This window comes from Carcharhinus amblyrhynchos, chromosome 16 (genome assembly GCF_965287045.1).
Source record: "Carcharhinus amblyrhynchos chromosome 16, sCarAmb.v2.hapA, whole genome shotgun sequence".
NCBI classification, from domain to species: domain Eukaryota; kingdom Metazoa; phylum Chordata; class Chondrichthyes; order Carcharhiniformes; family Carcharhinidae; genus Carcharhinus; species Carcharhinus amblyrhynchos.
In genome coordinates, this window is record NC_137339.1 from 22,485,886 (window position 1) to 22,734,472 (window position 248,587).

General features: G+C 41.7%; 2 protein-coding genes across 3 annotated transcripts; both read right to left on the bottom strand.

The window, feature by feature from the left end:
- Positions 1-15,756: 15,756 nt before the first annotated feature.
- Positions 15,757-68,152, bottom strand: tm9sf4 (transmembrane 9 superfamily protein member 4). The gene is made up of 18 exons (XM_080204824.1): positions 68,100-68,152; positions 51,924-52,037; positions 45,387-45,486; positions 44,345-44,513; positions 40,545-40,674; positions 39,194-39,317; positions 35,108-35,226; positions 34,580-34,691; positions 33,567-33,637; positions 31,526-31,658; positions 31,352-31,433; positions 26,224-26,299; positions 25,207-25,290; positions 23,353-23,528; positions 20,924-20,987; positions 20,301-20,420; positions 18,457-18,546; positions 15,757-18,009 (listed from the first exon to the last, which is right to left on the bottom strand). The coding sequence occupies exons 1-18, from the start codon at positions 68,112-68,114 to the stop codon at positions 17,860-17,862; spliced, it is 1,929 nt and encodes a 642-aa protein (XP_080060950.1). The 5' UTR covers positions 68,115-68,152; the 3' UTR covers positions 15,757-17,859.
- Positions 68,153-77,601: 9,449 nt separating this feature from the next.
- hck (HCK proto-oncogene, Src family tyrosine kinase) lies at positions 77,602-166,587 on the bottom strand. Of its 2 annotated transcripts, none has more exons than XM_080204825.1 (13): positions 166,344-166,587; positions 136,569-136,689; positions 132,848-132,887; positions 131,361-131,460; positions 129,839-129,937; positions 128,676-128,779; positions 128,181-128,330; positions 126,030-126,182; positions 113,787-113,969; positions 99,864-99,940; positions 82,641-82,794; positions 80,591-80,722; positions 77,602-79,073 (listed from the first exon to the last, which is right to left on the bottom strand). In XM_080204825.1, the coding sequence occupies exons 2-13, from the start codon at positions 136,683-136,685 to the stop codon at positions 78,871-78,873; spliced, it is 1,512 nt and encodes a 503-aa protein (XP_080060951.1). In that variant the 5' UTR covers positions 136,686-136,689; positions 166,344-166,587; the 3' UTR covers positions 77,602-78,870. The 2 variants fall into 2 exon arrangements, with proteins under 2 accessions (XP_080060951.1, XP_080060952.1); XM_080204826.1 differs by lacking the exon at positions 166,344-166,587 and adding an exon at positions 163,349-163,367.
- Between the last annotated feature and the right edge of the window lie 82,000 nt (positions 166,588-248,587).

The following is a 248,587-nucleotide window of genomic DNA, read 5'->3' on the forward strand; positions in this document are numbered from 1 at the left end:
TTTATTTACTGGCACTTTTTATTTTTGTGTAAAAAGGGTCTAATTGCTCTATTTGGAATGATCTGAGATGATTTGTTTGCAGCATTGATCTATATTTACCTGGAATGCCAATACAGATCATTGGATAAATCCAAGCTATTCAAATCCTCTGGCATCATTCCAGTATTATCAGCAACTACATGTGAACCAACAAGAGCATTTCCCCAATTTCAGTTGTTAGAAAAATTCTTGAATATTAATTTAATATTACAATGCATAAACATTCCATTGATAATCCAGAAAGCATATTCTTTCGTAACCTGTCTTGTCTTCCCTTGCTTGACACAGAAATGCTGTACTCGCCAATTTGGAGCATGAGCCCAACACCATAAAGTAGCTTGACAGGCTTAATGGGTTTCTTTTTTGTCCATTTCCTAAGTTCTTAAGTCTAGTTGCTGTTTGGTGGTTTTCATTCACATTTTGCACGGACAATCACTTGTTTGCAAGGAGTCAGCAAGCCTGCTATTTCTCAGCCCTTGGATATATTCTGCATCTTCAGTTTTCGCAGGAATTGCAACAGGATATGCACCTCATACTCTATCCTTGGGTATTGCCGAGAATTGCTGTTATTGGGAAGCTGCCATCCCACAATGTTCTTTGACTGGGAGGTAATTTTACTTTGCTGACTTGAGGAATAATCATGCGAACCTCTTGGTTTTGTCAGGTTTGATATTTGCATTTTTTTCACATTGCAAGTTTTCTGTACATTTCAAAGAATTATAGAATTCAATTAGTGTAATGTTTTGATAATGTCATTGAGAAAGCTTCCTAATGGGAAATAATAATCTCAATCGGAATGTTGAAACTTCGAGTCATTGGAAATCCAAATCTTTGGAGTTCTCTACCATACAGGATGCAGACGTTCTGTCATTGGAGTGAGTGGGACAGTGAAGTCGACATGAGCCATGATGAAATTTAGTGTGCGGAGCAGGCTGAAGGAGCCAAATCGTCTACTCCTGTTCCTCTTTCTGTTGTCAATGCAGTTCATTCATATCATAACATGTCCTTTTTGACAGCTTTCAGTTTTGTAACTTTCATTTGATGTAAAAGAGAATAGTAGAGCTCAAGGGTTAATTAGCTATGTGTATGTTATGTTTATTAGATGCAATAGTACATTTGCACACATGGTTTTATTTAAATAATGTTGAATGATATTATACATGTCAGTGATTCACCATCTACATATGGCTAGCTTGGATTTCCTGTCGGTACCGGTAATGTATATTTGCCTATTTTTAAATGGCTGGGGAAGGGGCTAAACTCCTCCATGTGTAATCATAACTGAAGGTGTAGGCAATTATACTAAGGAAACAAAGCTTGAAATTGTAGAAACTGTGCTGCAAAAAAAAGAGTAGCAGCCTTATTTCCATCTTATTTATTACTTGATTCAAACTTCAGTTAAATTTCAAATTAACTGAATGGTTAAATAGTTCATTTGATGGTATTTCTTCCTGCACACTTTATTTGCTGTGTTCATTTGATTTCACACAGTCTGTGTGAATTCTGTTCGGTTTTCTAATTTTGCAAGTTCAATCTCCAAAGACATTGCTCACAGTTCAAAGGAACACAATCGTATAAGTCCTGTACATACAAAGTGTTAACTTGCATGATTAGATTGAATTTCAACATGCCAATATAATCTAAAATTGAAAAAGGAAAGACTATAATAACGATGGAAGGTCAAAAGAATCAGAGAACATGTTCATGTTGGAAAATATACTAAAACGTCATCAAAAAATCAACGTATCTTGAGTACGCCCTCCCAATGACTATAAAATACATTTTGCATAACAAAAGCTATTTTTTGATCTTCAGAAATTCCTAAATCCACCATGGAAGGAAGGTAGGAATAGCGAGGACCTAAGGGACCTTGAGGTGCATGGCCAAATATCTCTGAAGGCAGCAGGACAAGTAGATAAGTTGGTTACAGTGGCAAATGAGATGTTTGCCTTTATTAGCTGAGGCTTAGAATATAGGAGCAGGGAGGTTATGATAGAACTGGATATAACGCTAGGCCACAGTGAGAGTACTGTGTGCCACACTGTAGGAATGATGTAATTGCACTAGAAAGGGTGCAAAGGAGAATCTCCAGGATGTTGCCTGGGCTGGTTAGGCTGGGGTCGTTTTCCTTGGAGCAGAGAGGGGGTATCTGATTGAGGTATGAGTAATTGAGGAGGGAAGAAACGTCCTTAGTAGAGGGATCAATAACTGGAAGGCTTAGGCTTGGACAGGAGATTTAAGGGGGATTTAAGGAAAAGCATTTTCACTAAGACGATGGTGTAATTCTGGAACTCACCGCCTGAAAGGGTGGTAGAGGCGACTGCCCTCAGAACATTTAAGAAGCATTTAGATGACTGCTTGAAACATTGTAGCGTACAAGGCCATGGGCCAAGTGCTGACAGGTGGGATTAGAGCAGATAACTGCTTGATAGCCGATACTGACACGATGGGCTAAAGGGCCTCTTTCTGTGCTGTAAAGCTCCATGACTCTTATGATTCTTACTTCAAAAGTTATACTTGCATACCTTCCACCACCCCATCCCACCCCCATCGTACAACTGATTGGACATTGGGCATGGACAAGTTGCAGTGTAAGTCATGACAATTTCTTGTCTGTTTCTTGCACTCATTACAATGATTTTGTTGTTGTCTCTGATATCTAGGTGTTTTAGCAGGAAAACAAACTGATTTGCAGAATGTAATTTTGTAATGAAGATTGTAAAATCCAAAGCATTAAAAGAGGTTTAGATTTGGCAGGCACCTCCGGAGCAGTGACCTGGGGAAAGTAATTAATTGAGGCTGATCTCTCAGTTCTACGTTTTTTTTTGATTGTCATTGAGATGTATTGTAGGTCACCATGTTTGCATTTTAGAAAGTTGATTGTACGTTTTTCTGGAGATTTAAATGTGGGTGGGTAGAGATATTTTAAGGCTGTGTAAACCATCCCAAATCACTAGAACTCAGATTGCATTTATTTTGAAACAAAAAATCATTCCCCCATGCCTCATTTATTAGCAGAACTGTGCAGCTTAATAAAACAGCCCCCAGAAGTCCAAATTTTATCTGTGCTCTGAGCTGAATTAGCTGCTGTTAGCTAGGTTTGCAATAGGTAGAATTTAAAAACTAGGGCAGCACAGAGGAGGGTTGCTATTTCACAGAGCTGTCCAATTAGTCCTACTCCCAACCTTTTCCCCTATCTCTACACATTTTTCTTCGAGTATTTATCTAGTTCCTTTTCGGAATGTAATTGAATTTGCATCCACCACCCTTTCAAATATTGCATTTAAAATCATCTCGCTGTATGAAAATACATTTCCTCATATAAACTCTCTTTGCCAATGACCTTAACTCCTTTCTTGGGTTATTGATACTTCTGCCACTAGAAAGATTCTTAAGGGTTATGGGGAGAGGGCGGGAATGTGGAACTGAGCCACGACAGATCAGCCATGATCTTATTGAATGGCGGGGCAGGCTTGGAGGGCCAGATGGCCTACTCCTGCTCCTATTTCTTATGTTCTTATGTTCTTATCAAACCCTTCATGATTCTAAACACCACTATTAAATCTCATTGTCTGCTCTTAAGGATATTAACTCCAGTTTCCCTGATCTTTCATCTCTTGTTCTAATCTAATAAAACTTCTCACCTCCCCATCTAAGGCCTTAGTATCCCTTCGAGTATGTGGTGGCAGGGGTTGGTCTGAATACTCCAGCTGGGGCGTAGGTACTATTTTAATATCTTCCTTGCTTTGTGCTGTATGCCTCTATTTGTGAAGACATGAATGCCTTTTCAACAGCCTTCGCAAGCTGTCCTTCCACCTTCAGACTGTGTACATACTACCCCAGGTCTGTTTATTCATGCACCCTTTTTTAAAAATGGTATCATTTAGTTTATATTGCCTCCCTTTGTTCACCCTCAGATTGAATCAGTTCACACTTCTCTGCATTGAAATACAGCTGTCTGCCCATTTCACCTTAGATTTGTTACTTATTCCCCTCACTTTTTCCCCTCACTTTTTGCTACACTTCTGATTTTCATGTCGTCTGCAAAATTTGAAATTATATTCTGTGTACCCAAACTCAAATGCTTTCTGTCCCTTAGCTAACCCAACACAGCTACCATTTCTTTAATCCCATGGGCATCAATTCTGTTAACAAGTCTATCATCTGGCACTTTATCAAATGCTTTTTGAAGACCCTATACAGAAGATCAATCTCTGCATTCATGAAAGAATTTCATCATAGTAGTCAAACACCCTTAGCCTTTCAATGTTAACTTTCTTTTATTAATTACAGTTCTCGTTGCCAGTAAGTTTTGCCTTGATTATTATCTGTGTTTGGCTGACTGATGAGTACTACCTGGGCTTACTCTTTACTCTTGTTTTGAACAGGGGTAATACATTTACAATCTTGCAATCCTCTGGTACTATTCCACAACCTGAGGATTGGAAGATTCTGGCTAGAGCTTCCACAATCATCATCCTTACTTCCCTGCAACCTATGATGTGTCTGGACGGTATGAACTTTCTATTTTGAGCACTGCCAGCCTTTTACTTAGCTCCTCTTTATTGTATCCTATTCAGTTTTGCCCCCATTCCCTCCTTTACTGTGACGTTGACAACTTCCTCTTCTTTAGTAAAGATGGTGCATTTAGTATCTCAACTTTGACCCCCTATTCTCTTAAAATCTACTTTGGTCCCTAACTAGCCCCATTCTTCCTTTGGCTGTATATATTTATTAAAAGCTTTTCCTGTTTCAGTTTAATCCCTGTCACCGAGGGATCTGTGGTTTTGGATGCCTTTTCCCTTTCCCTTCAAGATGCCTACTCTGGATCTGAACTATCTCCTTTTTAAAGTCATTATCTGCCAGTCTTGATTCAAACCTGAAGGTCAGGTCCTTCACATCTCCCTGAAATTACCTCTGCACCATTTGAGTGTTTTCACATTTGGCTTTTCCTTGTCCGTTCCCATCATTTTGCCATCAGTGTTTCCAAAATACTCCCCCACTGAAACATACACCGCTTGACCAACCAGAAATAGTTGGAGCAATGCATCCTCCTTCGGGTTGGAGATCTACTTATTAAGGAAGCTCTCATACACCCTTCAGAAATTCCACCATGTTATCTTCTAAGCCATTGTTATGCTAGTTGAAATCACCCATTATTATGACTGTTGTACTTGTATCTTTCTGTAATCCTGTCTCCTTCTGTTTGGTCCCCTATTGCATATGCCCAGCAATGCAATAGCTACTTCATCCTTCCTTAATTCGAACCAAATAGAATCTGTTCTTGAATCCTCATCACTACTTTCTACGCTGCAATTGTAGCTTTGACCAGCAGTGTCATCTCCCCGTTTTCCCTTTCCTATCTTTCCTGAATACATTGTAACCAATAAAATTAAGGTCCCATTCCTCCTCCTGTTTGAGTCAGGTCTTCATTATTGTCTCTATTTCATCATGTCACATGGCTTTTTGTGCCATCAGCTCACCAGCCCTTTTCACCATTCTGTGTGTATTTACACATATTCATTCCAAACCCATCTTATTCGGCCTTCAATTCCTCCTGCCTGATCTCAGAACTGCACCTTTTATTTAAATGTTGATTGTCTCTTCAAGTTCTCCATGTACCTTTATCTCTTCCCTAATGGTTTGTTGTGGTCTCGGCTGTTCAATTTCAATGAAATGTCTAATTTATAGATGTATACATTATTCCCTTGCATTATAGGAGTTTTGTATACTTTATACTCATAGTTAATGAAATTAAGATCCTTTAATGATGATATCTTCTACTTTTAACTTCATTCCTTCAGATCAAATAATCATGGGTTATTTATAAATGTACTTACTGTTGCCCAGCTTTAAATTGTGCCTTTTTTTTCTAATTCAGTTCAGTTTTGCAGATTCCCCAAGCTCTCGAGTGATGTTGTTTATAATTGACTCAAAACATCAGATTGAAGGGAAAAACACCAGTGATCATAAATGATCAACCAACTTGTGATCTGCTGTAAAATATGAATCTGATTAAAGGGACCAGGATCAACTCGTGTCCAACCAAAATAACCTGCAAGTGCTCTAGCTGCACTTGCATGAACAATGGCAACTTGGGTAAGTTCCTGGAGGGTACTGAACACCTGATGGAAGTACTGATTTATTCAGTGGCATTATTTGCAGAAGGTAAAAGCTCATGGTATAGGAGGTAACCTATTAGCATGGATAGAAGATTGGCTGGCAGAAAGCAAAGTAGACACACATGGCAAAATGTAGTGAGTGATTTGTCACAGAGACCAGTGCTAGGAGCTCAACTGTTTTCAATTTATATAAGTAACTTGGATGAAGGTGTGGATGGGAAGGTTGCCACATTTGCTGATGACACAAAGATAGGCGGGGCAAATAAGTTGTGAAGACAACAAAAAGAGGTTACAAAATGTTATAGGTAGCATAAGTGAGTGAACAAAGATCTGGCAAATGGAGTATAATGTTGGAAAATATGAAATTGTCCATTTTGGCATGATGAGAAAAAGAGAAGCATATTTAAACACTGAGAGATTGTAGAGGGATCTGGGTGTCTTTGTGCATGAATTGCATAAAGGCTAGCATACAGATATAGGAAGGGAATTGAATAAAGTAGGGAGATAATGCTTCAGTTACGCAGGGCACTGATGAGACCACATCTGGAGTTGTGTATGCAGTATTGATCACTTTATTTAAGAAAGGATGTAAATGCATTGAAACAGTTTAGAGAATATCTAGCAGACTAATAACTAAAATGAATGTGTTGTGTTATGAGGAAAAGCTAGGTTTGTATCTGCCAGAGTTCAGAAGAGCAAGAGGAGCCTTGATGGAAACATACAAGATCCTGAGAGGATCTTGACAGGGTGGATATGGAAAGGATATTTACTCTTGTGGGAGAATCTAATATGAGGGTCACTGTTTAACAATCAGGAGTCATCTGGGAGGTGTGGCATAAAGTTTTCTGAGGGCTGTGAGTCTTTGGAATTCTTCCTGCAAAGTCAGTGGAAGCAGAGTCTTTGAATACTTTTAAGATAGAGTTGGATAGATTCTTGATAAGCAAAGAGGTGACCAGCAGGATTCAAATTTAAGGTTACTATCAGATCAGTCATGACCTTTTAAATGGTGGAAAAGGTTTAAGGGCTGAATGGTCGACTTCTGCCCCTTTTACGTATCGGTGATATTTAGTTGGCACTTCTAAGTATCATGCCTAACTATTCATGATATGCAGTAAGTCCGTTATGTCTCTAAAGAAATAATAGTGCATAAGGAAACTAATTGGGTGGGTCTTGTGTAGATAACCTTCAGCAATAGCTGCTTACCTCCGTGCAACTAATCAGAGAGTCAATGAATTTAACATGCAGGTGTATATTTTGAGTTACATGTCATCGTCAGAATTTTCTCACTTGTGTTACTTGATTTGATTTATTATTGTCACATGTATTAACATAACAGTGAATTGTTTCTTGTGCACTATACAGACAAAACATACTGTTCATAGAGTACATTGGGGAGAAGGAAAGGAGAGCATGTAGAATGTAGTGTGCAGTTATAGATCAGGTGGAGAGGAAGATCAGCTTAATATATGGTGGGACCATTCAAAACTCAGATAGCAACAGGGAAGAAGCTGTTCTTGAATCGATTTGTACGTATTTTCAGGTGTTTGTGTCTTTTTCCTGTTGGAAGAAGTATGTCCGGGGCATAGGGCCCTTGATTATGCTGGCTGCTTTTCTGAGGCAGCAGGAAGTGTGGACAGAGTCAGTGGATGGGAGGCTGGCTTGTGTGTTGGATTGGGCTACTTTCATAACCTTTAAAAGTTTCTTGCAGTCTTCATCAGAGCAGAAGCCATACCAAGCTGTGATATAACTAGAAAGGATGTTTTCTATGGTGGATCTGTAAAAATTGGTGAGAGTTGTAGTGGACATGCTAAATTTCCTTCATCTTTTGAGAAGGTAGAGGCATCGACCTGGCGGGACCTGGAGAGATTGTTGGTAATTTGAAATCTGAAACAGTTAGCTGGATGTCCTCAGTGTGAAGTAGGAAATGATGGCTTGCAGTGTGTTGATCATTATAACATTCTACAGATGTAACCCCAATTGGGCTTTTTGCCCAAGTCTTAAGTGAGCTTGTTATGAGTAGCCTTTTGTATGAATGCTTTTGCGGTCAAATTGATTCTTCTAATGTGGTTGTGTTACAGGTTAGTGCAAGTCACAATTCCCCACCTCCAAACTTAGTCCTAGTTCTTGCACATTGTCCGCTTGAAACACACTTTTCCTCACTTGCCATTTATCAGAATCAGTACGAAACAACACAGAGCGTGATGCTTGTATGTTCTGATCAATAAACAATGATTGATCATCTCCTTTTGCTGTGGAAAGCCATAATACTGCATTAATACAACCACTATAGCCCACTGCATCCTCCTCATTTATTGGAGGGAAGAAACCCCAGCTAAGGTAACGACTGACAAATGTGAAACGCAAAATGCTGTTGAGATACTTAATTCTGAAGTTAATACACTTAATCTAGTTGAATCTCATTCAACAAAACGCATACTTTCCAACTGTTTCCAGAATGGGGTTAACAAGTTCTTGTCAATTCAATTGATTTCCCATCGATTGAGTCTTGAGTGCCTTAAGCATTCCTTTGAGAGATGGAATCATTGACTGTAATTTCTGGATTTGCCACATTCTTCTGTACGTGTGTGAATTTCTCGAGTTGCTGTCAATTTCAGTGAAGTGATAATGGTGAATGCTGATTCCCACTACAAAGTTTCGGCCCATCTTGATACAGAGAAAATTACAGCTGTACATTTTAGAGAAGAAAGCATTTGATAAGGTAGCAAGCAGAAGGCTACTTAATCCAAGAGTCCATGCTGTTGTGGAGTAGTATCTTAACAAGGGTAAAGAAATGCCTAACTAATAGAAGACGGAGAGTTGAGATAAGAAGGACATTTTCAGGATGGCAGTGTTAGTAGTGGAGTGCACTGGGGATTGGTGCTGGGGCCATAATTACTTACAATATATATTAATGACTTGGATGAGGGAAGTGATTGTACTATTGCCAAGCTTGTGGATGACACAAAAGTAGGTGGGAAGGCTAGTGATAAGGATGATGCAAAGAGTCTAAAGAGGAACATAGGTTAAGTGAGTGGACAAAAGCGTCACAGAGGGAATATAATGTAGGAAAATGTGATGTTATGCACTTTGGTAGGAAAAATAAAGGGATTAAATATGATTTAAATGGAGAAAGACTGCAGAAAGCTAAAGCAGAGAAGGAATTGGGGGTCCTCATGCATAAATTACAAAAAGCTAGCACGCAAGTTCAGCACGTAATAAGTTTTTATTAGTATCACAAGTAGGCTTACATTAACATTGTAATGAAGTTAGTGAACATCTCCGAGTCGCCACTCTGGCGCTTGTTTGGGTACACTGAGGGGGAATTTAGCATGGCCAATGCACCTGTCCAGCACGGCTTTCAAACTGTGGGAGGAAACAGAAGCACCCCGAGGAAACCCGCCCAGACATTGGGAGAATGTGCAGATTCTGCAGAGTGACCCGAACCAGAATTCAAACTGAGAGGCAGCAGCGCTAACCACTGTGCCACCATGCTGCCCAGGGAATAGGGAAGGCAAATTGAATATCAGCCTTTATTTAAAAAGAAATGGAATGTAATAATGGGGAAGTCTTGTCAAAACTATACAAGGCATTAGTTAGACCATACTGGAATACTGTGAACAGTTTTTGTCACCTTTTATCTGAGGAAAGATATACTGGTGTTGGAGGCAGTCCAGAGAAGGTTCACTAGGTTGGTCCTGGATATGGAGGGATTTTTTTATAAGGAGATTGAGTAAATTAGGGTGTACTCGGAGTTCAGAAGAATGAGAGGTGATCTTATTGACACATATAGGATTCTGAGGGGGCTTGACAGGGTAAGCTCTAAGTGGTTGGTTTCCCTTGTGGGAGAGTCTGGGACTAAAGGGCATAATCTCAGAGTAAGGAGTCACCTTTTGAAGACGGTGATAAGGAGGAATCTCTTCTTTCAGAAGGTAGCGAATCTGTGGGATTCTTTACCACAGAGGGCTGTAGAGACTGAATCATTTTTTTAATCAGTAAGGGAATGAAGGGCTGTAGATAAGGCAGGAAAAAGGAGTTGAGGATTATCTCGTATCACTTATGATCTCATTGAATGGTGGAGCTGACTCAAATTGCTTACTTCTCCTATGTCTTCTGATAGTGGAGGATTCGGTGATGGTAACATCTTTGAATGTCAAGGGGTGATCATTGCCTGGCACCTGTGTGGTGCGAATGTTACTTGCCACTTGTCAGCCCAAGCCTGGATAATATTTAGGTCTTGCTGTGGACTGCTTCAGTATCTGAGAAGTTGAGAATGGTGTTGATCACCATGTCTGACCTTACAATTGAAGGAATGTCATTGATGAAGCGGCTGAAGGAAGTTGGACGTGGGACACTACCCTGAGGAACCCCTGCAATGATGTCCTGGAACTGAGATGATTGACCTCAATCACCACAACCCTCTTGCTCTGTGTCCGGTATGATTACAAACAGTGAGGGATTTGCCTGATTCCCATTGATGGCAGTTTTGCTGGAGCTTCTTGCTGCCATACTTGGTCAAATGCTGGAATGATGTTGAGGGTAATCATTCTCATCTCATCTTGAGTTCAGCTCTTTTGTCTATATTTGAACCAACGTTGTCATGAGATCAGGACTTCAGTGACCCTGGTGCAATGTAAACTGTGTCAATGAGCAGGTTATTGCTGAGTAAATTCCACTTGATGATACTGTTGACCCCTCCATCACTTTACTGAGAATCATAAGAACATAAGAAATAGGAGCAGGAGTAGGCCATCCAGCCCTTTGAGCCTGCCCCACCATTCAGTAAGATCATGGCTGATCTGAAGTGGATCAGTTCCACTTTCCCACCTGCTCCCCATAACCCTTAATTCCCTTGTCTATCAGAAACCTATCTACCCGTGACTTAAATATATTTAGTGAGGTATCCTCCACCACTTCAACGGGCAGAGAATTCCAGAGATTCACCACCCTTTGAGTGAAGAAGTTCCTCCTCAACTCTGATCTAAACTGCACCCCCCCCCCTTATCTTGAGGCTGTGCCCTCTAGTCCTGCTGCCCTTTGTAAGCGGGAAGAATCCCTACCTCTACCCTATCCATCCCTTTCATTATCTTATACGCATCTATAAGATCCCCCCTCATCCTTCTAAACTCCAAGGAGTACAGACCCAGTCTATTTAGTCTCTCTTCATTGTCCAACCCTCTCATCTCTGGTATCAGCCTAGTGAACCTCCTCTGCACTCCCTCCAAGGCCAATGTATCCTTCCGCAAGTGCGGCGACCAAAACTGCACACAGTACTCCAGCTGCAGCCTCACCAGTGCCCTGTACAGTTGCAGCAAGACCTCCCTGCTTTTATATTCTATCCCCCTCGCTATAAAGGCCAGCATCCCATTCGCCTTCTTGATCACCTGCTGCACCTGCAGACTGGAGTTTTGCAACTCATGCACAAGGACCCCCAGGTCCCTCTGCACTGTAGCATGCTGCAGCTTTTTGCCCTTTAAATAGTAATCCCTCCTACTATTATTTCTACCAAAGTGGATAACCTCACACTTGCTAACATTATACTCCATCTGCCAGGTCCTCACCCACTTGCTCAGCATATCCAGATCCCTCTGCAGACTTTCCACACCCTCCATGCAATTTGCTTTTCCATTCATCTTCGTGTCATCAGCAGATTTCATCACCCTACACTCAGCCCCCTCCTTCAGATCATCTATATAAATGGTAAATAGCTGAGGCCCCAGCACCGATCCCTGCGGCACTCCACTGGTCACCAGATGTAACCAAGATGAATCGAGAATAGACTGCGGGGCAGTAATTGGCTGGGTTGGATTTGTCCTGTTTCTTGTGTACAGGACATACTTGGGCAGTTTCCACATTGTCATGTTGATGCCAGTGTTGTAGATATATTGGAATAGCTTGGCTGGGGACACAGGAGGTTCTGGAGTGCAATTTTTCAGGACTATTACTGGAATATTGTCAGAGCCCATAGTCTTCGCAGTATTCAGTATCTTCAACGATTGGTTGAAGGCAGACATCTGTGATGCTGGGACCTACCCAGGAGGACCAGCTGGATCATCCACTCAGCACTCCTGGCTGAAGATTGTTGTGAATATTTTAGCCTTATCTTTTGCACTGATGTGCTGGGCCCATCCCCATCACTGAGAATAGGGATATATGTGGAGTCTCCTCCTCCAGTGAGTTGTTTATTTGTTCACCATCTTTCATGGCTGGATGTGGCAGGACTGCACAGCTTGGATCTGATCCATTGGTTATGGGATTGCTGAGTTCTATTTCATGCTGCTTTTGCTTTTTGGCTTGTAAGCAATCCTGTTGTAGCTCCATGGGCACCTTATTTTTTAATGTGCTTGATGTTGCTCTTGGCAGACCCTCTTGCACTCATCAATGAATCAGTGTTGATCCCCGGCTTGGTAGTAATGGGGGAATATGCTGGGCCATGAGGTTACAGATTGTGGTAAAGTACAATTCTGCTGTTGATGGCCGACAGTGCTTCTTAAATGCTTAGTCTTTAGCTGCTAGACCTGTTTGAAGTCTAACCCATTTAACACGGTGGCAGTGCCACACAAGATGGAAGGTATCGTCAATATGAAAATGGTACTTTGTCTCCATAGGCATTGGGTGGTGGTCACTTGTACTGATACTGATGCAGGGTGATGACGAGGTCAAGGATGTTTTACTTTCTTATTTGTTCCCTCACCCCGTGCTGTGGCTCTAGTTTAGCAGCTATGTTCTTTCAGACTGGCCAGATTGGTCTGTAGTGGTACAATTGAGCCATTCTTTAGTGATGGGCATTAAAATATCCCACCCTGACCACTGTGCCCTTGCCATTCTCAGTACTTCTTCCATGCAATGTTCAACATGGAGGAATACTGATTCATTAGCTGGAGGGGGCAGGGGGTGAAACAATCCATGGTAATCAACAGATTTCCTTGCCCATGTTTGACCTGTTGCCATAAGACTTCATGGGTCCAGAGTTGATGTTGAGGACTCCCAAACCAACTGCCTCCCACCACCTCTGCTGGGTCTGTCCTGCCCGTGGGACAGGATGTACCCAGGAATCATGATAGTGTTGTCCATGACATTATCTGTAAGGTATGATTATATCAGACTGTTGTTTGACTAGTCACCCAATTTTGGCATAAACCCCCAGATGTTTGTAAGGAGGATTTTGCAGGGTCCACAGAGCTTGTTGCATCATTTAGTGTATGTAATGGCAAGTGTCATTAGTTTGGACAACACATCTTGGCCCATTCTATCACCCAAAATTGATTTCCACTGATTCTCAACCCTTTCATTAATAGCAGTAGTTTTTCCTTATTTACGCTGACCAGAACCCTCATGATTTGCCTGCATTTTTTTCAATCCTTTTACTACTTTCCTGTCCTTCAAGCATCGTACCCAGAATTCAACACAAAATCCCAGCTGAAGCTGAAACAGGGCTTTATACTGGCTCATCAGAACTTTCAGTATTCTGTGATGTTCTTTAAAGTCCAAAATTCCACATGCTTTATTAAATACTAACTGAATCTACTCTGCAACCTTAAATTATTTAACACATCCAGTAAGATCTTTGTTATCATGGGTGGTGTCAGTTAATCAAAAATGCAGGAATTATGTTGCTCTGCATACAATACAAAGTGTGGTATATTGTTCAGCCATAAATTAACTCTAATTTAGTTTCAATGTAAAACCTAAGAATAGCTCTATAGTATTACAATTTATTATTAAAGTTTTCTTTTAAAAATGTATTACCTGAACACAGTGATTGACTTATTACAAAAAATTGTGCTGTCAAAATTGTGTTTGGTATGAGTGCTGGATAACAGTTTACTATGGCCTCAGTTCCCTCTGCTCCTGCACCCATTATAAAATTGTATTTAATTTTATATTGCCTCTCCATTCTAATAAGATTAAATTTGTATTAAATTTTCCTACCATTTGTCTGACCATTCCACTAGTCTGATTTATTTTGAAGTTTATCACTTTCAGTATTTCCAAGTTTTGCATCACATGCAAATTTGGAGTTGTGTCTTTTACACCATCTTGGTCTTCACCATCTTGCAGTAAAGGTTCAAGATGACAAACACCTGGGGTAAGAGGAGGGGGACTTGATACATGTTTGCTAGACCCTTCTGGAAACATGGGCCAGTACCTCTTTCTACTTACAAGTAAAGGCGATATTGTTGACATTAAGGGCACAGGCACTGCACAAAAGGATATGCCCCACAAATGTTACCACGGCAAGACTGGAAGAATTTAGAATCTTACACAGCATGCTGGGGCCATTATTATCAACAAGCAAGTCAAGGGCAAGATCCTCACCAAAAGAATTAATGTGCATATTGAGCATGTCGTGTGTTATAAGCAGAGACAATTTTCTGCATCATGTGAAAGTGAATGAAGCAGCAAAGAATTTACTGTCAAATACAGTAAAAAAAACACAGGAACTCCTGGGCTACTTTACTGTGCATCTTTCTCCAATGTTCATCAATTCTTTTTCCTATAGGTGCCACTATCCCTTTTATTTCATGGGCTTTAACAAATCTGTTAAAATCAATTTTATAAGTATTCGAGAAGGGTTTATGACTTTGCTTTGTTCATTTCATTTACATCAAGCTTAGATGAAGTGCACATTCCAGATGGCATCTTAGCATTTGGGTATGAAGTCCCATTATTCCAGCTTCCTCACGATAATGCTTGAGACAGAAAGTGATCCATCTAAATGCAGACCAAGAACAAACCAAACTCACCCATAAAAAGCAATGACTGAGTGACAGACATACATACATTCTGCATTTTAAACAATATTCTAATTGTGTATGAAAATTAGCTCCACACTGTACCTCCCTAGCAGAGAAGTTCTTACTATGTTGACCAATCGTTGCAGAAACAAATTAGTTTTGTTCCTGGAAAACAGGTCAAGTTTGCACTGTAATGGGTTAAACGCATACTTTTGTAAGACCATAGACATAGGATTAGAATTAGGCCACATGGTCCAGCAAGACAGTTCTATCATTCAATCACAGCTGATATTTTTCTCATCTTCATTTGCCTGCCTTTTACCCACAATGCCTGACTGCCCCTTGTTAATCAAGAACCTATCTATCTCTGTCTTAAAGATACTCAATGACCTGGCCTCTATCTTTCAGCAGATTGACCACTCTCTGGCTGAAGAAATTCCTCCATGTCGGCTTTAAAGGATCGTCCTTTTAGCCTGAGATTGTGCCCTCTGGTTCTAGTTTTCCCTACTAGTGGAAATATCCTTTCCACATCCACTCTGCCCAGGCCTCACAATATCCTGTAAGTTTTAGTAAGATTCCCCCCCACCCCTCCCACCTCATCCTTCTAAACTCTGAATGCAGACCCAGAGTCCTCAACCACTTCTCATATGACAAGCTCTTCATTCCAGGGATCATTCTTGTAAACCTCCTTTGGCCTCTTTCCAAGGCCACTACATCCTTCCTTAGATACAGGTTTAGAGAAATGTGTACTTTGTCTAAACCCAGAAAGTGATAATTTCATAAGCCATTCCAAACATTTTACGCTGATATTTACAATCACAGTATTTACACAATGTCAAGACACACCACAGCACAATGTATAAAGGAAAGTTTACACACTTTATTTTATACTGGACATTATATAAAGAGTAACATGCCTTTTGAAACAATTACATAATCAGTCCATACAGTGCCTATGACCAAAAAGCAAAAGTACAAAACTGCTTTTATTTACACCATTGCATTAAAGTCACACAAGAATTAAATGGATCCCATGAAACCACAGAAGAAAAAAAAATAATGCAGAATTACAAAAAAAGTATTTAAATATTTAGAAATGTACAAAACTTAAAACTGAAATCACAGTTAACTTCATATCACCTCTTCTCTCACCCCCTGCCCTCCTCAAGGACTATGTTACCGCTATTGTTAGAGAAAAATGTACAGAAAAACAAATCAACAGGTTTATTATATATTGAACAGCAAAGACTCAGATGTGTCTGTACTGATTGAAGTCAGTGTAGTACTTTGTAATACTTCATCAGTAAACTAGTAAATAGAATCATGGTGGCAGCCACTTAGGTAATTGTTTCATTTCTTATTTTCATTTTCTCATCCATCTTGACCGCAGGCCCAGTTACAAATAATAGATATTTATGATTTCCTACATTTCTAAATTTTGAGGCCAAATAAAATACATATTGGGTCTTCAGTTTTTTTTAAAAAAGGGCTTGAGGTGCACAATGCAAAAAGCCAGTTTAGATTATAGAGCTCTTAAGTATTTAAAATAAAGAACAAACTGCTCTATCTGTACTGCACATGCACTGCATACAGACAACAAAGTGCAACATGTTTGTTCTGAATGCAGCTCTTCAGTGCGTTATTTATGAGCCATTCACATAAACCATCAAGGAAGTGATAGAAAACAATATAAATACGGTCAGGCCTTTGGTAATACTTTAATACTTCCACTGAATTTTTGCAGCTATATGCCTACATATATTTATATCTAAAAATGCACAACAGCCTCAGTAAATTGAGGTCCAAACCAAAACATTAGTCAGTACAGTACAGGCGATTTCAAACTCTTAATAAACCACACTTCTGAATTTTCAAACCCACAAATCTGCAGAGGTTTGAATCTGCACCTATAGTGATTTAAAGGCTTCCATTCTAAGGATCCTGTTTACATGGTTTTTACTTAATTACTTCAAAAAGAAACATTAAAAAAAAACTTGCTTTATTTACATCTGAACAATAAGTATAATCAGCTTTTTGGTGTATAGTCCACTTCAGTTGTTTGGCCCAACTGTGATTATAGTAACAAATGTGTTCAGACATGGTACTCTTCAACTGACTGTGAAAATGTTAGGAGAGTGGGAAATCCATCAATCAAAACTCTCAGCCAAATCCTAGGCGTCATATTCCCATGCCATTCCTCTCTGTGAGCAAGTCAGCTTTCTTCAAAGTACTCAAATAGAATGGGCATTGTCTGTTTACAGATATACTTAAGTAGGTCACTCTGCTGCTTCTTCAGCTACCTGTATTCTCTACCTCTTGCTGAAAAGAACATTTTTTTTCTTGCTTAGTGGAGCTGCATAGAAAGTACAATTAATGAATTTCTCTGATCAATGGCACTCAATAGACTTTCTATAGACCTCTCTTTGTGAATTGGCTCTGGCTTCATTTCTGTTAGTTGCACTTGTACATCAAAATTTCCGTATCAGACTTAACTGCAAATGGTTGAACTTTTTAAGATACAACTGTTTAAGAGGCAACAAATATTTCCAGTAATAGATTTTTTTTTTAAAGTGTCCAGCACAATAACACTCAGTGATAAAGTAGGTAAAAGCTAGTTTAATTCTTTATGTAGAATGCTCACAATGACACATACTGGAACAAAGGTGGGGATGAATATCAGTGTTTTTATAATTAATGTTTAAGTAGCATCCAGAATATTTTGTTCTCCAAAAAAAAAGGGCATTTATTTTCAAAACAAAACTGGCATATAAAAACTTCCTTTTAAGACTCCCAATATTGTTGCCTTATCGCTCCAAAAGTGAACATTGTGCAATTATACCTAAATTGAAGGAATTTTTCAAAATTATATTCTTCAGAATCAAGAGGTGCTTGCCAACATGTCCATTAACATTATAGTTAGATGGTCCATCGTGTAATGAACTCCAAGTATGTCGCTGGTCTTTTCAGTCTATTTTTACAGCAGCATAGATTTTTCGTATGAACATGTATGCAGCATAGAATCCAATTGTTCCAGTTAGCAGCCAGAAAGAAAGCACCATCAGAGTTGTGTAGCCAAAATACAATAATGATGGGATGAATTCCACAATATCCAGCTAGAAAAGAATAAAAATCTTTTTTAAAGTTGTTTAAAGTTTTTGTGTCACAAGTAGGCTTACATTGACACTACAATGAAAATTCACTAGTCGCCACACTCTGGCGTCTGTTCTGGTACATCGAGGGAGAATTTAGCATGGCCAATGCACCTAACCAGCATATTCTTTGGTCTGTGGAAGGAAACTGGAGCACCTGGAGGAAACTCACACAGACATGGGGATAATGTGCCGATTCCGCACAGGCAGTGACCCAAGCCGGAATCCAACCCAGGTCCCTGGCGCTGTGGTGCAGCACTGTGCCACCCCGATTAAATGAAAGATTTGAATTGCAGTGCTGAAAGATGAAGTTTTCAAAATGTATGCTTTCTGAAACTGTAGATTAACAAATTCATAATGTTAAAATTAAATGTACAACTGAATCCAAGTTTTAATTTCTGTCATTCGTACCTTATTAACAAAATAAAATATGGCATAAACAAGCACATAAAATGCTGATCCGCCAGACACCATGAATGTTCTCCACCACCATCGATAATCCTGAAAAGCCAAAAGAAAGAGGTTAATGTTTTCATTAGAACTGAAACAAAAATTTCTTTCAACTGGAAAAAAAGAGCAGAAACGTCAAGTTTTTTTATGCATCCCAGGACTTTCTCAACTAAACATTTTGTCAAAAGAAATCGGAATCCACCTCAGGAGTATTCTACCAATGCTGGCAGTTTACTTTCTTGTTTATTTTCAGTTTCAGCAAAGAAGGCTGCCATTACTCTAATGCTGTATCTAACCAAGTCCTTTTTCATTGGGAATCACCCAAAGTGCATCTCACTCCAGATTATCGAACTTACTATACAGACCAAGAAAGCCTCAGGTTTGAACCCAGGGAATGGAGAATCTGATTTCAATAAAGGTGCAATTGGCCTCAGCCTCTGGATTGGGGGGCGGAGGTGATTAGGTAGGGGTTGAACAGGTAAATAGGGAAGTGATGATATGTTTCACACATAAATTTTATGAGGGCAGAATCAGGATCACCATGATAACTCCTACACTCCAGCCCACCAAACTTACTGTCTTGACTCTCAAAAACAATGGTCACTTCGGCAAACTACCAGTGGGCCGTAGGCAATGGTGGGGAGATGGGAGAAATAATACAAAAGTTTTAGGAAAAGCAAAAAATGCCAATGAAGCAAAGAACAAGGAAAATTACAGCACACGAGCAGGTCCTCCAAGCCCGCACCAATCATGCTGCCCATCTGAATTAAAATCCCCTGTCCGGGGACCATATCCTTCCATTCCCATCCTGTATTTGTCTGGATGCCCTTAAAAGTCATCGTATCTGCTTCCACTTCCTCATTACCTCCCCTTACAGCGAGTTCCAGGCACCCACCATCTGTGTTAAAAAAACTTGCCATGTACATCTCCTTTAAACCTTGCCCTTCGCACTTTAAACTTCTGTCCCCTAGTAAAAACCCTAGGAAAAAAAGCTTCCGACTATCCACGCCCCTCAATCTTGTAGACTTCTATCAGGTCACTCCTCAACCTCCCTTGTTCGAGTGAGAACAAACCACGGTTTTCCAACCTCTCCTCATAGCCAATGCCCTCTCCATTCCAGGCAACATCCTGGTAAATTTTCTCTGTACGCTCTCTGGAGCGAATCTAACTAATCTCTTTAGCTGGTACCTGCTTTAAGCCACAGCGATAATTTACTCAGCTAAGTTCTTCTACAAATCAGACGTCGGCCTGCCACATTAAAAATGCGATTATAAATGATTCATTCACATTTATCTATTAGTAATTAATTGAAGATTGAGCTCGCCACTGCTGAGTTTATCCAGCAAGTAACTGAACTATACAGTTGATCAATCAGTTCCTTGTCTCTGCCAAGTTAGCTGACCTAAGTCATTGCTTTACATTTGTGATTGACTTTTCAGCTTAGGAAAGGGAAAATAGTCCCAACTACAACTATTTCTGCTGAAAGTAGATGAGTAACACTAGGCACAGACAGGATAGTGATAACACTCCAGGCCCATAACATCACGTTATTCTCCATTAAAACTCATACATAAATAATGAGCACTTGGATTACATGGCATTGCAGTGAGGCATGGACAAAGGACTCAGCCAGCAGCCAAAAACTTTTAAGGAAGTGAACCCGCAAAATTAAAACAGTGGACTGCAGTTTCACTTGATGCCAAGTGAAAGGATCTACTAACATCCCTCTTATTTAAAACTAGGTTTTATCACAGTAAATTAAAATTATGACGGTCATGTAATAGGATAACTATATCTGATCGTACCTCTGCACAAAGTTGGAAGTAAACCATGACAATGCTGATTTGAGAACAGGACACAACCAGGATAATAAATACCAAAAATAAGAATCCAAACAGGTAATAGAACTGGTTCTCCCAAATTGCCTGCAAAAAAAAGTTTTAATATAAATCACAGTTGTCAAATAATAATTTTTCATTATTAATTTATTTTGGCTGGCAGTTAATTAAAGCACCGATTTCTGGTTAGGAAAGACATCCATATATGTAATGGCTGCAATATTTTCAAGCTGTAAAGACCGAGTTGAGAGATTAAAATTGGGTCAGAAGGTGTGTTTTACTTCAATTTATAAATACTAAGGGGGAATTTAATACATGATCACTAAATTATGAATGGTTTTAAGATGGCGCATCAATTTTTTCAATCAATAGGTAACAAGCTGACAAACGCAGGAATCTCATTGTGACAAAGAAATTAGTAGTTTCTTCAATGATTGGAATAGATTAGTAGCTATAAAATATATATAATGGAAAAAGGAATTAGATAAATATTTGAAAAGGGCAAATATATAAAATATGAAAGATAGGGAAATGGCATCAGCAGATGACTCCTGTGCAAGATTTAAAAAGAATATATTGAATGCACTTACACTGAAAATAAAGAACAACTCGATAAACATGGCACCAAATGGCAGGATACCAGCCATAAGGATTCTGCAGAAAGAAGTTGGTAAAATCAGGCAATGGTACAGAAACTCAAAAACAACAGTTTGAGGTTATTGTTATTGTTCAGGATTATGATAAACTAAGTAATGTTAAGTTGATTGCACCATTGGGCAACAGAAGAACATGAGAATGCAAAATTTAAAATTAAAATGATGGCTGCAATTTTCCTTCCGCACAGATATTCATAATGTGGAATGCTCTGTCATAAATCATTGCTAAGCAGAGTTTATTAAATTATTTTAAAATAGAATTAGACAGCTGCTTGAAAAAAAATCATTATAAAGGAAATGTGGGGGGGCAAGCAGGAGATCATCATTAGACTAATTGACCAATGTGGAGAAACACACCGACCTAATACTTGCTGGGGTGAATATCCTGTTTGAGTCTTAACATTCTATGATTGAAACACATGACATTAGTATATTGTTGTAACTAGAAACAAAATTAAAACTGCAGGGTTTGAAATCTATAACAAAATGAGGAAAACGTTAGAAACATTCAATAGGTCAGCATCTGCGAAGAGAACACACAAACTAATTGTTCATTATTATGCATGTTCCCTCCACAGATGCTCACTGACCAGATGGGTGTTTCCAGCATTTGTATTGTGAAACTATGAATGTAAACCACCACCACTTGCAGCAAGCTAGGAAAGGCAATAAAATGTCAAGTCTGGTCAGTGAAACCCATATCCAGAGAATGAATAAAAGTTAATTCCTGAAGGATTGCAACATGTGGTGTAACCTGAGCCTATTTGCAACAGTTGAAGAAATGCAGCTGGCAAATGCAGAGGATCTTTATCTGGAGCTGAATTCCTCTGACGTTCTAACCATATGTTTTGCACAATCTCTCCTTCTGACGCAGATCTAGCTCAGCATGGGTCTAAGTTTGAATTACAAATAATGGCACTTTTTGCAGTGCCATCTTTAAAATATAAAATGCTATAAAGCAGGAAAGGGGTACCAGATGGAATAACTGAGTGGCCAAGACTGGCAGATGACATTGAACATCTGGAAGTGCAAGGAGGTTTACTGGGATCAAAAAAATTGGATTTTTTTTGTAAGTGCGTGGGGCTGGAAACTGGAGCTGTAAAGGGATTTAAATGTCTAGAGGTGGGATGTTGGCCTTTAACTCAAAAGGGTTGGTATACAAGTGTAAGAAGTGATGTTTTAATTATATGAAACCTTGGTAGAAGCCACTAGATGCACTGTGTTCATTCTTGGGCATTGAATCTCATGGAGGATGATCTTGGTGGTACAGCAGATCCAACAGAATGACACTGGGATTAAAGTTGTGCTGACAGGTTGCATAATATGTTTTCTTTACAAACATTATATTTAGAAGTTTGGGGTGTGATCCAACTCAAATGAATAAAATGACAAAAGCATTCAATAGAGTAACTGCATATAAAGAAACGTGAGACAATCCAGAACCGGGGTCACAAAGTTAAAATTAGAGCTAAACCATTTAGAAATGAAATCGAGATGCAAATTCTCACACAAAGGATTAGTAAAAATCTGAAATACACTGCCCAATAAGCTCTGAATACCGGAACAATGAAATTAAATACTCGGACAATGAAACTGAACAATTAAATACTGAGACAATTATCTTTTTAAGACTAAAATTGATCAACTTTTATAAGGCAATGGCAAGTAAAGGGAATTGAAATACAGAATAGTCATGATCTAATTAAATGATAGAACAGGCTAGAGAGACTGAATGATCTACTCTTGTTCCTATGTTACTTTCAAATGAGAATTCTACAGTGCAGAAGGAGGCCATTCAGCCTACCGAGTCTGTACTGACCACAATCCCACCCAGACCCTATCCCCATAACCCGATACATTTATATCCTAGCTACTCCCCTGACAATGACAGGCAATTTAGCATGGCCAATCCACCTACCCATATATCTTTGGACTGTGGGAGGAAGCCAAAGCACCTGGAGGAAACCCATGCAGACATGGGAAGAATATGCAAACTCCACATAGACAATGACCCAAGCTAACCAATGTGCCACCATGGCAGCATTAAGTTAATATCTTATAAGTGTGTATACCAAAGGCTTTTTTCCCCAGTGGTCTTGAAAAGCTCCGCGAGTAAGGTTTTATTTGTGTATTGGTTTAAGGCAAGCAAACACACTCAAATACAACGGATGCCCTCCACCATGATTACTAAAAGCTTTATGTTTTTGTGTTTTATGCAAGGATATGATCTAACTTCAATCAATGTAAATTTTGGCCACAAAATTTCAGTATCAAAATGATCAATGAAATAATTTCTGATGATAGGAAGTTAAAAGGCAGATTTTCACGACACCTTAAATCTGAACTGATAGTCTGCAACTTACCCAACAAATTTGTTCATGTACCATCTCTGTTCAGGGACCTGACGTGGTATTTGATTGGTACGCACAGGGTTGTCATACGGTTGCTTTCGAAAACCGAAATAATAGCCAAGGTATACTAAAGGGAGGGAGATACCAAACCACATGCAGAGAAGGGCCAACATTGTAGGAAAGGGAACCTTTCATAAAAAAACAAAAAAAAGCGTTAACTAAGAAGTTCATTAAAATCTCTCAAAACTGTGGGAATCAAAGCAGTTGCTCAATTGTGATCAAAAGATGAAAACAACTGATTTGAAAGATTCTCTTTATGTAAAGCATTAGCTTGCAAAATAATGCTATGCTCTGTTACAGAAATACACCATTAAAGTCTAACTTCAACATTCAACAGCAAGTCTGTGATTTTGGAGCTGCATCTACTGCCAAGAAATCAAATGGTTAAAAGGTCATATCAAAAACTCAAGCTGTACCTAACTATATAGGACACACCTCTGAATACTTCCAACTCCCAAGTATTATGTTACAAAGTATTTCATACTTAAGTTACTCATATAGTCAAGAACAGAAGTCCCATTATATTCAGTTTCAAAAGGAATTCAGGAATGACAAATTGGTGTTCACAGATAGTACAACAAATCTGTCCTCTAACTTTCTCTTTCAGCAGATGGTGATGGTAATTAATATTAAAAATTGTGTTGTTTAGGTGTCAGCCATGGCTCATTCTGGTGCTTTTGGCAGGGGTCACACCCCACTTTCACAAAACACATCTTTTGTATCTTGTTTACTATGGATACATAGATCCTTCCTGATTAATACTTGTGGAATTCGGATATTAGCTTGTGATGTTAACACAACTAAGTAGAAGCAGATACCCGAGTAAGATTAGAGACAAACCCCACTCAGAAACATAGTATTGTAGTGCACTGAGGTGTCACGTGATTGCCAAAGTCCTGAAGGATATAGCTGTTGGATATGAAGGCAGGTGATGAGGGAACCCAGAGGGAAAACCTACTTGACTTTGTCATGACCAATCTACCTGTCGCAGCTGTATCCGTCCATTACAATATTGGTAGGAGTGACCACCACATAATAGCCCTTGTAGCAATGGTGTTCCGCCTTCACATTGAAGGTATAGTTGCATTTTGTGGCATTTGCTGGTTAGATTCTCTATTGTTGGAGATGATCGCTACCTGGCACTTCCGGGGATTTAATGCAACTTGTCATTTATCAGCCCAAGCCTAGATATTATCCAGGTCTTGCTGCAAATGGACACAGACTACTTCAGAGTCTGAGGTGGTGCTGAACACTGAAATCATCAGCAAACATTCTCACTTCTGACTTTAAGATGGTGGGAAGGTCATTGATGGAGCAGCTGTAGATGGTTGGTTCCAAGACACTGAGGATCTTGACCTTTGAGATGACTGACCTTTAGCAACCACAACCATCTTCCTTTGTACTGGGTATGGTCCCAACCAGTTCTCCATAATTAAGACTGCTATTACTGCTAAAGACAATCCAACATTTCTGCATCCAAAGCAGCACCTGGACCAAGGAGACAACCAGTATTAGCTCTCATTGCAAGGCCCACGTGAACCCAGATGGAAGCCCTAATAAGAACTGGTTTCAGCTACCAGCTCGGTACCTTTATTCTGACCACAATTAAAAACAAAATAAGCACAAAAGAAAAATTTGAGCACTGCTGTTTAAAAAAAATTGTGACTCACTTTCTTTCTAATTTTAACAGCGGCAGGCAGTAGTGTTACAAGTGCGACTAGGGTCTGGCTTGCAACAGTGGCTCATTAAACTATTCTACAAATAAATAATTCTAATCACTAACAATTTGTATACTTTAATACTTACAGCTCCTGATGAATGTTTTCCCCAAATGAAACAATTTAGGACGAAACACAATCCAAATACAATGCTAGGATAGAGAGTAGCAGTCTGTAAATAATGAAGAAAACCAAACAATACTGATGAGTAAAATAAAGACTAAACAGTAAAATCTTTAAATGCCAGTATTTCTCTGAGGCAGCGTAACCAAGAATAACTGCAATGGTGGAACACATTTGCTACTTCATACAATCAACAAGGGCATACGAACAAGGAGCGGGAGTAGGTCATTTGGCCTCTTGAGCTGCTCTGCCATAAGTTAAGTGTCCAATCTTTGGGGCTGTGGGCCTTTCTTCCTAAGTTCAATTAGATTTTATGTTTTCATCTTTCCCAAAGCAGCAGGGTAAACAAAGTACAGGAGGAAGTTATGATGCAAAGTACCTGTGGTGCATTTGAAATCTAATTCTTAACTATGTGTTAGGAATTATTTTGTTCAAGCATGATGCTTGGAATGACTAAAAGTGCTATGCCCAGAGGCAAACCATGAATTTGTAAACAAATTTTATGATTTCAAACCTTGTTACGTTTCAATTACATTTTGAAATGCTCTACCGCTGATTTCCAAATGCAGCTCAATGGCTATCCACCAAAACTGTATATTGAGAGATTATGGGAATATCCTCTCCACTTTTCTAATATGCATTTCCCCCAAGCAAAGCGTACTATACTATGAAAACATTAGCCCAATATCTCCAAGATGTGAAATAATATATTAAGTATGAAAAATTTGACAGCCTATGACCTAGCAACAGAAAATCAAGATTACAGTGCCTTATATACTGCAGAACTCAATGAGCAGCAAGGAACCAAATCTCACAAGTGTATCCCCTTACTCTTTTTAAGAGATAACAAATTAGAACTGAACTATGGTTCTAAAAAAAAATCCTTTTAAAGTTATTTTACATGGGACAAGCAAATATTTACCCGAGTACCCAGCATGTTCCAAAACTATTCAGAAGATTTGTCCTAATGTGATGTACTTACACAAAAAGCACCTTTCCTCCATCGGTGGCCTTTGAGAGTGCGGTACAAACGGCCTGCAAAATAACCACCAAATAACCTGAAAAGAAAACACATTCCCTAAGACTGACTGGATAAGCCTTGAGGTAGACTGTTTACTAAATATATGTTATGCGTCTTCATATTTCGAATACCTCATTGCAGAATTCTAATAAGCAGATACCTCCCAATGGTTTGCACAAGGACCTCAAATGAGATCTCAGCAATACCATCTTTAATTAACACACTTGTACATCAGTACTAACACTTCCAAATCTGCTCAGCATTCCACAACACATGATTAGGTTGGAATGAATCATCTGCATAGTCTAAGTTGCTGATTTTTTTATGCCAATGAAAATACCCTTCTAAGTGTTTAACTTTTATTTCAAAAAGTGAAAGCAGACCTGTGTTAAAAGTCGCATTTGCACTTTTTACAAAAAGACATTGACGGTTATTATTAAAATACAATCTCAACTTCCAATACTGGGTCTTACAGTACATGAATATTAAAATTGCACTGTCTCGAGAGATGGCTAATTAAAGCCATTTCTTGAAAGCAATTAATTTGTTAACTGTTCTGGGTTTTTGAAATAGAATCAGAATGCCATGACACAAAAACATGACATCTGATTCATCAACTCTGTGCCAATACTTTTCTCTTATGAACCATCTTCTCTAATCTCACTCACTTCCCATTCTTTAATACGCATTTTCAAGCAGCTTCCCTGTAATCTCTCCAATCCAGAAATTTATTGCTCAGAAATGTTGGTTGAGCAGACCCGTCTCTGACCTCAAAGTCACTGACATCATTTTAAGAACATAAGAAATAGAAGCAGGAGTAGGCCATCTAGCCCTTCGAGCCTGCCCCGCCATTCAATAAGATCATGGCTGATCTGTCGTGGCTCAGTTCCACATTCCCGCCCTCTCCCCATAACCCTTAATCCCCTCGCTTATCAAAAACCCATCAACCCGTGTCTTAAAAATATTTAGTGAGGCAGCCTCCACCACCTCAACAGGCAGAGAATTCCAGAGATTCACCACCCTTTGAGTGAAGAAGTTCCTCCTCAACTCCATTCTAAACCACCCCCCCTTTATCTTGAGGCTGTGCCCCCTAGTCCTACTGTCCTTTCTGAGCGGGAAGAGTCTCTCCACCTCTATCCTATCCATCCCATTCATCATCTTATATGTCTCAATGAGATCTCCCCTCATTCTTCTAAACTCTAACGAGTACAAGCCTAATTTATTCAGCCTCTCCTCATAGCTCAACCCCCTCAACTCCGGTATCAGCCTAGTAAACCTCCTCTGCACTCCCTCCAAGGCCAAAATATCCTTGCGTAAGTACGGCGACCAAAACTGCACTCAGTACTCCAGCTGCGGCCTCACCAATGCCCTACACAGCTGCAGCAAGACCTCCCTACTTTTATATTCAATCCCCCTCGCTATGAAGGCCAGCGTCCCATTAGCCTTTCTGACCACCTGCTGCACCTGCAGGCTGGGTTTTTGCGACTCATGCACAAGGACCCCGAGGTCCCTCTGCACCGTCGCCTGCTGCAGTTTTTCGCCACGTAAGTAATAGTCCTTCCTACCATTATTCCTACCAAAGTGGACCACCTCGCACTTGCCAACATTAAATTCCATTTGCCAGTTCCTGGCCCATTCGCCCAGCCTATCTAGATCTTTCTGCAGACTCTCCACACCCTCCGCACAATTTGCTGTTCCACCAATCTTGGTGTCATCAGCAAATTTCGACACCATACACTCGGTTCTCTCCTCCAGATCATCTATATAAATGGTAAATAGCTGAGGCCCCAGCACCGAGCCCTGGGGCACTCCACTAGTCACCAACCACCAATCCGAATAGCACCCATTAATCCCCACTCTCTGCCTCCTATTTGACAACCAATCCTCTATCCAAGCTAACACCCTACCTCCAACTCCACGCCCCCTTACCTTCTGCAATAACCTCTTCTGAAGTACGTTGTCAAACGCCTTCTGAAAATCAAGACCGACCACATCCACTGGCTCTCCTCTATCCACCGCCCTAGACACATCCTCATAGAACTCCAATAAATTCGTCAGACACGACTTCCCCTTAACGAAACCGTGCTGCGTCTGCTCTATCAAGCAATTCCCCTCAAGATGCCTCGCTATTTCCTCCTTGACGACGGATTCTAACATTTTACCTACAACAGACGTTAAACTAACCGGCCTATAATTCCCTGCCTTTTGCCTGGCAACCTTCTTGAACAACGGCGTAACATTAGCCGTTTTCCAATCTTCCGGCACTTCCCCGGAATCCAGCGACGTTTGGAAAATAACCACCAAGGCATCCACTATCACCTCCGCCATTTTAGTTCAGTACTTGGGACTGGAAACATGGATGACATTGTACTTGGGTAAGTAAAATAATTTTTTGTTACTGCCTTATAATGTTTTTAATCACTGTTTTATCTTTCAGGTAAATACTTATATATTTACTGCATTTTCTGATTCACACATTTGTGGTTAGGCATTCTAACATCATTCTATAAGCCATAAAATTCTGAAATCCAGAAATGACTTTGATTTGATTTATTGTCACATGTATTAGTATACAGTGAAAAGCATTGTTTCTTGCGGGCTATACAGTCAAAAGCATACTATTCATAGAGAAGGAAAGGAGAGTGTGCAGAATGTGGTGCTACAATTATAGCTAGCGTGTACAGAAAGACCAACTTAATATAAGGTAGGTCCATTCAAAAGTCTGATGACAGCAGGGAAGAAATTGTTCTCAAGTCAGTTGGTTCTCATGACTTTATCCTAATCATTCAGACTGAAGAGATTACAGTATGCTTAATTCTGTTCAAAATAATTTATGGATCTTACTGCAACACTGTCAGAATTCCACATATATATATATATTTTCTACTTTACTTAACATTTTATACATTTGGTGCTCTTTACTTCCTAGCATATGTAGAGGAAGGAATAGTCATTAAGAATTCAACTTTTCTAAAATATACTTAAAGGATTAAGACAAGATAAAGCCCTTTGACTATGGCTTTATCCTCGATTATATGCTTCAGAAAAATATCATCCTTTCTCTCTTTAAAACATTATCCAATAACTCAAATGCACATTTAATTGCTGACTGTTTAATTATTTCATAGCTACAAATTTTAAAGAGACGTATGGTAGTGTTGAATATCACATATTTTAGTTCAATTCTTCTGCCGCAAGATAGGTCTTCAATAATTATGGACAATGTCACAGCAGATTCTTAGTTTGCACGTAAAATAGCAAAATTAATCTTGCAGTGGTTCATTAGGAATTAAATATCTACAATTCATATTCAAATTTACTTCTATTATTTGCAAGAACAACGGCTAAGTTCATAGAAACATATGTAGGCCATTCAGTTTTGTGCCTTGTCTGCCACTAAATTACCTCATAGTTTGCTGATTTGAAAATCAACTCCATCTTTGATCTATACCTTGATATTCTTACCTAACAATTTATTACTCTCATTCTTGGCCATTTTAATTGATCCAGAATCCACAGCCTTTTAGGGAGAAAACTCTACATTTCAACTGCATGGGGAAAAAGTGCTTTCTGATTTCACCCCTGAATGGCTGACGTCTATTTTTTAGGGTTTTTCCCAATTATTCTGGACCACCTACAAAAGTTTTTCCATACCTACTCTACCAAATATTTTCACTATTTTAAACATTTTCATTAGATTGCTCCTCAACTTTCTAAACTTCAGGTAATACAAACCAGGTTTACACAACTTATTTTGTTAATTTAACTCTTCAAGCCCCACTATAAGTTTGATACATCTGCAGTGACCACCATTCAGGAAGGAATTATATTCCACCTTTAGGTGTAGCCTTGAGAAATGAACACAGTCCTCCATGAGTTCTATCTAAGATTCTGTACAACCAAAAGATAATTCCCATAGCCAATGACTGTTTAGCTTTTTGGATTACTCTTTGTACCCGAGCACCAGCTCTATATATTCCTGGAATAATTAAATCTCCTTACTCCTCCAGTTCCTTATCAATAAGAAAATATTCTGATTCATCTTTCATAAATCCAAATGGGATCAACTCATTTTCTTACAATGAGTTCCATCTGCTACAGTTTTGTCCACATGCTGAATCTGTCCATGTCCCTTTGGAACTTCCTTCATCCTTCTACACAACGTGCACTGTCTCTCTCAACTCGTGTACCCAATTACCCTCTATTTCTTTATCCAGGTTATTCATATTTATGTTGAAAAGGTAAGGCAATGTACAAATCCCTAGGTATAACTTGATCAGAGTGCATCCACACTCCCTCTCAACTAATCGTCAATCCATGGCCTAAGCAATTCTACAGTCTACATTTTACCAAAAATCACTTGTGCAGACAGTTATTAAATGTCTTCTAGAAGTCCACATAGACAACATTCAAAGACACTCTCCTGTCCACCCTTGATAGCGATCTCAAAAAAAAACTAGATTGTTCAAACATCATGGAATGTGACTCAACCTATATAGCCTAAGCCTGACCTTGAACTGTGCTTCTTTAACAAGTTGCAACTCTAGATCCCTGCACCAAGTACGAAGAGTCGTGCACAGTTGAAAAACTTCACAAATCAACTTTCTTATGACACACTAATCTCAGCACAAGTCTTGCAATTCCAGGAACTGATTAGCTGACAAAAGTGCAAGCTCACATTATGGGTATTGGCACCAAAAAAGTTTGAAGCCAGCACTGCATTTAACAAGTAAAGTAGAAGATGAGTCAATTTTAGTCAAACACCAATTCCAACCAGGAAACTGAACATGAAAATTAGACAACATGTTCAGGAGCTGAAAGCTGTTGTCAAATACTTTTCCCTTCCTACCAGAAGTTTTGAGATGAGAAAGGAAAACATGGATCTACCTTTGGTACAAAGCATAACAAAATACACAAGCTTATAGACTAAACGAGGGGTTGAGGGAAGCGGAGCGATGAAGGGTGAACACAATTGCCTGGTGCCTGTATGATGCTAAAGGGTTTGTACATGGAGACCGAATAAAGTGGAAAATCCAGTCCTTGAGTTCAGCATATCAAAAAATATTCAATATTTCTTCAATTAGCATACCCCATAAACATGAAGAGAAAACAAGCGGTTGTCATTAGTGCTCCTCTGCTGGACGGTGACAGCATTCCTAGCATGGCAACAACTGAAAATGAAATCATATACAACATTAGAAAAATCTCTGAAAAATTCCAGTTATCATACTTTGAAGGATGAACTATGATGGCAAATACTCACTGATTACAATCAAAATCATGCAGAACAATTGGATCCCAGATCCCAACAAGGAACTGAGAATCATAGGATACTGAGGTGGCCTGAACACATCACCATGGACAAGTTTCCAGCCAGATTCTTCCATTGTGTCCTCCTACAGGCATTGAATTTAAAAATATTCGAGGATTAATCTTCAATTAAAAACAGCACATTGTATATTATGTTTACATCCTCCCCTTCGGCCAGTATTTAACAACTCTCCCCATCCCTCTAAAATTGAACCATTCTTTGATTTAGTAGATTGGACTTAATATTGCATGAGTAAAGCAAGTTGAGCTCCTGAGGCATTTCTCAAAAATAGTTTGAGAGGCGAAAGGACAATTCTTCGTGGCACGATAGTTAGTATTAGTGGTTTTACATCATAAACATCTTGTAGTTATCTCTATTAGCTGCATTTAGCCGGTGAATAAACCTTAAATAATTATGGATGATTATTCAAATTGCTAGATGGTCATTTAGTTATTGTTGGCCACTGTCATTAACAATCTGTTCTAAAATGGAATTTAAAATGGTTCTCCAGGTAAAAGAATCAATGAACTTTATCACTCCTACAATCTTTTAAAGAAATTACAGCATAAACAAATCACAGAATGCAAAGCTATCAAGGAAGGGTAGATTACACTGAGCCCTATCGGTGTTCCCTCTAAACTGCACGAGGACACAGCAACTTGGAATGTAGCAGGCAGAATAATAAACTTCTCTCTTTTTCTTAGGCAGTCCCGCGAAGTCAAGGATGACTTGAACCCACAGTAAAGTGAGCTGTCAGGTGATTGGGGAGTCCAATGTGTAATCTACAGTCTTTGTCACAGCTTGGGCAGATGGTTGTTAGAGAAGCAGATCAGTGGGGTGTTCAGGGTGCCACGTGCTCCTTTCGCTGTTGACGCTTAATTTAGCTTCTTCTCGTTGAGGAAGCTAAAGTTGTTCAGCTGCTTTCTGGGTGATTTTCCTCCGCTTCAGGCCAGGGATTCCCATGTGTTGGTGGGAATGTTGCACTTTTTCAAGGAGGTTTTGAAGATGACCTTGAAGCTTTTCCTCTGCCTCTTGAGGCTCACCTGTTGAAGCTCAAGGTAGAGTGCTTATTTCAGGAGCTTCTTGCCAGGCATGTGGACAATGTGGCCCGTCCAGTAGAGCTGATCGAATGCAATCAATGCTTCGATGTTGGGGACATCAGCCTGAGCAAGAATATTGGCAGTGGTGTGCCTATCCTGTCAATGGATTTGTAGGATTTTGCGGAGGCAGCGTTGATATTTTTCTAGGATTCTGAGGTGTCTGCTGTACATAGTCAATATCTCTGACCCATATAGGAGGACAGCTATCACTATACTGCAATGTAATAAACATACCACACACAATAAAGGAAAAAGAGGGAAGACTGAACCAAATTAAAACTCAGCAAGTATACAGCACATGCCCAAAATAATGGAACATATAAGGTTTTCAAAGATATTGATGCACAGTCTGGTTATATTTGGAAAATGATCCAAAAATATCATGACTGCAGACCCAAATAAATAATGAGAACTTCAGAAGAGAAAAAGAGCAAGGCAGAAAGTTATTTTAGTTCTGAGAAAATGGGACAGATGAATAAATTGTTTGGTTTTGTTTTTTTGCTTTTAAACCTATTTATATCATAACGTAGGTATTATGCTGTTAACTTGCAAGAGTATGTAAGAGAGTTTGAAGAACAATGTGGATGCTTAAATCACTTATAACAATTGTAGCAGAGGATTGAAGTACTTGGTTGTGTTTTATCATCAATTGAAGAAAAGTTAGCCAATTTGAATGCTTTGAGTCTTAAGATACTTCTGTGTTACACAGATGCAGTGTATCATGGCAAGTTTGGATAGATAGATAAATTAGCAGAGTTTCCTCGCCTACCACCTCAAAAGTACAACAATGTTTTCCAGGAACACAGGAATTTCCCTCAAACTACCAGCAGCTCAAGTGTTAAATACCCTCCTTATTCCCAAGTCACTTCAATCCACTGGTCAAAAATACATACAATGTCATCTTCTCTGTTATAGTTTGCAATGTCCTTCCTGAGAGTTCGAATGATTATCATACTAAGGATCCCTGAGGGATGAAAAAAAATAAAAATTAGGTTTTCAAAGAAGAAAGGTGAATGTCAACATTTTGGAGAATGGGCTCTAATTTTAACTCAGTCATCATCTCAAGGTATCAGCAAGAGGTGAAAAAAAAATTTTCCCTCAAGACTGTGTGAAAAATGACGCATGATTAACTGTCAGACTTGTGTTCCTGAACATTCCTTTAAGTAATACCCCATTCAAGGCATAGACAGCATTTCTGAACAGGATGGAGGGAAAGTAATTAAATGTCACATTGATGAATAATTAATATTTCATGTTGATGTCAAGGATTGAAGATACTGTTACTTTATTGAGACCAGATCTGGCAGTGTCTCTCTCATCAGACTGGAAACATATTGTTGCATAAAATTGTCCTAACATGCTCTTTGTACTATTATTGTCCCAGTCAGTAGTCAAATGATTGAAGTCCCCTTTTGTAACTATATAATTATTGTGCCTCTCTAATTTCCTTGCAATTTTTTCCCTCTAAATCTTTCCCACTAGTTGGTGGCCTATAGACTACCCTGTGCAATGAAATTGCATCTTTCTTGTTTCTAGGCAGATAGATTCTGTCCTGGATTCCGCTGGGAACTTCTCTCTTTCTAAAACTACAATGCTCTCCTTAATCATCACTGCCCTTCATCCCCCTTTCGTCGGCAACTTAGGATCTCTACATTTCTTTAAATACATCGACGCTGGTCACCTCAATTTCCTTGTACTAACGAGTTCCACATTCTAACTAGTCTTTACATACTGTCATTTCTCTTGAATTATCTATCGAACTTATTAATAACTATTGTGTATTTACAGACTCTAGTTTTGATCTCCTGCACAAATGGACACATCATCACTACATTTACCTTATCAAACTTTTTCATAAGTCCTAATCAATTATGAAATTCTTCTACTGAAAAAAAAATCAACTCACCAGAGAGAAAGAAAACTACAACCACCGAATTCACAATTGAGAACCAATGAATCTGTACATCGCTCATGGTTAAGTAGGTGTCCCAGCGTGATGCCCATTTAATGGTACTTCCCTAGAAATACAAAGCACAGACAATTATTCACAATATTTTACTTTATACATATTCTCCATAAATGATTTGATATTAACTTGATCCTGAATAGTTTCATATTCTAGTAAAGTTTAATTATGTGGTATGAACAAAGTTCTACCATAACCTGAGGCCAAAGTAGCAGTAAAAACTTTCAGGTCATCTTGACATACTGGGTGCTCATATGTACAAACAAAAGCAGATGTTACTTTCTATTGCATAATACAAAGAAAATGATGGAGTATTAGTGCGTAGCCTTGTGGTTTAAATCTTTCAAAATGCACAATGATTCAAATCTTCTCGCCACAATCTCCAGAAGTGCAATATTTGAGTTTAAATTAGCATAGTCAATAAATACACATGCTTTGGAATTAACTGATTTCTGACATGGTGCTTACCTCCCAACGGACAGAGTAAGTAAAGAGCACATCATTTTCTTTGTTGGGATCAATCTCCTGGGGAAGAGAGCCTGTAGCTTCAGGCAGGATGCAATTTCCTTGCTCATCAGTCTTTAGATCTGGGATAAAAAGTTAAAATGATAATAATTCAACAAATATAGTTTTACTGCAGCCCAATGTTAACTGGGCTCTAACAATTTTTGAAATACTTCCTCATGCAATGAGACAAATACTTATAAAGCACAAAAAATGCTAACTTGACTGATTTTGTTAGTAGAATAAGTTAAGAAGCCACCTTTAATTTACCACTCACTCAAATTCAATGAATAAACAGACACGCAAACAGTGTGCCTATGTTTACTACCTTAACTTTTCCTTCAGATTATCTCTCTTAATAAGTGTTTGTCTATCTTTTTGTAAAAAGGGTAGAATTTACCTTTCTAATACTATTACCTAACTAAAACTTATCATCTTGGGAATGAGGAAAGGAAGCCAGACCTTAGTCAAACTGAGCACTATATAAACAAGTATAATCTGAAGGAACAAAAAGAAACTCAAAGTTGCAGGAGTTTGTCCCTTAATTTTCATTAATACAGGAGCTATTGTTACCCACAGTAGGATGCAACGACAACAATTAATGTGTATTTTTTGGTGGCTGTGATCAGAATCATGGTAGGATCAGGCAGGCTAGGAAGGAGTTTATCTGGAGTAAGGGAAAATATGAAGCCATCAGGCAGAAAATTGGGCGAGTAAACTGGAAGGTGGTGTTTTTGGGGAAAAGTACTGAAGGAAGGTGACGGATTTTCAAGGAATGTTTGTCTGGAGTTCTGCACGACAATGTTCCGATGAGACAGGGAGGTTTTGGTACGTCACGGGAACTGTGCTGCATGAAGGTTATGACGAACCTAGTCAGGAAGAAAAGAAATGCGTACAAAAGGTTCAGAGAGCTAAGAGATGTTAAGCATTTAGAGGAGTATACAGCTTGTAGAAGGGAAAAAGGAAATTAGGAGAGCCAGAAGGGGTCATGAGAAGGCCTTGGTGGGTAAGATTAAGGAGAATCCCAAGGCGTTCTACAAATATGTGAAGAGTAAAAGGATGAGAAATGAAGGGATAGGACCTATAAAAGGTGAAGGGGGAAAAGTCTGTGTGGAACCGGAAGAAATGGTAGAGGTGCTTAATGAGTACTTTGTCTTGGTATTCATGGTGGAAAGTGATCTGGGATGTTGTACTATAGGTTTGTGGCGGACTGAAAACATTGAGTATGTGGACGTTAAGAAAGAGGATGTGTTGGAACTTTTAAATTCTATGATAGATAAGTCGCCGGGACCGGATGGGATGTACCCCAGGTTGCTGTGGGAGGTGAGGGCAGTGATTGCAGAGCCCCTGGTGATGATCTTTGCATCATCGATGGAGACGGGAGAGGTTCCGGAGGATTGCGGATGTAGCTCCTATTTTCAAGAAAGGGAACAGGGATAGCCCGGGAAATTACCGACCGGTGAATCTAACCTCACTGGTTGGTAAGTTGGACAGGATTCTGAGGGACAGGATTTATGAGCATTTAGAGAAGTTTAGTATGATGAGAAATAGCCAGCACGGCTTTGTCAAGGGCAGGTCGTGCCTTACGAGCCTAGTTGAGTTCTTTGAAAATGTGACTGAACACATAGACGAAGGAAAAGTGGTGGATGTGGTTTACATGGACTTCAGCAAGGCGTTTGATAAGGTCCCCCATGCAAGACTTCTTGAGAAGGTGAGAGGGCATGGGATCCAAGGGGCTTTGGCCTTGTGGATCCAGAACTGGCTTGCCTGTAGAAGGCAGAGAATGGTTGTGGATGGGTCTTTTTCTGCATGGAGGTCAGTCACCAGTGCTGTGCCCTAGGGATCTGTTCTAGGACCCTTACTGTTTGTCATTTTCATAAATGACCTGGATGAGGAAGTGGAGGGATGGGTTAGTAAGTTTGCCGACGACACGAAGGTTGGTGGTGTTGTAGATAGTCTGGAGGGATGTCAGAAGTTGTAGCGTGACATAGATAGGATGCAAAACTGGGCGGAGAAGTGGCAGATGGACTTCAACGTGGATAAATGTGTAGTGGTCCATTTTGGCAGGTCCAGTGGGATGAAGGAGTACAATATCAAGGGTAGGAATCTTAGCAGGGTTGAGGAGCAGAAGGACCTTGGGGTCCAGGTCCATAGAACTCTTAAATCGGCCTCGCAAGTGGAGGATGTGGTCAAGAAGGCGTATGGTGTACTGGCCTTCATTAATCGAGGGATTGAGTTTAGGAGCCGGGAGGTAGTGCTGCAACTTTATAAGTCCCTTGTCAGACCTCACTTGGAGTACTGTGCACAGTTCTGGTCGCCTCACTACAGGAAGGATGTGGAAGCTATTGAGGGGGTGCAGAGGAGATTTACAAGGATGTTGCCTGGATTGGGAGGCATGCCTTATGAAGATAGATTGAGGGAGCTAGGTGTCTTCCCTGGAGAGACGAAGGTTGAAAGGCGACCTGATAGAGGTTTATAAAATGCTGAGAGGAATAGATAGGGTGGATTCTCGGAGGCTATTTCCCAGGGCTGAAATGGTCGCTACGAGAGGACACAGGTTTAAGGTGCTGGAGAGCATGTACAGAGGAGATGTTGGGGTAAGTTTTTCACTCAGAGGGTGGAGAGTGAGTGGAATCGGCTGCCGTTGGAGGTGGTAGAGGCGAACTCGCAGCGGTCTTTTAAAAGACTTCTGGATGAGTACATGGGATTTAATGGGATTGGGAGTTACAGATAGTTCTATGGCCTGGTAGGTATGGATATGGTCGGCGCAACTTGTGGGCTGAAAGGCCTGTTTGTGCTGTAGTGTTCTATGATATTGGCCAGGACTCAAAATTTCCTATTTTTGAAATAATGCAATGGGATCTTTAACATCCACTTGAGTAGCAGCTGGAGTTTGGAATGTCCTCTCATCCAAAGGACAGCACCCCCAATAATGCCATACTTGCTAACGATGGCACTGAAGTATCGATTTAATTTAGGGGTATTCAGGAAATGCCACCCCAAGATCTTTTTCAATTCAATGTCTTAATTCATTAATTTTCTTCTGCAATACATCAAACAAACATCTATATCACTGTTCCAACTACAACCTTGGACTGATCTTGAACCCTTCCAAAGTTTTCTGTTCTATTATGTTCTTTCCCCAGACATCAAGGGACATGTGGCTATATTCTGTCCCTTTTGTTTTCAAAAACATGATTTTTTTCAACTTTCAGCTGACTGGAACTTTTGCAACTTGAACTGAGATGAGCAAACTGCTTAAAAATGCATAGCCATATTCCAATGTGACGGTGAGAAACAAACAAATCCCCAGTAGGCGTGTGTAGAGAAAGACATTTCCTAATATCCAGATACCCATCAAAGCCAGTAAGTGTCTCAAAGAAATATTAAAAATACAAAGTACTGGCTATTCCAACAACGCTGTCATAGACAGACAAACCCAATACTTCTTGGAAATTTACAATGGGTGAAGTAGGCACGGCTGCCCACCACTAGATAGAGACTGCATTTGACACAGGCAGTGTCAAGAAAATCTTCAGCAGAGAAGCAGGTTGAAGGTTGCTTTTTCTCTTCCTCCTCTTTTGGAACAAATGTGCTGACCAGTTCAAGAGGCTGGCTCTACCAGAAATTACCAGTGAATTAAGATCTCAAAATAATTGTATCATCATCTACACCTTATCACATCCAAAAAAAAACAGCTAACCCAAATCAGCTGCAGCATTTAAAATCAAACTATTAATAATACAGCAAATCCACATAAGCATGGAACCAAAAACATGAACTTTTTTTTCCATTATTGCTTGCTGCATTCTACTTAAATACAACATAGGGCCAATTTTTTTACTGCTCTGATATAGAGGTTTACAAAAGAACATTCTCAAGGCTTTTTAAGGCACAGTTCTATTCTTAAGTGTGACAAGCACAAACCAGAGCACTGCTATTAATGCAAGTTGTTCACTTGTATGTTTTACATTTACTTCTCCATCTTTGTAGCAGTTTATCTATTACTACATGCTGTGCTCAAATTATATCCAGAAATAATATTATTACCTTCATATTTAACACTTTGTGGTACAACTTCAAAGCGCACGACTCTGTATGTAGGTTCCTGGTCTTTCTCTATTTCCTCCTTGTGATAATAGATAATGAAGGAGAGATGGTTGTGGAGGTAGAACTGAAAAATAAGACTGTGTTAACTTGGCCATATATGCATGAGAAGTGAAAGCTTGAGATAACTGCAAAGAGGCTCACTATTCTGGTAATTATAACATTTAGGTCTTGTGGTGTAGCATGGCACCCCTACCTCTCAACCAGAAGCTCTGGATTTGAGCCCCAGCCCAGAGATTGTTGGCCAATGAAAGAGCATTTATAATGTGGCCAAACAGGTTGAGAGTTTCCACATGAAAATCCTCCCACCACGCCAATGACTAGTGGTAAGAATAGGAAATACTCCTGGTCAGCCATGCTTGATGTAGAGTAGCACTCACCAAGCTATAAGTGACAGACTATCAACCTGTCACGGAAATTACTAGCAATGGAGACAGATGAAAGACTGCCTTTGTATACCACTAGGTGTGGGAATAGACTTGGAATTACAAAATTTAGTTTCTACACGACAGTTTCTATTCTGAATTAAGTCTAAAAACGGAACTTGGTGAGCATGAAAGCTCACATTTTCCATCACAAAAATTAGAAATTTAAATGAGAGTAACACATATTCTTACTGCGATGAGTAATTAATTTCTACTTTGTAAGTACCTGATGTGGAAAACAGTGAGCGATGCTATTGTGCAATCATTTAAACATTGTGTAAAATTCCTCATTACTATGTTAACAGAAATAACACATTTATGCTAAATGCTGGATAACAAAACATGAAACTAGCATTTAAACATCCATGGTAAAATCATTAATTTCTACATTTAAATCACCACAAAATTCTCTTCATCGGTTACCAACATTTATTAGGAAATTCATAAGTGAAATACTTATAAGTTTCTAAATGCTATTTTTAATATACTTAAATACAATGGAAAATTTTCTGAAAAGGCAATTATAGGAGCACGTCTACAACAAAACATCTTCTAACATATCAGTAATTATTTAGTATTTTATCTGTCATGCTTTTAACGATCGGTAAAAGCCATTCAATGGACATCAACCAGAGAATTTACTAGTAGGCAGCATCAGAAACATAGCACTTTTTCTCTTATATTGGATCCTATCAGGAATTATCCATGTTGAGAAATCTTACTGCTGGTCAAATCATAGAGATTATTATAACAGTTTAGTTCTGTGTTTACTTAATGAGCTGAATGTCTAATTTAATTTCTGTACATACATTTCACGTTATTAGTGCAGTTAAATTACTTGCCCTGCAAGTTTGTACGGTTAGTATTACCTCGTTGTTGTCAATAAATCCAAGTCTGTAGCCATGCTCAAATTGTACTTCCTTTTCTTTCTTTTTGTCATTGTCTTCATGGTTTGGGTAAAATTCTAAGCGTGTTGCAACAGGCAGGTTATCTGCAATTCTATAACAGACAGTTACCATTCACAAATGGAAGAGAAAAAGACATTTCCACATTACAACAGTATTTACTGTTCAAAAGTACTTCACTGGCTATAAAGCAGTTTGGGATATCATGAAATCACATTCAAAATATTGCTCAAAATTACAGCCTCAGTAACTCCATATGGCACAGCATTCCATGTTCTAATTACGTCTGCAAAAATGCCTGACTCAGCAGCCCTTTGATCTGTTCAAAGCATTTCCTAGTTTTGAGAACCTTGCCCCATTGATCTTCTCCGTTCCAGTGACAAAGGCTTGAATTTCCTGAAGTTTTCATAATTATGACCCAATTCCTACTCCCATTCCAGTGAATTGCTGCTGGATTGTGACAAGTGTACCATTGTCTGTCCAAATTTTGCTCCCTTCAAGCGCAGATCCTACTGGGAGCTTGAAGCCTCAACTTCAAATACTCCTTGACTATGCATGGTCTGTCGTGTATAAAGCTCTTCACTCTGTCTTGCCAATGCATTAACCTGCAATCTTAGTACAGCAGTAGCTAGAGAATATGTGTTTTTCCCCTCTTTTTCATACCAGCTTTCCTATGTCTCTCCGTGAGCCTGCCAACTTCATGCCCATGTCCAGATTATTTTTCAATGGGTACTAAGTACTTTTAGGAACTGAGCAGGTGTAAACAGGTTTCTGGTAGCGCTAATAGAAGGCAATGTCTTGTTCCAAGCTCTCTGAGGCCACATTAAGCACTTACTAGCAGGCTACAGAGATATTTTGTTCATACTTATCAAAGACAAAAGGTGTATTCAATCCAGTTGTTTTTATCTTCATAGATCTTATAAATCTTAAAGAAAAAGATCCACAACCAGATACAAATCACCCAATAATTAATTATTCATTCTATATACCTTTGTAATTGCCAATTACAGTTCTGCTGCCAAAGAAGTGACTGGCCTGATCAATATCTATTCTCAATCAACAAGACTAAAAAAGATTATCTGGTTAATATCACAAAACTGTTCATGGGCTCCTGCTGTGCCCACATTGGTGTTGTTTTCTACATTATGTGGCATGGTGGCACAGTGGTTAGCACTGCTACATCACAGCGTCTGGGTTCGATTCCTGGTGGGTCACTGTGTGGGGTTTGCACATTCTCCACGTCTGTGAGATTTCCTCTGGGTGCTCCGCTTTCCTCTCACAGTCCAAAGATGTGCAGGTTAGGTGGATTGGCCGTGCTAAATTGTCCCTCATTGTACTCGAACAGTCGCCTGAGTGGGGCGAGTAGGGGATTTTCACAGTAACATCATTGCAGTGTTAATGTGAGCCTACTTGTGACCAATAAATAAACCTTGACTTTACTTTTTACAACTGTGATTACTCTTCAAAAGTACTTCATTAGCTGTGAAGCACTTTGGGACATCATGAACTATTTATGGCACAAATAGTGCTATAAAAGTATACACCTATTTTTCATTTACAAAGTGAATCTAAAAGCAGAATTGTACATGGTTTTGTAGAGGAAGCACCTGTAAATGAATTACAAAAGGTGGGGTAAGCACCTCATCAAGAATTGCCAAGAGCCAAGAATAATGGTTGACACATTAAGACAAATTTGTCCATTCAGCAGATACAACAATTAGTAACTGTTCTCAGACTTAAATTATTTAGCTGCAGCCATCAACGTTTCTCATTTTAGTTTTTCACAGAACTATCCTAGTGGTAGTAAAGTGGGAAAGTGGAAAACAATTATTCTTCATTACAGAGTGCCAATGTGAAAAGTACAATGCATTGGAAATCTTCAGCATGAACTGAATTGGTAAAGATCTTCAATTTGAAAAAATGTCACACTGACCAGGATATCTCCAACTATCTGTTTTAGTTTGTATCTGTGTGTTTTTATTAAAAAGAAAAGCTATGGGAGACTAAGTCGTTTAGGATTATATTCACAGGAGTTTATAAGAGTGAGACGGGATCTCATGAAAACTTATAAAATTCTAACAGGGTTAGACAGGGTAGATTCAGAAAGAACATTCCCAATGGTGGGGGAGTCCAGAACTAGGGGTCATAGTTTGAGGATAAAGGGTAAACCTTTTAGAACTGAGGTAAGGACAAAATTTCTTCATCTGGAGAGTGGTGAATGTATGGAATTCACCATCTCAGAATGTAGTTGAGGCCAATACGTTATCTGATTTCACAAAGAAATTCGATATAGCTCCAAGGGCTAAAGGGATATAGGAGGCAGGTGGGGGATCAGAATGTTGAATCTGATGATCAGCCATGATCAATATGAATGGTGGAACAGACTCAAACGGCTGAGTGGCGTACTCCTGCTTCTAGTTTCTAAAACTAGGAACTGAATCATTTAATTGCTGTTTCTATTCCCTGGTCCATTGACAAGACATTTCAAATGAAAGGCAGAGTTAGTAATGACTCCAGTTCCCTGTTGCCCTCTCCGATACTGACCGATTATTAATTATTTATGTTCCTGGTCACACTGGTTTACCATGCCAAAAACTGAGATAATGAGGATTCCCTCTATAAATTAAGTACTGGCAACTCCAACTCCTGATTGACCTCACATGTTCTACCCTCCTTATTTAAATTTGAAGTCAACTAAAACTCTGCTACTGCACTAAAAGTCCCGTGCAACCATCACCCCTGCCCTTGCTAACATACCTTGACTTCCAGTTAAGCAGAATCTTAGTTGAGAAATTCTCACCCTTGCTTTCAAATTCGTCCATGGTCTCATTCCTCCTCAGCTCTGTTGTCTCCTCCAGCCCCAGAACCCTCTCTGATCCTCTAATTCTGGCCTCTACAGCACCCTCGATGCTACTTGCTTCACCACTGGTATCTGTGCCAAGGTGTTAAAGCTCTGGAATTCCCTCCCTCAATTTCTCCTCTATTTCCTCCTTTAAGATGATCTGAATGCTCAGGCCGACCCTGTGAAGTTGCCCAATTAAAACAGCCGGTATAAAATGCAGAACAAGATCACATAAACAGTCCACACCCATTTATTGGCCTTAACTCAAGTGCACGACATTTTCATTCCACCCTGTTTTAACAGCAAGCAGGAAACTATGCATGTCACAATGGTTTTCTCTAGACTTCGCATTATGGAGAGATTAAATAAATAGTTTTCACCTTCTTGATACTAAAGATTACAGCAAATGTGTCCTGTAATACAAAGTAAACATCAACCTCTTTATGCTTGGTCCAGTACTTAGACAGAGAAACCCAAAAAAACTAAAATGTTATTAATTAGTTGTTGAGTACGGTAGTCATACAGGGCTGAAGATTCCAAGTTCAAATCCTGGTTATGCTGAGTTAGTTAATCTTAACTGTAGATGCCATCATTGTATTGTACATTCATGCTAGGGAAGGAAAATTAACCTCAGGGTCCTGTGTGCTATTCAGCAACATGAATCTATATGCATAGGCCTATAGGAACAAGTTCAGCTGCGGTGCCCCATGATAAGGCCTATAGGAACAGGCTTAACTGTGGTGTCCCAGGTAAGACCTATAGGAACAGACTCAGCTGTGGTGTCACATGGTAAAGTAATAGTCTACCAACAGAGTCTATGATAAACTCAAGCCAAGGTTCCTTTATGGAAGAAGTATGATATTAAAGAAGTTTCAAGCAAGCTATTCAACTGTGTTATAAACAGCAATAAAGTTACACTTACAAATGAACATAATATTCTTCTCGAATCCTTTCTACAATCAGTTTACTTTCTGCTACTTTAAACCTGACAGGTTTGTTTGGCTTGTCACAGAGCACTTCACATTTTTTTTCAACATTCATATGCAAGTTGTATGGTGTATTCACAATCCGATCACCTCTCAACACCTCACCTGTAAAATACAAGAACAAATGCAAAAGTTATTCCCTTATTTTGCATTCCACCCATCTACACCATTATTTTTGGTTGCATAAGATTATTGGAGGCATATTTACAGGAATCAAAACAAAACAGTTGTAACGGACCCTTCCAGCACTGCTATGGTAACACAAATTTAGTTCTAGTCCTATATTTGAAGTATGAACAGTGAACTGGTAATTAAATTTCCTGAGTTGCAACATAGGGCATTTAAGAGCTGAAACCTATCAGATTCAAAATCCATGACATGGTCGTGCTGACTAAGCAATCAGCAATAAGTGCACTAATGATACAAATCATGAAGAAATGCAAGTTTTGCTTACAGTTGAACTGGCATTACAATCGATAACCAACAAGCAACCATGTAACTAACATTAAAAATGCCAATACAATTTTTCTCTGGTATTTGCAGAGGTCAATGAAAGGTGCCCTCGGATTAGGAACAGCACAACAAAGTCAGGCATACTAGATATTGCCTCAATTTCAGAGTCATAACTTATTTAGAGAAGTTCAACCTGATACATTAACAAACTACATCTTCCACAGTTCAATAGCATCCCCTCATAACCAAACTAAAAGCGTCTTATTCATGAACCAGCTGCAATTTCAAGCCGGAATTTATTGTCCACCTGAAATTGAACTGAAATTAAAATATGTACTGCAAAATTATGATAAGACTTGCAAATCTCTGCAATTATTTTCTTAATTTTGCCTCTATATTTAATACATTGACAGTTACCTTAACCCCTGACCTTGGGCCACTGATGGAAGGTACTGCCAAGGTGAAGTAACATACTTCGATTGCTGTTTATAGCACAAAATATTTTAAAATTTGTAATAAACTCACCAAGATTTTCTGCCTTGTATTCAATTTTTTCTGGGCGACAAAAAGGGAGGGAATAATATTCATATGGGAGCTGAGTCCGTGAGCTGGTCAATTTCACAGCCTGAAACATGAAGGTTTTTTAAATTGTCATTTTATACAAATGCATTTATTTTGATAAAATAATCACATTCTGTGCTTCACTAGATAGAACGTATATAGATTAGATGACTTCTACCAAGTTGATCCTTATACTTTAGGTTCAGTTAACAAAACAGTGTTAATGAGATAAAAAGGGAAAATGTTGGAAATATTCAGGTTAGGTAGCATCTGAGGAGACAGAAATTAAAGATGCAACATGTTTTAAACAAGCAAAGGGAAAGGGGATAAATAAGTCATGAACAGAAAAGAAGATCTGGAGGCAAGAATGATGGAATGACAAAGGGTTGATGATGCAAGGCTTCAGAGGACTGAAATATAACAATACAAATGGCAACAGATTCATTACCAATAACCGGCTGCTGTCTGGAAAACGGGAGTCATAGATTCATAAAGGTTTACAGCAAGGAAACAGGTCCTTCGACCCAACTTGTCCATGTCGCTTTTTTTTTTAAATCCCTAAGTTAATCTCAATTGCCCGCATTTGGCCCATATCCCTCGAACCAATTGTACCCATGTAACTATCTAAATGCTTTTTAAAAGACAAAATTGTATCCACCTCTACTACTACCTCTGGCAGCTTGTTCCCCTCACCACCCTCTGTGTGAAAAAATTGCCCTTCTGGACACTTGTATCTCTCCCCTCACACCTTAAACCTACGCCCTCTAGTTTTAGACTCCCCTACCTCTGGGGAGGGAGTAGTGGTTATGATTTGAAATTGCTGGATTCAGTGTTCAGTCTCAAAGGCTACAAGATGCCCAATCGAAAAATGAATTGTTTTTCCTCAAGATTTTATTGAGTTTCATTATGCAATAACACAAGGCAATTAGCCTTGATCTCCCCATTGCACAGAAGGCCACATTCATGAGCAATGAATACTGCGCACTGAATTGAAAATGTTACTCTGTATTTATAAATCTCAATGTCACATCAGTTTTTGGATTCAACTATTGGTATGAAATTTGACATTGCTTGATATATGCAAGTTGGAAACATTCTACATATCATACTTTTACAAAAAAAAATTGCATGGTGAGGCTATTTCACCAGCAACAGAATGATGAGGTTCATCTGTTTGACATTTTTTGAGTTTTCTTATGTGTAAAAGCTGCATAGGCCAATTAGTCATGATGTGGAGATGCCAGCGTTGGACTGATATAAACACAATAAGAAGTCTTCCAACACCAGGTTAAAGTCCAACAGGTTTATTTGGTAGCACAAGCCACAAGCTTTCAGAGCACGGCCCCTTCAGGAGTGGGAGCTGTGTTCACAGACAGGGATTATATACAGACACAAGCTCAATTTACAAGATAATGGTCGGAATGCGAGTCTTTACACAGGTAATCAAATCTTAAAGGTATAGACAATGTGAGTGGAGAGAGGGTTGAGAACAGGTTAAAAAAATGGGTGTTGTCTCCAGCCAGGGCAGTTAGTGAGATTTTTCAAGCCCAGGCAAATCATGAGGGTTACAGGTAGTATGACAAGGTCCCAGTTAAGGCCATCCTCATGTGTGGAACTTGGCTATCAGTTTCTGCTCAGTGATTCTGCATTGTCACGTGTCGTGAAAGCCACCTTGGAGAACGCTTACCCAAAGATCAGAGGCTGAATGTCCGTGACTGCTGAAGTGTTCCCCAACAGGAAGAGAACACTCCTGCCTGGTGATTGTCGAGCAGTGTTCATTCATCCGTTGTCATGGCGTCTGCATGATGTCCCCAATGTACCACGTCTCGGGACATCCTTTCCTGCAGTGTATCAGGTAGATAACGTTAGCTGAACTTCTAGAATATGTGTACCTGGTGGATGGTGTTCTTAGGTATCACGGCATCCTTGTCGATGATCCAGCACATCTTGCAGAGGTTGCTGTGGCAGGGTTGTGTGGTGCCGTGGTCACTGTTCTCCTGAAGGCTGGGTAGTTTGCTGCAGACAATAGTCTGTTTGAGGTTGTGCGGCTGTTTGAAGGCAAGAAATGAGCGTGTGGAGATGGCCTTGGCAAGATGTTTGTCTTTAATCGATGACATGCTGAAGGCTCCGGAGATGATGTTGTAGCTTCTCCACTCCAAGGAAGTACTCCACTGTGTACGAAGGATACTCTGTCCACTGTGTCCCATGTTTGTCCTCCGAGGAGTCAATGCAGTTTTTCGCTGTGGTGCGCCGAAAGTGTCGATCGATAAGTTGAGGACCATACCCTGTTCTTATGAAGGCATCTTTCAGCATCCGGAGGTATCTGTTGTGATCCTCTTCATCTGAGCAGATCCTGTGTATACAGAGGGCTTGTCAGTAGGGGAGGCTTCTTTAACATGTTTAGAGTGAAAGCTGGAAAAATGGAGCTTCATGAGGTTATCCTTGGGCTTGCCGTACAGTGAAGTGCTGAGGTGACCATCCTTGATGGAGGTGCGTGTGTCCAAAAATGCAACCAGTTCCAGAGAGTAGTCCATGGTGAGTCTGACGGTGGGATGGAACTTGTTGATGTCATCATACATTTGCTTCAGTGATTGTTCACCATAAGCGCAAAGGAAGAAAACATCATCGATGTAACTCGTGATTGAAGGTTGTTTGAAGGTCCTGTGCGGTGAAGAGGTTTTGTTCGAACCTGTGCATGAAAATGTTGGCATATTGAGGTGTGAATTTGGTCCCCATGGCTGTTCCATGTATCAGGATGAAGAACTGGTTGTTGAAGGTGAAGACGTTGTGGTCCAGGATGAAGCGGATGAGTTGTAAAATTGCATCTGCAGATTGGCAGTTGTTGGCAATGAGTACTGAGGCAGTTGTAACAATGCCATCATTGTGGGGGATGCTGGTGTAGAGTGCCGAGACATCCATTGTGAAGATGAGTGTAGAATTGCTGAGCTGAAACTGATAGCCAAGCTCCACACACGAGGATGGCCTCAACTGGAGTCTTGGGTTCATGTCACACTATCTGTAACCACCACGACGTGCCTGAGCTTGCAAAATCTCACCAACTGTCCTGGCTGGAGACAATATACATCTCTTTAGCCTGTGCTTAACCCTCTCTTCACTCACAGTGTCTGTACCTTTAAGACTTGATTATCTGTAAAGACTCACATTCCAACCATAATCTTGTAAATTGAGTTTGTGTCTATACATGCCCTGTTTGTGAACACAGCTTCCACTCACCTAGAACATAAGAAATAGGAGGAGTAGGCCATCTAGCCCTTCGAGCCTGCCCTGCCATTCAATAAGATCATGGCTGATCTGAAGTGGATCAGTTCCACTTTCCCACCTGCTCCCCATAACCCTTAATTCCCTTATCTATCAGAAATCCATCTACCCGTGACTTAAACATATTCAACAAGGTAGCCTTCACCACTTCAGTAGGCAGAGAATTCCAGAGATTCACCACATTCAGAGAAGAAATTCCTCCTCAACTCTGTTCTAAACTGTCCCCCAACCCCCACCACCACCACCACCACCACCTCCCCCGCCACCCCGCCCCCCCCCCCCCCTCAACCCCCCACCACCTTATTTTGAGGCTGTGCCCTCTAGTTCTGGTTTCCTTTCTAGGTGGAAAGAATCTCTCTATCTCTACCCTATCTAGCCCCTTCATTATCTTGTAAGTCTCTATAAGATCCCCCCTCAGCCTTCTGAACTCCAACGAGTACAGGCCCAGTCTATTTAATCTCTCCTCATAAGCTAACCCCCTCATCTCCGGTATCAGCCCGGTGAACCTTCTCTGTACTCCCTCCAAGGCCAATGTATCCTTTCGCAAATAAGGGGACCAAAACTGCACACAGTACTCCAGTTGTGGCCTCACCTGTACCTTGTACAGTTGCAGCAAGACCTCCCTGCTTTTATATTCTATCCCCCTTGCGATAAAGGCCAACATTCCATTCGCCTTCTTGATCACCTGCTGCACCTGCAGACTGAGTTTTTGCAATTCGTAGAGCCATAGAACCCTACAGTGCAGAAAGAGGCCCTTCGGCCCATCAAGTCTGTACCAATCACAATCCCACCGAGGCCCTACCTCCATATCCCTACATATTTTACCCTCTAACCTACGCATCCCAGGACACTAAGGGACAATTTTAGCATGGCCAATCAACCTAACCCGCTTATCTTTGGATTCGTGCACAAGGACCTCCAGGTCCCTCTGCACAGTAGCATGCTGCAACTTTTCACTCTTTAAATAATATTCCCTCCTACTATTATTTCTTCCAAAGTGGATAACCTCACATTTGCTAATGTTATACTCCATCTGCCAGGTCGTCACCCACTCACTCAGCCTATCCAGATCTCTCTGCAGACTTTCCGCGCCCTCCACGCAATTCGCTTTTTCACTCATCTTGGTGTCATCAGCAAATTTTGTTACCCTACACTCAGCCCCCTCCTCCAGATCGTCTATGTATTTGGTAAACAGTTGAGGCCCCAGCACCGATCCCTGCAGCACGCCACTGGTCACCAACTGCCAACCAGAAAAGCACCCATTTATTCCAACTCTCTGCTTCCTGTTAGATAGCCAATCCTCAATCCATGCTAACACTTTACCCCCAACTCCGTGAACTCTAACCTTCTGCAGCAACTTTTCATGAGGCACCTTCTCGAACGCCTTCTGGAAATCTAAAAACACCACATCCACTGGTTCCCCTCTGTACTAGTCACATCTTCATAAAAATCCAGTAAATTTGTCAAACATGACTTCCCCTTCATGAATCCATGCTGCGTCTGCTTGATCGAACCGTTCTTTTTAGGTGTCCTGCTATTTCTTCTTCAATGATGGATTCTAGCATTTTCCCAACTACGGAAGTTAAGCTAACCAGCCTGTAGTTATCCGCCTTTTGTCTGCTAACTTTTTTAAAACAGCGGCGTAACAGTAGCTGTTTTCCAATCCGCTGGCACTTCCCCAGAGTCCAGTGAATTTTGATAGCTAACTACTAACGCATCTACTATTACTTCTGCCATCTCTTTCGGAACCCTGGGATGCATTCCATCCCGTCCTGGGGACTTGTCTACCTTCAGTCTGGTTAGTCTACCAAGCACTACCTCTCTAGTAACAGTAATTGTATTAAGGGCCTCATCTCCTACCAACCCTCTATCTTTCATATTTGGTAAGCTATTTGTATGCTCAGCCGTGAAGACCGACACAAAAAACTTATTTAAAGTCTTAGCCATTTCCTCGTTTCCCACCATTAAATCCCCCCTCATCCTCCAAGGGTCCAACATTCACTCTAGCCACTCTCTTCTTTATATATCTGAAAAACTTTTACTATCATTCTTTATATTCAGAGCTAGTCTAGTTTCATACTCTATCTTTCCTTTCTTTATCGTTTTCTTGGTCATTCTTTGTTGTTTTTTAAATCTTTCCCAATCTTCTAATTCCTCACTATTTTTAGCCGCTCTGTACACAACGGTTTTTAATTTAATACTCTCCTTTATTTCTTTCGATGTCCATGGCTGGTTATCCCTTTTCTTACAGTCCTTCTTTATCACTGGAATATATTTTTGCTGAGTACTGAAAAAGATCCCCTTAAAAATACTCCACTGTTCCTCAGCTGTCCTACCAACCAGTCTGCGCTGCCAATCTACATCAGCCAATTCTGCCCTCATCTTATCATACTCCCGTCTGTTTAAGCAGAGGACACTGGTTTGGGACCCTACTTTTTCACCCTCCATCTGGATCAGAAATTCAATCATATTGTGATCACTCGTCCCAAGAGGATCCCTCACAAGAAGATCCCTAATTCTACCTGCCTCGTAACACAGTACCAGATCTAAGATAACTTGCTCCCTCGTAGGTTCTGTAACATACAGTTCAAGGAAATTATCCCGACAGCATTCCAAGAACTCTTCCTCAAGCCCACCGCGTCCGACTTGAGTCAACCAATCAATATGCAGGTTAAAATCCCCCATGATTATCGCCGTTCCGTTTTTGCACGCAATTATTTGCTTGTTTATAGCCCGTCCCACCTTAAAGTTATTATTTGGGGGCCTATAGACCATACCCACCAGTGACTTTCTCCCCTTACTATTCTTTATCTCCACCCACAACGATTCTACGTTTTGCTCTTTGGAGCCTATATTGTCTCTGATGAAGGGGCAGTGCTCCAAAACATATTGGACTTTAACTTGGTATTGTGAGACTTCTTACTGGGCCAATTAGTGCCATGGCTTCTTATTAGCTAATTCAGAGATCTCATTGAATTTGGAACATCTGGTGCTGTTACAACAGCATCGAAGAGAATTAACTTAAATCTAAACTTTGCTTGATGTACTAAATGAATCATTTGGATTGAGGTCTTGTCATTCTCCCATTTAGATGAGTAAATTATTAGATCAGTGGATTAGCAGTTTCCCATCTCCAATAGCTACTAGGGTGGAGCAATAATTGTCAACCTTACCGGTGACATCAGATTTCAAGAATGAGTAACAAACAGCACACGTGCTTACCTTAATTTCTACAGGATGATTCTGATGAAAGTCAATTGGTGCCACACCTGGTACGTAAAAAGAATATGAAGTATGCAACACAAAGAGAAACGTCAATAGCCAGGTTAATATTGCCTGAAAAATAAAAGATTAAAACTGGTTAGGATTTACTGGTGTATGGATCTGACTAGATTAGAATACACATTATCACAAAATAAAAATTTGTTTTAAGAATATCAAAATGTGTTTGATTATTCAATGTTACCTGAAGAAAATTCTGACTTTTAGTAAAAACGCAATGATACATAAGGCGAATATCACAATATCTTATTATATAATTGTATTTTTGTCCTAGACTTCTCAACACAGCTCCATTCTCCATAAGCAAGCCATCTTTGTTGCAGGATAAAATGCAAATAAACCTTTTATTTCCTGCTGCAAAGCTCCAGTGAAGCTCAACGCAAGCTGGAGGAGCAGCATCTCATGTTCCGATTAGAACATAGAACATAACAGCGCAGAACAGGCCCTTCGGCCCACGATGTTGCGCCAACCAGTTACAAAACAATGACCCACTAACCTAAACCAATCCCTTTTCGTCCATAAACCTATCCACGGATCTCTTAAACGCCCCCAAACTAGGCGCATTTACAACTGCAGCAGGCAGGGCATTCCAATCCCTCACCACCCTCTGGGTAAAGAACCTACCCCTGACATCCGTCCTATAACTACCACCCCTTAATTTAAAGCCATGCCCCCTCGTGCTAGATTTCTCCATCAGAGGAAAAAGGCTATTACTATCCACCCTATCTAAACCTCTAATCATCTTATATGTTTCAATAAGATCCCCTCTTAGCCGCCTTCTTTCCAGCGAAAACAACCCCAAATCCCTCAGCCTCTCCTCATAGGACCTCCCCTCCATACCAGGCAACATCCTGGTAAACCTCCTCTGCACCCGCTCCAAAGCCTCCACATCCTTCCTGTAATGTGGGGGCCAGAACTGCACACAGTACTCCAAGTGCGGCCGCACCAGAGTTGTGTACAATTGCAACATGACGCTGCGACTCCTAAATTCAATCCCCCTGCCAATAAACGCCAAGACACCGTATGCCTTCTTAACAACCTTATCTACTTGACTCCCAACTTTCAGGGATCTATGTACACATACACCTAGATCCCTCTGCTCATCCACACTATTCAAAGTCCTCCCGTTAGCCCTATACTCGACACATCTGTTATTCCTACCAAAGTGAATTACCTCACACTTCTCCGCATTAAACTCCATCCGCCAGCTCTGCAACCTGTCTAAGTCTTCCTGCAAACTATGACACCCTTCCTCACAATCTACCACACCTCCGACTTTGGTGTCATCAGCAAATTTACTAATCCACCCAACTATACCCTCATCCAGATCATTAATAAAAATTACAAACAGCAGTGGCCCCAAAACAGATCCCTGAGGCACACCACTCGTAACCGAACTAACAGATCCCTGAGGCACACCACTCGTAACCGAACCGATTAGGCACGTTATAGCTCTTACAAACTCAGCATTGAGTTCAACATCTTTAGACTGTGACCTTTCTCCTCCATCTGAACCACTGTTTTAATATCCTGTATATTTTCTGTCTCAATACAAAAACCCTCCCTCCCCACACCGGATCATCTATTCCGTTCGTAAGTTTACTACATTTTTGCTGCAATCTCTCCCAGCAGCAATATATTAGCCAACACATCTCTCTTCTAGTTCTGCTGAAGAGTCAGAGATTCGAAACATCAACTCCATTTTCTCTCATCTACAAATGCAGCAAGATTTGCTTTTTCCAGCATTTTCTCCATTTCAGAGTCCAGCATCCACAGTATTTTGCTTATTTTAGTGTTTAATTCACTGCCTTTTCTCTTTCAGGAATGTGTACCTTGTAGTAGTACTGCTTTTCTCTCCCTCAGGATGGCCATCCATCTCTTTTATCATGTTCACCTGCATTACTTTCCTCTTGGTGTTGACAAGATGCTCATCAAAATTTGTTTCCACAGTCAAGCTTTAATTTGATTTATTATCACATGTATAATTGAAAAGTATTGTTTCTAGGGCACTATACAGACAAAGCATACTGTTCATAGAAAAGGACAGGAGAGGACACAGAGTGTAGTGTTACAGTCAAAGCTAGGGTGTAGAGAAAGATCAACTTCCATCCTCCTCCCTACACTGGGGAAATATAGTTAGATTCTCTCTTGTTGGAGAGTCTGGCACTTAAGTGACAACTATAATTTAAGTGACATATCTGCCCAAGCTTGTCCAGTCTTGCTGCAGAGAGATGCAAATGATAGTGAACAATCATCAGCAAACATTCCCATTTCTGTACTGGAGCGAAGATCATTGATGAAGCAGCTGAAGATGGCTGGGCCTAAAACCCATGGATCCTGCAGCATTGTTCTGGGGCTAAGCTGGTTGGCCTCCAACAACCACTTTGCGCTAGCTACCACTCCAACCAGTGAAGAGTTTGATCTTTGATTCCAATTGACTTTTAATGGTCTTGGAATTTCTTGATGCCATACTCATCAAATACTGCTTTGAGGTCAAGGACAAGCAACCTAATCGCTGGATTTCAGTTCTTTTATCCACAATTGAACCAAGGCTGTAATGACGTCGGGAGCCAAGTGGTCCTGGCAGAACCCAAGCTGGGCATAACTGAACAGGTTATTTTTGAGAAATTGTTATTGACAGCACCTTCCATCACTTTTTTGATGATTGAGAGTAGACTGATGGGATGGTAACTGACCAGGTTAGAATTACGCTGTTTTTCTGTGCATGGGAAATAACTGAGCAATTTTCTACCTTGTCGGGTGATTCCAATGTTGTGACTATACTGGAACAGCTTGACTGGGCACAGCTAACTCTAGAGCACAACTCTTCTGTGCTACACCTGGGATCTTATCAGACTCCATAGCCTTTGTAGTGTCCAGTGTCTTCAGCTATTTCTTGATATCACATGGAGTTAATCTAATTGACTGAAGGCATCTATGGTGAAGGCCACCAAGATAAATCATCCATCTGACATTTCTAGTTGAAGATGATTACAAAAACTTCAGTCTTGTCCTTTGCACGGACATGCTGGCTCCTTCATCATTGAGCATGGAGTTGTTGCTGGATCTTCTTGCTCCAATCAGTTGTTTAATTGTACACTGTCATTCGCAACTGGTTGCGTGCAGCCAGAGTACAGAGTTTTGATCTTATCTGGTGCTTGTGGGATTGCTTAGCTCTGTCTATAGCATGCAAGTCACCTTAAAATGTATCACCATGGTTGCCTGTTTAGTTTAGTGCTGATGCATTTAGCAAGAAATTTCATTCTCAAGTAGCAACAGAGGTGGCACAGAAGACCCCATTTGTATGTGACTAAACATTCATCAAAACAAAAATGTTGGACACCCAAGTTGCAATGCTGCAGTACCAGTTTACTTGAGCAACAGACAGCTTAACTACTCACATACCTCACCGAGGAGCTCTTGTGGCACAAGCCTAGAATTGCAATGCTGTACCAGGAGTTTCCGAGTTAAAATTCTACAAATTATTTGAAGGTCTTAAAACTAATATAGTTCCACCTCTGCTGGACACATTCTAATAATTAGGATCATTAATGCAATCTGATTCTACAACTAGAGTATTCCAAACAATATCACCATTCCACATCTGCCAATAATTCTGCACGTTTCTTACTATAATGTAAAACTTATTTAATAGCAAATCTTGTAAATTGGAGAACTGTTGATGCAGTGTATTTTAGATTAGTCTTTCACCTCTGGAACCCAAATCCAATTGAAACTAATGGGATGAAGTCACCTTTTGTTTCTTGTAGAAAGAGAGTTTCAATCCTGAGAGCACTAGTCCATGATACAGAACTGCTCCTAACAGCCACTCAACTGGTCGGTATCGGAAATTAAAAGCTGTAGGGGTGACCTGAGCTATGATGTTGGGATACAATAGAGGGATTCAACCATCTAACTACGCTATACTGGATCTGAGTGTGCTGGTATTAAGTGGCTGAAAGAACGTCCATTGTCCTGTTCCAACACCTTTATACATGTAGATATTCATATAAATACTGAACACTCACTAAACATAAAACAGCAAAAGCTGGGCTCCAGAACCGATGCAAAACACTCCTACCTTAATAAGCAAATTAGGTTAATGAAATACAACACCTTGATTAAAAAAATTCTGCATTACGTTCCATGGGCATCTATTTGAAGAAAAACCTATTTAAAAGTGGTTTACTAAAGGGGTTTTAGATGTCAATAATACAACTGACACAGTAATCATAGGGGACTTTAAGCTTCATATATCTGGACAAACCAAATTTGCAATACTGCGGAGGATGAGTTCGTGGAATGCACATGGTTTCGTATCAGTAGAGACAAGTAACTTTCAGAAATAAATTCTAACTACCAGTTATTAATTAAAAGAAATATCCCCCTGTTTCACATTGTAAACAAAAACATTTATTGCACAAAGGTTAAAAATACAAACTTAACATTATGTCTCATAAGCTCTTGTACCATAATCCTGAAAATACCAACAGCCCACATCTCATTCTACTTTTATTTCCACCCAAGAGATATGCTACTTAGAGGATGTTGAGAATTCCTTCAGTTCTCCTGACACCAAACCAAGATGTGCCTTAGCTTTCACAGGTTCACTCTGACTCTCCTCAGTGATAGTACTCAGTGATAGTACACCTCTATCACTATTCTCCGAAATATGTGACTTCTTGAAATCCTTCCATTAGCACAGGGTGAGGGAAACCCTCCAACTCTCATGTTTGTGGACTTCCAAGCACAAGCATGGAACTCACTGCATTCTTGCTCAGTGACTCAAAATCAGAAACACCCTGATTTTAATAGCCTTCTGTTTCTGATCCACAGTTCATGGCAGATTCGTTCTCTGCTTCGTTCAAATAGCTCTACACCCTGACTTCAACTTTCTGTTTATGTCAGAAATCACCCAGATAAAATCCAAAATGCAAAAAAACTGACCCAGCAATCCATCCCCACAGCAAAGTGGCAGCCCTGGGATGTCCCAGATAGAGATTTAAACAAATTCTCAAATCCCAAATCTTCCCCTTGTTCTGGGAAATCATGTGAATAATTTAAGCCCCAGATAGAGGTAGCTGCAGATTCACTGTCTCCATCACGAAGCCCCAAGAGGGATCACTGATTGTTGGGGGGTTTCACACTTCCAACCATGACCTTACTAAACAAACATAAGCCATCTTCCGAATTGCAATTACTTTACTTTAAGTTTATTTAAATGTTTCTCCAACAAGATGTTTTCATTTATCTTTCACTCTAGCATTTTTCCAATGACTGACCTATAGTTTCCTGCTTTCTATCTCCCTCATTTCATTAGTGGTGGTTTTCCAATCCACTGGGACTGTTGCAAAATCTAGGGCATTTTGGAAGATCAATACCCCCACCATCTCTGCAGACACTTCCTTTAAGGCCTGAGGATGCAGGCTGTCAGGCCAAGCAGACTTTCAGTATTTACTTCAAATGTGTTTTCCTAGTACTTCTACTCTACTGATCGTGATTGTTCATGTTCCTCTCTCTGTTTTGCCCCCTGTTTTTCTACTATTCTCAGGATGCTGTTTACATTTATACCTGTGAAGACAGATACAAAATGCTTGTTCAAAGTCTCTGCCATTTCCTTGCTTCCAATTGACTCCCTAGTCTCACCCTCTCCAAGGGACCTATGCACGCTGTCACTTCATTTTTATTTTCATATACTTGCAGCTTTAACTGCATGTTCTTATATATGCTACTTTTTGTCTCGTACACCAATTTTGCCTTTTTTTTGTTAATTTCTAAAATTTTCCCAATCTTCTGGCCTACCACTAACCTTAGCAGCATTTTTCTTTGTTTGATACCACCCATAAGTTTCGTACTTAGTGACAAATGAGGCATCCATCCTTCTCGACGCGTCTCTCTTTCTCAGTGGAATATAGCCTTGTTATGAGACATCTTAAATGTAAGCTCTATGTCTTATCTTTTAACCTATTTCCCAGTCCACTTTAGCTGACTGTCTTTACATTGTAATAATTGTTTTTATTTGAGCTAACAGTCTTCACCCTCAAACTAAAAGTGAAATTCTACGTTATGATCACTCTTAACTAGATAATCCTTTACTCTTGGGATAATTTATTAATTTGGTCTCATTATACAATACCAGCTCTAAAACAGCCTGTTCTTGGTTGATTCCAGAACATAATGTTCTGAGAAACTGTCCATGATATACGCTCTACAAATTTATCCTCCAGACTTGTCAATCTGATTTGCCCAATCAATATTAAGATGAAAATCTCCCATGATAGTTATAGCACCTTATTCCAAGCTCCCCTCCCATTACAATATAATTATTGCCAAGAAATCTATAAACCATTTTTTAAAAATGTGTACCTTTCAGTACTTTATTTCTAATCAAAAAAGGCCATTCAAATTAAGTCCAATCACAGTCGCCACACAAGGGACAAACAAGATCCAAGCTACCAAGACATGACTTTGCATCCTATTTTGAGCTCGATCAAATAAGATCCAAGATGACAGGATAAGGCACTGCACCCCCTCACAAGCTTGATCTAATGCTTCATCTTAGGCTGAGATGGTTTTGAAAATATTGCATCAGGTAAAGCCTCAGTTTAATTTCATTGGTTACCTTGGTCCTTTACTCTACCCTAACTTAGGCAAACCACAAGTCGCAGGCATCAGCGTCATTGATTTATACCATGAAAAGCAAATAACACAATATTGAACCCCAAGCAATACCACTGGAAACAACCTTAGTCAGAAAAACACCCAAGCATCAGTATGTGTCCACTAAGCCAATTTTAGATCCAACTTGCCACTTTCCCTTGCATCCCATGGACTTTTACTTCTCAAAAGCCTTGCTAAAATCCTGCCGACTACATCAAATTCATTGCCCTCTGTTATTTTCTCAAAAAAAATCATGGATCAGACAATTTTTCCATAACAAGTCCATGCTGATTGCTTTGATTAACCATGCCTTTTAAAATGACAATTTACAAGAACTGTCACAATGATTTGATTTGTACATAAGTGATATCAATCTTAATTTCATCAGTTGATCAAATGTATATTGAATTGTTACAAAAATACTTTTCAAAACCAAGTGATGTAAGGTGGTTACCACAATTCATGTGATACCTGGTACTGCAAGTTGGCCAGTTTCTGTAAAGTTCCAATATGAATTACAATTCACATGTCCAGACACGCTCATGAAATTTTAGACTTGTTGATATCAAGAACAACTTGAGGATTTACTGAAGACTGCACTGGATCTCATATTTGCATTATAAGGCTACCTGTGAAGCAGAGATGGAAATCCTACTTGGACAATAATTAAATGGAAAGGTGTTTTCCGATTTCATCAAGACGGATATTCGGGAGTTGATAGCTCGGACATCACAGAATCTAATTACATCGGCCATGAAAAAAAAGCCAGAATCTTTCCAGGTATCAGAAAAGCAAATGCCTTCTGAAATCATTATGGAGAAAGAGGTTGTGTGATTGGAGTAACCATTTTTTAATATACCATTTAACATAGCACACAAACGACCAAAAGAGCAGTTTGGAAAAGCTGCCAATGAAGCATTAATATGCGGTCTCCTCTTCTCTTCCAAGTTAAACCCCTATCTCTATTCCAGCAAAAAGTAGAGAAAGTTTCATCAAAAGGAACCACTTGCAAAAATCATCTAATTTTTGGAAAAGGTGGATTATGTTTTAAAAAAAATTGCCACGAGCAATTGCAGTTTTACATGAGTTTCAACTCCTGAAATCTCAGAACAAACATGAAGAAAAATATGTCGTAGCCAAGGACTCAAACAGTGAACTCTCAATTGGCAAAGGAAGTAACTCCCTTCTGCATAGCTTGTAATTCTTCTTGCTTGTGTATGGGAGTGTCATGAAAGTTGAGACACACGGAATTAGAATAGACCAGGATACTATTAAAATTTTTTAAGTTGTTGCCGGCGTGGGTTTTTAATAAATAACCAAACTCTTTTTGCTTTAATCTCAAGAAAGCCTGCCAGACTTTATGAACTGCACAGAAATCAGGGGTGGGGGCCAGATCTGACCTGTTGCACTTTCTGATCCAGCCCATGGGTTGATTTCAAAATTCGATCCCGCTCCCTCATATGCTGCATTCTGGGCCAGCCATTGCTATGTTCTGATGCTTGAGCTTCAGTCACCAGAGGCCCAGATTCTGGAGAGAGAATGATGGCGAAAATCCAGGAGCGAGAGCACAGGGCAGGGAAGCTGCTGGCTGGGTGATGAAGAGTGAGTAACCCAGGGCAGGGGAGAAAGGGACCCTGGTTCCATCAGTGGACACCTCACCCCCTCCCAGCTCTATTGGTGTCCTAGGAAAGTACCTGGGCAAACTTAGGAAAATGGGGTGGGGGGGGGTAGAGAGAGAGAGAGAGAGAGAGGGAGGGAGGGGGGGAAGGGGGGGAAGGGGGGGAAGGGGGGGAAGGGGGGGAAGGGGGGGAAGGGGGGGAAGGGGGGAAGGGGGGGGGGAAAGAAGGAGTCTGAGGTCATGTACCAACTGACTCAAGGACAGCTTCTTCCCTGCTGCCAGAGTTTTGAATGGACCTACCTTATAGTAAGCTGATCTTTCTCTACACCCTACCTATGACTGTAACACCACATTCTGCACTCTTTCCTTTCCTTCTCTTTGTACGGTATGCTTTGTCTGTACAGCACACAAGAAACAATACTTTTCGCTGTACACTAATATGTGACAATAATAAATCAAATCAAAATTCACATATGACCTAAACAGCCAGGATCAACAATTTCACATTTGACTGTTTTTTTTTGGACCAAACCAGGTGACACCAAGTTGAGAGTGTGTGTGGGGCTACAGCTAATACTACTCCAAAACACTGGATATAAGTAAGCTCAGTAAAAAGTCTGACAACACCAGGTTTTAGTCCAACCGATTTATTTGATAGTAAACTCACAAGCTTTCGAGGGGAATCCCTCTTCGTCAGGTGAAGAGGGACGAAGAGGGAGTCCCCTCGAAAGCTTGTGAGTTTACTATCAAATAAATCGGTTGGTCTAAAACCTGGTGTTGTCAGGCCTTTTACTGTGTTTACCTCAGTCCAACGCCAGCACATCCACATTATAAGCAAGCTTGCAGAGTGGGCAAATAAATGACAAATTAAGTTTAATACAACCAAGTGTAATTTATTAAGAGAAATAAAAAAGGTGCTTATTCCCATAAACAAAGTAGGATAGAGATCTAGAATGCAGGTAGCAATGCAAGTTGTTAGTCCATAAAGTGTGAAATCAAAATATTGAGTTAATTTCTCAAGAAACAGAATATAAAAGTGAGAAGACAACGTAAAAATATAGAGAAAATTATGAGACTATAACTAGTCTTGTCCGCAGTTCTGGGTTCCATATCACCAAGGATATTGAAGCAATGGAGAAAATACGGGAGTGATTTACAAGGACATCACCAAATTAGGAAAGGCTGAGCAAGTTTAGCCTCCTTTCTATGGAGCAAAAATGTAAGGGGAAACCTGATATAGGTCACTGAAATTACCAATGTGTTTGATTATGAGAATGTAGAGAAAGAATAAGGGCACATAAAAACAAAAATGCAACCTACCAAACAAATCAAGAATTCACTCACTACCACAAGGAGAGACTGAAGCAGGTAGATTCCATATCATTAAAGAGAAGCTTAATTCATCCACTTAGAAGCAGCAAATAAAAGCTAGTTTGAGTATAAGAACTCCAGGTTATCATCATCTTCTCTGAAGCAATTGAGAAAATGGCCCTTTCACCAAACACCTGGAAAACTAAGGTTCTCTCTTAACCAGCTCCCAAACAAAACACCTCCCCCCATCCATTGAGATCAACGGCAAGATCCTGGAAATTGTGTACTGCTTTCCACATTTCAGGAGCTGCCTCTGGACAAAGGCAGGCAAGGACAATAAAATTCATCATTGCATCCAATTTGCCAGCTCAGCCTTTGGCAGACTGAGTAAAAGAGTATCTGAGGACCAGGACCAGGATTCCAAGTCTAAGGTCATGGTTTACCATGCAGTGGTGATCCCCATGTTTCTATATGCTCCGGGGACTTGGAGTACCTACAGAAGGCAACTCAAAACGGTGTCTTCTCATGATCCCCAAATTCAGTGGCAGGAAGACTGTCCAATAGAATCATTCTCTCCCAAACCAACATGTCTAGTATCAAGGCTAATCACTCAAAACTAAATCCACCGAGCAGGACATGTCACTCATGTGTCTGACACCAGTCTCCCCAAGCAACTGCTCTCCTCAGAACTCAGTTGCAGCAGGAGACTCCCAGGAGGGCAGAAGAAACAGTTTAGGGATGTCCTCAAAACATTCCCAAATGTTCCTGCCAGCTCATGGGAGTACCCGACCTGTCACCAACCAGAATTGTCAGGGTGTTGGAGGATGCACAAAAACCTTCAAACAACTCATCTACCAGACCTTCAAGCACCACCACTCTGCCCCGCACGTGACAGAGTCTGCAGGTTGTGCATTGGATTTATCAGCCATCCAAGAAATCATCAAACTGAAATGGAAGTAAGTCATCCTTGGTCCTGAGGAACTGCCCAAGAGGGACAGTTTGGGAAAAGTGTGTGGACGCTTGTGTGATGTACATGCACCACAATAGTCCAGAGGAGTTGAATGACAAGTTTGCCTGCAAAGCAATTCTATGTAAAATCATCAGCCAGCCCAAGGAAAATACATTTAAACCATTCAAGTATGCACATAAGCTTGATACAAAACAGAATAAAGCAAAATATGTAAACAAAAAGGGAGGAAAACATGATAAAGAAAATAATGTAAATCAAAAAAAACCTAAAATAACAAACCCAGCCTGATGGGCTGAATGTCTGGTGTGTTATTAAAGTCCAAAGACTGTTTCAGTTTTAATATTCCTAAATTAACCAAATCTAAGAGCTAATACTATATTCATAAAAAGGCACAAGCTTTGAACAATATTTTTAAATAACTTCCTTCCTTAAGAGAATCAGCATATTCTGGCATTTCCTGGTCTCACCTGCATTCCTGTAATTGCCCTTATAGTTGTACAGGATACAGACAGATGTTTGGACCTTGTCAATTCAATCATTGGTACAGTTATTCTAAGTAACACAGTGTTCACTATAAATTAAAGACTACCACACATGGAACAGTGTGTTGGCAGCAACATACTGCTCTTTCATCTCTGGGCCATTTTAATTCAGCCTCATTTGATCAGGACAATACTTCCTTCAGATTTTCTCAACCTGTTCCTGTTGAGTATGACTCTAGATTCCAGTGATGCAACATAATAACACGAGCAGGTCCAAGTTACAAGCAAATTACAATTATGGCAGTTTTACATTTCCTGCTTATTTTAAGCAGAATATATCAGGGGTACAATAACTTTACATTTAAGTTCAGCTATTTATTTAAGGACGTGGTTAAATGAACTAAACGCAACAATTCTCTCAATGTTGCAACCGTATAATCAACTTATGGCGGCACATGGCAGCAGTCAATTGAGAAAGAACTATGTTCAGCCGGTGAACTTTTTAAGCTCGCTCTACATATCTGAAACCTCATGCTTTTGAAATAAAAACAAAATGCTGGAAAAGCGCAAAAAAAATTTGATTTTCTGTTCTTCCTTCCTGAGAATGCACCACAACATTCTTCACCTTCCTATACATACATATTCACCTCAGAGCTGTGTAACTCCACACCGTTCATTGGCATGGATAAGCTTGAGGTCACGACAGAGGATATAAAAGGTTTTTCTTTCTTCACCCCACCAGCCCTTCTTTTCACCCGTGATCCACAAGCTTTGCGACCAAGGTTAGCTACAACCTAGTCTTTCTCCTTTTATTCTTTTTAACCTCACAAGGTGTCTTGAAATATGTACTTCTGTTTCACAAATAACAGCAAAATAAATAACACATCATCAATTAACAGTTTACATTTCTGAAACACTGTGTCCTTACAAAAGTTCCAAGAGCCAACTTGAGACGGAGAAGTATAGTGGGTACAATATAACGGAACCAAATCAAATATCTACTGAGGTTAAAAAACTAAGGGTCATTGACAGTATCACCTCACATGACTTCACCTCACACTTTTGGAATCAACAGATTTGCATTCAAGCATTCAGATTCATCTTTTAAATATGCTCCAAAAATAAAGTCTCAAAAAGACACTCAAGTGAACTATTATCTCAAACAACATTTATTTTTACAAATAGAGAGTCTCCTGCAATTTAGGACTGATGTCAAAGAACAGACTTCCAAGTACAATAATGGAGGTGGAAACATCTGAATCATTCAAGGAACAGCAGGGGTCCATAGATGATTTTAAATGGGAGCTAATGGTCTCCAAATCTGCATTTTTTTGGATGATTTGACAAGCTTTAAATATCAGAAAGATAAATCAGATTGTTCAGACTTCGCTACAATTGACAGGACATCTTCACATTTTCAAACAACCTTTCTAAAGCGAAGGACCCAAAGATCAACCAATACAAGAGGATTTTATTTAAACAAAATACAGATGTAAATCAGAACTAAAAATGGGAACTGTCGGAAATACTCAGGTTAGGCAGCATATGAAAAGGGAGAAACAACGTTAATGGTTCAGATCAATATCCTCTAGTCAGTTCTCCTGTTCTCAAACAAGGCCGTCAATTTGAAATATTAGCAACAGGGTTTTAACTCTTAACATTCTGAATGTTTATAAAATATTAACATTTATGTGACTCTTACATTTAAGGACATAAGAAATAAGAGCAGGAGTAGGCCATCTGGCCCTTCGAGCCTGCCCCGCCATTCAATAAGATCATGGCTGATCTGTCGTGGCTCAGTTCCACTTTCCCGCCCTCTCCCCATAACCCTTAATCCCCTCTCTTATCAAAAACCCATCAACCCGCTTCTTGAAAATATTTAGCGATGCAGCCTCCACCACTTCAACGGGTAGAGAATTCCAGAGATTCACCACCCTTTGAGTGAAGAAGTTCCTCCTCAACTCCGTTCTAAAACGCCCCCCCTTTATCTTGAGGCTGTGCCCCCTAGTCCTACTGTCTTTTTTCAGTGGGAAGAGTCTCTCCACCTCTATCCTATCCATCCCATTCATCATCTTATACGTCTCAATGAGATCTCCCCTCATTCTTCTAAACTCCAACGAGTACAAGCCTAGTTTATTCAGCCTCTCCTCATAGTTCAACCCCCTCAACTCCGGTATCAGCCTAGTAAACCTCCTCTGCACTCCCTCCAAGGCCAAAATATCTTTGCGCAGGTGCGGCGCCCAAAACTGCACACAGTACTCCAGCTGCAGCCTCACCAATGCCCTATACAGCTGCAGCAAGACCTCCCTACTTTTATATTCAATCCCCCTCGCTATGAAGGCCAGCATCCCATTCGCCTTCCTGACCACCTGCTGCACCTGCAAGCTGGGTTTTTGCGACTCATGCACAAGCACCCCGAGGTCCCTCTGCACCGTCGCCTGCTGCAGTTTTTCGCCCCGTAAGTAATAGTCCTTCCTACCATTCTTCCTACCAAAGTGGACCACCTCACACTTGCCAACATTAAATTCCATTTGCCATTTCCTGGCCCATTTGCCCAGCCTATCTAGATCCTTCTGCAGACTCTCCACACCCTCCGCACAATTTGCCGTTCCCCCAATCTTGGTGTCATCCGCAAATTTCGACACCCTGCACTCGGTTCCCTCCTCCAGATCATCTATATAAATGGTAAAAAGCTGAGGCCCCAGCACCGACCCCTGGGGCACTCCACTAGTCACCATCCGCCAATCCGAATAGCACCCGTTGACCCCCACTCTCTGCCTCCTATTTGACAACCAATCCTCTATCCACACTAACACCCTACCCCCAACTCCAAGTCCCCTGACCTTCTGCAATAACCTCTTATGAGGTACTTTGTCAAACGCCTTCTGAAAATCCAGAAAGACCACATCCACCGGCTCTCCTCTATCGACCGCCCTAGACACATCCTCATAGAACTCCAGTAAATTTATCAGACACGACTTCCCTTTAATGAAACCGTGCTGCTTTATATCAAAATCATTTTTCAGACTCTTGACAAAACACAAAAATAATGCTGACAATTTGCGAGCATTCCCTGTCAGTTAAACAGCCATAGCTGTGCCCAGAACATTTCACATTCAATAAGAAAATCATGCAGCAATAACTAGATAAATTTGCCTCTGACTGCTTATCGTACAGGTGTTGGACCCATCCACATCGTAACATGCAATTGCTCCAATTATGTTTTAGTTTAATTTATTAAACCAGGCACTCTTTAATCTTTCATAAAATGTCGGTATTGCCAGCAAGACCAGCATTTGTTGCCCATCCCTAATTGCCCTTTAACTGAGTGGCCTGCAGTACTGTGGACCTGGACTCACATCTAGGTTAGACCAGGCAAGGGTGGCAGGTTTCCTTTCCTTAAAAGACATTAGTGAACCAAATGAGTTCGTACAACAATGATAGTTGTCAATCTTTTTGACTAACCAATTAAACTAAACCAAATTAACTGAGGAACAAAATAAAAAGGGCAGCCCCAAAAAGGGAACCACCCAAAACAAAAGACAAAGTAGAAAGGAAGCTTAAAACATCAAACTAAGATTACCATTACTGAGATGAGTTTGAAATTCCAGATTTATTATTTGAATATAAATTGCACCAATTGCCATGGTGGGATCTGAACCCACGATCACGGAGCACTAGCCTGGGATTCTGTATTACCAGTTCAGTGACATTACTATTATGCCACTATCTCTCCCAGGATAAAATAGCAAATAATCTGTCTTTTTTGCACTTACTCCAAAAAAAGTGAAACAACTTCTGAACATCTGAAATCCTTTGAGAAGCTTTTGTAAGACCAGTACTCAATTATCATCCTTTCAATCCCGCATCACCTCCTCCCCCACACCGCTCTACTCCCCTGCACCACCACCGCACCAATCACACACTCAAATTCCTAGATGTCCGGCCACCTCCCCCCCTCAAGCAAATTCATGGACATCCTGCCACCCCCCACCTCAGTAAGAGGTCTCACAACACCAGGTTAAAGTCCAACAGGTTTATTTGGTAGTAAACGCCACTAACTTTCGGAGCGCTGCTCCTTCTTCAGCTGAGTCTGACGAAGGAGCAGTGCTCCAAAAGCTAGTGGCGTTTACTACCAAATGAACCTGTTGGACTTTAACCTGATGTTGTGAGACTTCTTACTGCATTTACACCAGTCCAGTGTTGGCGTCTCCACATCATGACCCCCCCCCCACCTCCCCAGAGCAAATTCCTGGGTGCCCTGCCAATACCCCCCACAAGCAATTCCGTGGGTGCCCTACCCCCACAGAAAACACTCATGACAAGCACTCCTTAGAAATATCTTTGCACTGCCAGGGACTCTGTCAGGCTATGGAATGTAAACAATGCCAGTCTACCCCTTGTAAAAATGTTGACAGATTCCCAGAAAAGGAAATATTTCATGCAGCCTTCACCTATACAATTTGATATAATCTTGTGATAACTTTTTAAATTACAGCCACAACTACAGGCAGAAGAGTCCCAAACACTTAACGCCAACATATTTAGAAAACAAAGTACTTCCACAAACATATGTGCAGGACACAAGGATGCCGTGGAGTGTGTAATGCACTGGTGGGCTGGTACCGTATTCTGAAAGTTAAAAGCAAGACCCGTGCAGCAAAATAAGGTTTGGTTCAGGGCACGGTTTTGTTGAGGGAAATGGGAAGGGGAGAGACAGGAGCTGACATGAAGGGATGGGGGTTGGGAGAGAGGAGCAAGCGGATGAGTAGAGCTGGAACCTGCTCTATTCCACCCCCAGGGATACTACTTCCTTTATTACTCAATCCCTTGCTGCGGAGCAGCCCGGAGCCGGGTTCTTAGGCCGCCGCCGCTGCTCACTGACAGGATTGAGCGAGCCGGGACGCCGCTTCTATAGTGCGATCCCGCAGCTTGTAAGGAACTCCTCTCCCCCCGCCAGCTGATTGCTGCCACCTTCCCCCTGCGCGCACACGCACACACACACTGAGAGCCGGTATAGGAGCTGTTATTGGGACGGGGGAGAGGGGGATGGGGGGAGAGACCTTTCCTCTTACCCTCGTCTGCGCCATCTTGGAATCCACGTGTCATCCGTGACGTCACCGGATGTGAGGTAGGAGCTCCCCTCCCATTGGCTACCAGCCAAGGCTGACGTCCCAAAGTTGTACGTTGCAGCTTGGGTGAGGAGTTGAGCGGCCAGTGGGATCTGTCTTTCTGGTTCATGGAGCTTTCTCTTTACTGTTTGCACTTGGGCACTTTCTTTGCAGTGGTTATCCATTTTCTTCCAATGATTGCAGTACCTGTAGCTTCCCCAATCTTACTAGGTGTGCATTTACACTTCAGTTCCTTCACACACTCAGCTATAGTGCAGGTGTAGGTTTGATTTATTGTCACATGTATTGGTTATACAGTGAAAAGTGTTGCTTCTTGGGCCCTGTACAGACAAAGCCGTACGTAAACAGGGAAGCGAGAGACTGCAGAGTGAAATTTAGCTAGAGTGTAGAGAACGATCAACTTCATGCAAGGTAAGTCCATTCAAAAGTTTGATGGCAGCAGGGAAGAAGCAATTCTTGAATCGGTTGGTATATGTCCTCAGGCTTTTGTATCTTTTTCCTGACGGAAAAAAGTGGATGAGAGAATGTCTGTGGAGCGTGGGCTTCTTAATTATGCTGGCTGCCCTTGCGAGGCAGAGTCAATAGATGGGAGGCTGGTTTGCATGATAGATTGGACAACATTTATGACCTTTTGAAGTTTCTTGCAGCCTTGGGCAGAGCAGGAGCCATACCAAGCTGTGATACAACCAGTAAGAATGCTTTCTATGGTGCATCTGTAAAAGTTGGTGAGAGTCATAGCTGACATGCCAAATTTCCTTAGTCTTCTGAGAAAGTAGAGGTGTTGGTGGGCTTTCTTAACTATATTGTCAGTATGGAGGGAGGGGAACCAGCTTGGAAAAGGATATTATTAGAGCATAGAATGATTAAACACAGGAGGAAGTCATATTTTCTCCCAATGATTGCAGTCCCTGTTGTTTCCACAACCTTACTAGGTGTGCATTTGCACCTCAGTTCCTTCACACAGGCATATACTCAGCTATAGTGCAAGTAAAGCAGTCTGAGCAACAACTGGGATCTTGCTCATGACTGTTTTCTTTCGTTACTCTTTTACAGTTGGCTACTTACTTTGCAATGATTATTTATTCTCTCCAAATGATTGCAGTGCCTGTTATTTCCCCAACCTTACTGGGTGTTTTTTTATTTTGTTTGTTACTTACATTAACACTACAATGTAGATACTGTGAAAATCTCCCAGCCGCCACATTCCAGCACCTGTTCGGGTAGACTGAGGGAGAATTTTTTTTTAAGCATAGCCAATGCACCTAAGCAGCACGCTTTTCCGACTGTAGGAGGAAACCAGAACACCTGCAGGAAACCCATGAAGATATGGGGAGAATATGCAGACTCTGCACAGGCAGTGACGCAAGCCAGGTCCCTGGTGCTTTAAAGCAGCAGTGCTAACCACTGTGCCACCGTTATTTGCACATCAGTTCCTTCACACAGCTATAGATTCAGCAGATGGTAGAATTTGAATTCAATAAAAAAAATCTGGAATTAAGAATTTATTGATGGCCATAAAACCATTATCAATTGTTGGAAAAACCCATCTGGTTCACTAATGTCCTTTAGGAAAGGAAATCTGCTTATCAACATGCCAAAACACTAGTTCCAAGCTAACAAGTCTAATTGACCTTTAAATAATGTGGGTGAGCTACCAATGTTGGCATCTACCCATCTAGCGTATTATCAGGATCAAGTTAAGGTGGATGGGCCGTCTAACCTCTGAACCCTCACCCTACGTCTGAGGTCCCACTCCCTCCTCTAACACTCCTAACTCCTCCCCAACCAATCCTCTACACCTCCCCTATGCAAATCCCATCCACATACCTTCTCCCTGGCCTCTCAATGTTACTATGCCTTTTAAACTTACCTACTTGATGACAACTAGTGCAATAAATAGGGGGCGTGCCCTCCTTGAATCTGCTGAAGCTAGACTGTGCTGGACCTGTGAGCTCTGACCATCGGCAGTTTCAGCGCAGTTTTCAAGAGCAGGTAAATGCGCATTCAATTCTTCTCATTTCTGTGGGCCATCTCTTTCTAAGGTTAGTCAGAAGTTATGGCTCAATATATAAAGAACAGATGATGTTATGTTGACTTTCAGCTTACACCCCTCTGCCCTGTCCGGGATTGGATTCCCATTGTTGATTCTGCAGGCTGTGGAACAGTTCCAGAATATCAGTGCGAAGTCTGTTCTGAGGTTATCAATGTATATGATATATACATTTTTTAATACCAGTACTAATTGCCTAACGACTTCACTCCAAATGCATGCTGTCTTTCTATCATGCCTATCTTTATCTCTATGCTTCCCCGTAGTGACTTAATCTACGGGGCTTTCGAACATTGTCTTTGAGTTACTATTCCCATCTACTGAAACATTGAGAATTTAACGTTTTTTCAACTCACAATAATTGATTTCCTTGCCAACCACTTCATTCTCTAGTTCGTCAGTCAATCAGGCTGAGTAAGATCATGCAAAATCCTGCATGACCTTCAAACAGAGCATCCTCTGCAACCTGAAGGCACAATATGGCTACCTCTTTAATCACTTGCCCCTGTCTCTGTATTATTCCTGTCATTGCTTAAATCTTCCTGCATATATTTTCATCACCTGCAGACTTGACTGTTCTAAAGCTCCCCTTGTCGGATTTCATCTTGTCTACAATGAAGCTACTGATCCTGCACAAAGCCCCACTTATTCATGTCCTTGCAACTTGTTCCCTGTTACCTACTAAATACTTAAAGTTCTCAAGCTTTTTAAATCTGTCCATGGCCTCAGCCCACACTAATCCAGCAATCTTCCAGATTTACACCCCACCCACCCCACTTTTCAGTTTTCCAACCTTGGAAAGTATATTCATATACTTATGAATATACTTACTTTACATTCATTATGATACTAAGTAACATTGCCATTCCTCCAAACTCTTTTCATTTAGCTTGGTGACTTTTTAGATATTTTGTTTTTCAATATTTGTTTCTCCCTCCCTCAGGCTTCTTGTCTTGCTACTTTTCACAGGCCTTGGATTTCCTAGACCAATTCATCCTTCCCACTGTAGGTTTCCAACTTCAACCAACTGCCTCAATGCAGGCGAATCTTGAGGAAGGGTAGAATGAAACAACAGGTTTTGGGGTGAGGATTCTGTAATATGTGGGGTTAACTGATGGGATGTACTAATGTACGACATAGACGATGATGTGCCACTGAAGCTAGTCAGTCATTTGAATCATGCATAAGAGCTACATACCTACCTTGTTTAGATATAATACTAATCAACAAGTGTTAATGAGATACCAGAGTATTTCTACAGTCTCTCACAGAAACAAATCAGTTCAAGACAGAAGGATCTAATGTCCAAACAAGGTGGCAGTGGTGGGATATCGATGTAAAAAAAAATTGGTGTTATTCGAAAGGACCACAGAGTGAAGGCACATTTGATAGCAGTTCGAAGAAAGTTCAGCAGAGGAAGGAGGCACATTGAAGAGAGATATGAGATACCTCATGAACATCCTTGCTCTTGCCCATCCTGTTTGATTGTCTCAAGAGTCTGAAGTGAGGACAGCAGTGGGAGTTGTGAAAATGTAATTTTCTCCGGTACCAAACAGTGTCAGACTTTCATGACAAAGAGCCAAAGCTTCAAATTAGTTCCTGTGGTAGGCCCAGTAACAGATGACGTTCTCCTAAGACTGGGTGTGCAGGAATCCATCACGGATTTTGAATCCAGTATTAAAGCCTTTGACACTTGAAAGTTTTTAAAGTTTATTAGTCACAAGTAAGGCTAACATTAACTCTGCAATGAAGTTAATGTGAAATTCCCCTAGTTGCCACAGTCCAGAGCCTGTTTGGGTCAATGTACCTAACCAGCACGTCTTTGAGACTGTGGGAGGAAACTGGAGCACCCAGAGGAAACCCTTGCAGACTCCGGGAGAATGTGAAAATTCCGCACAGACTGTGACCCAAGGCGGGAATCAAACCCGGGTCCCTGGTGCTGTGAAGCAGCAGTGTTAACTGTGCCACAGTGCCACCCCTCCACTTACTTTAGCCCAAAGGAGAATTTAGTAATTGAACGAGCAATTTTAACCAGCGCTCTCAATGACCTGGGGAATGGATACAGAATTATTCCTAACTAACTGACATCACCCAGCTAGTTCATGCAGAAATGGGGTGTTGTAGGACAGGCATGACCACATAGTCATGGGTGTTTGGGATAAAATTCCCCAATTTTTTGCAAGCCAGAGATGATCTTAGATTGGATCAAGCGATCCAGCATGTTAGGCAGGCTGAGGTTAAGAGCATTTAATCAGTCTATAATTTGTGGGTCTCAGAAGCTTCACTATTTTATAGATTGGGTAGGCCCATAGGTCAGAACCCCACCTATACGTAAGCTTGCCAATCCAAGTGAAAAGGTGGGAAACACCACAATGGCACCTATTTTGAGATGCTGGAGGTGTGGTGCAAAACCTACCATAGACATCAAAATTCGTCAGCGGGAGGAGCGGAATGCTCCTGTGGCAAAACTGACACTTCAAATGTTTCTGCAAATCCAGCAATTCCAATTGAAGTCACAGATCAGTAAGTATTGATGAAAAACATTCCTTCTGAGAAATGGAAAATGCAGAAAATGACAAATCTACAGAGTTCCTAGGGGAAGTAGAAAATCTTAATCTAGACTCCTTGTCTGTTACAGCCCTAGTTCAAGGCTTTGATACTTCTTTTAAACTTGACCCTAGAGTGACTTAAAATATTGTCACATGACCTTAACTGGTTTCAACCAATGACTCTACGTCAGACATCAAATTACAAGGCCGAGCCAACAGAAACCTTCCAATCAAAGGCTGGACTATTGCTCATCTTAGCTACAAGGGGGCGACAGATCACCGATTCTCTCCTTCTTTACAACCAACGTACGTTCCTATTAAGTGGCAATGTTGCACACTTCTGGGAAAAAAAACATGATGCTCATCATTTGAATGAATGACTGTGTTCCATGCAACAGTCTTCAAACTTTTATTTCGAAGCAGTGGAAATTCAGCTCTCAGAAGCTGAGTAGATTTATGCAGTCAGCAGCAAGTTCCTTTCGCTCACAGAGACACCATCCACTAGAGCCAGGGCAGACAAAGTTATGAATTGCTTAGTTCTTTAAAAAGTAAGGCCAGAGACACAGAATATACTGCTGCGGACAGCAACCATCCCCATGAAGGCCTGATAGATCTGAATTGGCTCTTCCAAGAGAGTGAAGAGGAAAAATCACTCGCAGCAGTGAATGATCTTTTGGAGGTTATGGTTCTAGAGAATGATTCATCTGTTCTGTTGATAGATGCACCTTATGAAGTCTCTGTTATCTTTTTAGAAGAATCAGTTGGCTGAGCGACATTCAGATCTTAGTTCTCCTGAATCAACCATTGTATTGCCTACTTAATTTCCCAAGATAAACACAAAATACTGCCTCTGCTGGAGTCTGAAACAAAAACAGAAAAATGCTGGGAAATCTCAGCAGGTCTGAATACATTTGAAAATTGGGGAGTTTTATCCCAGACACCCATGACTATGCGATCATGGACTAGCTTGTCCTACGACACCTCATTTCAGCATGAACTAGCTGGGTGATGTCAGTCAGTTGGGAATAATTCTGTATCCATTTGCTAGGTCATTGAGTGTGCTGGTTAAAATATGCTCAATTACTAAATTCTGCTTTGGGCTAAAGTAAGTGGAGGGGTGGCACAGTTAGCACTGCTGCTTCACAGTGCCAGGGACCTGGGTTCGATTCCTGGCTTGGGTCACTGTCTGTGTGGAGTTTGCACGTTCCCCCACGGTGTCCGTGGGTTTCTTCTGGGTACTCCGGTTTCCTCCCACAGTCTCAAAGACATGCTGGTTAGGTGCACTGACCCAAACAGGCACTGGACTGTGGTGACTAGGGAAATTTCACAGTAACTTCATTGCAGAGTTAATGTAAGATTACCTTAGATTGGATCAAGCGGTCCAGTATGCTAGGCAGGCTGAGTGTAAGAGCATTTAATCAGACTATAATTTGTGGGTCATCTAGATGGGAAACGTTGGCTCTATTCTCCACAGATGCTGTCAGTTCTGCTGAGACTTTCCAGCATTTTTCTGTTTTTGTACTTTATTTCCTGTTGTTCATGTTATATCTTCCACAGAGGATGCCTTGCCCAAGTCCAGGTTAGGGTCCATTGAAGATTGCACAAAGAGCTAGTACCTTCCAAGGGTGAAAGTCAATTAGGCAACTGTACCTCAGTCCATCTTCTCTTCCTCGTTGAAGATCAGCACAGAAGCTGCGGCAGAATCTTTACCACTTCTATAGCCTCAAAATCAATAAACAGTCTTTTCCCAGAGTTAATTGTCTGCAGGAAATCAATCTCATTACAGAACATGAGTCTATCTTCTACCCAAATTCTCAGCAGTTCTTCCCTTTGCCCATAGTGGGGCAACCTCAGAGAAAAGTGCGGCTCTCTTACCACTACCTACAGAAAGTAGATGGTCCTTCTGAAAAATCATCTCTTTTCCTGACTGTCTTATAGGAACTTGGTCACTTTTTCCTTCGCCTTGTTAGTTAATTGCAATCTTAGATCTTTAATGCCTTTTCAGTCTTTTGATGCAGCAGTTGACATCGCTGTGATATTCTTCCCTAGAGTTGAAGGTCACTTCTCTTCTAAAGCTTCTTCCCAGAGTCTTTTGAAGGTGCATGTAAAAATAAGCCCCCCATTGTGTCCCGAGTTCTTTTCTAATCAGAGGAGAATTGACCTTTCGACCCTCCATCTTCTTTTGTACATTCTTTCTTTGAAAGGTCTTTGTTGTTCTGGCAATTCAGTCATTCATCAGATACCCAGATAATGCGTTGTCCTAATCTTGAGATGATGCCCTACCAAACGCAGAAGTTGTCGTGTCTTCAAGTCGTCTTCAGTAAGGGCCGAGAATACTGAGATTGAATCCCCCAGAACTGTGACTTGGGAAGGGAAGAGTGGGCATTGGGGTCAAGTAGGATTGTAGTTGCAATAAAAACAAGTTACAGAAATGCAATGCAAATAGTTAAAGACATTGTTTCATTTATTGTTAAAAAGTAGGATAGCATACTTGGGAGAGGTGAAATACATGGCTAATAGATGGGATATGCTAAAGTAGGGTGTGGATAATGATATACTACTGACAGTAGTTAGTCATGTATTAGACTCTCAAGAGGTTGTAATCGTGACTAGGAGCTACATGCCAACTCTGAAAACTTGTTTGGAATTTCAAGACAGCAGGACCCAATCTCAGAATGGGTGCCTGCAGAGGAGGCAAGAGATAGGAAGCCTAAAGGATGAGGAAAATGGCAAGGAGAGGGGAAAGAGGAGATTGGATAACCAAATAGGGAAGATGGGAGGGGAATGATGATGGCAAGGAGAAACAGAATGAGCAAAATGGGGACTTGTGCTTGTTTGCATTCTGGTCATATGCCTTTACCATGGCCAGAAATGAAAAGAGTACCTTACAAAGAAGATGTCAATTGAAAAAACAATTACAAATGTTTTTTTTCCCCTAAAAGTGATGTAAATTTTGCTAATTTTCTCTCCCCTTCCTCTGCTGAAACTTTTGGTTCTTGCTGAAAGACGTTTGAAGGGTATTGCTCATCCCTTCCTACCATGCTTTCTGTTTATGTGCGAATCCTAATAGAGGGTAATGCTGGATAAACAAGAGCAGGGTTACAAAAGCTTTGACCTATTCTATCCAACTTTTAAAGCCTACACCCTTCCCAGCACAGGATGGAATATCACTGGATGGTGATCTGCGATTATCCCCACCTCAGCCCAAGGACCAATTGTCACATTCTGATAATCATCCTGCCTGAAATTAGGTAACAAACCACAGCTCAGGAATTGAATATTCCACATGGCTGTTTTAAACACCGCTTGTTCACTGCTGAGATGGGGGTGAGGGATGCAGCAAGGAGGTTCCATTTGCTGTGGATGAAAAAATTTTACTGCAGCATTTAATCAGAAACAGCACATTTCACCAGTGTGCAAATTAATTTCAGGTATAGCTTGCAAAATCAATTCAAATCACGGATTATAACGCAAAGGTTGCACAGAACGCAGCATTGCAGCTCTGAAGTGCATGTACTATTGTTATCCAATTATTATTCATTTCTTCTATAGCTTGAAAGATGGGAGCTGAAAAGAGCTACAGATTTCTGTGAACAGATGGTTCAAAGTTCTGATTCTCTGAATCATTAAAGAAATAGAATTTTCCCATTCCTCCCACCACAGGAATCAAAGAAGACTAGACACAGACCATGCCGTTTCCCGTTAACCTCGGGAGGGAATTTCCAGCCTTGGGCAGGCACAGCCAGAAAAATCCCACTCAAAAAAATTTCAGCATGTAGAAAACAGGAGCAAACTTATCTTTTCAAAATGCGAAATTGTTTTTAGATGGTTCATACGCCTGAACTCGTTTTGAAAGCAAATAAATCGGATCAAGGTACAATCTTCGGAAGTTCCCATTTCTGATGGCTCTATCGATTGGAGCAGCCACGACTCTGTATTATAGCTTTGGGTAATGTCCTGGGGACAATGAGAATGTCATGCACATTCTAACCAAAAGGAGGGCAGTTCTGATTCAAATTTTTGCCTTTTTTCCTAAAAAGTGGGCAGGGGCTAATTAATTCTGATCTATACTGAGACTTCTATATAAAGCCAGATGATGAATTCTAAATTGAATTGAGTGGACTTAAAGACGATGACATAAAACATTATAAAATTTGTAATTTTGAGGAAAACAAACATTCAAATAAGAACAAGAAATACTAAGAGGGGCTGGGAATTGAAGACCTCCTTGGCACACTGGAAGGGTGAACCTATAATAGGCTACTCTCAGTGGGGACCATATCTAAGGAATTTGCAACCATCCAGCGCTGGTGTTTTCCAAGGTGTTCCCCACATGAACTAATGGGCTGTCCTTATGTACAGAAAGAGGTGTGGGGGGTAACTTCAGGGTATATACAAGTTACTTTGTCAACCACAATGTTGGGAGAAACACTGATCAGATTTATTATGAAAATTTCTCCCAGTATAAATGATTCTATAAAGATCAAATGCATAGAATCGTACAGTGCAGAAGAACCTCCTCAGTCCATCGAGTCTGCACCAACACATTAGAGACACCAGAAGTCCCACCTAATCCCATCTGCCAGCACTTGGCCCATAGCCTCAAATGTTATGACGTGCCAAGTGCTCATCTAGATACCTTTTAAAGGATAGAAAGACATCTCACAACACCATATTGAAGTCCAACACAAGCTCCATCAGGTACTGCTCCTTGTTAAAGGATGTGAGGCAACCCGCCCCCACCACCCAGGCAGGGAATTCCAGACCAGGCATGGATTTATATTTGTAAGTTCAGCTCGTTGAATCAATAACAATTCCACAGATCTGATACATTTCAGAACTAAACTTGAAGATTAAGGCACTTTATTTCACACCTCAAGCATTAATAAAATATACAGTATGAATTGCTACAGTTTCATAATTATAGTACTTTAAAATTTTGAAATAATTTCAAGCCTTGAGAAATAATGATGCATAGTTTATAAATCTTTAAGCTCCAATCCATTATTAAACAAAATTCTGATACACCTTGGCCTAAACTGTTGCTAAAAATGAAACTTATTGGTTTTAGCACACACATTGTTATAAATTACTTCCAAACATCTATTAAATCACACACCTGATAAAAAACTTTAAAAATATTCTGAGAATAAAAGAGATCAACTAAATTAATGATTTAGTTTTGATTTCATAGACTAGAATTATTTCTAAGACTTTGGCTCAGTAGGTCTCTCTCTTCCCTCTTCAAGCCACTCACTTTCAATTTACCCAGGATAGCGAATCTTGGAGAAATGACATGAAGCAGTAATCACATGATGAAGCTGCAAGGTAAATATGTACAGTATTTCCGCCATTGTTTATTGGTCCGAGTCAAGCGATGAAGGCATGCTGTTTCTTCACCATTGCTGGCTTTCTGGGTAAGCTATTAATATGAAATTCAATGTAAGACAGACTAGCAAAGATTCTAAATAGCTAATATGAAACAGGGTACTCATAGCCTTCTTTATTGATGATAGTCAATATTTAGTCTTTGAAAATATTCTGAATAACTTTCTCTTTCATTTCCCCCCTTCCCCTTTGCAGACACTGGTACCAAATGTATCGAGTTCTTTCAGACACTGTACAAATAGATTAAGTTCTTTCCTAAAACTACTCTTACTATATGGAACTATGTTCGTATTGGGAATTTTCTGTGCTCTAAGAGCCCACAAGGGGCTGAAACGATTCAACTGACCTTCCACTTATAAAAGGTGTAAACATGACATTGCTGTAAAGGAGGCTGTAAGGTTCTGCTCGGTAAGTGCTACCTTCAGTATAAAAATAGTGCACAATAAAAGATAAAACTCATGGTGTCAATGAAAATACATTACCAATATTACTTTAAACATTTGCTTCAGAAAAAAAAATAAACCCTATAGTTCAGCCATCCAAGGACTGATGAACTTGAAGTTTTGTGCCAAAAGATTGCTCACATTTTCAAGAATGTTGAAAATTATTCTCACTGGACAAGGTGCAAAAAAATGCAAGTGCCGGTCTTAAAACAGTTAAATCTAAAATGGTGGTCTGAGTTACTTTTTTTTGCATTCCCCATCATATGTCCATATTTGGCAAATCATTATGGCTGCTGCTGGTATTGACTTTCTGTCGCTGTATAAAAGTCTTCCAGCACACTTTGCAAATATTCAAAAGTCGGACGCTCCTCCGCTTTGTTCTTCCAGCATTCCATCATGATGTCATAGAGCTCCCTTGGACATATTTCTGGACGAGGCATCCGATATTCATGTTCCAGCGAACGTATTACATCCGGGTTTGACATTCCTTAAATCAAAAATGTAATGGTAATTTATTTGTATTTTTTTAAAAAATAGACAGGCACATTCCACTCATTCTCAAATTTCTTCCAGAGCCCGACTAAACCAGCGTCCCACTCACTGACTCCTGCTCTGACCAAGACCACAAGAAACTACAAAGGATTGTGAATGGAGCCCAGCCCATCACGCAAACCAGCCCCCTATCCATCAACTCCGTCTACACTTCCCGCTGCCTCGGAAAAGCAGCCAGCATGATCTAGGACCCCATGCACCTCGGACGTATCTTTTCCACCTTCTTCCGTCAGGAAAAATATATAAAAGTCTGAGATCACAGACCAACTGACTCAAGAACAGCTCCTTCCCTACTGCCATCAGACTTTTGAATGGACTTGCTTTATACTAAGCTAATCCTTCTCTACACCCTGGTTGTGACTGTAAGACTACATTCTGCATCCTCTTCTTCTCCCCTATATACTCTATGAACAGTATGTATAGCACGCAAAAAACAATATCCCATGTGACAATGATGCTATCAATGTAAATTTGAATGTATAAAGATCTCTCAAATAGAAGAAATAAATTTAAATATTTGTCATTATACTTGGAGTTGGAGTATTGCATACAGTTCTGGTTGCCGCATTATAAGATGTGGAAGCATTGGAAAGGGTGCAGAGGAGATTTACCAGAATGTTGCCTGGTATGGTGGGAAGATCTTATGAGGAAAGGCTGAGGGACTTGAGGTTGTTTTTGTTAGAGAGAATAAGGTTAAGAGGTGACCTAATTGAGGCATACAAGATGATCAGAGGATTAGATAGGGTGGACAGTGAGAGCCTTTTTCCTCAGATGGTGATGGCTAACATGAGGGGATGTAGCTTTAAACTGAGGGGTGATAAATATAGGATGGATGTCAGAGGTAGGTTCTTTACTCAGAGGGTAGTAAGGGTGTGGAATGCCCTGCCTGCAGCAGTAGTGGACTCGCCAACTTTAAGGGCATTCAAATGGTCATTGGATAGGCATATGGATAATATTGGAATAGTTTAAGTTAGAGGGTCATTAGATTGGTTCCACTGGTCGGCGCAACATCGAGGGCCAAAGGGCCTGTACTGTGCTGTTATGTTCTATTAATAGTAAATATGAGTGACTGATGTATGTGATCTGACCTTATTGACAGCTGCAATGTAAATCAACTGTTAGATGTACAATAGTGCATTCATCTTACATGCTTGATTAATATGACATAGTTTTGGCATGCCACCAGTGCTAAACTTAGGAATGCAGAGTGGGGACTCCCAAATTAAATGGACTCAGATTCCTTCTCCATGGAGGATTCACACTACTGTGTCATGGTTTAGATGAGTTCCTGATTCAGGATTCAGACTGCATTTGTACAATAACTGAGGCACTAACATGAAGTGAGCTTGTTTCACACCAACCCTACAGCTGTATTGAATGTGTTCTTCAGTTAGCAATGCAAGTGCGAAGAGGTGCAGGGTTCATACAACAGTACGACTGCTCTTTACAGACCTGGGTAAGGGGTTCGGCCATATGTAATAGTTTCCATGAGAAGAATTCCAAAGGACCACACATCAGACTTGATTGTAAATGACCCAAAGTTGATGGCTTCTGGAGCTGTCCACTTAATAGGGAATTTAGCACCTTAAGGAAAAAAAAATCAAAAATGGACATTAGAGTCCGAGTAAACTCAACAGCCAGAAAATTCCAATTGCTGCATTGGGGACATTGAGTTCATCAGTTGATTCACCATTCTGTATTAGCTTGTGCTAATGGAGGTCTTGCTGCTTTGCAACAAGCAATTTAAAAACACACACACACACACGCCAACTAAAAACAGCATCATTTCACAAGACCAATTACAGCAACTTCTTTTATGGTGGGAAGTAAAGCTTTTAAGTTTTACAGTTGATATTTTCAAAAGCATACAATTGTCAATATTTCACTTTGTTGTTGTAAATTCTAAACACTGTCATATCAAGTTTTGCTTCTGAAACAAATGATATTAAAGAAAGTCTGCTCTCCAGCAGTAATACATTGTTCATATTTCATTTCAAGATGTAGCAATTTGTCTGTGCTGAATTTCTATCATGAATAGATGGTACCAAAATGACAAAGGCAAATAAAAAGCCTTGCAAATATTCTGTGGTATTATGGTGTTTAACCAGGAGAGAGTTCAGAAATATGTTGTGTCCTGGTGCTAGTATTAACAGAGCAATTGCAGGTCTAAAGATGTGCGGGTTAGGTTGATTGGCCATGCTAAATTGACCCTAGTATCAAGGGATTAGCAGGGTAAATATGTGGGGGGGTTACAGGGATAAGCCCTGGGTGGGATTGTGGTCAATGCAGATTCAAATGGGCTGAATGGCCTCCTTCAGCAGTGGAGGGATGATTCTGAACTACGCTCTGTAAAATTATTTGCTTCACTTTCAAACCTAGTTATTGGCAGAAATATGGAATCCCATAACCAAAGGAATGATTCAGGTACAGAGCAGAGGAAGTTATATTACTGACTCTAAAAGAGTAGGTATTTACAGGGTGGCACGAGTGGTTAGTTGCCTCAGAGCACCAGAGACCCAGGTTCGACTTCCAGCTTGGGCTACTGCCAGTGTGGAGTGTTTTGTTTTCTCTACTGATCTTTCCTTCTATCCATAGTGTTTCCACTGTGTCTCCATCCTTGTTGAGAATCCTCTCTTTTCACTTGTGTTTTGTCCATTAATGTTGTCAACAGTAATTTCTAGCTGCCAATTCTAAACTATATATTCCATACCCCTGGTTTTTATTTTTCCGCAAGAACTGAATCTGTCTAGCCAAACTCAATGATTGCCCACAGTGAAAGCAGATGACAAATGATTTCAGTTAGCAATTGATATAAACAGCAGAATAACTCTCTTTGCTCTACACTTGTCAGTGTTTAAATCTTTTTGCCAGCCCACTGGGCATAGCTGCAATCTTCTCATGCAGTTCAGGTTTAATGTGTGGTTAACTTTTATCTGTATAATAATGATCTTGTTTACTTTTTGCTAAAGTATTCTGTTTTGCACTTCCCTTGTGTTCATAATTCAGAACTTGAATCTAAATCTGACTCGTACCAATTTATTTGTAATGTTTATTTATTAGTGCCACAAGTAGGCTTACATTAACACTGCAATGAAGTTAGTGAAAATCCCCTAGTCGCCAAGTTCTGACACCTGTTTGGGTACATTGAGGGAGAATTCAGCATCTAACCAGCACATCTTTCACGCTATGCTAGGAAACTGGAGGACCTGGAGGAAACCCATGCAGACACGAGGAGAAGGTGCAGAACCTGCACAGTGACCCAAGCAGGGAATCAAACCTGGATCCCTGGCCTGAGAGGCAGCAGTGCTAACCCCTCCTACTCTTGGTCTACTTGGAGTGTGCAGGATTTGAAACGGATGCTCACAGCACACGGCAGGCACAGAATCAAAAGCTTATGGGATCCTCTGGGACCTTGTTGCAGTTGCTAGTTTGCAAGCCCATGTTTTTGTACATAGGAAGAGCACAGCCTGTCAAAATATATATTTAAAATATTTTAACATACCTTCTCTGGCTGTATATTCATTGTCTTCAATTATCCTGGCTAAGCCAAAGTCAGCAATCTTGCAAACCAACATATGAGACACTAAGATATTAGCAGCCCTCAAATCTCGGTGTATATAGTTCTTTGATTCAATATAAGCCATTCCTTCAGCAATCTAAAAACAACACAAAGTTATTAGCAACATTTAATACAATTGTACATAAAATGTATAGACAACTAGACAGATGTACATTCTTTTTTAGAAACACAAAATTACTGTTTCAAAAGTAAACACATGGTCAGGAAGAGTCATGAAACCTCCAGACCGATTAAAACCACAAAGTCAAAGACTGCGTGAAAAGGAGTAGTGTATAAATATAAATTAAGATATACATGGACAAAGACTTGGGGGGAGATGTAGTTTTATGATGTTCAGGGCTGTAAAGATTAATGTATGGGAGTGGTGGTGCTCGTCAGACTACTGAAGATCTTTAATGCTTTTTCAGTCTTTTGATGACTTAAATTTAAGTTTATTTTTTAGTGTCACAAGACGGCGTACATTAACTGCAACGAAGTTACTGTGAAAATCCCCTAGTCGCCACACTTCGGTGCCTGTCAGGTACACTGAGGGGGAATTTAGCATGACCAGTGTACCTAACCAGCATGTCTTTTGGACTGTGGGAGGAAACCAGGTTACCCAGAGGAAATCCATGCAGACACAGGGAGAACATGCAGACTCTGCAGACAGTGACCTCAGCCAGGAACTGAAATGGGTGCCTGGTTCTGTGAGATAGCAGTGCTAACCACTGTGCCACCATGCCACCCCAAAGCCATTACGTCTTTTTTGTATCTTCTTAAAATAGGGCCATAGATTCTTTTATGTCTGAACAGGCATCTCATTTACTGGTGTCACAAGTAGGCTTACAGTAATATTTCAATGAAGTTACTGTGAAAATCCCTTAGAAACCCACGCAGATACAGGGAGAACATGCAGTCTCTGCAGACAGTGACCAAAGCCAGGAATTGAACCAGGTCCCTGGCGCCATGAGGTAGCTGTGCTAACCACTGTGCCCGAGAGTCTAGGGGCAAGATTTATGGCCTCACTTGTCCCAAAACCATAAAATTCCGCGCAAGGTCAATGGACTTTCCCATTGTCCACCCCTCACTTGCTCTGATTCCCATGGCGGGTGGGACGGTAAAATTCTGGTCTAAGAAACTAATAGACAAAAGCTCAAGGTTTAGACTGAGTAATACCTGTACTCTTGTATATCTGTAAATATTTATGGTCTTCTAATAAATCAGTTAGTGTTCAGACATCTCTTGTGTCTCTACAACTATTCTTTAGCTAGTCAAAATCATCATACAACAACTTCCTGCCTCATGTTTTCACCTCTATCCCAATAGCCCCATCATCCTCAGTAGAGCAAAAAAATTTAATTCCTCTGCAAATTTAGACAAGCTAATTAGGACTTGCACACCAAGAAGGTTCAAAGTTTACTTAAGGTTTACTTAGATTGAAGGTCGGGGGCAGGATTCTTTCACCCAGAGGGTGGTAGGAATCTGGAATTCATTGGCTGAAAGGGTGGTAGAAGCACGAACCCCCGCGACATTTAAGAAACATTTAGATGAGCACTTGAAACATCAAAGCATACAAAGCTCCGGACAGCCACAGACCAAGTGCTGGAAAACGGATTAGGTTAGATTAGACAGGTGTTTGATAGACTGAAGAGCCTCTTTCTGTGCGTAAAACTCTACGACTATGACTTTTTTTCCCCCACATAAAGAACGGCCACCAAAACTTCAATAGCGCTTAAATACAAGTTGAATAACATTAGAGAGACGGCACAAGATTGACCACATAGCCAGGAACTGCTTGAGCTAAAAAAAATTTGAATTTTACAGGCCTGAGTTTGATATTAACTATTGGAATGTATTCTTGCTCTTTGTGATGATGTTTGTTGCTAACCCAGTGAAAAACTAATGGGGGTGGAAATCTCTTGTGGGATCACTGAGCTTTTCTCCCATGTTTCCAGCACGTACTCCTAGTACAGGAGACTTTGGGCTGAATCATAGAAATCATACAATCCCTACAGTGCAGGAGGCCATTCGACCTGACGAGTCTGCACTGACAACGATCCCACCCAGGCCCTATCCCCTTTTAGTTACTGTGCTAATCCCTCTAACCTATCCAGGACATTAAGGGTTAATTTCTATGTCCTGTCAACCTAACCCACATGTCCAATCAACCTAACCTGCACATCTTTGGACAGTGGGAGGAAACCCATGCAAATACAGGAAGAATATGCAAACTCCACACAGACACTGACCCAAGTTGGAAATCGAACCTGGGTTCCTGGAGCTGTGAGACAGCAGTGCTAACCACCGTGCCATGCTGTGGAATGTAGAAATTTGTAAAGCCTGCACCCAATACTCTGAAAAACGTGAGCAAATCAGGACAGTCATCTTACTGAATGAGACAAGGGTCTATTCAACATACCTCCAGTTGGTGGAGCTCCACTCAGTCTTAACAATATATGCCACATATTTTGACATATCTACATTTGCTGCTAACCTCAAAAAGAACATCAAGCATATTTGGGAAGAATCTAAAAGCAAATATTTATTAACAGTAACCACCCAGCCAGTTAAGTGAAACAAACTAAAAGAACGCAATTTAATTTTCTTTCAGACAAACTGTTTTATGTTGAAAAAAACGAAGCAACTCAAATCATCTGAAATATTTTTAACTCCGTGGCAAAGGTTTGTGGGGAATGTGTGACAATGGGTTATCACTAACACCAGAAGTGCTAAGGCTGCTTTTGAACATGTTCCTTTCGGGTACTGGTGTATGTTTCCACTTGTAGAGTGGCATCCACTTACTGCAGCTAACTGGTAAATATTCAGAGGTGCAGTTGAGTTAATAAGTAAATGAATAGCATTTTAACAAGTACTGGATTTCTGACCCACAGAGGACATTATTCATACACATGGGAGAAAGGGCTTTGCACTTCCTGCATTCCCTTCCCCAAGGTGGCATCTCATGGGCACTATTCAATGGCAGGAGCAAGGTTTTCATTGCTAAGCCTGAGCTTATTCTCTCAAGATCCTCACACATGCAATTTTCACCCACCATCTATGACGAGTGATCAGGAAAGCGTCTCTCTGACCTCGTCACACTAATAGTACAGCACACTGATCCCAGAGAATAGTGTACAAGTCTCAAAATCCGCTTTGCGTCTGACACCAAACAGTTTGCAATTCTCCCAGCCTGTTTCTACTGGCGCAAACCAGGCAGGATCTGATTAACATAGTTAAAGTAGTATTTCAATATGCACAGTCCGTTTAAATCCAGCACGCAAAATTCACTGGCTTTTGGGCACAGTGAGATTGAAGTGAGAATCACTACTGGTCTTCATTAGCAGAAACATGGCATGATGGTTATTCCAGGGGCCTCGGTGGTCAGTGAAGTCCTGGAGTGGTCAGCGGCATGGCCAAATGGTGCCCATTGGGCAGTACCTACCTGGCAGCCTGATGGCAGATCTCAGCAGTGGCCACTGGACTGGCCAGTGGTGAGATTTTGGCACTGCCAGTGTCGAGCGGGTGGGGCCTGTGTGGGAGCCATGACAGGGGTGGTCATAGTGGGAATTCTGATGCCTATGACCTCTACTGGGGGGTGGAGGGGGGGGCGGGGGAAATGCCGCTGAAGAAAGGTGATGAGGAGGGGGGCCTCCAGTGCATTGAGAGATTGGGGCACTTACAAAATGACACCCAAGCTCTCTGAAGCCAGGTTCACCAGCGTGTTTAGGCCCCGAACCCTCTTATTACTGGCTTGAAACTCCCAACTCTCTAAAAACATGACTGTGAAGGAGGATTGCAATGCAAAGTGCGCCTATGAGACCCGTGCCACTATTAATCCCGCTGTTCTAACACTCAGAATTTTATTTGGGAGAACTCCGCCTCAGGACTATGAAGCTGTGGCTGATTTCTTCACTCTCCTTCCTTCAGTAATGCTGAAGGTGAAGCTATCCTGTATAAAAATAGCATGCGCCCAACTTGCCATAACATATTTTTTTAATGTGAGGTTAAAGAGTTAAAGCTAAATTTTAATGGTGTCCTCCACCGCTAAACAGCAAGGGGCAGGAAAACAAAGACACCTCAATAACTCATAAAATTCATTGCCAATGAATGAACTGATAGCAACTCTGATGGGAACTCACTGGTGCTGCTGTTGGCCATTATCCAAGGGTACTCCAGGCTACATTGATAAGCACTTACCAGAGCAGAATTTCATGCAGGTTCTATAAAAATCATAATGCTTATACTGCATTCATTTTGCCCTTCTGCAATTCAATGTCCCCCCTGCTGATATAACTAAGTATCTCTGTACTTCCCTTTGAGATTTTTAAAAATAGCACATCTTTAAGTATAACAGCAAAAACAGTTCTGTAAATTTTACTGGAACGTGCTCGTGTTGCCACCTATAAGTGAGAAAAAAAGGGGACTATTAAATTGCAATGCTGATAGCTCCACTGCAGATAAAGTGTGTTTGAGAACAAATAAAACCATCCATGAACTGGCTGGTTCTCTGAAAGTCGTTAGCGATCCGTAGATTACAGGGATTAGCTGGGTAATTGTGGGGTTATGGGGATGGGACTTGGGTGGGATTGCTGTCAGTGCCGACTTGATGGGCTGAATGGTCTCCTTCTGCACAGTAGGGATTCTAAGATTCTATGACAAACATATCTGTAAAACTAAATCCACTTTTTGAAAGCACTTGCAACAAGTGATTCTATACTAAAAATATAAAGGAACCTTAAATACACTGTTCACTTCTTTAATGTCTTCTAACTTCTTCCATTTTTGTCTCAGTTCCCAGTGTGTTTTTGAACATTCAGCCAACTCTATGCTTGACAGTACAACCTAGTAGTCTTGGCTAAAATATTTGGTACTCTCGTTCTCCTTGCTTTGCCATTGCACTTGGTTACTGAGATAGTTTCCTGGTATCTGTGAAATTCTATGAAACTCCACTTGTGTGAGGCTTTGGGAGGCAGCATCAAGAAGCTGATCAACTACTGGACCATCATAGCAGGACGATGGTCCAAATGCATTCCCCAAAAGAATAATTAGAAGTGATCAAGAGATAAAGGGATAGGTGGGTGCAGCTAAGATCTTCGCAACCAAGAGTAGCCAGAAGTGGGAATGATACAAGTAAATTGCCTGGTGGTTGAAACAGTCCCTTGCATGTAAACCTAATCTGTTCATAACAGCACAGAATATGATTCAGAGGACTTTCCAGCAAACCTGGTTCATATATTAGTTATCAAAAGCACCCTGACTTTAAAACGAGTGACACATAATACCATTACTGTCTAGATATCTAAGAAAACTGATCCAACCCAGAAATTTTCTGCTTCAGATCTGAAATGTATTGGACATGCACAGTTAAACTAGCGTACTCTCCTGTAATTGCCATGTTGAAATATGTACCTGGCTGTATCGGAGTGAAAACCTGTAAACGAGTTCTCCTTAAAGACTTTGAAGATGTTCAAGAAAATGCTTTACACCTAGACCATTAGTTATTGATGGTTTGCTATGTTTCCTTGCTTAATGTTTCAATCTTTGTAAAACTTCATTCTTGGACAAAAATGTAGAATAAAATTGGAATATCATCTGAACTTGGACAACATCCTCAGATTGAAAAGCATCATAGAAACATTCAAAGACAGTAATACCTGTCAGAATTATTTTAGCTTTGGTGAATTTTATGGTGAAATATTTTTGGAATTTAAATTGGTAATGAATTAAGCCCACAAATGGAGTGATACAAGTTTTAATCAGATCGCGATAAGATTCAATAGCCACCACAATGGTGACAGAGAGTTTCCGAATCCGAGTTTAGTTTGAAAGCAAAGATGTAGGTGCTGGGTTAATATATTTAAATACTCTATACTACAGGTCAAAAGGTAACCAACACTTTTAATAGCACCAAACTTCTCTTTTCAACCCATGAGCTGGTAACATTCACCACAATCCATGGTTCTCCATCTGTATCGGAGAAGGTTAAAATCAGGCTGAGGATACAGGTGAATCATATAATCACAGAATAGGTCATTCGGCCTATCAAGTCTACACCAAACACTATCCCACCCAGGCCCTATCCCCATAACCCGTACATTTGCCCTAGCTCGTTCCCTCTGATACTAGGAGGCAATTTAGCATGGCCAATCCACCTAATCCGCACATCTTTGGAGTGCGGAAAGAAACCAGAGCACCCGGAGCAAACTCACGCAAACATGGGGAAAACGTTCAAACTCCACACAGACAGTGACCCAAGCCAGGAACTGAACATGGGTCCCAGGCGCTGTGAGGTAGCAGTGCTAACCACTGTGCCGCCACCTGTATGGTGGGTAGTGCACCTTACTTTTGGTGAGCCTACAGCCACCACTGGTCAGAATGCACATTTAAGTTTAAGACTCCATTGTCATGATTATACGAGCTTAAATAGCTTTGTGACCCTGCAATCGTGATGAACTGTTGCTTCTCATCCTTCTTGACCTGGTCAGCAGCCTTTGACACAGTTAATCACAACATTTTCCAGCCCCTTTCTTCCATTGCCCAGCTAGACAAAACTGAAAAGAATCACTTCCATTCTTCTCATCTATCTAGTCCAAGTCAGATGATCCTTTGCTCCTCTTCCCATTCTTGATTTTTCTTTTAAAAATAAATGTTTTTGCTAAGGGTTTCACATCTTACCACAAAAGGTGCAACAAATCCCCAAAATCTAGTAGAATATGGAGTGATTATTCCACATAGACCTACAGAAAAGACCAGCAAATACAAACAATTCGGATTATCACTGCAATCACGGTAGCTGGTGTCAGGGATATGCTGAGCAGCAACAGTAACAAGAATTGTAGAAAGACCCAAAGATGCCACTAATGCCCTGCCATCAGTGAGATTCTATCCATTTCCCTTCCAGGAAACAACAGGATATGCCCACCGTACATTCCATGTGCTAAGTAATCAAATAACCACTGTCACTGCCTGCATAGCCAAATAAACAAAGACCAACCCAAGAAAGGCTAGATACCTGAGGATTAGCCGACCATGCCCAGGCAAGCACCAATACATATTTCTCCTCACTCCAGCATCACTGGGGTGCCAACGACAGAAAAGATCTAAGTCTTTTCCAGGATAATTGATCCGAATGAAACTTCATTGGAGAAGAGCAAGACTCCCTTAATCCCAAAATAACAAAAGTACAAAAGAAAAATGCGACACCAGTAGTTCATAAAAATCCCTATAGTGCAGAAGAGTGCTATTCAGCCCATTGAATCTGCACCGACCTCAATCCCACACAGGCCCTACCCCCATAATTTCACACATTTACCTGCAAGTCCCCCGACATTAAGGGACATTTAGCATGCCAATCAACCTAACCCGCATATGTTTGGGTTGTGGGAGGAAACCACAGCACTCGAGGAAACCCACGCAGCCACTTGCAAAATTGTGCAAACTTCACACAGGAAAGTGACCCAAGGCTAGAATTGAACGCAGGTCTCTGGCACTGTGAGGTAGCAGTGCTAACTACTGTGCCACCTCTTTCTAACAGGCATTCTATACCAACTTTCCTGTCACCCTGCTGTGACACTGTTCATCTATAAACAGTGACGGGCATCAGTGTAATGCAAGGATTACAGCACAAAAGAGACAGGGAAATACCACACAACTAACTCAGCGCATGCTTACTAATAGAAAAAAGGCAAACAATCCCCAAACAAGGAGTTAACCCCATATTGCAAACACTGAAACTCAAGAACTAGAATTTGATAGAGTCAAAAGCCAGGTGGACAGATCATATTATCCAACCCGTCCCCCTGTACCAGGGATCAAAACAAATGCAAACAGTAATGCACATTAAACAAGGCCTCACTCGCTCCACCATCAGAGCATGCCAGTGGACAGATACCATCAAAGAGAAAATATGGACAAGGCTGATGTTTGCGGTATAACAGGTGACAAATGCCTCTGTGCTCATATCACATACACGTCAGGATAAAAACAATATCACAAAATCAGGGTTTTAATTACAAGGGAACAAAGTTGAAGATTAATGATCAACTGCAGGATACTATAACCACCCAAAGAGCTTGAAAAGGCCAAAGCCATGATATTGAGCAAACTCAGGATCCATTCAGAGTTTCGCTGAAATCTTTGCACCTGCATCACATCATCATCCCAAAGCCCTGGTAAAGAGAAACCTAGGCTCCAGCAAGCGGTGAAGATCCATCACATCCGGCCAGCTCCAGCCTTCTCAATGAAAACCAAAGACAAGATAACACAAGGCCAGTGATCGGCGTCTTTGACCGATCCCAGGCCTTGAACTGTGTCTGTTTCAATGCTAGGAGTGTGGCAGGGAAAACGGATGAGCTTAGGGCCTTGATGTTTGTGAGGCAGTTAGATGTGGTGGCTGTAACGGAGACGTGGTTACGGGAAGGGCAGGACTGGCAGCTGAATGTTCCTGGGTACAAGTGTTTTAGGTGTGACAGAGGAGGGTTGAAGAGAGGTGGAGGGGTGGCACTGTTCGTAAAGGAAAACATCACAGTAGTGCAGAGGGAGGACGATAAGGAAGAGACAGGGATTGAGTCACTGTGGGTGGAGTTGAGGAATAAAAAGGGAGAGATCACATTGCTAGGGGTGTCCACGGTTGGCAAGTGGGAGGCTTTTAAGGGCAAAATGAAATGGTTGCAGGGGAGGTATGTTCTGGTTAAGCGGAAGGATGGGAAAGGTAGGATTAGAGAGCCGTGGATTACAGGGGGTATCGAAGACTTGGTCAGGAAGAAGAGGGAGGCGTATGTTAGGTCGAAATGACTGGGTACGGAGAGTGCGCTGGAGGAATATAGAGAGAGTAGGCGGGAGCTAAAAAGGGGAATTAGAAGGGCGAAGAGAGGGCATGAAATGGCTTTGGCTGGTAGGATTAAGGAAAATCCAAAGGCATTTTATTCCTATATTAGAAGCAAGCGAGTAGTTAGAGGGAAAATTGGTCCTCTTAGGGACAAGAGTGGAGAGTTATGTATGGAGTCGGAGGGAATGGGGGAGCTCCTGAATGAATACTTTGCGTCGGTATTCACGAAGGAGAGGGGTTCGGAATCGTGCGGTCTCTTGAAGGGAGCTGAGGATCAGTTGCAGGAAATATCTATTACGAGGGAGTAAGTGCTAGGGCTTTTAGGTAGTGTAAGGACGGATAAAGCTCCGGGGCCTGATGGTATTTATCCCAGGCTGCTTAGGGAGGTGAAAGATGAAATTGCTGGGCCTCTGGCGCAAATCTTTGTCTCTTCTTTGGACACAGGTGAGGTGCCAGAAGACTGGAGGGTAGCAAATGTGGTACCACTGTTCAAAAAAGATAGTAGGGATAACCCTGGAAATTACAGACCGGTGAGTTTGACATCGGTGGTAGGGAAATTAATGGAAAAAATACTTAGGGGTAGGATGTATGAGCATTTGGAGCGTTGCGATCTGATTAGGGATACGCAACATGGCTTTGTTAGAGGGAGGTCTTGCCTTACGAATCTGGTGGAATTCTTTGAGGAGGTGACAAAAACGGTTGACGATGGGAGAGCCGTTGATGTCATCTATATGGATTTCAGTAAGGCGTTTGACAAAGTCCCTCATGGTAGGCTGGTAGAAAAGGTTAAGGCGCATGGGATACGAGGCCAGGTAGCTAGGTGGATTGGGTAATAGGAGACAGAGGGTAGTTGTGGAGGGGACCTTGTCGGGCTGGAGGCCAGTGACCAGTGGTGTGCCGCAGGGCTCAGTACTGGGACCTCTCCTCTTTGTAGTATACATAAATGACTTGGAAGAGAGCGTAGGTGGTGTGATCAGCAAGTTTGCTGATGACACCAAGATGGCAGGGTTGGCGGGTGCTGAACTGGATTGTCAGGTGATACAACAGGATATAGATAGGTTGGTGCATTGGGCAGATAGGTGGCAGATGGAATTTAATCCTGACAAATGCGAGGTGATGCATTTTGGAAGGAATAATGCAGAGAGGAGCTATGTGATAAAAGGTAGACAGATTAGGAGTATAGAGATACAGAGGGACCTGGGAGTGCAGGTTCACAAATCCATGAAGGTTGCGTCACAAGTGGAGAAGGTTGTTAGGAAGGCTTATGGAATGTTAGCCTTTATAGGAAGGGGTATAGAGTATAAAAGCTGCCGTCTAATGCTTCAGTTGTATAGAACGTTGGTTAGACCGCATTTGGAGTACTGCGTCCAGTTCTGGTCACCTTACTACCGGAAGGACGTGGAGGCTCTGGAGAGAGTGCAGAGGAGGTTTACCAGGATGTTGCCTGGCATGGAGGGGCTGGGTTATGAGGAAAGGCTGGAGAAACTGGGACTATTCTCCTTGGAAAGACGGAGATTGAGGGGGGACATGATAGAGGTATATAAGATACTGAAGGGAATAGATAGAGTCAATAGTGAGAGACTGCCCCCTAGACTGGGTACAAACACGAGAGGTCATGATTTAAGGGTGAGGGGGGAGAGGTATAATTTGGAAGGGAGAGGAAGGTTCTTTACGCAGAGAGTTGTGGGGGTATGGAACGCACTACCGAGTAGGGTGGTGGAGGCAGGAACGTTGGACTCGTTTAAGGTTCAGTTAGATAGACACACGAGTGAAGCGAGGATGGAGGGTTATGGTAGGGGCTATTAAATAAGGTTAGAACCTCGGGAGACACCGGAAAAGCAGGCTTGTAAGATTAACGTTTTTGTCTTTTTATTCCGCAGGAGGAGGTCCACCTTGTGTCAAACGAGGGGCATGCACACGGTGGGTCGTGCGTGGGCTGCTCTTGGAAGTTCCGGGAGTGGCCTAGTACTTCGTGTCGGTGTGTGTGCTTGATCCTGGACCGGTAGACGGGCGCCGCAACTGCTCGGTGACTAGCACTGCTAGCTGTGCAGATACATGGATTTGGGCCTGTGTCTGTGGGAGTTTGCGCATTCTCCCTGTGGTTGCGTGGGTTTCCTCCGGGCGCTCCGGTTTCCTCCCACACCCCAAAGATGTGCTCTTAGGCTGATTGGTTTTACCAAATTGACACTATTCTCCCCTGAATCTGGCTAAGTTAGGGGTTCCATTCGTAGACACGCAGGGTAGAATAGGTGTAGGGTGATGCGGCGGCGCAGGCTCGTTGGGCCAAAGGGCCTGTTTCCTGTTCTGGGTTGTTCTTTGTTCTTTGTAATGCTGTCTGAACAGCTGCTAGCCCTCCAATGGACCAATGGTTCTTGGAGGTACCAGAGGCCCGACAGAAACTAATTAGTTCACAGATTGGCCAAAAATGTGATGGTGAGGGGTGGATACAAATGGTCAAGGCAGGTTGCCTCTAGGTTTCAGGTTTGGGACGCCCATTGTTTTGGCTAAAATTTGGCCTGATTCTGCAGAACACTTGTGTCTGGCAGTGCTGTACACATCCAATAGAGTTTAATTTTTTTCAAAAACTGTCATTTTGAATATTTATCATTGAAGAAATTGTATCTCAAAAACTTTTCCAATGAAAGCAAAATGTTGCATTTCACTGTCATATGACAAAAGTCACCGTTTTTGGATTGATTTTACAGAGCGTTACCAGGCTGTTCAGTGTGTTGCATACGTTACCAAACAACTTGCTCAACTGAAACAGAAGTGGCCTGACTGGTGTAAATACTTCAGTCGCCTGGCAATCAACTTGAGCAGCTGAAACCAAGCTTAATGTTCAAAAGCAATGAATAACAATATGACATCCAAACAAACATTATCTGAAGGATGCAGTTGCAGTACTGACAAGCAGCAGAGCACAGAACTGGTTTGGGTCAAGAAATCTGCAAACGCTCGACTTGCTTCAGGAAACCTCAGCAGATAACAGAAAAGTAAAGGCAAATTTCCATTTCTGCTCATTTTTTTTTCTATGGGGCGTCATGACTGCTTCGGCTATCTCCAATTTGAGCGTTTCATCTAAACTATAGAAAAAAAAACTCATGTGTGGATTAAAAATAGTCCCAAGTAGACATCTCATTTCTTTGGCTGCAAATAGCTGTTGCAGCACTTGTTCAGTTCTTACCACATGCAAGAAACTCCTTTTCTTGTCAAGGCACTTAGCTTCAAGTATCTTCTACAACTGACTGCATTATTCAAAACGGATCCTATGTTTGACTTGTAAATGTATCAGATGTCTATTTAAGCTCACCCAGTTTATACCAGCTGTGGCTTCATAAACTGGAAACAAGAGACAATAGGCTAGATTTTCTCAGAGACCGGAGGACTTTGGGACCATTTAAAAAATAGCAGGAGGGAGCAGATTCCGAGACTCTGCCCCGTTCCCAGCACCTTCTCTCATTAAAAATGTCAATCAAGCAAAATCAACAGTTATTTGCTGGGTATAAAGAAACTCACCTTTATAAGTACCAGGGTTTTTAATCTGTAAACATTTTTTCAATGCGCCAATGTTTATTTGCACAAGGTTAAAAGATAGCGGGCGGTTAACTAACAGAAAGCAAAAAGCGGGCGGTTAACTAACAGAAAGCAAAGAGCGGGGGTAAATGGGTATTTTTCTGGTTGGCGATCAGTGACTAGTGATGTGCCTCAGGGATCAGTGTTGAGACCGCAATCATTTACAATTTACATAGATGATTTGGAGTTTGGGACTGAGTGTTGTGTGTCAAAATTCGCAGACGACGCTAAGATAGGTGGAAGAGCAGAGTGTGCAGAGGACGCTGAAAGTCTGCAAAAGAATATAGATAATTTAAGTGAGTGGGTGAGGGTCTGGCAGATGGAGTACAATGTTGGTAAATGTGAGGTCGTCCATTTTGGTAGCAAAATGGACTATTATTTAAATGGCAAAAAACGGCAACATGCTGTGTGCAGAGGGACCTGGGTGTCTTGTGGAGGGGTCTCAAGGAGTTGGTTTGCAGATGCAGCAGGTAATTAAGGAAGCAGATGGAATTTTGTCCTTCATTGCTAGAGGGATGGAATTTAAAATCAGCAAGATTATATTACAGCTGTATAAAATGCTGGTGAGGCCACACCTGGAGTACAGTTTTGGTCTTCTTACTTGAGAAAGGATATACTGGCACTGGAAGGGGTACAGAGGAGATTCACTAGGTTGATTCCGGAGTTGAGTGGGTGGCTTATGAGGAGAGACTGAGTGGACTGGGGCTATACTTACTGGGATTCAGAAGAATGAGGGGTGATCTTATAGAAGCATATAAGATTATCAAGGGAATAGATAAGATAGAAGTGGGGAAGTTGTTTCCACTGGCAGGTGAAACTAGAACTAGGGGGCAATAGCCTCAAAGTAAGGGGAAGCAGATTTAGGACTGAGTTGAGGAGGAACTTCTTCACACAAAGGGTTGTAAATCTATGGAATTCCATGCCCAGTGAAGAGTTGAGGCTGCCTTATTGACTGTTTTTAAGGCAAGGATAGATAAATTTTTGAGCAGTAAAGGAATTAAGGGTTATGGTGAGTGGGCAGGTAAGTGGAGCTGAGTCCTTGAAAAGATCAGACATGATCTTATTGAGTGGCACAGCAGGCCTGAGGGGCCAAATGGCCTACTTTTGCTCCAAGTTTTTATGTTCTTATATTTTATACTAACGCTTAAAACTTCTGTTATTTGTGCTTTAATGGTGTGTTTGACTGATACATTTGTAGAGTTGTAGGGGCGAAGTGGAGATGCCGGCGTTGGACTGGGGCAAAAACAGAAAGAAGTCTGACAACAGCAGTTTAAAGTCCAACAGGTTTATTTGTAGCAAACGCCACAAGCTTTCAGAACAAGGGACAGCCTGTTGGACTTTAAGCTGGTGTTGAGATTTCTTTGAGTTGTAGGAACACCAGCTTTTCTTTCAAAAATGTGTGTTTCATTTCTAAGCAGTTTCACACATGCCACTGTTGCCAAAGGGTTCATCAGTTCTTTACTTGGTGTATACCAGGTGATTGCACAGAAAGTGCCATGGATTGGTATGGAGAAGCCATTGGGGATAGGGGATACAAGATAGTAAAGTTTATTTATTAGTCACAAGTAGGCTTACATTCACTCTGCAATGAAGTTACTGTGAAAATCCCCAAGTCTCCACACTCCACGCCTGTTCCAGTACACTGAGGGTCAAATTAGCATGGTCAATCCATATAACCTGCTCATTTTTGGACTGAAGGAGTAAACTGGAGCAACCAGAGGAAACCAACACAGACACAGGAAGAATGTGCAAACTCCACATTGACAGTGACCCTAGCCAAAAATTGAACCCAAGTCCCTGGTGCTTTGAGGCAGCAGTGCTAATCACTGTGCATTGTGTTGGCATGCGAAGCTGGTCTAAATTGTAACCAAACAATGAGAACAAAGTCTCAGAACCAAGGTGAGCTTTTGAACCAGCTCATCTGGGCACTTGGCCACTCGGCCACTCCTGCAACTGCCTCCAATCTGCTTAAGAGGGGGAGGTGATGGGTTTAACTATCCCTCCCCCACCTCCCCAGAGTGACAGTATTTCATAAAGCAAAATTTCCCAACTCAAGCTCCCTACCCGGGATTGAAATTCCAGCCCAATATAACAGAATGCTGCAAAACACAAGGGCTTAGATTTGTGACCTTTTATCAGTATACAGTGGTACATCAATGGCTACAGACCACATTTGGTGTCCTGATAACCCACAGTCAAGCTTCAAACTCCACATGCAATCTTTCACAAAAGCATCCAACTTCCATCCAATTTCCCTAGCTCACCCCATTGCCAATGAAACCCTTATCTACACTTTGTCACGGATTGCTCTCATATTCACAATGGTCTTCAATCCTCATTCTTCATCAACTAGCTCAAGGCCGCTCATCACTGATGTCCTTACTCAGTCTGAACGGAGTGAATTGAAATCTTAGTTCTTCTGTTCAAATGCTTTCCTTACCTCAACTTTGTGAGCGTTTCCTGCTTTAAAATTCTCTTCTGCATTCATGGGACTTGGTGTTTTTCTCATACACATCATTTTTCGCCAGATGGTCTTCAACCCTACATTCTATAACTTCCTCCTTAAACTCCCTTGTCTTCTCATTTCTCTCTCTCTCAAGAAGCTTCCTTAAAGTCATATTTTCAGTCACCTCCTAACATGCCATCAAGGCTAGTTTTGTTCAATCCTTGATTCCTCATGGTTTTCTTCCCCTTCACAAAATGTTTTCCATGTTAAAAATGTGTCCTTTGCTGCCACAAGGCTATTTTTGAACATACTTTCCAAAGGTTAACAACCCTGAAGACGAGTAGCTCCTCCTCACCTCTGTCGCAAGTGGGAAATGTCTTATTTTGAAACTGTGTTCCCTAGTTCCCCATGATGGGAAACATCCTCCCAGCATCTACTGCTCAGGGCCCCCACGTGTTTCAATAAAATCACCTTTTATTGAATTCTTTTGAGGTACGAGTTTGTTGGATGTGTATGATTTTGTGGGCTTGAGTTTGCAAATTATGTTTCTAATCCTGGTGGGGCATCAGCCAGGTCAGATGAGGACGTCAGGGTGGCATCGGATCAAACCGTTCCAGTGCATACATGCCATCTACTTGCATGCACATTCTTCTGCATAGCAATGAATGGGCTGCACGGGCTAAAGCACAGATTGCATGCAGGAATCCAAGTCACCATGTGTGGCAATTTCTATATCTTGATCATTCAAAAAGGAAGCTATCCAGGTATATCCTTATAAATGGATTTCTGTAAAAGTCTGGAAGTGGACTTGGATTGAATAACAAAAGGATCAAAAGCACAAGTGAATGGTTTTACTTTAAAGAGTTTATTTGGCAGAATTGCAATTAATAACAGCAACACTACCGATAATGATAACAAAGCAAGAGAGTTATTCTCTCGATGTAAAAAAAAGTTCAGAAACTAGGTTATTAACTGAAATCATTGATAAGAGATGTTTAACTCATGTCTCTTTCCATGGAGTCATATTTTATTTTTGGTATACTTATCTAATCCTGGATTATCATGAAGAGGGGAGAGAAATGTATACAGAGAGTTTTTTTTTCCCCCCAGGCATTCTGGATTCAAAAAAGATCCAAGATACTGAGCTTACAACCGGAATATGTTTCTGGCCACACCCCATTCATGGTCTGGTGTGGCTGGAAGCACTAATCAGTGTATGTTTAACACACTTACATGTATCGGATAAACCATGAATGCCAATGTGCAAAATATCTAATGAACTGAACAGTAGGCAGAACGTTTCAATTAGAAATTAAATACTTTCAGCAGCAGGAGAACACGTTGAAAAATTGGACACTGCCTACTTCACAATTCTCCTGATATTTGGAATCATAGAATCTCTACAGTGCGGAAGGAGGCCATTCGACCCATCAAATCTGCACCAACAAACCCACCCAGGCCCTATCCTCGTAAACCCATGTATTTACCCAGCTAATCCCCCTGATACTAAGGCTCAATTTAGCATGGCCAATCAACCTAATCCTTGGACTGTGGGAAGAAACTGCATCACCCAGAGGAAACCCACACAGACACAGGGAGAATGTGCAAACTCCACACAGTCACCCGAGGTTGGAATTGAACTCGGGTTCTTAGTGCTGTGAGGTAACAGTGCTATCCACTGTACCACCCATTGGGATGATTAGTTCCAGGGTCCTTGGTATTGTGTTCAAAAGCACCTTATAACAGTACCTTTCTGCAGCTACGTGCACTGATAAGTGAATTGCTGACTGTCTCTGTTGGCTGCGGAAGGACTACTTTCACCAATACCTCACAGGCAAATTTTAGGGTCTCGGTTCCAAACAATGTTTCAAATCTTTTAATAAATGCAAATTACTGCGGACACTGGAATCTGAAATCAAAAGAGAAAATGCTGGAAAATCTCAGCAGCTCTGGCAACATCTGTAAGGAGAGAAAAGAGCTGACGTTTCGAATCCAGTTGACCCTTTGTCAACTTTGACAAAGAGTCATCTGGCTTTGAAATGTCAGCTCTTTTCTCTCCTTACAGATGTTGCCAGAAATGCTGAGATTTTCCAGCATTTTCTCTTATGGTTTTAAATCTTTTAACAAGCTCAAGTCAAAAAAACCCCAGAGCAAATATACACAACATAACTTGTCACTGAATTGTCCAAACAATTGTTGCTCTTTCAACTAATAAAATGCCCCACAAACTGACATACCGCCTCAAAAGAAATACACATTTAATTAGGTTGGACCTGATATTTCTTCTGCAGAGATTTGTACAACAACTGTGATCACTTACTTGGGCTGAAAAATCAATCAGCTTTGGTAACTGCAATTTGTTTCCTTCATCGCTCTTCAAGAAATCTAATAAACTCCCTGTAAGAGACAAAGAAGGGCTTAATCATCCATGCACCATTAAGCTTTTTTACTAGGCTGACAATAATACAAATCAAAGCACAGATGTTTCTCGGTTGGTTTTGTATTTACAGCAATGTTATCAATCCACATAATCCCTACCATCAACATCTTGGATTAAAACCATGAGATATGTTACGCTGTTGGTTTATAGTTATCAATAGTACTCTTCTGAGCTAAAGAGAAGGAGAAACGTGATGGGTTTTATACGATTATCAGAGGATGAATAAGGTGGATCAGAAAAGACGGCAGTACGGTGGCATAATGGTTAACATTGCTGCCTCACAGCACCAGGGGCCCTGTCTTGATTCCGGCCTTGAGTTTCTGCCTGTCTGGAGTTTGCATGCGCTCCCAGCATCCTCCAGGTGCCCAAATTTCCTCCCACAGTCCAAAAATATGGCAGAAGGATTATCCATCATAAATGCACAAGGTGATGGTGATAGAGTGGGAAGCTTGGGTAAGACACTGTTTCAAAGAGTCAGCGCAGATTTAATGGGCCAAATGGCCTCCTTCTGCACTGTGGGGATTCTATGGTTGTAAGGTAGGGGACAGTTGGGAGCTGATGAGACAGATTTCAAAGATGTTATAGAACACCAGACAAAGGAAAGGTGAGAGGGCATGGGATCCAAGGGCCTTTGGCCTTGTGGATCCAGAACTGGCTTGCCTGCGGGTGTTGCCTGCGGAAGGCAGAGAGTGGTTGTGGATGGGTCTTTTTCTGAATGGAGGTCAGTCACCAGTGGAGTGCCCCAGGGATCTGTTCTAGGACCCTTGCTGTTTGTCATTTTCATAAATGACCTGGATGAGGAAGTGGAGGGATGGGTAAGTAAGTTCGCTGATGACACGAAGGTCGGTGGTGTTGTGGATGGTCTGGAAGGATGGCAAAAGTTGCAGCAGGACATAAATAGGATGCAGGACTGGGCGGAGAAGTGGCAGATGGACTTCAACGCGGATAAATGCGTAGTCGTCCATTTTGGCAGAACCAATGGGGTGAACGAGTACACTATCAAGGGCAGGAGTCTTAGTAGTGTTGAAGAGCAGAAGGATCTTGGGGTCTGGGTCCACAGGACTCTTAAATCGGCCTCGCAGGTTGAAGAGGTGGTCAAGGCGGCATATGGTGTACTGGCCTTCATTAATCGAGGGATTGAGTTTAGGAGTCGGGAGGTAATGCTGCAACTTTATAAGGCCCTTGTCAGGCCTCATTTGGAGTACTGTGCGCAGTTCTGGTCGCCTCACTATAGGAAAGACGTAGAAGCTATTGAAAGGGTACAGAGGAGATTTACAAGGATGTTGCCTGGACTGGGAGGCATGCCTTATGAAGTTAGGTTGAGGGAGCTGGGTCTCTTTTCCCTGGAGAGACGAAGGTTGAGAGGCGACCTGATAGAGGTTTATAAAATGTTGAGAGGAATAGATAGAGTGGATTCTCAGAGGCTATTTCCCCGGGTTGAAATGGTCGCTACGAGAGGACACAGATTTAAGGTGTGGGGAGGAAAGTACAGAAGTGATGTTAGGGGTAAGTTTTTCACTCAGAGGGTGGTGAGTGAATGGAATCGGCTGCCGTCAGTGGTGGTGGAGCCAAACTCGCTGGGGTCTTTTAAAAGACTTCTGGATGAGTATATGGGGTTTTATGGGATTGGGGGTTATAGATAGGTGTTGATGTGATCGGCGCAACTCGTGGGCCGAAGGGCCTGTTTGTGCTGTAGTGTTCTATGTTCTATGTTAATGATAGTGTTACAGACTAAAGAAGGTGCTGATATTGGTATAAAGGTAAGAGAGCAGACTGTATTAATAGCAGAACAAGGTCAATACTAAGTGAATACAAAATTTAAGTTGCAGATGACTCTGGATTAAACAAAAGGGTTTGAGATAGATGAGGTAGTTCAAGGTCTGAAGTCGCTGAAGTCCAGAACGCTACAGTGTCTAATCGAAAGAGAAGACACTGTTCCTCTAGTTTGAATGGGCTTCACTGGAACATTGGAGCAGGCCAAGGACAGACATGACGGCATAAGAGCAAGATATTTGAGTTGAAATGGCAAGCGATAGGAAGGTTAGGGTCATGCTTTCAGACTGAGCAAAGGTGTTACACACAAGGTGGTTATCCAGTCTATGTTTGGATGCCCCAATGTACAGGAGACCACATTGGGAGTAGCAAGCACAGTAGACCAAATTGAAGGAGGTGTAAGTGAAAGGCTGCTGCACAAGGAGGGACACATTCCATAGTATGTTGCTTTGTTACCTATTGTAACCAACAGATTGAGAAAACAAATGACATTCATAATACCTATCTCCCTTCTAACGCCACCTCCACACTGGAAAGCTATTTTTAAGTGCTCTGTTCCAGCACTTAACAAGAATTATCCAGCTGGAGAAAAGTCTAGTTTGACCTTAAACTTTCACTCAGGTTTCATTTAAGTTGGGAGGGGGAAGCAGTTTCCATGTCATTGTTTGGTTTCTAGCTGTTTGGCTATGAATACTCCCATGGCCCCTGTTGGCAAGCTTGAAGACAGAGGGCCAATTGGAGCAGGAGGAAGAGGTAGCTAGCGTATTGCCTGATCAAAAAAGACAGTTCTTAAAAAGATTTCCATGTTTTATAAAAAAGTGCATGACAATTCTCTTTAAAATACTCGAGTAGGTCCTCTTCAGGCTTTTTCCCTAGGCCTCTCCAAGATGTGTGCAAAAATTAATTGGGACGTGTGGGCATTGGAGAGCAGACAGCATCTGAACATGATATCAAATGCAGCTGCCATTATAGATATTCATTTAAGCATGAATAAATGTAATGTTGTGAAAACAAAGCATAACAATTCAGGATGGAAAGTAAGGAGCAAAGCTGCGAAATGTGTAACTGTGGCTTTCTCACTGGGAGAAAGAAGGCTGGTCTCTACAAAGAAAACCATCGGTGGGAACAACAACTTAAATTAAATGAATCTCCTTTCAAATAGTAAAATGCCAAAGCATAATCAAACCAAGTTCAAAATGGAGCCACAAAGGTATCCATTTGTGGTATTAGGTACCACAAATGAGGTATTAGGACAGATGATCAAACCCTCAAGTAGGCCCGTCTTCAGGTATTTTTCCCTAGACCTCTCCAAGATGTCTGAAAAAATTAACTGGGTGGTATGGGGATTGGGGGAGTTCAGTTGCAAGATGATATTAAGCAGCATCGTATGGCAGAAGAGATAGACAGCCAGCATGATTTCGAAAGGGAATTCCAAAGTTTAGGGCTCAGACAGCTAAAAGAATATCGTCAATGGTTAGCTGATTAAAGTAGGGGAGGTGCTAGGGATCAGAATTGAAGTAGCACTGACATTGGAGGATTGTAAGACAGGATGAGGTTACAGAGATTGGGAGGAAAAAGGCCATGCTTGAGGGGATTTAAAAAGGATGAGAATTTTAAAATTGGCTTCTGGTCTGGCAACACCTCATATATATGTCAGTAAGTGCAAAAGCAATTGGTAAACAGGACTTGAATGTTCTGAGATGTGGAAGGCAAGTTAAGGAAGGAAGAAGAAAATGGGAAGTTGCAGTTGCTGATTAACTATAGATTATTATATACATTTTCTTCGAATTTTGTTCTAGAATGTTACTTGGGTCTTCGCTGTACCAATAGTTAATACACTCGTGAAATTTCTGTCCACTTATTTTGAATAAAACGTTAACCCATATTAAAATAGAAACATAAGAATTTGAGTAAAACTGGTGAAGCATTCCTGTCCATAGTGCGATTTAATTCAAGTTTTTATTCACAAGTTATACTCTTCCTAAACATCTTAACTGAGACAAGCACGTTCAAGTGAGAGACAAATCTTAAAATTTAAACATTAAATGAGTTAAATCTCGCTGTCAAAACTACTTCACTTTTTTCACAATATAATTTTGTTACAGATTTAATTAATTTGTTTAAGTTCTCTGAATTCAATGAAATAATTCCACTTTCTAATTCTGAGCGCTCCTATTTAAGAATTAGTGAACAATTCACAAGGATCTGCTGCTTTTTACATGCAGTTTATTTAAATTTGACAATAAGCTCATAACAATCTCATCTAATTTGTCTTAATAAGAGCCAGATAATTTTTAATTTAATGATTATATAATGGTCCTCAATGGTCAATTTGAACAGTTAAGAGAAAAACATAGTGTGTATATCTGCTACATGATTAATTGACTGCACTCCCATTAACTTTTTCAAATTTCCTTGAAAAATACTAAAACGCCCTTCCTTCCACATCAGGCAATATACCTAAACATGTCCAAAACACCAGCACGAGGAGCGACCAATAAATTGCACGTTTTAAACTAGGACAAAGTCTTTAACTAATTCAAAAATGAAGATCATGCTGACATAAAATGCATTTTTTTTTTACAACAATGATAAAGCAGGAGAGAAACATTTGTTCTGAAAACATCTTGTTAGGGTTTAGAAAAAACAAATTCTATTTCCTCTGCTGCTTGCCCAGTATCAGCTGCTGTGGTTTAAACTGTGTAGAAAACAGTGAAGCTGAAATCTAGCACAACTTTACGCTGTTGACTGACCACAGGAACTTGCAACCTCCCCCACACTATTCAAGGTTGCAAGTAAACGAACTGTTTGTATACGTACAATATCATTACTCGGATATAACAATGCAAGGGTTCAGATATGCACACCCCATAAAAGAAATTACCTATCTTGAATATTTGCCAATTATTACAAGTGATTAAATATTTTAGTCAATTGGAGAGACATACAGAACCTGACGCTATTGCAAGATCAACTAATCCAAATCCAATAAACGTGGGATAAAATTATTTAGCTCATGTTGTTTGTTGAGCAGGGCAGGAGATGTGTGGAAGGTCTATTCAGGTGTCCCAGCGTACCAGTCTTTTGAATGCAAGATGTGGAAAGGAAACCAACCAAGACAATTTTTTTTCTTTATTCCTTCACAGAACTTGGGCATCCCTGACAACAGAACGCCCAGCCACCTGACAAAGGAACAACGTGTTCCGAAAGCTTGGGGCAGTTGCTACAAATAAACTTGCTGGACTTTAAGCTGGTGTTGTGGGATTTCTTTGTGTGTTATCATGGACAAAGCCAGCATTTGTTTCCATCCCCAGTTGCCCTCGAGTCAGAGGTGCTTGCTCGGGCAGTTAAGAGTCAATCACATTGCTGTGGGTCTGTGTATAGAACTAACTGGGTAAATATGGCAGATTTCCTTCCCTGCAGGACAAAAGTAAACCAGATGTGTTTTTATGATGATGCTGGCTTCGTAGCCTCCATTATCGAGAATAGCTTTACGTTGCAAATCTATTGATTGAATGCAGATGTGGCCATGATGGGATTTGAACCCTGTGTCCCCTCAGCATTTGCTTCTACATTACTAGTCCAGTGACATTGCTACTGTCTTCCCATGAATTATGAAAACTTAAACCCCTCTGCAAAAAACAATACAAGCCTACATCATTGCACAATTGCTTCAGCCAAAAGCCAGTTTGGTAATTGGCTGTTACCGATCATACAATACGCACAATTACAATTAGGAGGTGAGTTATGGGGAATAAAATTGAGCAGGGTGTTAGAAGTTCAACCGAGTTTCCCCAGCCACTGAGTCAGGCTAAAATGACCCCCGTAGATTTCTCTACTACGACTAAAAGTTTCCTTCCTTTAGTCTGGGATTCAGATTTATCTTCCTGCCCCCAACGTTCCCCCACCCTGCCCCAACCTTTTGATTAAGTTTTATTCAGGGTAGTTCTATGAGTGGCTTTACCCTCTGGTAAGTCACCAAAGCTCCTCATTATCCAAATACGGCTATTGACCTTTTTTAGTTTTTGTTATACTTTGGAGAAACAGATTGATACGAGTTTATCCACCCACAGTGGCAAAGCAGATCACCAGAAGGCTTTGCACAGATAACACTGCACTGTAGACCAAAGCAGAAAAGTCCAAGCCAGTTTTTGTCCCCATTTAATAAGCCACCTTCAAATAGGATTCACATCTTCCTTTAGTTGTGGATTTGTTCCCTGATTTTACAGGCATAAAATGGATATACCAATGAAGGCCAATTTCAGGATTTAAAAAGGATGTCAGAAAAAATTCCAATCCAATGTTGGTTCAGGTGACTTTTTTTTTTTAAAAAGATGTCTATGGCAGGTGCTGGAAGCAGGAATTGCAGATTACCATCAATGCCAACTGCATGATCCCCAACCTCACAAATGCCTGTCTTCAGTCAAACCACACAATATCACAACTGAAGGCACTGGTTACTGCAAAGGCAATAGATGCAAACAACATCCCAGCTGTAGTCCTGAAGACTTGTGCCCCAGAATTAGCCATGCCCCTCATTACAGTTCAGCTACAACACTATATTCTGCACCCTCTCCTTTCCTTCTCCCTTATGGATTATATGAGTGGTATGTTTTGTCCGTATTGCACGCAAGAGACAAATCTTTTCACTGTATACTAATACATCTAACAATAATAAATCGAATCAACACAGGCATCTTCTCAACAATGTAGAAAATTGCTCAGGTGTGCCCTTCAGTAGAAGAAGTCCACTCTCACCTATTACTATCCCCTTAAACATCCACTCCCTTCACCACCAGCACACTGTGATATCAGTATGTACCATCTACAAGATGTACTTCAGCAGCTTGCCAAAAGTATTTTGACAACGTTATCCAAACCTGCAATCCCTACCACCTAGAAGACCAGGGCAGCAGATACATGGAAACGGTCCCCCAACAAGCCACACATCATCCTGGATTGGAATTATATCACCATTCCACTGTCAAAGTCCTGGAACTCCCTCCCTAACAGCACTGGGTGCACCACAGGGATTGCAGCAGATCAGGGAAGTAGCTCACCATCACTATTTCAAGGACAGTTAAGCAGTGATAAAATAATCACACCCCATGAATTAATAAAAGAGAGACCTAGGAGCCCACCAGTTGCTTAAGGCCTTTTCTGCTAAATTTGACATCGTAGCAGGAGGAGAAGGAACTGGGTCTGTTCTGCTCAGAATCTTTAAGCATTTGTTGAGCAAAAGGAGAGCTTAATATTGTTGGTGTGCAACCAGTTGAAGTAGGAGTGCCTGGCTGATTCCACAGTAGTTGGCCAGCCCACACTCCACCGCACCCTCCAGTATTTATGTTTGGGTTGCTGGTGAAGCCTGTCGTCTGATCATTTCTTCAAATAACCAAGCCTTGTAGGAGCAGCACTGAGGCCTAACTGTGGGTCAGCCTTGGTTTCCCAATGTGCATATGCAGTGCAATCCCCGCACTGCCTTTGCACCTGAAACCAAGGGCATAGTATGCATTACTTAGGTAATCAGGGAGGTGGTGGCCTAGTGGTTTTATCGCCAATTTATTAATCCAGAAATTCTGCTAATGTTCTGAGGACCCAGATTCAAATCCCGCCGTGGTGGAATTTGAATTCAATAACAAAAAAATCTGGATTTAAGAATCTACTGATGACCATGAAACCATTGTTGATCAACAGGTTCATTAACGTCTTTTAATGAAGGAAATCTGCTGTCCTTACCTGGTCTGGCCTATTTGTGACACCAGATCCATAACAATGTGGTTGACTCTCAACTGCCCTCGGGCAACTAGGGATGGACAATAAGTGCTGGCCAGCCAGTGATGCCCATGTCCCACAAATGAATAAAAAAGAACAGGTACTAACAAATTTAAATCTTTGTGTCTAATCTCCAAATACAAGACAAGCACATCTCTTGAATGAGTTATCAAGCATTACAAGTGTGGTTGCTTTCTTGGCAATAGAATGTATATAGTTTAATCAGATTTGGAACTACTGAAGAAGAAATTGGATAACGTCTGCAAAGCGGACACAGGAAACGATACCAGGTAGTCCCAAAGTCCAATTGAAATTGGACCCCAGTTGAATTAAGGAACGTTTAAGGACCGCTATGTGGGTGTGTGTAGACCTAATTACTCTGAATGCAAATGGCCCACTGCTAGTCCGATCTCAAGAAGGACCTTTAAAACGGACGTGGATAATTTGAAAAGCTGTCGTCTTCAATCTGGCAGGGGCACACCCCGGATTGGATGTTTTTGCACCAGTGAATAATTAGGCCATTAACTCAAACCAAACTTTTTCGTTGTAAATTTGAGGTTAGCTCTGACATGCTAAGTACTCTGCAACAGTAAATCCACCAACACCACAATTCCAGGAAGAGCACGGCAATTAATTGAGGCCCAGAGCCTAACTTAGTTACCATACTTTTCCTGGATTTGTGGGGTTGTTGGATTTACTGCTGCAGAGTACCTTGCATCACCAAAAAGGAGCAGTTTTTCCAAAAACAAAAACCAGTTGGTGATAAAGAGCAGAGACAGACAAAATGGTCATCTGACATTCACCTTGTTGGCAAGAGCTCCGTAATAATGCTCGGGACATTCATTTTGTGCTGACTGAATGGAGATCTGCTACTGCCGTGGAAGTGAAGTGGTGGTGGGTGGGGAGGAAAGGAGTTTAACTTGCAGTTAGATTATAGTGGGCATTTCACTTATGCAAAATGAAGAACACAAAAATCAATGGTTTGATTCAGTATACATTGCCATATTATCAACCAGAAGCATACGGGAACTGAAGCACGTAAAGTGACCTTAGGTGACTTTTGGAAGCTGTTTGTTCTCACCCAGCCTATCAATCCAAAGGCATTCATTCACTGGCTGTCCGGCAAAGCGGCTGGATTACATATTCAAGAGATTGCCATCTTTAATGATTCACTAAATAATAAAATGGTTACTAAGGTGCAAGTGACAACATGAAAGGTTTCAACAGATAAGGGAACTATATGCAAACTTAGTTTGAGGAACACTTGTTATCTCTCTCTCTCTGGATTTTTGCTCAGTCAGTTGCTTTAGTTAAAGCAGACACTATCAGTCTTATACTGGAGAACGTTGACTCCATGGTTAATGTTTAATTCAAAACTAAATCAGCTGAGAGAAAGCAAGCGAGTAAGATCGGCAGCAATCAGTAACTGCTGTTTATTTACAGTGTTTTATAAAGTTACCCACACGAAGAAAGAGAAAAAGTTAATTTGGGACCTGATAAATGGAACAAATTAATACAGTTTAGGATGGGCTAAATGTGAAGTTTTTAATCCTCATAGTCGTACATGGGTGTTGCTTTTACTGAAAAAAAAGACTTTAGTGAAGTTTAAACAGGAGAAGGAGGAAGTGAAAAAGAGGAAATAGGACACTGCAGCTGCTTGTAATCTGGTTTAACTAGCAACCCTGACCCAATTCCCTGCTAACCCATTTTCACTGAATGGTCCAGATCTTCAAGTCAGCAACAGAGCAGGAGCACACACACCAATTAAAACAGCAAGCTTACCTTTCATATTGAAGGTTCAGGACCTTCTGGTGCAGACTCCAGCTTGGATCTGATGTCAAGCAGAGTCAGGAGACCTTTGGGCAAAGCACCATTACAGCAAAGCCACACTCTTTTTCTTTATGGACTGAGGACTTACTCCTCAAGGTCTGTCTACATACAGTTCATTGACTTATGTTGCATTTGAATGACCCTGTCTTTGTTCAAACTCCAATCTCTGAACACCACACTGCACAGCCTCCTCATCCCATTGCGATTGTTATAATGCTCAGCCCCCAACAATGCCCTGTAACCTCTCCAACACTGCTCACCTATCTCATCCATTGAACAGTGCTTACTCCTTTCTCCACACTGCTCATTGTTCCCACCCTCCAACTCCAAACACTTGGGGTGTGATTTTCTGGCCTCATCCATTGGTAGGATCCTGGTGAAGTCAATGGTTGGCTCACCACACTAAGGCCAGAAAATCCTGACCCAAATCTGTTCTGACCTCAGCCAGTCAAGGGAGCCACTGATCCCGGATTTTCTTGGTGTTGGTGGAACTGGTGGAATTATTTTTGGAGGGTTTGGGGGAGGGGTGAATGGTGGGTCAGGGCTGCGAGAATGCCGGTGTGCTTTGACACACCACCTGGTCTATTGCGACCTGCGCTCCCAAGCTGGCTTTATACTCAAGCACAGCTCCTGGTGTAAAACTTAGGGTAATTATCAACTAAATGCCCAAATTTAGATGTTTACAGGGACCATCATGAGGACTCCCATTTCTGAGGTTTCAGAAGTTCCTGGTTCTGGCAGAAATCGGCTCCTAGGAGCTTTAGTTGCCTCGTGACCCTCGACAACAGGAAGCATCTCAGCATTTGCCACGCCTGGGATAAGATCAGGGCCAATGTTTTATACACCACTGTTCATGAGTTGTGTGCCATTAAAGATATTTGAAGAAACTTAACCCAACTAATCACAAAATGCTTTAAGTTTCATTGTAGATTTTTGAGGAAAATTAAACCATGTTGCGACTGGTTCTTCTGACTAACCTTTTTCTTTCATTTGTATGAATTTCGATTGAACCTGAATGTTGAACTTGTGTGTCCACCATTTGGATTTCAACTTTTTTTTTTTACAATTTCTGGAACGTTATTATAATTTTCATGCCTACAGGCTGTATTTCAAAGTCTGAGCTTTTTTTTTCTTTCATTGGTTTAGTACGGTTTTAAAAGAAATGGATTTGAGGAGTTAAGACAAGATGGACTAGAAAATGATTTGAGGGCTTAGACACAATAAGGTATTATAGAGTTACTAATGGAATGAATCCTGGAGGTAAGATTTCTTACCCTGGTCAAGCAAGCCGATTCAGCCACATCAGGTAGTCTGTCTAATTCCGGGCACCACACTTTATGAAAGATTTGAAGGTATCATAGTGCACAAACAGGCTCATCAGAATAAGAACATAAGAAGAACATAAGAAATAGGAGCAGGAGTAGGCCATCTAGCCCTTCGAGCCTGCCCCGCCATTCAATAAGATCATGGCTGATCTGTCGTGGCTCAGTTCCACTTTCCTGCCCTCTCCCCATAACCCTTAGTCCCCTCTCTTATCAAAAACCCATCAACCCGCTTCTTAAAAATATTTAGCGAGGCAGCCTCCACCACTTCAACGGGCAGAGAATTCCAGAGATTCACCACCCTTTGAGTGAAGAAGTTCCTCCTCAACTCCGTTCTAAACCGCCCCCCCCTTTATCTTGAGGCTGTGCCCCCTAGTCCTATTATCCTTTCTGAGTGGTGCCGGGGAGGAAGAACTTGCTATTAGATTGGAGAAGTTGGGACTGTTTTCCTTGGAGAACTGAAGGTCAAGGAGGTTTAACAGAGGTACTCAAGACCATGAGCAGTCTGGATAGGTAGGTAGGAGAAAACTGTTCCCAAATGGTGGAAGGATCATGAACAAGAGGGCACAGATTTCAAGTAATTGGTAAAAGAAACAATGGCGAAATGTGGAAAAAAAATCTCCTCCATGCAGCAGATAGTCAGGATCTGGAATGCTTGACCTGACATCACGATGGAAGCAGGTTCAACCGAGGCTTTCAAGAGGGAATTGGATTGTTACTTAGAAAGGAAGAATGTGCAGGGCCACGTGGAGGTGGCAAGAGAGTGGCATGAGTTAAACTGTTCCAATGTAGACACAACAGGTTGCACGGCTTCTTTCATTGGGGACAGTTATAGAACAAAGATCTCGGGGTACAGGTTCGTAGCTCCTTGAAAAAGTGGAGTCACAGGTGAAGGCAGCATTTGGCATGCTTAGTTTCATTAGTCAGAACATTGAATACAGGAGTTGGGTCATTTTGTTGAAGTGGCACAAAACATTGTTAAGGTCACACTTGAAATACGGTGTATAGTTCTGATTACCCTATCATAGAAAGAATATTATTAAAATTATTAAACTAGAAAGAGCGCAGAATAGATTTATTATGATGCTACTGGGACTTGATAGCTTGAGTTATAAGGAGAGGCTGGATAAACTGAGACTGTTTTCCCTGGAGAGTAGGAAGCTTAGGGGTGATCCTATAGAGGTCTATAAAATAACAAGGGGCATAGATAAGGTAGATAGTCAACATCTTTTCCCAAAGACTGGGGAGCCTAAAACTAGAGGGCATAGGATTAAGGTGAGAGTTGGAGGAAGGAGGCCATAAGACCATTAGATATAGGAGCGGAATTAGGCCATTTGGCCCATCAAGTCTGCTCCGCCATTCATTCTCCTGCGTTCTTCCCATAACCTTTGATCCCCTTACTGATCAAAAACCTATCTATCTCTGTGGCAATGAGTTCTTCAGATTTACCACTCTCTGGCTGAAGAAATTCCTCCTCATCTGAGGTTTAAAAGGAGCATCCATTCACTGAGGTCGTGCCCTCAAGTTCTAGTCTCTCCCATGAATGGAAACATTGTCTGAAAGTCCACTCTATCTAGGCCTCTCAGTATACTCTAAATTTCAATTGGGTCCCTCCCCCGATCCTTCTAAACTCCGAATATAGACCCAGAGTCCTGTAATGACAAACCTTTCATTCCTGGGATAATTCTTGTAAACCTCCTCTGGATCCCCTCCAAGGCCAGCACATCCTTCCTTAGGTATGGGGCCCAAAACTGCTCACAGTATTCCAAAAGGGATCTGACCAGAGCCTTATACAGCCTCAGCAGTACATTCCTGCTCTTGTATTAAAGATAGTGAGGGATGAGGCCATGGAGGGATTTGGATACAAGGATGATAATACAGTGTTGGAGGGGGGTTTTGGCAGTAAGAGAGTTGAGACAGAGTGTTGAACAACATTATAGAGGTGGAAATAAGCATTCTAATTGATTGTTCTGGAGAGTTACAGTAACTGTCATGGATGGGAGGCTGAGTCCTCACCTCTTATTTTTCCAAACTCTCCTCCAGGCTTGTATTATCTCAAGATTTGACTATTCTATACTCCCCTCCCCCACCAGCTTATCTCCCACATTCTACCCTAGTGTTCAGCCAAAATTCTGCCCATTTTCTAACACACCCAAGTCTCATTCACCCAACACCACTGGGCACACTGACCTACATCCACCACCTGGCTAAAGAAATGCCTTGATTTTAATAGCCTCACCCCCCTTCCCCATCTCTGATCTCCACCAACCTACAACACTCCAAGGAAAATGCACTCCTCCAAATCTGCTCTCTTGCGGGTCACCAATTTTAATTCTACCACCAATGGCAGCTACTATACGAGACCTCTCCCCTCCTTTCCCCAATTCACTGATATCTCCATTCAAATGGGCACAGAAATGGTGGCCAGTATTGCTTCTAGGGAGGGTAGAGAAAATGAGGCAAAGAGACAGAGGACCTCATTACCCAATTCATCTGCCGTGATCCCACCCAGGATCTCAAGGAAACTCAAACAGGCAATTTGCTCGCAATTTCTTGATGCCAAATTGCAAACCAAATCTTCCAGGCAGGAGATAATTGGGCAATAAATGGACAACTCCTCTTGGTGTGTATGCAGGATAACTATCCTCAGTTGATGCTTGCAGGCAATAAGGAGGTCTCATTAAGTGAAAATCTCCAGCTGCCTGACAAGCCTAAAAAAAAAGTCCATTGCTCAGAAATCGAGAGACAAATTTCAGAATAATCAAGTGAACAAGCCTGGAAGAAATGGAAGTGAACTGCGATTGTGAACACATTAAATGGATGGGATTTTATGGCCTTGCTTGTTCTGAAACCGTCAGATCCTGTCCCAGGTCAACAGACCTTCCCATGGTCTGCCCATTGCCCACTCCGATTCCTGAGAGAGGCAGGATAGTAAAATTCCGGCCATGGATCAAGGTTTCAACAACAAGTACACTTAATGTAGCAAGGACTGACAATACTGTGAAATAGTTGGAGGAAGTACGTTTGTAAAAGGACAGCACCACCACTGTTAAAATGAGAGAAAGAGAGAAAAGAGGGGCTGCATAAACATTAGCACTCACTCTACCTTTGGCCATGAACTCTGTAATGATGAATATCGGCTCCTCCTTTGTTACCACAGCATGGAGTCGCACCAGCTTATCGTGTTGAAGTGCCTTCATAAGATTAGCTTCCATGAGGAAGGCCTCCACAGACATGCTGCCCGGCTTCATTGTTTTCACTGCTACTTTGGTATGGTTGTTGTACGTAGCTGAAAAATAAGTTAGAATTTTCTCCCATGATTCAACTTTCAATTTCATCTTAATGTTGGGATTACTTAATGTGTTCACAGAAATGGTGCTTACTGTGTCTTGATTTAAGTTTAAACTTGGCAACAACGGATTGATAGTACGTACCTGTATCAGTTCTGTCACTTATCTTCACACCTTACTAATCCCATACACTTGGCAGGAGCTAGGGGAACAGTTAAGTTACCAGTACAGTCATCACAGTTTTCCTGTGGGGATACCCCTACCCTCTAGGTGAATATATAATTATGGCTGACTGACAATGTGTCACATCTTCTCACATTATTTTCTCCTTTGGGGAACACTGGGGAATGTTGGAAGGGTTAGCGGGGCTGATTATCAATGTGCTGAGCCATAGCATGAATACTTTTCCCATAGCCAACAAGTCCTGGAGTGGGAAATGAACTTGGAGCTCTTGGCTCAGAGACAGGTCTGATACCTCTAGAGCCATAAATCCTCCTAACTTACAATGATAAGAGATGAGAGTTGGCTTGAACCGACCATATCTTGGAACACAGAGGCGATACAATATTTTAAGCAATAGAACTACTGTGTGGATAGCATTACTTTTAGTATTTCTGTAAGGTTTATATATTTGGGCAGAGCCAGGTTTTTTTTTTAAATTACAGCTTAATAGATCTCACTCCTCCAGTTTCAGTCACACCATGAGTTCATTAAATTTGCAACTAACTCCAGCACTTTGTCTGATCATAACCGCATGTGACTGACCTCACTGTTTATCATAAACTTTAGTTCTGATAACATCCACATTTGTGACCAAAAGATGAACAGATACGTCGAGACTTCATGTGAAATTGCCCACCCATCTTTCAACCGGGACTAATTTGAAATGAAGATGGTGAACGCTAGATTCTCCATCCACAAGCACGGGAGATCCAGATGACTCTTGCAAAGCTAGAGGGGACAGCGGATGGATAAATCTTATTCTTCACAGCCATCCAATGGGTGCTTTAGTCATAAAGCAGCTTACACAATTTTTATTTGTACTTCTTTTAGATTGAAGGAAGGTTATTTACATATGTGAAAGGCATTTTGATATTCTCCCATTGCTTTGTGGAAGCAGTCCTTTACCAACAAAAATTACAGATGTTGCTGTAGGTGTGTTACCAAGGGCAGCAGGGTAGCACAGTGGTTAGCACTGCTGCTTTACAGCTCCAGGGACCTGGGTTCAATTCCCAGCTTGAGTCACTGGCTGTCTGGAGTTTGCACATTCTCCTCATGTCTGTGTGGGTTTCCTCCAGGTGTTCCGGTTTCCTCCCACAGTCCAAAGATGTGCAGGTTAGGTTGATTGGCCATGCTAAAAATTGCCCCTTAGAATCCTGAGATGCACAGGTTAGAGGGATTAGCTGGTAAGTACAAGGGATTATGGTGATAGGACCAGGTGGGATTGTGGTTGGTGCAGACTCGATAGGCCAAAATAGCCTCTTTCTGCACTGTAGGGTTTCTATGATTTCATAGTTCTTCTGTGCTGGAAATCAAATGCAAGAATAAAAATCGCTGATTCTATGAATCCTACAGTGCAGAAGCAAGCCTTTTGGCCCATTGAGTCTACACCGATACAATCCCACCCAGGCCCAATCCCCTTAACTCCTTCCATTTACCCTAGCTAGACCCCCCAGCGCTAAGGGGCAATTTAGCATGGCCAATCCACCTAACCCACACATCTTTGGACTGTGGGAGGAAACCCATGCAGTTACAGAGAGAATGTATAGGCTCCACACAGACAGTGGCCCAAGCCAGGAATTGAACCCGGGTCTCTGGTGCTGCAAGGCAGTGTTGACCAACTGTGCCACCCATTAGATTAGATCAGCCAGAGCCTGTGGACCTTGCAACCAATTTAGTTGGGCTTCTGCACATTTTCACTCCCAAGGCATTTTCTGAATATTTCTTTGAACTGAAAGATTGCACTGATACAGCATGACACAACAAATTTTGCAGAACTTTGCCTCAAAGACTTGCATATTTAGGAAATGACAACTGTGTGCCCAGCCCTGCTGACCTTGCAATATCCTCCTTACTAACATCAGAGAGCTTAAGCCAGAATAGCAACAGCTGTCTACAGACTAGTCAAGCAACAGCCTGATAGAGACACAATGGGGGAAGATGGTGGTGTAATAGTAATGCCACTGGACTAGTAATCCAGAGGCCCAGGCTAATACTCTGGGAACATGGATTCAAACCTCACCACGTCAGCTATTCTCAGTAATGGTGACCATGAATCTGCCAGCAATTATTGTAAAAACCATCTATTTCACTAATGTCCTTCAGGGTAGGTAATCTACCATCCTTACCTAGTTTAACCTACGAGGCAAGTCATGCCTTACTAATTTGATTGAGCTTTTGAGGCAGTGACAAAAATGATTAACAAGGGAAGGGCTATGGACGTCTACATGGATTCATTAAATTTGCAACTAACTCCAGCACTTTGTCTGATCATAACCGCATGTGACTGACCTCACTGTTTATCATAAACTTTAGTTCTGATAACATCCACATTTGTGACCAAAAGATGAACAGATACGTCAAGACTTCATGTGAAATTGCCCACCCATCTTTCAACTGGGACTAATTTGAAATGAAGATGGTGAACGCTAGATTCTCCATCCACAAGCACGGGAGATCCAGATGACTCCTGCAAAGCTAGAGGAGACAGCGGATGGATAAATCTTATTCTTCACAGCCATCCAATGGGTGCTTTAGTCATAAAGCAGCTTACACAATTTTTATTTGTACTTCTTTTAGATTGAAGGAAGGTCATTTACATATGTGAAAGGCATTTTGATATTCTCCCATTGCTTTGCGGAAGCAGTTCTTTACCAACAAAAATTACAGCAGATGTTGCTGTAGGTGTGTTACCAAGGACGGCAAGGTAGCACAGTGGTTAGCACTGCTGCTTCACAGCTCCAGGGTGACAAGGTCCCTCATGGTAGGGTTGGTACAAAAGGTTAAATCACACAGGATCAAGGGTGAACTAGCTGGATGGATTCAGAACCGGCTTGGTCATATAGGACAGAGGGTAGCGGTGGGAGGGTGTTTCTCTGAACGGAGGTCTGTAACTAGTGGTGTTCCGCAGCGATCAATGCTGGGACCTCTATTGTTTATAATGTAACATAACTGTCCTAATTAGCAAGTTTGTGGATGATGCTAAGATTGCTGGAGTTGTGGATAGTAATGAAGATTTTCAGAGAATACAGCAAGGTATAGGCAGGCTGGAAAATTGGACGGAGAAATGGCAGGTGGAATTTAATCCAGACAAATGCAAGGTGATGCATTTTGCTAAATCCCATTCAGTGGGAGCTATAAAATAAATGGCAGAACCATCAGGAGCATAACTGCACAAAGATCTGGGAACACAGGTCCACAGATCCTTAAGAGGGACAGCACAGGTGAAGATGGTGGTGAAGAAAGCATATGGCATGCTTGCCTTCATTGGCCAGCGCAGAGTATAAAAGGTGCCAAATTATGTTAGTTATTTAAAATATTGGTTAGGCCACATTTAGAATACTGCGTCCAATTCTGGTCACCACACTACCAGAAGGATGTGGTGGCTTTGGAGGGAGTATAGAAAAGGTTTACCAGGATGTTGCCTAGTATGGAGGGTATTAGCTATGAGGAGAGACTGAATAAACTAGGATTATTCTCCCTGGAAAGACAGTGGCAAAGGGGTGACCTGTTTATAAAGTTATGAGGGGCATAGGTGAACAGTTGGGAGCCTTTTTCCCCCCCCCGGGCCAGAAATATCAATCATAAGAGGACACAAGTTCAAAGTAAGGGGGTGGGGGGGTTCAGTAGAGATGTGCTGGGGAAGTTTTTTTAAAAACACAAAGGATAGTGTGGGCCAGGAATGCACTGCCAAGTGAGGTGGTTGAGGCAGATACATTAGCGACATTTAAGATTCATCTTGACAGACACATGAACAGGTAGGCTATAGAGGGATACGGGTGGTTGGTCTAGGAAGGACAAAATGATCAGTGCAGGCTTGCTGGGCCAAAGGGCCTGTTCCTGTGCTGCACTGTTCCTTGTTCTTTATTTGAATCCAGAGCCACAGCAATGTGGTTAACTCTCAGTTGCCATCTGAAATGTCCTAGCAAGCTACTCAATTGAAGGGCAATTAGGGATGGGTAACAAATACTGGCTTTGTCGGTGACATCCATATCCCATGAAAAATTTTAATAACAATCATATATAACAAATAATACCCCGTACTTCACCATATCTACTATCTCACTGGCAGGATTGATCCACTAGAGGTTGTGGCATAGTAGTACACAGTGGAGAGGGAATTGCCCTGGAAGCCCTTAACTTTGACTCTGGACCCAAAACTTCTCAAGGCATTAAGTCAAATATGGGCAAGGAAACCTCCAACTAATTACCATATACTGCCCTCCTCAGTCAATGAATCAATAGTCCTGCAAGTTGAATACCAGATTGAAGCATAGAAGATGGTGAGGGCAGAGGATGTATTCTAGATGGTAAACTTCAAAATCCATTACCCAGAGAGGCTCAGTAGCACCGCTGCTGACAGGTTGCTCCACACCAACAGGTCAAATCCAAGCTTTGCAGTCCAGCCACATCCAGTAATGAATAGTGGCGGACAATTCAACAACTATCCAGAGGAGACTCCACAATTACCCCAGCACATACAGGCAAAAGCCAATGCTAGTGAATTGAGATGGATTATTTACAACCACCTTCAGCCAGAGTTACCATGTGGGTAATCCATCTTGGCCTCCTCCTGTAGTCTCCAGAATCACAGATGCTAATCTTCAGCCAATTAGGTTCATTTGATGTCAAGAAACAGCTGAAGGGTGCTGGATACTGATGAGGCTATGGGTCCTGACAACATTCCAGCTGCAGCACTAAAGACTTCTGCCAGAATTTGATGCACTTCTGGCCAGGCTGTGCCAGTGCAGCTCCAACACTAGCATCTACTCAACAATGCTGCAAATTGCCCAGGTATGGCCTAATCACAAAGAGTAGGACAAATCCAAACTTACTCACTGCTGCCCCATCAGGTTACTCTTGATCATCAATCAAGTGATGGAAGCCATCATCAACAGTTATTAAACAGCAATTACATGGCAATAACCTGCTCACTTGTGCTCAAGTTTGGGTTCTACCAGGGCCACTCAGCTCCTGAACTCATTACTGCCTTGATTCAAATATGGAAAAAAAGAATTGAACTCCAGAGAGGAGTGAGAATAACTGCCCTTGACATCAAAGCAACACTTGACTACAATTTTGGCAACAAGGAGCCCCAACAAAACTGAAGTCAATGGGAATTGGGAAAAACACTCCACTGGTTGGAACTGTATTTAGAATGAAGGAAGGTGGTTGTAGCTGTTTGATGTCAATCGTCTCAGTCTAAGGACATCATGCAGAAGTTCCTCAGTGCAGTGTCCTAAGCCCAGCCATCTTCCTACCATCATAAGGCCAGAAGCAGGGATGTTTGTGTTTTCTGATAGTTGCACAATGTTCACTACCATTCATGACTCCTCAGATACACAAGATCTGGGCAACATTCAGCCTTAGGCTGGTAAATAACAGCCACACAAGTGCCAGGCAATGACCATCCTCCCTCGACTTTCATGGGCATTAGTATCACTATCAACATTGTGGGCATTACCATTGACCAGAACCTGAACTGGACCAGCCATATGAATACTGTAGCTACCACAGCAGATCAGGGGCTGTGAATTCAGTAGTGAGTAACTCACCTCCTGGGTGGGATGTCATTTGAGAGTCAGTGAGGACTCAATGGGCTGAATGGTCTCCTTCTGCATTGTAGAGATTCTACGGACCATCGAGACAAAAGCAGCCCGCTTGATTAGCACCCCATCTACCACCTTAAACATTCACTCCCTCCACCACTGACACAGTGGCAGCAGTGTGCACCATCTACAAGATACACTAAAGCAACTCACCAAGACCCCTTTGACAGCACCTTCCAAATCCTTTATCTCTACCACTTAGATCTCCAACACAAAGGCAAGAGATGCATGGAAACACCACAACCTGCAAGTCTCCCTCAAAGCCAAACACCCCCCAGACTTGGAACTACATTCACTGTGTCTTCACTCTATATGTGTCAAAATCCTACAACTCTCTCTGTAACAGCACTATTGATTTATCTATAGCACACACATTGCAGAGGCTCAAGGCGGCAGCTCACCATCACCTTTGCAAAGGAAACTAAGGATGCACAACGAATGCTGGCCTAGCCAGCAACACCCAAAATTTGTGAAAGAATATCTTAAAAATATTGAGGATCAATTGTTAATGGATGCATGACCTCAGCCACATTGGAGTTATCCATTGCCAGACAATGAAACATGGCTGCTCCTGTAGATGGTGCACACTGCTGCCACTGTGTCAGTGACAGAGGGAGGGAATGTTTCAGGTGGTAGATAGGATGTCAATTAAGCATGAAGCTTGTTCACATTGACACTGGTATTGGCAGAAGCCTATGAGTGAATGGTATAAGATTGTAATCATTGAAAACCATGGTGCCCTTGACCTGATGTCAGAAGTGCCCTCTGACATCAGCTAAAGAGACCTAATTAAATACTGTACCTGCAATAGTTACATCTTTCATCTATAATAGCAAGAAGCAGGTCCTTTTAGAAGTGACTCAAATGTGAAGTTCTCTTCTAATGGAACTGATCTTTGAGCTTACATTTAGGATTCATCAATTAAAGAGGAAGTAATATTGAGAACGGACATTTCCAAAGTCATATCCCTGAACTGCAAAAAAGCAAACTTGAAAGAATGTATAGAAATTGAGTTATTTCAGCTCATTAAGTTGGGTAGCCATTGGTTAGCCAGTGTTTCTGGCACTTTAGATATTTAATATTCAGTCCAGTGTAGTCTTCCTATTAAAACATTTTGATCAGTTCTACATTATATCTCTAAATAAAAAGAAACTGCCTTTCAACAGCTGAGTTATCATCTCTAAGGACTTTGTTTCTTTTAAAATTCCATTTATCCTTTCTGTTTACCATGACATTTCCCACCACAATCATGCTCTGAAATTCTTTTAGAGAAAAGTCCAAAACCTCTATTAAATTTTGTAATGTCGCAATCTTGTTGTAAAGAGAAAAATTTAACAGCGAATTGTTTCTTCCCACAGAATAAACAGATGAAGAAGGGTGTACAGCCCATCAGGAATGTAGACTTCACTGCAACCAACTAATGCCTTTTGAATGATTCAAGATGTTACTTGTTGAAACGTTTCCATTTAAATGCAACATGGATCATGAAGATGAAAGTAACAATCTGAAACATGCTATTTAAGCAGAGCCCACTTGGAACTTGCCCAAGACCTCAATGCCACATCCATTATATTACTGTTTTTTTTTGCACGGGGCATGTACTTTTTGGACACAATCTTACTTTCTACAATCCTGGATAGACAGACTCCTGGCATCACCTGAGGGAAGCCGCATGTGATTAAAGTTTCCAGATTTACATCAAGTATTGTTTGTCAAATTTAGCAATGGGTTTCCTCCAGGTGCTCTGGTTTCCTCCCATAGTCTAAAGGTGTGCGGGTTAGGTGGATTGGCCATGATAAATTGAATTTTAGTGTCAGGGGGATTAACAAGGTAGATACATGGGGTCACATGGATAGGGCCTGGGTGAGATTGTTGTCAGTGCAGGTTCATTGGGCCAAACAACCTCCTCCTGTACTGTAGGGATTCTATGGCTCTATGAAATTAATCTGCCAATATTTCCCTGTCAATTTTTCTGTCAGTCACAATATAGTTGCAGACTCTGACCACCAGGTCATTCTGTGGAATAGGTTTCCAAAGTCTTCTGAATCCACTACCATCTCAAACACAACTATATCAATACAATACGTATGAATGAACTCAGTATTGACAACTTAATATGTTGTATGTAGTTTTATTTTTAAATCTGGACTTCATCAAGATTAATTTATATTTATAATGCATTTTTTCTTCAGATGTCCCAAAACTCTCAACATCCAATGATTTCAGCAGAGTGTTCACTTGTTTCTGGCTACATGTAGCAGATGAGATGAGTAATCATTTGTTCGGTAATATTGGTCAGGAATAGTGGTTAGGACACTCCTCAATTTAAGTTACATCACTGAATTTGAGAAATTAGTGCATCATAATGGGTGAAATTTACCCATAATCTCAGTGTCAGGTATGCATCTTTCCAGATGCACTGCTAAGCTGCAGATCTGACAGAGCTAGCAAGGCTAGTCCCACAGAGATTGGGGCATCATCTTTAAAGGCAACCTGATCACAACTGACTTTAAGCCTCCATCCCTTCCCTCCACCCCACTGGTTCTCCCAAATCTTGTTTGCACAATCTTGAGGCTCTCTCCTCCCGCCAACTGCAAAATTGGGGGCTCTTGCTCCCTGCTCCACCCCACCCACAACCGCGGCAATATTGCTGCCACTTCCCTGTTCAATGCCTGCTCCCTTCTTACGCGTGTCCCACCTTTCAAAGGCCGCGGTGCTCTCCCCCTACCCTTATTGATGGTAACCCAAGTTGCGTTCCTCAGGTGGCCCATGCCCAGCATTGTCCAGTGCCAGGGCAGTGCCCAGGCATGCCCTGTTCCCCCAGGAGCTACAGTGACACCCACAGTGAAACCCCTTCACAGTTTCCTGTTTTCATAAAGCTGTTGCGAACCTAGGTTTGAATATTCAGTGAGGAGGGAGGAAATTGTGTGGTGTGTATGCCCTTTATTAATATGTATCTTCGTTAAAATGTTAGTAATATGTAAATTTATTAAAATATATTTAAATGAGTCCCCCACATTTTCTGAGCAGGAACCCGCTGCATGACTGGCAAGGGCAGGGAAAATTGGAAAACAAAATTTGGCCAGTGAGAATCTCATTTTTCAACTCGAGATTTTGCACCTGCATCGCCGTTCTTGTTGATGACAAACACGGGCACAAAATTGCCCCAATATCTCATCTGAAGGGTGGCACTAACAAAATTACAATGAGGCGACTGCCTAAATTGTGCCAGCAGCAAGACTCGAACCTGAATCTTTTTTACTCTAAGGAGCATGCCATCACTGAAGCAAACTAAAGGTAATTTTTTAATTACATAGTTCTTTACATAGAACTTGTGCATATTTGTGACACAAAATGTGGTAAAAAAAGGACATCTCTATTGTCCTGGTTCCCTATGACCACCACTAAGTGCTAGTAGTAAAACTTCACAGGATTACTCTTCAAGTATTGAATTATTAGGTAAATCTAACGCCAACTTCAGACCTTCAAATTAAGGGGAGATGGTGGCGCACTGGTTAATGTTGCTGGACTAGTATCCCAGAGACCCAGTTCATGCACTGGGGGCCATGAGTTCTAATCCCACCACGGCAGCTGGTGAAATTTGAATTCAGTTAATAAATATTTGGATTTGTAAGCTACTCTCAGTAATGGTGATCATGATACCATTATCAATTGTAGTAAAAATCTACTCTAGGGAAGGAAATGTCATCCATAGCTGTCTGGTCCACATGCGACTCCAGAATCTCAGCAATGTGGTTGACTCTTAACTGACTTCTGAAATTGCCCAGGAAGCCATTCAGGTCTAGGGTAATTAGAGATGGGCACCAAAATGTTGGCCTTGCCAATAATGCCCACAGAATCATGATGTGAATTCCACAATAACCCACATTTTTTTGCTTTTCTATCTGGTGGTAGTAACTGGTGTTGACTCGGTACGTCTTTGACTTTTTGGAATGACTAAGCACTCATGCTGATAAAGTTGCAGCCGCCATCTTGTTGGTCTAACATGTTCAAAATGAAACCAAAATCACCACTGGAACAAAGTTGATTGGGGGAATCTGTTGGCAGGCAAAGGGATGTCTGGTAATTGGGAGGCTTTCAAAAATGTATTAAGCAGGGTTCAGGGTAAGCACATTCCTTTTAGACTGAAGGGCAAGGCTGGTAAAAGTAGGGAACCCTGGATGACTCAGGATATTGAGGTCCTGATCAAGAAGAAAAAGGAAGTAAATTCAATGCATAGGCAGCTGGGATCAAGTGGATCCCTTTAAGAGTACAGAGGGCACAGGAGTGGAGTTGAGAGAGAAATCAGGAGGGCATAAAGAGATTGATTTGGTAAATAAGCCAAAAGGGAATCCAAAGAGCTTCTACAAATACATAGAAGGCAAAAGAGTAATTAGGGAGAGAGTAGGACCTCTTAAGGATCAACAAGGTCATCTAGGTACAGATCCACAAGAGGTGGGTGAGATCCTAAATGAATATTTTTCATTAGTATTTACTGTTGAGAAAGGGATGGATATTAGGGATCTAGGGGAAATGAATAGTGATGTCTTGAGGAGTGTACATGTTACAGAAAAGGAAGTGGAAGTCTTAAAGCACATCAAGGTAGATAAATCCCTGGGACCTGATGGAAGTGTATCCCAGGACATTGTGGGAAGCTAGGGAGGAAATTGCAGATCCCCTAGCAGAGATATTTGAATCATCAACAGCCACAGATGAGGTGCCTGAAGATTGGAGGTGGCAAATGTTGTGCCTTTGTTTAAGGAGGGCTGCAGGGAAAAGCCTGAGAACTACAGGCCAGTCAATTTAACATCTGTAGCAGATAAGTTGTTAGAAGGTATTCTGAAAGACAGGATCTACTGGCATTTAGAGAGGCAAGGACTGATGAGGAACAGTCAACAGGTCTTTGAGTGTGGAAAATCATGTCTCACCAATTTGATTGAGTTTTTTTGAAAGGGTAAGCAGGAAGGTAGATGAGGGCAGTGCAGTCGACATTGTCCACATGGACTTTAGCAAGATTGTTGCATAAGGTTAAATCTCACGGGATCCAGGGTGAGGTAGTCAATTGATACAAAATTGGCTTGATGACAGAAGTCAGAGGGTGGTTGTAGAGGGTTGTTCTCAAATTGGAAATCTGTGACCAGCGGTATGCCTCAGGGATTGGTGCTGGGTCTATTGTTATTTGTCAGTTATATTAATGATTGAGAGGACAATTTAGGAGGCATGGTTAATAAGTTTACAGATTACACCAAGAGTGGTGGCATAGCGGACAGTGAAGAAGATTATCTAGGATTACAACGGGATCTTGATCAATTGGGCCAGTGGCTGATGAATGGCAGACGGAGTACAATTTAGACAAATGCAAGATGATGCATTTTGGTAGATTGACCAGGGCAGGACTTACTCAGTTAATGATAGGGTGTTGGAGAGATTTATAGAACAAAGAGATCTAGGGGTACATAACTCCTTGAAAATGGAGCCACAGGTGGACAGAGGAGTGGTGAAGGCAGCAGTCGGCATGCTTCGTTTCTTTGGTCAGAACATTGAAAACAATGGTTGGGATGTCTTGTTGAAGTTACACAAGACATTGGTAAGGTCATACTTGGAATACTCTGTACAGTTCTGGTTACCCTATTATTAGGAAGGATATTATTAACCTAGAAAAAAAAGAGCAGAAAATATTTACTAGGACGCTGTGGGACTTGATGGTTTGAGTCATAAGAAGAGGCTCGACTGAAGGGAACCTTTTTTCCCTTGGAGTGTAGGAGGCTTAGGGGTGATCTAATAGAGATCAATAAAATAATGAAGTGCATAGATGAGGTAGATAGTCAACATCTTCTCCCAAAGGTAGGGGAGCCTAAAACTAGAGGACATAGGTTTAAGGTGAAAAGGAAGAGATATAAAAAGGGTCCAGAGGGGCAATTTTTTCCCCACACAGAGGGTGTAGAGTGTCTGGAACGACAGAGGTAATAGTAGAGGCGGGTACAATTTTTTGTTTAAAAAAGCATTTAGACAGTTAGGTGGGTAAGACGGATATAGAGGGATATTGGCCAAATGCCGGTAATTGGGCGGGGTGGACAAGTTTGGCCGAAGGCCTGTTTCCATGCTATAAACCTCTATGACTCCAATACTGGTTTTTATGCTTCAGCTTGCTGAATTTCATGTTTTGTTTGTTGTTTAATAAATAACGAGTCAAAAGAAAGATGATTTACTAAAATTAGGAAAGGAACTTACCCAACCATACTTCTCCAAACTGCCCAGCCCCAAGCTTCTTTTCCAGTCTGAGGGACTCGCGTGGAATCTCCCAGGCATCCTTCTCCCAAGGTTTTTGAGGCTTTTCACTTATACAAGGCTTTGTGAGTTTCTGACACAATCCGTCTCCTTGTTCTGTAAGCAGCAATTGAAAAGATACTTAGTATGTTAGCTAAGAGGTCATGGGCATAAAACTCAGATTGTGGATAAGCAAACATTTATCTTCACTCTGATAAAAGCAAAACAAACTGCCACAATATGATGCTTGCAAGTTTATTCCTTTGGGTTTTTGTATTGCCTCACTGATGTTCTTTCATCTAATCCCTGCTTTTGTACTGAATAGTTTTGATTCAAGGCATTACTTTATTCTCCCACTGAATAGGTATATTTCTTTGCAACAGGTTTCCTAGATCCCATCACCACAAAGAATGATAATAGCTTATCGCGCTGCTTGGGTAGTGCCACACTTTTATATCTGATCCGGTATACAATGAACAGTAGTAACTAGCCAATGTCTTCTGGTATGCCATATAATAAGCTGCAGCTTTTGCAATTCAGAATCCTTCAGTGCAGGAAGAGGCCATTCGGCTCATCGAGTCTGCACCAACCACAATCCCACCCAGGCTTTGTCCCCATATCCCTACGTATTTACCCACTAATCCCTCTAACCTATGCATTCTGGGACATTAAGAAGCCAATCAATCTAGCATATCTTTTGACTGTGGGGGGGGGAAGCTAGAGCACCTGGAGGAAATCCACAAGGAGAATGTGCAAACTCCACACAGCAACCTGAGATGGGATTCGAACCCAGGTCCCTGGAGCTGTGAAGCAGCAGTGCTAACCACTGTGCTACCCGGTACAGTACGGTACGGTTGAATGGGAACATGAGCATGTCAGCATATGAGGCACAGTATAGTGCATTGTTGCTATGACAAAATGGCTAAAGGTACAATTTGTTGGCATTTTTGAAATGAATGCCCGAGTCAGTTATTAGTAAAAGTTGCAGATCAGAATTATTGACTTTTTTTTTTGCAAAAATGGAAGAAGGTAATTATAATGGCATGAGATAATCTGGGTCAAGTAGAAATTTGTTGTAAATGATGCAAAATCTGGACTATAAATTTTGGTGCGAGTATTTGCATCAAATGACCAGTTGTCTCTCTGCCATTTTAGCAGTGAACTGCAGTACGGGAGATAACCTGTGTGCTACTTACTTCTAATCTGTGTGGAGAACATGCTCCGATGCCACAGCAAAGCAATCGTGGCTACTTTTTGATTTTTTTTAAAAGGCGGCAAAAACATGCAATTCATCTTTGGAACTAAATGTAAAATGAATTGCTCAGATGCAGAACAACTCCTAACTGAACAAAACTTCATGGTGTTCTTAAAACAAAAACACAGATTGTGGGAAGGTGGTTTCCAGTTCTGCAGGCCTAAACCCTATTAATGCTGGAAACTCCCATGAGAGGGCCACAGTGGGATTTGCCCCAGGAAGATCTCAGAATGAGATCCTCCCTGGAAAGAGCATGATGCTGGTTTGAATAAATTTAAATGATCAAATTAAACAGCTTAACGTCATGTCTTCTAGGAACATCAGGTGTTCTCCCTGCTGCCCTGTCCCTTCATTTTGAAATCAGGGTACCCTTTAAAAATGGCATCCCAATCTTGGTGAAGCCAAGTTTGCCAGCGTCTTTAGGCCCCACCCCTCAGGTATGAAAGTGTAACACATGCCCACCACACCCCCTGCCCCCCCACCTGCTTTTTTGTTGTCAGTGTCAAGATCTGGAGAGAAAACACACTGGTGTTCAGTCAGTGCCTGACACTTTGCTGTTTTTTGGGAAAATTGCACCCCAAAGGCTAGGCCCAGCATCACGTACCCCTCGTTGTGTATTGCCTTCATTTTGGTTAATCATTTGTAGTCCACATCTTTTCAAGTCACACTTACAACAACAGTGCACCAGAACAACTCAGTATGAAATTCCTTAGTTCACCATTCAGGCACAGATACTGAACCATTTAGTTTAAATAATATCTCTCTTAAAACGAGGCCAGATGAAAGGAATTACAAAGAATTGGTAAATAATTGCCCCTAAAACTAGACCAAAGGCTATTCCACAACACAACAATACTCACTCTTATAATGGCTGACCAGGTTGGTTAAAGTGGTGAATGTTATCCGAGGAGATATATAAAAGCCACCGTTGTCCAAGGTACGTATTTTATAATGTTTCACGGTGTCGCCTAATGTTGCGTCATAATCTCGAACAGAGAGAGAATAACTACCTAAAATACACAAGAGGGAAATTTCAGCAACACAAATACAGTCATAGTTCAAAACCGACTTTAGTCTCTATATTCAATTTATCCCTGAACATTTTAAAAAATGTCAACATAATTTGGTAGGCACACATTCACAGAAAAATAAAGGACAGATAAAGAATGGACAATGCATAATATCAAAAGTTTTGAGTTTAGATTGTTGATGTTCAAAGTTCACGTAATATAAAATGAGATGAAGACCTCTTTCTGTCAGGATTTAATAACATCCATTTATATAGCACAATTCTGGTGATAACAGTAATATGTCAACTCCCAGGAACATTTTAACTACACTTATAAATTTCTCACCTTTGGTTGTTTCACTGTCTCGTATCATAAATGAGCCAACTTTATTTCCTGATGCGAGGAGATGTCTCTCTGCATCCTTTCTACTGACACCTTTGAAGAACCATCTTGAATGGAATAGGGAATAATGTTAGTAAAGAAAGAACTTGCCTTTATATTGCACCTTCCTGCACTTCAATAGTGCAAGTACTTATTCAATTAATTACTTCTTATTGTGACATGCACAGTCACAACACAATATCACAAATAGCAAAGGAGATGATAACATCAGTAATCTTGTTTTTACTGGAATTGATTGAGGAATGACGTTAAGGGTTTTAGGAGAACTTAATAAAAGCAAAATACTACAGATGCTGATCATTTGAAATAAAAACAGGAACTCCTTGAAGAAACTCAAACAGGTCTGGCACGATCTGTGGAGTGAGAAACAAGAGTTAAAAAGTTTAGAGTCTAATATGACTCTCCTTTGGAAGAGATGCTGCCAGGCCTGCTGAGATTTTCCAGCAATTCGTTCTTTTATTATGTTCGGAGAGCTTTCTGCTAGTCTTCAATACAGTGCTGTAGGATTTTCACATCCAACAGAGCTGATAGTTGAGATTTTGACTCAATTCCTCATCTGGCAGATGGCACTCCCATCACAGCATGTCATCAGTGCATCTCTGAAGTGTCAGTTTAGATGGAGCTCATTCCTGAAGTGGGCTTCTGATGCAAAGGTGACAACACTCAATTGTTATAACTCGTGTTACAATATTGTCTGTGAGCAACACATGAAGATTCTTCAGTAAAGCACTACATTTAAATTTTCATGAGTGGCAATATAAGATGTTTGCAAAGTCACTATTAAAAAGAGAACTAATCCATCTTTATCCAGTACTGCAACATTTTGGCAGCATTTGCCAAGCAGTGATACTGATAACTTCATTGTGGTTCCATTATACCACTATTGTACTTTGTTCCCCCACATCGTAAGGTCATGATATCAGAGTATGGAAGTGCAATAATGCATATTTAAACAATAATGGTTTTACACCCTTCAACTTTTACCACACTGGACAAGATATCATTTGTATATAATGGTGGCAAAAGCCATCATCAGTACCAACAGACAGCCATTAAAAATTGGTTCTACTTTAAACTACAAATGCAAATGTTCCAAAGGTACTTACTCTTCCATTTCCAATGAGTTATCTTTGGCAAAGTAGTTACTTGGGATATAACCTTCCTCATTAGTTTGCAAAGATTTTGCCAGCCACCATTCACCTTGTCTGAATTTTTAAAAAACACAAAAATAATTCTATTACCTTTGCTCATTTATGCATTTCCAGTCTGCTGTTACATTGAGCCAAAAAAAAATGTAATTGAAATGTTGGTTATTTTAAGTATTTATTAAAAGATTGTCACTATTTTCCCATTTACTTTGTGCATTATCTGGAGACGGATAGGAAGAACACAAAAATGGCTCCACTTTCTCAGTTCCAATTAAGGAGCCACGCAATGCTCCTGACCTTTGTCACATATCAAACTACTGAGTTGGCTAGAGACTTGGCTTGGCTTTCACCATTTGTTGCCAGGCGTGTTGTCTTGGGAGTTCCCTTAACATAAAAGGGACACATCACTCTCCTTAACTTCAAGGATGTTGATGTTTGACATATTTAAATTGCATTTTTATTTTCATAAATATGACCTTTGAGTTTTTTTCAGTAAACTTTGAAAAGGTTCTATGAAATTAAATTTATGTGTATTTGTCATTGGAATCATGATGTGTGTGTAGAATCTTTAATGAACTATGCTGATGTTTTACTAATTTACTCACACTGGCTTCCAGACAGCAAACACTTGTTAATATGTCTCTATGTATCAAGGTTGTTATGGTAATTGCACCACGGTACAGACCAACGTTTGTCTTTGCACCCCAAAGGCTAGTCCCAGCATCACGTACACCTCGTTGGGCATTGCCTTCATTTTGGTTAATCATTTGTAGATCACATCTTTTCAAGTCACACCTACAACAACAGTGCACCACAACAACTCAAACTTTGTGACTAAAGCCAAATTTGGGAGATTTGACCAGTAAGTAGTCCCTTAGTTCTGTTTCATTCAACCTTTCCAAAATCAATGGAAAATACTAGATCTCTAAATCCATTTCAATGTTAAAAATAATTCTTCTGATAAGATCATGGATTGTTAGAACATGTGGTATATTTTTTAATTACTCATTGCTAGGATTTCAGTGTCACTGGCTGGGCCAACATTTATTAACCATCCCTGTGAGCAGTGGAGAGTCAACCACATTGCTGTGGAGACACAGACCAGGTAAGGATGGCAGATTTCCTTCCCTAAAGGACATTAGTGAATCAGATGGGTTATGATGTCTTTTATATCCAGATTTTTATTGAGCTCAAATTTCATCATCTGCTGTGGTGGGATTCGAACTTGGGTGCCCAGAGCATTACCTTGGTCTCTGGATTATTAGTCCAGCAACAATACCACCAAGCCACTGCCTCCCTTGAACAATGGTTGTACAATGTGGTGTTTGAACCCAGGACTCTGAAGTTAACAGTCTCGTGTTCCACCGACTGAGCCAGCCAGGCACCTGTACCTTTTAGACCATTACTGCAATTATTCCCAGGCGCTTCCTCCTATCAATTCTGACAGTAATATTAAATGGATTAGTAAACTTTTCCTTACTCTGAGAGCACCTTTACTTTTTCTCCTTTCTTAAAGCTCAGGTCTCCTTCATGAATGCCATCATAGTCATAAAGTGCAACAGCCACCGTGTCATCATGTCCTAGCAAAAGAAAAGTTTTAATCGATTAGGAACATAGAAACTAGAAGCAGGAGTAGACCACTCAGCCCTTCAAACCTGCTCCACCATTTATCTTGGTCATGCCTGTTTATCGAATTCAATATCCTAATTCCCCCCTCTTCTTCCCATAGCCCTAAAAGTTATATCTAATTTCCTCTTGAAACTAGACAACGATTAGAACAATCATCTCACATGCAAAGGCATGGATTTCATACTAGCCAAATTTAGCCTCTGTTTCAGGCAGTTATTAGACGTGAAATTCCGGAGACCCGGCTCCACTAATAGGTGTGCAGAGTTGTCATCTGATCAAGCACATCAAGGGTTTGCTTTCAAACTGAGGATTATTTGGGTGGGATGAGTTTCTAACGCTTGCAAGGAGCACTTATAGCGCAAAAGAAAAAACATTTGCAAATTAACCAGATTCACGCCCCAATTCTGACAACACGCTCACAATCCACTTCTCAGCAACTGTATTTGAGAATTGGGACAGAGTACTTGTTCTTCAAAGATGTTTAAAATTGCCCTCAGTTGACTGACTTTCAAATCTCTTCAGACCCACAAAGTCAATTTCTGATGTCTGATGTTTTTTCCCCATTCAGAATTATGTAAAATTTGACAGGCAAATCATTTGAGAATTCCAAATACCGCAACTAAAGAGGCTCGAAACAAACTTTCACTGCCTTCCCAGGAAACGAGAGGTGGAGGTGGAGGAGGAGGAGGAGGAGACATTATGTTGAGAATTGTAATAATATAAAAGCAATATGGCAGGACACCAGAAGATAATTAAGATTCTGTACTAGAAGCTGAACAGAGATTGAGATAATTATAAAAATATAGAATTCTAGTACAGAATTCAATTGTCTCTTGACACTTGCAATATTTGAGTGTCAAAACATATTCCAAAAATAATTATAAAGTAAACAATTCCATGTACATCAGACACTTAAAAATTACGTGTATGAAATATACGCATGGTGTAAAAGTATTAAAGGGCCATTTAGTGATCAGTTTTTAAACTTTTATTAAAGTAAAACACTCAACTACCTTGACCAGTTAAATGTTCACATATCATCACAATTTATTCCCCATATTGATGCACTTTTATGCAAATTGGACAGGTATCACACATCGGATGGGATTTTCCAGCCTCGCATTCCACCAGGATTGGCCAATTCCACCGCAAGTCAGTGGCTTGGTTGCCAAATCTCCTGTGGTGGGTCCCACCATGATGGAGCAGGGAATTCCCAGCCATCACTCAGCACACGATTTCATCACTAAAGCTCGAAAGTGTTCACACAGAGAGCAAAAATATCAACAGCCGAATCAAACGCTTCGCAGACGTGATCAGGGATCAGGTTTTTATACGTACCTCCTGAAGATGGCGGTACAGGAGGAATGTTATTTGTGTTCTAAAGAAAAGAGGATCAAAGCATGAATATTCCATCAAATCCAAGTACAAAGAGAATTACAAAGCCTGTAATAATAGGAGGAGAATTACAATTCTTTTTCTTTTAGATAGGACCAATCCAAAGTTGTATATGGTGAAACACTGGAAACTATCTCCACATTCCCACAATAAAATGACAAATCTAAATCATCATTTGCATTGCCATAACCTCTAGGCTATGGCCCAGGCGCAGGGAAATAAAACTAGTGTAGTTAGGTCTTTGGTGACTAGCATGGATATGATGGGCCTAATGGCCTCTTTCTGTGCCGTGAATGCCTATGAATCTATTCCCATGGATCTAACTGCATGAATAGAAATATTTCATACAATCCCTACAGTGCAGGAGGAGGCCATTCGGCCCATCCAGTCTGCACCTACCACAATCCCACCCAGGCCCTAACCTTAGCTAGTCCCCCTGACACTAAGGGGCAATTTAGCGTGACCAATCCACCTAACCCACACATCTTTGGACTAAGGAAGGAAACCCACACAGACATACGGAGAATGTGCAAACTCCACACAGTGACCCAAGCCAGGAATCGAACCCGGGTTTCTAGTGCTATGAGACAGCAGTGCAAACCACTGTGTCATCCACTATCTATTTCCCCTTCTATCTCAAGATGATTTATTTAACCATGGGCTTTTAACTGTCCATAGTTGTTTGGAAAGATTATCCAGGTTTTATACTGAAGCAGGAAACTCTGATTTGAAAGTGCAATGCTTATAATAGCTCTAAGTTCTAAGATAAAATCTATTGCAGCACACTGCTCAATCAACCTTTTGCATACACTTATCACTTCAGCTTCCACCTCCTGACAAATGTTTAAACAAATTAGTTTTTTAATTCTCATCCAGACTCTCAGAAATGATATTTTGCTGTTCATCTGAGAGGGAGGTCTTATGGCGCAGTGGGTGGGATCCCTGTCTCTGAGCCAGAGGCTCTGCATTAGAGTTCCCACCCCCAGGATTGCTCTGCATTAGAGTTCCCACCCCCAGGATCTGATGATTAGGGAAGGTGCGTTAATAATGCAGCCAAACAGGTCTAGCATCAACCTGTGAATCCTCCCAACACACACACAGCAGGAATAAGGGCAGGATTCCAATAATAGAATTCTATGATCTTATTTGCCTGCAAAAACAACATCCTTAGAAAAAAAGGCTGGCGTGGTTGTGCAATGGTTAGCAATGCTGTCTCAACACGAGGAACCAGATTCAATTCCAGCTTTCGGTGACCGTGTGTGTGGGGTTTGCACGTTCTCCCAGTGTCTGCGTGGGCTTCCTCTAAGTGCTCCCATTTCCTCCAACAGTCCAAAGATGTGCAGATTTGGTGGATTGGCCATGGTAAATTGCTCCTTCGGCATCACAAGATGTATAGGTTGGCTAGATTAACAATGATAAATGTGTGGGAGAGAGCCAGGATAAGATACTCTGTCAGAGAGTTGGTGCAGACTTGATTGTCCGAATGGCCTCTTTCTGCACTGTTGGGATTCTATAAAGGAGCGATTCCTGGTTGGTATGTGATGGAAAAATGTTGGAGCCTCTACCATCACTATCCACAGCTCCAGACTAAACCGGGCACATAGAAGTTCATATTACCACAGCAACGTGGAACTCCATGACCTGTAATACACCATCTTTCACTTCCAAACATAACTGGTCAGAGAGACAACCAGAAACTATGCTCCAAAAAGCAGAGAGATTGACTTTCATTACTGAGCAAAATTCTATATCACGTTACATTCTATTGCAAAGATTCTGACAGTCCAACCTTTATAAAAGAAAGGGATACATTTTAGTGCCTGTGTTTCAAAAATTATTTGAAAATTATAAAGATATCTGGAACCAAATAAAAAGCTCTTTGTTTTTCCTCTCACTATTAATGGAACACACCAGCTCCACACCAAGATAAGTTGATATTGAACAATTGAAGCTTGTTGTTATCTACTGCCTGTTGTTCTCTTAAAGATTACAGCTAGAACTTGCAAAGCTGTGCAGAGAATGCTGCCTGGTGCTTAGTTTGGACAGAACAGAATGGCTTGCTGGATTCTGCATCAGGTGTATCCAGTTTCAGGCAGCCCCCAGGTTCCACCCTTTCCAATTTGTAGTTGAATGTATTTCAGTCAGCCATAGGGCATCACCGTGAACAAATAGGTTGTTCCTATTTTGTGCTGACAAAATGGATTCAATTTCTCCCCCTGACTGTCAACGTTCACATGTCAAGATTGTCCATTTGGCTGAGGTTCTGAAAAAGCCAGTAGAACTTAAAGAATCCCTACAGTGCAGAAGGAGGCCATTTAGCCCATCAAGCACGCACCAACAATAATCCCACTCAGGCCAGCTCCCCATAGCCCTACTTACCTTGCTAATCCCCCTGATTTTTAGGGGATTTTTTTTTAAAAAGGGGAAATTTTAGCATGTGCAATCGACCTAACCCACGCATCACTGGGAGGAAACCAGAGTACTTGGAGGAAGCCCACACAGACACAGGGAGAACGTGCAATCTCCAACTGATAAGTGACTGGAGGCCGGAATTGAACCCGGGTCTCTGGTGCTGAGAGGCAACTGTGCCACCAACAATTACGTTTGAACGACACTCAAAAATCTGCAATTTGCAGATTAGGAATCAACGTAGATTAGTGAGCTCAGGGATAGACAGTGGGACAAAGTGCAAGATAAAGGACAGCAGGGTTTGTGGTACGCCAGCCAGGAGGGTGTTGGAATAGTCAAGTCCAGAGTTAAGCAAGGCATGGATGAGGGTTTTGGCGACAGATTATTTTCACTGACTTGCTATTACAGCATCTTTGTGTTTAAATCCCTCCACAGTTTCCAAATTTGCTATTTTTGCAATCAGGAAATACTTCTCCTTTAATTTTAAACTCTGGCCTCTTGTACACCTGCCTCCCACTCTATCAATAGTGGCCATGCTTTCAACTGTTCAATTTCCATGCTCTGGAACTCCCCCACTTCACTCCCTCTTTTAAAAACTTGGTGCTTTTACCATGCTTCTGGCCACCCATGTTAACATTGCTTTCTTGGACTTGTGTATCCACATTTTTAACTTTGTGACTCTGAAATACTTTCAGACATTTTTCTACATTGGAGATGTTAACAGAAATGCTGGCTGTTGTGGAGGACATCCCACCCCTTTCCTGATTTTAATGGATCACCACACCACACGTGTCCTTTCCAACAAGAGTCACTGGTCAAATAATTAGAAATGGAAAATATCCCCATTTCCTCCCCAGTCCACATGTACTGAGACTAATTCCATTATCATCCGCTACCATGGCAGAAATCAGCAAACTTGCTGAGAATTAAAACTGGGACCTTCTGATTTGCATGGTTACTATTTAAATGTAACGTTGAGACTCTCTTTTTCAGTAATAAGTAACACATGTTTATTAACTAGTTTTTCAATCAATCTCTTTTTCACCCACATTGTAAAGAGTCAGCCCACACGGCATCATTCAGTCTAGTGACTGTTGACTAGAACTTGTCTTAGAACTTACGTTCATACGTGACAATTTCTATAGCACTGCTGCTTGTTAAAATCTCAAACCATACCCTCAGAAAGCATGGTGTACCAGCTAATTCTGAAAGTAGTTGGGAGAATTACTTTTAAAAAACTTTATTTTTTACTTACTGTATGGGAGTTGGACGTGGGATCTTTCACATAAAGAGCGGTGTTCGATTTACGTACGGGATCATTTAAGCTCTTTCCTTGCTGGTCGGAAGAATCCTTTGATTTTGCGCAGCCCATGTTTCTGCAAGAACAATTGTTGAAAACAATCATTTCTGACGCACTCCAGAGGAGCCTTGGCTCAAGAAGTCAAGTACGTATATAATCATTAACAACTCAACAAACTCAAACCCTCAACTGTGCACCCTTATCGCCAGGTGCATTAGAATCATCATCATCTTGAATTCTTACACTGGTGTGGACAATCCGGCCTCTAGTTTACTGGTCTCCTCGGCGGAAGACCAGCTAAAGAACGAGTCGACCTTGTATTCAGATCTCTCCCGGCTATGTTAGTAAAAGTGTAAATCCATTGAAAACAAACAACACAGAATTGGGTACAAAACAATCCCAAATTTCCAATTCCAATCCTACCATGGGATCAGGAGGAGGAGGAGGCAGGAAACACAGGTTGGCATTAATCAACTGGATAATTATTAGAATTGGGCATGATAGCACTTGAAATCGTCACATTTTCCAGATCGTCTCACCCAGGCTTTGAGTGTTAGTTTCCGCACTTCTGGTGTGTTTTTTTTTTAACAGTTCTAAGCAAATTAAAAATATCTGGAGTTCACAACATTTTCTTCACTGGCATTGCTGCAAAAAAAAATCTAAATTAATCAGCACATAACTATAAAATTATTGGCGAAACCTACTTAGGAGCTGGCAAGCAACAAAAACACTGCTGTTATAAATTTAAAAGGCGATAAGTTTGATGTGCACATCATCTTTCAGAGAACTAAATTATTGTGCAGGGAAGTTTGGCAAATTAGCAATTTACATCACCACCCCAAGTTAAAAATAAAAACAGTTAAAAAAAAAAAGTCACAGACCTCACGGCCAAGACTGTCTAAAGCTCACAGAATACTACAGTGCAGAAGAGGCCCTTTGGCCCATCGCGTCTGCACCGATGCATGAAATGCTCTGACCTGCCCACCTAATCCCACAATGTACTTCTGAGATCAAGACAGCCAGGTTCCAACTCCTTGTCAGTGAGAAATTACCAGATACAAGCTAACGCAGCAGCTGGGGTGCTGTGAGTCTGAGAAAGAGAGTCTGGCCTAGGAATAGGAGAAATCCAATAAGAACAGTGCAAAAATCAGCGTTCTGCTCTTTATTATTTAATAATCTCTTTTGGTAAAAACATCCGCATGGGCATAGGGTGAATTAAAGGATTGAGCTCGATTGAATTGGTCCAATAGCTGGCTGACACTAGTTGAGGAACTTGGGTGAGTGAGACCAACTGGTCCAGGGTCAAAATATTACTTAAACGCAGAAAAACTGCAAAAAAAAAAGGACTTAGGGGTACTTGTGCGTGGAATACAGAAAGCTAACACACAAATATAGCAGATATTCAGGGTGGCTAATGGAATTTGGCCCTTATTTCAAGGAAGTTGGGATTTATGAGTTGGGAAGTCTTGCTGCAAATCTACAGGTACTGATGAGAGAGACCACGTCAGCAGTACTGTGAGCAATTTTGATCCTCTTATTTAAGGAAAGATATTCATTGGAGGCAGTTCAGAGAAGGATCACTAGGATGATCCCCAGAGATTGTCTAATGAGGGGGAAGTTAAACAGATTGGGACTTCACGCATTGGAATTTAGAAGAATGAGGGGTGATCTCTCATTCAGGTTAGTACGGTAGCACAGTGGTTAGCACTGCTGCTTCACAGCTCCAGGGACCTGGGTCCGATTCCCGGTTTAGGTCACTGTCTGGGTGGAGTTTGCACATTCTCCTCGTGTTTACGGTGAATCTCTTCTGGGTGGTCTGGTTTCTTCCCACAGTCCAAAGATGTGCGGGTTAGGTCGATCGGCCATGCTAAAATTGCCTTTTAGTGTCCTGGGATGCGTAGGTTAGAGGGATTGGCAGGTAAATATATAGGGATATGGGGGTAGGGCCTGGGTGGGATTGTGGTCAGTGCAGACTCGATGGGCCCAGTGGCCTCTTTCTGCACTGTAGGGTTTGTACGATTCTACATTAGGGCTTCAAACGAACTGATTCAGCCAGTGTGTGGGACTTTTGGGGGGGGGGGGGGGGGGGGTGGTGAAAGGAGGAAGGAAGAGAAAGGATTGACAGCTTCTGTCTTCCAGATGCTGAGTTGAAGGAGATTTAAAAGATATCCAGGATTTGATGTTGCGCAGATTTGCTGATAGCACAGAGACTGTTCATGACGTTGCGAGAACTAGAGGAGAAGCAGTTGTGCGTGTTAACGACAGACATGCAAAAGCTGCCTTTACATGATGTTGCTGATCTGAAGATGGAGTCAAGGAGGGAACTATGCATGCCTACTGTCTGGTAGTTACAATCTTGGGTTCACGTCACACTATCTGTAATCCCCACAACTTGCCTGGCCTTGCAAAATCTCACTAACTGTCCTGGGTAATACACATCTCTTGGACCTGTGTTTAACCCTCCCTCCACTCACATGGTCTGTACCTTTCAGACTTCATTACCTGTAAAGACTCGTTTTCCAACCATTATTTTGTAAATTGAGTTTGTGTCTTTACATGCCCTCACCTGATGAAGAAGGGGCAGCCCTCTGAAAGCAAATGGCTTTTGCTACCAAATAAAGTGTATTGGACTTTAACCTGGTGTTGAGAGACTTCTTACTGTGTTTACCCCAGTCCAACGGCAGCATCTCCACATCATGGTAGTTACAAAACAGGAATCTAAGTTTGTCCATCCAATAACTCTGTTCAGCTTATTTAATCTTCTGAGGGAGAAGACAATTTACAGACAACCTCAGAAGTGGTTGCTTCCCAACAAGGACAACTTCTAAATCTCAGTCTACCTAAAAGGAATGTTATTAATGAGATGATTATTTCCAGCACCCCTGCAGAATAGCAATGTCTTTGACAATTTGATTCGATCCAATCTATAAAACACTCTCTCTTCTTGACTAGACAGCTGGTAATGGATTATTATTATTTTTTCCAAGGATCTGATCCATTATTTATCACTATTGTTGAGGAAAATATATTTTCTTGAGGCCCAGGCTTTTGTCAAAATTCCCTAGTTTAGCATTTACGGCAGATCCGACATTCCTTTCACAAAAAAAATCTGACAATGACAACACAAAATCCAGGTTAGAGTTCTGCTTTTTAACGTAATTTTGGAATTATACTGGTCATACTTTCCTGAATCCTACCTAATTCACATAGGATGGTTCACATCTGGTCCCATCAAATGTGTCTTGCAGGAAGAAGATGGATTTTTATGTTCTATACAAAGGATTCACATCTCAATATTACCCTATTCTTTTCCTAATAAATACAGAAAGATTTGCCATGCATTGCCAATGCTTTTCATTGTTATTTGGTTTGTAAATTTGCAATTGCCTTAATACGATTTCAAGTAGCTGACTATCCTTTAGTTTCAAACAGTTACGTTTTGATCAATAATCACCCCTTTTCAAATTTATGGAAAAATATTATTGGCATCAATAGATAGGCTTTATTATAACTACCCAAATAATGTAGATAACATATCATAGAATCCTTACAGTGCAGGAGGCCATTTGGCCCATTGAGTCTGCACCAAAAACAATCCCATCCAGGCACTATCCACATAACCCTGCTAATTCCCCTAACCTACACATCTTGGGACACTCAAGAGCAATTTAGCATGGCCAATCAACCTAACCCACACATCTTTGAATCGTAGGAGGAAACCCAGGCAGACATGGGGAGAATGTACAAACACCATACAGGCAGTGACCCAAGCCGACATGGGCGGCACGGTAGCACAGTGATTAGCACTGCTGCATCACAGCCCCAGTGACCTGGGTTCGAATCCTGGCTCAGGGTCATTGTGCAAACTCCACACATACATTCTCTGTGTCTGCATGGGTTTCCTCCGGTGCTCCGGTTTCCTCCCACAGTCCAAAGATACGTGGGTTAGGTTGATTGGCCATTCTAAATTACCCCTTAGTGTCCCGGGATGCATGGGTTAGAGGGATTAAATGGGTAAATATATGGGGGATAGGGCCTGGGTGGGATTGTAGTTGGTGCAGACTCGAATGGCTTCTTTCTGCACCGTAGGATTCTATGAAGCCGGGAATCAAACCCAGGTCTCTGGAGCAGCGAGGCAGCAGTGCTAAGCACTGTGCCACCATGCTACCCTATGGATCCTGTGGACTATGTATAGATCCCACTGATAAGCTAAGACAGTGTTACATTTACTCGTCTCTGTGAAAGATGCTAAAATCAGCCTTCCAACTTGTGCAATTTCTCAGTCATGCCTTGCAACATTTGTACCGAACATTTTCGCAAGTTTTATTTGCAAACAGGCACTATTACAGGAGGAAAAAAAAACAACACATTTGGCTAATTTGTCTGTACCAGAACATTGTGTAGTTCCTTCTGAATTTGCAATAGTTAGATGTTGGAGCTCTCTTTTTGCAGAATTATTAGATAAAATTGTCAAACAAGTCAGAGTGTTCATCATTTTCTGTACACACTGATCTTGCCAATGAGTTAACCCAGATATGAAAATAGCAGAGGGCGACTGGCATTTGGGTGGTTATGAACTGGAGCAAGATAATTTCTGCAAAAATTCTTACTCTGGGCAAAATCAGCCCTTTTTTTTAAAAACGTTTATTGATTAGTGTCACAAGCAGGCTTACATTAACACTGCAACGAAGTTACTGTGAAAATCCCCGAGTCGCCACTCTCTGGTGCCTGTTCCGGTACACGGAGAGAGAATTTAGCACAGCCAACGCATCTAACCAGCACCGTGGGAGGAAACCAAAGCAACTGGAGGAAACCCACACAGATGCGGGGATACGGTGGAGGATCCACACGTAGTGACCCAAGTCAGGAATCAAACCCAGGTCCCTGGAGCATGAGGCAGCAGTGCTAAACACCGTGTCGCCCTATAGATTGCATTTAACTATAGCTTTGCTTTGCACTAAAGCCAAAGATACAAAGATGTTGCAGCTAAAGTGGTTTGTCAACGGTCATAGAGAACGTCATAAAACAATTAAACAAAAACTCATTGTCGGATCGAATCAAATTGTCAAATATATTGCTATTCTGCAGGGGCACTGGATAAAGGAAGTTCCTAAACCAAAAGTACTATGGGTAATGGACAAAACAAAATTCCATTGCTTCAGACATACAGAAGAATACAAGAATAAAAACAAGCTGCTGGAATATCGAGAACATTTTATCCATTTGCATCACTTCATTAAGGGTAAAGAAATGACACCACTCGTGGTAATACTGCTTTCAGGCCCACAGGCTCACAGCAAGCAGGGTGTGAGGACAGATAAAAGCCTCAGCTGCCCACACAGTTAGAGGCAAAAGATCTTAGAATCAAAAGATTGAGACATTCCAATTGGCTGCCAATCTGCTACTGCTCATTTTGTTAAACTTCATCCAAGATTTGTTTTCCTTCAGTTCATCCTCATGACTCAGATCTCCAAAGTCTGGCGAGCAGCCTTGTGACGCTGCATTACACACGGCCGACATCTCCCTTGTGTCTCAACGATCAGAGCTGTGCTCTCTACTCAGGGATGGTCCGAGCAGAACACTATTCACCCCGCCACAGTTTACTGATTGTTCTGCTGCCTATGAATCCGAAAAACGTGCTGTTTCGGTGCACCGGCCATGCCGAATTCTCCCTCAATATAACAGAGCAGGCACTGGAGTGTGGCAACTAGGGAATTTTCACAATAACTTCATTACTGTGTTAACGTAAGTCTACTTGTGACACTAATAGATAAACAAACTTTATCTCTGTTTTCAACATTTTAAAAATCGGCTTTAATTACTGTCCTACATTTGTTTGGGTATTGCTGAGCATCTGGCCCACTAAGACTACTCGACTCAAATTTACCCTTAGTCATTGCAAAGGGCGTGTGTTTTTATTTATTTAATCATCTATTTACCTTTCCTACATGCAGTGCTCTGTGTCAAATTTAATTTAGTCGCCCTTTAGTTGATCCACTGCTTTTCCTTTCTTTCTAGACCACTGCTGCTTTGTCTCTGACCAGAAATAGCAGAGATCAAGCAGAGTTGGGCTCAAAATATGCAGTGGGGGAAAGAATGGGACAAATTAGCCCTCAAAACAACCAGCAAAAAAAAAATTCAAGGAAAGGAGGTTCCCCCCTCCCCTATAACATGACTTTACATAACGGCACCTCCATGGCCCAGAGATGAACGATTGCAATCGCAGGTGTCTTACTCAGAGCTGGTAAACACACTGAGTTTGATTGGGGGAGCAGCAAGTTGTAAGCAGCTGCTCCTCCAAATCACAGACTCGACCCCCGCATTCTGCTGCTCTAGTTCCTCCAGAGGTTAGAATGAGAAACTTTCCACGTGGGAATCACAGCAGAAGTCGGCAGTCCCGTGCTCAGTTACAAATTGATACACCAAGGGTGGGATTTTGACACCATCCCTGGGGCATGTTTCACAGGAGTGGAGGTGGCTCACCAATGATCTCACTGAAGTTTAGGCTGTTTGGTGTGGCTTGTCTGTCCCTCTGTGGCGAAGAGGTTGCCATTGGCAGGACCAGAAAATCCCATTGGCGGGGAAAGCTGGGAGAAAAAAAAAAATCACACTCCCAAGAAACTGCACAGTGCAGCAGATACAGAACCTTGAAGTAAATTCTTCCTTTTTCAGTGCACCGATACTGCTCAATGTGGTGCACAGGTACAGACTGAAAAACAAAGAATGAGATCTCCTCTGGAGAAGGACTTCAGAAAAAGGACTTAGCTCATTTAGCTCTTCTGATCAGTAGGATCATGGCTGTATCTCCACTTTCCTGCCTTTCCCCTATAACCCTCTTCTCTCCTAGAATTCAAAACTTGGTCTTAAATCTAGAGTAAATTTTATGACCCAGCCTCTGCTGCTCTGTGGGGGAGAAGATTCACACCCTCAGAAGAAATTCTTGGCCAATTCCACCTTAAATGGGAGACCCCCTTATTTTGAAACTATGATTCTCTTTGTTTCAAGTGCCCTACCAGGAGGTAATATACTTTTCAGCATCTAAACGGTCAAACCCTTTATAATCTGTGTTTCAATGTGATCATGTCTCATTTTTCTGAGCACCAATGAATACAGGCCCAATCTGTTCAACCTATTCTCATAGGGCAACCCCCTTCATGCCAGGAATCAGCTTAGTGAACCTACTCTGAATTGTCCCACAGAAACCCTACAGTGCAGAAGGAGGCCATTCGGCCCATCGAGTCTGCATCGACTACAATCCCACCCAAGCCCTACCCCCATATCCCAACATATTTACCCACTAATCCCTCTAGCCTAGGCAACTCACGACTCTAAGGGGCAATTTTTAGCATGGCCAATCAACCTAACCCACACATCTTTGGACTGTGGGAGGAAACCGGAGCACCTGGAGGAAACCCATGCAGCCATGAGGAGAATGTGCAAACTCCACACAGACAGTGACCCAAGCTGGGAATTGAACCCAGGTCCCTGCAGCTGTAAAAGCAGCAGAGCTAACCATTGTGCTACCGTGCTGCCCATAGTCTCCAAGGCAAACATGTTCCACCTTTAAAAGGAGACTGGGGCTGGATATTGCTGTCTTGAGGCTCAGCATACCACCTGTAGTAAAGATAAATGGTGGTGGGGCAAAGTTAAATTTCCCAGGCAATTCCTGTTGCCTACCATTTAATTAGTGCTAGAAATGCGCTGGTTTGTGAATCAATGTGCACACAGTGACTTTGGGCTCAATCTTTCAAACGCCTGCCTCAGTTTTGAATTTGTAAGATTGAAATTTTTAGCAAGGTTGGCGAGTTCCTTAAGACTGTGGTGTTTAGTTACCTACTTAGTAATCTTTAAGAGCTCAACTGTATTCAGCTCTGGAGGGTTTGTTTATACAGCTTGGTACTGGATTATGATGAAGACTGGCAGAGTTCCAGATCTAGAAGGGATGGTTTACACAGTTGACAAGGGGGCTGAGAGCTTTGTTTAACTGAAAGTTTTATCACCATTTAATGAGATTAAGTTTCTTGGAAGTAGGTTTGAGAAGGGTTGTTTATTTTGACAGTTCTGTGAGCTTCACACCTGGAACAGTCTACACAGCTTTGGTCTTCTTATCGGAAGAAAGATATACTGGCATTGGAGGCAGCCCAGAAAACGTTCACTAGGTTGACCCCAGGTACGGAAGAGTTTTCTCAAGAGAAGAGGCGGAGTAGATTGGGTGTGTACTCATTAGAATTCAACAGAATGGAGAGGCAACTTTGAGACAAAGAGGATTCTCAGGGGCTTGACAGGGTAGAGGCTGAAAGGTTATTTCCTCTTGTGGCAGAGTCTAGGACCAAAGGGCATAACCTCAGTGTCATCTATTTAAGACAGAGATAAGAGGAACTTCTAGATGGTAGTGAATCTGTGGCATTCTTTACTACAGAGGACTGTAGAAGCTGAGATCTGTACAAGGCTGGGTTGTTAAGTATGTTGAAGGTGGAAATACAGATTTTCAATCAGTAAGGGAATTAAGGGTTTTGGGGACAAGACAGGAATGTGGAGTTGAGAAGCATCAGATCAGACTGAATGGTGAAGCAAACTTGATGGGCTGAATGGCCATCTTCTGCTCCTGTGTGTTATGGCCTTCTGCGTATTCCATAATGCCCATGTCTCTCTCTCTCTCTACTAAAATAAATAGGAAGGACTTTTTCATAATGATACTTTGCTAATGTTTGCCTGAATTAAATGCTCCAATTAAGTTCTTGGAAATGAACAGCCCGTGTTATCGGACAACAAATTTTATGAAAAATTGGGCACACAAAATGGAAGCAGACTAAAGTTACACTCAGTGTCTCCACTAAAAATCACAAAGTAACAGACACTGATCAGTAGGCAACAGCACGCTTTTAGAATGCAAATGAGGGCTAGCACAGAAGGGAAATTGGACAGGATGGCACCTACAGGAACTAAATTAAAAAACACATCCCCACCCCATCAAAATCAGCACTTCTAAAACAGTCAAACAACCCGTGGAGACACCTAAAATTAGCATAGTTAAGGAAACGTCCCTGACCCCTCAAACCTCTTTTGAGATCAATGACACACCTATGGTTCAAACCCCAGAGATTCTAGACCATTAATAACCAGACAAAAACAATTAACACACACTTAAAACAATTGCTTCAACACTCGAAAACATCGAGACAGGATGGCTGAAGTCAAATACTGTAAATAAAGGATTAGCATTTGAATTGCATACTACACCGAAGTTCAGCTATAACCGTAGCCCGTCGTGGGGGAGTCTTTAGTGTGCTTTCGGGATAGTCCGACTGTGTGTCCTGACTGCACCTCCGTCGACGTAAAAGAAAATAAAGCTGTACCGCTATTGAACTACACCCCAAGTCCGTAGTGGTTGTTTCACCCACTCACGCTAACAGACCAGTTATGTCACAGGCGTGACTTTTAACGTTACTTAAATTCTACTTGTTGTTGACTAAGCAGTGTCTTTATTAGCATGCAATCTGTTATGAAAACAGTGCACTTTTGACTACTGTTCAAACTAGAAGTTCAGGAGATTAATCTGGATACCTTAACGGTTTGGAGTAGTACGTATAGGTTCGGCTACAATTTGTTTTGTAAGCGAATCCATTGCCACACTCCAGTAAATTCACCATAGACCATCAGTTCTTCTGTATCTAAGAAACAGCCGCATTTTACCTATTTATTTAAAAGGCAGCTAGTTTCACTTCCTTCAGAGGTGAACTCCTCATCCACCCATTTCAGCCCCTTTCACTTTCTGCATTCAGACCTGGCCTTAATGTTGGTGCTGTGGTAAAAGAAAATGTTTGGCAGGACACCTCACACTTATATCTTTCCTTTTGTGTGACGTCATTCAGAACACATTTGTGGCAGAACCAAGCTATTTAAATACCTACATGCAAATTGCTAAATTAGTTTCCCTGCCAATTATACCACATGCATGTGTTTTGCTGCTGCGTCGTAGGGGTTTTAGAGATAGTTGAATCTCCTAAAAATAAACAGCGAAAGTTCGTTGTCTTTTTTAAGACCAGAACTATTTATTTGTACGAGTACGTATGCAATTGGACCTCCACACAAGGCAAGAGCTTCTGCTCAGTCATGACATTATATCCAGTTTCGCACATGCTTCTGATGTTAACCTTGCTGTTCTACTTCTCTTCCAAGTCTTTGTTGCCGTCATATTTACATCCACCTCCATCTCTCCCCAAAGTCTCAGACTTTACAGGCTTTGTCTCTGAAGTACCTTGGACTGAGCACCAATCTGGTTTTGATCTACTTTGGAGATCAAGCATATTTAGCACTCTTCCCTTCTGTTGGTGTGGGATTATGCCCTCTGGTCCTAGACTCACACAAAGGGGAATAACCTCTCAGCAGCTACTCTGTCAAGCCCCTTGAGAATGCTACACGTCTCAATAAAGGTCGTGCCTCCTTCTCGGTGATTGTAGAGCTTGTAGTTTCCTCCTCTTCCGGATTGGAACGGTAAGCCCAAATTTCTATTCCCTTTCTCTTCAAGGACATTAAGGTTCTGAGGTTTCTCCATCATGATACTCCAGCCTACCTCAACTTCACAACTAGGATGGTACAGAGGTTTTCCAATGTTAGTCTTGCAAGTATATACTCTGTCTCCACCTTCAGTGCTGGTAACTCACGTGGTGTATATCTGTAAACTGCACGGCTCAGCTGTTTCTCTATTCTTCCTCATGGTGTTTTAACAGCTCATGGCCGTTCGTGGGGATGTGGTGTTTAATTCAGAGATGGAAGTTGTAAATGGTGAAAAATTCTGTAGTGGTGAGGATCAATAAATCAGAAGAACTAGAGTAACATCTTTGTTCATCTTTAATAGCTCCACAATGGCTGACACTCTTCTCTTGGCCTCTCCATTTGTTTGAGGAAAGCGAGGTGAACTGGTTACATATACAAAGTCATATTAATTTTAGAAATTTTGGAATTGGTCACATGCAGCTCAAGATTGTTAAACATTAAGTCCAGAATGTATTGAATAAGTTGGAGCAATTGAATCACTGCTCCTGCCTTGCCGACACGCAATTGATTTATTTCAATCCACCGTGAATAATAAGCAAGAACAATAAAAGGAAGATTTTCCCCTAAAAAGTCCAATCCCATGCACTCCCACAGCCTTGATGGAAAAGGCAGTGGTAATGCTGATTCTGTGTTTCTGGCTTTTGGGGCACAGGTAATTCAATTAGAAATCAATTCTTCTGCAGGACAAGTAATACCCAGGCACCAAACTGATCTGCGTGGGTTTCCTCTAGGCGCTCCAGTTTGCCCCCACAGTTAGAAATAGGTGCTGATTTGGTGTGCTGGCCCTGCTAAATTCTCCCTCAGTGTACTCGAACAAGCACTGGAATGAGGTGACTAGGGGATTTTCACAGTAACTTCATTGCTGCGTTAACGTAAGCCTGCTTGTGACAGTAATAAGCAAATTAGTCTGGGTCATAATGTGCCAATATTTCTGAAGAGATTAAAAATTGTTTAATCTTTTCAAAAGCATTTTGCTGGTCCATGTTCCAGCACCAGTGTTGGAACATGGACTGTTTCAGTCTGAAAAGATGTCTCACTGACATCTGCTAAATTCAAAGGAACTTGTGTACTTGATTTAGCATCCCTAGGAATCATTGAAACTCATATTCCTCTGCTGCAGGAATTCTTTTATAAGTTTTGCTTTGCAGATCAACTGAGATTCCTGTGGCTTGCATGATGTGGCCTCCAAACTTAATCATGGGTCTGGCTTGGCAAACTCACATTTTTCATTCAGTGTAAGGTCTGCATCTTGCAGAGCTCTCTGAACTGCTCTGACCCTGCAACGATGCTCCTCGTGCAAAGATCCACGTACGAGCATATCATCCATTTGACACCTTGCTTCTTCCATGCCTTCTGAAATATCGGACATTGTTCTTTGGAAACTCTCTGGAGCAGGCACCGTTCCAAAGGCAACTGATTGACAACAATGATCGATGGGCATCAGATATGTGGTCAGCAATCTGGACTGTTTGTCTAGAGATAAACGCTAAAATCCATTGTTCACATCTGAACTGGTAATTAAAGTGTGCTTGTTTAGTTTTGAGGCTCTTGTCCACAGAGATCTCACATTCTGCTGCTTTGTTTTGCTAAGTTAACTTTACACAGATTCTTAGGGTGTTCCGTTTTTGACCACAACCATATCTGAACACCATTTTGTTGGCACGGTGTCTAGTGAGATAATCCTTTACTACTGATTATTTTTCACTTCAACCTTGACTTTGTCAGAGTGGCTAAGGGACTTGTGTGTGTGTATGTGTGTGAACAACTTTGGGAATTTGTTTTAACCCCAGTGTAAGGCATGTGCCTCTGCTTAGTAGAGCATTCTTAATTTTCAATGACAGGGAGGTTCAAGGATTTCAGGAATCTTTATATTTCACATTCACCATGAGCTCGCCATTCATTTTTACTGTAGTCTCCCCAGGACTTTGCAATTTAAGAGGGTTGCCATAGAATTTACTTGAGTGATTTTTTAATCATTCTGCTACAGGATGAGTGCCTCTGGCTAGGCCAACACTTATTGCCCATCCCCATCTGCCCTTCAGGGAGGTGGCAGTGGGCTGCCTTCTTGAACCCACTGTAGCCTACCCACAGTGCTGTTAGGGAGTTCCAGAATTTTGACCCAGTAACGTTTTGCGACAAATTGGGTCACTGTGTGGAGTTTGCACATTCTTCCCGCATCTGTAGTTTCCTTCCACAGTGCAAAGATGTGCAGGTTAGGTTAACTGGCCATCTTAAATTGCCCCTTAAGGTGTCCTGAGATGCTTAGGTTAGAAGAGTTAGTGGGAAAAGTGAGGAGTTATGGGGATAGGACCTGGGTGGGATTGTTGTTGATACAAACTTGGTGCACTGAATGGCCTCCTTCTGCACTGTAGGATTTCTATGATTCTATGACAAGTGAAGGAATGCCAATATATTTCCAAGGTGGTTCGATGAAACTTAAGGGAACACAAGGTTTGCCGCTGAATCCTGGGTCCAGGTGGGAACATACACAGTTCATTTAATTTACATTCTTCAGGCCAAGGAGTGTCAGTGTGCAGCTGTGCAAAAAGGGAGAAAGAAAGAAGAACTGCATAAAAACCTAGATCAAATGACTTGTTCATTCAAAATCATGCAACTGTCCCAAGGATGGGCCAAAAGGTTGCTGACTCCGTGCTATAGGCCACTGGGGAAAAGCAGTGCTGTTTTGCTCAGCACGGCTGAAGATGTGAAATTGTGCAAGGTGAAGCTTGAGTGAAATCCATGGGAAAAGAACCTTGGAAGGCAAGATTGAAATCCTGCAAGATGGCCATTGCTGAAGCCTTTTGTGTGGAAGCGACTTTGAAAGAGAATTCCAAGATAAGATCTTCAAAAGTGGAGATTCGCAACCCTCGCGAGAAAAATGAAGTTCCAGTGAGACTTATTGACTCATAACGTGACAAATGTTTGAGTGGGTTGTTGAGAAATCCATGGAATTTGGTTTGGTCACATCTGGCATTTAGTTTGTAGTGTAGAGTATCTGATCACAGTTTCTCTCTTAATTCATGTGTATATTTTCCTGGATGTTAGAATACAAGATAGATATTGTAAATTGTTTCAGCTTTTTAAAATTGTATAGTAACATTTTCTTTGTTTGTCAAAACTGTGGAATCTTGTGGTTTTATTCTTTTGGTAAGCCTCTTGAATCTCACAATTTGTTTACGTTAAACAAAGTTCCCAAACTGGATCGTCATCCAAAATCCAAGGTTCTAGCCAAGGGTCATAAAAGTAGTTTAAATGGGAACTTGCAGGTGATGATGTTCTCATGTATCTGCTGCCTTTGTCCTTCTTAATCGTTGAAGTCACAGATTTGGAAGGTGCTGTCTAAGGACCCTTGTGAGTTGCTGCAGTGCATCTTGTAGATGGTACACACTGTACATTGGTGGTGGAGGGATGGGGTGTCAAATGGATTGCTTTGCCCTGGATGGTGTCAAGCTTCTTGGAGTTGAACTCAAGGACAGGACTGCATCCCACTCTTGAATTGTGCCTTGTAAAGTAGAAATCCCTGCTCCAGTTTCTAATGTAAACTTTGTGGGACGTTCAGTACTTCAATACTTTGTCACTCATCTCCCCTAGGATGGTTAATTTTTGTTTTGTAGATTTTCCACTTATACCTGGTTCTGCTTTAGAACTCTCTTCCCCGTGTTACAGGTTGTTAGCATTTTTGGAGTGACAATTTTAAAATTACCTATTGTGGCAGGGGATACAGAAATCCCTGCTTTTGAGATTATTAAAACAAGTAGATTAGTTTAAAAATGGGGACCACAGTGTGCCTTATATACCAAAGGTATCACAATGTGCCTGACTTATGTATCATACAAAGATATATAATCATTTTTGAACTAGTATCGTGATTTAAACTATCATGGTACTTTCTTGTGGGTTTGAGCCAACAAGCAATTTATCCCTTAGCATAATGAGAAATAAGTTTAATAAAGTGTACTAATGTAATTGGACCATTCAGCTTGGATGATTGGTTGGGCAGGAGTATAAAATCTTCAGAAATGTATTTCCTTTGTACCCATGTGATGCAAGGTCAGACAGAATCCTTTGACACTCTCTCTCCCCCAATGTGTATTGGTCAAATAAAGAACTTTTTAACAGTATACTGTCTTTTGCAAGTCTCTATTAGCTGAACTGGCTGAATGTAAAACTTCCCAGAGGGAAGCCCCCTCTCTCTCTCTCCCCCGCCTCCCCCCCCCCCCCACCTTGCATCTATTTTTCCACAGTTGTGGCACTCCACATTTCCAGCAGGACATTCTTCTCACTTACACCAGACACACTGCAGACATTTTAAAATGGCAGTTGGTGCAATTTTCATTTTATAACCTACAAATTGAATGATCTCACTCAATCTTATCCTCGCAACCCATCCTTCCCCACATACTAAACCCAGCCCTGTTTTTCAGGTTCCATTTATCTCACAATCTTTACTGCTTTCACCAGCACTAAACCATCCCTTGCCTGGAAGGCATCCAATAACACTGTCTAATATCCCAATGATCCTGTCGCAAGTCAACATGTTTTTTTTAAAAATTCCATAAGCACATTTCATGCCAGCCAATAGAGATGACTGATAAACAGACGTTTTGTTTTCTTCTGTTCAATTTAGCCCACTCAATTATTACGTTCTGACAGGCGTGGAGAGCTTACGTGACTTCTTCATAAGAAGCTGAAGACTCAATCTCCTTCCTACCTCCTTTTAAATTATCAGCAATAGTTCCTACAGCATAAATTGGGTACTGGCCAGTTAGTCTGGCCCTTTTTCTGTAATCTGAAAGCAGTTCTCTACCTGGGTCTGCTGTAGGCATCCTACACTGAAATGGTTCTCTGGTTGGGTGGACTCCATGCTTCTGCTGAACATGGGAATTGTTATTGCATTTAATCCAGCTGTTTTTGGCATGTGCCCACTGTTGCTGGTCTCTGGGTCTGTGTCATAGCTTGCCTCTCGCAATGTTCTGACATCTTGGATTTTTTTTAAAATTTCCTGCCTTTGAGGTTCTTTTCTTTTTTTTTTGACAGCCCTGTAGCTTCTTTCAGTCTTTCACTCACTGCCACCATGTTTTGTTGTGCGCTAGGCATTTAGAGAGTTTGACGATTGCCTAGTTGCCCTGTCGAGCCCACAGTCCTTTGAGCCAGCACCTTCACCAAAAGCCAAGTGCTTCTGCTCTTCCCCTCTACTTCGAAGCTGACATCAAGATTACATTAGCATCACATCTGCTTCTGCCCTTAATCTACATCATTCCCACCAAATCCTTATCTCCAAAATATTCACATCTTCCCATAGCAGATTATAACTCAAAAAGGAATGGACTGTTGCATCAAGGATTTATTTTAATAGATTGACACAAGGTATCAATGTTTTCCATGCATTCTTAGGTTTTCAAAACATCCCAGCCTGGTGTATGCCCCATATAATTAGCCCTCAAAGGATCCCCCCTCCGCCATTTACACTCAATTCTGGCATTTTTGTTTTGTTTACACATCCTGCAAAATTGACTTCATGTCTTACAGAATTACATAATTAGATTTGAATATTTCTTGGGAGGAAAGTACAAAGATTCCCCTTCCCTCCACAGATAAATGCAGCCGTGTGAATTGCAAATAGAATCACGGATCTTGCCCTACCTCATCATATTTCTCCAGACTCAGTCATCATCTTTGGGGAGCTTCTATCTACTCAGGTTATCAAATGTTACCCACAGTGTTAGGCTAAAGAGGTTAAGGGATTCTGTCCCTCTTTGGTTCTGGTTGCTTTGAGGATACAGTTAAGCTCACGTCAACACCTTACATAGCTACATGGTATTCTGACAATGTGACTATAGTGTTGACATCTTCTGTTGCATTCTTCATTTGGTCTTTAAACAGCCATCCAGGCTTCATTGTTTTCACTAACATCTTGTCTCTTTCCTCATGGAATGGTAGTTTTCCATCAGAAGAACTTCATACTCCTTTCCGCCAAAGTTGGCGAAATGTGATCCAAGGGGCAACTTTAAGGCTAACATTGATTAGCTGGTGCTCAATAAATTTCTCACAGCTATTGTAGGACCATAACCAGGTTATAATACCAATACAACTGTTTCTCCTACAATTAAAGGTCTTCTGATTTCTTTGGTGTGTCTTTTTATAGCTCTTTGCCAACGCAAGGGCATTTCATGCCACTTAAGTGAGTAAAACCAATACTTGTGTGAAATTTGATCATTTCTTCTATTTATTTGGTAGGTATTCAATGGCAGGGAAGTGTGATACGCTTTCAGTTCTTGTCATTTAAAAAATTTATAGGATACAAACATCAATGGCAAAGTCAATATTATTTACTGATCCACAGGTGTGTACGATGGCACAGTAGTTGCCACTGCTGCTGGCATTGCTGCCTTACAACACGAGGAACCTGGGCTCGATTCAAGCCTTGGGTGACTGTCTGTGCGTAGCTTGCACACTCTCCCTGTGTCTGCATGGGTTTCTTCTGGGTCCACCTGTTTCCTCCCACAGTCCAAAGATGTGTAAGTTAGGAGGATTAGTGGGGTAAGTAAATACATGGGGGTATGGGGATATGCTGGCTAAGATGCTCTCTCAGAGAGTCGCTGCAGAATCAATGAGCTGAATATCTCTTCCTGCACTGTAGGGATTCTATGATTCTAAGCAACCTTGAGAAGGTGGTGGTGAGCCACTTTCTTGAATCGCGACAGTCTGCATGGCATAGGTACCCCACAGTACTGTTAGGGAGGAATGTAGCTTTGATTTATGAATTCCTATATATCATGAGAATTAATCTAATCCTTTTTAATTTGAACATGATGCAATAGAGCAGAATCATAGGTTCAGATAAAATTCTTTCCTCTGGTTGCTTAGAACAAGTCCCTGACATTTTGTTCAAACTGCTTAACTTATTGTTTGCATCTTACTAGGTTCCGTGTGTTCTCTGTGCATTATTTTGGGCCACGCAGATATCACCATTTTAACGTTAGTTCATTCTGAATCACCAGCTCCCAACCTGCTCTCTAGCTTTGAACTTTCCAGCCAGCAAATACTGTTTCACAATTAGCATGCAGATCTCAGCTTATAGCCTGTTCCCCATCTCATGCAGTCCGAATGCTCTTCAAACATTACTCACATATAAAATGGACCAATGCTTAAAATCTTCAATCTAATTCAATTCTTCCTGATGCAGCTCATGACATCTGCTGAGATCAGGATTTTTTTTCCTAGTGGAATTTCCTAGAGAAATTATCTCCATGAGACTTACAAGCAAAATCTTTCAATTTCAAGATGTACCTGATCAATATTTATATGACCTAGTTGAGATGTAAATGACTATATTCAGTTACTTTGTGGGGGGGGGGGGGGGGGGGAAGGTCATTCATGATTTACTCAATTACTTTAATAATGCTATTATAAGTGGTGAGTACCAAAAGGGTAATATAGTTACTGGACTAGTTATCCTGAGAAACCTAAATCTCACAGCAATTTAAGAATGTAAATTCAGTTTCTTTCTTAAAATCCAGAAATAAAAAGTTGCTTTAACAAAACACATATAAAACTGTGAAATTGTTGTAGAAAAGAAAACACTGTTCATTTTTGTTCCAGAAATATGTAGTCATCCTTCACTAGTTTAGTCTATGAGTGACTCAAGTCCTAGACCAACATGATTAACTCTTGACTTGCGCTCTGAAGTGGCCTAGCAAACCACTTTTATCAAATCATTGTGAAAAATATCACATGGACAGCAGCAGTTCAAGGCAGCCCACTGACATGCTCCAAGGATGATTAAAGGTCTATGAGCAATTTACAATTCACGGGAAATGCATGCTGGTGTTGCCAGTGACACACATGCCCAAGAATGAGAAATACTGGATTCATTTTTGTAATAGACAAATTCTGCACAAATTACATATTACAGATGCAAAACAGTTGTCCAACCTATCATATACCGGTAACGTTGCAATGTTGTAGCTGCTCTAACCACCACCTCGCGTTGTGGTGAACCTGTGTTAGCTACTGACTGGTAATACTGACAATAGAAACAGCCATTTCACAATGTTACAGAGAAAGTCGCAGCACTATAATGCTGTTTTCTAACGATGTTATGTCAAACAAAATATATTAAAAAATTTATAGAATTTAATACTAAAGCGGGAACAATAAATTCTCTTTCCCAGCATCCCACCAACCCATTTTGAATGTTTATTATTTAAACTTCTCACTCTAATGACAAACAAAAGTAAAACATAAAGCAGTGTTTCTGAGAGGCCCATGATCAATAAATTTATCATTGGTAATAGTGCACAGGAAACAACCATTTTTATAATAAAACCCAGGGTGAGCATGTACAATTCTGCATTTCTTTCTTGACGTGCGTTACCTATTTGCAGTTATTACTGCCATCTTAATTCAACAGTAAACTTGATCAGTGTCTTTCCAGTCTCTTCCCCTCACCACACAGAGGCACAGCGATTAGCACTGCCACCTCACAGTGCCAAGAACCTGGATTCAATTACCTGCTTGGGTCACTGTCTGTGAGGAGTTTGCATGTTCTCCCTATGTCTGCGTAGGTTCCCTCCCACAGTCTCAAAGACGTGCTAGTTGGGTGCATTGACCCGAACAGGCGCTAGACTGTGGCGACTAGGGGAATTTCACAGTAACTTCACTGCAGTGTTAATGTAAGCCTTGCGACTAATAAACAAACATTTTTTTCATATTTACCAACGGGAGTTGAATCTACTGAAAAGTTAACTCTTATTTGCCACAAAGGAGCCAAAAGGATGCAACTGAAAATATGCCCCTATACCCACAGCCACTTAGGAACATGTCTATTCCAGCTGAACTGGATACAAGTAAACACCATCGATCCTGCACATAACAGATTGAAATTCACCTCAATTGTCATCCCATTTTAGTTCATCATCTCACCTCTTACTAAGCCTCTCTTTTACTTAAATGCTCATATTAACCGAGTCCACTATCTAACTGACATTATTGCATTATTTCCTTCCTGTTCCCTTCCATGGCAGTGATGCTGCTTATTCCCCCTCCTGTAAAACGAAAACTATCTCCAAATCTGTATTGCAGAATGGGGACATATTTCACATTGCATCATAAAGAAACAATGTGCAATGTGCAAACCCATTTAACGCGCAGTCTAAGGTCCACATAAAGCAATGGTCTGGATTTCCGCTGTGACAAAGAGCCTCTCTGTGTCAAAAATGGCAGGAGTGCCTTAAAATCAAGCCCCGCCCTTGAACATGGCAGTTTAGAGATTACTGATAATACAATAAACTGTCTGTGCTTTATATGCTCTGTCTGAGGCCAGAACTCTCCATTCACCTGACGAAGGGACTAACCCCGAAAGCTTGTGAATCTATTATCAAATAAATCGGTTGGACTAAAACCTGGTGTTGTCAGACTTTTTACTGTGTTTACGCCAGTCCAACGCCGGCATACCCACATCATGACTTCCCATTTTCACAGGGGTGGGAGTGAGGTATTTTGTTCATGAACGGTTCACCGAAGCAGCTGGCCATTTAAATCATCTGCTACCTCCATAAAGTGGATTGTTGTATCCCATGAATGTGAAACCTGATGCGTGCAGACTAAATCTGAACCTTGTGTATTTTTTGATAGCTGGGGTACCTCTTTGGATTTGGTCTTGGGATGCTTTTGGGGAAAGCGATGTGCCCTTTAGAATTGTTAGAAGTCGCACAGAGGTGCATAAAAATTGTATAAACAACTGCCAAACTCATTGAACTGTCAACAAGCCCGTCAAAATTTACTCACCAGTCAAAGGGAGGTGGCAATCTGTCAAGGCATTTAAAAGTCTTGCCTCTTAAGTCTTTGAAATCATTGTTTGCTATTCCACTGTTAACATAAGCTTGAGCAGTTCCATTACTGGGTTACTGATGCATGACTGCTTTCATAACCATCCATTATCACAGTAGGGTACCTCCTATTTCAAAGTTTGATTAACAGCTATAAGTGATTACAGGCTCTTTGAAGTGGGACTATGAATTCTGATGCTTCTTCTAACTTTGCATAACTGACTCACTGACACAAAATACAAGTCAACACGTCCAACATTTTATCAAGGGCATGGATGCTCAACTGCCAAAAGTGGCTCCTGAGCCTGTATCAATGGGTGGCAAGGCCCTGAGGGCAGTAGCTAATCAGGGATAATGGCCCGCCTCCCAGCAACTTTGGCAAAGACACTGATAGAGATGGTGACTGCTGACACTGCAGGCAGAAAGAGGAACCATCATGCTGATGCATTCTTAAAGCTAAGTTTTTTTTTGCAGGGGATGACAGAAGACTCCAGCAATTGAGAGTTGTACTTATACAGGAACTGACTGCTCAGTTAAATAACCCCATCTTTTTTGCATTTGAGATGAATTTCACACCCTCTATGCAGGCAGCTGTAAGTTCTATTCCATCAGTGTCTGGGAGTAGTTGTTCCTCATGACACTGTGTACAACACTGTACCCAAGCTCAATTCTGTAAATGAAATCTACCTTCTATCAAATATCGCTGGATAATGCTTAGAAGCAGGAATCCTAACAGCTGTTCAACAAAGAATTATGGAGATCAACTGCAACTCGAAGGTAGCTCTGGGAAAGCACTGGAAAAATATTTAAAAAATGACAAAAGGGCTAGCTTGTGTACAAGTCGAGAGCAGTATTAGTCTCTTCCAGGAACTTGTGAGGATCCCTTTTAAATATTTGCAAATAATCGACATCCATTGAATGAGCCACCAATTTACTCCAGCAATGCATACACCAGTGATTAATGAAATGTATTAAGCGTAAAACATCACAGGATTTTACTGCAGAACATATTTCACTCAGATGCCCAAATGGAGGAGGACTTCAAAAGCGGCCCTGTGCTGCCAGAAAAATTAGTTGTGGAGAATACTTGCAATCCTTGTCTTTTAAAGAGCATCCGGACAAATACATGAATAGGATGGGAACAGAGGGATATGGTCCCTGGAAGGGAAGGGGGCTTTATTTCAGACAGGCAGCATGGTCGATGCAGGCTTGGAGGGCCTGTTCCTGTGCTGTAATTTTCTTTGTTTGCTCTTCATTTTAGAGAGGCAGAAAGTGAGAAGAGAAAGGTTAAACCTGTGCAGCAGGGCAGGAGTGGAAAACGATAGAGGAAATACTAAAAGACAAGTTAAGAAATTGTGTCAGGGTGTTACAAAAGGGTGACCAACATTTGAAATGATCATCCTGGTAAGACAGTGGGAGACTCCATTATGATTGGAGTGTGGAGATAAGGAGAAGTGCTGATACATTTCAGCCAGAAGAGTTAGATGGACCAATGTGCTGGCCTCATCACTATTTAATGTTCAAGTGTAAACCCAGCCGCAGTTCACTGTCCTAATGATAGGCGTGAAGGAGGCTTGAATGAGCTCAAGATCTTCTCAATGAATCAATCATCATCGACAGGTTTCAACTCATCCTCACTTCATTGCCAGGTGCTGATTGGTGATGCCAGAATACATGGAGCAGTATCTAGGATGAGCTCAAGTTCGAAGGCTACAGAGTGGAAGGTTGGTCAGGAGGACATTGGAAACATTGAGACTGGGGATAACAAAGGCAAGGATGAGAGTTTCAGCAGCTGATAAGCTGAGTGTGGTGTGATGATAGGGGTGGAAGCAGATGGTTTTAATAATGGAGATTTCCAAACACTGCCACAATGTGCCAGTAATTTCTAGGGTAGCTGACACCTGAAAACAGTTCTGAACTTTCAAAAGGACTATATTAGAATGGCAGTCATACTGCACAATGAAAGCATACCACAAAAAGCAGCACTCTAGTGATCCTGTTGATGATTAAGAATCTTGAAGCTACGCTGACAATAGGAACATCACACCTCAGAACTGATGCGTGCTGATAGTAACGCGTTTCTAACCCTAAAAGGGCATTCTTTTTGTGAATAAGGAACTGAAGCAGATGCATTTTAAATGACCTCAGGCGATGCTCATGTGGCATTTGCAATTCACAGCAATGTTAGCCATTGATCAATTATCAGACTGCTTATAAGCAGTCTTTTATCTCAACATTTAAAATCAATCCTTGCCAAGTTTTGTTTAAGGAATTAGCTCAGTCTGTGTCAAGATGACCAAAGTTGGCAAAATAGTGGATAGACACACTAGCACATCCCTTGATCTCTTGTGTTTGTGAATGTGGCACATAAGGAGAAATACTTAAAATACTTTGTGTTAAATTAATGAGCTTTTGTGTTACATTCAATTTGATAGTTTCAGCAAAAACTCCAAACTCAAATCATCTTGGCAGTATTTGAATTTTGCCAAGGTGTGTCCTGTATCACAGTTCAGTGCAATATTGACTATTGCAGTATTCACTTTAAAGATCCTTAACTGGTGCCAATTTCCTAGGTCAGGTCAAATTTAACGGCGCTGTACGCAATATGTGCTCATCCCTTCATTTTACACATTGCACCAACAGGAACTGGAACATTTTACTTCCCACAAAATCAAGTGCTGCATGTCAAGGTCAGTTCTCTGATGGGTTACATATATTAATGCTGCTGTCACCATAACAGAACAGGGTACAAAACAGAATTGGAACAAAAATCAGCCGAGACCCTCATTAAAATAAAACACATTTATATTTATCTAGTGCCTTCATGGCCAGGCATTTTATTGTCTGTTCAGAAATATTTTCTTGTTATCACCATTGTAATGTAGGAAAACATGGTGCATAATTTGCATACAGGAGGATCCCACATACAACAATGGCCAGATAGCCTGTTTTAGTGATTAGGGTTGGAGAGAGACTAATATTGGCCAGGACCTGAGAACTATCCAATTCTTCAAATAATGCTATGGGATTTATTTAGGTTTTATTCAATCACCTGAAAGACAGAAGTGTTTAGTTTTAACATCTCATTTGAAAAAATAGTACTCAAAGGGCAGCATTCCCTCAATATTGCACTGAATTATGACAGGAAACACCTTGGGAAAATTCAAATTGCCAAGATGATTTGAGTTTGGAACTTTTGCTGAAATGGTCAAAATGAATACAACATAAAAGTCCATTAATATAACACAAAGTATTAAGTACTCTTCCACAAATACGAGAGATCAAGGGATGTGCTAGTGTGTCTACCCACTATTTTGCCAACTTTGGTCATCTTGACACAGACTGAGCTAATTTCTTAAACAAAACTTGGCAAGGATTGATTTTAAATATTGAGATAAAAGACTTTATAGACAGTCCGATAATTGATCAATGGCTAACACTGCTGGGAATTGCATGTGCTACATGAGCATTGCCTGAGGTCATTAAAATACATCTGCTTCAGTTCCTTGTTCACAAAAAGATTGCTACACAAGAATAACATCCATACAAATTGCCGATTTGGCGCAAGAGAAAAGTTCAAGAAAACACCACTTTTAGATTGTATTCATTCCCAGAACATCCTTCCTCTAGGCTCTGTGGATTGTGATGAATGTTGACATACAAAAGTAGAGAGTCAAAATAAGGTTTGGGCCTGTAGCGGCCGCATGAATTTTCCAAAGAAAATGAGAAACTAGAAGTTTCGACTGTGCGGCCCAGTTGAACATTCAACTGCAGGGTACCAAGAGCCATCAGCGATTAACACTTCTGTAGTTCTTACACACAATGGACTAATTTACATGGAAGCAGACAGCAAGAGGATTGCCAAGCAGCAGGGAGAAAAATTAGGAGTAGACAAAGGTGCATTCAAAGAGTGATATGTGGCAGCTTTTGAAGCTAGTGGGGAAGTTAACAGGACAGAGTTTTAGAGGGCAAGAGCAAAGCAGCTGCAAAAAGAGGGAGGATAGTTGTTGAAAGAATGGAGGCAGGAAAGGTAAGTGGCCATGAATGGATTTGATTGCAAAAGGAGTCTTGAAAGGTTGTTGCTCTGGGAGATGAGAAACCAATGGAGATTGGTAACAAAAGCCGCAGAGATGTAAACCAGAGCATCACTTACACTAAATGTGAAAACTGGCCATGCTTTTGTCTGACATTGCTAATGGGTGGTGCAAAGATGAAAAGAGAGGTGCAGCAAAGGATGGAACCCAATGGGTACATTAGGGATGTCAATACAGTCACTTGGGAAACTATGTAATGTCTACAATGTGAAACGTAGGAGTGGGACTTGGTGAAAGAAAAACGCAGGAATATGAACCATGAAGGAGATGCATTCAAGAACAATACCTGGTTAGAAGCATTACAAGCAGCAAAGAGACAAGGAGGAAGGAAGAGAAAATGAACTATAGTTATATAGGATACGAGTGGTGACTTTGACAAGTGCAGGTTTAGGGTTTTATGTCAGGCACATGGGAATAATTTTAAACCAATTTGCCCGTTGGGAAACTAACAGAATCATACTGGAAGCTGGCTTTACACTTTGGCCTATCATTACTGAAGCTAAGAGAAAGCAAAATCAGATGAGATATAGAACAGGTACTGGATTCCATCCGGCCAGTTCCAAACTGGGTGGATTAGGTTTAAAATGATTCCCTTGAAGTGTGGTAAATCGTTGTATTCAAAACGGGACCCCATAAGCCAAGAGATGCTCTGAGTGCTTGATAGAGCAGACGCAGCACGGTTTCATTAAGGGGAAGTCGTGTCTGACAAATTTATTGTAGTTCTATGAGGATGTGTCTAGGGCGGTGGATAGAGGAGAGCCGGTGGATGTGGTCTTTCTTGATTTTCAGAAGGCGTTTGACAAGGTACCTCACAAGACGTTATTGCAGAAGGTAAGGGGGCATAGAGTTGGGGGTAGGGTGTTAGCGTGGATAGAGGATTGGTTGTCAAATAGGAGGCAGAGAGTGGGGGTCAATGGGTGCTATTCGGATTGGCGGTTGGTGACTAGTGGAGTGCCCCAGGGGTCGGTGCTGGGGCCTCAGCTATTTACCATTTATATAGATGATCTGGAGGAGGGAACCGAATGTATGGTGTCGAAATTTGCTGATGACACCAAGATTGGTGGAACAGCAAATTGTGCGGAGGGTGTGGAGAGTCTGCAGAAGGATCTAGATAGGCTGGGCGAATGGGCCAGGAACTGGCAAATGGAATTTAATGTTGGCAAGTGCGAGGTGGTCCACTCTGGTAGGAATAATGGCAGGAAGGACTATTACTTACGGGGCGAAAAACTGCAGCAGGCGACGGTGCAGAGGGACCTCGGGGTCCTTGTGCATGAGTCGCAAAAACCCAGCCTGCAGGTGCAGCAGGTGGTCAGGAAGGCGAATGGGATGCTGGCCTTCATAGCGAGGGGGATTGAATATAAAAGTAGGGAGGTCTTGCTGCGGCTGTATAGGGCATTGATGAGGCCGCAGCTGGAGTACTGTGTGCAGTTTTGGGCGCCGTACTTACGCAAGGATATTTTGGCCTTGGAGGGAGTGCAGAGGAGGTTTACTAGGCTGATTCCAGAGTTGAGGGGGTTGAGCTATGAGGAGAGGCTGAATAAACTAGGCTTGTACTCATTAGAGTTTAGAAGAATGAGGGGAGATCTCATTGAGACATATAAGATGATGAATGGGATGGATAGGATAGAGGTGGAGAGGCTCTTCCCGCTCAGAAAGGACAGTAGGACTAGGGGGCACAGCCTCAAGGGGGGGGGGGGGTGGTTTAGAACGGAGTTGAGGAGGAACTTCTTCACTCAAAGGGTGGTGAATCTCTGGAATTCTCTGCCCGTTGAAGTGGTGGAGGCTGCCTCGCTAAATATTTTTAAGACGCGGGTTGATGGGTTTTTGATAAGCGAGGGGATTAAGGGTTATGGGGAGAGGGCGGGAAAGTGGAACTGAGCCACGACAGATCAGCCATGATCTTACTGAATGGCGGGGCAGGCTCGAAGGGCTAGATGGCCTACTCCTGCTCCTATTTCTTATGTTCTTATGTTCATCAAAATGTATTTTTGATTAGTAACAAGTCACAGTATTTCTACATTACATACAAAATGGCTGCAAGTGACACACAACATGAAAATTGGGCACCTTGACCCATGAATTGTGCATTGTTACAATGTGGTTGATGATTTGCATTGTCGAGTTATTAGCTTCAATAAAACAGGGTCACACCCTTAATGCACACCCCACTCCCCCTGCCAGTTTCATGAAGTTTATTAATTGTGCATGTTCACATTATTTCCCATTAAACTTCAGTTAAATATAACAATGGTACCCTTCTAATCATGTGATCATTAATGTCTTCCAATTAATCTCTCCGGCCTGGGAAGTGAACAAAAGCATGATGTCTCATTTCTGTAGGTAGAAGATTTTAAAAGGGTTAAATTAATTTTTTAGAAGTTTTTTTTCTATCTGGGACTTTTTTTTAAATCTCCCTTTTGAACCAATCTCTATCACCTTCTCTTTGGGTTAAATTTAATGGAGATAATGGGGAGAGCCCACAGGAGACCTACGTTGCTTCCTTCAAAGAAAGCCCGCTCCATTAAATACCCTGAATAGTAATGAATCTCCCCTGGGATCAAAGATCCTGGGGATGGAAGTCTTTTCTACAGAGTGCTACTGGCCTTTATGCAGTGCCCTGGGGAAGCAGTGGCTGCTGCCAGTACAACACTCAACCGAGGCCTAGGATTGTCACTGGATCCCAAGCCATAGGTAATGACAGGAGGTGATGCCATGTGGGAGAGGGGGGCAGCAATATGGCTATCAATAGGGTTCCCTACTGCCTGATGAATGAATGTGTGCCCCTGCTGGGAGCCTCCGGGCAATCTTAAATGGGTTTGTTTCTCATGCTCCCATGTTGTGAACAGTCTGCTGGATAAAGACCAACAGCACCAGGATGAGGCCCTCAAGTAGACACTGATTTACAGCTATACACCTCAATTATCCCCAGTACAGGGCAGGAGTCATGGGCCTTCACGTCAGGGGCTCACCTGGGATGGAGGCATGAAGGTGGCAGAGTGCCAATCATTTGCCCAAATGCCCCCTGCCAAACTCATCATGAGCAGGGCTATTAAATTGCACCCTTTGTCTCTTTCTATTTCAGATTCAACATTGCATTTATTCACCCAAACACCACCTCAGTTCTTACGCTGTTCATTTCTCAAACCTTAAAAACCTCTCCATTAGTTCAACCATTCACCAAAACCCCAGATACCCTGTTGTTTATTCTAGCCACCTATGGGGCAAAAACAATTTAACTAGTGTGCAGGAAAAGTCTGAGTTAACAGTCACCAGGAGATGTCCCACTCCAGCAAATTTCAACAAATTAGTAAAGCACGCACTTTCTACAAATGACAGCTCTCTTTTCGTTTGAAAAGTGCACACTCTGTCCTGAAAGTGAAAAGAATTTTAACACTTATGGCCATTCCTCAGAACACATGCCAAAGTTCTAGCTCCTCCCTTCAATTTCCCAACTCCACCTGGGGAGGGAGGATGTGAAATTCTGGTTCCTAGTCCTTTGGGGCGGCATGGTAGCACAGTGGTTAGCATTGCTGCTTCACAGCTCCAGGGACCTGGGTTCGATTACCGACTCGGGTCACTGTCTGTGTGGAGTTTGCACATTCTCCTCGTGTCTGCATGGGTTTCCTCCAGGTGCTCCAGTTTCCTCCAAAGATGTGCGGGTTAGGTTGATTGGCCATGCTAAAATTGCCCCTTTGTGCCCTGAGATGCATAGGTTAGCGAGATTAGCGGGTAAATATGTAGGGATATGGGGGTAGGACCTGGGTGGGATTGTGGTCATTGCAGACTCAATGGGCTGAAGGGCCTCTTTCTGCACTGTAGGGTCCTATGATTCTAGTCAGTATCTAGAAACTGCACTATTCTAATGAAAATGGGTGCCCACGCTCCAATTTGATCAACTGAAGCCTGAGAGGTAGGTAACTAGTGATCCAATGTATGCTTATTTATTAGTGTCACAAGTATCACAGAATCCTTACAGTGCAGGAGGCCATTCAGCCCATCAAGTCTGCATCTACCACAATCCCTTCCAGGTCCTATTCCTGTAACCCCACACATTTGCCCTGCTAATTCCGCTGGCACTAAGGGACAATTTACCACGGCCAATCAACTAAGCCCGCACATTTGATGAGTGTGGAAGGAAACTGGAGCACCGAGGGGGAAACCCATGGCGACATGGGGAGAACATGCAAACTCCACACAGTCACCCAAGGCTGGAATTAAACCTGGGTCCCTGGTGCTGTGAGGTAGCAGCACCAACCACTGTGCCACCCCCATGCCATGCACATCAACACTGTAATGAAGTTACTGTGAAAATCCCCTATTTTGGTTCCCAATTCACACTATTATAAAGACCATTTCATGAAGCTTTGCAAAAATCGGAATTAAATCCAGACACTCTTCCACCCTTTCCTTCAACGAGCTCTTAAGGTGGTTCTTGGAATTGTTCATTCAACGTAGGGATTTTTTTTTTAAAAAAAGCCCCAGGCACAATAGCACCAACGTTTTCATAAGTATGAATACAGTCAAAGTTGGACTAGCTGTTTATCACACTGCGCTCCCACTTCCTGATGTTTGCCAATTTAAAGCTAAGCTCTGTTGGGAAATCGTGTAGTCAATTGTATGGCAGTAAGACAGGGGAAAAGGTTAACGACAAACGTCAGACAGGACATCAGTCCCCATCAGAAAGACGGGCGGAGTACCATTGCTGCAAGTGAGACAAATTTAGGTCAAGAGTTTTGCTAACTGGTGTCCTTGATCCAGAGGGTGCAAGGGATGTCCAGAAATGTCTTAACACATTCGCAGCTTCCCATAACCAAGCCAGAGACGCAATTACTGAAAACTCAAATGGTATCTTCTAAGTTCACCTTCCTAATGGAAAAAAATCGGGAACTACTCCACACGGTTTGTGACACTGAGCGTCCCAATTCAGTAGGATTCAGAACCCTCCATTCTCTGAATCCTCGTCGCTGTTTATCACAGTGCACGGTGGACACAAGTTCAAAAAAAATTGATTTAACAAAATTGGAACTGTTAATTAAAAAAAAACCAAAGGAGTGGTCGGATACCATACGGCAAAAAGAGAACACAGCCCTGGGTGCGGAAGTAACCCAGAGACCGAAGCATCTGATCTCTGCAGGCAGCTATCAGCATACACAGAGAACAACTTTGTATGACCACAATTCAATCTGGTTCCAAATAATCTTAAACAGCAATTTCAGATAGGAATTTGAATCAAAAAACCAATCACATACCTTAATTTTCTCTCCTGGGAATCACTTCGTAAACTCTAAAGTAAAACACTCCAAAAGAAAGAGGGGGAGGGTTTAAAAAAAGTATTCTCGTTGCTTTTGTTGCCCTGGCTCAGACCGCAGTGTAAAGTCCCATAGTTAACCCACAGGTATTCGGGCTGGAGACCTCCTCGGCGTTACCCGCTCGCTTATAACACACCGTGACCCATTTCCTAGCGTGTGGAATGAGCCGCTGGAGGAGTTTCAGTTGGCTGGGAAGTGACCACTCCCCCGGACTTGTTAATTGGTGCTGGGGGAAGGCAGCGAGCGTTCAGAAGGCGGTGTTTCGGACGCAGTGATCCCCGGAGAAGCTGCGTTTCAAACCTTGCCACAGCTGTGATGAGAAACAGAAATAAAATCCACTTGGTTTTACTCACTCTGAATCAGGAGGTTTTTTTTTCCCCGGGATTAACTCTTCAGTCGTTTCGAACTCCGGGGAGGTGTTCTTGGCTTAATGTGTGTTTCATTTTCTCTCTATTTTAGGTGGGTCACCGCTTGAGCGCCGTCAAGACTCCACTTGTGACACTGACACTAATAGGTCTCAACCTCACCTACCTAAATGAGGAGAACAATCCCACTATTTACACCATACATTGCAGGGATACGCTTCAACATTATACCATGTCTCTCCTACAGTGCGGGACCAGGCATTAGCCAATTCATTGACAACCACATGTTCCTGTTCAGTGGCCATCTGGCCACGGTCCAAGGCTCCAAACACCAACAAGCCAATGTCCCCCCTCCCCCTGCCCGAGATAACTCAGTGGATAAGACATCAGAGTTTCAGTTTAAGACTTTGTTCAGTGTGTTTCAGTTAGTTCACCTGGTGATCTAGTGGTGAGGATTCAACGTTTTCACTGCTTAGGTTTGGCTTTGATTGCTGACGAGATAATAACTACCCTATTTAAAACAGACTGGTGTTTACATAGGAACAGGAGTAGGCCATTCGGTCCTTCAAAGTGGTTAGCACTGATGCCTCACAGCGCCAGGGACTGGGTTCGATTCCCGGCTTTGCCTTTTTTAAAGTCAAAACCAAATAAACAAACTCAAGTTAAAAGTGCAAAGTGAAAGGAGTAGCCCTCCGGGGGAACAGCCCGAACAAAATCAAAGTACAAAGGAAACTTGAAAACATCAAATTAAAATGTGATTATTAGGGTCGATAATGCGGTGCCCAGAAAGCGTCAACTGCACCCACAGACACCTGGCTACGAATGTAGCTGCGGTAGAGGGGCAGACAGTCAGGATGGATAGCCCGATTCCTGGCATGGGTCACTGTGGAGGCTGCAGGTTCTCCGTGTCTGTGTGCATTTCCTCTGGGTGCTCTGGTTTCCTCCTGTAGTCTGAAAGACGTGCTGGTTAAGTGCATTGGCCATGCTAAATTGTCTCTCAGTGTAGCCCGAACAGGCGCCAGAGTGTGGCAACTACAGTATTTTCACAATAACTTCCTCGCAATATTAACGTAAGCCTAATTGTGACAGTAATAAATAAACTTAAACCTGTTTCACCATTCATTATGATCAGGGTTGATCATCCAACTCTATAGACAGATTCTGCCTTTCCCCATATCCTTTGATCCCTTTAGTCTCAAGAGCTATATCTAACTGCTCGAAAAGGTGCAATGTTATGGCCTCAACTGTTTTCTGTGGTAGTGAATTCCACAGGGTCACCATGCTTTCTTTCTGGCCAAATCAAATAAATCAAACAAACTCAGAGACAAAGCAAGAAGGGCAGCCCCCCAAAAAGAAGTGGGCCACCTGAATCAAAAGACAAAGTGCAAAGGAAACTTAAAACATCAAACCAACATGTGATTAATGGCGTCAATAATACACCCCAGCCCCTGCGCGCCTCAACAGGCATGGAAGGCCTCAATGGCGCCCGTGGACTCCGCATGTTCCCTGTCTAGGGATATCCAGCCATGAATGTGACTACGATACAGGGGCAGACAGTCAGGTTAGAAGACCCCCTCAGGGTGCCTACTGTCCGGACCTGCTTATCGCAAGCTTGGCAGAATCAAAGGCTCACTAGGCTGGGTGAAGAAATTCCTGAGTCCTACAAGGTTTACCCTGTATCCATAGATCTCAGCAGTTTTAATTGCCAAGACCAGGAAGTTCAGTCAGTTCCTTGCCCTGCATGGGAGGGGTGTGGAAGCAGAGGTTGTTCAAAAAGTGTGAAGGGTTTTGCCAGCAAAATACGGATAAACTGCTTTCTCTGGTGAAAGGGCTATATGATGTGCAGATGCTGTGCTTAACCTGTGCTTAACCCTCTCTCCACTGTACCTTTAAGACTTGATTGCCTGTAAAGACTCACATTCCAACCCTTATTTTGTAAATTGAGTTGTGTTTTTATATGCCCTGTTTGTGAACTGAAATCCCACTCACTTGATGAAGGAGCAGTGCTTGTGCTACCAGATAAACCTGGACTTTAGCCTGGTGTTGAGAGACTTTTTACTGTGAAAGGGTTGTAGCCAGAGAATACAGATTTAAAATAATTAGCAGAAGAACCAGAAAAATGTGTGTTAGCCCAGAGTTGAACTTGTAGGACTTGTGGAGGGTTGGGTGGGGGGTGGGGTTAGGCAAAGGAATGGCCATGATTTGACCGTTTTTTTCCAAAGGTACAAAAGGCATGATGGGGTGGTTAATGGCTGGTGTTATAGGATTCTGTCAAATTGGTTTTGGTCGTAGCACCAACACTATCTGCTTCTAACACAACAAGACCATGCACATTGTAGTGTTAATGTAAGCCTACTTGTGATACTAATAAATCAACTTTTAAGATGTGGGCCACCAGTGTGTGTGTGTGTGTGTGTGTGTGTGTGTGCACTTGTCTGTTTGTGTACTTGTCTGTTGTGTATTTGTCTGTGTACGTGCACTTGTCTGTTAGTGTGCAATACCCACTGATGTCATTCGGAAGAGGCACAAATCTGTCCCCATAGATGGTTACAGCTTCTATTTGACAATGTTAAAACATGTAATGTACTCGTTAGAGTTTAGAAGAATGAGGGGAGATCTCATTGAGACGTATAAGATGATGAATGGGATGGATAGGATAGAGGTGGAGAGACTCTTCCCGCTCAAAAAAGACAGTAGGACTAGGGGGCACAGCCTCAAGATAAAGGGGGGGCGGTTTAGAACGGAGTTGAGGAGGAACTTCTTCACTCAAAGGGTGGTGAATCTCTGGAATTCTCTGCCCGTTGAAGTGGTGGAGGCTGCCTCGCTAAATATTTTTAAGAAGCGGGTTGATGGGTTTTTGATAAGAGAAGGGATTAAGGGTTATGGGGAGAGGGCGGGAAAGTGGAACTGAGCCACGACAGATCAGCCATGATCTTATTGAATGGCGGGGCAGGCTCGAAGGGCTAGATGGCCTACTCCTGCTCCTATTTCTTATGTTCTTATGTAATAATGAACCTTATTTCATTGCCATGTATCCCCGAAATGATTTGTACCACAAATACACAACGCACTCAGATGGACCATCCTTCTGTAACTTCCAGCAATTCCATGCCTCCTGAGCCATACGACAGATAGGGACTCGGGGCATGGCCATCTTTTGAAATTTCATCTTTTAGTAAATTTCTAAAATGACGATTATGTGATGTACCTCTTTAATTGGGGGTGAGGCTGGACAGAAAGACCACTTACTCTTTCCAGCCCTTTCTGTGAAGTTTGGGATGAGCTGAGGATGGAGGGAATTGTGAAATGTGTTCCCTTGATGCTGCTGGTGCGGTAACATTTACAGTTCCAGTGATGACTCAGCAGAACATTGCCCCCTGTAAAGATGCACATAGAGCATTGACAGCAAAAATAGCCCAGCACAAAACACAAAGCAAGATTCAGTGGCATCCATTCAAAGCCAATGGCAAGTTAATCAGAGCTCATGGGCTGCTGATTGCTATTTTTTCTTCTTCATTCTTGCATGGGGCTTGGACATATAGCATACAGATCTGTTTGAATTTTTTTATTTATCGACTGCCCTGGTGCCCATTAAGATTAACAGTGTGCATGTTTGTACTTTTTTTGATTTATCAGACAGGTTGTTACCACAGTAGATGTACCATTCTTTTTCAAACGTGGCCCAGTTGACCGCAATGTTTGCAACAAACACAAGTGGGTCATAGAGTCATACAGTGCAGAAGAGGCCCTTTGGCCCATTGAGTTTGCACTGACACATTAGAAACATCTGAACTCCCACCTAATTTCAGCTGCTAGCACTTGGCCCATAGCCCTGAATGTCATGATGTACCCAAGTGCTCAACCAGCTACTTTTTAAAGGATGTGAGACAACCTGCCTCCACCACCCTTCCAGGCAGTGCATTCCTGACTGTCACCTCCCTCTGGGTAAAGAAGCTTTTCCCCACATCCCCCCCTAAACCTGCCCTTCACCTTGAACCTATGTCCCCTTGTTACTGACCCTTCAACTAAGGGGAATAATTACTCCTTATTCACACTGTCTGTGTCTCTCATAATCTTGTACACCCCGATCAGGTCACCCCCCAGTCTTCTCTGCTCAAACAAAAAAAACCCAAGCCTATCCAATCTCTTTTCATAACTTAAATGTTCCACCCCAGGCAGCATTCTGGCAAATCTTCTCTGCACCCCCTCCAGTGCAATCACATTCTTCCAATAATGTGGCTACTAGTACTGCACACAGTATTCTAGTTGTAGCCTCACCAAAGTTTGATACAACTTCAATATGACTTCCTGGCTTTTGTAATCTATGTCTCGGTTGATAAAGGCAAGTGTTCCATAAGCTTTTTTCATCACCCTACTAACATGCCTTTCCACTTTCAAAGGTCTGTGGAACACACCAAGGTCCATTATTCCTCAAAACTCCCTAGTGTCCTATCATCACTGAGTACTTCCTTGTCAAATTATTCCTTCAAAAGTGTAATGCCTCATACTTTGCAGGGTTAAATTCCATCTATCACTTATCTTCCCATTTGATCATTCCATCGATATCATTTGTAGCCCAAGGAACTCCACCTGTGAAGCACCCATCCAATCTTTGTGTCATCCGCAAACTTACTAATCCTATCTCATCAATGTTATTTATATAAATGATGAATAGTAGGGGGCCCAACACAGATCCCTGTAGTATGCCACTCGACGCTGGCTTTCAGTCTCTAAAGCAGCCTTCTGTCATCACTCTCTGCCTCCTACAACTGAGCCAATTTTGAACCCACTTTATCAAATTACCCTGTATCTCATATGAATTTTACTGTCTTTACAAATCTCCCATGTGGGACCTTGTCAAAGGTTTGCTGAAATCCATATAAACTACTTCGACTGCACTACTCCTGCGGCCAGAAAGGAATTGAAATTTGGGTCAGAGCCCCTGCAATCTCCTCCCTTGTTGCTCACAGCAGCCAAGGACACAATTCATCTTGTCCTGGAGATTTATCCACTTTTAAGGCTGCCAACACCTCCAATACCTTGTCCGTCGCTATGTCAATTTGTCATGAACCTCATAGTTACTCTGCCTGAATTCCATGCCATTGTCCTCATCCTCTTAGGTGAAGACATTTGTGAAATATTCATTCAACACCAATGTCTTCTGGCTCCACCCACAGATTGCTCCCTTGGTCTTTAATGGGCCCTACATTTTCCCTAGTTATCCTCTTCCCATTGATATACTTATAAAATATCTTGGGATTTTCCCTACTTTTACCAGCCAGAACTTCCTCATATTCCCTCTTTACTTTCCTAATTGCTTTCTTAAGCTCCACCCTGCACTTTCTATACCTCATTAATGTCTCCACTGATTTGCTCCCCTTGTACTTTTTAAAAACCTTTCTTTTCCTTCTCATTGTACCCTGAATATCCCTGGTCATCTGAAGTTCTCTGGGCTTGTTATTCCTACCTCTCATCCTGGAGGGAACATGTTGGGCTTGCACTCTCCCCATTTCCTTTTTGAATGCCACCCACTTCTCTTCTGTAGATTTTCCCATTAGTAGCATTTCCCAGTCTACCTTGGCCAGATCCTGTCTTATTTTACTAAAATCCGCTCTCCCCAATTCAAAAATTTTTTGCAGCTTGTCTGTTTCCTTGCCCAAAACAAGCTTAAGTTGTACCATGTTGTGATCGCTATCAATAAAATGTTCCCCCAACATCACCTCAACCACCTGTCCAGCTTCATTCCCCAGAATCAGGCCCAGTACAGCTCTTTCCCTTGTTGGACCCTTCACATATTGATTTAAAAAGTTCTCCTGTACACGTTTCAAGGGTCAATGCAGCAAAGTCCCTGTGCCATCTCAGCCAGCTCCAGACACTATGTAGGAGTTGCTGGGTTGTATAGATTGATGACAAGGTACTAACAAGGAGAAGGGTTCATTCAACAATCTTAACATGCTGTATGTCAGCCTATTCTAGAAGAGAACTCCTGTGCTGCCAATACACTTCCTGTGTCTATGTCATCACAATGTATACATGACCACCCAAGGTGGGTGGCAATGTGGCTCAATGGTTAGTACTGCTACCTCATGGTGCTAGAGACCCGGGTTCGATTCCTGGCTTGGGTCACTGTCTGTGTGGAGTCTGGATGTTCTCCCCATATCTGTGTGGGTCCCCCCCACCGCCGGGTGCTCCAGTTTCCTTCCACAGTCTGAAAGATTAGGTGCATTGGCCATGCTAAATTCTCCCTCAATGTACCCAAACAGGCGACTGTGGGATTTTCGTAGTAACTTCATTGCAACATTACAGTAAGCCTATTTGTAACACTAATAAATGAAGAAGCCATTTTGAATTATCTTTATCAATTGTACAGCTCGGGTAACCCAGGTAACCGCTACCAGTTGTTTCAAATTTAGATCTACCATAACTACCTTCTACGTTCAGTGACATCAGTTGCTGGTGCTCTAATAAGCAGTCTGAACAACTTGATTTCACGATATTTGACTCATAGTGCCCTATATCTACTTGTAGTGGTATGATAATAACTCCCTAATTCTTTTTGTATTTGTACCTCTCTCTTGTGCAGTTCAATCTCACCAAAGGTTGACCAAATAAACGATTCATAAAATTTAACTTGAAATGATTCATTCAGCTGCTTTATTTCAGTGAGTGCAATTTCTCTTTGCATAAAAGTAATTACATTTTCTAACAGCACTGGGTCATCATTCTCAATTTTAACATGTTTAACTCACCATGCATTTTAATCTCCTTGCTGTATTTTTCTGGGCCTTGAGGCTTTTCAGTTTTCTGTGTGAAAACCTACCTTTCCCCATCTGCTTCTGATAGGGGTGGCATGGTGGCACAGTAATTAGCACTGCTGCTTCACAGCACCAGGAACCTGGGTTCAATTCCTGACTTGGGTCACTGTCTATATGGAGTTTGCACGTTCTCCCTGCATCTGCGTGGGTTTCTTCCGGTTGCTCTGGTTTCCTCCACAGTCCAAAGATGTGTAGATTAGGTGCATTTGCCATGTTAAATTGTCCCTCAGGGTACCCGAACAGATGCCAGAGTGTGATGACTAGGGGATTTTCACAGTAACTTCATTACCTGTGACTAATAAATAAACTTTACTTTTACATAACTTCTTCTGTTCACAGCTACACGGGGACCCACAGTACTGGTCAATTGTTCAGACAATCTAATGAGTAGCTTATTCTTGACTATATCTGAGGACAGCCTTGGAGATAGCTCATTTATATCCAAATTACCTATTAGTCCAATTTTAATCTAAACTACCTAGTGAAAATGGATGGATTTGGATCAAATCCCCATGTTACACCTTAAACTCCATTGAAGTCAATAAAGTTCCCCATGTTGTAGTGGGGAGTATGTCCCAGAATCTCATCTCCCCACCAGTGCCTCTGCAATTTCCACTCTCACTTTCCTCAGTAGCCTTGGATGCATCCAAATTGATCCTGGTGCATTATTGACTTTAAATGCAGATGGCCTATCTAATACCGCCTCTTGCTCAATTTTAAATTCTTCTGCCGGTTGACAATCCTTTATCTGTAAATCTGGAAGCAGAACATAGCCAAAAACCTACAATTTCTTTGAACCTCATTGACCGAGCTGACATGAGCCAAGCTAACTCGAACTTCATTGACTTTGCCCGTTATTTATTCTTCAGTGATACATCTTTCTTTGCTAGCCATCTTATTTACTTTAAACTGTAGGTAGCCCATGCTTTGGCCAGTTTATTACAACTAGGCTTTTTTGTGGGTATCCAAAAATTGAAATGACATGAAACCTGAAATGAGATTGGCCCCACGTGTTTTGGATAAGGAATACTCAACCAGAGGTGTATTAGTTACCTCCTCTTTCACCATGTCCTGAGAAGCATCTTCTTTCCTGGTTTGGATGGATGCTAAGTATTCATTTATTATCTCTTCTATGCCCCCTGCTTCTATGTGTAAATCCCCTTTCTGTCTCTAATCAACCCCACTCTTCCATTCATCAGCCTTTTACTCTTTATATACCTCATAGAAATCATCGAATCATAGAATGCTACAGTACAGAAGGTGGCCATTTGGCTCACTGAGTCTGTACCAACTCTGTAACAGACTTCTTATCCAGGTCCTCTACCCTGCCCTATCCCTGTAAGCCACACAATTACCATGGCTAATCCATCTAACCTTGGGACACTAAGGGGCAATTTTCCATGATCAATCCACCTAACTTGCACATCTTTGCACTGTGGGAGGAAACTGGAACATCTGAAGGAAACCCATGCAGACATGGGGAGAACACACAACCTCCACATGGATAATCACCCAAGGCCGGAATTAACCAAGTATCCCTGGAGCTGTAAGGCTGTAGCGCTAACCGCTGTGCCACATGCCACCCCAACTGAAGACTTCAGGACTCCCTTTTACATTAGCTGCCAGTTAATCTGATATGCCCATATTAAAAAAAAGTTCCTACATCATGACACATCACAGAAAAAAATGCTGTATTTTCCCACACATACACACTGTGAACAGGAAAACAATTGCACAACGTTATCTTCCATCATTATGAATCATTGTGTGGTTACATTTATATAGTGATTGAAGTGGATTTTTGTCTTTGGCAGTATTAAGCCTCACGTAAATAACAACAGCGTCTGAATGGATGCAGCAGCTACTCTCTTATGGAAAAGTAACCCATCAACTCTTTGCATTTATATCGCACTGTTAACGTAGGAAAACATTTACATGAGCAAATTCTATGGACAAAAAAATGACACTGAACCAAAGAGGATATCAGAAGGAGTGATTAAATGTTTGGCCAAAGAGGTTGGTTCTAGGGAGAGTCAAAGGGATGAGAGGGGGATGTTTGTAGAAGGAATTTCAGAATTTCACTACATAAAACCAAAAGAATCAACAGAATCAAAGGGAAGTTCTGAAGACTGGAAAGGGCTGGATAAAAACTCAGCGGGCTAAATTTTCCCATCCCGCCCACCAAGGGAATTGTAGCGTGCGGGACACAGACCGTGCAAAGATCCACTGACCTCAGGCGGGATTTTCCGGCATTGGGACGAGCGCGGCTGGAATACGTCTGGCGGCATCTGCGCAGAGGAAAGCAGACTTACTGCAGAATCTTCTGAAGGACTGGGCGCATCTGCCAGACCTGCTGAGATTTTCCAGCTCTCCCTGTTTTCTTTTGGACCAGCAGGCAACAAGAGATGAAAATAAAGGTGGTGATGAGAAAGGGGTTCAGAAATGAAAGAATAAGACACAAAACCAATACATTCAATTCGGGTTGTAAATATTTACTGCTGAAGGAGCTGCAACCAAGCTGATTTTTTTCTGTTGTGCTTCTTCATATAAGTGTGCGGTACCTTTAAATTTTCTTGGTCACGCTGGCAATATCCTAAAGGGAATGACTTGTTGTGGCCTACACAGTAACCTCCAGTTTGCTGCATGGCCACACACATGCATAGCTTAGAGCGAGCACTGGCTGTAACTAGCACGGGTCGGAGAGTTCTCCATAAAAACTAATGTTTTACAGATGTACTTCCAGCTTGGTAATTACTGGGTAGTGTAACAGGCCAGGCTGATTTGCATTGTAAAACACAGTAAGCACTTCAAACATTCTCTGGACAAATAAGACTTTCATTCATTTTGCACCCCCATAGGAGGCACTTTCCAGCCAACTCCAGTGTGACTTGAAGAGTAGTCACTGAAGCAATGCAGGAAATGTGACAGCCAATTTTCACACAGCAATGTGGTAAATACTGGCCTGGATAAGACAAATCAGAATATTAAAACATGAAAAATACATTACTCCTATTAACATTTAATAGAAACATAGAAACTAGAAGAAGGAGTAGGTTATTCAACCCTTCGAGCCTGCTCTGCCATTTAGTTTGATCATGGCTGATCATCAAATTCAATATCCTGACCTCTCCTTCCCCCCATATCCCTTGATTCCTTCAGACCGAAGAGCTATATCTAATTTCTTCTTGAAATCAGACAACATTTTGGCCTCAACTACTTACTGTGGTAGTGAATTCCACACATTCACCACCCTCTGGGTGAAGAAATTTCTCCTTACCTCAGTTCTAAAAGGTTTACGCCTTATCCTCAAATTATATCCTCGTGTCAAGCGAGGGGCATGCACACGGCGGGTCGTGCGTGGGCTGCTCTTGGAAGTCCAGGAGTGGCCTAGTACTTCATGTCGGTGTGTGTGCTTGATCCTGGACCGGTAGACGGGCGCCGCAACAGCTCAGTGACTAGCACTGCTGGCTGTGCAGACACATGGATTTGGGCCTGTGTCTGTGGGAGTTTGCGCATTCTCCCTGTGGTTGCGTGGGTTTCCTCCGGGCGCTCCGGTTTCCTCCCACACCCCAAAGATGTGCTCTTAGGCTAATCGGTTTTTACCAAATTGACACTATTTCTTCCCTGAATCTGACTGAGTAGGGTCCCATTCGTAGACATGCAGGGTAGAATAGGTGTAGGGTGATGCGGCGGCGCGGGCTCGTTGGGCTGAAGGGCCTGTTTCCCGTGCTGGGTTGTTCTTTGTTCTTTGTATAGCCCCTAGTTCAGGACTCCCCCACCATTGGGAGCATTCTGAACCTACCCTGTCTAACCCTGTTAGAATTCTATACGTTTCTAGGAGATTCCCTCTGTACATACTGTATAAAGTAAATATTTGTGCTGACATAGTCCCTTATATAATCATTGAAATGTACAGCAGAGGAGGAGATTTGACTATCAGATCTGGGCTCTGAAAGAACACTCACTGTTCCCAATCCCTTGACATTGTTGCTTTATTAATTTGAAAACCTGAAATTCCATTTTAACAAGAAGGGGAAGAATTCAGTTTTATTGGGAGTTTGCTAAAATAGATTTCTCCCTTTTTATTCCACTCCACATTTTGTTTCCTTGACCATTTTTTGCTTTGCTGTCACTCCTGTTTTCCTTTTCAACTCTTCTAGTTGTGAATCCATTTTTCCATGTGTCATCCTTCCCTCTCTCCATTCCTTGACAGTTTGCCACCTCTTAAAGATCAGCTTGTTTTTGTCAGCTGCCTTACACGAAACTCCAAAAGCCTAAGGTACACTGGATATAATTGTGCATCATTTGTTCTGGGCTACAAATGATTGACATTACTAGCACATCTGCTTTTATTCAATGACATTTTAGAATCCTGAGGAGACATTGGGCTGGATTTTACCATGGCCTCTGGACCCCAACATCAGTACCAAAGGGACCCTAACCCACACTTGGCGACAGCATGCCCAACAGTGCAATCTTCTTGGAGATGGCTTCCTAGTTGACAGTTTCTGCCTTTACCATCCTATTAAGGAATGCAGGTGGGTTTCTTGGTGTTACTTGCCCAGAACTCTGGTAAGAATTAAACACCACGATGACAATGAGAATTTCCATATATAAGGACAACCCATCAGAAATAAAAATTAATTATTTATCTTAATTTATGGAAATAGGTTTGCAATTTTTTTCCCCTGCCGAAAATAGCTAGTAAAAACATATAAGACAGCTACGGGATTTGCTGAGAGCCGCAGTGGAAATGTGATATTCCCTTAAAAACTCAAAGTCTTTTTGCGTAGCTTTGTAAATTCTTTCCTGACCTTGCCAATCTAGAACTGGCCATCAAGGGGCTGAATTTGTTCAGAGCTAGGCTGGTGGGGAATAGGGTTGGGAAATAGGGCGAGCCCACTGCACTACAAAATGGAGCCCTACCCGGAAGGCTGGACACTGCTGAGACAGTGATGGGACCATGTGCTGCACTTTGACTGGGAAGCACTCTCGGAAATGTGGATACAAATAAAAGATGGTCAGAGTGCAAGCAGTTAGGATCCTCAGAACAGAGGGGAAGACCCACCAGTTGAATAGTTTGGGCTGCAAGTGCAGACATTCCTGCCCATGGCCCCATCATTTAAGCATGACTCAGATGAAGCTTGGCCTGTGGCATACAGGTTACTTCCAATGAGCTGGCAGCCTCTGCATAAGCGGTTGGGGCTACTCCACTGGTAACAATTCCAGCCTGGGTGGTGTCTTTGTGGGGTTTGTACCTTCTCCCTGTGTCTGCATGGATTTCCTCTGGGTGCTTCAATTTCCCCCCTCAGTTCAAAGATGTGCAGGTTAGGTGGACTGGCCATGCTTAGTTGTCCCTTAGTGTCCCAAGATGTATAGGCTAGATGGATTATCAATGGTAAATGTGTGGGGTTACAGGAATAGGGCAGGGGAGAGGGTTTGGGTAGGACACTCTGTGTGGCTGTTGCTGCAGACCCAATAGGCCAAGTGACCTCCAGCAGCACTGTAGGGTTTCTATGATTCCTTCCACAGTCTAAAGATGTTCAGGTTAGGTGGATTGGCCATTGTAAGTGTGTGGGGTTATGGGGAAAGGGCTTGGGACAGGGCTTGGGTAAGATACTCTGACTCGTTGGGCCAAATGGTATCCATCTGCCCTGTAGGGATACTATGAACAATATGCTGGTCAGGCCTCAATGTCACGCCTAATTGGGACCTCAGCAAGATTAATTGACTGACCACCTCCACGGAGTGGGCAGCTAGTCCATTTCCCAACCCATTGCTGAGAAAGTTTCCCAAAAGCAGCAATGCTTCAGGCAGCTTTCCAACGCAACCAACACCCCACTCTACCTCTCCGCCGCCCCCCCCCCCCAACCCCGGTCCCCCCTTCAAGCCCACCAGCCAGGGTCTGGACAAATTCAGCCCCTCGGGACAATCCTCTAGATCAGCAAGGTCAGGAGAGAATTTACAAAGCTAAGCGAAAGAACATTGAGTTTTTAAGAGAATGCCACATTTTCATTGTCGCTCTTAGTAAATCCTGGAACTGGCCCTTCTGTTTTTAGTGGCTATTTTCAGCAGGGAAAAAAATACAAGCTTGATTCCCATAAATTAAAGTAATTAATTATTTTTATTTCAGATGGATTGCTCTGTTATATGGAAGTTCTCATTGTTGTTGTGGTGTTTAATTCTCACCAGATTTCAGTTATTACAAATTATACTAGTCTGCCTGAATAGAAAATCCAGTAATTGCTTTCACCAATATATATATTCCACAGTATGACTGACATCAGAACTTCCACTCTCCCTGTGAGGTGAAAAGAAATGAGAACCCCATCAACCACTGATACACTTCCAAATGTTAACGTTCTTTCAACTATAATTAGAGATTCTCAGTTTGCCAGAATAAAACAATGCTATCCTTGCAGCAAACAATAACCTTAAAGATTCCTTGGAGTGGCTTGATAAACTTTCCAGCTAGTGATTCAATTCAACTATGGCATCTCTTTAGTTAATGAAACGGCATTAGATAAACTAGCTTCAGAACCCGAAGATCAGACAAACACACTTACATATACACTGCAGTTCATAGAGTCATAGAAGTTTACAGCATGGACAGGCTCTTTGGCCCAATTTGTCCATGTGTCCTTTTTTTTTAAACCCCAAAGCTAGTCCCAGTTGCCTGTATTTGGCCCATATCCCTCTACACCCATCTTACGCAAGTAATTGTCTAAATGCTTTTTAAAAGACAAAATTGTACCTGCCTCTACTATTACCTTTGGCAGCTTATTCCAAACACTCACCACCCTCTGTGTGAAAAAATTGCACCTCTGGACACTTTGCATCTCTTCCCCTCACCTTAAACCAATGTTGTCTAGTTTTAGATTCCCCCACCTTTGGGAAAAGATATTGACTATCTAGCGGATCTATGCCCCTCATTATTTTATAGACCTCTATAATTACACCTCTCAGCCTTCTACGCTCCAGGGTAAAAAGTCCCAGTCTATCCAGCCTCTCCTTATAACGCAAACCATCAAGTCCCGGTAGCATCCTAGTAAATATTTTTTGCACTCTTTCCAGTTTAATAATATCCTTTCTATAATAGGGTGACCAGAACTGTACACAATATTCCAAGTGTGGACTTACTAATATCTTGTACAACTTCAACAAAATATCCCAACTCCTATATTCAATGTTCTGACCAATGAAACCAAGCAAACTGTTCATGGAATCATAGAATCCCTACAGTACAGAAGAAGGCCATTTAGCTCATCGAGCCTGCACCGAGAACAATCCCACACAGGCCACATCCTATCTAGATTCTTTTATGCCTGAACAGGCAAATTATATTAACTTTAACATCTCATTTAGTTTAGTTTAGTTTATTTACTAGTGTCACAAATAGACTTATATTAACACTGCAATGAAGTTCCTGTGAAAATCCCCTAGTCGCCACACTCCAATGCCTGTTCGCGTACACTGAGGGAGAATTTAGCATGGCCAATGCACCTAACCAGCATATCTTTCAGACTGTGGGGGGAAACTGGAGTAGCCGGAGGAAATCCACGCTTTTGGAGCACTTAGGAAAATGTCACACTGCTTTGGTATGGTACAGAAGCATCCACCTTGATTATGTGCTGAAGTGTTTCGAGTGCGGTTTAACCCTATGATCTCCTGGCTCAGAGTGCTACTACTGGGCCGATATGTATCAAACTTGGGTGAAGTTTAACAAGATTAAAAATAGAACATATTTTGCTGACTTCAATTATCATGTGCAAAATTCATTGCTGTGCTATTTGAAGCAGATATTAGTGAGTTATGGCAATTTGTACACGAAGGGAAGTTCACAAACTTGAATTACTGGAATCCAACACTGACCTCCATTGGGTTTCCTGTTTCTCAATTGCAACTGTACTGTTCCTAAGAAATAGATTGGGAAACCATTTTGGAGATGTGTCAAGAAAAAAAAGACTTTGACGTGTAAAAACCATTGCAGAACAGCAGATCCTTATTTGACTATGGTTTTCTTCCACAAAATTTACATCAGCTTGATAACCTAATTCACAACTCAGTCCCATTGCCTGGATTGTAATGATCTTTGTCGTATTTCCACCTATCAAGAGCAGCTTGTGATTTGCCAATGGAAATATTGGCCCATTTTTTGACTACACTTTTTTTCAATCCTTCATAGGGTCAATCCAATTGTAAATATTATTCTGCCTTCCACTTCTTTGTTTTCCCCCATCGTTTTTGTGCCCTGATTTCCGATTGTTGGATTCCCTAATTCTGGGGCGAGGACTTTCTCGGGCCGTGATGTTTTAGAGACATTGTAAACAGAGTCAGAATATTTCCCACGTTAACAGCAACGACTTGCACAGCGTCAGCTGTGTCATGAAAGCATTTTTCGAAACATCGGTCGGAAGCCGATGGTAAAATGTTGGCTGCTGTCCACTCCCACAAAGGGGAAGGGAAAAGCAGCTAAGACGAGACATCATTTTTCACTGTTGGGTACACTCTTAGAAGCTTTGAAAATGACGGGCGAATGTGGAAGACCTGCCCCCCTTTCTCACAGATCCAATTCTTTGCTGGTAGGGGACAGGGAATGGGGACAGCAAGAAAACGGGAACTCAGCAAAGCCTCAGTGCTGTGTTCAAAAGAATCCATTTGGCTGGTCCAAGGGCCTTAACTCTCGGTGTCGGGATTCGCAAACTGATGGAGATATAGCATATCTCGGTGGCACAGTGGTTAGCATTGCTGCCTCACAGCGCCAGGGACCCGGGTTCAATGTCTGTGTGGAGTTGGCACATTTGCCCCTCGTCTGTGTGGGTTTCCTCCTAAAGTTCAAAGATGTGCAAGGTTCGGTGGATTGGCCATGCTAAATTACCCCTCAGTGTCAGGGCGGCTAGCAGGGTAAGTATGGGGGGGAGGGTGGATTATAGGGATTGGGTTAGGTGGGATTGTTGTTGGTGCAGGGCCGAATGGCCACCCAGCTTCTGCACTGTAGGATTCTATGGTTCATCATCTGTTTTTACCCTTTAGGGAACAGTGGGGGAAGTGGAGGAAGGATTTCCCAGCTGGTTCTCAGCCCGTTGAACCACGTTGATCACTCCTTCTGTGGCTAACAAGTCCAGGTGTTGAACGTGAACCCAGAGCTTCTGGTCCAGTGGCAGGGCTGCTACCACTGTGCCACAAGGCCTGGAGTAGAAAGAAACACTCTTGAAGTGTGGATAAGATCTGTATAACAGCCATGATTTGAAGTTTTTAAAAAAAACTCCTATTCTTTAAAATTAAAATAAGCTGGCTGCAATTGTCACTGAGAGTTTATAAAATATCCTCTCTCGGACAGGCCATTTGCTGCAGTTTAGGAAAAAAGTAGCATTCATTCATCCAATTTCAATAGAACAATTTGTTGACATTTCTCTATGGTAGGACATGACTGAACTGTGCTGCAAGATGTGAATTCTTTGCACATCTCTGTGACAAGGTGCATGGAGAGTCGCTGTCTACTGTAGCACTGCTTCTATTTTATCTAAAGGGTGTTTCTCCTTCAGCAATAGATCCTATTGTGAAAGTACGAGCTCCATATCCTTCTTGCACAAAAATCACAATTTCTCCATTGCAAGACTTTGCAACCTAGAAAATAAGAAGCAGTATTGAAGCACGTTCCAAAGTAGAAGAAGAAATTATGAAGAAAATTAGAGAATCTTATAATAATGATATAGTTGCTATGAATCTTCAAGCACATCTTACTTCATTTGCCCTCTTGATGTCTGGGATTCTGCCCTTCCTGTGTGTTGCTCCTCATTGTCACTGGATCCAAAATCTGAGAGTCATGCCTTCATTACCAGCTGCCCGCCTCCCTTATGCTTAGTTGCCTTTTCCACCAACCGTGTTGAGCAACCTTGCCCCCTCCTTATGCTCCCACAATGCTATAATAGGGAATGGTTCCCCTGCACTGGCCAAGCACTTTCTGCCCATCCTACCCGCCAATTACACTGGGCTGATGGTACCTGTTTACAATGGCAAAGTGCCTCTCTCCCTTATTTACCCTTTCATGGGGGCACAGCTAATTCCCTGGGTTGGATATGAATTACACCACCCCCCTACAGTGTGTCCACCTCCATTCATCTGCTCTGCCTTAGACAGATTGAGCAGCATGCATACTGCTATGAAAATAAAACCATGTCTTAATGAGTTCTTTAGCAAAATTAGTTGGCCTTTTTAATGGATTGAATAGGATTGAGGGCTGATCCCCAGACCTCTGCCAATAAAGCATGCTGACACCAGGAACAGCATTGAAAAACTGGCATGCTGGGCAGTGGCAATATCTTGAAAAATGAATTCCCTTAGGAGGTTTCTCAAGTATATAGGGGAAAAGGGAGTGGAGATGTTACAGGCAGGAGGTCTGATGGAAAGGGCAAACTAGCTGAAGATGTAATCATTGATTGTGGACCTGGAGCAATGAAGAAAAAGCCGCAGACTAGAGATAGAAAACCACTTGGTGTGTGCAGAGACATCAGGCTGGAGTCGATCTTAAAATCCATAGAGGAACATAATGAGCAGGCAAATAGTGGTAGTTAAAAGTTGGCTTTCTGGGGCATGGTAAGCCAATGGATTTTGAGGAGGATAGGGATGATTTGTATATCATAAAAGTTCTAAATAATGAAAATCACCAATTCAGATTGTGAACAGAATTAATTTGACCTGGCGTTGTGAGAATTATTTTTTAACCAGGTTGCTTCAATTATTTGAATAACTAATTAACTGATCAACCAATACTGAAATAAATTTCTGTTGTTCAATCAGATTAACACTCTACAGCTCTCACTTACTAACTCTTAATAAAAGCCTCCAATTATTCCTTTGTCATTTCCTTTCCACATATTTTGAGAGTTTAGTTCTTGCTGACATAGCTTTATAATTTTGGGCTGACTTAAATGCTATCTTGAAGCCTTTAATGAATATGATGAAACTAATGTCTGCATGCTTGAGTTTTACAACCTAATAGAGAAACAATGTCCAGTCTAACGTCCAACTTTTAAAATGAGTTGGACTGAAGTTTCACTTTACTGGTCTGCAGGACTCTTATATAAAGCTGCACAGATTTCTGTTGTCGTGGCAATATTTTAATATGTAAACAGCCGCTGAAGGTTCACCGAGCTGAAACATTGGGCAGAATTTTCCATTCCAGTGGTTAAGTGGGCAGCATTAGCAGCAGGCTTCTCACTGATTGGGTCACGTTCTCATGCCCGACTTTCTGCTTGAAACCTAATTAATTATGCATAGGTGAGTTGCTCGCTGAATCACGTGATGGGACAGGCATTGATTTATCTGCCAGCCATCATCCCATAGGGTTGAAACTCCTAACACCATACTTAAACGGCACCCGAATACACACATTACTCTCTGCAGCCTGGCAGTGTGGTCGGAAGTTCTGGAGGTGAGCCAAAGGAACAAGAAGAATGCACCAAGGTTTTTCTGTGGCTCCTTGGAGGCTTTAATTAGAGATGTCCACCAGCACTGGGAGGTTCTTTTTCCTAGGTATGGATCCAGGAGATCCATCAAACTTATGTCACTGATCTGGGAAGTGATTGCGAAAGAGGTCAGTTTGAGGGGCAATCGCCAAAGAATAACCATCCAGGGCAGGAAGACGATGAATGATCTCCTCCGCACCACCAGGATAAATCATACTTAGGCTCATCCCAAACTCATACTCTCATTATGGCATTGTGCACTCAAAGTGTCACACAGCTCAGGCATCTCTCACAGTATTAATGAGGGAGGTATCAGCATTAGAGTCCACTCACCAGCAACACATTTATCATCCTGCACAAACAGCATCTTCAATTCTTACTGGGTTCAGGGGAGGGCTCCACACACAGCAGGCACGCATGCTTCCTAACCTCTGCTCCATCCCTTCTCATCACATCCCATCCATTTGCCTTTATGCAAGTCAAGCTTGCTTCCAATAAGGAGAAGAGAGATCCCAAGCTGGAGGAGGGACAGCCGACACCTAGGAACAAAGAACAAAGAGAAACAACATATCGTACCTTTAATAGTAATATGTCCAAGATACTCTCTGTAAGCACACCAAACAGTTTATCACTGATGGGCAGATGATCAAATTTTTGGTCAAAGAAATAGGCTTTCATGAGCATTTAAAAGGAAGAAAGAGAGTTTTGCAGGCAGAGAAGTTTATGGAGGGAATGCTCGAGTGTAGAATCTTATGGAAGCATAACTGCCAAAGGTGGTGGAATTAAAATTAGTGTAAGTGGCCAGAATATCTCAAAGGCCTGTCAGCAAGGAGATTACAGAGAAAATGAAGGGACAGAGGATTGAAAGCCAGGCTCAGAGGGTCAGTGAGCACAGGAGCGATGGGTGAATGGACTTTGGTAAAATTGGGATGAGCTAAATTATGTTAGGCAATGGGAAGCCAGTCAGGAGTATGCTGTAGCAAAGCTTGACACTAGGCACACCTTATTCTCTTAGTTGCTGAGGCGTAGATGACAGGAAATAAGTTGAATGAGGCATATCCAACGTTTGCAGACAACTATAATATGCTGAGGCGTAGATTGTAAGACCTATTACTTCCCCTGTAGGAAGATGTCTGAAGATCCACATAGATAAGAACATAAGAAATAGGAGCAGGAGTAGGCCATCTAGCCCTTCGAGCCTGGCCCGCCATTCAATAAGATCATGGCTGATCTGTCGTGGCTCAGTTCCACATTCCTGCCCTCTCCCCACAACCCTTAATCCCCTCACTTATCAAAAAGCCATCAACCCGCGTCTTAAAAATATTTAGCGAGGCAGCCTCCACCACTTCAACGGGCAGAGAATTCCAGAGATTCACCACCCTTTGAGTGAAGAAGTTCCTCCTCAACTCCATTCTAAACTGCCCCCCCTTTATCTTGAAGCTGTGCCCCCTAGTCCTACTGTCCTTTCTGAGCGGGAAGAGTCTCTCCACCTCTATCCTATCCATCCCATTCATCATCTTATATGTCTCAATGAGATCTCCCCTCATTCTTCTAAACTCTAACGAGTACAAGCCTAGTTTATTCAACCTCTCCTCATAGCTCAACCCCCTCAACTCCGATATCAGCCTAGTAAACCTCCTCTGCACTCTCTCCAAGGCCAAAATATCCTTGCATAAGTGCGGCGACCAAAACTGCACACAGTACTCCAGCTGCGGCCTCATCAATGCCCTATACAGCTGCAGCAAGACCTCCCTACTTTTATATTCAATCCCCCTCGCTATGAAGGCCAGCATCCCATAAGCCTTCCTGACCACCTGCTGCACCTGCAGGCTGGGTTTTTGCGACTCATGCACAAGGACCCCGAGGTCCCTCTGCACCGTCGCCTGCTGCAGTTTTTCGCCCCGTAAGTAATAGTCCTTCCTACCATTATTCCTACCAAAGTGGACCACCTCGCACTTGCCAACATTAAATTCCATTTGCCAGTTCCTGGCCCATTCGCCCAGCCTATCTAGATCCTTCTGCAGTCTCTCCACACCCTCCGCGCAATTTGCCATTCCACCAATCTTGGTGACATCAGCAAATTTCGACACCATACACTCGGTTCCCTCCTCCAGATCATCTATATAAATGGTAAATAGCTGAGGCCCCAGAACCGACCTCTGGGGCACTCCACTAGTCACCAACCGCCAATCCGAATAGCACCCATTAACCCCCACTCTCTGCCTCCTATTTGACAACCAATCCTCTATCCACGCTAACACCCTACCCCCAACTCCATGCCCCCTTACCTTCTGCAATAACCTCTTGTGAGGTACCTTGTCAAACGCCTTCTGAAAATCAAGAAAGACCACATTCGCCGGCTCTCCTCTATCCACCGTCCTAGACACATCCTCATAGAACTCCAATAAATTTGTCAGACACGACTTCCCCTTAATGAAACCGTGCTGCGTCTGCTCTATCAAGCAATTCCCCTCAAGATGCCTCGCCATTTCCTCCTTGATGACGGATTCTAACATTTTACCTACAACAGACGTTAAACTAACCGGCCTATAATTCCCTGCCTTTTGCCTGCCACTTAAACAACGGCGTAACATTGGCCGTTTTCCAATCTTCCAGCACTTCCCTGGAATCCAGTGACGTTTGGAAAATAACCACCAAGGCATCCACTATCACCTCTGCCATTTCTTTCAGAACCCTCGGATGCATTCCATCCGGTCCTGGGGACTTGTCCACAATCAGTCCCTCCAGTCTGTCGAGCACCGCCTCTCTAGTAACAATAATGTCATTGAGACCCTCCAGTCCTACCACCTTTCCATCGCTAACACCCGGCAAATTATTCACGTCCTCCTCCGTGAAGACCGAAACAAAAAAGTTATTCAAGGCCTCAGCCATTTCCCCATCCCCTACCACTAAGTCCCCCCTCTCATCCTCTAAGGGTCCAATGTTCACCCTAGCCAGCCTCTTCCTTTTTATATATTTATAAAAACTCTTGCTATCCTTTTTTATATTAAGCGCTAGCCCAGCTTCATAGTTTCTCCTACCCTTCTTTATCAACTTCTTTGTCAATCTTTGTTGACATTTAAACCTCTCCCAATCCTCTTCTCGCCCACTACTCTTAGCTACTCTAAACACCTCCGCTTTTAATTTAACACTTTCCTTCACCTCCTTCGTTATCCACGGCTTATTACCTCTCCTCCTACGGTCCTTTTTAACCATCGGAATAAATTTCTGCTGAGCACCAAGAAAGATCTCCTTAAAGATCCTCCACTGCTCCTTAGCAGACCTACCTTCCAACGCGCTCCCCCAGATGTAACCTTCTTTCCTGCACTTCTTGAAGGTCCATCTCAATACTAACATTGTCAAAGAAAGATGATCCATCATGTCTTGGATTTTTATGCAGCAAAATCTTTATTTCCCCCTCATTCGCCAACAAGAGGAAAAACAGTGGGTGGAATTTTCCCCTCCTGTCCGCCATGGGAACCGTGGTGGGTGGGATTGAAAATTCAGCAGACCAGACAGAGATCTGTTGACCTTGGGTAGGAATTTTGGGTCTTGGGTTGCATGCAGCAGGAAAATCCTGTCTTGTTTTCTTTTCAATATCACGGAGGTAAATAGTTCTAAGAATACCTAAAAGTGGCCTATTTCCAAGCAAAACGAGAAGAAGCTTTGAAATGAGTGGATGAATGCTGAACACATTTGCATGACATTCCATTCTTTGCTATTTTAGCAGTGCTGATAACCTACTTAAAATAAATGGGTTAATGCTGCAGTTAAAATAAAACAGGAATGTCCCACAAAAGCGTTACACACCCACCTGCTCACACCAGCAACTGTCATTTCCAGTTGAGGGTCTTTCCAGCCTGAGAATGTCAATGTTCACATTTATACTGTGGGGCAGATTTTATAGATTAGTGCTCTTGGCATGTATCTTTGCACAACGGGAGCATGCATCAGGAATTCTAGTGCAAAGGCCAGCATTCCTGCATGATTTTCCATCCCTTTAATTTTATTTTGGGTAACGTAGAATAGGAATTCCTCTATATAAAAAAAATTTGCTCAGTTGTAAGGGAAACTACACTGTTCTTTCTTCTAATATAAGGAGAGTTATGCTAAACCTAAAAACAGTAAAGAGCTTATTATGTTTCTGATTATCAGGTAGATATCAAATGTAAACCTTTTGAGAATTGAGGTGCCTGACTTTACTCAATATATCGTTGGTATTCCACCTTGGGATTTAAGTTTGCTGATATGATGCTAATATTCAGAAGTTGTTAAAATTAAGGTTGATTTATTTGTAATACATGTGTTGTTATGAATGGAAAATCTTATAAAATGGGGTATATTTAAATTGTCTCTTATTACTTAAAGTAAAACAAAATGTCATGGCATGGTGTGATGTTGTAATGGACCTTGCCTAGTAACAGGACAAGTAAGATTTACTGAGACCCACATGTCATTTTTCACATCTGAACACAAAAAGAAAGGCAGCTGCCTTGCCTTATGTAGACTTGCAGACTCCCAGGCAGTCTCTTTGAAAAGCCCTGGACACAAGAGAGAAGAAAGAGAGAGAGAGAGAGGCAACAACAGTTGTAGCAGAAGGAAAAGGCTATTTCTGTGTTAACTACTAGACAGAAAGCTGGGGAAAATCTACTGGTCTAAGAGAAGCAACCCATAATGATTTAAGAACACTGGAAGATTCACCTGAAGAACTCACCAGAGTGGCCTTATAGCTGAAAACTGAGCAGTAAGGCACTGAGGAAGAGAACCGTCAATAGTCTCTGGACTGTATTGTTCAATTATTAAAGTTTAAGCTACTTCATTTGTTATAACTAAACTGTGCTGTTAAATAAAGTTTGTCTTGATAAAAGCTCCCCAGTGTGTCAGCAGAATCACATCTGGAGTGAAATATCTTAACCTCACGCTAATGCCAAGACTAGCCAACTAGCCTTCCGAATACGCCTTGGGGTTTCTGATCTTTACCCTAACATATGAATGTTAAATTCAGCAATTAAATTGAAAATAACTTACAGAGCAGGTCACTAGGGAAAACTAGCTTAACAGAAAGAAACTGAAAACTTAAACTTAGTTAAACTATTTCTTGCCTTCTGACAAAGTCTTATATTTGCAAGCTCTGGTTCGGCAGTTCTCCAGAGAAGCAATGTGAATATTATTCCTATGAATCATAAATTATCAGACTCTTTAAAGATTTAAGCATTACTTTTATATAAAATTAAAAACTAAAGGATAATCTACAGTCTTAATTTTACTCTGAAAATTTCAAATTTATTTCAAATATTTTAAAAGGTATAGTTTGAAAGACAAAGGACGTTTAATTCATAAAGCAGAAAGGGTATTTTTAAAATAGGTTTAATCAAATTGTACATTGGAGCATTAATTTGTTTTTATAATCTTTCCTATTAACCAGGTTGAGTTCCCTCAGCTATTCTACTGGAATTCCAGACTCGTGCCATAACTCTGGTAAATTGATAAGGGCAGGAGACAGAAAGCTGGATCCCAGCCTTGATTGTGAATTCCTGTTTAGTCCTGGGAGCCTCCACTTGCCTCTCACATGGTTACTTAAGTAAGGAGAGTGGGAAATGAACTGGAGACAGGTATGCAAGATGGAGGCTGGCCTTTCATCTTCACCTGTTTTTGGGAGCAGGAGGGTTATGACTGTGATTGGCAAAGAGCAACCTCTACCCACTTCCTGTGTACCCTTTAAACAGGTAAGTTTAGAAAGTAAGGCTGTCTGGTCCCACCTGGCCACCCACACCAAAACTTTATGGAGTTGTTACCATGTTATCTGAGTCAATTGGCTTAACAACAAACCTTCATTTGCCTTCAATTATTCATTTAATATTGGGATGAGCCCAGTGATGAGGTGCCCCCCGACACTGTGGGAAATATGTCTGCCGGGGGCATGGACAATTCAGCCTTAGCTTGTAGACGAGTTCTGCTGCAGCTGACTGAGATGAGAAGTTTGGAGGGGATGAGATAAAGGAGAACACTGAAGAGCATGCAGACTGGGATGTTTGGCACACTGGTAGATTGGCTAGACTAACTCCTGTCTCCGTCAAGGAGAATGGAAGAATCCAGCTCCAAGATGGCACAGGACATACGGCACAGACCTTGCAGCCTAACTCCGTGGAAATGGCCGCTTGTGAACCCCAGTGTGATGCAGTGAGGGCTACACCAGATTAGCCAGAAGTTATAGTACAGGCTATGCACAGGCTTCAGGATATTTGCAGTGTTAGCACCATCAGTGCTCAGAGCTCGATTTTGACACCTGGGTGTCAATATGCCGAGTGATACATGGCACATAAGTTTCCAGCAGCAGTCAAAGTAGGCCTTGTGCCAGAAAAATGACCTGGGTCTCTAGAGAAGGGAACAATTTTCTTTTAAAGTCATTTTTCAGACTCCTTACAGATGGAGTTAAGGAAAGAAATGATCTCCATGGTGTTGAAGGTGGGGCAATCCTCTCCTACTGGTGAGCAGGCACCAGAATTTCCCACAGCATGAAACAAGCTGGAAATCAAAATGTGTCCATGTGATGTGCATACTTTACCCAGCCTATACAAATCTTCACAGTGAATGAAATCAATTTACCTTTAATGTAGAAACATCTGAGATATTTTGCAGAAATGTAATGAGGGAAAAAAAAGATGGCTAAACAAAGAAAGCATTAGAAGGGGTACCAAAAACATGGTCAAAGAAGTGTGTTTTTGGGTTAAAATGAAGAGGGATATGGAGAGAGCTTTTGGGACTGTAGGGGTTTGGCCAATGAAAGAAAGGTCGAGAAAGGTGAGGTGTCAGGAGGGGGACATGTGGAAGAGGGCAGCATAAAGTGATCGCAGATTCTGAGGAGGCATTCTAGAGCTGGTGAAGGTTACTGATTTTGGATGAGGTAAGAAATGAACAACAACTTGGATTTATACAGTGCCTGTAACATAGAATGATAGAATCTCTACAGTACAGACAGAGGCCATTCAGCCCTTCGAGCTGGCACCAACAATCCCATTCAGGCCCTCTATCCCATAACCCCACATATTTACCCTGCTAATTCCTCTGACACTAAGGGGCAACTTAGCATGGCCAATCAACCTAACCTGCACGTTTTTGGATTGTGGGAGGAAACCAGAGCATCCGGAGGAAACCCATGCAGACACGGGGAAAATGTACAAACTTCACACAGATAGGCTTCCCAGGCTGGAATTGAAGCTGAGTCCCTGGTGCTGTAAACCACTATGTCACCATATTGCCTTTCATATTGTAAAAATCCCAAGGCATTCACACAAGGGTCCTAAAACAGAACTTTATATCTAGCAATCCTAATAGATATTAGGACAGGTGACCAATTTGGTCAATGAGGTATAGGCTTTAAGGAGCATCTTAAAAGTGGAAAGAGAAGTTACAAGGCAGAGATGCTTAAGGAGTGAATTCCAGAGCTTAAGATTTCAACAGATGAAGGCGTGCTGCCAATGTACGAGTGATTAAAATCAGGGATATGCAAGAGGCTAGAATTGGAGGAGAGCGGATATTTCAGAGGGCTATAGGACTGGAGGAAATTACAGAGATAGAGAAGGTATTTGAACTTGAAAATGTAAATTTAAATTAGAGAAACTGGGCACCATGAGTCAACACAGATCAGTGATGACAGTTATGAAGGATGAATGGAATTTGGTGCAGGATGGGATATAGGAATCAGAACTTTTTATAGGCTCTGAAGTCTACAGGAAGTGTAGGATGCCAGTGTGGGCAACATTGCACGGAAGTAGTTGAACCTGGAGTTAACAAAGGCATGGGAGATTTTTGTCAACAGATGGACTCCCATAGTATGGGACACTGATAATGTTACTGGGGTGGAAGTAGGCAGTCTTTGTGATATACAGGAAATGGATTCAGAAGCTTAGTTGTAGGGTAAATAGAATATTAAGGTATCATGTTAACATATCTTGCAATTTAAAAACGGGAAGAATAATGCAAGTCATGATAAGGAATCACTAATGGATATTAGCAGCCAAATGCTTATATTGTTCACATAGGATTCATTTGGCCAATGTTTTAGCAAAGACTTAAACCTATTTAAAATAGGTTTAAACCTCTTAGGTGCTGGTTGCTCCCAAAAATGATCTTACAAATTTAGGATGTGTCCATGCAGCCGGAACGGAATTGCAGGAAAGATGGTCACGGACTTGAGATATGACAACACATTCAAGGATTTCAGACAGGAAAGGTGAGGTTGAAGGTAGATGAGCTCAGGAAGTGCATGAGGGAAGTTAAGAGAGAAACCTGAGGAACTCACAAATTCAGGAGAAGGACAGAAAGAACCTTGCAGGATGTATGGTTTCATGGTAAAATGAAAAGAGAATGCAGTGTAGGTAGCTGAAGAGACATTCTCAATCTAAGTAACAAGAATGTTAATGAGCTTTTCACACTTGTTGGAGGTGGAAGGAGATTTAAGAAGGCAATAGGTTTTGGAGAAAAGATGCCAAAGGTTACCGTTGCATTCCAGGATAATTTTAGAACTTTGGTAGAGGACAGCATAACCTGTTGCTCTGAAATAGAGATTCAGAACTATAATGGAACTATCTTCAAAACTTTATTATTCAAAAATTCAAGGATATTTTAGAAAAGTGAGAATATTTCATTGTGCATTAGTGAAACATCATTCTCATCATTTGCTGCCCATATTAGAGTTAAGGGTATATATTAATATACTTGTCCATAATATTCAGAAACTACATAAGAGCATGTGTTTTATGCTGTTGCGTAAAAGGAATAATTTGTTCCATATTTTTTCCATAGTTGTTGCCATCATGAAAATTCTCCATCACTGACAAACACCTACACACAGGGGTGGCACAGGTACAGGGATGGTACAGTGGTTAGCATGCCAGGGACCCAGATTTGATTCCTGGCTTGGGTCACCATCTGTGTGGCGTCTGTATGTTCTCTCCATGTCTGTGTGGGTTTCGTCCGGGTGCTCCAGTTTCCTCCCCCAGTCTGAAAGACGTGCTGGTTAGGTGGATTTGCCATGTTAAATTATCCCTTAGTGTACCTGAACAGGCACCGGTATGTGGCGACTAGGGGATTTTCATAGTAACTTCATTGCATTATTTATGTAAGCCTACTTGTGACAAATAAATAAACTTTCCAATGTGAGAACTATTAGCTGACTCACTAAGCACAAAGTCAAATTTCTATTGTTCATAATTTCCTGGTATGAATGTGCATGCCCACCTTCCCTCTCTGTTCGGTAAAACTAAATCTTGGTTCATGAATGAATCTGAATGACTGTACTGCTGGCTTATGAGAGCATTTAATTTTCTTTGTATGCTAACAATTCTCCATTTGACCATTACAAAAATAGCCAGTTATACAGAGCAGCTAAACAAAATAAGGAATCTTATTTATCACCATTTCCCTTGCAAGTTCCAATGGTTTTCTCTACGTCATTTTGTTCAAAGCTAAATGATTATAATTCATGATGGCCTGCTGTGGTTTTTCCTCAGGCAAGTGGATATTAATTCAAGGGATTGTTGTTGGGCCATTGCTTTCTGCTGCTCCTGAAACTTTATTCACCTTCTTGTGTTTATTTTGATTCTCAAATTCATCAATTATTTTATGACTCTGTCTAACGCTTCGGTAATTGTTTTTCAGATTCACCAAGCTGTAATCAGGCTTCCTATGTGATCTACTTAACTCTACTGTCGTGTTTATTCTGCCAGTCCTAATTTCCTGTCCTACTCTATTAGTGTATGTTTTATTATCAAGTGACACTCTTTTGTTTCCTGTTACTAAAGTAATCATTTCAAAAGACAATCATTCTGTGATTCAAACTTCCATATAAAAAAATTCACTCTAAATCGCTGAATCATGGATTGACACGGCAGAAGGAGGTCATTTGGCATATTGTGCCCATGACATTCCTTTAAAGGAGCTACCCATTTAAAGCCTCTCCATTGCTTTTCCAAATTCATTAGTCACTTCACTGAATAGAAATGATGGATCAAATTATTATTGTATTAGCGAATGATCTGCACATTATGTCAAAATGCCTGAATGAAAATAAGTAATTACCCATTGCAACTTTAATTGGCTCAGTAAATGCATAAAATAAATCATGAAGCAGTTCAGTAGCTGCAAAATGAATTCCTATTGTTTTAACATGAGAGGCGGGCAAAATGTTAACAATGCGTTTTTCTCTAAATAAGAGGGTAAAATTAAAGTGTAAATTCACAAAGCCAACATTCCCAATGGACAAATACTCTCCAAAGCGTATGTAAAATCAGAGGATTGGTATTACATTGTTGTAGTCATGCACCTGACATCTTTTCTTTCCAAATGTGTAAGTCCTCTTAGAATTATGGGATCGTGAATTTATCCTGAAAAGAAAAATCTACAACCAGTGATAGCTCCGTCATTACCCTAAAAGAGAAACACCAGGTTAACTTTTCAGGTGCAGACCAATTGCAAAACTGGAAATGCAAAGGTAAGCCTATTATAGAACTGCCACTGCTATTCAATGACATGATTGATTGCTTAGTTACTGCAGTAGCAGCATATTCTTCTAGCAAACAAGATGAGAAATGTTGCAGTTTTAAGACCACAGTTTAGGGCTGAGTGAAATGACAATTTTTGAAAACCTTAGAAGCGAAATACAGTATACACCTGCAACTTGAAGTGATGTATGCCGTTGCCTTTTCCGTTTGCTAGATTTACATTTAGAATGTTTCAATTCCAAAAAGAAATGTGAGTGCAGAATGGGATATGTGCCACAGTGTCGAAAACTATGATTCATTTTATTGTTTCATGTGAAAAGTAGCACATCCAGCAAGGCAGCACTTCTTCAGTATTATAATGAAACATCTGCTGAAATTATGCACAATTGTCGTGAAGTGCAGCATTAGCCCACAATCTTTTGACTCGCAAAGAGTTTGGATGCAAAACATCAGGACGGGAGAATGTAGTATATATAGGCTGATGTTTTTTTCAAGTAAGGGTCCCAAAATGCACAGGACACAAGACCATTATTTAAGCCAGGGATTGCCATTGCTGAACTCACCATCAGCTTCTTGCTCAAAATATGCAACCTCAAAACCTCTATCCTTGCAAAGCATGACCTTATTCCCTATTTCCCTTGCCTGTTCAATGTCCTCATATGCTCTCACAAATCTTTCCCAAAACTCCAAGTTTGAATCTCACCAGTCCAATTTCTGCGCTAGCCGTGAATTAATAAGGACCACACCAAAGTAACAAACGACATTGTATGTGATTGTGACCATAGCACATTATCCCTCCCCATTCTCCTCAACATTTCAGCAGCTTTTGACATAGCCTTCTCCCCCAAAGGCTTCACACTGTTGCCCAGTTCAATGGGGCTGCTTTCACATGATTCCACTTGTCTGTAAAGGGCAGCTGCAGAAATGGGTTCTTCTCCTGTCTGAGTCTCCAAGTGCTTATCCTTGACCCCCTCCTCTTGCTCATTTGTCCTTTGGTGACATCAACAAAGTGCATGTAAGCAGCTAATGCAAACAGACAACACCCAACTCTACCTCTCTCCACTCCTCCGCATCCTCCAACATTCTACCTTCTACGAGGCTCCAACTTCTTTCAGTTAAACACTATCATTCCCCCTCTCCACAAACTCCACGTGCATGTCAATGGTTCTATTTTATGCTGGGCAGAAAATGTGAAAGTTACTGTGAAATAAAACTTCACTCATACAGTCAACAGTATGAATTATCTTGTTGTCCAATACAAGACAATGGATAAGTGTTTGAAAGGATCTAATTTACCAATATTCATCGACACATGTTGTAATATTTAAATTCTATGCCTCTGTAAATGGTCACTCTGCCAAGAATTCATGAAGTGATCCAACTTGGTTTCTCATCTTTTTGTGGAGAAGTGGTTCACCTTTGTTCACCACTTCTCTTCCCCATCTCACCTGGGCCATTGTATGACAGGAAGTCACCAGATCTTTCAATAATAAATCATTATCTAAAAACAACACCCAATACTCCTGATAGTCCAGGGTTTCTTTTGAAAGATGTGAATTTAAAAGAAATAGGAAAGCTCAGTTTTCTGATTTTTAAAAATATTTTAGAACATCTCCTGGTATCTGTTCATTGTGTTGAAAGAAAAATTCCAAATACGCACTTAGTTCTAAAGGCTAGAGTTTCCTCCTTTTTGGTTGAGTATAAGAACAAACCTTTTAAAAAGCCAATGCTGTTTAAAAAGAGGAACTTTCTTCATGACGGAAATGAAATCTAAAGTCACAGCTGTGGTTCTTACATTTTGCTGTGAGCCAATTGTTGTCTTGCTAACTCTGAGTAAATAGGAGTGTGCAAAATTAAGCCACTCAGTTATTAACAAAATAGGAGGCTCAATGGGTCAAATGGCTTACTACTGTTGCCACCACAAGATTAAATGATTATCTGTACTGTACCAAAGTGACAAGACCTTGGCATGCTTACGTGCAGTAGCGTGTAAACATTTGTTATCGTTATTCAGTCACACCTTGAGATATCGGAGACTAATTTTTATCCTCCAGCTATCTTTCGAGGGATTGATGATACTAATGTCTGCTCTATCAACCATGTGGGAATCTTGTGGCACAGTGGGTAGCATCACTGTCTCTGAGCCAGAAGCTCTTGGTTCAAGTCCCACCCTAAGACTTGATGCCCAAGTAAGGTATGTTCATAACACAATTTGCGCATCAACTTGCAAATCTTTCCCATACACTCCAAAGGCAAATAGCAAGAATGGGAGAGATTTCTGATCATGGAATGAACATCGGGGACTCTATTACCAGTAACCTTCAGACTACAACATACATGTAAAAAGTATATGTGGTCACAGCAGCTCGGACTTCCTGAGTAAACTGCAACACACCACCAATCAACCCTGAAAGTGGGGCATTCGGCCAATTAGAATTCAAATGACAAACTTACCGTATCACCAGTCATTTTGTTAACCAAACAGATTTCACCAATTTCTTCACGACATGAGGGAAATGTGCCAATTAAAATCTAAAAATGGATAACATGTTTATTCAATAAAAAAAATGATGTTGGCAATTGTAGTGGATGAACGCTTCATGTTTTACATGTAATGTTCCATTGCCTGTACTGTATTTTTAAAGGTTAATGCCATCATTATAGTGAGAGAAAAAGGATTTGTCATATGAATTAAAGAATGATAAGGCCTGATTTTAACATGACCATGGTGTTAGTTGAGTTGAGGTGGTTGTGGCAGATGTGCTGTCCTATTCCGGCTCTACCACCACATTTACTGGGCCTTCCACTCATGGCTGAGGGATCTTACATTGTTGTCTTGCTAACTCTGAGATGGGAGCCTCATTTCTGTACACAAATTAAGGTCTAATGAATGCAAAATGGAACCTCAATGCAATTATGAGGGGCACATGGCTGGAACATGTGCTCTAACTGCTCCACCAGTTTGTACTGGTAGCTGAAGAGGAAGAGGCCCCACAAATGGTAAGTGAAAAATAATTTTTTAGGGTTAGGAGGAACCTGCCTTTGATTTCTTGATGAATTCTAAAGAGGTGAGGCCCCACTGAGACCGAGAGGCTTTTTATAGTTATGAGCAGTAATTTTTAACTCTTCTATGCACCCACACACTACCAATGTTGCCGTTTTGCAGAGATCTGACAATTTGCTGCACTAGGTTATGATACAAATGGCTTAAATCTTGTGCCTGAGTTAAACAGCATTGTTCAATAATTATATCATGGTGATAAGCCATTCAGCAAATTGTCATAATCTCATTCGCCCACTATTTCTTTGTCCACTCAAGCCATTTTGCTACTTTCACCTATCCTTAATCTTGACTCTTGATTTAGTTTCTGTCTCAGTCACTAACTCTGGAGATGAATTCTACAGCCTTGCACTGTCTGCGTGAAGAAGTATGACCTGGCGTCTGTTCTAAAGCGCTTGCAATTCATTTCTTATCATTGGCTTCTCTGTCTTGACCCTTCAACTGCAAATCAATGTGTGTCATCAGGCCAGTTCCAATCCTAGTGAATCTACGGTGTACCATTTCCAAAGCCTTAGTATTTTTCCTATATGTTGGAGCTCAGTTCTGCACACAGTACTCTAACTGAGCTCTTACTGAGGTTATAAGAACATAAGAACATAAGAAATAGGAGCGGGAGTAGGCCATCTAGCCCTTCGAGCCTGCCCCGCCATTCAATAAGATCATGGCTGATCTGTCGTGGCTCAGTTCCACTTTCCCGCCCTCTCCCCATAACCCTTAATCCCCTCTCTTATCAAGAACCCATCAACCCGCTTCTTAAAAATATTTAGCGAGGCAGCCTCCACCACTTCAACGGGCAGAGAATTCCAGAGATTCACCACCCTTTGAGTGAAGAAGTTCCTCCTCAACTCCGTTCTAAACTGCCTCCCATTTATCTTGAGGCTGTGCCCCCTAGTCCTACTGTCCTTTCTGAGCGGGAAGAGTCTCTCCACCTCTATCCTATCCATCCCATTCATCATCTTATATGTCTCAATGAGATCTCCCCTCATTCTTCTAAACTCTAACGAGTACAAGCCTAGTTTATTCAGCCTCTCCTCATAGCTCAACCCCCTCAACTCCGGTATCAGCCTAGTAAACCTCCTCTGCACTCCCTCCAAGGCCAAAATATCCTTGCGCAGGTGCGGCGCCCAAAACTGCACACAGTACTCCAGCTGCGGCTTCATCAATGCCCTATACAGCTGCAGCAAGACCTCCCTACTTTTATATTCAATCCCCCTCGCTATGAAGGCCAGCATCCCATTCGCCTTCCTGACCACCTGCTGCACCTATGGCCCAAAGCTTCCAGCCCTGGATTGCTGATTGACCAGTACGATCCAAGATATTTGTTAGGGCCCTGCTAAAGTCCTGACATACCGACATCTAAGGGAATTACCTGGGAATTTTGAACTTCCAACAGGCAGTTTACCCGCTCTCCTGCGAAAGTCTCCGACTCTACCTTCTGGTAGTTCCTACGTATTAATCTGGATAACTACCCAAGGAATATCAGACAGAAAATTCCTTGTCTAACTCCTGGGTTATAACAAAACTGACCCCAAATCACTCACACTGATCTGCCCTTGACCCTCCCAACTGACAGCTCTCTGCCTGTCTGTCAGACCCCTGCTACTGCAGGCAGCCTCAACCTGCAACTTCACTCCTTGCAATCACAGGGGTCCCCAGCCCAAGATGCAGCCTCCGCTGCCCAGATCAGTTGTGGACTCCCCCACTGATTGCAGGCAGAGGGGCAACGAGCCCCCCCCGCCCATTCCCTCCCCCACAGATCGCAGGCAATGTGGCAACAGGCCCCCTCCCCCCGTTCCCTCTCCCACCGATCACAGGCAGAGTGGCAGTGGGCACCCCTCCCGTCCCCCCATCGATCACAGACAGAATAGCAGTGGGTCTCCCCATCCCCCGAGCCCCACCGCCATTGGCCCACCCCATTGGCCCTGCCCTTGCAGTCCCTGATCTCCCATTGGCCCCACCTACAACACACCCCCAATTGGTCCTGTTCCCGGCACACCCCTGTGGATGGTGCCACTGAGTTCAGTGGGCACTGTCTAGGTGCCAAGCAGGCAGTGCCGAGGTGCCAGGGTTGCACTGCCACTCTGACCATACCCATGGGACACCCCCACCTTGTACCCCCTGGGAGTCCTCAATGGTCTCTGGTTCCACCAGCGAGGCCAACATGACTGTTCTCCGTTCATGGGGAGCAGGCGTTTTCCTCACCGGAGAGAATCTTTCTCGGTGAGGCCATGAGAGCAAGTGAGCCCAGACGATCGACCGCCAGGCTTGCCAAGCAGATGCAAAACAGCATTTCCATACATTTAAATAAATCAATCTCACCCATTTCTGGTGAGAGGTTGACTGTGCCGGAATTCCTGGTGTCGTAAAATTGCGAGACACAAAGATGGGCGCCGTTCCCTCTAGCTGCTTTTCACCCAATTTTACAATTTTTTCCTGTCAGAAAATGGATGCAACAAAGTTGTAAAATTCTGCCCAAAGTATGACATCAAATATGACATTGTTCTTTCTAACAACTGAATGGTGATACATGGACATGGTGATACAGGTGGACAGAGTGGGAAAGAAGGCATTAGGCATGCTTGGTTTCATTGGTTAGAACATTGAACTCAGGAGTTGGGACATTTTGTTGAAGTTGTGCAAGACATTGGTAAGGCCCCACATGGAATACTGTGTACAGTTCCGGTCACCGTATTATAGAAAGGATATTATTAAACTAGAAAGAGTGCAGAAAAGACTTACTAGGATGCTACCTGGATTTGATCATTTGAGTTATAAAGAAAGGCTGGATAGATTGGGACTTTTTCCCTGGAGTGTACGAGACTTGGGGGAGTGACCTTATAGCAGTCTTTAAAATAATGAGGGGCATAGATCAGCTAGATAGTCAACATCTGTTTCCAAAGGTAGGGGAGATTAAAACTAGAGGGCGTAGGTTTAAGTTAAGAGGGGAGAGATACAAAAGGGTCCAGAGGGGCGATTTTTCACTTGGAAGGTGGTGAGTGCTGCCAGAGGTAATAGTAGAGGCAGGTACAATTTTCTCTTTTAAAAAGCATTTAGACAGTTACATGGGTAAAATGGATACAGAGGGATATGGGCCAAATGCGGGCAATTGAGATTAGTTTTGTGGTTTAAAAAAAGGATGGCATGGACAAGTTGGGTCGAAGGGTCTGTTTCCATGCTGTAAACCTCTATGACTCTATATGGTAGATACAAAATCTATTTAGATATAAAAATCAGACAAGTATCTAATTCATAACATACAAGATACTGATTACAAAGATGACATTGAGAAGAATTCATAATCACTGTTTCTGTTTCTTTTTCAGAAGTTCATTTGGAGCCTCACTCGCTATCTATGGAGTGCACTGTAGCATTCAGAACAATGATACTCTTGATGATCAGTCACTTCATTTGAACCTTTCACTCTATGCTTGAGTAATGCCTTTTATCCATCAGAGAACACTAAACTTATTCATAATATTTTGTAAAGATTTGCCGATCATTACTTTTACTAATTGTGCATTTTTAAAATGACCTTATTAAGTATTTTTTTCCCCTGTTCTGCTCCCAGTGTTGTCAAGAAACCAAGATTGTTGTTGGAAAATAATTCTGTGATGAAAAGTTAAAACATTTATTTATCACAAGTAGGCTCACATTAACACTGCAATGATGTTACTGTGAAAATCACCTAGTCTCCACACTCTGGCATCTGTTTGGGTACACCAAGGGAGCATTTAACATGGCCAATGCACCTAACTAGCATGTCTTTTGGACTGTGGGAGGAAACTGGAGCACCCGGAGGAAACCCACACAGATACAGGGAGGAGGTGCAGACTCCACACAGACACTGACCCAAGCTGGGAATTGAACCCAGGTCCCTGGTGCTATGTGAGGCAGCAGTGCTAACCACTGTGCCACCGTGCTGCCCTTGCTTACTTGCTGCTGGTTGCAAAGGTAATTGGTTTCCCCAAATGGTACTTGCACTGGCTTCACTACATTGATTCTGGCCACACGCAAGTCAAGTTAGAAACTATTTATCCAGGGCAGTATTATATTTTTCTTGTTTTTAGCCAGTTTGAACCTTGGCCCTAACCAGAATAACAAAATGATAAACATGACTCAATGGGAATTGGCAGTGTATCGCCAAACATATTCTTCACAAAAAGAATAGGTAGAAGCTACAATAAAAAGGAACCAACTCAATATAAATTAGTCCCCTAAAAAGCATTCAATCATATATCTATTAGTTGAATTGTTTTATTACTTAATTGTAATTCAGCTGTATTCTCAAGGGTTAAACATGAAATTATTGTGTGTGAGTTAAGGTGTGAGTTTGTGGGTGAAAATGTATGGAGTTTTCCTGTTCATTCATTATAACTTTAGCAGAAGAGATCTAGAAACACTGGAAAATGGTGTCTTATGATGTTTATGCCTTTTTCTGGAGTCTGCACAGCTGTTCTACTGAAGTTACACTGGGTGATCAGGGAATTTACTCCCTTTTGTTTCTTAAGTCACACAGTTGGACTTTACAACAGCTGATGGGATAAAGAAACTAACCAGTTTGAGCCACCACAGAGTAAAAGCCCCAGGTTAGTTGATTTGTAGCTGGCACTGAATGAATGGTTTTCATTGACTAGCAATTGGCCACGTTGGGGCAAATCAACCAGGGTTACTTCTGGTTGCCATTCAGTAGCTCCACCTGTAAGTTCTGCCTGTGAGGATATTGGGTCATCAGGCTAAACTGTGATCTCTTCTGTTACTAAAGCACAAAGCAACTAAGATTCTAACACACAGTTCATAACCTGCACATTCACCTAATTTCTTTGAATGAAATGGAGTTTTGAAAATGGGCGCGTTGGATGTTGAAAGTTCTTCTCACTAACAGAATGCCACATTGAGCCATTATCCATGGGCAGGAAACCTCATGTGAAACACATTAATGCTTGGATTTTTTTGAGTATCTTTGGAGTTCAACATTGACAAAAAAATCTATTTTCATTTGCTTAGTTTCTTGAAGACAGAACCTCAGCCAGGCCAGATCTAAGTTTGAAAATACACATTCATCTAACTAATTCTTTACTCTAAACTGAAGGCTTCTACCAACTTACATGGGTCTATTTCATGAATGCATGCGAAATATAGAACCTAGAATTTATACTAGGCTTTTGTTATGTATGTTGGGGCATGGCCCATTTAAGGGAATGGGTCATGTTACCTTGGGTGTGGGGTGAGCTGTTGGGATCCACCCAGAGTGGGTAGTCAACCTTTGGAGTGTGGAGTGAATAGACATAATAAAAAGTTGTGTTTGCTGACCCTGGAGAAGAAGCCTCAGTACAACAGGACTTAACGCTGGTGATGAAGGTGGCATATTTTGACAGACTGGAATATAGGTCAAGTTGAAACAAGCTGGAACAAGCTGGCAATGAAGTTTTTTAAAAACCACTTAGACAGTTACATGGGTAAGATGATTACAGAGGGATATAGGCCAAACGTGGGCAATTGGTTCTAGCTTCGGGGTTTAAAACAAAAGGGAGGCATGGACAAGTTGGGCCGGAGGTCCTGTTTCCGTGCTGTAAAGTGAAGGACATGAACCTTCAACAAGGGCTGTCTGGAGATCCACAGTGCACACTAAAGAAGGAAACGCTCAGAGGATGGGTAGGAGCACCAAGGTAAGAGGTGTCATGGGAGGCAGCAAGCGGACAGACTTGGAAGCCATTTAAGGTTTAAAGCCAATCTCCACGACCGTTGCTGGCATTGGGTTGTGGGCAATCGGAGGGACCTGATTGTTGGGTGTGTCAATGCCAAGCACTCTGGGACAAGTGAGCACAGCAGCCAACTCGGGAAAAACAGGCTTCGGCCCTACTCCAGGTGCGGGAAAACCCCTACAAGTGATACAGAGAAATGGCAGGAAAGCTTGAGTTGATTGAAGCATTCGATGAAGAGACTGAGTTGTGAACGGCTTATATCAAACAGTTCAGTATTTTTGTCACCGCAAATAGGGGACGGACTGGTGTGGGCCTTTTTGAGCAAACTGGGTAGTAAAACGTTCAGTGTTTTGAGAAGCTTGCGGCAGCCAGAAAAACTAATAGCAAAATCCTTTCAAGAGTTGCACACAGTACTAGAGGGTCACCAGACCAAAACTGCTGCTGATTGTGTAGAGGTTCAGGTTTTACAAGGGGGAGCAGATGGAAGGTGAGATTCTTGTGATTCTGTGGCATTCTTGAGGAGCCTCGCAGAGCACTGTGACTTTGGGCTTTCTTGTAGGATGCGTTACAGGACTGGTGTGTATGTGGCCTCCAGCAGGGTGCAATCTAACAGAGATTGTTGGCTGAACAGCAGTTGGGTTCTAAGAATGTGTTGGAGATCACGGTCTCTTTGAAATAGGCTGATAGGAAGGCTACACATTTAGGCAGTAGTTCTAGGGTACACAAAGTGGCAGAGGCACCAAGGAGCCAACCAAGGACCAAGGAATGTTGCCTTTGTGGCTGAGGGGGAGGGGAGGTCACACAGAGTCCACTTGTTGGACAGAAAGGGCTCAGTGCTGGAACTGGTGGAAGACGGGCCATATTGCTCGAAACTGCAGAGTATCAACGCTCTGATGAAGCTGAAACAGTCTGGAGGCAAACCCCGAAGGAAAGTGGCAAGTGGCCAATGTAGCTGAGGAAAAGAAGCCCGTGGCGTCCGTGGGTGGAGCACAGCAGACTGAGAAGACACAGTAGAAGTTAAATATTCTGTCGGTACGAGGTGAAGTGGACAGCTTCTGGACGATGCTGAAACCTGAAGGCAAATTAGCCAAGATGTGTGGGTTAGGTTAATTAACCATGTTAAATTGTTCCTTAGTGCCCTGGGTTGTGTAGGTTAGAGGGATTAGTTGGTAATATACGGGGATAGGGCCTGGGTGGGATTGTGGTCAGTGCAGACTCAATGGGCTGAATGGCCTCTTTCAGCACTGTAGGGTTTCTATGATTTCTATGACGATGGAAGTGGACACAGGGGCAGCTGTGTCATTGATTCCAGAGTCAATATACAAAGCAAAGTTGAAGCATCTTCCCTTGAAACCTGCAAACATTATTTTGAGAACATATATGGAGCAGTTGGTTCCTCTGAAAGGCTATGTCTCGGCCAAAGTGCAGCTGACAGGCCAGTGTGTGCAGCTGCCTCTGTCTGTGGTGAAAGGTGATTGTTCAGTTTGTTTGTGGCTAAAAAGATTAAAGGTAAACTGTGAAGTGACGAATCGAATAACTGAGGCTAGTTTGAGTCTGAATGACATTTTGGAAAAATATAAGAAGATCTTTAATGAAACACTGGGGGAATCATTGAATCCCTACAGTACAGGAAGAGGCCATTTGGCCCATCGAGTTTGCACTGACCACAATCTCACCCTACCCCCCATATCCCTACATATTTTACCCACTAATCTACACATCTCAGGGCGCTAAGGGGCAATTTTAGCATGGCCAATCAACCTAACCCGCACATCTTTGGACTGTGGGAGGAAACCAGAGAACCCGGAGGAAACCCACACAGACATGAGGAGAATGTGCAAACTCCACACAGTCAGTGACCCAAGTCAGGAATCGAACCCGCATCCCTGGAGCTGTGAAGCGGCAGTGCTAGCCATTGTGCTACCGAGGCGCCGAGGTGAAATGAAAGTGACTTTGTGAATGAAACCAGATACGTGCCCTAAGAGCATGAAGGCATGCCCTGTGCCATACATAATTAGACACAAGGTGGAGGCCAAACTCGAGAGAATAGTAGGGTTTGGGGTATTGGAACCAGTGGCCAGGAGTCTGTGGGCCATGTCCATCGTCCCTGTAATGAAGGCCGATAGCTCAGTGAGGCTATACGGGGATTATAAAATCATTGTGAATCCTAACTTAAGTGTGGATCAATATCTGTCGTTCCTCATTGAAGACCTGTTTTGCGGCCTTGTCGGTGGTTAGAAGTTTACCAAGGTGGATCTTTCGCAGGGGTGTTTGTGGGTGGGGTGGCCAAAGACTCTCAGTCACCTTTAACCATTATTACCTAGAAGAGGTTTTTCATTATAAATGCTTGCCTTTCAGGGTCACATCAGTCCTGGCCATTTTTCAAAGAGAAATGGACCAGATTTTGAGTGGACTGGCCTCCAGGAATCCAATGTTACTTGGATGACATCCTGGCAACGGGTTCCACAGATAAGGAACATTTGTGGAATTTAAAAGAAACATTGAAGAGGCTGGAGGAACATGGACTACAGATTAAAAAAGACAAGTGCGAGTTTTTTAAAGATTCAGCCGAGTACTTAAGTCATGTGATTGACGGAGAAGGGTTGCATAAAGCACTGAAGAAGCTAAGAGCCAGAATGAAGGCGCCAAGATAGGAAAACAAGTCCTTGCTGAGGTCTTTCCTGAGACTCAAATTATTGTAGCAAGTTTGTGCCCGATTTGGTGACAGTTTTGAAATCATTGCATGAGTTGTTGACGAAGGGACAGACATGGCAATGGGCAGTGGAGTGTAAGAGGGTGTACCAAACAGCAAAGAAGGCTTCGAAGGAGTTGGGGTCTTAGTCCATTTTAACCCCAAGCCACCATTGCAGTTGGCCTTCGATGCATCACTGTGTGGCATAGGCACATGGCATATCCCATGTGATGCCCAGTGGAGAAGGGTGACCCATTGCCCTTACATCAAGACCCCTCTTGAAAGCAGAAGAGAACTATGCACATAGGAAAGTAGCTACTGGGTATCATTTTCGATATTTGTAAGTTCCACCACCACGTGTATGGCAGGAGGTTTGTTTTGTTGATGGACCATACACCCTGGCCAAGATTTTGGGACCTCACTCGAGGATTCCATCGATGGTCGCAGCTCTGTCGCAGAGGTGGGCATGAAATTGTCGGACCACTCACATTAAATCCACTATTGACAATCGGAACAGAATGCAAATGCACTTGCGTTATCCAGACTGCCATTGACATGTCAAAGGAAGCTCCCAGACAAGGTATACCAGACCATGTATTTCTCACATGGGGCTGATGTACCATTCACAGCTGCTAAGGTTAATAAAGCTACCTGAAAGGATCCTATGTTGAGTCAAGCAGTCCATTTGGTCAGCAAGGGGTGAGCAAACCAACTGAAGGATTCAGAACTGAGACCATCTGCAAGTCGATAGTGAGAATTGTTGGTGCAAGACTGTTTTTTGTTGTGGACCATGCGGGTTGTCATCCCCCAATCTTTGAGTTGGAAAGTATTGGAGTAATTGCACCCAGGACACCCAGGCTATGTGAATGAAAGAGGTGGCTTGCAGCTATGTGTGATGGCTGAAGATAGACACCTGCACTGAGGTGAAAGCAGACACGTGCGACCCGTGTGCCAAGATTAGAAAGGCACCAACTGTGTTGTCATTGCACCCATGGGAATGGCCGAAGGGGACTCGGGAGTGTGCCACATAAATTTTGTGGGGCCAATAGGAGGTCAGATGCTGCTAGTAGCTATCCATGCACACTCGAAGTGGCCAGAAGTGATTTGTATGAAACTGATGACCACGGAAGATATCTTGGACAAGCTTGAAGACATGTTTGCAGGCTTTGGTTACACAACCAAATTGTAAGTGACAATGGACTACAGTACATGTCGGCAGAGTTTGAAGAGTATCTGGAGCAAAGCAGTTTTCACTATGTAAAGTCTGCGCACTACAACCCAGCAACGAATGGGCTAGCAGAGTGTTTTGTATAGTCTATTAAACATTCTTTGGGGTCCTCATGTAGGGAAGATCATTGATGCAAAGATTTAATCAGTTTTTGTGTGCGTACAGGAACATCCCCATGCGACAAGAAAATGCTCTCCAGCAATGTTGGTGTTAGGGAGACATTTGCGTACAATATATGATCTTCTGAGGCCTGATGAGACTGGACGAGTGATGGAGAGGAACCAAGAGGTGCTGATGGATTGTCGAGCTGAACATTCCACGTTGAGGGCGTTTCAGAAGGGTGAGTTAGTACTGGCTGGAAACTATGCTTCAGGTGGGAAATGGCTTCCAGTGGTGATTGTAGCTAAGACAGGGCCATTGTCTTACACAGTGGAGACACGTTAGTGAGGCGCTGGCATGCAAACCAGCTGGTTGCGGCAACACACCAAGAGGTAGAGACCCCACCTATAAGTTCTGAGATGTTCTGAAAGATGCCAGGGCAGTAATCTGAAGCTGGAGGCCTGGAATCAACAGCTCCTGTCACTGTCACGGAGTTGACTGACCATGTGAAGGAAGACTGTTGGTGGGTTCGTCAAGACCACACTTGCCAGAGATGATCATAAAACCAGTTCTAGTCTCCAGGAAGCAACTCCCAATGGATTATCGTCACCCTGACAAGTTGGTCATATCTATGTAACATAGACATAAGAGTGCGGAACAAACCATGGACTGTATTATCTTGTAAATATGCTGTGGGTTCTGCACCAAGCACCTGTATGACGTAAATAGAGAAAAATGTACAATATTTGTGAATAGTTTTGCTATTGCTGTATGGGGGGGTCATTTAGAGGGGAGGAGGGTTATGTATGTTGGGGCATAGTCCTTTTAAGGGAATGGGTCATGTGACCTCAGATCCGCCTAGTGAAGGCAACTTTGCATTTGTAACGTGGAGCCAATTGGCATAAGAAAGAGCTCTTCTCCCTGAGACCTGACTGTGGAGTAGCTATTGAGGAGAAGCCTCAGTGCAACAGGATTAAACAGCTTTCAATTAACCAGATTTCTAAAAGCAGAGGCAAGAAAAATATCTGGAGAAAATATAGCCACATGCTTGTAAACCTGTTCTGCGAAGGAATATTGCACTTAACATTATGAGGAAGAAATTGGGCAACTCTGGAAATTGGTGTGGATGTTATGGGATGCACAGTCACTGTCTTGCTGACACCTTCACACACACATGGCACTGTTGCAAGCCTTGCACCCAGAATTCAGCTTGCATAGACTGGCAGCTGTTCAAACATGTCAACCACGTCACTGAAATATATCGTAGCACACTCACTGACTTACTCTCCACTTTCCGATGGGAGAAGATGGTGCAAAGCAAGATGTGGGGGCAACAGTTCAGACAACCCACAGATTTCAATGTCCTGGGCTGTTTGTGTGTTTAGCATGCAGTGATTTCCACTGAGCATGGGATTGTGTAAATAGGCCACAGGCAAGGATGCAGAGCTGATGAAGTGTGTGCATTGCATTTAGCCATGCCCTTGATAATCTGGGAGATAGAATAGAATCCCCACAGTGCAGAAAGAGGCCATTCGGCCCATCAAGTTTGCGCCAACAACAATCGCACCTAGGCCCCATGCCCGTTCAAACAACCATGGTAATAGAATGTTTAGGAAACATTGAAACAACCTCAATGCATCTTTCCGTTTCAAAGTTGTTATTCTGATGTCACCTTATGTTTCTTGATGAGTGGTAGTGTCTGCGGAATGTAGAGATCAAATGAGTACAAGAGTTGTGAATGCTTTACACATGCTGAATTGTAGAGTCATTGTGCATGTGATGTGCCTGAGTAACCATGATTGATTGCTTAAAATTTGTTCAATAAAGACCCATGTATTCATATTGGAATTTTAAAGGTTAAATTCTCATAGGACTGCAACAACTGATTGCTGTGTACGCCAGTAACGAATTAGAGTAAGAAAGTTATCCAACATACAGCAAGAAAGAACTGGGGCCAGAATGAATTAACGCTCACATAGGAGACAGTGATGTCCATCAAGGCACAGTGGTTAGCACTGCTGCCTCACAATACCAGGGATCCAGGTTTGATTTCAGCCTTAGGTGATTATATGGATTTTGCGCTTTCTCCCTTTGTCAGCATGGGTTTCCTTCAGGTGTTCTGATTCCTTCCCACGTTCCAAAGATGTGTAGGTTGGGTGGATTGGACATGTTCAATTGCCCCTTAGTGACCAACGATGTGTGGTAAATGTGCAAGTTATGGGGATAGGGCAGAGGGGAGGGCCTGAGTAGGATGCTGTTTCGGAGGGTCAGTGCAGACTCAATGGGCTGATGGCCTCTTTCTGCACTGTGGATTCTATGATTAATGGAAGGGCCATCACTGAGGCCTTGGTCATCGGCAGTGCTGGAGAGATCGATGTGGGTATTTGCATACCAAACCCTCCTCTACTCATTTCCCCGTAATCCCACGTTATCTTCTGACTCATAAGCTGCGAACGATGTTAGCACAGAACTTCTATTTTTCCTTCTCCACTCACCACAACTTAACTTGCGTCCTTTTTTTTATTTTTGATTCCCAAAAACTAGAAGAGAAACAAATACAGTAAAGGTGAAGAGACTCCATTCCTTAATCTTACACTCTGCATATATTAAAGGCCAGATTAGTGGAGGGTTTTGAACTCCATGTGACACCAAGCAGGAGGGTACAGGCGTTAGGGTGAGGAGAACAAATAGCACTGGTGCCAGCTCACCAGAGGGTAAGGTCTCATGCCAGAGCTGCTGTAGAGTAGTCTGTTGTACAATTTAATAGTCTTGGTTACAGAACATACAAATCCAACTACCTGATGCATTGGAAAGCCAGTCAGAAAATCTGCACACAATGTCAAAGAGAGTGGAGGAGTCCAGCTCCAACTTGAAACAAGGCTTTGAGTAGAGCTTAGAGCCCATCATCTCAAAAATGGAATGGATAATCATCTTGATTGGCACAACTGTTGAAGCCAGCATTACGCAGCCTCTGAGGGAAAGCCTCTGAGAGTGTTCCCTACAAAGCTTAGACTGCGGCAACAAAATTTCAAAATATTGTCATCCAAACTTACTTGGCTAGCATTGTTCGAAGGGTCTTCCAGGGTATCAGAGCAGGTCCAGCAGTCTGTTCTCCAAAAAGTCACCAGGATTGTTGAAAAGCCACCTTAGGAGAGTGACAGTGGCTGCATGGGACAGGAACCTACTGTTTTCTCGTAGATGATAGCATTCCTACTCCCATTCCTTTCACTTCACTAATACCCCTGCTGTCGTCTATCAGCCAACCAATGTAGACTGCTCTAGGCCAGGCCAAGATGGTATTGTATGAAGCTGTGCCCTTCAGGTCCACAGCGAGGATTGGTGACACAGCGCTTAGCATTTCTGCCTTACAGCTCCAGAGACTTGGGTTTGATTCCTGGCTTGGATCACTGTCTGTGCAGTCTGCACATTCTCTGTATTTCTTTTATTCATTCGTGAGACGTGGGCATTGCTGGTTGGCTAGCATTTATTGCCCATTCCTAGTTGCCTTTGTTCAGAGGTCAGTTAAGAGTCATTGCTGTGGCTCTGGAGTCACATGTAGACTAGACCAGGTAAGGATGGCAGATTTCCTTCCCTAAAGGACATTAGTGAACCAGATGGGTTTTTCTGACAACCAACAATGATTTCATGGGCATCAGTAGATTCTTAATTCCAGATTTGCTTTATTGAATTCAAATTCCACCATCGTGGCGGGATTCGAACCCAGGTCTCCAGAGCTTTATCTGAGTTTCTGGATTAATAATCTAGCAATAATACTACTAGGCCATCGCTTCCCCTCACCTCCCCACTCCACGTGTCTGTGTGCGTTCCCTCCGGGTGCTCCGATTTCCTCCCACAGTCCAGAAGGTGTGCAGGTTACATTCATTGACCATGCTAAATTCTCCCTCAGTCTAACCGAACAGGCGTCAGAGTGTGACAACTAAGGACTTTCACAGAACTCCACTGCAGTGTTAACATATGTCTAATTGTGATACAAATAAACTTTTAAACAGATATTTGAGGTCGACATCCAAGTTTATCTTCAGTCTCCTCAATTGAAGATCAACAGCCTACCATCCCCAAAAGCTGCAGCCACCAGGGGACAACTTTATGGCAACCCTCAGAAAGATAAAGGCACATGGAAGACAGGAACCAAGGAATGCACAGGGGTTACATTCATTTCTTCTGCATTATTTAATAGATGAGTCTCTAAAATTGGGTTGGAGTTTGATTTTTGCTTGTCAGGAAAGGAACAATGTGATGTTCATGCGATGATAGAAAAAAGGCAGAATGTCACAGGCCTGGGCCATTATTTGCTGAGTTGAATCAACTTGAGAGACAACTCCGTTCTGAGAGATCTGCCCCATTCCCATTTTCATTAATTTTTGCCAGCATGGGATAAAAGTCCAGGCAGTGATCCTGCAGGCAGCTCTCCATCCCTTGTTGGCTCCATTGCATTGTAGTTCAACCCTTGCCCTCCAATTTTAGTGGGGTTGGGCCCCTTCTGAAAGTAGACATGAGCGGCATGGTGGCACGATGGTTAGCACTGCTGTCTCACAGAGGCAGGTTCAATTCTGGTCTTGGGGTCACTGTCTGAGTGGAGTTTGCACTTCTTCCCTGTGTCTGCGTGGATTTCTTCTGGGTGCTCTCACAGTCCAAAGATGTGTGGGTTAGGTTGATTGGCCATGCAAAATTGACCCGAGTGTCAGGGACATTAGAGAGTAAATGTGTGGGGTTATGGGAATAGGGCCTGGGTGGGATTGTAGTCATTGCAGACTTTATGGGCCAAAATGTCCTCCTCCTGTACTGTAAGGATTCTATGGACTCTATGATTCTATGGTTCTTGGAGCAGTTGTGAACCATGGGGAAGCACTAGTCCCAGCTGGAGGGAACCAAAAATAAAAAAAAGGCTCCTACTTAAAAGTTTCAATTGTTAGATGCTATATTTTAAACTGGAAGCATTTTTATTGCAGTGTATGATTATAGGGTTCTGATTTGCAAATATAAGTTCATCATTGCATTGATTATAATTGTGTAAGTGTTGAGATTCATTAGAGAAATTTTCCCATTTGGAAAAGTACTTTTAAGCATTCAATATTAAAGAAAACACTGTTTGGGATTGCAAATGTAATTAATTGGAGTTGTTTAAATATCCAGAGTACTTTTATATTTTAAAACAAAGTCTGCATCTGCCCTTGAACTACTTTGATTGACAGGACATCTAGTGCAGCTTAGAAGAAAAGCCACCCAGTTTTCAGTTTTAATAAACACTTCCGTTTTAATTTCTCATAGTTTGTTTTGATAGCTGAGCCAATTATGAATGATAGGCTGAATTTCAAAAGTTTAACTATGCCCTTAAATCCTATCCATTGTTCCATCAGCTAATGGGACAGCTTTCCTTTGTCTACATTATACAAACCTGTCATAATCTTATAAACTTCTGTCAGATCTCCCCTCAACTGAATTTGTTCCAAGGAAAGGTAAAATGTGTAGGACTATTGCAGAATGGGAGATGTGGTTGAGGTTACTGTTTTGCTCATGTATTATCAGTCACATGGAACCATTGAAGAAAGAGGCAGTCTATACTGTTCATCTTCAAGTTCCTCTTCGGTTGAAAACACAGTGGCACAGTGGTTAGCACTGCTGCCTCATAGTGCCAGCGAGCCAGGTTCAATTCCAGCCTTGGGTGGCTATGTGGAGTTTGCACTGTCTCAGCATGTCTGCATGGGTTTTCTTCGGGTGCTCTGGTTTCCTCTCACATTCCCAAGATGTGTAGGTTAGGTGGATTGGTCATGTTAAATTGTCCCTTAGTTTCCCAAGATGTGTGGGTTAGGGGGAACTATGTGGAGAATTAAGTGGGGTTAAGGGCCTGGGTGGTATACTCTGTCAGAAAGTTGGTGCTTGTGCCAAATTGTGTCCCACTGCACTGTAGGGATTCCTTGATAAATGGTGGCAAGACCACCAGAAGTTGTGCAACACAGTATCATAAATCTGCTGTGTATGTGTGGATGGATTTCTGACTGGAGCCATGAGCCATCTCATGAGAGAATAGCCTGTCTCTGACATGCTGTGCTTGTTTGAGTACAGATGGCACTGAGGACTGCTGCAGAATGAAAGAGTTGTGACTGCTGCCATTACTATGGTCATTGACCTTCATGATCGACAGTCTGTGAAGGAGTGAATTCACCTGCTGTTGATGCGCACGGCTGAGTTCAAATGCAGATCACACAAAGCAAAATCTGTGCAGTCAATGGAACCCAGCAATTTTTGCGATATCTCCTGCTTACACCTCGTGCTTTTCTCTGGCAAGATGAAATTCAATAAAACTGTTTCTGTTTGATTAGAGGGCCTCAGTGGCCTCTCATTAGAGACAGGCATTGCAAAAAATTGAGATTTTCCTTACATCTCCAACAGCAAGTTGAAAGATAGCAGGCATGTCAAAGCTAAAGGCATCTCCATTTTAACTACCTTAGGCAATGGGCTTCCTGATCAGCTTCAAAACTACAGCCAGTGACAGATTTCACTCAAAACCTCTTTTATAAACTGATGACAGCTTCAACAAGCCCATTGTTAAGATAAAGTAAAAGAACGTCTCTCTTCTGTCTGATGACATGACACAGAATTATCTTCAATTTATGTGCAGCTTCTTTCCTGTTGCCATCAGACTATTGAATGGACAGACCTACCTTATGTTAAGTTCATCTTTCTATGACTGTAACACTACATTCTGCACCCTCTTCTTTCCTTCTTCCCTATGGATTCTATGAATGGTATGCTTTGTCTGTGTAGCGCGCAAGAGATAATACTTTTCACTGTATACCAATACATGTGACAATAATGAATCAAAAGTAACTGCAACACTATATCCTGCACTCTCTCCTTTCCTTCTCCCCTATGAATGGTATACTTTGTATAGCGTGCAAGAAACAATACTTTTCACTGTATACTAATATATGTGACAATAAATCAAATCAAATTAAATTAAATGCACTGTTGTATAACGGCATGATTACTTGACTAATTTACCTGCTACTTTTATAATTCTTTCATGGGATATAGACATCTCTGACTGGACCAGCATTTATTGATCATCCTTAATCACTCTTGAGAAGATGGTGATAAACCACTTTCTTGAATCCATGCAATCCCTGAAGTGTAGGCACACCCACAGTGCTGTTTAGTAGGAAGTTCCAGGATTTTCATCCAGCAACAGTGAAGAAACGGTGAAATAGTTCCAAGTCAGGATAGTGAGTGTCTTGGAGGGGAATTTGCAAGGTGATGATATTCTCAGACATTTGTTGCACTTATCCTTCTTGGAGGTAGAGGGTTCGGAAGGTACTAAAGAAGGCAAATGGTATGTTAGCCTTCATAGCGAGAGGATTTGAGCATAGGGATAGGGATGTTTTGCTGCCATTGTATAAAGTGGGGTGAGGCCACATCTGGAGTACTGTGTGCAGTTTTGGTGTCCTTACCTGAGGAAGGATGTCCTTCCTATAGAGGGAGTACAGCAAAGGTTTACCAGGCTGACTCTTGGGATGCCAGCTCTATCATAATGAGGAGAGACTAAGTCGGTTAGGATGATATTCACAGAGGCTTAGAAGAGTGATAGGGGATGTCATAGAAACATAGAACAAGGTTGGTTCAGAAAGAATGCCCCCAATGATGGGGGAGTCTAGAACTAGGTGTTATAGTCTGAAGATAATGGTAAACCTTTTAAGACTGAGATGAGGAGAAATTTCTTCAACCAGAGGGTAGTGAATGTATGGAATTCATTACCACAGAATGTAGTTGAGGGCAAAACATTGTCCTATTTCAGGAAGAAATTAGATATAGCTAAAAGGATCAAGGGATATGGAGGAAGGGAGGATCAGGATATTGAATTTGATGATCAGCCATGATCAAAATCAATGGTGGAGCAGGCTCGAAGGGCTGAATGGCCTCCTCGTGCTTTTAATTTCTATGTTCCTACATTACCATCAAAGGATTCTTGGCGATTTGCTGGTGAGTTTCTAGAAATACAAGTTCAAGCATGAAATAATTAAGCATTAATTAGAATTAAACTGTACTCAAACTCAGAACTTTTACAATGACAAGATTTGTCTAACCATTCAGTCTGAATTCCTATTTCCCTGGTAAACCAGCAGGTATTAAATACATATCTCCCAGCAAAATGTACAAAATATCAATGTTCTTCAATTGAATCCAAGTGATTTGGATTGTGATGAGATCCATTTAATGTACTTTCATACAAATATAAAACAGTAATCTGTGCTATTGAAACAAGTCTTCATTTTGCGTGCTAAATGTTTAAGATCCAGCGTTGGTTGATATTCTGTTCAATGCTTCAGCAACCTGAATGATTTCTCTTCCCATAAAGCATATAATTTTTTTTAAACTATGCAATTGTCTCCTGACGACTTGCTGCGTATTCTAAATTCTTTAGTAGGGCCACATACAGCTGTGCTGCTGACAGTTAACAAAAAAAAACATTGAGAGGTATAGTAACCAGTGCATTTCCCGACTCCCACTGATCTTCCCCGCAGAGGCCCTGCTCCCTCTGTGCCCCACCCCATCTGGACCCACCCCTTGGCACTGGCCAAGGCCTGATGTGGTGGGGAGGTGGGGGGACACGCTAGAAGTCCCGGGCCCACTCATTTGATGGTTATGCTCATTTCCATAATTTATACAGCTCTGCACTGATTTCTGGCACAGAACTAACACCGCTGGAAATCCGCTGGCTGGAGACGCACAGAGGTCGTGGCGCCCAATGGGAAGCCCGCTAATGGCCTCCGCTAGAGCAATGCAATGGACTGACAGAATGGCCCCCTATATTTTCAGGACCAGACCCATGGTTACGAATATACGTGCATACAAATTAGGAGCAGGGGCAGGTCATTTCGCCCCTCAAGCCTGCTCTGCCATTCAATATGATCATGGCTGATGTGATTGTGGTCTCAATTCCAAATTCCGCCTAACCCTGATAACCTTTGACTCTCTTGTTAGTCAAGAGTCTATCTATCTCTGCCTTAAAATTATTAATTGAGCCAGCTTCCAAGGGAGTTCTCTGAACCCTCTGAAAGAAAACATTTCTTCTCATCTCTATCTTCAATGGGAGACCCCTCGTTTTTAAACTGTGTCCCTTATCTATGCCAAACTGGAAACATCCTTTCTGCAGCAATCTGTCAAGTCCCCTCAGAATCTTATAAGTTTCAATAAGGTCACCTCTCAATCTTCAAAACTCCACTGGACAGGGGCCCAGTCTGTCCAACCTTTCCTCATAAGATAACCCTCCCATCCCTGATATCAGTCCAGTGACTCTTCTCTGAACTGCTTCTAATATGTTTATATTATTTCTTAACTGATGACCAAAGCTGCACATTATGTTACAGATGTTGTCTCACCAACACCCTGTAGCAAAATATCCCCATGCAATAAATGACAACTATCTATTTGCCTTCTAAATCACTTGCTGTATCTGCATACTAACTTTTCCAGGCTCACAGAGCTGGAAATCCAGATCTCTTTGTAACTCAGTGGTCTGGAATCTCTTTCTATTTAAAGAATATACTGATTTGCTATTCCTTCTGCCAAAGTGGACAAGTTCACATTTTCTCACTTTATACTTCATCTGCAAAACCTTTGCCCATTTACTTACCTTATCTATGTCCCTTTGCAGAAACCTTATATCCTCTTCACAATTGACCTCCTGAGCTATCTTTGTGTAATCAGAAAACTTAGTAACCATAGTTTTGATCCGTTCACCCAAATGCTTGATATAAATTTTAAATGGTTGAGGCTCCATCACTGATCCCTGTGGCATTTCACTTGTCACATTTTGCCAACCCAGAAAAGGCCCATTGATCCCTACTCTTGGCTCTCTGTTAGCTAACCAATCCTTTATTCATGCTAATATGTTACGCCCTACATCATGATCTCTCATTTCGTGTAGTAACTTTTGATATGGCACTTTGTCAAATGCCTTCTGGAAATCTATGTGCAGCACATTCACAGGTTCCCCTTTATCTACACTGCTTGTTGCTTCCTCAATGAACTCCAATAAATTAGGCAAATGTGATATCTCTTTTACAAAACCATGTTGACTCTGCTTGGTTGCAATTGAGATTTCTAATTTTCTATTGCCCCATTATAAACTTATTAATAATAAGAACAAAGAACAAAAGAACAAAGAACAAAAGCAGCCCGGGAAACAGGCCCTTCGGCCCAACAAGCCTGCGCCACCATTTGATTCCAGCAATTCTCCTATGACAGATGTCAAGCTGACTGGCTTTCTCTCTGTTTCCTTTCTGAAAGCAATAGTTCTTATTCACATTGTAGAAAGGGATACAGAAACCCTTAGGATTTTGAAGACTATTAAAACAAAGTAGACTAACTTAGAATAGGGACCACAATGTGCTTTATATATAGCATAAGGAATCACAAAGTGCCTCACATATATCATGAGGAGATATTGTCTGCATAGACACATATGTAATCATTGGTAGAGAATTTTGAATAAGTAGTGTAGATTTAAATTGTATTTTCAAATGTCTTGTAAGCTTATTAGGGGAGACAGTGGCCCGGTGGTATTATCACTGGACTAGTAGTCCAGAGAGCCAAAATTTGGGGACCTAGGTTCCAATCCTGCTAGGGCAGATGGTGAAATTTGAATTCAGGATGGCACGGTGGTGCAGTGGTTAGCATTGTTGCCTCATAGCACCAGGGACCCAGATTCAATTCCTGGCTTGGATCAGTGTCTGTGTGTAGTTTGCACATTCTCCCCATGCCTGCGTGGGTTTCCTCTGGGTGCCCGGTTTTCCCCCACTGTCCAAAGATGTGTGGGTTACATGAATTGGCCATGCGAAATTGACCCTAGTGTCAGGGGGATTAGCATAGTAAATATATGGGGTTACAGGGATAGGGCCTGGGTAGGATTGTGGTTTGTGTTGACTTGATGGGCTGAAGGGCCTCCTTCTGCACAGTAGGGATTCTATGATTCTATTCTTTGGACAAAATGCAGCCTGCCCCAAAGCAAAAGGGGAAACAGGCAGAACTAGATAGACCCCATTTTTTGGAAAAAATATAGAATGTATTCACTATTATCAGTAAGAGATCCTGCAGCTGCAAGCTACCAAGGTTTTAAAATGAATAGAGGCATTTAGCTGCTGGTTGCAGTGAATAGACGTATTCCGCTTTTACCGCTAAGAGGTAGCAAACAGACAGGATGAAATGCCTCTTTCTTCTTTCCCATAGTTTGTGGATGGCGAGGACAATCTTTAAATCTGACGGATTTGTGTAGGTAAGGTTGCTAGGCAATGGCGGGGGGGAAGAATTTTCAGGTCCAGATGATCAATGAATTTACAATTCTGCCAGAATTGTATTAATGTAATTGGATCACCCAATTTGGATGACAGGTTGGACAGGAGAAACAAACCTTTGAAAAGGTATATCTGTTTTACACATGTACTGTAATGTCAGAGAGAAGTTGGAATTCTCTAGCTGTCTCTCTACCAATGCATATTGGTCAAACAGAGAACGTCTTTAACTATATTTTGTGAGTCTTTGTATTAGCTGAGTTCAGCTCAATACATGGCACCAGATGGAAGCCTCCAGGAAAATCCTTTACACACACCATCACTAAAACCCAATTACACACATCAAACAAGGTATAACTTTAATGGGGTTTCTAACATTGAAATGAGAGCAGCAAAGGTTTTCCCCAGATCATCTTTTCAGGTCTAACTGATTTAATTGCTAGTGAAATTGAAAGAGGGATGTCCACAGCCCAGCCTGTAGAAGAAGAGGGAATGGCAGACTGCTACTTCAGGATATGTGTGCTAACCATCCCATGTGCTCAATCTAGAAGTTCTTGCCAGTTTCAGAGGCAATAGTTTGCCACCTCAGGTTTGCAGTTAACTGCTCCCACCATACATCCCCCATCACCCCACCAAGGTTCTTCCCCTCATCATGTAAATAACTTCCACTTTACAATTTGGAACAGGGTCTAAGCATACTACAAGAATGATCTACCGTTCTGCTCCACCACACTTCCTCCATGAAAGTTTTGCACCTTTAATTTTCTCTGCTTTTATTTGCAGGTGGCACAGCAGATGAATGTTTAACATACAATGGAGTAACATTCACACCTTGTGTATGGGGAAACAGATAAGATACAGGCATTGTTATTTTTGATTCACTCTCTTCTATTCTCTCCCTTTCTAACACAGGGGCTAATGCAAAGGATGTGGACACTTATCACATCAATTCAGGACCTATCCATGCAACAAATTGCAATTAATTTTCATATCGAGTCTATTGTCTTCTGGCACACAAATCTTCACAAGTGTACTGTCACATTCAGTCTGATAAAGTAATGCTACAATAACTGGAAAATGTGCAAAGTACCATTATTGTATGCATTTAATTAAAACTTGAACAGCACATCAATACTCCAATGGCATAAATAACAAACTCCAGTTACACTGATAGCTAGTATTATCAGATTCATAAATAGGAACATGTGAAAAATGACAAACAAGAGAAGATCACAGTTATTATGCATTGTGAATCACAATACACTCTTCACCCTAGCCAGAAGCCATGTAATCTTCTGGGAGAGATGAAAAAGAACATAAAAACTGCAGGCCAATTAAGAAATAGTAAATAAAAATTCTTCTCTGACCTCTCCTTAGGCAATCAAAAACAGTACAAAGAATATCCTGGCTCTGATTAGTTATATGTGTTTCCTACTTCAAACGACTGATATAATGTACCAGCTTTGGAAAGGAGGTTACCTGACTGTGCAAAGATATAGGGGACATCACGGCTGCTGGTTTTGTACCTGAGAAATAAATGGCCAGCAATTCTAAATTGAGCAGCACCTTACCCAGCCCTTTAATGCCCAAAGTCTGCCTTGAACAACATCCTAGAAAGTCTGTAAACTGATGAGGAGCCAGTCCATCTACAATTGCTTAAAGAATCAGTGAAGGGCTACGATTGCAAAATTCAATTTGAAATGGATGGAGTTTACCATCATGTATCGTCCAGACATACTAGCCTCGAAGTGATCCAACCAACACCCTTTAAGTGGTGGAACTATAGAATCCCTACCATGCAGAAAGAGGCATTCAGCCTATAGAATCTGCACCGACTCTCCAAAAGAGTGTCCCACGCAACCCCTTCCCTCTGCCCTTTCATCCTTATCCCTGAGCATTAACCATGGCTAATCCACCTAACCTACATATCTTTGGACACTCAGGGGCCATTTAGCACAGCCAGTCCACTGAACCTGCGCATCTTTTGGACTGTGTGTGGAAACCAGAGCACCCTGAAGAAACTCAGGCAGATACGGGGAGAATGTGCAATCTCCACACAGACAGTCCCCCAAGGCTGGAATTGAACCAGGTCCCTGGCACTGTGAGGCAGCAGTGCTAACCACTATGCCACTGGGATGTTGGGGGTGATCCAGGAAATTCTGAGGTTTTCTATTTGAGAGTTCCCGCAGGGCCAACACTAAAATTCCAGCTGGTCAGTTTGAGGGTCGCCACCTGCTCCCCCATCCAACTTCCCACCCTAACCTCAGCAAGACCCAATCTGCTGGCAGACTCAGAACAGGGGCCACTTGATTTCCTGCCATCAAACATCATTGGTGAGCAGTAGTTGGGGACTGTCAGCATTTAAATGAAACCCAAAACCAAATTTGGTTGGGGCCATATCCTAGAGACAAACAAGCTTAGAAACATTGGTGTAAGGAGCAGGAGTAGGCCATTCGGCTCTTTGAGCCTACACCGCTGATCTATTGTGGTCTCAACTCCACTTTCCTGTTTGCCCTCTATACCTCTTGACTCCTTTCTCCATCAAAAATACACCAACACTGTCTTGAATGAATTCAATTACCAAGTTCTGGGGAAGAGAATTCCACAGACTAATGACCCACAGAGAGAAAATTAAAATTCTCGTCTCTGTCTTAAAAGCGAGAATTCTTATTCTGTGTCTCCTAGTTCTAGTCTTGTCCACAACAGGAAACATCCTCCTGGTATCACTCCTATCAAGTCCCCTCAGGACCTTATATGTGACAATAAGATCACCTCTCATTTTTCTAAAGTTCAGTGGGTGTAAACCCAATCTGGTCAACCTTTCATCATAAGATAAGCCTCTCATTCCAGAATTGAGTAATGTGAACATCCTTTAAACTGCTTCTAACACAATTACAGCCTTTTTCAAAAAAGGACACCAAAACTACACACAGTATTCAAGGCATGGTTTTGTCTAGGCCCTGTGCAGCTGCAATACAACTTCCCTACTTATATATTTTATATTTAGAGCATGATTGGAATTAACCATTGTACCAGCATTGTGATTAAAATTGGTACATTCCACACAATCTAAAACCAGACAAGGGCAGATCGGCTTGAAGGGACTGAGAGCTATTCAAATAATGTGCATCATTGAAGTGTGTTACTGGCAAGTTTTAAAATAAGAAGAGGAACTTGTTTTCACAGTTTGTGTAATAACTTGAGGGAGGAGCATGTTTGGTGCAGATAAACTTAACATTTACTGAGGTAGTGCGATATTTATACACTTATCGCCATCTTTCTACCAGGGTGCTACTCCTCCAGTAACGCCCCATGAAGGGGGAGACAACCAATCCAATTAGTACATACTGGTATTGGAATTACTTAGAAAGTCCAGACAGGAAACCTTTCTGAAGTTGAGTTTAGTTGGTGGAAGAGTGATATTAAAAAAGTCTGCAAACTATTTATTGAAACTGTCCCTTAGCCAACTCCTGACTGACTTTGAATGTGACAATATGTGCAAATTCTAACCACACTCCTGCCAATCCACAGCTACCTTACATCAGTCTCTAATGTGGCTCCACTACTATAGTGGCACAGTGACATACTGGTTAGCTTTGCTGCCTCATGGCACTGGGAACGTGGCTTGGCCACTGTCTGTGTGAAGTCTGCATGTTCTTCCTGTGCCTGCATAGGTTTCCTCCGAGTGCTCCAATTTCCTCCCTCAGTCCAAAAGATATGCTGGTTGGGTGCACTGGCCATGCTAAATTCTCCCTCAGTGTACTGGAGGGTGGTGGCTGGGGGATTTTCCTTGTAACTTCATTGTGAGGTTAATGTAATCCTACTTGTGACACTAATAAGTAAACCTTAGCCCCGAAGCCACAGCCAATTCTGATACTAGCCTCACCTCAATGCTACCATTTTACAGCAGAGTTTGATATGTAGGCCCTGAGCAAACCAGGGCTTTAATTTGTGATCCCAGTGAACGTGTCTGACTAGGTTACGTCATTTCCTGCCAGTCACAGCTTCCAGTACATGGAGGTTGCAACTTTTGCAAGGTTAACTTGGGCAAGTGTAAGGTGGCGTCAGACCATAAACCGTAAACAGCTAGATCTGATGTGGCTGCTCAACTGTACTGGTATTACGGTGCAATTCACTCAAAATCCTTCAAACGAAAGAAAAAGATTGAGGAATTTGATGCCCATATTCCATTCACGCACATGTGGTTTCTGTGATGTTTTGCACTAATTTATAGAACACTGCACTGGAAGCAGGAACCACATATTGTCCCCAAATTAAATTCACCACCCCAGCCAGTTTCTGCTATTTTGTGCCTGTTTGCTGAGAAATTTATAAATAAACTGACAGTAAATGGTTTGGCACAATTTTTTTTAAGGGCATTTTCATTATTTAAGATCAGGTTCCTCATTGTTGGTGGACGACTAGACACTAATTGAAAATGTATTTTTTTGTACTTAAATCTTTTTTTCAGTTGTATCAATAAAACTACAGTAGGTAAATACATCCAGGAATATTTTTAAAAGCAAATGTATTTTTGAAAAAAGGCACGAAAAACATTACCATCACTGATATGAAACTTTAATTAAAAAACTTCTCTAAAACTCATACAATTCTGAGCTTAATTTATTGTGGCCAGCTTCTTGATTGCAGAAATTCTGACTGTAATGACTTCAATGAGATCCATGAGATAGGCCTTTTGGAGTATGAGCTCCCTGATTGAGCTCATAATTGCCTGCCAAATCAGGGAGACTCACCTGTATATGTACACATACAAGTGTCAGGTCTACTGACACTCCAGATTCTGACTTTGTACTGAAGCACTCTAGAGGTGGAATTTTACCGGCACGTCCGCCTGAAGTTCGTATGATCCCACTCGAGGCCAATGAAGAATGCTGTTCTCTGAGCCTCACACGCCCTCTGGAATCGGGGTGGCTGTGCCGGCAGAATTCTGGCCTAGGAGTGCAATGGAGTTAGTAAATAAAGGGAATCTGGCGAAGGAACACTGGCCTTTGAAGAGTTCTTTCACTGATCCTTCTTTCTCTGTCAGGCTTAGTGCATCCACATTTTCTCTTTGCTTACGATTGGACAGGAATGTATGTTTTAGGGTCAGGTAATTTTTCGGTTTGTTTAAATGGGACTTATGCAGTGAATTTGATTCAAAGTTTCCACTTCCTCAAAGGCCTCAGGTATTAGAACATGTTGTCCTGCTTCTTCCTTCCAAGTTGCCTAACATAGCTAAGTAGTTGGTTCACAGTATTAGTGTCTCATTTATATATGGAGTAAAGCCAGGCTTGTGTAGGAACAGAAAGGGAGTGGGCTGTCATTTCACTTCTCTTCCTTCTCAGTATCGTTTGTTATCACACCCACCAAATCCTTTTTTGTTGCTCGTTTCAGCAAAGATGACATAACGCTGCTGAATAGAGTTGTTGATAATCCTTCCTGGTCAAAGAAGCAGTCCATTGCTCTGACCTCATAAACTACAATCTCCAACCCACGAAAATAAATGGCTTTTGGTATAAATGTAACATTGAAATAAAAACAGGAATGAAATGTCTGAAATCCAGTTTATTGGCTGGGGTATGCTATACCCACACTGTGGTCAGGAAACCAAAGGGTAGCTCAAATCCTGAATGACCGGGTGAATTCTTTCTTGTTCATTCTTAATTCTTAGTCAATGCTAGCTGTAGCTCTTCACTTTTCTGTATTTATTTAAATACAATGACCCTTGTTTATAGGGACAGGAAAAGGGTAATCAAAAATTTGGGTTGGGGTGATTTTGGGAAAGAGTAAACTATGTGCATCATGCTAGAACCTCTCACACTCTGTGTTGGTCCTACCAATGTTAGCAAGTCATGGTGATGTCTTGTAACTTTAAGCTCACCAGGTGACACTAGGGATGTATCTGAGACATCTGTGTTTAAAGAAACTGGCTAAGCGGGGTAGTCAGGATTCTATCTGCTGGAGGTCTAATGTTATTGTATCCAATTGTTCAAGTTGTAAAGATGCTGTTTCTAAATATGTCTGTTTTTATTGGGCTTCGGTTCCAAGGTCCAAATCCCAACCCCAGCCTGCAACCCCAGTTAGGGTCCACTTCTACCAGATGTATGTAAGGATGTGTCCATATTCAATCCACCAACTCAGGTAAGATGCCTCTTTAAGCACAATAGGTACAGGTAGCTTGCCCAGTTATTCGCATGAAACCGAAGGCCTAACTTTCAGTCTCCCAGTCGAGGAATGTCTGATAGAAATTGGGCCAGAACAAATTTTTACTTCAAACTGCCTAATTCCGCTAATACGCATGCAATTATGATGATTTATTTCCCTTAGATGTGAAGTTCTTTATCTCATTCCTGCACTGAACTCCATCTGCCACAACTTTGCCCACTCGTTTAATCTATCAGGATCCCATTGCAACTTTCTGCTCTTCTTTCCACCATTTATGATGCCATCTAAATTAGTATCATCAACAAACTTAGATGTACTGTTCTCTATTCCTTCAGCAAAGCCTTGAAAAGCTGAGGCTCCAGAACATTTAGATCTTCACTTGCAGGTCAATCACTTACCTCCCCGAAGAAGAAAAAATGTGAGTTTAACAGGAGAGAAAGACATAAAACAGAAATGGTGGAGACCTGAAGGTGCGGTTGAAGAGGAATACAATTTCAAAGCAATACGCAAGCTGGCAAGGTAGAAAATTCTCAAGGAGTTGCTGAAGGAAGGAGGAGTAGTTACTAATTGTTTGGAACAGGAAACACATTGGATTAAGATTAATAAAGCTTTAAAAATGCAAATAAAGAAGCAGGATTCGTTTTGAGTGGAATGGAATTCAAAAATAGAGATGTGATACTAAATTTATAAAGAAACTGGGTTGCACTGCACTTGGAGCACAAGTGTGACAAGGTGGCACAGTGGTTAGCACTGCTGACGTATAGTGCCAGGGACCCAGGTTCAAATCTCAGCTTGGGTGACTGTGCAGAGTTTGCACATTCTCCCCGCGCCTGTGTAGGTTTCCACCCACAATCTGAAAGACATGCTGGTTAGGTGCATTGGCCATACTAAATTCTCCCTCAGTGTACCCAACAGATGCTGAAGTGTGGTGACTGGGGATTTTCACAGCAACTTCATTGCAGTGTTAATAGTAAGCCTACTTGTGACACTAATAAATAAACTTTTTAGAACTACAGTTCTAGTTTCCATAAGAGAAAAATATACAGAAACATGGAGGAAATGTAAAAGCAATTTACAAGGATGGCACCAAAACTGAGAGTGCAATAATCAGAATGAAGACTGACAGATGATCTGAAAGAAATCTTTAAAACGATAAAGGGGTTCAGTCAGGCACAAGTAGAGAAGCATGCGTCTTAGATTTAAGATGAACATCAATAAATCCAAAAGGAATTCAGAAGAAAATTCTTCACTCAAAAATTAGTGCAAAACCACAGTGGCTGAGGGAATAAGCCAGGATTCATTTGAGGACAGGTTTGATAAATATATGAGGGAGAAAGGAATATGTTACTTAGATGACATGAAGTAAGCTGGAAGGAGATTGATATGGGAATAAAGCACTGGCAAAGACATTTTGGGTAAAGATGTATGTGATTAGAGTCATGGTTGAGAGATTGAACAGCTTCCCCTTGGGAAGAGGTTAGGTTACCAAAGTTCATCACCTGCAGCTCGGTCTCCAGCCGACTGAGGAAAAGAATATTTGAAGATCAGGATCTCAAACCCAAGGCAAAGGTCATGGTTTACTGGCCGCAGTGATTCCCGTGCTCCAATATGCATCCTAAAACACTGCCACCAGCAATGTCTTCACAAAATCCTCCAAATCAGATGGCAACAAAGGTGGTTCAACAGCCACATTTGCTTCCAACCACCAGTAATGAGGCACCGATCACTCAGATCCAGCTCCACGGGGCAGGACATATGGTTTGTATGCTTGATGCCAGATTCCTGAAGTGACTGTTCTAATCCCAAACTCACTTGTGGCTAAAGGTGTTTAATGCTTAAGCTGGGAATGTCATTATTTTTAAATTTTGTAAAATACTTCAGAGAATTACTTCAGCCTTTTCCCCAGAATTGAAAGGTCAACTACTTGGAGGTATAGGTTGAAAATGAGAAGGGGGAGTTTAAAAGAGATGTAAGGGGCAAGTTTTTCACGCAGAGGGTGGTGAATACCTGGAATGTGCTGCCGGAGGAAGTGGGGGAAGCAGATTCTATAACAGCGTCCAAGAGACATCTGGATAGATACATAAATAGGCAAGGAAAAGAGGGATCTGGACCATATACAGGCAAGAAAATACTAGATTACAGAGGTGTCTGTGTTGGCACAGACTTGGTGGACCAAGAACCTGTCCCTGTGCTGTACCTTCTTTGTTCTCGTTCAATTAGCAAATGAAGAACTCCCAGCTGAAAGTGAACACACTTTAGGGGTGTATCAAAGCAGCCTGAAAAGGTCAAATTCATGGGATCCCTGGCTTGCGACTGACTAACACGGAGAAGGTTAATTCAGGGAGTCACCAAACACATCGAGAGGCTTCTTCAGGAACATGTAGAGATGAAGGCAAGGCATAGGAGAGAGCGCAAAAACCTGCAAACAATTCATCTACCTGGATATTCAAGCACCACCTGCCTTGCCTGTGGCAGAGACCGCAGATCGCACATTGGACTAATCAGCTATCTCAGAACTCATCAAACTCGAATGAAATCAAGTCATCCTCAATCTTGAGAGGCTGCCTTTAAGGGAACAAGGAAAAGAATGAAAAACCAGCAGGTAATAAGTGTTTTACATTTAACTTGGTCAATTGAAGTGCATTAGAGAAATATTACGCATTTCAATAGAGAATATAAAGAGAAGTGTATCTGTATGTACACACTGTTATGCACTTTATAAAGCAAAACTGCTTACCAGGTGCAAACCTTCAACTTGCAAGTTCAGGATTGGTAGTTATTGACTAAGTTACCACTATCTAAAAAAGTACTTCTTATTTCATGTAAAATCTGAATACTATTTGATTATCTACGTTTAGATTATAGAGAGAGGATAGGATCATTTGCATTGAAGAAAGAGGAAACTGATAAAGGAACTCAGATGCTTCCTTGTCGAAATGCAAATTATTTTGGACAGTGAATAAACATTAGGATAATTTAAACGTACCAGATGGAGTTTGTTTGCTGAAAATTCAACTGAATATTTTAATAGTTGGTGATTGTCTGGTGAACAGGAAGAGGAGGGCTTGATTCACTCCCTTTAGATTCAATAGATCAATGTCTCATCTTATTGGTTTCAGTCTGCTCATTGATGGTCATGTGGTGTTTCGCCATGACAACTCAGAACACATGAAACCCTTGATCCAAATATGGACAAAGTGCTGAATTCCTGAGAGGTGGGAGTGCTCTTAGCATCAAAGCAGCATCTAACTAAATGTAGCATCATGGAGCTTGCGTGCAGTTGAAGTCAATGGGAATTGGGGGAAAACTCGCCATGGATAGGAGTCATACTAGCAAACGGCAGATGGTTGAAAGAGGCCAAACATCACAGCCACAGGATATATCTGCAGGAGTTCCTCAAGGTAGTGTTTTAACCCAATAATCTTCAGCTGCTTCCTCAGTAACCGTTATGGGGTCAGAAAAAGGGATTGTACAGTGTTTCACTCGAAATTTGTCAGATGATCGCGTACAGGAAAACCTGGACAATGTTCCTTTGATAAGTGGTGAGTAACATTTGTGTCTTATAAGTGACCTTCTACAACAAGAGAAAGGCAACCACCTCTTCTTGACATTCATCGGTACTATCATTGTCAATTCATCCATCATCTACATCCCGGGGTTTAGGGGTTGTAGTGGTGGGGGGGGGGTGTGTGTGTGCAGGACTGGGGGGATGCATAAGGGCAGGGGGATAGTTACTGTTGACCGGAAAATTTGCTGAACCAGTCACATGATATAAACACTGTGACAATGAGAGCCTCCGAGAGGCTGGGGCAGGTGGGCCAACACTCAAGAAATTCAACACCATCCAGGACTGAGCAGCGTGCTTGATTGGACTCCATCCACTGCACCATTGACTCCCTGCACCACAGCACACTTGTGGTTGCACTGTGTACCATTCTACAGAATGAACTGCTGCAACTCTCCAAGAGTTCAGTGGCAGCACCTCTCAAATCCCCAACTCCTACCATCTGGAAGGACAAAGAGGGGGTCAGGTGCAAGAGAACACAACCACCTGCAACTTCCCCTCCGAGTTGTACACCATCCTGACTTGGAAATAGATCACCATTCCTTCATCATCACTGGGTCAAAATTCTGGAACTCCTTCCCTAACAGCCTTGTCCATGTACCATCACCACACAAACTGCAGCGGTTCACCATCATTTTCCCAAGGAATTAATGCCGGTCTTGCTAGTTGTTCTCACCTCTCATTAATGAATAAGGACAAAGGCAAAAAGTCATAGCCAATGTGCAAAGTAAATACTTTCCATCTATCGTAACAAAAGAGAATGTTGCCAGTAAAAGTCAAAGTAAAATAGGAAGTCTTAGAGAAATTGATTTGGGTAGAATTGATCAAGACGAGGTACTTAAAAGGGTCACAGCAAAGTCAAAAAATCCTTTGGTTCAGATGGAGATTCAGAAAGATTCAGTGACCAGCCAAAAATCCATTGACTTTCAGTGGGACCGGATGATGGGTGAATGAGCGGGGCCAGAAAATCTCACCCTGGGTATTCTGTCCAGGTTTTCCTGTATGCGATCATCTGACAAATTTCGAATGAAACACTGTACAATCCCTTTTTCTGACCTCAGGATGGTTAATGACTTATCTCCTGACTGTCCGAAGCCTCTCCATCTCTATTGCACCCGTCATGGTTTTGCTGAGGAAGTCTGGTTTGCTGGGGAAGTCTGGATAAGAATAGTAAAGGCTGTGGTCAGAATCTTTCAATCTTCATTGAATACAGAAGTAGTGATTTCTCTGTTGTAATTTTCTCCTCAGCATGTGTTCTGTGGTGTATATTGTCTATGATATATTCTTTTGAAAGCAAGTAAAATATAACTTGAATTTGTTTTGACCCCATTCTTACTTAGTATCTTAACTGAAGATGTAATGTCTGTATGCAATGGTATATTTTGACAATTGAGATTACAACGACTACTTAGGTCACAGTAATAGAATTTTCTCTTCATCGTGTGCGATATTCAGTTCTTTGTGAAAATTTGTGATTTTGTTTTGCACTGCTTCCCAGTGTTTTAATTTCGCCCTTAGAGCAATCCAGTTTAATTACTTCACAGGAGATCTCAATTTACGTGAGATTTGATTAAATGAAAATATCTTGAGAAAGGATTTTAGAAGTAACTTGTTGCTTTGTGCTAAGCATTACAAATTTTTGCATAGTTAATTGTTACGGTCTGGAATGCACTGCTTGAAGTGTAGTCGGAGGTTCAAAAGGCAACTGTCTTGCCATAGAAAACTTTACAGGACTTTGGGGAAACAATAGGTGAATGGAACTAATTGACAGCTCTTTCAAAAGGTCTGCGCAGGCATGATGGACTGAAAGGTCTCGTTCTGTGCTATATGATTCTCTGATAATGTAATAAGTACACAAAGGGAGAAATGCTTCACCATGCATTATATAACTTGACCAACCTGACATATCTGAAACCTAGTTACAGCTCAAGATATTACACTGCCCCAATTTCAACAAATAGCCATAAGTTGAACAAATCCCAATCAAGTTCATTCATGATATTTATGACATTTTTTCAAGTATATTTGAGGATTTTCTTTCACAATTTTCATCCACACTGACACAATTAACAACTGTTAAATTATTCATTCATGGACAATTAACTCTTAAGTTTCATTTTTAAAAATTACAATGATCAAAATGATATCAATTTGGACCCATTTAAGTTTGCTATTATGGTACTCAAGGTGCCAATACATATTTGTTTTAATATATGTCTATTTACAAATGTAAGATAAATAGAATGTCAAAAGATTCCTATGTTTTTGTGATGTTTGGTGTTTTTTTTTTAAAACTTGCCTTATTCCCTATTTTACTCAAACTAGATTTTTAAGGTCTTTTCCCTATTTTTGTTTTCTGAGAGAAATGTGAAATGAGAACATAAAATTCATAGAATTACAGCTTGCATTTTGAAAATAATCAAAATAGATTAACAGCAAAACAATTGATGTAGTATTTAAAATAAATTATTTATTCAAACTACAAGACGTGAGTTGGCTAAGATAGATTGGGAAATTTCATTAAAAGCTATCCTAGTGGATAGGCAAGGGCTAATATTTAAGGAACAAATGTTTCCATTGCAACAGTTATATATTCATTTCTAGCTCAAAATGAAAAGCTTTCATGATCTTGGCGAACAAAAAAAAATGAAGGATTCTATTAGATCCAAAGAGGAATCATATAAAGTTGCTCGAAAAACTAGTAAGATTGAGGATTAGGAACAGTTTGAATGCAGCAAAGGAAGGGAAAAAGATTGATTAAGCAGGGACAATGGAGTGTGAGAGTAAACTTAGCAAGGAACATAAAATCAGAATGTAAAAGCTTCCTTAAATATCTAAAAAGAAAATGTCCAGAAATGCCAGGGAACCAAGGGTTTAGCGTGAAGGAGAAAGTGAAGAAAATTAGTATTACTGAAACAATAGTGCTGGAGAAATTAATGGGACTGAAAGCAGATAAATCCACAGGGCCTAATGATCTGCATCCCAGGGTACTAAGGGAGGTGATGTGGAGATGCCGGCGTTGGACTGGGGTAAACACAGTAAGAAGTCTGACAACACCAGGTTTAAGTCCAACCGATTTATTTGATAGTAAACTCGCAAGCTTTTGGGGTTTGCCCCTTCGTCAGGTGAATGGAGAGTTCTGGCCTCAGACAGAGCATATAACAGCACAGACAGTTTAAGTTAATGCTCCTTCCACTCACATTGTTGGCCTCTTTAAGACTTGAGAAGCAGGTTAGGTGTAAAGACTCACATTCTAATCAGTAATCTGTAAACTGTCTGTGCTGTTATAAGCTCTGTCTGAGGCCAGAACTCTTCATTCACCTGACGAAGCGGCAAACCCTGAAAGCTTGCGAGTTTACTATCAAATAAAACGGTTGGACTTAAACCTGGTGTTGTCAGACTTCTTACTAAAGGAGGTGTCCATGGAAATAATGGATGCATCGATTTCATTTTCCAAAATTCTAGGAGGCAAATGCAACCCCACTACTTAAAAAAGAAAGGAGGGAGAAAACAGGAAATTATAGACCAGTTAGCTGAGCATCAGTAGTCAGGAAAATGTTAGGGTCCATTGTAAAGGATATTTAGAAAATACCAAGAGGATTAACATGGATTTATGAAAGGGAAATCATGTTTGACAAACCTACTGGAGTTTTTTTGAGAACACAACTAGCAGAATAGATAATGGAGAACCAATGGATGTAATATATTTAGATTTTCAGAAAGCTTTTGATAAAGTCCCACATGAGAGGTTAATGCACAAATTTGAAGTGCTTGTGACTGAGGGCAATATTTTGGCATGGATTGAGAATTAGTTAATAGGCAGGAAGCAGAGAGTAGGAATAAATCGCTCTTTTTTGGAGGGGCAGGTGGTGACTACAACAGGAATCAGTGTTTAGACCTTAATATATTCACAACATGGTTCAATGATTTGGATTAGGAAACTAAGCGTAATGTTTCTAAATTTGTTAACAACACAAAACTTGGTGGGAATTTGAGCGACAAGGAAGATGTGAACAGGCTTCCAGGAAATCTAGACAAGTTGAATGAGTGGGCCAATAAATAATAGATACAGTTATAATGCGGATAAGTGTAAAGTTATCCGCCTCAGCAGAGAAACATAACGGCAAAATATTTCAATGGTGATAGATCGGGAAACGTTGCTATAATAAGGACCCTAGATGTCCTTGTACAACAGTCACTGAAAGCAAGCTTGCAGGTGCAACAAGAAGTTAAGAAGGTGAATGGTATGTTGACCTACAATGCAAGAGGAGCTGATAACAGGAAGAAGGAAGTCTTACTAACAGAGCCCTGGTGAGGCAACACCTGGAGTGTTGTGTGTAGTTTTGGTCTGTTTATCTAAGAAAGGATGTACTTGCCAAAAGATGGAGTGCAGCGAATGTTCACCAGACAAATTCCTTGGATGGCAGGATTGTTGCTTGAAGAGAGATGGGGTTGTCTAGACCTGTATTCACTGGAATTTAGAAGAATGAAGGGCACCTTATTGACAGTATAAAATTCTGTCGGGCTGCACAGACTAGATGCAGGGATGATAATTCCTGTGGTGGGGGGGTCAAGAACAAGGGTCATGATTGCAGCATATGGGTAGGCCATTGAGGATAGAAATGAGGAGAAATGTTTTTATTCAGAGAATGATGAACCTATGGAATTCTCTGCCGCAGAAGGTGTTGGGGCCAAGTCACTGAATATAGTTAAGAAAGAAATAGATTGATTTCCCTAAGGGGTCAAGGGCTATGGGGAGAGTGTGGGAGTATGGCATTGAGATACTGGATCAGCCATGATCATATTGAATAGCAAAGCATGTTTGAAGGGCTGAATGGCCCACTGCTGTTCCTGTTTTCTATGTTTCGAAGGAGGAACTCTCCGGCTGTTCACACCGGCAGGACTGGAGCGTGCGCCCCTGTCGTGGGTATCATGATAGTGAGGGCTACATTGATTGGGAAATCCTGTGGAGAAGGGTGGGCTGCTTCAGCCACCTCGAAACACCCAGCAGATTGCACAGAAAATCCTGCCCAAAGTTTTAAAATGGGTTAGCGAACGGGGGTGCCTGACTAAATTTCAAAAGTTCCAAATAAATAGTGTTAATGGGCGGAATTTTCCCATCCCACCTGCTACGGGAATCGCAGTGGGTGGGTCAGGAACACGCAAAGGTCTATTGATCTCGGGCCGAATTTTATGGTCTTGGGGCGAGCACGGCACAAAAATCCCGCCCAATGTGTTACTTTTTAGTGCCTGAACAGACAATGTTGTGGATTGGTAGAGAATTGACCTACAACCCACTTACAATCCATGCTCGAGTTTCCCGGGTACCTTCTTCAGATGACGGTCTCTTTGTTCCTGAGTTCCCCTTTCTCAAACAGTTTTGTAACGTATGTTGTCCACTTTCAGATTTTTTTTTGTTTATATCCGATTCGATCCAACCAAAGTCTAATTCAGAGTCTTAGCGAGTGAGACATTCCCGATCCAAGCTGACAAGACAGGGCTCTGACCTCCTGTCTTGGCTTGATCCACATGATCCAAGCTGATTGCTTACAGATTCTGAAACTAAACTTCCCCTCACTGAGGCCTTCTTGATTCTACACTGCAGCTTATTTGCTTTTACTCATTTCCCTATCCATTCCCATGACTTTATGCTGCAGGGAGAAGCTAGAATTGGAGACCCTGCATTGGCTAGAGTCATGTCTACCACAGAGGAAGGTGGTTTGTGGTTGGTTGGAGGGAAGTCATCTTAGCCCCAGGATTTCTCTGCTGGAGTTGCTCAGGGCAGTGTCCTGGACGCAACCATCTTCTGTTCTTTCATCAATAATTCAATCTATAATAAGGTCAGAAGTGGGGACTGGACAGTTCTCAGATACTAAAGCAGCCTGTGTCCATATTGTTACAATCTCCCTAGAGATCGATAACTTTAAAAAGAATTTCAAACATTCAGTTAATATCAGAAAGGACGACACAAGGAAATGTTTACTGTGGCAAAACACTACAATTCACTTGCTAAACACTATTTTCATGTATTTGTGACTTATACTTTAAGCCTCAGAATGGAATTCCATCTGTCTTTATATTTTTTTCATTTGTGTCACAAGTAGGCTTACATTAACACTGCAATGAAGTTACTGTGAAAATCTCCTAGTCGCCATATTCTGACACCTGTTTGGGTACACTGAGGGAGAATTTAGCATGGCCAATTCACCTAACCAGCAGGTCTTTTGGACTGTGGGAGGAAACTGGAGCACCTGGTGGAAACCCATGCAGACACGGGAGAACATGCAGACTTTGCAGAGAGTGACCCAAGCTGGGAATCAAACCTGGGTCCTTGGTGTTATGAGTTAGAATTAGTAACCACTGTGCCACCCTAATTTTAGCACAACCAAAAAATACGTGGGTATACAGTATATTTTTTTTCAAGTAGACATTCAATTCTCTCAGAATCAGTCCTTAGCTCCAGAGAGTTTACTTATTTTCCTTTCTCAACCTGCTAATTTCTAACTGGATGTTTGAAATTCTTTTTAAGAAGTTATCAATCTCTAGGGAGATTGTAACAATATGGACACAGACTGTTTCAATATCTGAGAAGTTGCAAATGGAACTGAAAAGTGCACATAAAGTATTATTTCCTGTAGTGCAAGATTTAATCTATCATGTTGTTTACTGGTGTGAAGTAAACAGGCTTGCACCAACAAAATATTGCTAACATAGCGTTAATCTGCAATTGTTTTTAAACAAAGCTTTTAAACTGAAATGAAATCAGCTGCAGACAGAGTATTTGAGAAGTAACAATAGTAACAATATATCATTGGTATGCAAACATGGAGTGACTGGTTTGAGCATTGAACCTGAACTACATACCTTCCTAGTCAATGTTGTGTGCTGCAACTGTTGGATCAGTCCTTCACAGGGGGAATTACTGAAAGGAATTCATAGTCAACATTCCGTTTCAACATAGGTTCCTATGGTATTGAATAACCTAAGTTGGTCAGGTGTTCTGTAGCTAGATGTCTTAAGGTCATTTAATTTTAATGCTGATTCTATGCAAGTAGTAGGCTGTGTGCACATGCAGAGTATTTCCTCTGCAGTATTCAATCCGAATCCTAACTGCATTTCTTTTTTATTTGTTTTTTTTGTCACAGTGGAGTCAATAGATTTGACTTACCAAGCTTTTTGCATGACAGGTTCCATGCAAAAAAAAAGTCCCAGCTACCATTTTGATGTACTCATGGGAATCCTCTGTAACTCAACTCTTGGGGATTCATTCAAATAATAACACACTCCCAGTTACCCTCTGCATTTTAATACACACCCGGATATCCTGCAATTATTGCTATGCTTCATGGGAATCTAAACAAATATTGATATTATCTAAAGAGCTCTCAGCCTAATTTCATAGTGTTATCTACTACAAGGAAAATAATGATCTCATTGTAAATACATTTATTAAGTAATTTAAAAAAGTAACCAAAGCAAAGTGCTGGTAATTCAACAAATAAGAAAAATCCCAAAATCTGTAGACATATATTATAACCTTATTATAATACCTTAAAGGTCAGGAAGCCCTGATTGGAAATCTAAGGTCTCCTCGCAGCCTAGTCTGTGCTAACAGGGAACGAGGGACATACTTTTTAAACGGTTTCATTCCCGTAGGAATGCCTAATGTGCTTCTACTAAATGCCTCTCTGCATGTGTTTTAAATGGCTTAATGCTTGCAGTTAAGCAAGTGCAGAGTGGAATTTAGGAAGAGCATGTGTGGCTAATGCTCTTGTGGGAACAATGTCAGTGAGAAAATTTACCGCCAGCTGTTTTAAGACTTAAAATGTCCACCTCTAAGGAAGGCTCCAATGCAAAACATATGATAATGCACCTTGCTTTACCATGAGGTTTTGTGTGGATCAGCCATTGGAATGCATGTAACTAATCTTTGCAATCAGTTGGTAACCTGAGATGCTGTTGCTGTTCCCAGTTATTTTTCAATATAAAACACCATTATTAGAAAGCACATATCTAAGAAAATAAGGAAAAGTTAGGTAACGCGTCCTTACACAAAGGCACTAAGATTCCTTAAGATTGCGCTGGTCCCCTACAAGAGGTCTGGCAGCTAACCAGTGGAAAAATTGTACTTATTGAGCCATCACTGCTTCCAAACCTTTTTTCTGACTCTCATGTAAGGGCCTTTCTCCACCTGTCACATTGCCAACGTCATCAGGGAGATGGATCTGAGTGCTTGAATTCTTAAAATAGGTACTTTCACTTCTTTGAGTTGATTTGATTTATTATTGTGACGTGTATTTGTATGCAGTGAAAAATATCGTTTCGTGCACACTATACAGACAAAGCATACCGCTCATAGAGGAGGAAAGGAGAGAGTGCAGAATGCAGTGTTATAGTCATAGTTGGGGTGTAGAGAAAGATCAGCTTAATGCAAGGTCCATTCAAAAGTCTGATGACAGCAGGGAAGAAGCTGTTTTTGAGTCAGTTGGTACACGATCACAGACTTCTGTATCTTTTTCCTGACGGAAGAAGTTGGAAGAGAGATAGTCTGGGATGAGTGGCATCCTTGATTTTGCTGGCTGCTTTTCCAAGGCAGCGGGAAGTATAGACAGAGTCAATGGATGGGAGACTGATTTGAGTACGTACTGGGCATCACTCAAGACCCTTTATAGTTCCTTGCGGTCTTGGACAGAGCTGAACCTTTATCAAGCTATGATACAACCAGAAAGAATGCTTTTTATGGCGCATCTGAAGAAATTGGTGAGAGTTGTAGCTGACATTCCAAATTTCCTTAGTCTCCTGAGAAAGTAGAGGCGTTGATGGGTTTTCTTAACTAAATTGTCTGCATGGAGGTACCAGGACAGGTTGTTGGTGATCTGGACACCTAAAACCTCGAAGCTCTCAACCACTTCTACATCACCCCATTGATGTAGCCAGGGGCAGGTTCTCCACTATGCTTCCTGAAGTCGATGACTATCTCCTAAGACACCATCAGAAGCTGGCATTCCTGTGGCAGCTAGTATGCCAATTGAGTTGAGGCTGACACAATCTATGCAAAGATTCACATCAGTGGCATCCGGACTGGGCAAGTAGCTTTAGTAGACTTCTGTTTATTAACTGACCATTTTCTTCGAGAGAGTAAAACACAATCTGGCGGGAATTGATGCAAATGTCTAGGAATTGGGTGGACGAATGCCAGGCATATATTTGAAGTGGGACTTGTGCTTGCTTGTTCCTTGTGGAGGTCTGAGCTGGAGAATGCTGTCAGGTGTGGTCCCTGTGTATCATACGTATTTGGGGCCTAAATGGAAATGTGAAATTCTCTGCCAGAAACCATGGCTGCAACAGAATCCATAAATTATTTTGTTAGGTAATCAAATTGAAAAATCTATGAAAGAATATGATTGGTATCGTGTGCAGTTTGATGATTAATATAAGTTTCATTAATAGACAAGGTGATGAAGGAATTGGGAGAAAGCCTTCAAAACATCAATCCGCAGAACCACCTAGTGGTCAAGGGCCTGTAAGTACATCAGGACAATCTGACATTGCAAATTGAAATGGCAATTTGCATTGGTATATTTTGATGCAAAAGAGTGACCAAAACTTCTGACAACAGGAAGTGAGCTTTTTGGGCAGGAAACATGTGTTAAGCAATGTTTTTTTTTAACAATACACTTAAATGTAAATGAGAATAATATTGGACAAGATGGCTCATATAGAGGGAGAAAAACAGCAGCGATTTGATGGGCCAGATGTCCTGTGGTTGTGCTGTTGCATTCTGTCACATCCAAGAATCTACTTTACAAAAAAAAATCTTATAAATGCTCATTGGCACGTTCTTGCAGAGAACTATCTGTGTTACAATCTTATGTTAGATATGCATTCAGTGCATTCATCTAATTTGCTCTGCATTGGCTCTTTATAGTTGCATCTGTAAGCTATTTTGAAAAGTACTGTAACGCTACCGTTATCTTGTTGCTGAGAGATGATAGTTTAGCGTATCACAAGCAGCAGCATATATTACAAATGTATGTTAATTTAACAAATGGTCAACATCTTAACAGAAACCTGGAGAGGATTCAGTGATGTACTCCCAACAGACCTGAAAATAAATGGAGAGTCACAATCTTTGCATACATTAATGCTTGAAGCTTTATCATGGATCATCTGTGCTCAGTTCAGGGAGGTCTTTATGTTTCCAGAATTTCAAGTGACAGCAGAGAATCAAATGGATTTACTCAGTATAGCTGCCCTCCCCATTGAGTTTTATCACACATCTGCTTTGTATGAGTTTATCCACTGTAATATCAGGTTTTGCACCCAATAACTGCATAAACATGGCTCAATAATATTAATTGTACCACCTCCAGATCTTTTATCCTCCTTGCGAAAGTCAACCTTAATGGGTTTCAAGATAAATGTCTTGGGGTTGACTACGAAATTCAGATACTCAGTGCAATCCACAATACCCAGAGCAGTTCTCTTATCACATGACTGAGTGTGGTCAGCATCGAATGGCCATGCCAATTGTGCCAATTCTACAAACATTAGTACAAAAGTATGCACAGGTGGGAGTGACGGTTGGCAGGGGGAGAGCCAAGAGCGATCCTTCAGCCTGAATGGGTTGGTCCGGGTTAACATTGCTCTTAAAGTTTCAGGATTATTGAACCAGCAAATTGTCAATGTGGCTGGGCAACTTGTTGGTCAAAGACCCTCGACTTACGCAAGGATATTTTGGCCTTGGAGGGAGCGCAGAGGAGGTTTACTAGGCTGATGCCGGAGCTGATGGGGTTGAGCTATGAGGAGAGGCTGAATAAACTAGGCTTGTACTCGTTAGAGTTTAGAAGAATGAGGGGAGATCTCATTGAGACGTATAAGATGATGAATGGGATGGATAGGATAGAGGTGGAGAGACTCTTCCCGCTCAGAAAGGACAGTAGGACTAGGGGGCACAGCCTCAAGATAAAGGGGGGGGTGTTTAGAACAGAGTTGAGGAGGAACTTCTTCACTCAAAGGGTGGTGAATCTCTGGAATTCTCTGCCCGTTGAAGTGGTGGAGGCTACCTCGCTAAATATTTTTAAGACGCGGGTTGATGTGTTTTTGATAAGCGAGGGGATTAAGGGTTATGGGGAGAGGGCGGGAATGTAGAACTGAGCCATGACAGATCGGCCATGATCTTATTGAATGGCGGGACAGGAGGGCTAGATGGCCTACTCCTGCTCCTATTTCTTATGTTCTTATGTTATGTTCTTATGACAGTCTGGTTTCTGTGTTGTTAGCAAAGCCACTTCTGTCATCCTTAAAAGGGAGAGGAGAGGGGACAATCAAAAGGGAGAGTAACGATAGTGATCAAAGAGGGCTGAGAGATAGAGAGGGCAATTGGGTTTGAGGGTAATTGCAGAGATCAAGAGAACTGAAAGTGTAGTCAATCAAGAGGGAGGGTAATTAAGACCATGGGAGAGGTTTGGAAGAGAGGAGGGGGAGGGCAGTCAGGAAGGAGGGTAATGGTGATGTATGAAGAGAGCTTGGAGAGCTTGAGAGAGAATAACAGTGATGAGCAGAGAGCGCAAAGTAAGAGGATAATGGTGATGATCGCATGCCATCTTCACAATCTTAACCTTAACAGTAAAAGAGAAAGCTAGCCAGAAATGTAAAAACAAATGGTAAGTGTTTTTAGAAAAAGAGTTAACAAAGTGAACATTGGCCCTATAGAAAGTGAGTCTCGAAAATTCATAATGGAAAATGAGGAGATGAATTGAATAGTTACTTTATATCAGTCATCACTATAAAGGATACAAGTAGTTATAATCCAGGAAATGGAAGGAAGGGAGAAACTCAAGAAAATTACAGTCACTATAGAAGGGGTACTGAATAAATGATTGGAAGGGGATCGCATCTCACTACACCTCAGGCAAGGGGCAAGGCAGGGCCTTCATGAATAACCTCAGCTCGCACAGGAAGTGAACTCATGCTGTTGGTGTTGCTCTGCATCACAAACCATCCATCCAACCAACTGAACTAACTAACTCAAATGCTGAGTGGATATTAGAAGATAATATCAGATTATTAATTGCAAAACACACATTCTAAATCCTTAAACTGATTTGCAAACATTGTGTTTAATTTCAAGCTTTAATTTAAAGCAGTTCTCACTTTTTCTACAAAGCCTATCAGTTTAATCCAAAACATAAATCCAAGCTTTTTTTTTACACAGATCAACAATGATAATCTACATGGGACCAAACAAGTAAGATGATATGGAATTTGCAATTTTAACCTGTTCTGACTCCCCGAGTCTGTTTCTTCCCAGTTCAACACATCTTAATGATTCACCAAGGAAGTGTGTTATGCTAACCTGCGTAAAACTTTGAAAAGCTTGCGTTGCATTGCGAGAATTAGTGAAAACCCATAAAAGCAGAGACAATGAGGATTATTTCAGCTTAAACTTCATGGCAGGAAAATGACTTCAGTGTTTGATCCGATAGTCAGTCACTGTTGCAAACCATGTTCAATGCAAAGGTGTTAATCACCAAAAGATGGTGCTGCTGGATAGACTTAAGGTCATTTTCAATAACGACATGAGTTTATCTAGCACCTTTCACTATCTCTCTACGGTACTGTTAAAATTGGTCAAAAGAACTTTTCGCCAGTCTTCCAATAGTGTTTCTTCCAATTCATTCTCAAGATGTAGGCGTTGCTGACTGGTCCAATATTTATGGTTAATCCCTTGTTCTGAAAAGCCGGTGATGAGTCTTCTTAATGTTACCATTCCAGCTGATGTTACTATTGGACAGGTCAGATTCCAGGAAGAAACCTGGCTCGATAGATCCTCACTTCTATTTTTTGTTTGGAAATATGCAGGGGCAGACACATTCACAGGAATCTTTTCGAAGAAGGTTTTGAAAGGGATGCAGTGGTTTTTGCTGATGTACGTCCCAAATAGCACCATGACTCAGGAGCCTGTGTGTGGCGGGCTATCATGATGTGGTGATGTAGGCATTGGACTGGGGTAAAGACAGTAAGAAGTCTCACAACACCAGGTTAAAGTCCAACAGGTTTATTTGTGGCAAACACCGCTAGCTTTTGGAACTGGCTATTCCTTTGCCAGGTGTGTGGGAGTTCCCAGGCAGACACAGTAAGAAGTCTCACAATACCAGGTTAAAGTCCAAAAGGTTTATTTGTAGCAAACACCACTAGCTTTCGGAGTGCTGCTCACCCAGGTGAGTGGGAATTCTGTTCACAAACAGGGCATATAAAGACACAAACTCAAATTACCGAATAATGGTTGGAATGCGAATCTTTACAGCTAATCAAGTCTTAAAGGTACAGACAATGTGAGTGGAGAGAGCATTGAAGAGATGTGTATTATCTCCAGACAGGACAGTTAGTGAGATTTTGCAAAACCACTCACCTGACGAAGGAGCAGCGCTCCAAAAGCTATTGGCATTTGCTACCAAATAAACCTGTTGGACTTTAACCTGATATTGTGAGACTTCTTACTATGTTCACTCCAGTCCAACGCCGGCATTTCCACATCATGCCCAGGCAGACACACAGAGGTAAAAATCAACTTGGTGAAAGATGATCTTCTGGCGCAAAGAGTTGCCCACAACAGATTCAAAGCCCTGAGCTAGCTATTCTCTGTTGGCCCTCCAATAGAAGTGGCATGGTTCAATGCATGTTCCTAATCATTATTCACTGTCTCTGCTGTAATGTGCATATGTGTGTGTATTAGGTAAGAATAGAATTGAGCTTGATAACATTTATTTCCTCTGCTGGCTTGTCAATAAGGTAAGATAAGGTATCAGAAGATGGCCGATGTAATGACTTTAACAAAGCCCACAAGATAGACCTCTTAGAATACGAGCTCCCCCTGATTAAGGCAATAATGCTGGCCCAATCAGGGAATGCTGCCTAGGTATATAATGTGGAGTGTCGGGGTTACTGGCATTCCAGGTTTATACTCTGTATGAGGAAGTATCTGTCTGAGTATTGATGACCATGTAAATAAATCTAAGTTTGATGAAGGGACATTGGCCTCAGAGAGGCTATTTCAGCCAACATCTGTGTATTTGAATCCTGGGATAAACCAGCGCAATCAGGGGATGAGCAAGGAATAAAATATAACCCAAGTTTATTCTGCAATGTGGTAGTCCCAATGCAGACTTCTGCTCACAGTGAAAAGATCAAAGAAAAGGCTGAAATTCTGTAGCCTGAATGTCTTGAACGGTATCCAGTACTGGTTGAGCAGAAATTTCTTGTAATCGTTATGATCCCTGTGGGGGAATCCATAAACCAAAATAACCAAAGTTATAGAACCCCCCGCAAATGAAGAAATTAAGAGCAAGATTCCACATTTTGTAGCTGTTGCTTCAACACAAATCAGAAACAACACAAATTAAACATGAATGAACAGGCAAATAATACTTTAAAGCAAAATTTACCTTTTTAATTTGACGAGTAGATACAACAAAGATATGCCTTACACCACCAGAAGGATTCGAATCACTTCCCACAAGAACCTGGCACTGCATAGCAACACAATTCCACAATATGTGCAGAGTAGGTCAGGAGTGCATTTGACAACTTTCATGTGTATGATTATTGTTAGCAACTTCACCCTCTCTCACTCGGATCTTTACAGTCCTCATGGTATAGCTTTCTAGAGTTCCTTTTTCAATCGACCAACCAGTAGCACCCTGGTTCATAATTTGGCCACTTCTGGGAAGACACCCAGTTCTTTAACATATGAGATATTCAGACAGTTTTCTAAGTGTTGGACTTTTTTTTAGCCAGCTTTCGCAATATTTCTTAGAACTCCAGTCATCTTTTCTGCCAAATAGAAAATGAGAGCGATTTGCTTCTTCACCTCCCAGGAATTCTCTGTCTTCTTCTTCTTTCCCTTTATGTCTGCATCTGTGCACAAATTGCCTTCACTCTTCAGTTCTCTGCTTGTGGCTCTCCTTCATCTCTTCCAGCCACATGGCTTCATGTATCTCAATTTCCTCCCATCGTGCTTGTTGCTGTTAGGTGTACACGTCTAGCGGTCTTAGTGCAATGCTGTTGTGCGGTTTAATATCCTGGTTGACTACACAGAATTGAAACTTGCCTTGCGTGCAGTCCAATGCGGCCATGCTTCCTTTGCGTGTGGTCTGTCCACCATGTGTAACAAGGTTCACCTTGTTGGTGAAATCAAGTGCAGCCAGGTCCTGACTTTCTTAGCAGAAAATTTGCCAAAACATTACATTCTGCTCCAGTAACAACCTTCAGTGTGGCATTGCTGTGAGCACTGTTGAGTGTTATGAATCTTCCACTCTTTTCAGTAATAAGATCAACACTATAGCAGCAGAATACTTCCATTTTTTTTTTATCTCCAGCTTGTTCACTTGGTTTATATGCTGAGCTTTGGAGAGGTAGCTGACTGCAGCATGTCTTGTGATAGTGGCTGGATGATATGACTTTGATCTGCAACACTTGGTAAAATGATTCCATTTACCACAGTTCTTACAGCGCTTGCTAAAAGCAAAGCATTTGCTTCTTTTGTGTGATGTGGAATTGCTGGCGTTGGACTGGGGTAGGCACAGAAACTTATCTCACAACATTAGGTTACAGTCCAACAGGTTTATTTGGTAGCACGAGCTTTTTGAGCGCCGCCCCTTCATCAGGTGAGTGCAGGATTTGTTTCACAAACACGGCATAAAAAGACACAAACTCAATTACAAGATAATGGTTTGTGGTTGCTGGCTGTTGGATTTTGAACAGGGTTTTTTTTGTACTGAAAAAACTTCAGTGTCTGTTAATTCTTCAGTGTTTCCCCTCGGACTATTCATTCAACATGCAATTAGTGGTGGATTTGAATGTTAAATTTTTTTTGAAGAACAGCTACTTGTGCACACTGTCGCTGTGTAATCCACACATTATAACTCTCTTACAAGTTTGACTGCAAGAGCACAGAATTAGTACTCTTTTCCAGAATTTTTAGTGTTAAGACATAAGACTCATTGGGTTTCTGACCAGCAATATTTAAAGCGTGTCTAAGCATGGTTTTTTTTTAAACAGGTGAGTAGATTTGTTCAAATTTCATTGGTAGTACCTCAGGGTCCTCTTGCTCTTCCCCATCCTGGAATGCAAAGGATTCCACTTCCTCCGCAGCCTCTGGGCCTGCCACGTTCAGCAATGTGTAGGCTTGGACTTCCTTTGATTGGTCAAACAGACCAGCATAGCAATATATGCACGGTTGCGTCTCAAAATTTATCCAGTTGTCAACAATGTTCTCATCAAAAGCAAATGGGTCAATGTGCCTGAATCCTTGTGCTACCTCAGTGACCATGTATTGTTGTGTGGTTGTGCGTAAATAATGACACTGATGATGACTTCAACTGTTTATTACAGAGGTCTTTGACTCCCCTTACAAGCTGCGCCTGTAACCACATAGGAGTCACTTCCAGTACCCTCCTCCACATTACACATCACGACGAGTGCAGGTCATATGGCAATATGTGAATACATACACATTCTACTGTATTGCTTCCAGCTCAAGGGTCATTAAGTCACATGAACCAGGATTTCTTATTGCCAAAGAAAATTAAACCTCATCCCTGTGATACCCCCATGAGGTCCATGGGGAATCATTGATTGATCTCCCTGTGGAGCTCATTGAGTATGAGTTCCTCTGGTAACAGGCAGTGGCTTGCTCAGATGGAACTCATTACCTGAGTCTTTTAAAAGGCAGGCCCAGGACTGGGTTTGCTGTATTGCAGTCCCAGTCCGGGATTAGTGTGTGTACACCATGGTTATGGTTTTACTATGCATTCTGTAATAAACTATGTTTTTAAGGTAAAGTTAAAGTTTATTTATTAGTCACAAGTGAGGCTTACATTAACACCTGATGAGCCGGTCTTTCAGAATGTGGGAGAAAACTGGAGCACCGGAGAAAACTCAGGCAGACGCGGGGAGGACATGCAAACTTCACACAGACAGTGGCCCGGGAATCAAATTAGGGTCCCTGTGCTGTGAAGTAGCAGTGCTAACCATTGTACTGCCCTGATGCTCCCTGCCAATTGGGCTTCCTGAGTCATTGCAATCCCTTTACAACTGATGCAAACTGTTAAAAGTTGTTTTTCAAACATTGTTTAGAATAATTACAGATTCCACAGACATTTTAAAGAAATAACAACACCTTGCTTACTGTACTATTTTGGGCTAAAAGTTGTCATGATTAAGAATTGGGAAGACCAAAGGCATCATTTTCAGCCCCTCCCACCCCAGCTACATCTCTCTCTCTGGCAAGTCTGAGATCAAGCCCGTCTGTTTGCAATCGTGTTGTCACACTTGAGCCTGAGTTGAGCTTCCTACCTCATATTCACACCTTCACCAAGACCACATTTCCACCTCTGTGACATTACCTGACTTCGCCCATCTCAGCTCATCTGCTGCTGAAGCTGTTGTCTGTTAGCACTAAGCTTGGGCGGGGGCTGGGGGGGCAGTGAAATGCAAATACAAGCACAGAAAAAGGAACAGAGAAAAATGGGAGAAAAGCAGCAGAGGAAATTTGCAGAAGGAGAGAAATAATTTGTTTCTGATTTTCATTTTTCACCAGCTATTTTACCTGTGCGCAGTGCCAAGAAAACTCATTATTATACTGATGGCATTATTGCAAAATACCAAAACAATTCCGTATTCACTATTCACTTCATTGATGTACAAATAAACACTTGGTACACACAGTTGAATAGAACATATTTATTACTCACATCTTTATATTTTTCTCAGCTTTGAAGAAGAAGAAAGTAAAACTCTGATTCATTTTACACAATGACATCTTTTTGGAATTTTGTGGAGACTAGTAAAATATAAACCTACCATTTGTTGGAGCTTGCAATTGATGGTGAATCTTGCCATTGCATGATTGCTTAACCAGTTATGTGAAATTCTCTACTATTTTCATAAGACACTGGTCTGGAGTATAATCTTCAAGGTGCACAGTGGGAGTTGGAAGAGTTCTCAGTTTAGTCTATTCGCTTAGGGAGAAACTGCCTACAAAGGTGGGATATTCATTGCCAGCAGCAGGTGCAGGCTGACTGACACTGGAAGAAATGCAGAAGCAGCCACAGGATGCAGAGGTGGCCTGTTTAAAAGGACCGCCTTAGTGCCATGTGACTAAAAACACAAAAGCCCTTCGTCCCTTACATCCATTTCACCCTCCAAATACTCCCCATGTCCCATCCATGTCAACTTATGCCTCTCGCCCATCCCAGCATCCCTTTATGCCCATGCCAAACTCTGCCCTTCTACCCATCCCCTGCGGCTCATGCCCCCTTTGCTAACTCTGCCCTTTCACCCATCTGTATCCCAAGCTCTGCTTTTTCATCACCTATGGTCTCTCATGCCCCTATGCAAAGCCACAGCACTTCCATGTTCATTAGCCCACCACACACTGTCTAGAAGCAATAAACCCTACAGTGTATGATGGATTGTATTAAACAAAACATTGGGAAAAGGTAATTAACTGATAACTTCCTTTTATGTTGAAAAAAAACACTATAAGCTAATAAAACTGTCAATCATCCAGGTCCTTTAAAGTATCAAAAACTAAAAACCCCTAAAACAACTTAACTTATGTAAACAATCATTGTGAAACTGATAGCAGAAATCAGACAGTCTGAGCTTTCAATCAAACAATATTTCACCTGGGAAGTAGCTGTTTTGACACATTTAATGGTTGTCTGTGCTTTCAGCTAATCCTCATTATGTATGCTTGGATAACAGCCTAGGCATTTATTAGAATACTCATGCAGATTAGAGTTTATGACTCCTTTGAGGGGCTGTGAATATTGACTCTTTCAAAACTTGGCTGGACTCCATGAAAGTTGCAGAGGCGTAGAGGATACATATCTCCCCAATGGAGCAAGCCAGGTCAAGTGTGTTGAACATAGACTTTTGACAGGAACCACCCTCTAATGGCACTCCTGAAAATCAGACAACCCAAGGGATATGTTTGGGAATGCTAGAATCAGGAGGTGTCTGCCATTTTCAACCCAACTCAATGAAAATCCAGTACACTGAGATAAATCTTTCCAGGCCAGAGGAGAAGAGTTTAGAGGTGAGGTTATGGATGGTGTTTGGTGATGGGTTGGAAGGTGGAGTTGGGGGGAGGATTGGGATTGGGTGGATAGTTGGTTTGGAGATGAGGTTGAGGGTGCAGTTTGAC

Coding starts and splice junctions, on each gene's coding strand:
- tm9sf4 (XM_080204824.1), bottom strand. Junction 26,300..31,351: donor TTTCTCTTCATGTTTATGGG/GTATGCTAATTG, acceptor TTTTCTTTTCAG/GTTATTTGGTGGTTATTTTG. Junction 23,529..25,206: donor GAAAACATTCATCAGGAGCT/GTAAGTATTAAA, acceptor TTTTTATGAAAG/GTTCCCTTTCCTACAATGTT.
- hck (XM_080204825.1), bottom strand. CDS start 136,685: ATGGGCTGCGCAAAATCAAAGGATTCTTCCGACCAGCAAGGAAAGAGC. Junction 99,941..113,786: donor TACAGAGTTCATGGCCAAAG/GTAGAGTGAGTG, acceptor TGTCTCTTACAG/GGAGTTTATTAGATTTCTTG. Junction 79,074..80,590: donor TGGCCGAACCCCTTACCCAG/GTCTGTAAAGAG, acceptor TTTTGATTTAAG/GAATGTCAAACCCGGATGTA.